Source organism: Hemicordylus capensis, chromosome 4, assembly GCF_027244095.1.
Source record: "Hemicordylus capensis ecotype Gifberg chromosome 4, rHemCap1.1.pri, whole genome shotgun sequence".
NCBI classification, from domain to species: domain Eukaryota; kingdom Metazoa; phylum Chordata; class Lepidosauria; order Squamata; family Cordylidae; genus Hemicordylus; species Hemicordylus capensis.
The window spans coordinates 30,892,968-31,098,321 of record NC_069660.1 but is presented as its reverse complement, the minus strand read 5'-3'; the positions used below and the strand labels follow the sequence as shown (position 1 = coordinate 31,098,321).

Genomic DNA, 205,354 nt, shown 5'->3' with positions numbered 1-205,354 from the left:
TTTACATTTAGTCATAGTCCCATTTTTTCACTGTGCTCCTTGACCTTCTTTACTAGAACTTGCAAATCATCCACATTCTCAGCTATCAGAGTGGTGTCATCAGTGTAGCACAGGTTATTGAAGTTTCTTCCGCCAACTTTAAAACCACACTTATCTTCTTCCAGTCCAGCTTCTCTAAGTATATGTTCAGCATATAAATTGAATAAAGAAGAAGAAAGTATACAGCCTTGTCTACTCCTTTGCTGATCTGGAACCAGTCTGTTTCACCATGTTCTGTCTGGATTGTGGTTTCCTGCCCTGTGTATAGGTTTCTCATGAGAACAATAAGATATTCTGGGATGCCCATTTTCCTAAGGATATTCCACAACTTGACATGGTCGATGCAATCAAAAGCTTTTCTATAGGCAATAAAGCACTTATTGACTTATTTCTGGTATTCTTTGGCTTTCTCAATTATCCAGCATGCATCAGCAATGATGTCTCTTGTTCCTTGGCCTTTTCTGAAACCAGCTTGAACATCCGGCTTTATTTTGCTAGCATGTGAAATAAAGGATATTGTGTGATGGTTTGCGCAATCTGTTAAGTATTCTTTCTTTGGTATTGGTATGTAGACTGACCTCTTCCAATCTGTTGGCCACTGTGTCATTCTCCAAATTTGCTGGCATAATTTGGTTAGCGCCTTGACTGATTCTTCTTCTGTTGCCTGCCATATTTCTGTAGATATTCCATCAGTTCCTGTAGCCTTTTGACTTGGTAATGACCAGAGTGCTGATCTAACTTCATCTTCCAGTACTAAAGGTTCTTGCAAGTAGGGAATGTCTTCTAGAGTAGATGTCCCTGCTGCACAGATTTTCAGTATACTCCTTCCATCTTTGTTTGATCTTCTCTGAATAAGTTACTATCTGTCTTTTGGCATCCCTTAACATACCAATTTGAGGTTGAAACTTCCCTCTGAGTTCAGAGATCTTTTGGAAAATTTGCCTTGTTTTTCCATGTCTATTTCCATCCTCAATGTCTTTACAGATGTCATTGTAGTACTGCACCTTGTCTCTTCTAACAGCTTTCTGAAATTCTCTATTAAGTTCCTTCCTGAGGTCTTTATCTTTTTTTACTTCGGCTTCTCTCGTCTTCTTGGGAATTTCCACTATCTGTGCTGACATCCATTTTGCTTTATTCTGTTTCTTGGTCTTTGGCAGTCTCTTTTCACATTCATCCTTAACAGCTTCTTTGATTTCATTCCACAGTTCCTCTGGTTCCCTATCAATGAAGTTAAGAACTTCAAAGTGGTTCCTGATGTTCTCCCTGAAAATGGTGGGTACATTCTCAAGATCATATCGTGGAAGCTGAATAGCTTTGTTTTTCCACTTTAGCTTGACTTGAAACTTGCACATGAGCAGTTTGTGATCAGTTCCACAATTGGCCCCCAGCCATGTCTTGCTGTTATAACTGAGCTCTTCCACCTCCTTGCACCAGTATATGTGATACCCTTATCTCAGGGAGGTCAATCACAGCCAAAAACAGTGTGGAGTGTTCCATTCTGTGGCAAAATCTGGGGATTTAAAAGAAGAGAAAAGAGGGTGTGTCATAGGCATTCTGAGAAGTGCTTCAAGACATAAGTGGCAGCAAGAGAGAAAGGCGGAAATATTTGAGGGAGCAGGACACTTCAGATGACAGAAGCAACCTTTAGGGATCGCCACCATGATCCCCAACTAGGTGAATTATTATTATTATTATTATTATTATTATTATTATTAATTTGATTTCTATACCACCCTTCCAAATATGGCTGAGGGCGTTTTACACAGAGAAATAATTCATAAATAAGATTAATAACAAAATTCAGATCCTGCAGGAAGCTGATCTTTTCCTGACATTGTGGCTTGTTTGGATGGGTTTGTTAACTCTTCCCAGCATTGCTTACATATTGTTTTGATTTCTAGAACATTATTTATTTCTGGAGCCCCTGCAGTCTCTAGATGTTGCACACCAATAGTACATCTAATTTTAAAAACTCGGTCCCAGTCTTATCTACAGTGCACATGTTAAGACAAGTGGCTGGTTGGTAATCAAATTCATAAGAGTCTATCAAGTATCTACCATCCCAGAGAGCCTCATTATCACCTCTCTTGGATGCAGAAAGTAATGCAAAGTGAATTGTGATCTTGCTCTTTGGTCTCTCATATATCTCAGGCCCTTTACTGTACATGAGGTACTAAATCAGATTTTGATCCTTCTTCTGGGTTAGCCATTTTGTGCTTCAACCTTATGCAAAAATTGGCAAGCAGAAGCAGCCCTAAGCTCCACCTTCCTCAATGGAGCTTTCCTTCCTTCCTTCCTTCCTTCCTTCCTTCCTTCCTTCCTTTCCTTCCTTCCTTCCTTCCCCCCTCTTTCTTTCTTTCTTTCTTTCTTTCTTTCTTTCTTTCTTTCTTTCTTTCTTTCTTTCTTTCCACCTCAAACAAAAGTAGGCAGTCCATCCACAATTGTCTTCTTGTGGGTCCATTTCAGAGCATCAGTAGCAGCTTTATCCATCCATCCATCCATTCATCCATCCATCCTGTGGGAAAGGTAAAATCTGCAGGACCAAAACTAGGCTGCTCACCGCCCCCTGCCCCCTTTAAAAAACAGATCTCAGTTTCCCTCACACCAGAGGGGTCTGGCTCTCCCACAGCTCCTTCCCCAATAGATTGCTCTATCTCTTCTACTTCCCCGCACTCCAAGCAGAAGCAGCCAGCCCACAATTGTCTTGTCCCTGCCTTGCCTCTCGCCATTATTTCCACATACCCTGGGGCCAGATCAGCAAAGGAAGCTGGGGAGAAGGAAGGCATGAGGTACAGAGGCAGCCCTTTCATGAGGCAGCATGGCACCATCACCTCAAGCACAAGTACTTCACTCCCGCCACCACAGGCAACATCCCCCTGTCCACTGCCATCGCCCTTCTTTGCCCTGCTGGGACACACAGTTCATTTCCCCCTCTTCACGCCACTGAGTGGCACCTCTCCTTTCCCTCCCTACCCTTGACTTGAGCTAGGAATGCCCCTGCAGAGCCTAGCTTGATGAGACAGTCAGAGAGTGCTCCCATGTTCCTTGGCAGCATAGCCTGTAGATGGGGGTGTGTCCTATTTTTTGCCTCAGGTAGAGGATGGAAGGAAAGAGTATTGCATTGATGAACAAAACATGTCTGTGCTGTCATTTGTCAGGGTGAGTGGAGTTGGGGAAACAGCAAGCAGGTCATGTGGGGAGATGGGAAACAGCCTCCTCCAACCCAGGCCCAGCCTCCCAGCCACCCGGGGATCTCAGAACAGCAGTGAGCAAGCGAGGTGGATGACATTGGGGTCTGGGGAGGAGGCAGGGGCCCCTGAAATGGGGGCGCCTGGGCATGTGCCACCTTAATCTGCCTATGCCAGCAAGGCTTGCCTGGTACCAAGTCAGATATTTCTCCACATCAGGTGAAGACCTTTCAAAATTTCAAGGCCTTTTAGATTTCTCATTTTAAAGTCTGTTGTATGCTAGTATTTTCTCTACTCTGCTGCTCAAAAATATTTTTAAATGTTATTTGTTTTATTGTTTATGGATTCTTTTATGTAAGCTACTCTGAGGACCAGATTCCATGTTACAGTGGAGTTCTGGGATTGGAACTGCAATGTAATTTTGTTCCCATAAAAGAGATATTGATTTTATCTGCTGAGAACATTCACATGGGCTGTTTTATTTGCTATTTTGCCTGATGTTTTATTATTTTTCATACCTCTATATTGCTCTTATTTTTCACCTACTTTCCAGTAGGCTTATGAGATCACCCGGCACTCTATGAGTGAGTCCCTCTGTGTGTCCCCCACTATCAACTTCGCAACACCTGGACCAATATGAACCAAATCGGATATAGTTGTAGAGACACATAGGGAAACCTCAATGGAGTAGTTTGTGGTGATGTCATCCACCCCGATCCAATATGGTGGATGCGTATACTTTTGAGGTGCAAGTGGGCTAAGTTGTGAACCGCCATACTGATTTGAACCAAATTTGGTACAACTGTAGGGACACATAGGGATGTCCAAAGGGCATGGTGTGTGATGATGACATCAACTCCCATTCAAGATGGCAGTCGCATGAACATCTGAGGCGCAAGCAAGCTAATTTGTGGACTGTCTAACCAATTTGAACCAAATTAGGTGCAGCTGCAGTGAGTGGCACACAGGGACACCTCAATGGCATAGTTTGCAATGATGTCATCCACACCAATTCAAGATGGTGGACATATAAACTTTTGAGGCACAAGTGGGCTAACTTGTGAACCACTTAACCGATTTGAACCAAAATTGCTGCAGCTGTAGGGACACATAGGGACACCTCAATGGCGTAGTTTGTGATGATGTCATCCACCACAATCTAAGATGGCGTCACATGAACATCTGAAGAACAAGCCAACTAATTTGTGGACTGTCTAATTGGGTACAGTTGCAATGAGTGACACACAGAGACACCTCAATGGCATAGTTTGTGATGATGTCATCCACACCGATTCAAGATGACAGATGCATAAACTTTGGAGGCGCAAGTGGACTAAAGTGAACTGCTTAACTGATTTGAACCAATTTGCTACAGCTGTAGGGGCACATAGGGACACCTCAATGGCATAGTTTGTGATGATGTCACCCACCCTGATCCAAAATGGCAGACACATGAACATTTGAGGTGCAAGAGATCTAACATGTGGATCTCAGTTGGAACCAAATTTAGTCCAGTTGTAGAGACAGTGAAAGGAAAGTTGTGTCAGCTGATTAGTTCTTACCAGAACAACTTGTTCTGTTATGCCACCATCTGATCCAATCTATCTATCTATCCAACTACAAGGCTGTTGTTCTTCAATCCAACAAGCATAGTCAAACATGTTACACTGGAGCTTCATGATTCTAACTTCCAATGTAATTGTTCTTGTAAAAGCAGTCACAGAAAGCAACTGTGATTTGAAATGTGTGGGGGGCTGGGGGGAGGACATCCAACCATTTCCCTCTGCACTATGGCCCTGAGCCAAATCATCCCTGCAAGCTGCTATTAATTTTATGGGGGAAGACTTGAGGGCAAGGCTAATAGCAGCTTTGAGGCCAAGCAAGTCAAATATTCAATATGAAGGGAAAGGGTTACACCCCCTTCCCCCTGTGCTATGTACTTATTCAAACTGGGACATCCCTGACACAACTGCTTTTAGAAGAAGAAAATAGCATGGGAAATTCCAGTGTTCATGAAGCTTCCATGTGATGGGTGCCCTGACTACCATTGCTGAATTGAAGAATAGAATGTGAAATAGATAGATAGATAGATAGATAGATAGATAGATAGATAGATAGATAGACAGACAGATAGATAGATAGATAGAGCAAGATGAAATTAAATGGCAGCATAACAGAAAAATAAAAGCAGCATCAAGCTGTCAAAACCAATAAAACACCAGATAAAAACAGCAACTCAAACAGCCCATGCGAAAGTTCTCAGCAGACAAAATCAATATCACTGTCCATTAAAAGCCGAGGCAAATAAAAAGGTCTTAACCTGGTGCCTATTACTAAATTCTTCCGCAGTACAGATATTATTTTACTTCTCATGCTTGCTGGGCTTCCATTGCCCTAATTTTCCCCTCAGCTGGAAACATGATTACTCTTTCCTTGCTTTATGAAGAGAGGATGTTCTCTGGACTAAGAGGAATTTTAAAGACATCATAGTTGCTAGACTGCAAGCTGGAGATTTTGTCTGACCGTATGAGCTCTCCATGGATGTTTAGTGGAGTTGCTGCAGACAGCAATGGTGTATGCCTCGGGTTCTCAAAGGCCATTGTGGCTGGGGATGATGGGGATTGTAGTCCAACATCATCTGAGGGGCCAAGTTTGAGAACGCTTGATGTATGCAATTGCTGCACTTCCTATCCGGTTCCAATTTCACCCCACAGCAGGCAGGGCAGAAGTGCAAGTGAAGGGAATGGTAGACAAGTGGGGTGGGAGGTTATGCAGCAAATTTTTCAGAAGCAAAATAAAAAGAAGAGATTTTACTGAATATGTAGGAAATAATTTTGTAGGGGTTAGTGTTCCATGGCCCCAGGATACCAAATAGAACCAAATAGATACTAAATAGAACATGGAACCAGAAGATGCCAAATAGAAAGGTGATGCCTGGGCATAGGTGTGGGACAATGACAAGGCTTTTGGGGGCCCACCAGAGCTTGGAGGTGGAGACATTGCCTGGATCAAAAGCAAAGTAAAGTGTCTATGGCCTTTTAAATAACAGGGAGCAGGTGAGTCATATCTATCAGCTTCTCACAAACAAAATATACTCCAAAAGGTAGGACCTGGGAGGACAGAAGACCAGAGGATTAAGGCTACTAGCATTCTGGAGTTCCCTAATTCAGGTCCCCAGAGTCTCTTGGAGAGAGGAAGTTTCCCGTTGTTGTTGTTGTTAAATTAATAATAATAACATTATTTGTTAGCCGCCTTAGAACATATGGCAGATCACAACAGCCCAGCAGTAAAAACCTCCAGTTAAAACACATAACACAAAACAAACAAATTATGATAGCAAATACAATACAAAGCATTTTAAAACTTTTTACAAATAAATTTTTAATATCCTGAGTGAACAGAAAGGTCTTCACTCAGTGTCTAAAAGAGCAAAACAATGATGCAAGGCATGCCTCACTGGGGGTGCTATTCAGGCTATCCCCTCAGTATTCTCTTCCCAGAGGAAGAGAATAGACAAAGTCATGGAGGACAACTCTATCAGTGGCTACTAGCCTGGTTGCTATAGGCCACCTCCAACCTCAGAGGCAAGATGTGGCTAAATACCAATTGCAGGGGAGCAACAGCAGGAGAGGAGGAAAGCCCTCACCCCTGCCTGTGGGCTTCTCAGAGGGATCTGGTGGGCCACTGTGTGAAACAGGATGCTGGACTAGATGGGCCTTGGGCCTGATCCAGCCGTGCTGTTCTTATGATCTTATGTTAGTTGTAGAAGCTCCTGTCTGGCTGCTGCCTTTGCTCTGGCATCTCAGAAGGGGTCCTGAAATAAGGAGGAGGACAGATTGCTAAAGGAGTGGAGTCCATGCAGCTATCTCTGCCAAATACAGCACAGCCAGGGAGGCAAGCAGAGCCTCCATCAACAGGGCTGTCCTTAGAGAGCCCTGGCAGGGAGCAGGGCCTGAGGCAGATAAGCCAATGTGATAAGCCCCTTCCAGTTAATTTTCATGGGGATTAAAAGAGTGGGGCCCAGGGCAGTCGCCCTGCTTGCCCTGCCTTAAGGACACACCAGCCCTTCAATGAGTGGTTGGACCCGTAGCGAGGTAGAAGAAGGACTGTATTTACCACTATCTCTGAGGGTGAAGCAATGAGATGGGAGGCTACAAATTTAGTTTAATGAGCACAGTGGGTGCCCCCCCCACATATGATAATTTTCCTTTGCTCAAATATGTACTCACATAATGCAGTCATATGTAGGCCAGCTTGCCATCGTTTGTAGGGGTGTGCACGGACCCGCCACACTGCGGTCTGGCACTGGGGTGGGGGGTAGCTTTAAGAGCAGTGGGAGGGTTTACTTACCCCTCCCGCCGCTTTCCCTCTCTGGCGCAGTAATGTTCAGAGTAATTGGGGTGGCAGGATACCTCCCTGCCGCCCCTTCCCTGCTGCTGCTCTGCAAGGGGCGGCAGGGAGGTATCCTGCCGCCCCAATTACTCTGAACATTACGGCGCCAGAGCGGGAAAGCAGCGGGAGGGGTAAGTCAACCCTCCCGCCGCTCTTAAAGCTACCCCCCACCCCCGAACCGAACCACCAAGGTCCGGACCGGTCTGGACCGATCCGGAGGCCTTTACAATGGCCTCCGGACTGGTCTGGGCCCATCCCTAATCGTTTGTCCTGAAAATGTTAGCAGGTATGGCTTCTCAGGCAGAGGTGAGAAGCGGCACTTCTGTCTCTTTTTCAAAACTCTTCATAGTAAAAGAGCTCTGTCCTCTCTTGCACTGGATCACTCTCTCCCTCTTTCTCAAATGCTTTCCCATTGAAAAATTGTTTCTAAAATGGTGATGGCAACATTGATGAGAACCATCTTGGATCATGGCACAACCTAGTTGTAGGATTGGATGCACCCGTTGAATACCAGAATCTGTAACTGGTTGTTAGCTACCTTGAGTGCTTGAGAGGGAAAGCAAAAGATGTATTTAATTGTTTCTATACTGCCTTTCCCCCCTATGCGAATTCAAGGTGGCCACCTAATGGCACAGCGGGGAAATGATTTGATTATCAAGTCAGAGGTTGTCATTTGAATCCCCGCTGGTATGTTTCCCAGACTATGGGAAACATCTATATCGGGCAGCAGCAATATAGGAAGATGCTGAAAGGCATCATCTCATACTTTGTGGTAGGAGACAATGGTAAACCCTTCCTGTACTCTACCAAAGACAATCACAGGGCTCTGTGGTCACCAGGAGTTGACACCGACTCGATGGCACACTTTACCTTGACCTAACACCTTGAATAAAAGCTGTGATTAAAATTCAAACCAAAATATAGAGATGCAGTAGACAGCCAATAAAACCAGTCACAGAGCCAGAATATCAGTGTGCATTGTGGGGAAAACCTCTCTAAACAGAAATGTTTTCAGCACATAATTTAAAATAGGCAGAGATGGTGCCAAACACAGCTCAAAGAAAAGGAAGTTCCACAAGTGGAAGTAGCCACAGAGAATATACATTCTTATGAAATCAAATAAATAATACTTTTGATCATGAGATGCTGAGAGTGTTGTTGAGGTGCTGGACACTTCCTCCTCTCCTCCCAAATATTCATGCAAAAAATTGGTTACTCCATCCTTCCTGTAAATATTTGGGGGGGAAATGTTTGCTTTTGATGACAGGATGCATCATCCTTTGCTATTTTTTAAATGAATTGTTGTTGCTATTTGCTTGATTAATTTCCCTTTGGAAAACAATAGACATATGGGGGTGGGGATAAATAAAAAGAGAGATTCCATACCAGGTGGTTGCCCAGGGATAAGTAGTAGAAATTTCCTTTTTGATAGGATGATGAAGGCTATTGCTAAGTATGGCTTACAGTAGGAGCTATGAAAGGGATGGTTTTCTTTTATTAGGCAGTAGCCTTGACATTTTATCAACTTCCCAGACACTTCAGATTAAAGGTGTTTCCTGTTTTCCTTTCTAAGAGCAAAGGTGGTAAATGAGTGGTGATGGGAATTCTCAGTGGGACCTCACCTGGCTTCTCTACATGAGCTCATGTAGAAAATCACATTGATTCAGGGCTGTTATTCAGAGCCTTTCTGAAAGATAACTTGGTTGGAAACTGGCCACTGTTGAAACTGCCCTAATTTGCATTGTCACCTTCTTACAAAAACTGGCCGGTGTCCTGAGTTACAAAGTGCTGCTGCTGGGGGAGAAGCACCGGTGCTACTGCTAAATTCTACTAATGCAACAATGGTGATTGTGTATGGGGGTGTGATTTTCAGCAATTTCCTCTTCTCCTAGAAGTACTCTGTGCCATGTGAAGATATGTCCCTGAGGGTTGCACAGTCTTCAGGGCATATTTTTGCAAGACAGAGTGCCTTGGGGGGAAGAGGAAGTAATTAAAAAATCCCACCGCATGTGTGAGCACATGATAGAGGTCTATAAAATCATCCATGGAGTGGAGAAAGTGGATAGAGAGAAATTCTTCTCCCTCTCACATAACACTAGAACCAGGGGTCATCCCATGAAATTGATTGCCAGGAAATTTAGGACCAACAAATGGAAGTACTTTTTCACGCAATGCATACTCAACTTGTGGAATTCTCTGCCACAAGATGTGGTGACAGCCAACAACCTGGATGGCTTTAAGAGGGGTTTGGATGACTTCATGGAGGAGAGGTCTATCAATGGCTACTAATCTGAGGGCCACCTCCAGCCTCAGAGGCAGAATATCTCTGAATACCAGTTGCAGGGGAGTAACAGCAGGAGAGAGAGCATGCCCTCAGCTCTTACCTGTGGGCTTCCCAGTGGCATCTGGTAGGCCATTGTGTGAAACAGGATGCTGGACTAGATGGGCCTTGGGCCTGATCCAGCAGGGCTGTTCTTATGTTCTTATGTTCACCCACATTGCATTAGTCGGAGAGTCGTCAACGGCCCTGGTGCTTCATAACTCAGGATGTCAGCCATTGTAGTTGTGAATTTGCTTCAGTCAAAGACAGTAGGTCAGTTCACACAATTATAAGATTAGGATAGAATAAGCCTCCGACCGTAAATTGGGAGCTGAGCGCACCCCCATTGGCTGATCATCTGCAACTTAAAACCAAGGTCAGAGGAAGAGGAAGTGATCGTATGGGAAGCACCAGGGTAGGAGAGATTTATGTCCTACCTCAATCAGCAACTGGGTACAACTGCTGTGCAGGATGGATGATTAACTATCATGTGAACAAGCCTAGTATATACTTCGCCAACACAGATGTGATTCATTATTTATTTATTTATATAGTACCATCCATGTAACATGGCATTTATTACCAAAAAATAAGAAGGGATGTCTCTGCCTCAATGGACTTACAATCTAGAAAACCACACAAGGGAGGGAGGGGAAAGATAGAAAGGCAAGAGTGGACCGGGGAAGAATATATAATTATTTCAGTGAAACAAACTAAGCTTAGTTACATAGGATATGGGGATTAGTGGGTTGTCCCAAAGGACAGGTGGGCTTTGAAGCAACATAGGAGCCTAGGAAGCTGCCATATATACCAAGTCAGACCATTAGTCCATCTATCTCAATATTGTCTACTCAGACTGGCAGCGGCTTCTCCAAGGTTACAGGCAGGAGTCTCTCTCAGCCCTATCTTGGAGATGCCAGGGAGGGAACCTGGGACCTTCTGCATTCAAGCATGCACATGCTCTTCCCAGAGCAGCCCCATCCCCTGAGAGGAATATCTTATAGTGTTAATGCATGTAATCTCCCTTTCAAATGCAAACCAGGGTAGACCCTGCTTAGCAAAAGGGACAATTCATGCTTGCTGCCACAAGACCAGCTCTCCTCCATAAGGGTAAGGGTCAAGCTAGATGTAACTCTTAAGCATGGGACTGTGGCTAATGTGCTTAGTTTTTATTCAATCTTTTGAAGCTATGGCCAATTTTCCTTGGCTAATACCAGCTGGAGAAGAAATGGACCTCTGAATGATATGTGGATTGGGCATTGTAGAAGGTAATGCACAAGGCCTTAAAATTTCCCCATGCTAGAGAAATTGACATTGTATGTATGGGACACAGGCAAATTTCCCTCCCAAAATAACTCTTGGCATCAGATTAAACCTCAGAGTAGTGTAAGATTTTATTGCAGTGGATGATAGCTAATATGAATAGGGTAATCTTCTGAACAGTAGTGGTATTTGAATGTGGCACACCAAGGTACAATTCTACTACTACCTATTGAGGCCATGTCACATTGGATGGAGGTACCACAGATTCTAGATTCTGATTTGGACCATCTGTTTTTAAGACAGAATAAGTTTTGGAGAGAATCCAGATGATTGAACCACTTGGTTTAAATTCTGGTACCAGCTTGGTTGATGGAATAGTTGCAGAGACATCTGTTCCCTTAAACATATTTTAGGGAATCTATTTTCAGACATCAAAATGTGTTAGGCATATTAACTGTAAACTGGAGTGCTTTTACAACTAAAACACACCATTTCCTTCACATTTTGTAGTGTTTGTCTCCTTTTTTCTTCTCTCTTTTTGTGTCTGTTGTTTCCCAAAAGCTTCAGGGAGGAGACTGAATTAGAACTGGTCTACTGAAGCAGGTGCAGAACAGGGAGCTACACACCCACTTTGGAAGCCTTCCTCACTAAGGCTTAGCCTAGTGCAGTGTCCCCCAGTGATGGGGGCACTAGTAGGGTAAACCTAGTGCAGTATCCCCTGATGCAGTGTTCCTCCCCCACCCAGTGGAGAGCATGAATTTTGAGGTTCCTACTTTCCCCTCAGATTGCCTAGCAACTGGTTGAAATATATCCTTGAGGGTCACACAAGCCCTTAGGGACATACTTCCATGTGTCGCAGAGCACTTCCAGGGGGAAGAGCATAGGACCATAGGAAATTGCCATATACTGAGTCAGACCATAGGTTCATCTAGCTCAGTATTGTCTATACAGACTGGCAGCAGCTTCTCCAAGGTTGCAGGCAGGAGTCTCTCTCAGCCCTATCCGGAGATGCCAAGGAGGGAACTTGGAACCTTCTGCATGCAAGAATGCAGGTGCTCTTCCAAGAGTGGCCTCATCCCCTAAGGGGAATATCTTGCAGTGCTCCCATTCAAATGCAAACCAGTCTCCCATTCAAATGCAAACCAGGGCAGACTCTGCTTAGCAAAGGGGACAATTCATGCTTGCTACCACAGAATCAGTTCTGTGGGCAACACTCGACCCATCATTACTCCTTCCCCTGGAAGAGCTCTATGTCACATGAAATTATGTCCCTGAGGGCATAATCCTGCCACCATGATTGATTGATTGATTGATTGATTAAATGCCATCAAGAAGGTGCCAACTCTTAGCAACCACATAGACAGATTCTCTCCAGGATGATCTGTCTTCAACTTGGCCTTTAAGGTCTCTCAGTGGTACATTCATTGCTGTCGTGATCAAGTCCATCCACCTTGCTGCTGGTTGTCCTCTTCTTCTCTTGCCTTCAACTTTTCCCAGCATTACGGACTTCTCAAGGGAGCTAGGTCTTCGCATAATGTATCCAAAGTATGATAGTTTGAGCCTGGTCATTTGTGCCTTGAGTGAAGATTCTGGATTGATTTGTTCTATGATCCATTTGTTTGTTTTCCTGGCTGTCCATGGTATCCTCAAATGTCTTCTCCAGCATCAAAGTTCAAAAGTGTCAATGTTTTTTTTCTGTCTTGTTTCTTCAAAGTCCAGCTTTCACATCCATAGAATGTCATGGGGAACACCATGTTCTGAACAATTCTATTCTTTGCAGGTGTAGACACGTCATTGCATCTAAATATCCTTTCCAAGGCCTTCATTGCAACCCTACGAATTGCTAGTGTGCGGCGTATTCCTTGACTGCTGGATCCTTTACTGTTGATGGTTGATCCTAAAAGGCAGAAGCTATCCACCACTTCAGTGTCTTAACTGACAATTCTGAGGCTGGTTGCTGTACCCGTTGTCATTAGTTTAGTTTTCTTTACATTTAGTCGTATTCCCATTTTTTCACTGTGCTCCTTGACTTTCATTACTAGAGCTTGCAGATCATCCACATTCTCAGCTATCAGTGTGGTGTCATCAGCGTAGCGTAGGTTTCAAAAGTGACCAAAAGTGACAACTGATTGTAACCCCGCCACCATGATTAACTAAGTTTTAATGACAATTGGTAACTATATAGTTTACTCCTAGTTAACAACAGTGGCGGGGTTACAATCAGTGGTCCCTTTTGGATTCTCACATAACACTCTGTGAGAGTGTGCCTGGATTGCTGATCATAATAAACCCCTTAACTACGTTCACATGGGTCATGCATAGTGTTCCCTCTAACAGGGATTGCCAGATGTTGTTGACTACAACTCCCAGAATCCCCAGCTGCAATGGCTTTTGCTTGGGGATCATAGATGCTGTAGTCAACAACATCGGGGAATCCCTGTTAGAAGGAACACTGGTCATGAGAATGCAGCCTTTGTAACGTCTTTGCATTGCAGGCTAGAGCTTTTTTCCTCACTGAAGTTAGGTAAGCAAGGAGATTATAGCAATGTATGCAGAACGCTAAGCGGAAGGCTTATTTGGGTAATCAAGAAGCTGCATGTTGCAGGTGATGGAGAAAGACTAGTGTGTTGCACTGGGAAAATCACGAGCTGAGCACATTTCTTCCGGGCAGCGTAGGCGGGTTTTACTTTTTTGTGTAATCAGCAAGCACGTTTGATTCTCGCAATACTGGAAGCAACTTTGGACAGCCTTAGCAACCAGCATAGAGACTGACATCACACATGCAAATGACAGAAGGACACATCTGGGGACTCTCTTCTGCACCTACTTTCCACCAGCTAAGATAGGTGAACAATGAGCAGCAAATGACTGAGGCAGCCTGGATCCAGATTGGCTGCACACATTTCTATATTCTGTGGAAATATTTTCAGCTTGTCTGGGCTAAAAGCTGCAGAAAGGAAAACACACTTTCATTTTTTCTTTCTTCAATTCCTTCTGCTTTTAAAAAACCAATTACAGAAAACGTTACTTCACCAGGAGCTGGTAAGGCTCATGCTGCCTGGTAAATCCCCAAGGATATGTTTCAACAATGTCATTAGCCCCATCCTTGCAAGAATCAGCGTTTCCAAATAAGTTTAAAATAAGCATGCAGATCTATCACAGCTTAACTGTTGCAGAGCAATTACTTATTCTATATAAATAATAAAACAGGAAGCAACTTTAACTGAGAAACAAGAGTTTGATATTTATTACTAATTAAAACCTAGGCTAAGAAAACAATAAACAGACTAACAGTCTCTTGCAGAGAGAGGGAGAACCTCTCAGTTAGAATTAAAGGCAACAAGTGAGGAGCAAACAAACTGTGACTCCAACCCCAAGCCAGTACATACTACATAGACACATTTAAATTGACAAAAGTCCATTGTATAGAGAAGAGCACAGACGATGTACACAATGGAAATTTTCTCAACAAGAGTAATATGGCAGTGTTTCCACACATCCTTCCCGTTTCTGAAAACATGACGCAGGATTCAGATTAAGTTAGTTATGGCTAAGCACCATCGGAATAAATGAGACAAATTAATCATGACTAACCAAGTTCAATTTATTTCAATGGGACTTAGCCATGACTAACTTTGGATCCTGCCCACTGGCTGTTTTACTTGCTGCTCTTTTACTTGCTGGTCGACATCCGGTCTAGTAAAGCATGGTATAGCAACAATGCACTGGTGCTACAGGGAAGGAGTGATTTTAATCAATCTTGCTCTCTCTCTAAAGCCAACTGTGACTCCCCAAAATATGTCTTGGAGGGTCATACAGTCCTCAGGGATATATTTTTGGGAGACACAGTCAGAAGGGGAGATAAATTAAAATTGTCCCTTCGCCATAGACCAGTGCAGAATTAGCTGCACCAGCACTTGTTAGTGTGTGGATGTCAATAGCCCATGTTTATGCTTCAGTCCCTTTCTTTGCTACTTCTGCTGCTTTGTTCTGCTTTATTGTGCATTTTATAGTTACACGTACTTTTAAATATTTTGTAATCTGCTTGGATATTTATAATGAAGTGTGGTATATACCTATATTCAGTAAATAGCTTTTCAATTTTCCCTTTCATGTACAGCAGCTAAAAAACAATTTGATTTGAAATTACCCAGATTTCATAACCAGTTTTTCATGCAACGTCAACAGTGCTAGTTGGGGAAGAAAAACCCCACCAAAAACCATTGGGCATGCCCAACTGGTTGAGATCACCGATGAGATCACTGTCAGGGGATTACATGCGTAGTCGGAAACTGCCTTTTCCTTTTCCATTGCTCAATCAAATTCAGTACTGTATACTCTGACTGACAGCAACTTTCCAGGGTTTCAGACAGGAATCTTTCCAAACCCTACCTGGAGATGCCAGGAATTGAACCTGGGACTTTCTGCATGCAAAATGGATGCTCTACTACCAAGCTATGGCCCCATTAGAGATTGGCCTAATTAGTAGGAATGCACCCAGATATCGCTCCTGGGCTAGTAACTGACTAAAGTCAGAAGGATAGATCTGGGTGTAACTTGCAAAGGTGAGAATTGGCAAGACTGTATAGGATAACTACCCAAAAATGCTATTTGAGGGAATAGGCAACAGAAGCAACAGAAAGGGTTCCAGCCCATTACACTGCAGCCTAGAGTATGGTCTAAGGGCACACAAAACCGGCACCTCAGTGAAGCCAAGAAGCTCTTGGTGGAGTCAGTGCCTGGATGGAAGATCCATGTAGGCCACCTGTGAGGATGGGGCTGTAGTTCAATGGTAGAGCATTTGCTTTGCATGCAGAGGATCCCAGGTTCACTCCCTGGCATCTCCAGGTAGGGCTGGGATAGACTCCTGCCTGAAATCCTAGCGAAACTGCTGCCATTCAGTGCAGTAGTTGTCACTTTATTTCTGTACACAACCAGGAACGAAACAAAACAGAATCAGTCACTGTAGACGATACTGACTAAGCTAGATGGACCAATGGTCTGTCTCAGTATAAAGTAGCTTCCTGTGCGGGGTCCACCCTGCTTTGCATTTGGATGGGAGACTATGTGTGAGCACTGGAAAAGATTTCCTTTAGGGGATGGGGCCACTCTAGGAAGAGCATCTAGGTTCCATGTTCCCTCCCTGGCATCTCCGGAAAGGGCTGAGAGAGACTCCTGCCTGCAACCTTGGAGAAGCCTCTGCCAGTCTGGGTAGACAATACTGAGCTAGATGGCCCAAGGGTCTGACCTGGTATAAGGCAGCTTCCTATGTTGCTTCCCCAAGCAGAGCACAAAATGGTGCTCCCTTTCTTTTCTTTCTCTCCCCACCTCCACTGTTAAAATCATACCTGCACTTTCTCCCTTCTTTCAAATGCTATTAGGAAGGGAAGAGGAAAAGCTGCAGGGTGCCAGTTCTGCAGGCCATCCAAGGGGAGCATGCTAGGTGGGCTTCTGTGCCCCCCACCCTGAGAACAAGCCCATTATCTGGAGCCTGAAGCAGCCCACTTTGCCTGGCCTGGTAGAGCTGGACCTGAACAGAAACAGAAACTCAGGATACCGAGAGAACAGGGGCGTAACGATAGGGGGGCAGGGGGGCACGTGCCCCGGGTGCCACCCCGGCGGGTCATGTGGGGGGCGCCCAAAAGTGGCTCCCCCCGCCCCCCGGATCGCCCGCCGAGTGTGGCGGCGGGCGTGCGGCAGCGATTTGGCGGTGGTGGGCGGCGGCGGGTCGCCCGCAGCCCGCTGAGTGCGGCAGTGGCTGGTTGGTGGCTGGCGTGGCGGTGATGGGCTGTAGCGCCGCCCACTCCATCCTCGGCGGGCGATCCGCTGCCGCTGCTCGGGCCACACTACAGCCCATCGCCGCCACGCCAACCACCAGCCAGCCAGCGCCGCACTCAGCGGGCCGCAGGCGACCTGCCGCCGCACACCACTGCCAAATCGCCACCACCGCCGATGATCTGCTGCCTGGGGGGCGCCGCCGCGCCCTCACAGGTATGTGGGGGGCGGTGGGGTGCCATTTCAGGGCCAGAGCTTGCCCTGGGCGCCATTTCCCCCCGATACACCACTGCGAGAGAAAGAGATTTTTAAAAGAGGGACCTGAGTTGGAGACAGCAGATTGCAATCAGCATTTCTCTGATTGGGTATTTCCTCCAAAGCTTGGAAGACTATATAGGACTCCCAGTCACCAGTGATCCCTCTAAGGCGTGCACATGTGCGCACACTCACTCGTGTTTTGATGTCTGCTCAGTTAATTTTAGATCCCTCTCAGATTGAATCAGGGAAGCCCCACTCTTAATCCATGCCTTGAAACTGTCACCCAGAACAAAACTCATTCCGCACACAGATGAAAAAAATTAGAGAGAACATTGCCAGTAACTCGGGTGATAAGGCCTGGAGCTAATCAAGGATTAAGTAACTCTTTTAAAAACTCTAAGATATCATATAAGATATCATATAAGCTGTTTCTCAGAACTCCTCCAATGTTTGTGTGAAACCGATCATCCCTGAAGATAAATAATGTGGGGCCTGGAGGTGCAGTACTTTAAGTTTTCATGGCAGATCTATATCTATAGCTATTATTTTACATTTACATTTTATATCCCATTCTTCCTCCAAGGAGCCCAGAGCAGAGTACTACATACTTAAGTTTCTCCTCACAACAACCCTGTGAAGTAGGTTAGGCTGAGAGAGAAGTGACTGGCCCAGAGTCACCCAGCTAGTATCATGGCCGAATGGAGATTTGAACTCGGGTCTACCTGGTCCTAGTCCAGCACTCTAACCACTACACCACGCTATATCTATATCTATATCTATATCTATATCTATATCTATATCTATATCTATCCTACCTTTCTCAGTGATGATCCAAGATGACTAATAGCAACAGTGGGAGACAACCTGGCGACCTCCGTGCTTCAAGCAGCTGCAAGGGCACAGTGAGAGGCCATAGCCATCCTGGATCAGCTCCTTTGTGTTCTGAATTATGGACACAATTGCGCAAGAGCGCTAGAACACAACTATTTCAGGGCACACTCCCGTGCTCCAGAAGCACTCTGTAGAAGTGTGAACATGTCTCTGCCTTAAGGAATGTGTTTCAGCTTCTATAGAGCATTTCCAGAGTGCTGAGAGTGCCTTGAAATGTTAGCACTCTTGCGCAATGGTGCTCATAATTCAGACTACTACAGATCAGTGCATAGGCTCTCATGGCATCCCTGCAGCAGCCGCTACATAAAGCATGGACACTTCAGTAGTCAGGATGTCAGCCAATAAAAACAAATGCAATTGTATACAAGTCAAATCAAAAATGGGGGGGGGAATTAGTACAAATAATTAATACAAGCCCATCAGCCTGTTTAAAATATTGCACAACAGCTTCCTCTGTACTACAACAGCTGACTGTCAGACAACACAACCAAATGTCTCCTAATTGCCAATGGAAAGGGAGCATATAATAACCTAGATAATTTGAAGCTTTTCCTTATTTTTGTTTTTAATGGTTAAATTGAATGATTGGCTGAAAATATACCCCATTCTATCAACAGAACCTTTCTGGCAAAAGGTGTCCAAACCCCAAATATTTACTGCAAAGCCTAGCTTGGCCTCTTACACTCTCCCATTTGAGGCTTAATTTTTAGCCTACTTTCCAGTAGGCTTATGAGATCATCCTGCATCCTGTGTGTGTGTGTGTGTGTGTGTGTGTGTGTGTGTGTGTGTCCGTCCGTCCATGTGTCCCCACCACCACCATCAACTTCGCAATGCCTGGACCAATAGGAACAAAATCGGGCACACTTGTAGGGACACATAGGGACACCTCAACAGCATAGTTTGTTATGAAGTCATCCACACCGATCCAAGATGGCAGACATGTAAACCTTTGAGGCACAAGTGGGCTAACTTGTGAACTGCTTAACCAATTCTAACCAAAATTGTTGCAGCTGTAGGGACACATAGGGATACCTCAACGGCATAATCTGTGATAATGTCATCCGCCCCAATCCAAGATGGTGGTCATCTGAGATGCAAGCCAGCTAATGTATGGACTGACTAAACCAATTGAACCAAATTGGGTACAGTTGCAGTGAGTGACACACAGGGATGCCTCAATGGCATAGTTTGTGATGATGTCATCCACATTGATTCAAGATGGCGGACACGTAAACTTTGGAGGTGCAAGTGGGCTAACTTGTGAACTGCTTAACTGATTTGAACCAAATTTGCTGCAGCTGTATGGACACATAGGGGTGCCCCAATGGTGTAATTTGTGATTATGTCATCCACCTTGATCCAAGATGGTGGATGTGTGAACTTTTGAGGTGCAAGTGCACTAACCTGAGGACTGTCTAACTGATTTGAACCAAATTTGGTACACTTGTAGTGAGTGACACACAGGGACACCTCAATGGTACAGTTTGTAATGATGACATCCACCCCAATCCAAGATGGCGGACACATGAACATTTGAGGCGCAAGAGATCTAACTTTTGGACTTCAGTTTGAACCAAATTTAGTTCAGTTGTAGAGACAGTGAAAGGAAAGTAGGCTGATTAGTTCTTGCTAGAACAATTTGTTAATGTTCAATTTAAGATTATTTTTTCCTAGTTACAGAAAGTTAATCACTGTGCAGGCCACGTCCTGCAGTAGCCTTGGGTCATCAGACCTATCTTACTCCTCAGCAAAAGGGGATCGGCACAGGCAGGAGAATAGCTTAAAAAAAACTGTATGTGAGAGGATCCACTTTCCAAGCACTGCCTTGGATGAAGACATAAGCAGCTGGAGGAAGTTAAAAAGCAGAAATAGGCACATCTTTGTGAAGTAGAAATAGAAAGCTTGCTTCCTCTTTACAATCCAGGGGCCATGCTGATGAAGTGGGGAGACGCTACTGACAATGAAAATTGACCTTGCAGGGTAGAAAGGGGGACCACAAAGGATGAGGAAAGACAACCTCCTGTATGCATTTGCTGCAACAGCTTAGGTGCAAATGCAGTGCAAATGAGTCAAAATGAGTCAATTATGCACTGCAAATGAGTCAACGACGCTTTAAAGGATTCTGCCAAACTGTTATGTTGGACCTTACTGAGCTTATCAGACAGGAGTGACAGCCTGAGCAGCAGTGGGCAGCACACCTGGAGAAAGCAGGCAGTGTCCATGATACCAAATCAAGCTCACCCTCTGCCTGCCTTTTGCACACTGCACTGATGGCAGCTCCCCAGCACACTGGACCAGAGGGAAAACTATGCCAAGGTACCATGAAGGAAAGAGTGCATGTGTGCAGTGGACTGGAGCTCTGCTAACTGAGCAAAGAGGCACCTTTTAAAGTTCTGATTCTCTTACATTTAGCCGTGGGGAGAACAACTGGTCTTATCCAACCCCAGCATAGCATCCCTCCCATGGCTGTTGCTGGTGTCTACTTTATGTTTCTTGTTAGATTGTGTGCCCTTTGGGGACGGGACCATCTTATTTATGTATTATTTATTTTTCTGTGTAAACCACTTTTGAAACCTTTGTTGAAAATCAGTATATAAATAGTAGTAGCAGCAGCAGCATGCTGTTGAGGAATTTCGGCACACTTGGAGAAAAGACTGGCCTTCATTATTCTAGAACAGGGATTCTTAGCATTCACCATACTCAGAGCCTCTTATAGACAAACATTTGGCTGCCCAGTTGTTTAGATGGCTATGTTCTGCAAGATTTAAGAAAGAGGAAGAACAAGAGATCACAGTCTCTGTAAATAACTGGTGCATTCACTCATTTCACACACATTGTAGCTGCACCCAAGAGCTCAGATCAATGTAAGAAATGGATGTTGCATCTGGCCACACTTTTGAAACATCAAATTAAAAAAAGGCATTAAACCTCATCATGGCAAAACACATTAGGCATGTGCAAAATATCCCTGTGCATGTGACATCAAATGAACACTCAGCTGCCTGTGGAGCCTGTGAACTGGATTTAGCAAGGCTATGTGGCTTGCATGCACATGCAGCTGTGAAGAGAGATGAAGGAAGTAGTTGTCCAGGGCTCAGAATAGGCTGCATAATCACCCCCTCTGTTCAAAGGTCTTTGTAGAAACAGCAGAGGAAGCTAGGGTGCATCCGCAACGCTGTCCAAGACTTGGCCTTGACCTGTTCATGCCAACCCAACATGGATTGCACAGGGACATAGTATTTGGATGGAAGGATTTGTACAATCAACTAGCATATATTGTTCAGCGCCATCCTGGGAGAATAAAAGCACTAAACTCTCAGAAGATATTGGTGTCTGTGATTTACTTACATGCCACAAAATTTGCTCAATAGAGTATCTTTTTAAAAGAGGATCACACAGGAACAGAAGAAGCTTCCATATACCGAGTCAGACCATTGGCCCATCTAGCTCAGTATTGTCTACACGGACTGGCAGCAGCTTCAGGCAGGAATCTCTCCCAGCCCTATCTTGGCGAAGCCAGGGAGGGAACTTGGAACCTCAGATGCTCTTCCCAGAGCAGCCCCACCCCCTAAGGGGAATATCTTACAGTGCTCACGTATGTAGCCTCCCATTCATATGCAACCATGGTGGATCCTGCTTAGCAAAGGGGACAAGTCTTGCTTGCTACCACAAGACAATGGGAAAGTTCAGTAGCTAGACAATTTGTTGCTTCCTGCAGAAAGATATGCACTATTCACTGAATTATATCTCCATCTGATGCCCTCAGGTGTAGTAGGATGTTCTACAGCAAAGTGCCTTGGGAACAGTGGATATGTCCTAGGTGTCTGCAATATGTTGAGGACTTAGAGCAATGGAATCAGAGATACATTTTTGGCAGCTATTCTAGGAAAGCATAAGTTTGGTTGAGATACTGCAGCTGTTTGTTTCCTGTTGTCTGACCATGATGAGGCAGTGACAGAAAGTCACTGCGAGCCAGCATGGTGTAGTGGTTAGAGTGCTGGACTAGGAACGGAGAGACCCGAGTTCAAATCCCCATTCAGCCATGACACTTGCTGGGTGACTCTGGGCCAGTCACTTTTAGATTGTGAGCCCTTTGGGGACAGGGATCCATCTTATTTGTTTGTTATTTCTCTGTGTAAACCGCCCTGAGCCATTTTTGGAAGGGTGGTATAGAAATCGAATTATTCATGATGATGATGATGATGATGAATACAACCCTTCCTAAATGCGGGTGACCTCTGGAAAGTATTTGCACTCTTGCACAAGAACGCAAAAGTTTCCATTCTTGAGGAAGCATGCACGCCAGTATGGAGACTAGCATTCCATGGCACTGGGTGTTAGGAGCGCCCATTAACTGTTGCTCTGCATATCAGTCTCTACATGTGCCACCTCTTTGATTGTACTGTACAGTAAGAGTCTATGATATAATCACTTGGACTCGGCAGCGCTCTTTGGACCACACTTCGGGGCTGAAGTCTTGTCCTGAGCACTGGGAGGGGGCCTCCAAATGTCTGGTGGGGGGGGTCCCTGCAGCCCCTGTGCCATGTGCCTGTCCCCACTCTCATCTTCTTTCCTTTGTGCCGCCATGTGCATGGCCAGGCGAGTGGGAGCCAAACGGGCCTCATCTGTGCTGCCAGCGGCAGTGGCTAAGCCACTGGTCCCACCAGGTGGTGGGCCTGTCTGTCCAGGCCTGCTGGATGCCTGAGCACAGGTGAGCAACTCCCATGCACCTGCGCAGTGTGAGTCATGAGTGTCACAAGCCCGTGATGTCACGGGCTCACAACGCTTGAGATTTGCACTGTGCTGGCGCACGGGAGCTGCTCACCTGTGCTCAGGCCTCCAGCAGACCTGGACAGGCTCACCAGCCTGGTGGGACCAATGGCTTAGCTGTTGCTGCCACTGGTGGCATGGAGGAGGCTTACTCGGCTCCCACGCACCCCCCAGCCACAAACATGGCAGCTCAAAGGAAAGAGAGAGGAGACATGGTGGGGGACTGCTGGGGAGGCCCCCAGGACAGCTGCAGGCCCCCGGGGACAGGAAAGCAGTGGGCACGTGGTGCACGCTGCACGAAATGCAGGGTTTAAAAAATTTTTTTTTTCCAAGCTTGCCCCAAAGCAGGGAAGGGGGCCTCCCATGGGGGGGGGGGCGCGGTTTGCGGCTCCAAAGCCCTTTAAGTCTGGGCTTTCAAAATGCCTAGCTGCACCATTGCTTGGGCTGAGTTATGCTTGGTGTTTGTGTAGACCAGGCCTGTTCAACTTGGGCCCCCCAGTTGTTTGTGGATTACCACTCCCATAATCCTCAGACACAGTAGCCAATAGCCAGGGATCATGGGAGTGGTAGGCCAACATCTGCAGGAGGGCCAAAGCTGAGCAGCCCTGGTGTAGACACACAAGCTTGGTGCAACGTTCAAGCTGCAATCTTTAATTTAGGGCACCTTTATTTGGGAGTATAACCTACTGCAGTTATTAGTTGATTATTATATTATTTTGTTGTTGAATTGGCAGTAAACCCTTACAACTATTTAGGTCACTGGGACTTATGAGTAAACATGCTAAAGATCACATTGCTCAATAAATAGCAAAGGACTCAGCTACCACTCACCGTAGTTGTTTAACTAAATCAATGGTGCCCTCAAGTGGAGTGAAGCAAGAATCTGCCCAGATTCTGAGGAATCTTTATGGACATGACATGCTGCCTGCACTGGATAATGTGACTGAGTTAGAAGTTCCTGATAGTGTTTTAAAAGGCTAATTTAACTGCCGGTGCAATTTGCATTTGCATGCCAGAGTCATAAAACAATCAGTTCATTTGCATGCCAAATCCATAAATGCTAAACTTCAGATAGATAGATAGATAGATAGATAGATAGATAGATAGATAGATAGATAGATAGATAGATAGATCTTGTAAGACATCCAGCCTGCAGTGTCTGGTTGAATGGCAGTCATGCCTTATCCTAATTTTTTCTGCAATCCCATTGTGACAAGCTCATGGTCTGTAGATCATTGCTTATAGATATCTTTGTTCTCTTTTCACATCGTGCCTCTTTGACTTGCTCTTTGTGATCCTGTGGTCTATGGCAAATGTCAACAATGCCAATCTTCCCCATCCCACTACCCCCCCACACACACACCCCACACACACATTCTTTTTTACCCAGCCGCATTAGAAGAAATTGCCTATCAGCTGCTCAGATCCAATTGCTAGCAAGTACACTTGAAGCAATCAAGCAAAAGAGCTGGCAGACAGAATGGTGAGCAGGCAGTAGAGCGAGAGATTCTGATGGTGGCCTGCCACAGCAACTCAGGGCCAACTTGCATGTTATGTTGAGAGCATAGTTTGAACACAAGAACATAATAGCAGCCCTGTGGATCAGGCCAAGGCCTACCTAGACCAGCATCCTCTTTCTCATAGTGGTCCACCAGATGCCTCTGGGAAGCCCACAAGCAGAAGCTGAAGGCAAGCCCCATCACCAGCTGTTCTTCCCTGCAACTGGTATTCAGAGGCATCTTGCCTCTGAACCTGGAGGCAGCCTATAGTGATCAAGACTAGTAACCACTGATAACCTATTCTCCATGAATTTAAGCTGGTCTTGTAGTAGCAAGCATGAATTGTCCCCTTTGCTAAGCAGGCTTCATGCTGGTTTGCATTTGAATGGAAGACTCTGGGAAGAGTAGAAGGTTCCAAGTTCCCTTCCTGGCATCTCCAAGATAGGGCTGAGAGAGATTCGGACTACAACCTTAGGAACATAGGAACATAGGGAACTGCCATATACTGAGTCAGACCATCGGTCCATCTAGCTCAGGAGCTACACAGACTGGCAGCGGCTTCTTCAAGGTTGCAGGCAAAGGAGTCTCTCCCAGCCCTATCTTGGAGATGCCAGGGAAGGAACTTGGAACCTAAATGCTCTTCTCAGAGTGGCTCCATCCTTTAAGGAGAATATCTTACAGTGCTCACACTTCCAGTCTCCCTTTCATATGCAACCAGGGCAGACCCTGCTTAGCTATGGGGACAAGTCATGCTTGCTACCACAAGACCAGCTCTCTTCCCTTGGAGAAGCCGCTGTCAGTCTGGGTAGACAGTACTGAGCTAGATGGACCAATGGGCTGACTCGTTATAAGACAGCTTCCTATGTTCCCTTTTACAGCCATTTAAGATGGTGGCCATCATCACAGCCCAGAGAATTCCATAGATTATGCCCCACCACAATGTTTTGTTTTTTAAATATATATATAAATAACAGCCATAGGGGGAGATTAGGATCAGGACTGTGGTATGGGGAGAAAGGGGCTTTTGCCTGATCTGAATTCCCCCCCCCCCAGTTATTATTTTATAGGAAATAATAGGAAAAGGAAAGCAAGAAGGAAATCTTCCATTAGTGCAAATGCAAGCTGAGGCAAATAACCATGGGATTGGAGGAGGGTATCTAGATCATGGCCACAGCAAGGGGAAAGGATTAAAGCCCCTTCCCCTGTGCCATTAATTAGGGGCTCCATAGTTGCTACTGACATTTTAAAAAACAAGCATGGTGGGCCAAACTACATGCTGAGCATCATGTGTAGTTTGGCCCTCACTGTCCAGTCTGAAAGAGTGGAGCTGATCTGAGAATGTTATAACTGGAGCCGGCATGGAATTGGCTTTCTGGGATCACCTGATTCCCAAGGCAAGGAGGATTCTGGGTGGTGATGCCAGTGTTCAAACCTGAACTGCCAGTTATGACCCCTGGTGCAAATGTTGCTGATTCTGATTTTGAGTCCTTCTGATGCACTTTCCCCATTTCCATTGACAAATGTTGAAAGCATGAGGCCAGGAAATATGAAGAAAGACCTGAGAAGGATTGTGCAGAAACCTGGGGACTGTAGTGAGTGCAATCAGTTGAGTGGATCCTCTCACTACTGGGGCTCCCCATCACCACATTCCATTCACCGCCTATTTGGGTGCTCCAGATGAATGGAATTACTAGCTGTTCTCTCACTTTACCCCTACTTAGAGCAGAAGCGTAACCAAAAGGTGGTACAAATCAGCCCTTGTATGTAACCAGAAGGAAACTATTCCATCTACAATTAGTACTGAACTTGATTTAGCAGTACATGGCTCAGAATGAAAAAGACACTTGTCAATGCAGTCAGCACATTGTGTTCTTGTAACTCCTTCACACTGCAACTCATTGTGTCTTTACAATGGCTTACAGTGAACGGTGTCCTTTCCCTCTGAGTGGTCATGCTCCAATGATGCAGAGAGTTCCTGCATCAGCGTGTTGGGGGGCTGGCCTGGAATGGTTGGTTTGCCCTTATATGAACGTCTGAATCTTTTTATGACATTCTGAGCCTTGGAGGTATATGCTTCTGTGTTCAAGAACTCCATAATCAATACTGGGGACGTAGCTCAGTGGTAGAGCATTTACTTACCTTGCAGAAAGTCTTGGTTTCAGTCCCTGGCATCTCTAGTTAGGATTAGCAAAAAGCCTTTGGAATGCCTCTCTCAATCAGTGTAGACAATCCTGTACTGCAAGCTAGGTGGACCAGTTGTTTGACTCAGTATAAAGCAGTTGCCTTTTCTTGATAAATTCCAAAGCTGCTTGGATTCTAACAAGTTTAATAGGGTGACTCTCAGTGTGCGAATTTCACAGCAAGATCCTAGCTCAGGGATGTCAGCTCTTGGGTTTTGCTTGGCATTAAACCAAACTGACAGGCAACACTCTGGAAAGCCAAGAGAGGTTAATTATGGGAAGCGGTGAGTGTCAGGACAGTTTATGTCCAAGTTAGTAACAATTCCCTAGGTTTGGGCATCTCAAAAAAATCCCTAAAATGTTACTATACTCCCAAGACTGCATTTCAATCTCATTTCAGTACTTATGAACAAAGGAAGATCAAATCCTAAATACTCAAGGACAGTCTCCATAAATTACATAGTGTAATTATAACATTATTCGCAGCCTGTAGACTAGTAGATGTTTTGCAGCCTCTAACAGATGTTTTGTGCACACTATGCCACGTTAAACCATCCTATTCTTGAGTTCAGACAAACAAACAAGCAAACAAACAAACAATGTGTTTTACAGCAGCATTAAATTTGTCTTTGATTCTGCTACAAATATTCTCTATTTTCTTCTATCCAGCCTGCATTATCATTTGTCTCTACAATACATATTACATTTTTCCTACCCTTCCCCCAAAGAGTTCCGCATAACAAGTATGCCCCCCTCCCCTAATATTGGGAGGTAGATTAGGCTGAGAATTTGACCAGTGCCAGATTACCCAAAAAGCCTCAACCAAGGGTAATACAAGCACAAAGATTAACTGGACCCAAGGTTAGAAGGAGCCAGACCTACAACCCTAAGCTTCAAGTGTCCCTATTTTCTGAAATCTGTCCCTGATAAATCACTCTCCCTATGTTGTCCCTATTTTTGCCTCTCTTGCCTTGCTCAATTTTGTTTCATGCAGATTGTGAGAATTGTCATCCTTCAGGACTCAGCTCTCTCCCCACACTCTCTTGAAATTAAATGTGCAAGTGGGTGGATGCATCGTGTCTCTAGCACCCACTGACTTGCATGTGGCACTCCGTAGTGCACACCATATAGTGGATGGAACCCAGTCCAGCAATGGGTAATAGGAGATGCTGGAGGCGGGGGTGCTGTCTTGGGCAGTTGTCCCTGGTATGCGAATGGGTTGTTTACAAGTGCATCCCTCTTTTTATCTGCAAAGGTTAGAGGGTATGGGCTTGGCTCATTTGCTTGGGTAATCTGGAATACTGTGCTCTGCATGCACTTTCCCATTTATGACATGCTTGTGGTCAGAACTGAATGCCATCACTCCCAAGGTTGCATGGCCACATCCACTACACATTGTACACCACACCTTGCTTGACCACACCTCCTACACATTCACAAGCATATCCCTGTTTTCATAATGTTGGTGGGGAGGAACAATCCAGAAAACCAAAACTAGGAACCACAAAACCGTAAAGAGTAAGAAGAAAGGTTCGGGGGCCAGCTCCAGGGCAGACAGTGGGCAATCACCCCCCGCCCCTGAATTATTGTCCACGCTTCCCAATTCTTTTTCAGAAATCTCATATTTGGCACACAGCTAACTCACACAGAAATGTACTTTGCCCCTTCTGTGCCCCCCACACCTGATGTTGCCACTGAGGAGGTTAGGCTTCTGCACTTAGTCAAAAGCCCTTTTCAGATCTCCAAACATTGTGGAATCAACACATGGAAGGGAAGTAAGATTAATCTGGAAGTGATCTGTTATCCTCATGAGAAATGGGTTACTGCACCTGTGCAGGGACCTTCCGGATGGATTAATCAGCTCCTCTCTGGCACCCCTCCCTGCTGTGCACATGCTCAGTGCCTTCCTTTAACCAGCAGTTGGGCACCATTTTGATTCAGTTTCTTTTCGACCGCTGATGCGTCAAGACCTGTGGATTATTGCTCCTTGATTACTTGGAAAGAAAGGCAATAAAACGGACTGGTTTTTATGTGTATTTGGACTATGGACTGGCTCTACACCTCAGCCATCAACGCTGATGTTCCTGCCGATGTTGACGGTGTCAACTTTGATGCTGGTTATGATGCCAAGTGCTTCGGTATCAATGGTCAATACCGACACAAGGGGTTTGAGTAGGAACATCCTGAGTTCACTGGCAACTGTGCTGCCACATTCCGACAAACCACTGACACTCATGAGCACGTTGGATTCCTCCACTAGCACTCCTTCTGGTTCAACCTTTCAAGGTTTTCTGAGTGGAGGTCTGGACACTGATGTTGATGCTGAGGAGGACACTACTCCTAAGACTCCGTCTATGTCTCATTTCAGAGTTTATTCAGCAAGACCTGCATTGTCATCTTTTCAGCCAGTGTGGCCATCTACAACTACAGTCATGCTTCTGACAACCAGTCCTGCAACAATCATGAAGCCAAGATCCATGTTTGTACCACTGCAACAATTTGCGCCACAGTGAGACCCCTTGCACCCATGCAGCTTCAGACAAACTTTGTCTCCGGCAACGCAGATGGATTTCACATAATTTCAGTTGTGGAAGGCACAGTGGTTGCTGCAAGGCCATGCTGCAGTGCAACCATTGCATGTTGTTCGACAACAGACACCTCAATCTCTGCCTACCAGGACAATACAAACTTGGGACACCTCCAGTGCCCCAGTAAGAGTTAACCAGGATGCTCAAACCATTCCTGCTACTGGTGCAGTGCCTGTAGTAACAGCTGCACTTTCAGAGGTGGATCTCCCTCAGCGTCTGCCACTGACATCTGAGGGGAATACCCAACTGCATCCACTGCCACAACTGGCAACAGAACCTATGCCGATACCGGAGAGGCTGCCTGTAACATCAGATGACTCCTCCGTCTTTTCAGATACTGACACGGACATGCGCCGGGAAATCCATCTGACTCGCTGTCTAATGTACCACCGAAACTGTCCACCTCACTTAACGAGGAGCTGAAGTCATACACTAACATAATTCAGCAAATGGTGGAGGGACTGAGTCTGGAATAAAATGGCCCGCAGCTGAGCTTGTAGACCCAGTCTATAATTTGATGGTGGCTGCACAATCCACGTAGCCTATAGCACTGCCTATGTTGCCTGTTATCACAAAGGTGGCTAAGACAGTGTGGGAAATCCTGAAAACTTCTGCTCCGACATCTAAATGTCTTGAGAGTTTATATCAGATACGGAAAGAAGAAAACTCTTACCTCTTGAAGCACCCACTTCTGAATTCACTGGTAATTGACTGTGCCCTCCTCCTCCAAGTTGGGTCACTGCCATATGATGCTTGCGGATAAGGAGGGAAGAAAAATGGATGTCCTTAGCTGTGGTGTTTACTCAACAGCCAGCCTGACAGTTTGCATTGCGAATTATGCAGCATGTATGGCACATTATAATTTCTGCCTGAGGGATTCCCTGCAAAAAGAGGCTTCCAAACTCAGGCCAGAGGACTTTGTACAGAAATATAATAAAGTGCTCAACAAATCAGCAGAACTTACCAGGCAGCAATTGAGCACGTTCAAGCATCTGGCGGAAACTGAGTTCCAGGCGATGACTACAGCAATCTCCATCAGGCGCCATGTATGGCTGAGATCCACAATGCTGCGGAATGACATGAGGGAAAGGATAGCAAATTTTCCATTTAACAGCAAAGGTCTCTTTCGTGAAACGACAGATACAACTATGGAGACTCCACAAAAATTGAAGTTCACTGCCAAGAGTGTTTCATCTGCTTCATCAGTAGCTCCAGACACATCCTGCTACCAATCCTATAACTGCCAGCATGCTGACTACAGGTATCAAGAGCGAAAGGAGTTCAAGAAGCGATCTAAGCCGTATCAAAAGAACTATGGCCTGTGAAATAAAAATCAGGGTCCTCATACAGGTAAGGACCCTGCCATGCAGTCCCTTTGATTTCCAGGATCGTCCACCACAAGTACCATCCACGCAACCAAACATTAACAATGGGTTTGCCAACCAAAGTAATCAGACTGACCAGTCATGCTTCGGTGTGGCACCAGACGACATCAGACTTTTTAAAAAAAGAATTATCTACACTGGTTATGCAAGTGAGTTTGAAACTTTGCCAAGCTTCAAGGGCATGAAGGTCACTCCCCCAACTCCAAAGTTACTAGAAGAGATAAAGGCTGTGATGGAGAAGGGAGCGATAGTGCCAGTGCGGTGGACAGACTGGTTGAGGGGATTCTACTCTCTCTATTTCCTTATTCTGAAGAGGGATGGAGGAATCAGGGTGATTATGGATCTCCACAGCCTAAATTAATTCATCAATATGTGCAAATTCTGAATGACAATGCTGCAAGGCATTCTTCCACTCCTTGCCAAGGAGGAGTGGCTTGCTACGTTAGACTTCAAAGATGCGTATTTTCATACCGAGATTCAACACAACCACTGGAAATACTTGAGGTTCGCAGTAGGAGAGTCAGTGTTCCAGTACAGGGTGCTGCCCTTCGGCTTGTCTACGGCACCAAGGGTGTTCACAAAGTGTGTGTCAGCAAGTATAGCTTTCTTGTGTACACAAGGCATTGTAGTGTTTCCTTTTCTAGATGACTGGCTCCTGGTCCTCCAAAAGGATCTCTCCAAACTGGGTGAATGGGCAACAAAGTGGCAAATGCGGTTCAATGTTAGCAAGTGTAAAGTGATGCACATTGGGACAAAGAACCCCAACTTCAAGTATACGCTGATGGGATCTGAGCTGTCAGTGACCGACCAGGAAAGAGATCTTGGGGTTGTGGTGGACAGCTCATTGAAAGTGTCAGCTCCATGTGCGGCAGCTGTGAAAAAGGCCAATTCCATGCTAGGGATTATTAGGAAGGAGATTGAAAATAAAATGGCTAATATTATAATGCCCTTATACAAAACTATGGTGTGGCCACACCTGGAGTACTGTGTACAATTTTGGTCACCGCATCTAAAAAAGGACATTGTAGAACTGGAAAAGGTGCAGAAGAGGGCAACCAAGATGATCAGGGGCCTAGAGCACCTTCCTTATGAGGCAAGGCTACAACATCTGGGGCTTTTTAGTTTAGAAAAAAGACGACTGCGGGGAGACATGATAGAGGTCTATAAAATCATGCATGGTGTGGAGAAAGTGGATAGAGAGAAATTCTTCTCCCTCTCCCATAACACTAGAACCAGGGGTCATCCCATGAAATGGATTGCCAGGAAACCTAGGACCAACAAACGGAAGTACTTTTTCACATAACGCATAATCAACTTGTGGAATTCTCTGCCACGAGATGTGGTGACAGCCAACAACCTGGATGGCTTTAAGAGGGCTTTGGATAACTTCATGGAAGAGAGGTCTATCATTGCCTACTAGTTGGAGGGCTGTGAACCACCTCCAGCCTCAAATGCAGGATGCCTCTGAGTACCAGTTGCAGGGGAGCAACAGCAAGAGAGAGGGCATGCCCTCACCTCTTGCCTGTGGGTTTCTCAGAGGCATCTGGTGGGCCACTGTACGAAACAGGATGCTGGACTAGATGGGCCTTGGGCCTGATCCAGCAGGGCTGTTCTTATATTCTTATGTACATCAAGACAAAGATGAGTTACTTTAGCAAATCCAGTATGTTCTGCGACCTTTGGAAGACTTGGGGGTCCAGATCAATTGGAACAAATAGAAACTGCAACCAAACAAATCAATAGATTATATTGTGCTGGATGCACAAAGAGAGCATATTTGCTGGAAGAAAGGTTCCAACAGATCTACCTCATTGTGAGCCAGTTCAAAGACCAACCTCAGCAGGGGGGCAAACAGATCCAAAGGTTCCTCAGTCTGATGGCCTCATGGAAGGTGATGGTTCTCTATGCTCGGCTGTGGATGTGGCAGCTGCAGCTGTGATTTCTGCAGTCCTTCCACCCAAACATCGAAAATCAGCTAATGATACTAGATATTCCCCATTCTGTTCTAAGATCTTTGAGATGGTGGGAGGTGAAGGACAATCTTCTACAGGGCATAGGTTTCAAAACTCCAACCCTGACACGGTGTGTGACCACAGATGCCTCTCTGTCGGGGTAGGAGGGACACTGCAGAAGTCATCAGACTCAGGAATTATGAAGCACCAAAGAATGCACAGCAATTTCCTGGAACTGATGGCAGCTTATCTGGCACTGAAGTCCTTTACGCCATTGGTCCAGAACATGGTCGTACATCTACAAATGGACAATACGATGGCAATTGCCTATGTCAGTCATTAAGGGGGCATGGTTTCTCACTCACTTTGTGCTCTAAGCACGCAACTATGGAACTGGTGCATATCCTGAAATGTTTATCTGATAGCCTTCCACATTAAGGGCATCGAACATGCCTTAGCAGATGTCTTGAGCAGGGCATTCGCTAACCAACAACATCACGAATGGGAACTAAAGCAGGCATGTTTGGACAACTTGACTGCTCAGTGCGGTGTGCCACAGGTGGATATGTTTGCTACCTCCAAGAACAAAAAGTATCCACAGTTCTATTCAAGCATCTCTGAGGGATGCCTTTCAGCATGACTGTGGCAGAGGCCTGTTATACATGTTCCCGCCACAACCCCTACTCAGCAGGGTAGTGGGCACACTGATACAGGACAATGCAAGGGCTATATTAGTAACACCATGGTGGCCATGCCAGCCATGGTTTGCGTCACTACTCAAAATTCATCAGGAACAATTATTACCTTCTAGACTCTGATCTACTGACAAGAGATAAAGGGAGGATATTGCACCCAGCCCTTCAAACACTACGTTTGATGGCGTGGAGGGTTGGCTATTGAAGGAGGTCTTGTTAAATAGTCATAGACCCTTGACTAGGAGAAGTTATGCTAACAAATGGAAATGCTTTCCTATTTATGCTAGAGACCATGCATTTGACCCCTACAGGGCTTCAACAGACCAGGTTCAATTGTACCTTGCCACTCTAAAGGAATCGGGCCTGGAGAACATGCCATTGAGGGTGCATCTTGCCGCTATTTTGGCTAAGCACAAAGCGTGGCAGGGTCGGACTGCCTTCTCGCATCCACGCTGTAAAAGGTTCTTGTGAGGTCTCAATAATCTCTATCCTCCAGTAGACATAGAGTGGAGCTCCACCCAGTGGAACTGTAGAGCTTATCACTGGTACTGGCCTCATTGATGAAGCCACCTTTTGAGCCGCTTCATGCAGCAGGTTTGTGACATTTGACATTGAAAACTATGTTCCTGATCGCTATTACTACTGCCCATCGAGTTAGTGAACTTGCAGCTTTAAGGGCGGACAAAACAGACACACAATTCTACCCTAACAAGGTAGTTATGTGTACTGATCCAAATTTCTTACTGAAAGTGATGACTGACTTCCACTTGAATCAAAATTTTGTACATTCAACTTATTTTCAAGAGCCTGCAACACAGCTGGAAAGGCTGTTACATACATTAGATGTCCGAAGATGCCTTTAGTATTACCTGCAAGGAACGAAGAGTATTAGGTGTTCAAAAATGTTTTTTTTGTGTGTGTGTGATTTAAAGCCATTAATAAGGGAAAGTCTGTTTCAAGTTATCTCATTGGTTATCTCATTGGTTGGTGGAGCTAATTGTCTATCTCATTGGTTGGTGGAGCTATCTCAAGGCTATCTCATTGGCTGGTGGAGCTAATTGTCTTAGCATACAAATTACAGAAACAACAGCCTCCGGGAGTGGTGAAAGCACACTCTGCCAGAGCATATGCGACTGCTGCTGCACATTTGTCTGGAGTGCGTTTCAAGGATTTGTGTGCGGCGGCAACTTGGAATACGCATTTGCCCTTTGTAAAGCACTATGCCATAGTCATAGTCATTTGCTTCTGCATCTGGCTGCAGAAGCAAAATTTGGGAAAGAGGTAATGAAAATAATAATAGTAATAGAATAGAAGAAAAAGAAATAGAAAAAACCACAAAATACAAAGATCTACAAATTGAAATTGAAAGGCTGTGGCAGACAGTTTTTAGAAAGCAAGTGAAATTTTGGCTTTTTAAAGATAAAGTTGTGCCCTCAAGTCAGTGTTGACTCCTGGTGACCACAGAGCCATGTGGTTTTCTTTGGTACAATACAGGAGGGGTTTACTAATACCTTTTCTCGCGCAGTATCTTTCACCCATCTAAAAGACTATGCCTTTCAGCACCTTCCTATATTGCTGCTGTCCAATATAGGTGTTTCCCATATTCTGGGAAACATACCAGCAGGGATTTGAACCAGCAACCCCTTACTTGCTAGGCAAGCCATTTCCCTGCTGGTGTTTTACCCAGGCTTTTATATGAGTATTGTTTTTGTTACTGCTGCTCTGTATGTTATGGTCCTATTGTGTATGTTTTTTAAACTTTTAATTAGATTTGTATTTTCATATTCCAGTTTAATATTTTTAAATGTGTAACTTTGTTTTATAGTTTTATATTGTTTTAAATGTTTTTAAGCTGCCTTGAGATTGTTTTAATGAAAGGCGGTATAAACATCTAACGATAAAATAAATAAATAAATGAACTTGCAGACTGTATTTCTGGCTACTGAGCTAATGGCACTGCAGTGCTTCTATTTAGTGCTTTTTCTGTGTTTGGAGATCCGTAGCCTGATAATTTTCTAATCCTCTGCTTGATGCTGTTAGCTCTGCAGAATTCATCATATTCATGCTGAATGTGTAAAATGCATTCCTGTTCCCTGCTAACAACTGCTTTAGTCAATCACCAGGATATGGCTCTGAAATTCCACCTCTGACATCAACACAAACGCACACCTTGAGGAAGGTGAAGACCTGGAAAACCTAATAATCCTCAAGCATGATGAGATATTTTCTCATTTTCCCACAAAAGCGGAGCAGAGACACATCACAGGAATGAAACTGGCAGAGCAGGGAAGCGGTCATATTTGGCCGAGGCAGACATCTTGCAGCTGAGAATTTTTGGATGGAAGTAAGAAAACTGAATCCTAAACCTGAGTTGTAATCAGAGACATTTAATTAACACATATAATCTTTTGAGGAGGGGTAATTGTATACATATTACCACCTGGTAAGCTAGTCATTTATATAGTTCTCCCAGTAATGTGATTATTATTGCATCTGATCAGAAATCCAGGGAACAGGGGAGTGGTGAGATTCTCCTCACCACCTGGCAGGGGATGAACAGCTTACCAAATGGATGCATGTACTCATGGTAAATAATTGTCAGCATTCACCCACTATCACACGATCTAGCACTTGTCCACAGCTATTTAGCTGGGATGCTTTCCAATATTCCACATACTTAAGGGCTGCTTTTCACACACGCACATTCATCACTTGATTACTACAACATTACAGCTTTATTCACATTATGTTCAATGCTGTTCCAATTTAGTTCCATTCAAATATTCAAAAACGTGCCACTGTAGCCGTACAGTGGCACAAATGGGTCAGAAGTCCCACCCCTGACCCATCAATCACTGCCACTTCCTGCTGCTTGTGCTTCGAGTGGTGTTTTGTGTGAATAGGGAAGCACCCTATCTGTGATGGTGGGCACTTCCATGACTGAAAGGCTGCCTCGCGATCACAGAATCACCCACCATGAAGGATAGGGCGCTTCTCTGTTCACACAAATGCCTCTCTAAGTGTGAGCAGAGGTGATTGATGGGTTGGGAGTGGAAATTCCAACCTGTTTGTGCCGCTGTACATGATTACAGCACTGTGTTTTTGAAGGTCTGGATGGGGCTTCTGTGTACAGTGATAGATCTGAACACAGGTACAGTTATTCACATGTTAATGCAGGTACAGCAATACACTTCCTGTCTATACCATGCATTTGAGAGACCTGCACCTGGGTTCACTTTTAAAATTAATGCAGCTACAATCATGCACACAAAAACATGTATGTGTGTATAGACATCTGAATGCCGGTACAATTGAACATAATGTCTGAATAGGACTTAAGTGATGACTTGTATGTGTGAATGAAGTATCATAGGTCTTACACTATAGAAATAGCTTTCATATAATCTGATATCACCTTCTGATGTAGGGGTTTTAAAATTAGTTTACACAGGCATCTGAGAGTCATCAACTGCAGAGTAATCAAAGAATGTTATACGTATGTGTAAACCAGCCCTAGGGTTTGGTGTGTGTGTGTGTGTGAGAGAGAGAGAATATTGAACAAACAGCTTCAGAGAAAGATAACAGATTGAGCTGCACCACTAGATCTAACATTAAGATCAAATTTAGGCATGCTGGACTGTGTCCTGGCTTTGCATATCCCAGATCATATGCCATATAAGTGCAATGAGAAAGAGGTAGAAAAAAATCAGAAGTGGTGCAAATCAATATTTACATAGGGATTCCAATGCATGGTGTGCTTCAAGGTGGGGAATTCTTCAGGGTGGGGAATTCTTATTATCTAAAGTCAGAGCTACTCTTTGAGAATGTTAAAAAGCATGCAGTGCACAAGTTTTGATCCCCCCTTTCTTATTGTATGTATCTGTTGAATCACCCTCCTATTACTTCTGTACATATACTTCTGTGTCAATAAAAGAAAACTTGTATTGGTTTTCTTGCTATGTGGACTCTCTCTGAATCATTGTACCACTAAGGATCTGCTTGACTTGGATACCACCTGAAGCGCCCAGAAATTATGTCAACAGCAGACACTATCCAGAGGCTGCCTAGAAAGGCGTGGCATGGAGTTGGGAGGTGCCAGAGGCAGAACCAGTGATGAGCAATCTTTCAAGAACAGCTTAAAAAGGCAAAAAGATGCCACCTGATGGTTGGAATACTGTCATCCCTTGCCAACCGTGAGGGTTCTGTTCCTGGAAAACCCCACAATTGACAGATTGACAGTTGGTGAGGTATTAAAACCAATGGGAAATGGGGTAGGGGAATCAAAATCATGAAAATAATAAAGGGTGAGGGCGGGGGGGGGATATACTAGAAAACCAGCAAAAATCCCTTAAAATAGCCAAGTGTCAAATGGACTTCCCGCACACCTCTTTTCGTGAAATAAAAACTATAAAGTTTACCTTATTATAATATTAATTTTAAAAAACCACAAATTTAAAGCTTAAAGAAAAAAGAAAAAACCATTAGTCTACCCAAACCTGCATTTCAAACATCAAATCCAGCTGTAAGATCCATATTAGGAAAATAATTCTTTAAGTACAACAAAAAAGGTTTCCAATCTTCCCTGAAACGTTCTAAGCTTTGATCTTTTATCAGTGTTGTAAGTTTTGCCATCTCTGCATATTCCAAAGTTTTTATCAGCCAATCTTCTTTTGAAGGCAATTCATTAGTCTTCCATTTCTGTACATATGTTATTCTAGCCGCCATAGAAGCATACAGGAGAAAAGTTAAGTTATTTGTAGAAATTTCTCCTTGTGTTATTCCTAGCAGGAAGGATTCTGGCTTCTTAGGAAATGTCACTTTAAATATTTTCTTTAATTCATTATATATCATATCGCAATAGGCCTTAGCCTTCCCACAAGTCCACCACATGTGAAAAAAAGTACCTTCAGAATCCCCACATTTCCAACATTTGTTTGAAACATTTTTACACATTAATGCCAGTTTTTTTGGTGTCAAATACCATCTGTACATCATTTTATAATAATTTTCCTTCAAAGTATAACAAGCAGTGAATTTTAAATCATTCTTCCATAACTTTTCCCAGGCTGCCATTTCTATATTATGTCCAACATCTTGAGCCCACTTTATCATAGTTGTTTTAACCAATTCCTCTCTTGTCTCCTCTAAAAGTAACAATTTATACATTTTAGAAATTAATTTTTCATCATCTTGACATAGTTCCTTCTCAGAATTCGAAATCTGATCCTCAAATCCAACTTTAAGGTCTTTCTTATAAATCTCATTTAACTGATAGTACTGAAACCAATATCTTACCACATTTTGTATTTCATTTAAAGTTTTTAACTTACAATCCTTTCCATGAAAATAAAACAGATCTCTATAAATACCCCCAGACACCTGCATATTTACTTCTTTACGTGATAAAGCTTCAATCGGAGATATCCATAACGGAGTTTTTGGTTCTAACCAATTTTTATATTTTAACCGTACCCTCATTAAACTCCTTTTTACATAGTGGTACAAAAAATCTTTATGTACTTTACTTTTTTCATACCATAAATAAGCATGCCATCCAAACCTTCTGTCAAATCCCTCCAGATCAAGAACTCTAGGGTTTCTCAGTGTTATCCATTCTTTTAGCCATGTCAAACATACAGCATCAAAATACAACCTTAAATCTGGCAAGGTAAGGCCACCTCTTTCCTTTGCATCTGTTAAATTCTTAAAATTTATTCTTGGTCTTTCCCCCCGCCAAACAAACTTAGTTATATCCTTCTGCCATTGCCTAAAACAAGTCATGTTATTAATTATAGGAACAGTTTGAAAGAGAAATAACATTTTAGGCAAAACATTCATCTTCACCACTGAGATTCTTCCCATTAAAGATAGATTCATTTTGGACCATCTTTGCAAATCATTTTTCATTGAGTTCCATGTTTTAACATAGTTATTAGAAAACAACAAAGAATTATTATTTGTTAACCAAACATCCAAATATTTCACTTTCTTCTCCATTCTTAACGCACTTATTTCAAACAATCTGTCTTTAGTTTTCTGATCTATATTTTTAGTCAAAACCTTAGTTTTAGTCTTATTTATATAAAATCCAGCCAACTGGCCAAATTGCTGTATCTTGTCCAAAAGTCTTTCGATCTTGTCCATTGGGTTTTCTAAAAATAACACAACATCATCTGCAAAGGCTCTCAGCTTATATTCTTGTCTCCCAATTTTGGGACCATGTAGTTCATCATCTTCTCTAATACTTCTACAAAGCACTTCTAGAACCAATATAAAAAGCAATGGGGAGAGTGGACAGCCTTGTCTAGTCCCTTTTTGTATTACACAATTGTCTGATAATTCTCCATTTACAATAATCTTAGCATATTGTTCCGAATAAATAGTTTTAATTGCTCTAATAAAGTTATTACCCGCAGTTATTTCCTCTAATAGTCCCCACATGAACTGCCACGAAATATTACCAAAAGCTTTCTCTGCATCCAAAAAGATCATCGCCATCTGTTTGTCATTATGTTTTTCATAATACTCCAATACATTCAGGACTGTTCTAACATTGTCTCTCAATTTGTGTTTATTATGGATGTTATGATTATTGTTAAAAATTAATAAAAATTAAATTTAAAAAAAATAGCCAAGTGTCAGCGGGGCTATTCTCACGACCAACAAAAATCGGGCTAGCAGAGCCCGATTTTTGTTGGTCATCAGAACCACCGGGCTCGCAGCTGAGCCCAGTGATTCTGGAGCGGCTAACCCGCTTGAGAACCCCTGGCAAAAAGCAGATTTGCTGAGCGAGCGCTCCTGCAAACCGGCTTTTTGCGATCGTGAGTAGCCGCGGCGCGCCTTTGTGCTGCGCCTACTCACGAGTAAACCCCCCCGGCCGGGAGGCTTAAAGGCAGCCTCCTGGCTCGGGGTCTTCCCAGTATGCCCTGCGCGCTCGCGCAGGGCATACTGGGGCTTGCAGGGGCCATGCGGCCCCCGCCCCCCCCACCCCCCACCGGCTCTGTCTCGGAGCTGGCCATCGTGTGGGCGGCTGATCCGGCCACCCAGGGCTCCCTGCCCGCTCGTGAGCGGGGAGAGTGGGCTTAGCCCGCTCTTCCCGCTCACCGGACAAAACCGGATCTCACTGATCGTGAGACCCGGTCCAGCAACAAGAGTGAGCAGATTGAACCTCTGGAAATGTTTTGAAAACCTCTCCCTCCCAAAATCACCAAAAGGCACTTTTGGGGGAACCCCCCCCAACCCCCGTCAAATTACTCACAGGCACTTTAAATCATGAGGAGTCTGCAAGGTCAGCAATAGGAATGAGCGGATTGAACTTCTGAACCCCCCCAAAATCACAAACCCCTCCCTCTATCACTAAAAAATCTCACCAACCGCGGATACTCAGTTGGCAAGACAGGTCACAATTTCCCAGTCACGGATACTCAAAACCATGATGGGGAAACTGCAATTGGCAAGGGATGACTGTATAAGGAGTAGCTGATGAGAGATCAGAGGCCACTCATGCTTGCTGAAGCAGCAGGGACAACTCTGGGGTGTGACCCAGGCTGGGAAGCAGCTAGTAAAGCATGTCTGCTGTGATGAAATGCAGAGGGGCCAAAAGAAACTTGACCAGTATTAGAGCCTAGAGGACTCCAAGACTGCGAAATTACCTGAGATAAAATGAAATGGCTAGATTGTTTTTTGTTTTGTTGGTTTACTGGCTTTTCTGTCATCCTCCCATCCACTTGCTTTTGGGCCCAGTGCTAGGAAAAAAGGAACAAGGATGTTTTCTCTGCCTTAGCCATTCTACCTCCCTCTGATGGTACACCTTAGATTAGCAGGTAGCTGCGTACAGCCCTTGCTGGGCTTTGTTCACTGGCTTCACCACTGAACCTGTGGACCAACTCTGGGTTCTGTTGCAGGCTCCATTCAAGTTCTTGTTTTAATTGCAAGAGTTGGCAACCGTGGAAGGACTCTAAGCTGGCACGGAGAGATAGTCAAGGGAGGAGATTCGGAGGCTATTCACACGGTGGAGGGAAACCAGGCTAAGGGAGCCCAGCCCAGTTCTCCTCCATCGGGAGGACCAACGGACTCATGGGTGAGCCCAGTGGTTCAATGGCGGCTAGCCCACCCAAGCAGCCATCCCCCCAAATGAGGTTAATGGAGTGAGCGCTCTGCTAACCCCGTTTTTGTGATCTTGAGATGCCGCAGTGCAGCTCTGCTCCATGGTGACTCGCAAGAAGACCCCACAACCGGGAGGCTACCAACAAGCCTCCTGGCCTTGAGGTTTTCCCCAGAATGCCCCACGCACCCACACGGGGCATTCTGGGACTTCCGGGGCCGGGCAGAGCCAGTTATCTTCCGGGACTTCTGGGGCCGTGACGGAGCTGGTTATAGTGTGGGTGGCTGATCCGGCCGCCCAGGGCCCAGCTTCTGCTTGTGTGTGGGGAGAGCGGGCTTGACCCACTCTCCCCACCAAACCCATCCTGGCTCTACACATTGATCGTGTGTAGATCCTCTCTGAATGCTGAATATAGTACTTGTGAGTTGGGCAAGACAAGCCTCTTTTTTAATCGTACCTGATCACATGTTTTCTGGGGAAATCCCCAGGCAGTCCTGATCATTACTCCCTCTAACAGGGATTCCCAGATGCTGTTCACTACAACTCCCATAACCTCCAAGCAAAGGCTATTGCAGTTGGGAATGCTGGGAGTTGTAGTCAACAACATCTGGGAATCCCTGTTAGAGGGCACACTGGTCCTGATCAATGATCACATTCACAAAACACATAGAAGGACATTGGAAATTTGTTATTCTTTGAAGGAGAATAATTTGAAGGAGAAGCACTGAGTTTATAAACTGCATTTATAATTAAAAGGTCTCCTAGTGGTTAAACTGAATGCTGCAAAATGTGAATTCACATAGGTTGTTTTTCTTAATAGATGGCCAATCCCTTTTCATAGACCCATAATTCAACTAGATTATTATTGGGGGAGTTGAGAGATGAAGGTACCAGCAAAACTACTACCTTCAACAAAGACAGGTAGCCTCATATCCTTAACCCTCATCTGGAGTCATGATTTTTTACACATGAGTAGAGCTTCCCATTTGATACACTGGATGCCCCCAAACCATTTCAGGCCACAGAACCCACCATAATTTAACATTTCACTCCAGGTGAGTGCAGCAGTGACCCCCACATCCCAACCATGGTGCCCATGTGACTGCCCGACTCACTGAGAATGTGAGCTGCCAGCAAAGAAAAAATGAACATTTCAAACCCCACACTAATGAGGATCCATACTTCAGCATCCCAGTTCTCAGCATTTCATCTGAAAGGACACACACACTGTGAAAGCAATCTGGAGCTGGTCAAGTGTACTCTACTACAGGCCAGTCACCCACAATCATCACATATTTTGTTTGGTTTCTTGTCATCCGTCCTAGGTAGACACAATACCAATACACAATATCTTCTGTCTATCCAAGCCAAACACAGATGACAGTGGTTGCATCTCTGGGGGTATGTCTTGCCTTCTTGTGTCTCATAGTGCCTACACAGCTCAACCCCATGCTCAGGAGATCCTCTGCCAGCTGTAAACTGGGTGGGGGGAGTTATTGCCCCCCCAATTATCTGAGGGCAGATTCAGATTAATATTGCCCTGCACACATGAGAACATCAGAACCACCCAGAGACACAAGTTTTGGGTGGTACAGAAATATTTTAAATAAGATAGATAGATAGATGGATGGATGTGTGGCAAGAATGTGCCTGCCATGATGCGCTCTTGGCACATCCTTTAATTGCCATGATGAGATGGATACTCCTGGGAATCACCCCTGTACACGTGCTTCAACAAACGGCCCCAAGGGGTTATCCATGGCTGTACACATTGCTGCACAATTTGCAGGCCAGTCTGTCTTTGTTGCAGTCCTCCAGCTTACTAACCAAGGTAAACATTCCCTGTCAATGGGTAGGATGTTTTTGCATCACAGCGCCATATTTTCGGACCGTTCTTCTTTGGCTTGCTTGGCATGTGTTGCCAGAAGGGATAGTACCTCAGAAACTGCTGCTTATCAACTGGTGTTCAGGCCCAGGAATGTAGCTGTACTGGCAATCATTCTTCTCTCCTATGGTGTGGCTTTGTCGTTGAACCGTACATTACTTGCAATCTCCTCAAATCATCTCAGCTGCATAGTGGCACAGAAATAGGAAGACCATAAATGTACTGCCCACAGTCTCTGCAGGACTTCATGATGGGCATGAAACACACCAGCCAGGACTAGACATCCAAGATACACTTCCAGTTCTATTAGGTCAAGGTGTTTCCACTGGAATATAGGAAGCTGCTGCCTAATGAGTCAGACCTTTGGTCCATCTAAAGTAGCATTGTCTGCTCTGACTGGCAGTGACTCTTCAGGCAGTATTTGGATTCCTCCTACAGGGTTCATGATGGTCCCCATCTCTCTCTCTCCTGGTCTCAGATTGGAGGGGAAGGAGTTGCTTCACTCACTGACTCCTTCTCCTGGACTAAACTTCTCTTGATCTCTGCTGGACTAAACTTCTCTTGGTCTGGCCTCTCTCTGGAAGACCCAGATGAGTGATAGACTGGATTGCAGAGCATCATTTTTGCTCATCATGCAACACATTTTCTTGGTACCTTCACTGGCAGGTGAGTAAGGTTCAGCAGACTGTTCAGTGCCATACATCACACCTCTACAATACACCATCTTGCTCTTTCCACCTGGAATCAAACTCCAAACTCAAAGCTCCAAACCTTCTGGGCTGTATCTCACCAGGAGAAATGGTAAAAGACCAGAGGTGCACTGCGGATGGTTGATCCACTAATTCCAGGCTTACTGAAGCTGACATGTTGTAGTTGCTGCTACTGGCTAAAGTCTCTGCTTCTGCAAGGTCAGATGCTTCTAAATGCTTTATTTGTTCCAAACACCAGGTCTGACATTGTGGGAGGGGCTGGTTTCATCTGCCCTAGCTTGGGAGCACAGAACTATGCAGTGCCTCAGATTAGTTTTGAGACACTATGATCACCAGGGCGCTTTCCAGACTAGACCCTACAACGAGGTCACGACGGATCTCGGAAGTCTGCTTCCACACTTCCTGTGTTGTGACACCGCAGTCCTTATATAGACAGCAGGGTGTCGTTTACATTTCTAATGCCTTGTTGCGAATTTAATCGCTGCGATATAGAGCAAGGAAGTCGCATATCTGGTGAGAAAAAATTGCTGGTTTGGGGGGCTGTTAGTTGCTGCGAGACTGCTCCCTCTGCTGTTTACAGCCCAAATGTGACTTGCCCAAACAGAGGCATTTTGCTGCTAATGAGCAGCTAGTCTGGAAAGCGCCCAGGGGAAACAAAAGTGAAGTTTCCCAAGAGAAACAGAGCGTTCTCTCCCATCCCAAATGGCTTAACATGGGCATGGGATAAAAACCACCCCACCATAGGGATGCCATTCATTTTGGGAAGTTTTCTACCCTTTGTCATATTTATATTAATAGCATAAATATCACAAGTGGTGAGGGGCCATACTTGTGGATTTATTGTCTCCTAGACTAGGGATTTCAAAACAGATTTTATGTTTTGTTTCAAGCTAGAAACAAAACACAGATGGCCAAAACATTTTTTCTAAACAGCAGTCAAACCGGTTGTTTCAACAAAACAAAACTCAAAACATTTCGTGTTTCAGCCATAGGGAACAATGGGAAAACTCAAAACACCCCATTGTTCCCCGTAGGTAGTTCCTAGGGACACAAAATGGGTTGTGTGGTAGGGCATGATGGGTGCTACCTACCACCCAACCCACAAAATAACTGGGCAAGGAGGCGATTTTTAAAACAAATGTTTAGCCTTTTCCCCAAATCGCCATAGGACAGCCCCCATAGCATGGCAGCCCTATTCTATGCAGATTTACTTTAAAATAACTCCAAATGAGTTCAATAATCCCAAAGAACGTACACATAGGATTGATGACTACAGCCTGTCTTTAAGCCCACATCCTCCTGATCACACTTTCCAGACACCACTGCTCTTGGATAGTGAGATACAGGCAGCTATACTGGGGTAGCACCACTCAAATTATTAAGAGTCAGCTTGTAAAATCAAGCAAGTGGTACTTTACTTGTATTCTGTTACGAGCGCATACAACGTTAATGTCATTCATTTTACACACAGGTTTGAAATATAGGGGTAGACATTTGCACTGAGGAATGTAAACGAACTCTGAACTATGAAGGGTGACTACTGTTCAGTAAAAAGCTAAATCAATTATTTGGTTAAAAAAATTGTCCTTTTAACAGTACCAAGGCTTGTTTGCCCACTCTCTTTAATTATACATATCTATATACTTGTGGCTATCTATATACTTGTGGCTAATTTTGCAGTAATTGCTGAAACTATGTAATGATATTAAGTTATATTTGTTTTTATAATGTGTAACTGCCATGTTATTTAATAATCTTAGAGTTCTCTTTTGCAATCAGCAGGTGGTGCCAGGTTCAGTTCTCACCTTTTCTCACGAATGGATCTTACTCAGGTAGCATATAGCTGGGAGAGATCTCCCTGCTTGCTAACTCTAGCCAAGCAAGGCTCCAGGGGGTGGGGGCAGGAGGGCAAGGGGGTGGGGGCAGGAGGGCAAGCGCCCCTTGAAAAGTGGCTTGTCCCCCTACCGCCCCACTTTCTGCTTCAGAAATCTAATATGTGGGATACAGCTCACCCACCCACCCATTAAATACATACCTGCCAACATAACTGCCTATTTCCCGTAGAAAATAGGGACATGTGGCAGGCATGCAAATGCACTTTACCCCTTTTGTGTCTTCCCTCATTTTTTGGTACTTTTTCTCCCCCCCCCCACCCCCGGTCCTGCCAACGAGCTTTACCCGCTGCCTCTCTGAGAACACAGGATACTTCAAAGGAGTATCGACCCCTCCCCGACTGCCCCGCCTCGTGCGAGTTGAAAGGCAGGAATCTCTAAAGCCCCGCCCACCCCTCAGCTGGCCTCTCCTCCTTCCCGCTCCGGCCCCGCCCCTCGCGTCACCGCCTCTGACAGCTCGAGAACAGCGTTCTACAAGGTGGCCGCGAAAGCCGTGGGAGGAGGGGAGAATCACGTGACGGTTCCAATATGGCGGCGCCGTGTCGCTGTCCACCGCCACCTTTGAGGGAGTCGTGTCTCTTCCGGATCCAGGAGCTCAGCGGCGGCCGGAGCTTTTGAGCGCCGCTTCCCGCCCCTGCCTGGGACAGACTGGGACAGACCGGGACGGGGGTCGTCAGCTCAGGGCGGCCATGCAGCCCCCGGCCCGCGAGCAGGATACTCGCACCAAGAGCGTATTCGTCTCCCGGGCCCTCGAGAAGATCCTCTCCGAGAAGGAGGCGAAGCGGCCCCTTCACGGGCAGCTGCGGAGAGCCTGCCAAGTGGCGCTAGGTGAGTGAGAGGAGGAGGAGGAGGAGGAGCGGGGGCCCGCGGGAGGCCCTGGCTTGGCCGCCCTGAGCGCACACCACCCGGCCGAGGCGAAGCTGCTGCTGCACCCCGCCAAAAGGCAGCTCCAGGGGGAGCCTGCCTGTCAAAGCCGGGAACCACCACCGGCGCCCCCTCCTTGCCCTTCTTCCCGTTGCCCGTCGTTCTCCTTCCTCTCCGAGGAACCGCACGCGGAGTGTGGTTGAGGATGAAACCACAAAAAGTAAACGCTTGCTACAAACGGATAAAGAGGACTGTTAAAATATCTCGCACCAGTCACAGGGTGGAGCGCAGTAGGACTAAATTATGCTTACTGTTTTTCTTTAAAGAAATTATTTATTTCCCAGTTCTTTTAAGCTCCATTTCCAGCCAGGGGCAGTTGGTGCCAAATGATTGCTGCGACTCAGAAATGTACCCCACCTTTCCCTCTCCTAATGTGGTTCTTGCTGATGTGTCTCCTTTTAAATATCGCCTGCTTTGCACTCTCGGGGAAACCTACTCAGGTATTTTTGAGGGGATCCTGGCAGGTGTTATGGGCCTAGTTGGCAGGCAGCTCCTCTAACACGGTCTGATCCTCTGTGTATTTGTAAGCCCCAGTAAGTGTGTGCAAGACTGCAGCTTTAATCCCTGCCCTTAATTACAGCATAGCTCTGCAAAACTGAGGTCAGGAGCCTAAAACCACAGGAGCTGGGTTCATGATTCTCTTCCTTCATCCCCCTTTTTGTAGGGAGTCCCTGTGAAGTTTCCTCTTCGGATCTTACTGGGCACGTGCTCTCGGATTTTGTGTTGTTCTCATTATCTAGTAAAAGGATTCAGTGTCCTGTCAGATTACCCTGGGTTCCTCTGATTTCTTTCTGTATGTTCCTCAGTCTCTCCAATTGCTGAATGAACATGTTTAATCGTGTGTGCAGAGATGAGTATAGTCTGTGATGGGGCTTGTCAATAGATACTGCTTGGCAGATAATCTGCCACGTTGGATCCTCCCCTGCTTGTGAACAGGTGACTACACTCGGCATCTTCTGACAGGAAGTGTCATAATTAATTTCTGGTCAGGTTTGGTTGTGAAGGGAAAGGGGGAGGGTTTCTCTTCATTTGGTTCAGGAAGAGAGAACAAGGTTCACTTTGCTTATCTGATTGTAACAGGCGGTGCTATTGGTTATTCCTTCTTTGGAGCTAGACAGGAACCTTTTTGTCTAACTTGTGATCATGACTCTGAACTTGAGATGACTCTGCATGCGAAACAATTTTCTGTAACTAAAAAAATGCTTTCTGGTAATGATGTGAGTTCAGCTGTATTTTTTAATCAGGGCTCTTGTAAACTTATCAAAATTAATTGTATTCGTATTCAACTGAAGAAGGGTTTGGGATTTTTTTGGAAGGATTTGTAAGATGAAAAAAATTAGGACTGAAAATAGTCTTTGAAAGTAATTATTTGATTAACGTAACCTTAAAAAAATTAAGAAATATCCCCCAACGCTGGCATCAGAGTGGTCAGTTTGTTCTGGCTTCATGTGTCCCCCCCCCCTTAATCTAAATATAAAAAGATAATTTCCCAGTTAAAGTGTAATTCAGTGGAATCCTAAGCACGTTTACTTGGGAGTATGTCCTACCAAGTTTAGTAGGGGTTACCGCCTACTATGTGGCAACATCCTGACCGACAGCATACACATGCTTCTAACAAAAGCATGAGTGTGGCGCTAACCAACCTGCTTCCAAAGCATTGATGTTTTCAACTGTGCTGCAGTTTGTTTTCTGCTCTCCTCTTGTTCCGGAAGCACTCTTCGACCTGCAGAAACTTTGATCTGCTTCAGGCCTGCATGACTCTAAGGGGATGTGTTCTTTAAAGGTGCTTCTGGAACAAGGGAAGAACAGTCAAAATTGCCATAGTCTTGTATAAGAGCACCTGCACTTCAGAAGTGGGTGGGGTAGCACTGTGCGCTAGAAATATGCACGGAACCAGCCGGGAGTGGGGGTGGCTTTAAGGATGGAGGAGGATGCACTTATCCCCCTCCCCCCTGGTGTTTACCCTGCCGGTGAGCGATTCCCTAAAAGCCTGTTGAGGTGGCAGCATACCTCGCTGCTGCCACATCCTGACGTTGACCGGATAACATCAGAACATAAGAACAGCCCTGCTGGGTCAGGCCCAAGGCCCATCTAGTCCAGCATCCTGTTTTGCACAGTGGCCCACCAGATGCCTCTGGAAGCCACAGGCAGGAGTTGAGGGCGTGCCCTCTCTCCTACTGTTACTCCCCTGCAACTGGTACTCAGAGGCATCCTGCCTTTGAGGCTGGTGGTGGCCTATAGCCCTCCAACTAGTAGCCGTCAATAGACCTCTCCTCCATAAAGTTATCCAAACCCCTCTTAAACCCATGCAGGTTGTTGGCTGTTACCACATCTCGTGGCAGAGAATTCCACAAGTGGATTATGCATTGTGTGAAAAAGTACTTCTGTTTGTTGGTCCTAGATTTTCTGGCCATCAATTTAATGGGATGACCCCCTGGTTCTAGTGTTATGTGAGAGGGAGAAGAACATCTCTCTATCCACTTTCTCCACACCGTGCATGATTTTATAGACTTCTGTCATATCTCCCCGCAGTTGTCTTTTTTTCAAAACTAAACAGCCCCCAGCCTTGTCTCATAAGAAAGGTGCTCTAGGCCCCTGATCATCTTGGTTGCCCTCTTCTGTACCTTTTCCAGTTCTATGCTGTCCTTTTTTAGATGTGGTGACCAGAATTGTACACAGTACTCCAGGTGTGGCTGCACCATAGTTTTGTATAAGGGCATTATAATATTAGCAGTTTTAATTTCAACCCCCTTCCTAATGATCCCTAGCATGGAATTGGCCTTTTTCACAGCTGCCGGACATTGAGTTGACACTTTCAATGAGCTGTCCACCATGACCCCAAGATCCCTCTGGGATCTAGTAACTGGAAGTACTAGTTGTGCCTGCGCGTGAGAGCACAACGTGTGCACGATGCACACAGGTGTAGCTAGTACTTCCAGTTATATCCAATCACCTCCGAGATGGGGCGGCAGGGAGGTACGCTTCTGCCCCAATGGGCTTTTAGGGAATCGTGCACCGGCGGGGAAAATATATCTTCCCCCACCCTCAAAGCCACTCCCCCCTGTCATTGAACCTTCGAGTCGGCCAGGGTTCGAACCAGTCTGGAGGCCTCTAAAAGGGCCTTCGAACTAGTTCATGCACTTCTCTACTGTGCGCATGCTTTTCTTAGAAGCAGATAGTATTCAGTATTGTAGAGTCTTGGGATGTGATTTCATGTGTCATCTGAGATGCAAACGTACACACTATTGATGTTTGATATGTCACTGTCTCTTGAATTCGGATTCCTCACGAGTTAAATGGGAATTATTGTAGTCCAATCTAAATAGATGAAGAAAAATATTGTAAAGTACTCTGCATGCTGGACTCTATCAATGATAAAAGCCATCCAGCCATTCTTACGCTTATTTATTGTACTTTGTAATATTTTCGTCATTTTTCAGCACTCAAAGTGGCTTGCAAAAAAAACCGCAACAGATAATATTCAATTAAAACAAATATGATTGGCATTGCAGTTGTAAACTGTTCATCTAACACTGGAAACATTATATAAATGCTAAGTATAATATTATTAGCCACTTAATGGTGCAATGGGGAAGTATCTTGCCTATGAAGCAAGAACTGTAGGTTTGAATCCCCGCTGGTATGTTTCCCAAACTATGGGAAACACCTATATTGGGCAGCAGCGATATTGGAAGATGCTGAAAGGCATTGCCTCATATTGTGTGGGAGATGGCAATGGTAAACCCTGCCTGTATTCTAGCAAATAAAACCACAGGGCTCTGTGGTCACCAGGAGTTGACATCGACTCGACGGCACAACTTTACTTTTCTGTAAGAGTTCAGAATCATGCTAAACTGTATCGTAGCTATTGTGCAATATCAATGACTATGTTGTATTGGCAACTGTATCAAGTGTAGTAAATGCAGATATTCATGCAGCAAGACTGATAATTTGCTAATTTATTCTAGATCTGTAAAAGAGTTCTTAAAAAGGAACCTGACAACATTACTCTAATATTCAAAATACTGCTAATGGACAATGCTCTTTGCTGCTGATTACTCTTGTTTTAAGATTGTAGGTTATCTATATATCATTGCTGGAGTCATTCATATCTGTGCCTAAAATAAGTAGCTTTATCTAGTTCTGGCATCATGGTGTTAACTTGTAACATAAAACAATTTATTCTCTCCCCCCCACCCACCTCCCCACTCTGCAGATGAAATAAAAGCAGAACTAGAAAAGCAAAGGTGAGTAACTACTGTAATGCAGTATGTAATTCAGGCCATACGTGAAAGATCAAAATACATTCTATGTAAGTTTATTTAAAAGTGCAACATGCTTTTGTACACATGGTGCCAAGCATGCCAAAAATGTATTTATCTAGATACTTTGAATAGGTGTTGAAAGAGACTGTAACAGTGATGCATGAAAGAAACTTTTCTGTCAGCTGTGTGTTTTCTTTACTATGCACGTTTCAGGCTTGCATCTGTAGGCACTGAGTAGCACCCACCACATGCAAAGCTACATTTTAAAAGTTCATTCAATACTGTTCCCAGTGCTAGTTGCGGCCACGCCTCTAGGAAATATGAGGATTAGGGAGAATAGGCACAAGATCCAGCCATTATTTTGGCTCTGAGCGGTCTAGGTAAAACTCTCACTACATTTCAGTTCCAAGTAACAACTTCTCAGAGATATTTTGCCACTTTCTTTCTTTCAACTGGATTTTTCTTTCAAAGCTTATAACTTGACCATTATCTGCTAACAGAAGATCTTAGCTTCCTCTCTTCACAAACCCTTTTGCATATCTATCATAATGCATGTATTTAATTGGTTCGGCCACAGATACTAATCTTCAGTTCTATTTAATTAGCCATGTTCTCTGCTGGTGTTTGGCTCTCTCTCTGTCATTATCAGCTTTCTAAATTAGTTCTGCTGTCGTGTTTTCTGCATCCCTGTTTCCTTAATTGGATGCTGAGTCTGGTACAAATATAGGTTAATGGTGCTTTAGGAAGAGCCTTAATGAGAACTGCTTGTTCTGGGTTACTCTGGTCATTTTCTACACTGGATTTCTGTCTTCAGAGACCATATATGAATTTTTCTTATATTTTGGACATGGGAGTATCATGTAGGAGTATTCCCTTGTTTCCAAAAAATTTTTTAATTTTATTTTTACATTTTATATCCCTCTCTTCCTCCAAGGAGCCCAGAGCGGTGTACTACATACTTAAGTTTCTCCTCACAACAACCCTGTGAAGTAGGTTAGGCTGAGAGAGAAGTGACTGGCCCAGAGTCACCCAGCAAGTATCATGGCTGAATGGGGATTTGAACTTGGGTCTTCCCGGTCCTAGTCCAGCACTCTAACCAGTACATCATGCTGGCAATGAAATATGGGAGACAACTGTTAGTGAGGGTGACATTAGTTTTTGTGGTAGCAGATTCTAAAGTGTTTTCTCTCTCCTGAAACTTAATCCTGGAGCCAGCAATTAAAATTGCTGAAATTGATGATCTTTCAAATTAAGCTAAATGAAAAGAAATACCATTGCAAGTAAGCTGGCTCATGCTCCACAAAGGTATAGCTTGTAAATTTAAATTTGAAGGGAAATTTTGACATTTGTTTTTGACAGAGCCATTCAATTGACCAGATACTATAGAAGTGGAAGTTTTTCATTTTTTAGTCTGTGATCCTGAAGCATGCAAGAATTTCTCAATAGTCCTTCTTGAACTGACAATTTTTGTTGCTTACACTTGGGGTGGAGCTAAATCTATTGTTGTCTTGCACAAGTGAGCCTGGCTTTGGGCTGCTGTTGAGAGTCTATGGAGAAAGCATCTGTGTGTGTGTGTGTGTGTGTGTGTGTGTGTGTCGGAGGGGTGGGGGAGGATCTTGGCAAGTATAGACATAGGGGATTGTGGCTCTAGGCTTCAATACTTCACGTGCTTACTGACAAACTTACTCAAAAGCAGATATGAAGGAGCACAATTGTCATCTTCTACCTGTAAAGGATTATTGCCATAAGAGATCTGCAGCAAAATCTCTAATATGCTAGTCCAGTTTGCATCTTATACTTAAGGTTTCTTAGAAGACTGGGTCAGATGGGAGAGTGACTTGGGCCATACTTCTTGTCTTAAAAATTTAACACATGAAATGAGCTTGTTCACATAAGCAGCCCTACCTGGGTATGCTGCTCATGTGAAGTGCCAGGATTGAGGCTGGTCCCGGCGCTTCCTTCCTGGGTAGCCTGGGGTTTTTACTTGACTTTCCCTGGATAAAAGAGTGTGAGCATGCCCTTTTACCCAGATACAGGGTCGTGTGAATGTCTGGGCTGCATGCAGCCTGAGCAGACACAGAGCTGGGTGCCTAGAGTGTCTGACTCACAGCAGGATCCCTCAATGCACCATGCTCATTGCACAGTGCATTGTGGGATATCTGGAGGCCGGGACACATTTTCCCAGCCTCCAGAAGGCTGTACAGCTCACGAAAGTGCCACTCATGTGGGCACATGAGCCATGCAGCCTGGGACTACGCTGGATCATCAGGGGTGGGGGTGAGGTAGGTGTTATCCTGCCTCCCCTCCTGTCCTCCCCAGCACTCTCAAAGGCCCTTTGACCAATCTCGATGGCTTTTATCCACATGCATTACATGGATGAGGAATTTAAATGAAATGACTTGTTCATAAACCTTAAGTTATTCTCTTTCAACATTTCTAACCAGCCAAGGCAGTGAAGCCACACCAAAAGCAAACTTCATTGAAGCAGATAAATATTTCCTCCCATTCGAGTTGGCCTGCCAGTCGAAGTCCCCACGAATTGTCAGCACCTCACTAGACTGCTTACAGGTATCCAATTTAAACTAAGATTTCATCAAATATGGCTGAATGTATTTGTTTTAAGATTGTATACTTTAAACTTTTGCATATATATGCTGCTGGACTACAAATGGAATGGAAAAGCTGCTTTCTTTCATTTTACTATTTTTCCTTCCCTCTCCCCATCTCTTTGAAATGTCTTATTTTGGAGGTTTCTATAAGTGTTTATCCTTTAGTCTGGTAAGCACTTACAGTAACATCAGTATGCTGGAAAAAGGACTTCTAATGAGGCTTTTTTTCATGATGTTGATGGGAGATTTTAGGTAAAGTTGGGTAGTTCTTTAGGTTTTCTTCATTTCGTGGCTTTTATTTTCCAGGACCTTACTAATGATATTCTGTCCTAGCATATTGAATCTTCTAAATGGCTTCAAGGGTTTAGTGCTTGAAAATGATGCTAATGCAATGTATTCTTTTTGTCTAGAAACTCATTGCATATGGGCATATCACTGGCAACGCTCCAGACAGTGGAGCTCCTGGAAAACGCCTGATTGACCGGATAGTTGAAACAATCTGTAGTTGCTTTCAGGGTCCTCAAACTGATGAGGGAGTGCAGTTACAAATAATAAAGGTATTTCATTTTGCCTTCTACTTTGTAAAGGCTGTTTTGTTAGCAGGAGCTCAACTCATTGTTTTCCAGCAAGAGAATATAGGTGGCCCTCATTGTCTGTACCTGTGGTTTTCCTTATCTGCAATTGGGTCTTAGAGACCCAGTTTCATTATCCATGGGTAGAAAAATAGGTGAAATTTGCCTATCTGTGGTTTTGAGTGTCCAGAAATGACCTGGAAATGACGTCTGATGTAATTGAATTTATTTATTTATTAGATTCATATACCACCATTCCAAAAATGGCTCAGGGCGGTTTACATCAAAAGAAAAACAATTAAAATCAACTAACAATTAAAATCAAAACTAAATCAATTAAACAATTAAAACCATTTAAACATTAAAATCATTTAAAAATAAATAAAAAATTTGGGTGCCATTTTCCAGCAGAGATCCATTTTGTAGCCCTTAATTTTTTTTTGGTGGGGTATGAATATTCACCTGTTTAGGGGGCCATTGTTGGAGACCTGGAGAATAAGGTACTGTCCTTTTTTTTTTTTTTCCCCTGCCCCCCTTTTTTGTTAAGAACTTAACCCCCCAATTCCCATTGACTCAAGGTTTTGTTATTCACAGTTTCCATATTCGTGCCTATAGGTGAGAATGGAACCCCCACAGATAAGAAGGGCTACCTATACTTAAATCTCATATAGAAAGATTGTACAAGTTATCCCTTGGCTTAACAAGTTGTGTAAATTAAATGAAATAAACTTGGTCAATATGAATCCACTTCTTTTTTTTTAAGAAGCAGATTCTTGCTAGGCAATAACATGCTGTAAGTAGATCTTAAAATATCTTCTTGCCATGCACCACCTATTTCTACCTCTCTTTCAGGCTGCCTGTTGTATTCTGTGTACTTGGCTTCAGTTTATTTTCTGAAGAGCCAGTCTCTTATTTTATCTCTGGGATCTGATTTCCTGTTGCCTAGTGGATATTGACTGACGGTGCACAGGAGTTAGATTATATTGCCTGCTGCAGTGTCACCAGTACTATTTTAAGTCTACCTTTAAGTGAAGCTGGTAAACTGATCTTTATTGTTCTTGGCTGCAGACTATAGCATGTAGATCTAAAACAACTGGTCATATTGATACAGTGTTTCTGGTTTAATACAGGTCTCAAAAGATCATGAACAATAAGAATAAAATTCAGTAATCCAAAACCCTTTGGTTTAAGATGAGAGTAAAGATGCTTTACATTTTCACTTGTGCTCTAAAAAGAATGGAAATTATTATTATTGCAAGTTAAGACTCCCATTCCACACCATATAAGCTATAAATACTTTGTACATTCTGATATATGCCAAACTAGCAAAAATATGATAGATAGATAGATAGATAGATATGATGATGGCTTTAGAAATGAGGCTCCTTGACTTGATCAGAGATGCTTCAGGCAGAAATTCATCAGGCACATCTCTAGAAAGTGATTAGGGAAGCCACCTGTTAAATGTCTGCCTGGATGCATCCCTCCCCAGCCCAATGTCCAACTGAAAGACCAAGGCAACATGTGGGTACATGAGCATGGAGGTTCTACATGAGAACCTAATGGCCTGTGATATGGAGGCTTCATTTCTTTAAGCATGGCCAAGTGAAACTTCCATATTCATGGCAGTTTGGCTCTGATGTAGAACCTCCATGTTCAAGAGCAGTCTATGTCAGAATGGTGGTTTCTTGGTGCTGGGTGGGAATAGTTTTTAGGATTTCCTTGAGATTCCTTATTTGGAACTTCCTAGCATGGGGTCCTTGGTCCAAATACTATACATCTATACTCAGAAGTAAGCCCCAAATAAATAAATGAGGTCCCCCCCCACAGAAGAGTTCCTCCCTTCTATGCTTTGCTGAGGGGCTGGGAGGAAGGGGAAAAAAGAACCCACATTCTTGTCTAGGATCTCTGCTGGTTCTGATTCCTATGTGTGTTTACTCAAAAGTAAGCTTCAATGGACTTACTTTCTAATAATTCATTCCAAGCTTTGCTGAGAACCTCTGCTTCCCCCCTTTGGTGTGGGTGAGAGAAAGGGGGCAGAGGGAAAAACAAATGTAGATGAAAGGAAAGGGAGGGGGAGGAATCATTGTTTAACTATACAAGTGTCAGAGTGCTCATAGTTTGTCCTATGCTCAGAACAAACAAACCTATGTTCAGAACCAGGAAGTCACTTGCTAGAAGTTTCCAGGACTTCTCCCTCCCAACTTTGGCTTTACAATTCTCAGTGGGCAGACTCAGTTATGCTCTTAGCTAACTTTCCCTTAGTTATTTTCATTGTTTTAGGGATTCCAAACAGTAATTACTCAAAAATCACTGGATTTATGTTTTCCAAACTAGCAAAAGGCACCAGCCCAGTATGGACCTGGATTTTTGAGGAATGCTAAAAAGACATCAAACACTGAAAAATATACATTCTCTGTCATGAAAAAAACTTTGCCAACACTTTGAAACCTCTTTTTAGAAGTTAAAACTTAAATTGCTACCTGTGAGCCATTTGTGCAATGGATTTCCACCAAATTCGGAGGAGTAGTGTCTGTTGTTCCCTAGTTGATGTGTGCACATTTTCAGAGGGATTGGATGGATACTTTTGACTGGGCAAGAGTTAAGCGGCTGTAACTACAAGGACATAAGCAATAAGAATGTTCAGTGCTTATAATGACGGAATGTTGAAAACACTCTTCCTTAACTATACTGGCATGACTGTGCCAGTATAAATAGATTTTGAAAATAGTTATCTTCTAACTTATAAGTAACCAGGATGTTGTCGTTCAGTGTCCTGCCCCTGAGGCCAGAGATGGCCCTCAGATTTGTAGCTGTTGATAGACCTCTCCTCTATGAAGTTATCCAAACCCCTTTTAATGTCATCCAGGTTGTTGGCTGTCACCTCATCCTGTGGCAGATAATCCCACAAGTTGATTATGTGTTGTATGAGAAAGTGCTTCCTTTTGTTGGTCCTAAATTTCTTGGCAATCAATTTCATCGGATAACCCCTTGCTCTCATGAGGGAGAAAGAGGGAGAAAAATTTCTCTATCAATGTTCTCCACACCCTGATTGATTTTATAGACCTCTATCATGTCTCCCCACAGTCGCCTTTTTTTCTAAACTAAATAGTCCCAGGTGATAGCCCCTTATGAGCCTTGCCTCATAAGGAAGGTGGTCTAGGCCCCTGATCATCTTGGTTGCCCTCTTCTGCACCTTTTCTAATTCTGCAATGTCCTCCTTTAGGTATGGTAACCAGAATTGTATGCAGTACTCCAAGTGTAGCCGCACCATAGTTTTGTTTAAGGGCATTATAATATTAGCATTTTTATTTTCAATCCCTTCCTAATGATCACTAGCATGGAATTTGCCTTTTTCACAGCTGCCATGCACTGAGTCAACACTTTCAATGAGCTGCCCACCATGACCCCAAGATCCCTCTCCTGGTCAGTCACCAACACCTCAGATCCCATCAGTGTATATGTAAAGCTGGGTTTTTTTGCCCCAATATGCATCACTTTACACTTGCCAGAATTGAACCGCATTTGCCATTTTGTTGCCCACTCCCCCAGTTTGGAGATATCCATTTGCAGCTCCTCACAATCTGTTTTGGATTTCACTACCCTAAATAGTTTGGTGTCAACTGCAAATTTGGCCACTTCACTGCTAACCCCTACTTCTAGATCATTTATGAATAAATTAAAAAGTCCCTGGGGGACCCCACTTCTTACTTTGCTTCATTGTGAAAACTCTCCATTTATACCTACCCTCTGTTTCCTGTTTTTCAACCAGTTAACAATCCGCACATGTACTTGTCCCCTTCTCCCATGATTGCTAAGTTATCTCAAGGGTCTTTGATGGGGATCTTTGTCAAAAGCTTTTTGGAGGTCCAGGTATACTATGTCATTTGGATCTCCTTTATCCACACACCTGTTGACACTCTCAAAGAACTCCAAAAGGTTGGTAAGGCAAGATTTACCTTTGCAGAAGCCATACTGGTTCTCTCCCACCAGGGCCTGTTCTTCTGTGTGCTTTACAATTTTACCCTTGAGGATGCTTATTTTATTTATTTATTTATTTATTTATTATTTATTTATTACATTTATATCCTGCTCTTCCTCCAAGGAGCCCAGAGCGGTGTACTACATACTTGAATTTCTTCTCACAACAACCCTGTGAAGTAAGTTAGGCTGAGAGAGAAGTGACTGGCCGAGAGTCACCCAGCTAGTTTCATGGCTGAATGGGGATTTGAACTGGGGTCTCCCCGGTCCTAGTCCAGCACTCTAACCACTACACCACGCTGGCTTTCCATCAATTTGCCCAGTACAGATTTTAAGCTAACTGACTTGTAATTTACCAGATCACCCCTGAATCCTTTTTTGGGGGAAAAAACGATATTACATTGGCTACTTTGCAGTCCTCCAGTACAGAGCCTGATTGCAGGGATAAGTTATATATTTTTGCAATTTCACATTTGAGTTCTATGAGGACTCTTGGATGGATGTCGTCTGGCCCTGGCGATTTGCTAGTTTTTAATTTTTCCAGACAGTTTAGAACGCCCTCTCTTGTCACCTCCATCTGACTTGTCACCTCTGACAAGATTTAGGAGAACAGAGTTCTTTAGCCTCTGTCCCTGAAGAGCCCAGTTCAGGAACAGGTATACGCTCAGTAGCCTCAGTATCTCAGTATTCATCTGCCATGAAGATAGATGCAAAGAATTCATTTAGCTTCTCTGCAACCTCCATGTCTTCCTGAATAATCCCTTTCACTCCCTCATTGTCTAACAGTCCCACCGCCTCCTTGGCAGGTTTCCTGCTTCTGATATAGTTAAAGAAGTTTTAGTTATTCCCATTGGTGCTTTTAGCTAAATGTCCCTCAAACTCTCTTTTCACCTCCCTGATTGTCACCTTGCATTTCTTTTGCCAGAGTTTGTGTTCCTTTCTGCTCTCTTCACTTGGGCTGGCTTTCCAATTTCAGAAAGAAGTCTTCCCCTTTATAGGTTCCTTGACTTTACCTGTTATCCATGCTGGCATCCTCCTGGTCGTGGTGGTACCTTTCCTCCTTTTGGATATACATTCTAACTAGGCTTCTAGTATCGTGCTTTTAAGTAAACACCATGCATTCTGGAGAGAAGTGACTCTCCTGATTTTCCCATTCAGTTTTCTTTCCCGCAGATTCCTCATTTTAGAGAAGTTTCCTCTTCTGAAATTCAAAGTGTGTGTGTTAGACTTGCTTGGTGATACTCTCCCCACATGTATGCTGAATTTGATCGCACTATGGTCTCTCTTCTCTAAAGAGTCCATGACGCAGGTCCTGGGTGCCACTCAGGATTAAGTCCTACGTCTCCTTCTACATTCAGCATATCTAGAAATTTGGCTTCTTTGTCATTACCTGACTATGAATTTACCCAGTCTCTGTGTGGGTAATTGAAGTCACAGATTATTACTGCCCTGTCTCTCTTTGATGCCTCTCTTATTTGTTTCTCCAACTCCAGGTCACTCTCAGTGCTTTGATCTGGAGGGTGATAGCACGTCCCCAGTAGCACGTTCCCTTTCAGGCCTTGTATTGTTACCCACAGGGTTTCTGAGGAGGACTCCGGTCCACCTAGGTTTTCTAGCTTGTTGGATTCTATCCCTTCTTTCACATACAGTGCTACTCCATCTCCAAGGCGCCCCTCCCTGTCCTTTCTATAGTGTTTATATCCAGGGATTACAGTGTCCCGCTGGTTCTCACTATTCCACCATATTTCTGTTTTACTTACTATATCTATTTCTTCATTAGCAACCAAGCACTCCAGCTCACCAATTTTGGCTCGGGGGCTTCTGGCATTGGCATATAAGCACCTATACGCTGAATCTCTTACCTGGTGTGTGCTATATTTCTTTTGACTCTTTGATCTCTTTGACCAGCTACCACAGCCTTCTGTCTCCTCTTTATGTGGTTCTATGTGTCCCCTTCTGTTTTATCTGAATCTTATACACCCTAACCCCTTAAGAGATGGCATTTGCTGTACTGGATAGTGCCCAGCTCCTGTCAGCTATTCCCCAGGAGTCATTTTAATAAATAAATAAATAAATAAAAGCTGCTCTGCAGCCTTTTTAAATTTTAAGCACCAGCAGTCTGGCTCCATCTTGGTTCAAGTGTAGCCTGTCCCTTTTGTACAGGTTTTTAAATTCACCAGAGAAGCACCTGAAGCAACGAAAAAGTATGTGGAGGATAAAAATGTGAAGGTTGTCTCATTTGTTATACACAGCTAGTCTAGAAGTGGAGGAACAATTGGATGTCTCTGAATGAAAACTAGCCTATAATAGTTGTTGGAGAGAAGCTTCTGCCTTCTATAATCACAGCCTTTTTCTATCCTTGCTCTCAATCCCCTTCTATTCCTGACACTTCAGGAGAGAAAGGTGTAGCGTGCATTGATTATCACACATTTTGTGAACTGAATTTGTATTTCCTTTTTAACCTCGGTTCAAAGATTGCTTTACCTTAGTACTTCCATAAATTGCTTCTGCTGTTTTTATAGAACTTTTTTTTAAAGTTGTGCTTCTGTTTACTCAGATGTCATTGTTGTCTGTATATTTTGTTTCCCTTCAGGCTCTTCTCACTGCTGTGACATCCCCATATATAGAAATTCATGAAGGAACAATCCTTCAGACTGTTAGAACTTGTTACAATATCTATTTAGCCAGCAAAAATCTCATTAATCAGACAACTGCCAAGGCTACTCTCACTCAGATGCTGAATGTCATTTTTACTCGAATGGAAAATCAAGCTGTAAGTAGTAAATTGTTAATCTGTCTTTAACATGCAATTTTGAAAACTGAGATATTATTGCTGCTTCTTCACTGGGCTGTTGCTCTCAGATTCATATTGTGTCTAGTGTAAAAGTAAAAAGTCAGATGTTAGGGATGTGCCCGAACTGCAGTTCAAGCACCTTTTGGGAGCAGTGCGGGGGAGCTTTAAGAAAGAGGAGAGTAGGTCCTTACCTGCTCTCCTCCATGTGGCTTCTTGCTGGAGCAGCCCAAGTAGCCTACATGACTCCAGTGTGCACATGGCATCCGCACATGTGTGGGAGCCATGCTTGTGCTGGTGCCATGTGGGGGTACTTGGACCAAGCGCCGTCCCAGCAGGAAGCTGCATGGGGTGGCGGAGAGCACCTGGTTTTCTCCTTTTAAAAAAGAAAAAAAATTAAAGCTACCCCGCACCACCCCGAAAAGGTTCTCTAACCATGCTTTAGAGTGCAGTTAGGGCACATCCCTATCAGATGTCACATTCTGATTCTACAAACCATGCTTTGGTGAATTGGGAGTATTCTGTAGGCCATCTACCTCCTTCTTGTTTACAATATCCAATTCCCCCTTATTTGCTGTAACCATACTTTGCTGAGATATACAAACTGCGGAAACTATGGTTTATGCTAACCAGGAATTGCCCCCCAAACATGGTTTGCAGAACTTTAAACCATGCAACCATCCTTGGTAAGCACTATTCATACTTTGCCCAATTCAGACATTGTAACAAGCTATTGCTATAGCAAATCAAAAAAGTAAGGATGGGCTCTATACATGAGGAGGAAGAGAGAGCACACTATCTTGCAATACATTCATGATCGTGCAAACCATGGTTTGGAAGATGGAACGTAGTGTCCAAGTTCAGCAAGTGTGTAGATCAAACTTCTTCCTCTTTTTCAATACTTTGGTTTTGTGATAGTACGATCACTCTTGTTGCCACTGGTTGTGTCTTATATAACCAGTAGGCAAAGACAGCTGTCCTTCATAGTTTGGAGGGGAATGGGCACCCCTGTTTTTCTTAATATGTAGTCCAATAGATACATTTACAATTTGCTAAAACACCAAACTCTCATTAAGAAATATCAATTACAGTCTTATAGAAGTAGTGTCTCTGAAGGGCTTTATGCTGAGCTGATGAAATAGGAAGACGGTTATTTTTTTCAAGTGTGTTCTAATATGTGTTCTGTCTCCTATTAAATTGAAATGGAGAAATGTTACCATCTTGATTTTTTTAGATCCAAGAGGCCAGAGAACTAGAAAAAAATGGTCAGCAAAAATCCCAATCCCCCATGATTCATCTTGTGTCAGGGTCTCCAAAGATTGGGCGACTGAAATATAACCAACAAGAAAGTGAACCCTCAACTCCCATAAAAACAAGCTTGACCAATGGTGAACCTGAAAGAACAGAAAATGGAGACCAAAAAGCAGAGAATAATTTGACTCCTCCAGTGTTTGGTAAATGAGCTTGCTGAGTTTGTACTGACTTAAAGGAAAATAATTTGATTAGAACAATGCTGATTTACACTTTGTCTTAGGAGATTTCTACATACCCAAGACTTTTGATAGTGTACTTGTGGCATTACTTTTATTGTGATTTCACCCACTTGGCAAAAACAAATCAAATTTCCTTTAATCCCTAGCTTCTACTTGTTGTGATGTCACCAAAGTGTGATTCTCATTTACTGTCTACTAGTACTCTAGTTATTTCTTTAAGCTTAGCAGTCCAAATGTATGCATTTGAAAAGAAATTAAATTATCAGTAGAGTCTAAGTTTATTTCCCAAATTTTAGCTTTTGAGTATCAAATATTGAGACAACAGTATTTGACAAGATTGAGTGTATGCCCAGGGAATAGGTGGCTGGTTGGTTAACAGTGAACAAGGTGTCTGAAATATTGTGGCTGTACGTAAGAACAGCCCTGCTGGATCAGGCCCAAGGCCCATCTAGTCCAACATCCTGTTTCACACAGTGGCCCACCAGATGCCGCTGGAAGCCACAGGCAGGAGTTGAGGGCATAACCTCTCTCTTGCTGTTACTCCTCTGCAACTGGTACTCAGAGGCATCCTGCTTTTGAGGCTGGAGGTGGCCCACAGCCCTCTGACTAGTAGCCGTTGATAGTCCTCTCCTCCATGAAGTTATCCAAGCCCCTCTTAAAGCCATCCAGGTTGTTGGCTGTCACCACATCTTGTGGCAGAGAATTCCACAAGTTGATTATGCGTTGTGTGAAAAAGTACTTCCATTTGTTGGTCCTAGATTTCCGAGCAATCAATTTCATGGGATAACCCCTGGTTCTAGTGTTAGAGAGGGAGAAGAATTTCTCTCTATCCACTTCCTCCACACCATGCATGATTTTATAAACCTCTATCATGTCTCCTCACAGTCGACTTTTTTCTAAACTTAAAAGCCCCAGGTGTTGTAGCCATGCCTCATAAGAAAGGTGCTCTAGGCCCCTGATCATCTTGGTTGCCCTCTTCTGCACCTTTTCCAGTTCTACAATGTCCTTTTTGAGATGTGGTGACCAGAATTGTATGCAGTACTCCAGGTGTGGCCGCACCATAGTTTTGCATAAGGGCATTATAATATTAGCCGTTATATTTTCAATCCCCTTCCTGATGATCGCTAGCATGGAACTGGCCTTTTTCGCAGCTGCCACACATTTTGTCGACACTGTCAATGAGCTGTCCACCACGACCCCAAGATCCCTCTCCTGGTTAGTCACCGACAGCTCAGATCCCATCAGCGTATACTTCAAGCTGGGGTATTTCGTCCCAATGTGCATAACTTTACACTTGCCAACATTGAACCACGTTTGCCACATTGTCACCCACTCCCCCAGATAATATAAGGAACATTTGTTAGGTTTTGGCTATTATATTTGGAACTCTGTAGCAAATTGCATAGTCTTCTAGAAGCATTGGCTGACATCTGGACTAACCTTGTGCTGAATAATGTCCAACACGCTTCTCGGCCACATGCTGACGTAAGGGGGCTGTGCCCCTGCATAGCAAGGCTGCTTTGAGCTTGGCCAGCGTCTTGTTGAGCAGCAAAGTATTTGTGGTCAGAGCAATTTTTCTGATTGCCCCCTTCCTCCATTTAGTGCTCTTTGCTGCACAGTTTTCAGGAATGTATTTCTGGAAAGCAAAGAATGCGAACGGAAGTACGGGAAATCAGCAAAAATCTCTCTGCTCTTGTCCTGTGTACCCTCTGCTGTTCGGCAGGATGTCCACACTATAGGAATACAACTTCCTTACATCAGTGCAGCACTGTGCAACATGTGGGCCAACATTTTTTTCACACTATGACAGAGGGGCAGTTCTTGCCAATCCTCACTGGCTCTGAGTCTCTCAAAAATATGTACCTGAGGGTCATATAGCCTTATTCGGGGCGCAGATGTTACGTCTGGATGTCATTGCTGTAAATATTATTATTATTTATTTATCACATTTTTATACCGCCCAAAACGTGATTTCTCTGGGCAGTGTACAAGACAATAAAAACCAATAAAAAGATTAACACATTACAATTTAAAATGCTAAAACTATTAAAACACAATTAAAACACAGTTAAAACAATGTCTTATTAAAGGTCTGGGTGAACAAATACATCTTGACATACAAATATACAAATAAGTTCAGAAGCTTAATTGTTAAATCTAAGCTTTGAAAATAAATGGGTGAGTCACTAAAGAAATAAGGTAAATTACGTTGGCAAGAAATCCTTCCGTGTTGTATCACTTCAGTTTATGGAAACTAGCTTATATTTTTAAACCTGTGCAAGTCTAACAGTGAAAGATGGCTGGAAGGATCTAACCTCTTTCACAGTGGATGTTTTTATTTTTTTATTACTATTAAGGAGAAAATCTAATATGGTTCTGTAGTTCCTCCCCCTTCACCCCCACCCCCCGTTTTTTGGAGAATTAAGGGGGAAATATTTGTGGTGGTTTGAGATTCCCCGCATCTTAAGCTGTATTAATAGCAGATTTTCCACCCCGGGTATATGTTCTGGAAACATATGCAAGATGGTTAAAACCATATGGTGATTTCACTTGGGAGAGACTGATCTGCTGATTGAAACATCAGAGAGAGAGAGAGAGAGAGTTAGAGTAACTTTAAGATTTAAGATAATTGTGTTATCTGCAAACATTGCTTTTATGTTGTTAGTAAAAGTAATCCCTGATGTATCTCTGCTAAGGTGTAGGAAGATAACTTGCTATGTTCTAATTGCTTCACTTATTTCTTTCATTGATTTGGTTAAGTCAACTATAGTAAGTAATAAGTTATCTGCTTATAGAGTTAATAAGTTAATAATAAGTTATCTGCTTACAGAGCCCCTGGTGGTGCAGTGGTAAAACTGCCGCCCTGTAACCAGAAGGTTACAAGTTCGATCCTGACCAAGGGGCTCAAGGTTGACTCAGCCTTCCATCCTTCCGAGGTCGGTAAAATGAGTACCCAGAATGTTGGGGGCAATATGCTAAAATCATTGTAAACCACTTAGAGAGCTCCGGCTATAGAGCGGTATATAAATGTAAGTGCTATTGCTATTGCTATTATAGGTCAGTTTTAAAACTTCCCCCAGCATCCGTAATATCCTGAATATTGCCTCTTTGAATGGATACTGATTTGCTGGTGTTTCTGTTTTCAAAAGGGTGAATAGCAGGAGGACTATCCCGCAGTCCAGCATTGCATCTTGTTTAAATATAACTTGCTTCAGAAAGGTCATTATATAGATTCAACTTGTGAATATTTGATTATACCAAAACTATAGACCTCTTGGAGGATCAGTATACATTCTCTGAAACCTAAATTGTCTGTGTGCTAAGTATTGGATATTGGCTCCCTTGGGATACCCAAATGACAGCTGTGTCTTCCAGTGGTATCTATTGATGAACTACCCTTGGGAAGTGAAGGTTCTCTAGTGGCCAGGACACTTCTGGTGGCCATTTTAGCCCTAAAGTGCAAAATGCATGTGAGTAATATCTTGGAAACTGACATTGGTTATCATTTGGGCCATCTCAGGTGGGAGCTGTAACATCAGATAAACTAGTACTCTATAAACAAGCGTACTAAATAATGGTTCACAATAAAAGCTTAATGCTTTCACTTACTTTTGTGGCTGTTTCCACTATATTTATCCCTAAACGTAATCATCCTACTACAGTTGAACCATCTTGTTAACATATTCCTTCAGACACAGCAGAACACTTAGTCATAAGTTTAGGGTTTCCCCAGGTGATTTCTATTACATTTAAGTAAACGTCTGGGGCTCGGCCTTCCTTGCAAGCTGAACATGGAGCAGGTTCTAGTTGCCTGGGGAAACTCTTCACACTCCTATACTGCTGCTCTCTAAGTCCTCAACTACTAACTATACTTAAATAAATTTTAGTAATGTAAACTACTAAACACTAAATTTTAGTAATTTTAGTAATTTAGTAATTTTAGTGTTAAAGGTGCTTTATAAGGGAGCCATACTTTAAGAAACTGACTGAGGCCCAGTTGACACAGGAGCCCTAAATAGTTTCAGCATGAGAAGAAGCCTCTAAAAGACTGCAGCAGCTTTTAGTTCTGACAACTCAGCTGCTTTCCCCATTCACGGAAAGCCCTTTTCTGTGGTGGCTGTAGCAGAACTGATAGCTGCTGCAGTGGCTTGAATGCTTCTTGCCACATAGAAGGCTCCTGCCTGAATTAATCTGAATATCTCTGATTCCTAATTAGGGCTTTATACTATGTGTAAGAAAAAACTACTGCAGAATATCTAAGACAAAACCTGACCTCTCAAATAGTGTCTTGTGTCGTTTTAATTCTTGAAAATATATTTTGAAAAGAAAAGGCTAAATTGCAACACTTTTTCAAAATGACTTCTTGATATATATTTTATCAGAAGAAGAAACTGATGGAGGCAAAGAAATTATTAAAGAAATCTTGGAGGATGTGATCACTTCAGCTGTTAGAGGTAAAACGTTTTGGGGGAGTCTCTTGCTTTCTTCTTGCCTTTTTAAAGAAAGAGCTTCATTCTTAAACACTATTCTCTTCCTGAACTACAGATCAAGTTGGTAATTGTACCTTAGAGGTTTCTCTAGGAAAAGAGTAGCTACTATTCCACATACAGGATTCTATATTAGTCTAGTAAACTCCCATCTCTTTCATAAAACAGAACAAACATCGATAATACTTCAATACTATATTCTATCAAAACTTTCTACAAATCAGTATTTATGAAGAAATAAACTTTACAAATATTTGTTTTCTTCAGCCTCTTTAGAAGAAGAAATTAAAAAGGAAGCTGTGCCTGAGTCAGACAGGACTCTGTCTGAATTGGGACCTGCAACTCTTGCCTCTGCTGGTGGTGGTAATGACATGCAAGCAAATGGAATTCCAGATGACAGGCAGTCTGTCTCCTCCACAGATAATCTGGTAGGAAACTTAAATTCATTGTGACTGTAACATAAAATTCCTAGTCTTAGGAATATACATGGGAAGGTGCCTTATACAAAAATAAAATCAGTAAAAGTTTTGACCAGGCTAAAATTACACTTAGAAGTAAGGAAATTTAAAGGTTTCAAATTAAAAGTTATAATTAAAAAGCAAAAAACTAAAACACCTACCAGATATAAGCAGCAGATAAATCATTAAAAGCCTCTCTAAAAAGATGTGTCTTTAGTTGTTTCTTAGAAACACTGAAGAAGGGAACATGGTGAAGCCCTTCCAGGAAGGCATTCCAAAATTGAGGGGCCACAGCCAAAAAGGCCCTGTCTCTAATCTCCACCAACTGACTCTCCATTAGTGGTGGGGTAATGAGCAGGGCCTGAGATGCTGAATGAAGGGCCTAGCCAGCTCAAAGGAAGAGAGCTGGTCTTGTGGTACCAAGCATGACTTGTCCCCTTAACTAAGCAGGGCCCACCCTGGTTGCATATGAAAGGGAAGCTAGAAGTGTGAGCTCTGTAAGATATTCCTCTTAGGGAGTAGAGCCACTCTGGGAAGAGCATCTAGGCTCTAAGTTCCTTCCCTGGCATCTCCAAGATAGGGGCTGAGAGAGATTCCTGCTTGCAACCTTGGAAAAGCCACTGCCAGTCTGTGAAGACAATACTGAGCTAGATAGACCAATGGTCTGACTCAGTATATGGCAGCTTCCTACAGTGAGGGAAATAAGTACTTGATCCCCTGCTGATTTTGTCCGTTTGCCCTCTGACACAGAAATGACCAGGCTATAATTGGAATGGTAGGTTTATTGTAGTTGTGAGAGACAGAATAACAACTTGGGGGTTTGGGGGTTTGTTTGTTGTTATTCTGTCTCTCACAACTACAATAAACCTACCATTCCAATTATAGCCTAGTCATTTCTGTGTCAGAGGGCAAACGGACAAAATCAGCAGGGGATCAAATACTTATTTCCCTCACTGTATGTTCCTATATGGGTGCAATCAATATTGTCTACACTAACTGGCAGCAGTTCTCCAGAGTTTCGGACAGAAGTCATTCCTAGCCCTACCTGGAGATGCCAGGAATTGAACCTGGGACCCTTTGCTTAGATGGCAGATGCTCTTCTACTGAGCTACAGCCCCAACCCAGTCTTCTGGAAGGAACTGGAAAGGGGCAACAAAAGATGTGAGAAGACAGACCTTCAAATAAATAAAAATACTTTCAAAATAAAATACAACCTAATCCAAACATGTATTTCATCAGCAGCTTTCTTAGGATGAGCTATATCTACCACTATAATAGTGCAGTCTCTCATGGAAGGATGATTTTGGTACAGATATTAAATATAACCTTTATTTAGATACTGGCATGTTTGTTTTTAACTAGTTAAATGTTGGACAATTGCTTAACTAAAATAAGTATGTGACCTGTTTGGGAAGGAGCCACATCACTGCAGAGAAACATTCCATTAAGCTTAAGCATAACGCTAGTCTTAGGCATCAGTTTGTGGCTAATTTCTACTTTGAAGCATTCCAACTAACTTTTCTGTGACTCTCCTGTTTAGGAAACAGATGTACCTGGGCCTCAAGCAGCTGCCAAGTTCTCCCATATCCTTCAGAAGGATGCTTTCCTTGTGTTCCGGTCATTGTGCAAGCTTTCAATGAAGCCGCTTGGTGATGGACCTCCAGATCCCAAGTAAAAAAGATAAAAATTGTTGATGTGTACTCTGTCCAGAATGCTAATCTAAAACTGAAAGCAACTGTTTATCTATGCACTGTTGCTGTTCAGTCCATTATTTTCTAAAGTAATATATGAGAGCTCAAGACCACGTGAGTCTCTGGAATATGTTCTGAGAAACTCCAATGAAACCTACAGGACAGCTTGGATTTGGAGATGCAAAGGCTTTAGGACGCAAAGGATACAAATCCAGAAATAACCTATATGTATACTCATTCAGATTCTGAAAATCTGAATGAGTGTATGTATGAGTTATTTCTGGATTTGTATGCTGAGTGTGTGAGATAATAAGAGATGAGTAGTAGCCCCTTAAATATAAATTATGGAAGGGAGAGGAACAGTAGAAGTTAATGGCTGACATCCTAACAAAGCAACAATGGAACAGAAGAAGCACAAGTGAGCACCAATGCATCTGAAGAACTCCAAACAAAAGCTGTGCTGGTGCTAGTGTGCACGTGGGGAGCGGTGGGAAACTTCAGTGACCTCCCATTCCCCCAGAAGCCCTTATGTCACCTGAAAATATGTCCCTGAGGGCTGCATGGTCCTTGGGGACACATTTTTGAGTGACACTGAGCACTTCCTGAGGGGGAGGTCATTGAAATCTGCCCCCCACCCCCACGAACTAGTACAGCTTTTGTCTGTAACTCTTCAGAAACACTGGTCCCATTATTCCAGATGCCAGCTTAATTATTCCAGATGCCAGCTATTGTATTTCTTTTACCAGAATAATTATATATTTCAATTGCGTCTCAACTTCTAAAAGTGGCATGATATGTTTTGATAAGGCCTTTAGTTGAACTAAATGACACTCAGGCATTCCAAGCATCTAATGCTGTTCTTAACAAGCTTTTTTTCAGCTATAGCTAGCTCTCTGGATGTGTGTTCTGAAATAGTCTAGAAACTATTGATTCTTAAGTGCTGAAAGACTGTTTTAACATCAGAGTCTCAGAAGCATTCTACAGTGGTACTTGGCAGTAGGACCTGCAAATAACTTACAAAAAGAGAGATATTCTGACTCCTTCTGCTTTTGGTTTCCAGATCCCATGAGTTACGCTCTAAGATAGTATCTCTCCAGCTGCTTCTCTCAGTTTTACAAAATGCTGGTCCAGTCTTCAGGATGCATGAGATGTTCATAAATGCAATCAAGCAATATCTCTGTGTAGCATTATCTAAAAATGGAGTGTCTTCTGTTCCTGATGTATTTGAGCTCTCTCTTGCCATCTTCCTCACCCTTCTGTCAAACTTCAAGACCCATTTAAAAATGCAAATTGAGGTAAGAGGACTTCATTTTATTTTTGACTTAATGAATTTGATATTCTTTTTCCGTTAAGTGCAATAATAAAAAGAAAGTGCAGTGCTTTAAATATTACTGACTCAACATACAGTTTATTTCTTAAGCAGGGGTGTTACCTAGTTGTATATGTGATCAAGGCACTTTTTCAAGTGCCCCCCGCTCCATAAATAAATGTACTTGTACTGCAAACATCTATTTTATCCATTTTTATTCAATAGGTGTTTTTCAAAGAGATCTTCCTGAACATTTTGGAAACCTCTTCGAGTTCCTTTGAGCACAAATGGATGGTGATTCAGACCTTGACTAGAATTTCTGCAGGTATTTCATTGTAGAAATAAATACCTTCATATCCCTTGAGATTGTTTTCCTCTTTTGTTTGCTTAAATTGTAAAGAAGAAATATAGGAAGTAATGTATACACAAATAAAAGTGGGAAGAGATAATACAGGTGGTCCTCTTTATTTTCAGCGGTTCTGTTTTCGCCTATAACCGTGAGTACGGAAACTGTGAATAAAGAAATCTTATCCCATGGGAGTCTAGGGGTTATATTTCTAACAACAACAAGAAGCCAAAACAAGTGGGAAGGGGGGAGAAATAAGAGTAGAAATGCCTTACCTTGCTCTCCTGGGCTCCAGAAATACCCCTGAAAACACCCAGATTGGCCAAACTTTTGGCAAACATTCACGAAAAATGTTGTGGGTTTTTTTTGTTTGTTGTTTTTAAAGAAAGAGCCTAAAAGTGGCTCTGTGCTGTAAAATGGTGTTGCACCGGAAGTCATTTCTGATGACTCAGCAACCGTGGATAGGCATATTTTAGCCTGTTTTTGTACCATGGATAAAGAAACTGGGTCTCTAAAATCAGTCCATAGATATGTGAAACCATGGGTGCTGGGACCGTGGATAGCAAGAGCTACCTGTATCTAAGCACGACCAAGGGGGAAAATAACTTGACACTAATGCCAGAGTATTCCTGAAATATTTTTTCAAACAAGCTTCCAGGGCCGTTCACTATATAACACATCTTGCATCAGGGTGTGCGTGTGTGTGCGTGGGGAAGATGGGTAGAAGAGATACAGAAATTACATGGAACTGCCAGAAGGCTCTCAAGAAAGTGGAGTATAAGAAATGGAGGCAGCTAAGGAAGGGTTTTGTTTGTGCTGAGTGCTTTAGAACCTAGAAACCTAGGTATCTGCCTTTTACCAAGTCAGACAATTGGTCCATCTTGCTCAGTGTTGTCTATGCTGATTGCCTCTTCAAGGTTTCAGGCAGGAGTCTTTCCTAGCCCTACTTGGAGATGCTTGGGTTTGAATCTGGGACCTTCTGCATGCAAAGCGGATGTTCTGTCACTGAGCTATGGCCCTATCCTAAAACATCCTCACAACAAGTATGAGATAGTGACAGAGCCAAGGTCATACAGTGCTTCATAAGTGAGCAGGTTTTTTTTTGCTAGAATCCCTTGCATTCAAACGTATTACTTTACCCTCTGCTCCACACTGTTAGTGACACAGGCTGAAACAGTCTGACTGGGGCAGACACTGGAGCTACTTGGGATGCTAAGAAAGAGAAGTGGGATGGGTAACATTAGGTATTCCTTGCTTCTGAACATTTATTTTAAAAAACCTGCGTGTAAAGATTTTGATATGTAAACAATGTGTATTATTACTCCATGCCCCTCTCTAAGTTTCTAGATTTAAAATGCAAGCTGACCTAGTTCTGATATACTCTTCCCAGCCAATTCTCAGTATTACTATTTTTTTTAATTTTAGATGCCCAGTGTGTGGTGGACATATACGTTAACTATGACTGTGATCTGAATGCTGCTAATATTTTTGAACGGCTAGTAAATGATCTGTCTAAAATTGCCCAGGGGCGGAGTGGACACGAGTTAGGAATGACACCTTTGCAGGTAAGACGCTTAACAGCATTTAGAATTTACTGCTATCATTTTCTTGCATGAGTGTATCTCCAAGATCTGGATTGTGATCCGTTGCAGCCATAAGAATGGGTTCTTCACCTGTGTGGGACCATTCGGGCAGAATTGACTAACTCCTCTAAGTACTTAGCCCTGCCCCCTGCACATGATGCACTTGCTTAGTTTGGGCAGCCTAGCGTTTTCTCCTCAGTTCCTTTCTGACCGCCCTTGTGTCAGCACCTCGGACTTCTAGCTCTTCGGAACAACTTTCCGTATTTTGATAAAAGATATAAAACGGACTGTTAAAACTATTTTGACCTCAGAACGGACCTGATGATTCTTGCACTTTACGATTTCAACTCAGCTATCGATCTACAGGACTTTTCAGCTAATGATTTTAGATTGTGTACTCCCCTCAGTGGATGACCATGAGCTCTGTTTGTTATGACTTGGTGAGGGGCACAATACTTATACTTGTAAAATTTGCCTCACCTTCTCCCACCAAACAAGAAAGAACAGGCCGCTTTATACAATGATGCCTTGCGTCCCAAGATGCCAATGCCAGGGTCTCTGGCAGACGCTCCCATACCCTTGACATCGGGTACGATATCGAGGTTGATACTGAAGCTGATGTCAGAATCTGCCTTGATGCAGTCTAACACCTCAACAGTACTCACCTTGACATCCATTTCTACAACTTTTTAAGACCGAAGCCGCCTTCTGCTTCGACTCACCAAAAACAGTATAAGCCCCAACATTGGGTGGCTGATGCTGAAGGAGAGCCACTCTCCAAGAAACCCTGTGACAAGGGCTCTATGACTGATCGCAACCAATCCACCAATTCATGGGAGACTCCTTCACCAACGGCCCTGCAATCGGTCAATGTAGTCTTCTCAAAGCCTTTTTCAGCCAAGCAGGGAAACGGGCGGCAGGAAGATATCCTGCCGCCCGGTTTCTAACCGGAGCAGCCAAGCGGGGAGAAGGAGCGGCAGGGCGATAGCCTGCCGCCCAATTGCTAAAGTAAATACGGTGACAAAAGTGGAAAGCACGGGAGGGGTAAGTAAAATCTCCCCCGCCCTCAATGGAACCCCCCACCCCGGTGCCGGACCGCAGCTCCGCAGTTCCGTGCACAGCCCTACTCTGTCTTGCCCTTTGACACTGGACATCATGATGTTCAACTCTCCCTATTGAGTGGCTCAACATCCAGCCACGACACTGACGCTTTTGACGTCGACTTCAATTTCGACTGCTCGAGGCCATGATCGCTCTCTATCACCTGCTGTGACTCTGGTGCAAACACCATCTCCAGTTGATAAACTCCACCCAGAGACTCCTTTGGGCTACAACTTCTCCAGTTTATTTCAAAATGGAAGCTGATGATACTGAACTTGATCTACAACAGGGGACGACACGCATGCTCCACACGCTGGATTCCACTGAGAGCACCCCATCAGACTTGACCTTCTACGGATTCTTAAGCCAAGGTCTCAACATCGACAAGCAGGGCACGACATTCTCGATACCAAGAACTCTATCCCTGTTAGAGTGTCGGACCATATCGAATGTGTGTACTTAAGTTTGGGGACCAGGGATAGACTGAGACTTCTGTTGGTGTACCGATTGCCCCACTGCTCAACAGAGTCCCTAACTGAGCGGGCGAACTTGGTCTCGGGCTTGGTGTTGGAGTCCCCCAGGCCTCCAAATTGGGACCAATTTGTCCGGGGCAGCTCAGGAGTTCATAGCAACCATGACTGTAGGCCTATCTCAAGTGGTATCGGGACTGATGCACCCTGCCGGTCACATGCTTGATTTAGTCTTTCACTCTGATCAGGGTGGTGTTCCATGTTGCACCATTATTGGATCCAATAGGATTTCAAGAAGCCTTGGAGGGATTTAGCCTTGGTTCTGCTGGTGATGCTTTTGATGTCCTGGTGGAGAATTGGAACAGCAAACTCACTGGGGCAGTAAACATGATTGCTCCTAAGCGTCCTCTACCGACCCTCTTCAAAACTGGCCCCTAGCTATACGTAAGAACTATGGAGGCTGAAGCAGCGAGGTAGACAACTGGAGCGTAAGTGGAGAAAGACTTGGCTTGTGTCTGACAAATTGCAACATAGAGCTCATTTGAAGGCGTATGCTCAGGCAGTACGTGCAGCAAATATGTGATTCTTTTCGGCCCGTATTTCATCCACAAGTTCATGTCCCGCGGAGTTATTCAGGATTGTGAGAGGGCTAGTATGTGTCTCTCCTCCCTTGAATCAGAATCTGGAACCATCAATTACCCACTGTGATGTGTTTAATGAATTCTTTGTGGGGGAAATATCTCGTATTCAGGCCAACTTAAACTCCATCTCCACAATTACTTCAGTGTCTGATGTGGAGGTGTCCAGCAACTCTTCTTATGTGATTAGGTTGGATCAGTTCCAGTTTGTGATTCCTGAGGATGTGGACAAGCTGATTGGAACGGTGCAGCCTACCACAGTTCTCTTGACCCTTGCCCGACATGTCTTATGCTATTTAGCAGGCGGGTTGTTGTAGAAGGCCTGGTAGAGATTATAAATGCATCTCTGAAGGAAGGTAGGATACCTCCTTGGGAGGAAATTATTAGACCGATCCGGAGGAGGCCTACTTTGGATCCCTCAGAGTTGAGCAACTACAGGCCTGTCTCCAACATTCTGTGGCTGGGCAATGTAATTGGTGGTGGCCTCCCAGCTCCAGACAGTCTTGGAGGAAACTGATTATCTTGACCCATTTCAAACTACCTTTCGTGTTGGCTGTGGGGTGGAGACTGCCTTGGTTGGCCTGATGGATGATCTCCAATTGGGAATTAACAAAAGAAGTGTGACTCTGATGGTCCTTTTGGACCTCTCGGCAGCTTTCGATACTATTGACCATAGTATCCTTCTGGAGCGTCTGAGGGGGTTGGGAGTGGGACGCACTGCTTTACAGCAGTGGTTCAACTCTGACTTCTTGGGCAGGTTCTAGATGGTGTCCCTTTGAGACTGTTGTTCTTCAAAATCTGAACTTTTGTATGGTGTCCCTCAGGGCTCCATGTTGTCTCCAATGTTGTTTAATATCTACATGAAACTGCTGGAAGAGATGATCAGGAGATTTGGTGCAGGGTGCTATCAGTATACTGATGACTGGCTCCTGACAGGAAACAAAGATAGCAAAGAGCATCAGTTATCTTTGCATGTCATGACGGTGCTTGGAGGACCTAAGCATCCAGGTCAACTGGACAAAGTCCAAACTTTGACCGGTAAAGTGCATTGCTTACATTGGCTCCATATTCGATGTGGAGGATGCACAATATGTGTTTCTCCCCATGGATCATTTCTTGTGAATCAGAGACCTGATATCGATCTCCCTGGAGTGCCCCAAGCAGAAGGTGCACAAAGTACAGAGGTTGCCGGGCTTCATGGCCTCATGCAATTCCTATATTCACTTTGCCAGGCTGTGTCTACGATGGCTACAACTTTCGCTTCTGTCAGTCTTCAAACCCAAAGTAGACAGCGCCCAAATGTAGTTGACAATTCCAGTCCCTATCCTGATGTCACTCCAGTGGTGGCTGAAAGAGACCAACCTTCTCAAGGTGGTACCCTTCCAAGTAGCCCAACCATCCGCCTGGGTCACAACAGATGACTCCATGCAGGGCTGGGGGGCACACTGTGGAATCCTTTGTGCTCAGGGAATGTCGTCCCCAAGGCAACGCCAAATGCACATCAACTTCCTAGAGTTGCTGATTGTATACCAGGCTCTCAAGTATTTTCAACTGTCACTTGCTGGCAAGGTTGTACAGATTAGCCTAGACGACACTACGGCAATCGCATATTTGAACTGCGAGAGAGGGACTGTCTCCCTCCCTATGCATGTTGAGCCTGCAGATTTGAAACTGGGCCATTGTTCAACAAATGGCCCTGACCGCCATCCACATCAAGGGTGTGGTCAACACTCTGGTGGATCACCTCAGCAGGTCACAACTCCTTCTTCATCAGCATGAGTAGGAAATCAATTGGGCGTATCTTAGACCAATTTTCTGGGCTTGGGGCACCCCAGAGATCGACTTGTTCACCACAGCAATGAACAAAAAGTGCCCCCAATATTGCTCAAGGGCCAGCATTGGCCTCAACTCCAAAGGAGATGCCTTCCAATTACACTGGGGTCAGAAGTTTCTGTATGTCTTCTCACCCTATCCTCTATTGAACAGAGTCCTGGCCAAGATCTTGTAGGAGGGTGCAAAGTGTGTATTGATTGCTCCGTGGTGGCCCCGACAGCCATGGTTTCAATAGGCACTCAGATTGCCGAAGGGTCGCCACAGGCGTCTACCTCAACACAAAAGTCTTTTGACTCAAGAGGGCAGCAACATCAATCATCCCGACCTCAAGACTCTCAAACTGACTAGCTGGAGGATAGACTCTTCAATGATATCCTCCTTAACAAACATAAAATATCCACTCGGGTCAATTACAACAGCAAGTGGAAGAGATTTTGGTTATATGCCCAGAGACAGTTTCCAGCCGTATTCTGCCACTTCTTGCCAGGTACTTCTATACCATACAGCTTTGAAACAGCAAAAGTTGGCCGATGTTTCTATCAAGGTTCAACTGGCTGCTATATCTGCCTGACATCCCGGATGGGATGGGAGGACGGTCTTCTTGCACCTGGACTCTAAGAAATTCTTAAAAGGTCTCAACAACCTCTTCCCACCTATTAGAAAACCTACTGAACAGTGGAGCTTGTCCCACGTTTTGACTGCTCTGACGGAGCCTCCCTTTGAGCCCACGGCAATGGCGCTTCCAAAGCTTGTTACATTGAAAATGGCCTTTCTCCTGGCCATAACATCAGCTTGGAGGGTCCACGAGTTAAATGCTCTCTGCATTGATGTCCCTTACACCAAACTTCATGAGGACAAGGTGGTACTTCATCTAGACCCTGAATTTAGACCTAAAATAGTTACTGACTTTCACATCAACAGTGACATTGTATTACCCACTTTTTTCACAATCCAACAACGGCCCTAGAGCGTTCCTTGCACTCGCTAGACATGAGGTGGGCTCTGCTTTTTTACTTGAAATTGGCCACACCCTATAGAAAGACAAAGCGCCTCTTTGTAGGTTTCAAGGACAAGGTGAAAGGTTGCCAGATCTCCAGACAAAGACTGTCCCATTGGATTGTGGAATTCATTTTTATGGCCTAGAAACATCAAAAAGTGGACCCTCCTAATGGGCCCACTTGACGAGGGCTTACGCAGCCCACATGGCTGGCATCAAGCTCAAGGACATCTGCACTGCAGCTACATGTCCTCTGAGCATACTTTAATAAAGCATTACACCTCGGACCATTGCAATGCAGCTCAGGCCAATTTCGGGAGGGGTGTGCTCAAAAGCATATTACCATAGCATACTTCACCTGCCTCCAGACTGACAGCTCATTAGTCATCCATTCTTATGGCTGCAACAGATCACGATCCAAATAAACAGGTTGCTTACCTGTAACCAATGATTTGGTAGTGATCCGTTGCAGTCATGAGATCCTCCCGCTGGCAGTATGTGAAGTGACAACTTGTTTGTTTATGAAGCCTGCACTACTACTTATTTTGTTGGACTGTGGACTGGTTCCACACGATGATTGCATCCAAATGACAGTCCTTCAGGAACTGAGGAGAAAACGCTAGCCCGCCCAAACTAAGCAAGTACACCACGTGCAGGGTGTGGGGCTAAGCGCTTTGAGAAGCTAGTCAATTCTGCTTGAATGGTCCCGCACAGATTCAGAACCCATTCTTATGACTACAACGGATCACTACCAGAACACTGGTTACAGGTAAGCAACCTGTTTTTCTGCTGTTAATTTGTATGCATGCTCTCAAATATTTAGGAGCATAGCTGAACTAATGAGACTTGTTAGATATACCTGAGGAATGAGGAAAGTGGTGGTGATCAAGATTCATGCATGAGAAGGGTGGAGGAAGTTCACCATAACTGAACAGTTTGTTCTAAGCCCTAAATTTTGGTTAATTGCAAACTTGGACTGGACCTTTAGTCTTTTGTTTCTTTTTGGGTGAACCGGTTGAATGAGTGCTCTGTAATTCATTCATTCTCACACACACACACACACATATATATATATGTATATGTATATATATGTATATATATATATGTATATGTGTATATATATATATGAGAAAGATTATGATTGGAGATTGCTTCTTGGCTTATCAGCTGGGCAGAAACATTCTGTCTCTGATCTGTTCTTATCTGTTAATATATGGTGTGTTCTTTCTTTTGAAAGCTGCATATTAAATAGATTTTTGGAACATCAAGAGTGTCTTGGAGCTTGTTCTGTCTGCCCCAAGCATTGTGCCAGTATAATAATGCTTCCAGAAGTGGTGAGCTTCACTACTAGAGGTCCCTTTCCAAGAGCTCTTAACATGAACATGAAACTAACCAATTCATAAAATAAAATAAATATAATTCTGCAACTTAGATTCTATGGCAAACCATGAATAAGGAAGCTTAACTATAGTAGTATGATGCCTGACTTGAAAAGCCATGGTTCACTATTGACCAGCAATCCAGAATTGGAAAACATGGTTTCCAGAGTCACTTCAAACCATTATTTGTGCTAACTATGGTTTAGCATGATTCCTCTGTTGCTCTGCAACCAGAGGTTACCACACTTAAAAGATGAAGAGTTGAGCAGACCAAAAAATAAAAGCAGCCAAGCAGCTCTAAAACAAGGTTTGTTTATGCATTTGGAGGCTGAAACCATGGTTTGGGTTCTATACTATAATTGGAGCATACCATGGTTAGGTGTGATATCAGCATTGAGACTGTTTCAGTTTTTTAAATTGGCGTACTGTATTTTATATTGCTGATTCCCAAAGGTTTTGACCTGCTTACATAGAATTTGCTGTTTCTCTCCTCTCCCCCCGCCCCCTTTACAGGAACTAAGTTTAAGGAAGAAAGGTCTTGAATGCCTGGTCTCTATTTTAAAGTGCATGGTAGAATGGAGTAAAGATCTGTATGTGAACCCCAACCATCAGGCCAGCCTTGGTGAGATGTTACAGGTTTTATGTATCCAAAAATCACATTTAAAATAACTAGAAGCCAAAGTATGTCCTGGCTCCCTATATGTCACCTGGGGCTGGTTTCTTGCCTTAGAAGATCAGCCTTGGGTCATTCAAGAGCTGTACATTCGGGGGCAAGGCTTGTCGTATATTGAGTAACGCGGATGAACACGAAACCTGCATGTTCTGGGGTTGGCAACAATAGGCAGCTGCCAAGGGCCCACTGCTGATCCTTGAGACCACCTTTGTGCCCATAGTTTTTGTGTGGTGGCAGAGCGATTCTCTTAGGGCCCACGAAGGTCGGATGGGGCCCATAGAGGATGGTTTGTTGGGAGTCCACTGAAACCTGGGGTTGGCCCTGGATGAACATCAGATTGTGAGTGAACAATGGGGAGTCTGTCTGAAAAGCCTGAGTATACCTTTCTCATCTTCCACCTTTTTTAATACTACCTTTTACAGGTCCAGATAAGCCTTCAGATCAGGAAATGGGAGAAGGCAAATGTTTGGAGATTGGGGGTAGAAGAAGTAGTGCAAGCTCGTTGGATTCAACAGTTTCCTCAGGAATCGGGAGCGTTGGCACCCAAACAATTGTCCCTGATGATCCAGAGCAATTTGAGGTTATCAAGCAGCAAAAAGAAATCATTGAACACGGGATTGAACTGTAAGTTGGAATCTCCGCCAGAATGGATTCAAATATGCTTTTCTGAGAAGTACACTTCTTGCTGTTTTATATGCTCTTTATTGCAACAATGTTCCGGGGGTGGGGGATAGTAGCAAGAAAGCAAAAAGAGTGGGGGATGGGAGGAGATGAGCCGAACAGGAAATAGATTGTTTGACATTAATACAACTCACCTCTCTTTGCTTTCTTGTGTATTATAACCACCACAAAATGTTTGCTTTTTAGCTTAAAGAGATGCTGGTTGATAAAGGATATAATTCTTGTGACACTTATTTAAGCTTGTGACTGAGATTTGCTATATATTAAAGACTAGTTCTGTGCTTTAATTTAGTATTTATTTATCAGTAGTTCTACCCTATTAATTGAAGAAAATATACTAACATCTTTTTATTATTCATTATTTATTAATTTGATTTCTATACCGCCCTTCCAAAAATGGCTCAGGGTGGTTTACACGGAGTAATAATAAATAAGATGGATTCCTGTCCCCAAAGGGCTCACAATCTAAAAAGAAACATAAGATATACACCAGAAACAGTCACTGGAAGTACTGTGCTGAGGGTGGATAGGGCCAGTTTTAACTTTCCCCCCCTTTTTTTTTGTTCATGCAACCATGAACTGTCCAGTTTTAGAGTGCTTCTTTAATTATTCCATGCCTTGGGATGCTATGTATATAACAATTAATATAAAAATTTATAGAGGTCGTTCCCTTGACCAGCCCTACCTAGGTAGGAGAGCTGTAGCCCAGATAGGGATGGTCGAGAGAACCGTCAGGATTGTTTCCGATCCTGGCACTCCTTGACCACGTAGCCTGGTTCATAAACCTGGGTTAAAAGTGAGGTAGGAGGATGTGAGCTTCCTACTCCGATCCCTGGACATGAAGTGGTCTGCATCCCGAGCATCCACTAGGGATGTGCACGAACCAGTTCGGAGGCCATTTTGGAGGCCTCCGAACCGGTTTGGGACCGGACCAGTTTGGCGGTCTGGCACTGAGGGGTGGTCTACCTTTAAGGGCGGGGTGGTAGTACTTACCCCTCCCGCCGCTCTTCCCCCTCCGGCGCTGCATTTAAGGACGAAGTTTCGGGGGCGGCAGCGTTCCTCCCTGCCACCCCTGCCCCCGTCGTTGCCCGGAAGTCTGGTGCAAATGAGCACGCATGTGCTCGTCGCGGCACGCACGTGCCTGTTGCTGCCGTGTGCACGCGCCGCATACGTCACACGCAGCATGCCTCCTCACCAGCCCTCCCCGAGCCCGGGTAAGTTGGCTGTGTGTATGACCTCATTAAGTAATATGACAGAGTTTACAGCAATCTGGGATTCCCAGTTGAAGTAGCCTCCTTATCTCTAATTTGTTTGTCATAACTCTTTAAAGTGTGCATAATTTTCAGTTGGCATAGTTTAATATGTAAATTTGTCCAACATTTTTAGCTTACTTTTCTTAAGGAAAATAAGTTTGAGATCACCCAGCTGTGTGTGTGGGTCCGTCCCTACTAACCTCGCAATGCCTGAACCAATTTGAATCAAATTTGGTGCAGTTGTAGGGGCACATAGGGACACCTCAACAGTGCAGTTTGTGATGATGTCATCCACCCCAATTCAACATGGTGGATAAATGAAAGTTTGAGGCAGAAGAGGGCTAACTTATGAAGGTTGCAACTATCAATTAAGATTATAGTGAAAGGAAAAGTAGCCAGACTAGTTCTTACCATAACTTGTGTTTCTGCATGTTATAAGTACAGATGACTGTTTTTCTGTACCCAGCTGCTCTATTCTCTCTTTCCCTTCCCTGCTTCAACAATAGGTTCAACAAAAAGTCCAAGAGAGGGCTGCAGTACTTGCAGGAACAGGGAATGCTTGGTGTAACCATAGAAGACATAGCACAGTTTCTGCATCAAGAAGAGCGCCTGAGTTCTGTAAGGCTAAATCCTGCGTTAACAAAAACATATGATGCTTTGAACAATGGTGTCCATGTACACATGCTTCACAGCAGATTCTGAGGAGGGGGTGGGTAGGCTGTATGTGTGCAACTGTTGTATTAATGAGGTTTCTGACAGTATTTAACAACTTCTTCCCACTAGCACCCAATGGCATTGTTCTTCAGACTCGGCTAGTAATACTGGAGGGCATGAGAGTACTTTATTGCTTGTGATTTTGTATGGTGTTGTCTTGTTCTGTGTTTTATAACCTCTCTTGCTCAATATAAAAAAATGTAAAATGGGATTTTCAGAAGTTTTTGTTTTAAAAAGCAGATATTCTATGAAAGGTGGCTTTTGTTCTTGGTTAAAGAACAAATTGAAAATGGATAAGACAAAGGTGGAAGAGATCTGCCTGGCACAGAGATGCAGCAGGAGTGTCTGGTGTGTCTAGGCAGCTGTTCCTCCTTCTGTTGTTCTGTGCTGCACTGAACCAGTGGCATCAGTGACTGGTGGGAGTTCTTGATAAATTATTCTTATGGTGTCTTCCAGTGATGCTAAGATTGGAGGGCAAGAACAAATGAAGAGCAATCAAGAAGGGCAATATAGGTGAAAGAATAAATGGGTCCCAGTTTAAAACTAAAATTTTACAAGTTCTTGTTTTGTCTTATCTCATTTGTTCAGAAAACATGTTAAAATAAGCCCTTAAGATGGATTTCTGTTGCACAGCAATGGCTTTTTAAATAGGCATAGTAAAACATGAAATTTAGTTTTGTAATGCAAGTTACAAAATTACATTTGTAAAATTAGTAAGTTTTAGTAAGATAGTAACTATCAATAGTAACTGTCTGATAATGTAATTTTCAATGGCTTTCTCATTTTTGTTCTTTGTGTTTTTCCTGTTAGAATCAAGTGGGAGAATTCCTGGGGGACAGTAACAAGTTTAACAAGGAGGTGATGTACGCTTATGTAGACCTACTTGACTTCTGTGGAAAAGACTTTGTATCTGCTTTGCGTATCTTTTTGGAAGGATTCCGGCTACCTGGTGAAGCCCAGAAGATTGATAGACTAATGGAAAAGTTTGCTGCTAGATATATTGAGTGCAACCAAGGGTAACTTGAAACAAATCAAATTACCATACAATGAGTGCATTTTTGGAAGCCTAAATTGGGAGATGGTGGGCCTGACTAATTACAAATGTACAAACCAGGTTCACAAGGCAAAAATTGCATTAGGTAGCATCCAGATTATGACTTAGACAAGCAAAACAATTCCATTTGAGTACAGAGGGAGGAGGTGATTTTTGCTCATCTCCCCATTCCCCTTCCCTCTTCAGCTCCTTGTGCCTACTGAAAATATGTCCCTAAGGGTGCCTCCTGAACATTGGTTGAATGTTGCTGTTCTTGATAGTTTATATTCTGCAAGCATAGGATTTATCTGGATGACTGCTGCCAACTATCAGTCTATGAATTTCTGAACTTACATAATTGCAGAATTATGTCAACAGGCAGGTCCCTGTTGACCATAACAATTCCCTGTTATAAACTTTGGAGGACGCTCCAGTCACAGTTGGTTGAACAGCTTGCTTATTTATTTATTCACTTATTTACCTATTTATTTATTCATTTAACTTCTGTACCGCCCAAACTTTCGTCTCTGGGTGGTTAACAGAAAAACAATTAAAACACATATAAAAGTTACAACAATGCAACAATTTAAAAACAGCCATAAAAAGAGCTTGACTCTTTTCAGTAGGAGATGCTAGTGGATTGTTTTAAAAGGGCATCTTTAAAATTGGAAGTGCATATGTGAAGAGATAATGGAACAAGATGCAAGCTTCTAAAACTCCTTTTCTTTTTTTCTTTTTTCCAGCCAAACTCTCTTTGCTAGTGCTGACACTGCTTACGTTTTAGCATATTCTATTATAATGTTGACAACAGACTTGCACAGTCCCCAGGTATCTTTAAAGAAAATACTACTAAACAGTTAAAAATGGATTCTTTTTAACTTTGAAAACTTGTCTTCCATTTTGTGTGTCTTTTTGTTTTAACAGGTAAAGAATAAGATGACAAAAGAGCAATACATAAAGATGAATCGTGGGATCAATGACAGCAAAGACCTTCCGGAAGAATATTTGTCTACTGTCTATGATGAAATAGAAGGGAAGAAAATTGCAATGAAAGACGCTAAAGAATATGCAATCACAACCAAATCTACTAAGCCAAGTATGTTTTTAACAAAACAAAAAACAACCCACCCTTCAACATGCAAATTCGGACATTTTCTTTGTAAATCGTTTTTCATAGTGTACCTTGTCCTGTCCCTGCTACATAGTATTTACTCATGGTAAGATTTTGATTAGTCAGCATAACAGATAATGTTGGACTTGACCTGCAGAGATCTGGGTTCAAGTCCTCACTCAGTCACAGAGCTCACAAGGTGACTTTGGCCACTCACTATTTCTGCCTAAAAGGTTTATTATGTGGGTAACATGGGATAACTGACAGCAGGCTTGGCTGTTTGCTGCTGCTTCTGCCGGTGATAATGCTTGGAGTTAAACCAGGAAGGAAGCTGGCAACACACTGTTCTCTCAGCAGTAGCTGTACATGATCCAACCCAAAGTAATATGGATGCATTTAGCTTAGATGAACTTTGGTGATTGCCCTCTGGCACATTTCCCTAAAGCAATATTGAGAGTAGTAGCAGTAGAACAACAAACTGACAGCAGCTATTGCACACTTAAACATCAGAATCTTCTTCAGAGCCTCCTATAGCCAAATGAGGGTTGCCCAAGCAGTGGGAAGAAGAGTAAGGAGGGAGTGTCAATATTTCCCCAAAATATGCAAAAAAGGGAGAATGGAGTGAAACTAAGATTTGAAGATGTCTTTTAGTTTGCCACTAGTTCTGCTTAGAACTGGAGTAACAAAGCTTGCACAATGGGACTGGACATCTGCAATTCATAAAATGAATTTTATGTATTTAGTCATTTTATGTATGTATTTATTTAACATACTTTTATACCGCCCAAAACCCATGTCTCTGGGCAGTTTACAACAAAGCAAACAAACAAACAGAAAAAGTTAAAATATTAGTTCAAACAAAATAAATGATACGGGAAAATTAAAACATTACAACAATTTTAATTTTTTAATTTTTTTAAAATGTTAAAATTGTTAAAGCAATATTTAATTAAAAGCATGGGTGAAAAGGTGCATATTTAAAGACTTTTAAAGTGTTGTCAGAGATGGGGAGCCTCTTATTTCAGCAGGGAGTGTGTTCCAAAGCTTTGGGACAGCAGCGAAGGCCTGTCCCCGAGTAGCCAACAGACAAGCCGGTGGCAACTGCAGACAGACCTCTCCTGATAATCTCAAAGGGCGGTGGGGTTCATGATGAAGATGACGTTCTCTTAAATACCCAGGGCCCAAGCCATTTAGGGCTTTATAGGTTACAACCAGCACCTTGTATTTTGCCCAGAAATGTTTCGGCAGCAAGTGTAGCTCTTTGAATACAGGAGTAATATGGTCTCTCCGAGATGACTCAGAGACCAACCTGGTTGCCTCATTATGTACCAATTGTAGTTTCCTGACTACACACAAGGGCAGCCCCACATAGAGCGCATTGCAGTAATCCAGTCTGGAGGTTACCAGCATATGTACCACTGTTGTGAGGTCGTTTATCTCAAATAAAACGGATGCAGCTGGCATATCAGCCGAAGCTGATAGAAGGCACTTCTGGCCATTGCCCCAACCTGGGACACCAGGGAGAGGCTTGGATTCAGAAGCATCCCCAGACTGTATACCTGTTCCTTCTGGGGAAGTGTGACCCCATCCAGAACAGGCAGCTCAAAATCATCTCCCGAGTTTTGACCCACACAACGAGTACCTCCATCTTATCTGGATTTAGCCTCAGTTTGTTATCTCTCATCCAGCCCATCACCGCTTCCAGACAGGCATTTAGGGAGATTATGTCCTCTCCCGAGGGTGCTGACATGGAGAAATAGATTTGGGTGTCATCAGCATACTGATAGCACCCTGCACCAAATCTTCTGATCATCTCTCCCAGCTGTTTCATGTAGATGTTTAAACAACATCGGAGATAGTATGGAGCCCTGAGGGACACAATACAAAAGTTCAGATTTTGAAGAACAGTCTCCAAGGGATACCATCTGGAACCTGCCTGAGAGGTAGGAGTGGAACCACTGCTGTAAAGTAGTGTCTCCCACTCCCAACCCCCTCAGATGCTCCAGAAGGATACTATGGTTGATAGTATCGAAAGCTGCCGAGAGGTCCAAAAGGACCATCAGAGTCACACTTCTTTTGTCAATTCCCAATTGGAGATCATCCATCAGGCCGACCAAGGCAGTCTCCACCCCATAGCCAGCATGAAAGGCAGTTTGAAATGAGTCAAAATAATCAGCTTTCTCCAAGACTGTCTGGAGCTAAGAGGCCACCACCCTCTCAGTTACCTTGCCCAGCTGCAGAACGTTGGAGACAGGCCTGTAGTTGTTCAACTCTGAGGGATCCAAGGCAAGCTTCTTCAGAAGTAGTCTAATAATTTACTCCTTAAGACAAAGAGGCATCCTACCTTCCTTTAGAGAATTACCTGGATAGAATTGATTCTTTTCAAAAGCAGACCTTAATAAAGGAAAATTGTTAGGTTGTTGTAAACTAGAAACTGGGAGATTACAAAATATAAGTGAATAGAGTGCATGATTGGATTATAGTTGGGTTTTTCCCTAGGAAGTGAAATAAACCATTTAGTATGTATACATGAGACTCCATTTAAATATTTTATTGTATCCTCAGGATTGTTTACTATAACATGTTCAATTAAACATGAATTTCCTTGGGTTACTGTTATCTTTAGCGGGGTTGAAAGAGGGATTTGTTTTTAAAGTTCTATGTTCTGACTTGTCTATATCTCTATATAAATGTACCCAAAAGACCCATTTATGTCACTGTCTGTGTGTGTTCCTTAGATGTAGCCAGTGAGAAGCAGCGGCGATTGTTATACAACCTGGAAATGGAACAAATGGCAAAGACTGCTAAAGCTCTAATGGAGGCAGTAAGCCATGCAAAGGCACCTTTTACTAGTGCAACTCACCTGGATCATGTCAGACCCATGTTCAAAGTAAGTGTGGAACTCTGTCCTAAAATCATTGATACTTGGCATAGTGTAAACTTGCTAGATGGACAATAGTGACATGCCTTGAAGTCATATTACTCCCCTGCTAACTGGGCAAAGAGGCACCTTTTACCATGGTGATTCTCTTTATTTAGCAGGGGGAGAGTAACTGGCCCTATCCACCCCCAGCACAGTACTTCCAGTGACTGTTGCTGGTGTGTGTCTTATGTTTCTATTTAGAATGTGAGCCCTTTGGGGACAGGGAACCATCTTATTTGTTTGTTATTTCTCTTTGTAAACCGCCCTGAGCCATTTTTGGAAGGGCGGGATAGAAATCAAATTATTATTATTATTATTATTATTATTATTATTATTATTATTATTATTATTATTATATTTGCAAAGCATCCATTTAAGGTGGTGTGGATATTTAGGGGCATAAGGTATGGGTACAGTTCATGAGTGTAAAAAGCACTGGAAATAATGGGGGGGGGCGGTTTACAGCTTTTTAAGCTTAGGTAAAAGATACCTCAGAACTGGGGGAAATACCCTGATGTTCTTTTCCTATGTCCTGTGAAGGCGAATAGGTCCATTTTGGCTTGAGTAATATCTACAGTAAATATTTACTTGGGACAAAGTGTCGTTGGATTGTAACAAAGCTGAATTTTACAATGGATTTCCCCCCCCCCCTCTCTTGTTAGCTTGTGTGGACTCCATTACTGGCTGCTTATAGTGTTGGTCTTCAGAACTGTGATGACACCGAAGTTGCGTCATTGTGCTTAGAAGGAATAAGATGTGCTATCCGAATCGCTTGCATTTTTGGCATGCAGGTTAGTCCATAGTAGACTAGGACACTGGAGGCAATGTTTAATGAGAGCTGCTGAAATGATCAAAATTTGTATTTTCTAGCATGAGTTCTATAAGTTATAAAAGTATTTGTTTCCTATCCAATGGCAGCAAAAAAATTAATTTGTCTCCCTAAACATGTATATTTTGACCTAAATATTTATATTACAGTATTGAGTATTGAATACAGTTCCCTTTATTGAGCTTCAGTGCCCAGTAGCCTCTCATGGTCCACCTTAAGTCCATTGGTAACATTTTTAGTTCAGCTTTCCCCTAAGATAGTACTTGTTCAGTCTAAGTTGAGTGATTAAATAAATATATACATTAGTTCAATTTTTTCTGCTATTCTTCCACCCCGTTTTCCCCACAAAAGAGTTGCCACAACCATGCCACCCCCTTACTCTGTTTTAATCTCCTTTGCATCAAGTCTATTTTTTCCCTTGGTTACATGTCTTAGAAATGGAAAACAAAGCTCAATCAAATGTCCTTTGCCCCTCCCATGATCAAGGGAGACCATTCGATTTTTTGCAGCTTCCTTCTTGATCATATTTCTTCCCTCACACTGCCACCCTTTTGTCTAGCTCATATCAAGGATAGGGAAGCAAGTCATTTAAGTATGGAAAGTGTCTTTTGCTGGGGTTTATTTCTACTTTTGGTTTTTTTATATTTTAGCTTGAACGAGATGCTTACGTGCAGGCACTTGCCCGCTTTTCTTTGTTGACTGCCAGCTCCAGCATCACAGAAATGAAACAGAAGAACATAGATACCATTAAGACTCTTATTACAGTGGCACACACTGATGGAAACTACCTAGGAAATTCCTGGCATGAGGTAAAAAAACAACACCACACACAGAGGTTTAGTATGCTGTCAGTTTGCTGTAGTCTTGCTACTTGTGAGAGCTGGTATAGGATGGTGGCTAAGAGACTGAGCTGTGGAATCAGGACTTGGCTTTGAATCCCACCTTTTCTATGAACTTATGAGGTGGCCTTAGGCAAACCACTTCTTCTTGTCTCAACTTCCCAGCCACAATATGGGGATATTCACTTATCTTACAGGGTTGTTGTAAGGATTACATCGAGATAATAGAATCTCATTTAGAACAAGTTATATCCCACCATTTGGATTTGCAAACTTTCCAGTCTGGGGCATTTATGTCTTGTCTAGATTACGTTTTAGCTTGTTTGCCCTCATTGGGACTAAGACAACCACTTGACACCATGTCAAAGTTTCTGCTCCTCCCAAGGATCAGTTGAGGGGGCAGGAGGGAGAGCTGGGTGTCAGCAGTGTAATATCTCAACCCGAACCTCCAGATGACCTCTCCCAGTAGTTTCATGCAAAACACCAAACCAAAACTGTATGTTCAGAATTTTTCACAGACTACTACAAAGATAGTGACCTCCATCCTGTTAAATTCTGTGGATTTATAAACAAACGAGACACAAATCAATGAATTGCACACAATGGATGGATGGATAAGGGATTGTGCAAAACGTTTCTTAATAATAGAAACATCTCTTGATATTGGGAAAAATCTCATTGCACCTTCCTTTTCAGTGAAAAACTGAGATTTGTCTAGGCATTGAGATTGTCGGTGTGGTTTGAAAAATCCTAGAGTGATTCATAGGTTCAAGGGGTCAAGTTTCCCCCTTCTGTAATGTGTAGTAAAACTTTCATTGTATCCTGATATTGCCAGGATGCCCTCCTGCTGTAAACCACTGGCTGTTGAGTGAAATAAGCACATAGGGTCAGTATTTTTAATGCACATTTCAGAGAGGGAACGCTTGACCCAGGCTTGGCACTTTTTGACAGCAGTCTTACGTCAACTGCGAAGAGTAATTCTTCCCTGCATACACAGAGCACTATGCAAGCTGGGTCTTTCCTGTTGGTTTTAGAGCTGGGTAATATGTGATAGAAATGCCCTGTTGGGATATAACATTGTTTATATGGACAGACCTGGTCCAAGCCCAACCGACATCTGAGGCAGCAGGTCCAGCTTCCCCCTCCCCATCTTCACAGTGACAGTTCTGCTGTCCTCTCCCCTCCTCAGTGCTTTGTATGCTGAGGAACAAGCTTAACTCCTGCCCCCAACCCAAGCCCTCTTTCCTGTTGGGGGGTGGGGGCAGCAGCAACTGCCCTTGGCTGCTCTTTGGCTCTCCCACCAACTTCTTGTTTCCCTGCTTAAAGGGGCGTGGGGAGTGGATAGTCCTAGGAAAAGTAGAGTTTTCCTCAGGAGAAGAGCTGGTCTTGTGGTAGCAAGCATGAATTATTATTATTATTATTACACTTATATCCCGCTCTTCCTCCAAGGAGCCCAGAGCGGTGTACTACATACTTGAGTTTCTCTTTCACAACAACCCTGTGAAGTAGGTTAGGCTGAGAGAGAAGTGACTGGCCCAGAGTCACCCAGCTAGTTTCATGGCTGAATGGGGATTTGAACTCGGGTCTCCCCAGTCCTAGTCCAGCACTCTAACCACTATACCACGCTGGCTCCTAATTGTCCCCTAAGCTAAGCAGGGTCCATCCTGGTTGCATATGAAAGGGAGACTAGTGTGAGCCCTGCAAGATATTCCCCTTAGAGGATGGAGCCACTCTGGGAAGAGCATCTAGGATCTGGATAGTGATCCGTTGTAACCATAAGGAATGGGTTCTGCGCCTGCGCAGGGACCTCATGGGCTGATTGATTAGCTCCTCTCGATGCCCCTCCCGCCTGCATGTGCTGTGCTGAGTTCATTAAGATTGGCGGTTGGGGCATCTCCTTTTCAGTTTCTCTTTGACCGCCTTAGCGATCATACCTCATAGCTGTTGCTCCTCGTTAGAAACTACCTAAAACTCTTGGCTTTGGACTGGATTACGCTTTACTCTAGATGGACAAATTTGTTGAAAGATCGTTTGCCTTTCTCCTTTGACCTTGGAACAGATTTTGGACTGAGTTTACTTGACTGACTCTCTGATTTGGTGAAGAGATTGTTTGCCGTGGTTAGCAGGCTATCGTACAATGGAGGTGAAGAAAACCTTTAAAAGATGTGTGAAATGCCGAGCCAAACTACCGTCGACTGATTACCATGACGCTTGCTTAATGTGCCTTGGCGAAGAGCACAATACTGCAACTTGTAAAGTTTGTTGCTCGTTCTCAAAACAAACTAGGCAGAATAGAGCGTTGCACCTCCTGGCGGCTTTGTATGATGAGGCCCTCCCCCCGCCTCGGCCTAGTACTTCACCAAGCTCCCCTTCAATGTCGGGCACCCTGTCGGTATCAGGCTCCCCGGAGTCCGGTAGCAGTGGAACTGCACGAAAGCAGTATAAAACCATGTTACTGAGTGCAACAAAGAACACAGATGTAATTTTCAAGAAACACAAGGAGGCTTCAAAAAAGGAAAGACACAAGGATCGGGACCGCCAAACAAAGGGAAATGCTAGGGACTTGGAGGCGCCAATATTAAAGGCGCATTGTTTTCCTTCCCCCGTATTGCCACAGGCTTTTGATGGTGACTCGGATGAGTTTGCCTCGACCTCGACATTGACCACGACATCGACAGCTCGTTTTCTAACTTCAGCTTCGACATTGGCCATGGCATTGACTACTCAGATTCCAGGATCGACTTTGACCTCGACGTTGATGGTTCACCTTTCTCTCTCGACATCGACAACAGCATCAAACTCAACATCGACATCAACATCAACATGCATTCTCAATGCCGACGTCAACATTGACAATGTCTGATCAGGCAACAGTGGACCCTCAACGTCGAAAATTGTGCCTACGGGAGGAAGGCTCCCTCATCTCTTGTCTTCAGCACAGACCCCTTTTCAGTCCCCCTCTACACCTAAAACACTGGGATTAGGTGTGCAGGACCACGTGATCTACTTGACTCAGCTTCAAGTACTTCGTCTGGATCTACCTTCCAGGGGTTCCGGAGCACAGGGCTGGATGATGAACATGATGAAGAGGAACCAGTTAGGCTGCCTAAGACCCCTTCCTACTCACCTTTACGTATCCAGGAATCAGAGATACGTGTGCCTGCTCCAACCTTATTGCAAGGTGAACCTTCTGTATCAGTGCATCAGAGTGTGCCTTCTGTACCCTACCCACAGCTGCGGTTTTCACCATACTTTTCCAGGGGACTATGCAGATTACCTGCATCAGAAATCCCTACAGGGACCCTCTGCTCCACAGCCAGTGTTGCAATCACAGGGGCCTATTATTCAAGTGCTGCCAGAAGCGGTGCCACAACTACCAGCCACGCAGCTTCAACCATCAGCCATGCAGCCCCAACCACCAGCTGCGCAGCCGCCACAGATTCGACCACCGGTCAAGCAAATTCTGGAAAAACCTAGTGGCAAGAGGAAGCGGAAGTCTACTCCGCCCTCAGAGCCGCCATCCTCCCCAGGTGACGCTAGCATGGTGGATGACTCTGAGGCTAGCTCAGAATCTGACGACATCAGTCGGAGATCGGATCCCCCCCTCGGATGTTCCGCCTAGGCTCTCTACTTCGCCAACTGAAGAATTGAAGGCATATCATGCCCTGATAAGAGAGATAGTGGAGGCATTGGGAATGGATCTAAAATCTCCTGATGCAGATGTTGTGGACCCAGTGTACAATATGATGGGGAAATCAAGATCGTCCCATCCAGTTGCACTCACTATGATTCCAGCAAACAGCAAAGCAGCGAAAACTGCTTGGGAGTTCGTGCACCTCTGACTTCTAAACGTTTGGAAAATCTGTACAGAATCAGTGAGGAAGACAATACATACCTGCTGCACCATCCAGTGCCCAACTCGTTGGTCGTAGACTGCACCTCAACATCTAAGGGTGGTCGCCGCCATATAACACCTGCGGATAAAGAAGGAAGGAAGATAGATGTCATGGGGAGAAAAGTTTATAGTACGGCTAGTCTTGAAATTCAGATTGCCAACTATGCAGCCTGCATGGCCTGGTATAACCATCTCTTGTGGGATGCCCTATTTTAGGACTCGACATCTATGACACCGGAAGAGTTCCAATGGAAGTTTAACGAGACCTATGAAAAGACCACCTCAGTGACAAGGCAGCAATTGAGTGCCTTCAAACATCTTGCAGAGACAGAGTCCCGCACAATGGTTACATCAGTAGGCATGCACAGGCATGCTTGGCTCCGTTCCACCACTCTCCAGCCGGATATGAAGGACAGGGTGGAATCTCTGTCGTTTGATGGAAAGGGACTTTTCCATGAGGACACGGACACGTCTATGGAGACGTTAAAGAAGTAGAAATGTACGGCTTGTACTTTTATGACATCCTCGGGTGCGGCCAGTTCTGCATCAAAGAGCCTCTCTTATTCTCGTCAGAGACCCAATAGATTTCAGGATAGGAAAGATTTCAAGAGGCAATACCGGCCCTATCAACGGAATAGAGTGTATAACCAAAAGGCAAAGTGGAATACAACTTGACAAAATAAAGACGCTTCAAAACAGAGCTTTTGATGGGACTGTTCGTCCACTGCGCAAGCTTGCACAACCTTACAACCAATCCATTGGCCTGATACCACCTCCACCGGCCATTCTATCCAGGACCCCCACCATCGGTCCTGTGGTTGCCAGAAATACCATCAAACTGGCAAGCCATGCCCAAGCATGGCACAATATAACATCAGATAGGTGGTTCTTGCATATAGTGCAGACGGGATATGCGCTGGAATTCGAGACCAAACCTCCATTTTCGGAACTGACATACATGTCAGCCACGGAAATACTTCAGGAGGAGGTCAAGATCTTGCTAGAGAAGCAAGCAATTACTCCTGTGCAGTGGGAGAACAGACTGATGGGTTATTATTCCCGTTACTTCCAGATCCCAAAAAGAGATGGCAGGATCGGGCTATAATGGACTTGAAGGGTCTCAACTGTTACATTCTGGCCAGAGAATTCAGAATGATCACTCTACAGTCTATCCTGCCCTTCTTGGTTCACGGAACATGGGCAGCAACATTAGATCTGAAAGATGCCTACTTCCATGTCGGCATCCAGGAAAACCACCGCAAATACCTCAGGTTCATGGTGGGAAGTCAGATATATCAATACATGGTTCTCCCATTCGGCCTGTCAACAGCGCCGAGGGTTTTTACAAAGGTGATGGCAGTAGTGGTAGCCTACCTGAGGACACAGGGGATGATGGTCTATCCGTATTTAGACGATTGGCTCTTGGTCAATCACAACAGGGAACTCTTGATCCAACAAATTTAACAAGTAGTGCACCTGTTGGGAGACCTTAGAATCAACATCAACTGGGAGAAGTCGAATCTCGACCCAATGACTCGGGTGAACTCCATTGGAGCAGTACTAGATTTAGAAATGGAGCGGGCGTTCTTGCCTTTGGAGCGCATTCGCCAGATACAATCCCTCATCCAACAATTTGTGGAAACCCCACAGCAACCGGCTGTGCGGATTCAGAAGTTGCTGGGTCTGATGGCTTCTTGTACCACAACTGTGCAGTATACGTGTTTGCACATGCGCACATTGCAACTGTGGTAGCTCCACAACTTTTGCCCCAGTGTGGACAATCAGAACATGCGCATGACAATGCCACTGGTAGTTTTAAACAGTTTACGCTGGTGGATGGAGGAGCGCAATCTAAGTCAAGGTGTGGGGTTCGCAGCACAGGTCCCCACGCGTCGGGTGACAACGGATGCGTCCTTAACAGGATGGGGGGGGGCACATTGCTTAGACCACTGCATCCAGGGGACTTGGACACAACCGCAGACTCAACAGCACATCAACTACTTGAAGTTGATGGCGGTATTCCTGGCCCTCAGGGTGTTTGAGCCGTTGCTCAGAGGGGAGACTGTGCAGCTGCAACTGGACAATACAATGGCGATTGCCAATATCAGTCACAAGGAGGAACAGTCTCCTTGACGTTGTGTCTGCTCGCCCAGACGGAGGGCCCTTCTATATTATTTGGATCGGACTTATAGCTTCCGGAAAGGTAGGAAACTTTTTGTCTCATATAAAGGGAGCTGTAAAGGCTGTCCGCTATCTCGCCAACGTCTAGCACATCGGCTAGTGGAACTTATCTTCCAAGCCTATAAGTGTCAAAAGGTCGCACCACCCAAGACGGTGCGTGCCTACTCTACTAGAGCTTATGTGGCGTCAGCAGCCCATCTGTCAGGCATCAAGATGTCAGATATCTGCATGGCAGCTACGTGGTCCTCTCAACAGCCATTCATCAAGCATTATGCTATAGATTTGAGGACAGCGGGAGAGGCAAATTTTGGGAGAACTGTTCTAAAAAGGGTATTGGCATAAACTTCGGGTCAACTGTACCCGCCTCCATAGGGGGGTAAGCTTGCTAATCACCCATTCCTTATGGTTACAACAGATCATAATCCAGATAAACAGATTGCTTACCTGTAACTTATGATCTGGATGTGATCCGTTGTAGCCATAAGTCCCTCCCGAACCATCCCTGCTACAGAGCCAGTTGGAGGAGGGAGACTAATCGTCTTGTGGATCGTCCCTATGGGCGGTCTGCGAGAAACTGAAGAGGAGATGCCCAAACCACCAATCTTAACGAACTCGGCACAGCACGTGCAGGCAGGAGGGGCGTCGAGAGGAGCTAATCAATCAGCCCGCAAGGTCCCTGCACAGGCGCAGAACCCGTTCCTTATGGCTACCACGGATCACATCCAGATCATAAGTTACAGGTAAGCAACCTGTTTTTCCAAGTTCCCTTCCTGGCATCTCCAAGTTAGGGCTGAGAAAGATTCCTGCCTGCAACCTTGGAGAAGCTGTTGCCAGTCTTTGTAGACAAAACTGAGCAAGATGGACCAATGGTATGTTGCAGCTTCCTATGTTCCTAGATTCCAAGGAATTTATCATTCTTTGGGGAGTATCAGTGTTGGAGAATTCCTGAGAGGTGTTTGTCATGTGAATGAAGCTCCATAAACTGCTTCTATTTGTTGAAATGGCTTATCTGTGAACTAGCCCAGCCTTCCTGGGAGCCCCTTGAACCTACCATTGCAAAAGCTAAATCCCTCATCCGTGTTGTCCGTCCTTTGAAAAAGAGACTTTGGTGCTTATGAAATATCAGACCTGCCGAGGGGAATAGCTGTCTGTCTGCAAGACTATATGTAAAAGGGAGGAGGATCTGGTGAGCAGGATCTCTGATGGGAGTTCATTATGCTCATAGAGTGTGTGTGAATGCACAATCATTCCTCAGTCTTGAAGTGAACAGGGAGTCCCTTGCTTTGCAGATGTTGGTCTTTCATTGAAACTTAGGTTGTCAGCTGTGACACTGATACTGAATTGTACGTACATTTTTATTAGATCTTGAAATGCATCAGCCAGTTGGAGCTAGCACAGCTCATAGGAACTGGTGTTAAAACACGCTACTTGTCTGGGTCGGGGCGTGAAAGAGAAGGGAGCCTTAAAGGTTTCACATCTGGAGGAGAAGAGTTCATGGGCCTCGGATTAGGTGAGAATATATTTGACCTTTGCATGCCTGGGAATACATATTAATTAAATCAAGGCATTTCGTTCTAATGAATTACCAGTTCCTTTATTTCAGGTTACTTAGTTCACTGCTTAGCCTTAACTCTGTGAAGCCTGGTTCATACAGTTCATGATAGAGACTCACTGAATTGAGCAGGTCTGAAAATTAGAAAATGTAGTAGGAGACTCACCTTGTAGACCAGGTAATAAAATAATGTCTTTGAATAAATATTGCCATTCTTGGAATACCCAGTGGACAAGAGTTCCTTTAACTGTTGCATCATGTGTAACATTACATAAAGAGGATCACAGTTCAGTGGAATACTTTTTTTTCAGGAGAAAGATGTACTGTTTTGTATTATAAAGTATCAGCTTTTTTAACGCAAAGCATGCCTTGTTCTATACAAAGTGGGCTGTCTTTGTGCAACCTTTTAACTCCAAAGCATTCCCTGTACTTAAACATCCTACAGCCAGGAAACCTAGATTCTATTACTTGAATAAAGTGTGAATAATTATACAGCTTGCTTAATTTCCCCCACATTTAAGTGGTGATTCTCTTCTATTTATCAGGGGGAGAGCAAGTGATCCTGTCCTACTCCAGCACAGCAATCCTCCAGTGATTGCTGCTGGAGTTTATTGTAGTAGTAGTAGTAGTAGTAGTAAAAAATGGTTTGTGAGTCCTTTTGGGTCAGGTAACCATCTTATTGATTTTAAGCTGCTTTGAGAACTTTTGTTGAAAAGCAGTATTTAAATATTTGTTGTTGTAGTAGAAGTAATTTAAATTACATACTGTAAACTTTGACAGTCCTGACTTATTGATCTGCCTGTTGTTTTGGCATTTTGATATGTTTCTGGTGATCAATTTGTAAGTGTTTGGTCCTATGGGAATGGAAGGTGCAGAGAAAGGATTTTTTAATAAATAAATAATTGTGTTTCTATTCAGCTAGCAGACTGTGATCTACAACTGGATAATACCCCAATCTAAGATTATTCACATCAGTGACACCACTGTCATTTTTTTTTTTTGAGAGAGAGATGCATGTGAAAAATTAAAACTAGATCTTTTTTCATAGTTTAGTGTTAAAGATGGGTCCTAGAAAGACTGAAAACTATTGTAATGTTACATACTTATTCTCTATAAGGAAGGAATTCTGGACATAAATCTCAGTCTGCCAGTCCTATCATTCTTATTTTATAAACTGCATTTGAGCCCATTCCACCTAATTCTACAATCTCACTATCCTGTTGCTAGTCAGCATACTGGTCCACATACCACTCAGTGAACTGTGCACCCAGGAGGGATATGGGCTCACTGGTTCCGTGGTACTTAAGTCTATCGGTGCTTCTGACACAGGCAGAAGAAGCTCGATGCAAATGATGCTGCTTATCATTGCTGCTGCTGTGCCTGATTCCCATTGGGAAATATGGGAATGCGGCAGAGCTGCAGTCATGCACAGCACTGTTCACACAGAGTATTGTTTGCATGAAGCCTCTTCCATTTTCACTAGAAGCACTGATGGACTGATAAGTGCCATGGAACCAGTGAGCCTGCATTCCTCTTGGGTGCGAGACTTGCTGCACAATATGTGGACCACTGATGGCAGCCAACCATGCTTATAATAGATTATGGTGACTTCTCTTTAGATGTAACAATTCATTTTGGATTTTTCCTGAATAGGTAACCGTGTTGGTGGAGGTGCTGATAAAAGACAAATAGCCAGCATTCAGGAATCTGTGGGAGAAACCAGTTCTCAAAGTGTGGTGGTGGCAGTGGACAGGTACTATACTATGTGTGTGTGTGTTGCTTTGCAGTTAAGTGTGGAAAACTGATTGTCCTGGTGGTTATCACAGTTGATTCCAGGATAAGCTTTGGAATCCAACTCTTATTTTTTGTAATAGTAGCTTACTAAATATAGGAGTAATCATAGACTCACTGTCATGCAGAGTGGCTCAAGGTGCTAAAAGAGAAGGTAGAGGTTAAAGGTTGAGCCCTATAGTAGAGAAAAACTGTCGCTGTTTTTCTTTCCCTGCCCACCTCCAAATAAGACAACTTGGGATATATTGCCCTAAACTGAAAACAGTCCTCCACTAATCCGTGTGGAGTTGCATGAAATGAAGACTTTCATATTGTAATCATCATCTGATGGCAATTCCCATGCTTAGATTGTAAACAATGTTGTGGTGTTCTGCTGTACATGTGCTTCATGTACAACAATCATAATTTGTGATGGGTTTTCCTAATTTCCTGTGTCTTGGGTTTTAACTAATACATCTCATTTTATTTCATAGAATTTTTACAGGCTCCACAAGATTGGATGGAAATGCAATAGGTATGTATGTTGAGAAAATACATTGAAAGGAAAGTGATTGCCTTGGATTATTTCTGATTTACTAACATGTCTCATCTCTTAAAATATTCAGTTGACTTTGTTCGATGGCTGTGTGCTGTTTCCATGGATGAACTGGCTTCCCCTCACCATCCACGCATGTTCAGCTTACAGAAGATTGTTGAGATTTCCTACTACAACATGAACAGAATTCGACTGCAGTGGTCCAGGATATGGCATGTGATTGGAGATCATTTCAATAAGGTAAGTAAAGTAAAAATACTTGGAGCATGTATGGGGCTTGACAGACAACATTGCAACCTTGTAGCTAAAACTTCTGTAAGAGCACACCCAGTGTAATTAGGAAGATCTTTCAAGGGACCTGAAGGCCATACGTAGCACAAAAGAAAATTTTGCTTGTTATCCCTATTTCTCCTCTGTGGTCCAGATGCCAGAGTGCTCACTTATTTCCCAACACAGATACCTATTTTATCTGACACATATGTCAAACTGCTGGCCCACAGGCTGAATCCAGCCCATGGAGCTCCCTTTTCCAGCCCCTGGTCAGGGGCTAGGAAGCTTTGTATTGCTTCAGCTGCAGCATTTATTCTCCCCTATGTGCCGAAGTGGCTGCATTGTTCCCCATGCCTCTAAATACCAATTGCAGGGGAGTAACAGCAGGAGAGGGCATGCACATACCTCTTGCCTGTGGGCTCCTGAGAGGTATCTGGTGGGTCATTGTGTGAAACAGGATGCTGGACTAGATAGGCCTTGGGCCTGATCCAGCAGGGCTGTTCTTATGTGGCTGGCTGGCTCCTCCATTCCTCCACCACCAGTATTCCTCACACCCCTGCACTTGGAAGTGGAAGCATTTCTCCTTTCTGCCATGCTCCTCCACCCACGCATCCTCATGGCTCTTCAGTGGTTGAAGCAGAGGATAGAAACGGAATGAGTAAGTGGAGGGTGAGGGTGGGGGGAGGGAGAGAGGCAGAGACTAAGAGGGAGGAGGAGGAAAACAAAGATTGAAGGCAGGGACCTTCCCCTGCATGAAGGGCGAGTGGTAGGGGAGGAAGGAAGATAGTGAGTGGGGAAAGAGGAGGAGGAAGACAGAAGGCAGCATGAGGAGTGTGTGAGAAAGGCAGCGTGAGATGGGCATGACCCCCGAGAGGTGCATTGGAATCAAATCCAACCCACCACCTGATTGAGTTTGACACCCCTGCCATAGATGGAACTGATTAATATTCTGAAGAAATGTTGGCCTTGCAGATTCATAGTTACATAGCAAATGCTTTGTTTAAAATGTGAAAGCCCTCAAAGTGTAAGGTAGGACACTCTCTATGGTTAGGAATAAGTAGCTGAAGAAGAGCCACAATTTTCAATTAAATCACGAGACACACTAGACCTAACTAAAATAAATACATATTTCTAAAATAAAAGTTTTCACTTTGATCTCGTTGCCTCAAATGTGTGGGAAGAATGTGTTATCACCTCACTTGTTTTGTCTTAATTATGCTTGCTGCACAAACATTTTTTGGACTTCAGCCCAGATTACAAACCTTTTACAGGAACTAAGCCACATTGAGATCAGTGGTCTTCCTGCCAAATAATGTGTTCAGGATTAGGGTGTTTAGGGGTATTTGATGCTTTTTGAGAATCCTGTCTATGCCTGTGACATTTATGACTCAATCAAGTTGCATGGTTGACTTTATATAGTCCAATTTTTATTGTGTATCTAAATTTACTACATTTATTTGCTTCTCTGAGGGAATGTCTGTAACTCTTCAACAGGTTGGTTGTAATCCAAATGAAGATGTGGCAATCTTTGCAGTTGATTCTTTGAGACAACTGTCAATGAAGTTCCTTGAAAAAGGAGAGTTGGCCAACTTCCGATTTCAGAAAGACTTTTTGAGGCCTTTTGAACATATCATGAAGAAAAATAGGTATGTGTACTTTACAACTCGAAATGTAAATTTTTCTGTTACCTACCATGTGGATCAGTTTATGGAACACCTTGCCTCATGGTCCAAACAATTTTTGCGGGGGGCAGGCTTTTAATCTCATAGAGCTAAATCACTATTTCATCCCTGGACTGTATTTTGTTTACTTCTGTTTTGTATTTAATGATATTGTATTTGACTCTCACTGTGTTAATTGTACAGTTTAACTGCTTTAACTGCCCAATAGCTGGGATTGGAAAGTGGGATATGAATTTTTAAAATAAATGAAATCTGGTGTCATGGTGAATACCACAATTAAATGGTGGTTTTTCTTTCTTTTATCTAGATCACCAACGATTCGAGACATGGTAATACGCTGCATTGCTCAGATGGTGAATTCTCAAGCTGCTAATATTCGCTCAGGGTGGAAAAATATCTTTGCAGTATTTCATCAAGCAGCGTCAGATCATGATGGAAATATTGTGGAATTAGCATTTCAGACAACAGGACATATAGTTAGTAAGTACAGTATGGTAAAAATAATATATTAAAAAGTGGTGGTGAAGTCAAACGCAAAACAGAGACAATCTATTTCAAACACAACTTGGCATAATATTTCTCCCTTTCTTGGAAGATGCTGTTTTTCCTTCATACTTTTTTTTAATGGAACATCATTTAAAGTAGATATTGAAAAGCTTTCTTCCATCAGCCCTCAGCTCCAAAGGTTCAGCTACAGTTACAGGCAACATAGTTTTGTCATACTTGTGGGCACATTTCCCCAAATCTTGCACACGCTCTGTCCCACTAGTCCTCCACTCTGACATAGTGGGGCTTGCTCTAAATATCTATGCACTCTTGGAAGGCAACCGTTCCCCTGTTAATATGATACATGTGTGGCACTTGGGCTGAAAATGATAGACTTGTTGCTGCTCATGAGAGTATCTACTACTAGCAAAGTTAGTGGCAGCTGTAGTCCTGTAGTTTTCCATTTTAAATTTTTTATTAGTTTTACAATATAAGTAAATATTGACTTCCCGCTTACTAGTCTGCACGGTTCATATTAGTTATACAAACCTACCATTGCTATAATAATTCAAAACATATATACTCCACATTGCAAACTCGATTTTATAGTCCTGTAGTTTTCAAGTGCAGCCTTGTCTTCCTCGTCGTCCTCCTCCACCACCTCCAGCCCCCCGTGTGCCTTTTCCACATCCCAAACAACTGTTACTTGCAGATGTCCAAAAAACCCACCCACCCCAAAAATACCACCACCCTTCAGGATAACAAGGTCCAAGTTTGATCCGCTTCTTAAGGATGTTTTAATATTTTGTTGTAGATTTAAACATTGGGGGGTGGGGAATTGGTTTATGCATTGCTATTTTTATTCTGGAGATTATTTTCCATGATTCAGCATGTATAATCCCAGAGAAATCACTTAGGAAGAATCAAGCAAGCTGTAGATTTATGATGGTTTTATAAGGTGAAATACAGCCATGTTTAAAAATTATTGTTCAGGTCTGCACCACACAAGGTCCACTGAACAAAACGGTTCACTTATGGTCTACCATACATGATCCACTGACTGTATATTGTCTGCCAACTGCTCGACATTGCCCAGGGAAGCAGTAAAAACAAGAGTCTTATTGAGTCTTGGGTAAGCCATAATACACGGCTCATGGTCTTTGTGGTGGCTCACGACTCACAAGTTCTGCAGGCCTCGCATAGTTGGTCAGCTGTCAGAACTCGTTATTATATGATTCATTAACATTGGTGGCTGACATCCAGACTAATACAGCACTGGTGCTACAGGGAAGGGACGGTTTTCACTGCTCTTCCTTTTTCCTCCTTTGCCTCACCTCTGAAGGCTACTGTGCCTCCAGAAAAAAGGCCCCTCCCATATTTTGGGGGAGGCACAGTGGACTGCAGAGGGAAGAGAAGGATGGTAAAAATCACCCCTTCTCTGTAGAACCAGGGTTGTGTTAATCTGCATGTCGATAACGAGTACATATTATGAAGGGAGACAAATATTGATGTAACAATGTCATGTACAATCGTGCTGACCTGACTTGCATATTCCTAAGATGTCACACATTTCATTCTGTTTTCTCCACAGCCACAATTTTTCAACAGCATTTTCCTGCAGCAATAGATTCATTCCAGGATGCCGTAAAATGTTTATCAGAGTTTGCCTGTAATGCTGCATTTCCAGACACCAGTATGGAAGCAATTAGACTGATCCGTTATTGTGCTAAATATGTTTCAGAAAGACCTCAGGTATATTTTCCTCATATTTAAATTTCTGTGCTTTTTGGAGATGCTTAAAACTAACCATCTGGGATGTGATCCGTTGAATCCATTAGAATGGGTTCTGCGCCTGCACTGAAGCCCATCATTGTGGAGTACCACAGCTCCTCTCAGCGCTTGTACCCCCCACGTAGCTATTTAAGGCGGGAGGAAGTCCCAGCTCTTCAGTTACTTTGCGACTGCCATAGTGATTGGTTCCTTGGTCACTACGGCTCTTTGTTCTAGTTCCTTGCTTTTTCTGAGTGAGTTCTGAGAGAGAGAGAGAGAAAGAAAGAAAGAAAACAAAAAAGGATTGATTTATCGGCTTTGACTTCTGGACTGTTTCAAACTATGTTTTTGTGCATTTTGTGGACGAAGGGAGTTGAAAGATTGGACTGATATTTTGATTTTGAACAATGGAATGCAGACGACAATGGATTACCCTAAAGGCTTGGAGAAAAGGGCAGATAAAATCAAGCGTTGCTGTAAGTGTAAAGCTAAGCTACCTTTGCAAGACGGCCATTGCTGTGCCTGGGGGAAGCCCACAACATGTCTGCGTGTAAGGTTTGCCAGTCCTTTTCAAAACAGATGCAACGCAACCAGGAGCTCCATCTGAGAGCTGCACTGTATGATGACGTGTTAAGTTCCTCTGGTTTGTCTAAGGAGGGAACTCGCTCGACTTATAAAAGAGATGGCTCGAGAGCTGAGGCTTTGACCCAGTATAAACCTTCAGTGCCTATATTTAAGTCTCCTAAGATGCCAAAGTGGCATGGAGACAAGATGGCAGACACATTGGAGCCTGCCAAAAAGAAGAAAAAACTATCGGCATCGAAGGCTACTCCATCACTGACTTTGGCAGAAGAAGCTGTTTGTGATGATATAGAGACCATCGACACCGACCACATTGATGCCTGAAAATCAACACTAAAGCAGCCAGACTTGACATCAGCGTCAATGTCAAAGGATCCTTCCTCTGCATTGGCAAATCCTATCCCCATGCACTCTTCACCATCAAGGGAACCTATGGTGGCAGCTTCGACATCATCAATAGGTTTTCCTGCTCTACCCCTCTCGACACCAGAGCCTTCACTGCCGAGAACACTATCCCCTCTGGTGCCTAGGTCGGCACTGATTACGAGGATGGTCTCTTTGTCCCTGGCATCGATGCTGTTGAAATACCCTTGAGACAGTTGGCTTTGACACAAACACCACAACGTTACCTATACAGTGACTCCTCGATGCCGAACACTGATTACTTACGAGATTTAAGATGAAGACTCGCCCGAGGCTGAGGTGGCGAGTGCTTTGGATCACAACATGGCACAATCCTTGCTTTCGACATTAGACACCAGTGCTACTAAGTTCCATGCCTCCGGATACTGCCATTTCAATGTCAGCTCTTCAAAACCAACCAGTGCCCTTTGCATTAACAGCTGCACAGATGGCCACATCAACTAGCTGGAACACCTGTGGATTATCTCACCACACTTCGCCTGCTGTACAATCAAATATCTTTGGTCAGTCTTCTCCGGGATTGGCGTATGACTATTATGAAAACAGGCCATGAAGGTCTTCAGGGTCCCCGAAACAGATTTCTATGACCAGAGCCTACTCTCAAGCTCTTCCAGTGTGTATTCTGGCTGGGGGAGGGGGAATCCCCCCCCACTTTCACACCAAACAAAGCGGTGGTGACAGCAGCTGTAGCCACGCAGACTCTGGCAGAATTTCCTTCCCCACCAAAACCTGTACAGGTTGCAAAACAGACCCAAAACAAGGAGAAGCAATTTTTACCTGAAGCTATCCAGACAGACTCCTGGGAGCCTGCAATTCCTAGGCCTCCAACACCTCCATCATGGGAGCAACAGCCACATTTCTCCCCAGCACATTCTGGTGAGAGTCACTGTGGCTCTTCTGATTTTGAATCGGACACGGAATCTAATGACCCTGTTGTGGGTCATTATTATTGTTATTGATGATGATGATGATGATGATGTGGCAACACCCTTGCATGTATCCCCCACCGAGGAAATGAAGGCTTATCCTGTCCAACTCAAGAAGATGGCTACTGCACTGGGTCTTGATCTAAAATCACAATCTTCTACGATTGATGAACCAGTATATACTTTTATGGCAAAGTTTTTGTCTGCTCAGCCTGTCACCTTGCCTCTCTTACTGGTGATTTCCAAGGCAGCTCAATGCACTTGGGAGGTTCCACAAATAGAGTACAAGAACAGGATAACACCTACCTGCTGAAACATCCTGTACCAAACTCCCTTTTTATAGACGATGCTGCTACTTCTAGGTTGGGTAGGTGTCACATGACTCCTGCAGATAAAGAGGGAAGAAAGTTAGATGTGCTTGGCAGAAAATATATATTCAATGACTGGCTTATTGGTGAAAATAGCCAACTGTTTAGCCTGCATGGCTAACTATAATTATTGCCTTTGGGACACCTTGGAACAGGATTTGGACTCTCTCTCACCAGAAGAGTTCAAGGCTCACTTTAAGAAGACTTTGCAAAAATCTGCAGAGTTGACTTAACAGCAATTAAGTACCACAAAACACCTGGCAGAATCAGAATCTAGAGCCATGAGTGCACCTAATACTTTGAGATGCCATGCTTGGCTACGTTCAGCAGCTTTTCAATTAGACATGAAAGACTAAATCGAAGGCCTCCCATTCAATGGGAAAGGTTTGTTCCCTGAACAGACAGATGCTACAGTGGAGAAGCTAAAAAATCAAAGTTCACAGCAAAGACTTTCACTTTACTTCTTCCTCTTTTTCTACCAAATCCAAGCCTTACAACCATCCACATTCCAGCTATAGACAACTGGACCACAGGGATTTTAAGAAATCCTGCCAACCATATCATAAGAAACAATATCCACCAAAGAACAGGACCAGGGCCAGCATAATAAATGGCTGAGGTCCAGAAGCAGCACCTTTTGAGGTCAGCAACAATCCATCACACCATTTGCCATAAAGGGACTTGATGCTAACATCAGCCTTCCCCAACATCGTAGTGCTGAGTATGACTGCCTGCTTTCAGGCACAAAAAACACCTTCAGCCAACAACCTACCTAGATGACTGGCTCCTGGTGTCAAAAGACAGAGAAGGGTTACTTTCTCAGATACAGTACTTATTGTGCCTTCTCCAGGACCTTGGGATAGATGTCAGCTGCAAGAAATCTCATCTAAATCCCGTGACGTCAATCTCCTACATAGGGGCTGTTCTAGATACCCAGATGGGAAGAGCCTACTTACCACAAGAAAGATTCCAGGCCATAGTGGATCTTGTACATCAGTTTCAGTTCAGGCCAGTGCAGGGGCAAGACAGATTCAATGTCTCCTTGGCCTTATGGCTTCCTGCAAGACGACAATTTGGCATACACGTCTGAAAATGAGAAAATTGCAGTTATGGCTCATATCAATCTTCGGTCTGAATGTAGACAGCCCCCAGAAGCAGTTAGTTATTCTGCAGCAAATCCTCCAGTCATTGGGTAGGTGGACTCATGCAGAGAATTTACTGAAACGGTTGAGTCCTGTTTCAACTGCAGCCTCCTTCAGTATGGGTGACGATGGACACCTCAATGATGGGCTGGGGATGGGAAGTCATTGCAATGGCAGCGTGGCCCAGGGACAGTGGAGTCACTAACAAAGACATTTCCACATAAGCTTTCTGGAACTCATGGCAGTATTTCAGGCCATGAAGGCTCCTTGCCAATGCACAGAGGGAGAAGGTTACAATTGGACAACTCAACAGCGATCACCTACCTAAACAGACAAGGGGGACAGTGTCCAGGTCTCTGTGCACATTGAGTGTACAAATATGGCACTGGTGCATCAGAAACAGCATCACCCCTTTTGGCCATTCACATAAAGGGGACGGAGAATGTCCTGGCAGATGAACTGAGTCCTTCATTTACCAGGGAAGAGTGGCACAAGTGGGAACTGAACAAGTACTTGCTTCCAATATTCAGAGCTTGGGGGTTCCCAAAAATAGACTTGTTCGTGACAGTTCTCATTGCCAAGTGCAAAAACTTCTGCTCAAGGGCAGGCCACGACACACAGTCATTGGGGGACGTGTTCCAGATGGACTGGTCTCAGCACCTATGGTACATGTATCTAGTGGTGTGCACAGAACTGCGCCTCCGGCACCAGGGTGGTGGTTCTTTAAGTATATGTGATGGGGATGCACTTACCCCTCCTGCCGCTTTCTCCCCGCCGACGCTCCTTTTTAAAAGAACTTCTTGGAGCGGCAGTGTACCCCCCTGCCCCCGTAAGTTCTGTGCATGCGTATGCATGCCATGCGTGCACCCCTGCACATCCAACATGTGCACAACGCGCACATGGTACTTCCGGCCACTTCCAGCCAAAAATGAGGGCAGGGGCGGAAGGGAGGGAAGTTTTTTTTTTTAAAAGGAGCACTGGCAGGGGGAAAGGTGTGGGAGGGGTAAGTGCACCCCCTGCCCTTAAAGACCCCCCCCCAGTGCCGAACTTTCAAACTGCACCACATTTGAACCGGTTTGGAGGCCTCTACAATGGCCTCCGGACAAGTTCGTGCACATCCCTGCGTGTATTTTTCTCTACCGTGTCTTCTGGCCTGTCAGGCCACATGATGCATTCATGATGCTTCAGCAACCATGGTTTCCGCATCTACTCAAACAGTCCAACCACACATACAGGAGGCTCCCTCAGCGCCAAGATCTTCTGTCACGGGAAAACAGTCAAGTACTGCACCTGGAGGTGCCCACTTAATGGAAGATAGGCTCCTAGATAAAACCTTCCTTAACCAGAGGAAGTCCTCCAATAGGATAAACTATCCTAGTAAATGGAAGAGGCTGGCTTGCTATGCAGCCTCAAACACCTTTTGCCCTCTGAAAGCTACTGTCCGCCAGGTCCTGCGGTACCTAACCACACTAAAGATCTCTCTGCTTTCTAATGTCTCCGTAAAGGTTCACTTAGCAGCGATTTCCGCAAGACACCTGGGATGGGATTTTCCCACCCTGGCTGCAAGAGCTTTCTGAAAGGTCTCCCCAATCTGTATCCTCTGGTAAGACAGCCACTGGATCAGTGGAGTATATCCTTGGTCCTTTCAGCTCTGACAGACACGCCCTTTGAGCCCCTGGCTACAGCTAGCCTGAAGCTGGTTTCTCTGAAGACTGCTTTCTTGGTGGCAATTACATCTCCTCACAGGGTGAGTGAACTTACAGCCCTGAGGATGGACGTGCCTTATGCACACTTATGCCCAGATAAGGTATTGTTATGTCCTGACATTCTATCTATCTATCTATCTATCTATCTATCAATTACACTTCTATGCCACCCAAAATTCACATCTCTGAGCAGTTTACAACAAGCAAACAAACAAAAAGTTAAAACATTAGTTAAAATAAATAACAAAAAACTTAACAGTAGTTAAAACAAAATAAATGACATAGTAAAAGTTAAAACATTACAACAATTTAATTTTTAAAACTATTTTAAAACTATGTTAAAACAATATTTAATTAAAAGTCGTCTGAACAGGTGCATCTTTAAAGATTTTTAAAAACTTGTCAGAGATGGAGAGCCTCTTATTTCAGCAGGGAGTGCGTTCCAAAGCTCTGGGGCAGCAGCGAAGAAGGCCCGTCCCCGAGTAGCCACCAAACGAGTCGGTTGCAACTGCAGACAGACAGCTCCTGATGATCTCAATGGGCAGTGGGGTTCATGATGAAGACAATATTCTCTTAAATACCCAGGGCCCAAGCCATTTAGGGCTTTATAGGTTATAAACAGCACCGTGTATTTTGCCCAGAAACTTATTGGCAGCCAGTGTAGATCTTTGAATACAGGAGTAATATGGTCTCTCCGAGATGACCCAGAGACCAACTTGGATGCTGCATTCTGAACCAGCTATAGTTTCCGGACTACACACAAGGGCAGCCCCACATAGAGCGCATTGCAGTAATCCAGTCTGGAGGTTACCAGTATATGTACCACTGTTCTGTGGTCATTTATCTCAAGTAACTGGTGCAGCTGGCGTATCAGCCGAAGCTGATAGAAGGCACTTCTGGCTACTGCCTCAAACTGGGAGACCGAGACCAGGGAGAGGCTCGGACCCCGAAGCACCCCCAGAATGCATACCTGTTCCTTCCGGGGAAGTGTGACCCCATCCAGAACAGGCAGCTCAAAATCATCTCCCGAATTTTGACCCCGCACGATGAGTACCTCCGTCTTATCTGGATTCAGCCTCAGCTTGTTATTTCTCATCCAGCCCATCACCGCCTCTAGGCAGGCATTTAGGGAGGTTATGTTCTCTCCTGAGGATGTTGACATGGAGAAATAGATTTGGGTGTCATCAGCATTCTGATAACACCCTGCACCAAATCTCCTGATAATCTCTCCTAGAGGTTTCATGTAGATGTTAAACAATATTAGAGATAGTATGGAGCCCTGAGGGACACCATACAAAAGTTCAGATTTTGAAGAACAGTCTCCAAGGGACACCATCGAACCTGCCCGAGAAGTAGGAGCGGAACCAACGCAGTGCCTCCCACTCCCAACCCCCGCAGACGCTCCAGAAGGATACTATGGTCAATAGTATCGAAAGCTGCTGAGAGGTCCAAAAGAACCAACAGAGCCACACTTCCTCTGTCAATTCCCGATTGGAGATCATCCATCAGGCCTACCAAGGCAGTCTCCACCCCATAGCCCTCCTGAAAGCCAGTTTGAAATAGGTCTAGTTAGGCTTCCCCAACCTATGGCCCTCCAGTTGTTGCTGAACTGTGATTCCGATAATCCCAGCCACAATAAGCTGAAGCTGGGGGTGACGGTAATTGTAGTTTGGCAAGCGGTCTAATTGCCTCCTTAAGACAAGGAGGCATCCTGCCTTCCCTCAGAGATTTATAATCTCTGCCAGGCCTTCTACAACAACCCCCCACTAGATAGTATAAGCCATGTCAGGCAAGGGTCAAGAGAACTGGTGGTAGGTTGTACCATTCCAATCAGCTCGTCCACATCCTCAGGAGTCACAAATTGGAACTGATCCAACTTAACCACTCAAGAGGAGTCGCTGGACACCTCCACATCAGACACTAAAGTAATTGCCGAGATGGAATCTAATACAAAAGATTCTTCCACAGAGAATTAATCAAACACTTCACAGTGGGTAATCGATGGATCCAGATTGTGATTCAAGGGAGGAGCGACACATATTAGCCCTCTAACAACCCTAAACAGCTCTGCCGGACGTGAACGTGGATGCAGTAGAGGCAGAAAAGAATTGCTTCTTTGCCGCACATATCGCCTGAGCATAGATCTTCAAATGCACTCTATGTTGTAATTTGTCAGATTCTAGTCGAGTCTTTCTCCACTTGCGCTCCAGTCGCCTACCTCACCACTTCAGCCCCCGTAGCTCTTCCCTATACAAAGGGGCCAATAGTATCGAAACATTACCTTCCTACCTAAGGTTGTGACAGATTTTTACATAAACCAAGACATCATGCTACCTACCTTCTTCAGCTCTCCAAATACGGCTCTGGGAAAAGCCCTGCATTCCTTGGATGGCCAAAGGGCTCTTCTATTCTACCTGTCAAGAACAAAGACTATCAGAAAGACAAAAAAGTTCTTTATATCCTGCAAAGGAAGATCTCTGGGCCAAGCCTTGTTGAGGCAGAGGCTGTCCCTCTGGCTAGTAGAGCTAATCCTATTGACATATAAGTTACAAAAAGTTCAGCCACCTAAGTCCATCAAGGCACATTCAAGCAGAGCTTATGGTGCCTTAGCAGCTCATTTATCTATCATATCATTTTGTTACATTTGTAGGGCTGCAACCTAGTCCTCAGAACAGCCCTTCGTAAAGCACTATGCCATTGACTTGCATTCTACAGTGGAGGAGAATTTTGGGAGAGGTTTTATTAAAAGGGTGTTACAGTGACACTACTGCTCCCTCCTCCTTTAGGAGCTAACTAAACACCCATTCTAATAGATTTAGTTGATCACGCCCCAGATAAACAGGTTGCTCACCTGTAACTGATGATCTGGTAGTGATCTGTTGACATCTATTAGACCCTCCCGAACCTCCCCTCAGCAGTAGTGCTCAAGCCTTCTACGTAGAACTCACCTATTGCTCCAAAGATGCTCGACAGCTCTGGCGGTCTTCAAGGAACTGAAGTGCTGGTACTTCCTCCTGCCTTAAATAGTCATGTGCGGGTGGAGTGCAAGCGCCAAGAGGAGCTGTGGTACTCCATGCTGACAGGCTTCAGCACAGGCGCAGAACCCATTCTAATGGATGTCAGTGAATCACTACCAGAACATCAGTTGCAGGTGAGCAACCTGTTTTTAGCCTACTTTACAGTAGGCTTTTGAGATCACCTGGCTCTGTGTGTGTGTGTGTGTGTGTGTGTGTGTGTGTGTGCGTGTGCGTGTGTGCGCGCGCGCGCACCCACCCATCAACTTCACAATGCCTGGACCATTATGAACCAAATTGGGTACTGTTGTAGGGACACCTCAACAGTGTAGATTGTGATGATGTCATCCAACCCAGTTCAAGATGGTGGGTGCGTAAACTTCTGAGGCAGAAGTGCACTAACTTGAGGACTTGTCTAAATGATTTGAACCAAATTTAGTACAGTTGTAGTTAATGAGTGACACACAGAGACACCTCAGTGTTGTAGTTTGTAATGATGTCATCCACCTTGATCAAATATGGTGGATGCATGAACATTTGAGATGCAAGAGATCTAACTTGTGGACCACAATTTGAACCAAATCTAGTTCAGTTGTAGAGACTTGTTTAAATTATGGAACACCTTCTGTGATAGCCTGGCATGTAAAGGTTAAGGTGACGTTTTCCCAACAAGTTTTTGAAGTACTCTGGTTGCTCTTTTATGGCAATTGCTTGTGCTTTTGATCTTCTCCTTGCTATTCAGCAGTCCAAATACCAGTGTGCTGTCCCTCTTGTCCTACAGGAGGCAGGCTCAAAGAAAGACTTGGCCAGGAGCTGGACTAGGGGGCATCTCCCACTTGCTTCCTACAGCCAGTCTTTCTCCTGTCTCCACAGTGAACTATCATACGTTTGTGTTTCTTTTGTTGGACTGTAGCACTTTCATATGTGGTTTTAATTATATTTAAATTAAATATAGTGTGCTTATATGTGTAAGCTGCCTCAAAGGTTTATATCAAAAAGCAGTCTGTTTGTTAATTTTTTAAAAAATTGGAGTGACCTGCTTTAAGTTAACCTGGGCTTGTTCACAGTTTTGAATAGGGAGCTCTGACCTCATTTCCCTTCTCCTTTTTAAAAAAACTAGGCAACCCACACAGAGCATCTGTGCGCTCTTTGGGGCTGGCTGTTCCCTTCTCCCTCCTGCCCCACTCTCCCTCCCTCCCTTCTGCCCCACACTCTTGCCTCTCTTCTCCTCCCTCCCGCCCCACTCTCTCTTGTCCTCCCTCCCCCTCCCTCTCACCCTCCTGCCCCAGTCTCTCCTGCCATCCCTCCCCTCCCCCTGATCCTCTCTCCTGCCTTCCCACTGCCCCACTCCCTCTTGCCCTCCCTCTCCCCCCTGCCCCACTTCCTCCTCTCCCTGCATTTTAAAAAGTTCTACTTACCTGGCCGCTGCCACCGCTCCTCCTCCTGGGCAGCGAACAGGAAAGTCCCACTGCCTGGTTTCCTCTCACCCCAGTCTCTCTCCCATGGTCTCGGCGGCTGGTTCCGGCACTGCCTGGCTGAGAGCCGCCTCCGCGGCCTGTCCCGCCGGCAGGACCGCCACGCCAAGTGCCGTCTCCACGACCTGTCGTGCCCGCTGCCACCGCTTGCCAGTCTTTGTGGCCGGCCGCAGGCCAGCCACCTCTCCCCCCACCTTCTGCCCCGGTATCGGGGCCCACCGCCTGGCCACCAGCCGCCTCACTGCATAGGCCCTCGGCTGGGCCCGCCACCACTTCACCGCAGCCAGGCCCGAGGCCACCACCAGTTGCCAGGCCGGGCCCGCCAGCGGCTCTGGCTCATAGCCGGCCAATTCTCTTCCTCCTGGGTGTGCCAGCCAATCGGGCACCTCCGCAGCCCAGCCAATCAGCTGGGATGCCAGGACGCATTTTCCCTGGACACACCTAGGAGATAGATAGATAGATACACACACACACACACACACACACACACACACACACACACACACACACAGTAGACTTTAGGAAATCTTAGTTCTTCCTTCCTGCCATAGCTCAAACTTAACATATATTGGATAACTGCTAGCTTTGTTACATGGAATATCTAGGTTTCAATTCTGACAGGTGTCAATTAATGGGGTGTAGAGTGACTTGCTTGTGTCTGAAACTTTCCCCAAGCTATGTTTTGCCATTTCACTGTTCAATTGAACTTCTCAGTTCTCAAGCAGGACTGGGTTGTGTAGTTTAAGTGTGTGTGTAAACTGTATTAAATTGCCAGATCATATCTGTTCACAGGTTTTGCGAGAATATACAAGTGACGACATGAATGTGGCTCCTGGAGACAGAGTTTGGGTCAGAGGATGGTTCCCTATTTTGTTTGAGCTCTCCTGCATCATCAATCGGTGCAAGCTAGATGTGCGGACAAGGTAATGGCACTCTTTTGGCTTTGGGCTCTGTTCAGCCATCAAAATTCATCCCTAACTTGCATTCTCTTATTACTGTTTTCATCTTGTAGAGGCCTAACGGTTATGTTTGAGATTATGAAGAGCTATGGCCATACCTTTGAAAAACACTGGTGGCAAGATCTGTTTCGAATTGTGTTTAGGATATTTGATAACATGAAGCTCCCAGAGCAGCAAACAGAGGTATTGAAAGCCCTTTAAGAAGTAATCCCTGGATAGCCCAAAACTATATTTATTAGATATTTATCCTATTCTATTATTATTATTATTATTACTACTACTACTACTACATTTATATCCCGCTCTTCCTCCAAGGAGCCCAGAGCACTGTACTACATACTTAGGTTTCTCCTCACAACAACCCTGTGACGTAGGTTAGGTTGAGAGAGAAGTGACTGGCCCAGAGTCACCCAGCAAATATCATGGCTGAATGGGGATTTGAACTTGGGTTTCCCCGGTCCTAGTCCAGCACTCTAACCACTACACCACACTGATTTTTATTCTACTTTTCAATTGGAGTTCTCAAAGCAGATTGCAATATCAGTTAAAAACAACAACAACATATATTTAAAATAAGTTAAAACTTCCATCAAAAATCCTTGATGGAGGGTGGCCAGCTGGCTGGCTGTGAATGGAATGGATCCAGGTTGATCCAGGTTCTAGAGGGGCGGAGACAGGCAGCAATTGGTCTTGGCCAGGCCACTAGAGGGTGCCTGGTTCTCTGATATTTCCTTCTGCTCAAAGTAAGATAGTGTTGTTTACTGTGATCTCAAAGCCAAATCTGATTTAGTAAATCAAGGCTCAGAGTTTTGAAAGGCTGAAGTTTGAGGCAGGGCCCAGCAAGGTTGATGCTAAAACAAGTGTTTTGTACCATTTGGTCCCCTGGTGTGGGTTGTGCCTCATTCCCATCAAGGGAGAATGTCAACCACCCTGTTCCTCAGCAGGGTTGTATGCAGCTTGTGGCACTTCACAAACCAAAACAAATGGCATGTCCCTTCTTTGAGGAGGTTGAAATCTTAACAATTGACTGTAAGAGAAAAGGGATGATCTATATGTTTATAAGCTTTGTGGTAATTATCCTTATGATCAGAACCCTTCCCAGTTATCAGTTTGTTCCAGCAAAAAATATACCATCTGCTTTTCCCTCAACAGAAATCTGAATGGATGACTACTACATGTAATCATGCACTTTATGCAATATGTGATGTATTCACACAGTTTTATGAAGCTTTGAATGAGATTCTTCTTCCTGACATATTTGCACAGTTACACTGGTGTGTAAAACAAGGTAGCTTATTTACATACATGTCACTTTATTCTGAATGAATAACTTTTACGGGAGGTTTGTGTGAAACCCATCTTCCTCTTCCCCTCCCCAAAGAGTTTTGAAATGAGAAAATTAAAAAAAATCTTTCTCTTTTTTAGGCAGTTCATTCCTACTGCTACCAGAGTACATCTTAATTTAGCAAATACTTTTGTATGTGTGCGTTTTCTCTAGAATCATGTTGCATCAGCTGTGTTTTGTTTTGCTTTATGCCTCTTTTGAATGAATAACCAATTCTTGCTTTTCTGATTGCCCCTCAAACAGTCTTGGTTAAAAGCCCCATCCCTTCAGTCACCTGGCAGATACAGAATGCAAAGTGCTGGATCATTTATCAAAAGCCTCATACATGTGCTTCTGAATGGTCTTTGGAATTTCAGTCACTTCAGCACTTCCATTCATGCCATTATTCCTTGCAAAGCTGAGCTCTACAACATTTTTCATTAGCATTGGCCAAAAGATTTTAACTACTACTTCTGTATATTTTGGAGCCAATGGCATTCTGTTGTTACCACTCAGCACCTATAACTTTCTTTTAAAGCTCTTGCAATGTAATAACGGAAGGGAAGTGGGAATAGCTTTTGAGGTAAGGTACAGTTGTGCCGTCAAGTTGGTGTCGACTCCTGGTGACCATAGAGCCCTGTAGTTTTCTTTGGTAGAATACAGAAGGGGTTTACCATTGCCATCACCCGCTCAGTATGAGATGATGCCTTTCAGCATCTTCCTATATCGCTGCTGCCCGATATAGGTGTTTACAGCGGGGATTTGAACTGGCAACCTCTGGCTTGCTAGTCAAGTCATTTCTCCGCTGTGCCATAAGGTGGCTAGCTTTTGAGGTACTGACTGTTAAATTCAGTTTCTCCCATTGTGCCTAAGATGCTGATCAAGACTTCTAGTGTGCTTGATTTGAAAGAGATTGGACTGAGTCCCTTTATGCCCACTAAAGCCCTTCTTGACTTTGCACAAGTCTTTCTTTCTAGCGATACTCATGATATGTACAGTTTAAGATGGTGGATATTAGCATTACTGGTCTTAAAGTCTTGCCTCTTAAAAGTTGTGTTGGGATTTCCCGTGCAGTGGTAATACAAACAGCAGTGATATTGTACGTAAATATTGTATCTCTGCCTATGATGCTATTGCGACAGCATCACAGCTATGCCAATAAAATGGCCTGGTGCAGACATCATGGCTGCTCGCTCGAAATTGAAAGCCAGCCTTGAAAGATCATGTGCCCTCCTCTGTCTCATCCTCCTCTTTACTGACATTCCCTTCCCCTTCCTCCACCGCCCCACCCTCACATGCACTCTTTCTGTCACTAGCTATGGAACTTTGAGGTGATCAATATTCCATCACAAGTTGGGGTTCTGCACCTGTGCAGTAACCCCCGCAGAAGAATTCCAAGCTCCATGAAGCACTCTTCAGCTCTGCAAAATTGGGGACATGGCACGACTTTTTTCGGTGCACCTTTCTCCTCAGTTCCTTCTTGACTGCCATGCTGCTCGCATTGTGAAGGATTCGCTCTTTTTCATTCTAGTTCCTGTGATTTCCAAATATCTTTCCCTCTTGGTTCTTTGGGCAGTTATGGCTTATGACTATGGGCAGTTTTATGGCTTCTCTGGATTTCGTTTTGGTTTTGTTCCTCTCTGTGGCTTTCTGGCTTTGACAGCTGTCTGCTTTTTTGTTTCTCCCTTGTTCTTCTCTTTTGGTCTAATGTACATTAGAAAAAAACTTTTTTAAAATGTGCCTTTTGTACATGTACTCGGCCATCTGACTTTGTGGGATTCCAGTGCCTCTGCATCTCGAGCTCCTTCTAAAAAAGAAAAAGGAGACTTGACCTTCTAAAAAGCCAGAGACAGTGGACAAGGATACCCAATGTTGACACCATAAGAAACACAAGCGTGAGCAGTTTGGTTCACCGAGGTCGTCAAACATTGTCGCATGTCGATGGCCAAACAATCAATATCAACCACGTCAAGACAGATGACGGCATCAACACTGAGGCTATATCCTCATATTCCCTCCCCATTGACTGCACAAGGAGAATATAATAAAATTCAACCCTTGGTGTTGGGTGAACTGCTGATGTCGGCATCGACACTGATAACAGCTTCTACACTGACAATGAGATTGATTACACCCACGTCTCTTTTGACAAAATGACCAATTCCAATATTGATGTTGACAGCTACCTGCCTGACATCATCTCTTGGACCAAAATTTGTTGTGACTACGATACCGATATTGATGACACCATCAACCAGAAAAATGGACACCCTTATAAAGAGTGTACCACCAGTCATATCACCAATTGCAATTGGCTTTTATCTAGCTCAATCTGTGCATTCCATCTCCAGCAAGGAAGGGCACCTCTCTTCTAGAGAGGTTCCCCCAATACCACAGGACAAGCCAATGTCTAGAAACCTGGAGTCTTGAATGGGTTCCACTGCTAGTATCCCATTGGGTTCTACCTTTAAAGTTTTCCCTTTGCATGGATTGGATGTGGATGAGGATTCAAAATCTGTTCCAATCCCTAAGACTCCATTGCCATTCCCTGCGAAGGTGACCCTACGTTGCTCTCCATCTTACCCTTGGAGAGAGACATTTTATCACTCTGCTCCACACTTTGCATCCATAGCACGACAATGGACCAATGGAGCTCGTCCATGGCACGACCAATGGACTACTGGAGTTCTCCAAGTGCCCTGGACCCAGGTTACAATTTTTGGGTGTTATAGAGATCTGTACTTCTTGCCTTCACCTGTGTTACCATACGACTGATGAATACAAGCCATGGAAATCTATGAAACTCAAAGGTGATCTAGAAAAAGCCCCTGCAAAAGTGCATGAGCTTTCTCGAAGACCTGTGACAAATGTGGGTTTCAAATGAAAGTTCTTGCTGTATATCGGGACTTCTTCATCTTTTCCATAGTTTTGTCTGTTTGTGTACTGAACAGAACGTTCCATTCAAATGGCAGATCTCAGTTTTATCCTTCATGTCATGCTGAAGGGACATAGATCGCATCCAGCATATCTTAGTTCTGCTAAGAGGTCTAGCATGTACTGGACATGGGAAACTAAGGTGTCCTTGCATTCTGATGTCAGCAACCAGTTGTCCAGGTAAGGGTAAATTGAGATGGTACAATGGCTGACACACATCCTAAAAACACAGGGAGCTGTTGAGAATCCAAATTGCAGGACCGCATACTGATAAATTCATGGACCCAGTGTGAATCTTAAGTACTTCCTGTGTTCTGGCTGTATTCCCAGATGGAGAAAGGCATCCTTCAGGTCTAGCATCACAAATCATTCTTCCCCCGTTAGCAGGGGAAGAATGCCTTGCAATGAGATCATTCTGAATTTCCTGGCTTTTATATATTAGTTTAGGTTCTATTGCCCTCTTCTCTAGTAAGGATAGTACTACTTTTGCTAAAGTAGGAGTTGAGTGGGTGTATTTTATCCCTGTGAATATGGGGTGGCTTGAAAATTCGATGGCATAGCCTGTCATGGGCATCTGATGTGATGTGATGCCAAGTGTGGGGGAAAGGGGCAATTCATATTGGAGAAGGGAGTGGCGTTTGAGATACTTCCTGGTCCAAAGCATTAAATAGTCTGCTTGGATTGGTCTTGGGACTTGGTCCTTTGCTGTTGTCTTTGCCTAGGGTTGTATTGTCATTTAGGAGTATATCTTAAAGACTTCTTACAGCCTTTCTGCTCTGACTGCTTGAATTGGTATTTTTGCCTGCCAAAAGGACCTATACTTTTGGGAGCATATCTAAAGCAAAGAGCTTGGACAGTGCAAAGACTGCTTGGGCTCATGGCCATATGCACAGCTAGCGTGCCCCATGCAAGACTTTGCGCAGAATCCAAAATTGGTTTCTGTCCGTGTTTAAACTGAACTCCGACAGTCAGAACATGTGGCTGAAACTTCCATCACCTGTACTAAAATCCCTACAGTGGTGGACCAGGATGGACTACCCTCCAAGTGGGTATGCCTTTCAAGCTTCCAACTCTGTCTCTCACAGCAACATCAGATGCTTCCCTGAAAGGTTGGGGAGCTCACTGTGGAGGGTTCTGCACCTGAGACAAACGGACACTACAACAAGAGTCCGCAGATGTCATGTGCATGCTGGCACCATGTCGAGGGTTATTGGGAGGTGCGGTGACCCAGCAGGAAGCTGAATGGGGTGGCAGAGAGTAGGTAAGGACCTGCTCTCCCTTTTCTTAAAGTTCCTGGTTGAATTTCCCAAAAAGTGCTCAAACCACAGTTTGAACGCAGTTCATACATATCGCTAAACTATACTGCTCCAGGGCAGGTGTAGGAAAGAACTCCATGGGAGATGCCTTTCAAATGCCCTGGACTACTACCTCTTCCCTCCCTTTCATCTGCTGTCCAAGATGATGAGCAAAACCCTGCAGGAAAGAACTCGGTGAATCCTATTCACCCTGTATTGGCCCCGACAGCTGTAGTTCCTCATTCTTCTGTATCTAACTCAGGGTCATCCTCAACCCTTCCTGCATTCCTTTTTCACAGGGAGCAGGCCATGTTGTCCATCCCAGCCTCCAGGTGTTGAACCTGACGGCCTGGAAGCTCAACAGTTTGATACTACCCTCGTGACTGAGAGAAAGGAGTCAACACAGAGGAATTACATGTGCAAATGGAAACATTTTATGTTGCATGCTGCATCCAAGGGCTTTGACCCTTACAATGGTCAATCTGTCAGATCCTTCTATACCTAAGTAGTCTAAAACAATCTGGACTTTCAAATCCTTCTCTCAAAGTTCACTGAGCAGCACTCTCTGCAAGACACCCAGGCTGGGATGGGTCCACAGTGTTCTCCCATCCTGACTCTAAAGGATTCTTCAAAGGAATAAATAACCTCTTCCCACCTGTCAGAGGACCCATCAGACCATTGAGTCTCTCATTGGTCACTTCACTTACTGAAGCACCATTCGAATCTCTTGTTTCTGCTTCCCTCAGATCTTTATCCTTAAACATTGCCATCCTGGTTGCCATAACATCAGCAAGGAGAGTCAGCCAGGTAACAGCACTTCGTGCTGACTCCCTTTGTAGGGTTGTGCATGAACTATCAGCTGGATGGTTCGGCAGGGGGCGGTTACTGTTTAAGGAGCGCAGGGGAGTGCCACTACACCCCCCACACACATACATTTCCCCTGCCGGTGCTGCCGCCAATACCACTGGTGCGGGGCTGCTGCGTATCTCCTTGCAGCCCCAGTCAGTGGCAAACCGGAAGTGCCTGATGCATGTTGATGCTGACTGGGGCTGCAAGGTGTTACACAGTAGCCTTGCACCAGCGGTTTTGGCAGCAGTGCCAGTGGGGGGAACGTGGGGGGAGGGAGGTAATGGCACCCTCCCTGCTTCTTAAAGGTAACACCCACCCTCTGCTGAACCAGTATAAACATTGGACTGGTTTGTGAACATCTCTACCCCTTACTCCAAATTCTATCCGGACAAAGGCATTCTCCCTCCTTTAGACCAAAAATAGTTTCCGAATTTCACCTAAATAAGGACATTGTACTACCTACCTACCTTCTTAAATCCATGTATTCCTTTGGAGAAATCCATGCATTCATTGGATGTCTGGAGGTCTCTCCGACACTACATGCATAGGACAAAAATCATTTAGACAAACCAACCAACTGCTTGTCTCCTATAAAAAAGAAAACAAAGGACAATGCATTTCAAAACAAAGACTGTCCCACTGACTCGTAGAACTCATCTTCCTGTGCTATAACCAGCAAGGGATAAAGCCTCCCTCAAAGATCAAGGCACATTCTACTAGAGCCATGGCCATGTCAGAGGCCCATATGTTGGGCATTGGCATGAAAGACATCTGTAAAGCAGTCACGTAGTCTACAGGCCTGCCCTTCATCAGACATTATGCTATAGACATCTGCTCAGTGGCAGAGGCCAGCTTTAGTCAGTTCGTTCTTAAAAAGGTGCTATAAACATATCCTAGCACCCACCTCCTTCTTGATCAGCTGGTTAATCACCTAGGTTGTAAGGGAACATGGATCACCTCAAAGATAAACAGGTTGCTAATCTGTAACCAGTGATCTTGCTGGTGATTCATGTTCACTCTCAACATCCGCTCAGTCTACCCCACTGCTAAGATACTTCCACAGTAATAAAGACTTACCTGAGTTGGTCAATCCAAAGTCTTTGTTCATTGTGGCCGATCAAGAACTGAGGAGAAAGGTGCTCTCCCACCGAAAATAATGGTCACGCCACAAGCACTATTTGGCAGAGCTGAAGAGCACCTCATGGAGCTTTAAATTCTTCCGTGGAGGTCTGCAATGGCGCAGAACCCCAAGTTGTGAGTAAACATAGTTCAACGGAAGGATCACCTGTTACAGGTAAGTAACCTGTTTTTTTCTCCTCTATACATTGATGGTGTATAACCATGATTATACACCATCTTTCACTGATGGCGTTAACCATGGCTAACGCTAACAGGATTTGAAGCCCACTTCATAGCATGGTTTTAATAAAGCCTGGTTTTTGTTGTTTTTGTTTTCGAACCATGACCACAGTTTGCATCAGTGCGTATATAAAGGGAAACCATGGCTTATGAAGGAAGGAAATTGCTCTGGGGAATGAAGTATACATTTGTGATAGTATAAACTATAGCTGCAGGGGCAAGTTAACAGTAGATCTCTACCAACTCATGATCACATTTTGTACTACTAAGCATATTCCAGGACATCTGGTCTTCAGGATGGGCTGCTCAAAATGTCACTGAACAGTGACAAATAAATATAGTTAGAGTAAATATTCTTTGATTTTGTTTGGCATGTTGTTTATTTTTAAATTATAAAAACCCTATTCTTTTGTTGTAGATAATGAGCAGCTGGCTCGATCAGGTACCAACTGTCTAGAAAGCCTGGTAATATTAAATGGGCAAAAATTCAGTCCTGAAGTTTGGGACCAAACTTGCAATTGTATGCTAGAGATCTTCAAAACGACAATTCCTCATGTGTAAGTGTAATTCCATAAACTGTAGAATATATCAACTGGTTTAAAATTAGATTACATTTCTGATCCAGTTGTTTGTTTCCTGCAGCTTGCTAACATGGAGGCCAGCAGGAATGGAAGATGATTCATCCGAGAAGCACTTGGTGAGTGCTCTAATTTCTCCTTAGCCCTCCACTGGAAAACTGTAGACAAAATATATGCATGTGACAGCTTTATGCTTATGCTAATGTGGTAATAGAAAGTAGCCGAGCATTCATCTGTTTATCGGGGCTAAGAAATTTGATTCCAGAATATTAAGAACAGGAGAAAAATACTTAAATAATAATTAGTAGTCTTAACATATGAAGCAGCTAAAGATGCACATTTTGTTTATTATAAATTGCATTTATTTATTATTATAATTGTATTGCCTTACAACTGAGAGTTGTATGATAATCAAACCCGGTTTCTGTTTCCTTCTAGGATCTGGATCTGGATCGCCAGTCTTTAAGCAGCATTGATAAAAATGCTTCAGAAAGGGGGCAAAGCCAATTCTCAAATCCCACAGATGAGAGCTGGAAAGGAGGCCCTTATTCAAGTGAGTTTGCATGTCAGCTTACATATGTGGGGAGACATCCAATCTTCACCGGTTGCTTTCACACTAACCTTTTTTCTCTTTTTAATGTGCCACCTTTTGTTCACTCACTTTTTATGAAGACTCTTGATAACACGATCAAATCATAACATTTCAGTGTTTTCTGTGAAGCCTTTTCATGTTTGGTTTAGACCTGATTTGTGTCATTTATTTATTTTTTACAATAAAATGCAGTTGCAACATCAGTCCTTTTTTTAGGCAAAGTGCTATTTAGACTTTTAAGGGCTACTAAATCTTTCTGCTTCCTGGCTCATCTGGGTTTATTGCTTAATTAGCTACAGTGTAAGAAGGTATCCTTAGATGAGTTGTACCTCCCCTCACTCTGGAAAGACAGAGCCATGCAAGTTCCAGATTTTCTCAGCATCTCGTGGGAGATAGCCACTCTTGTTTCTGACCCTGCCTTGCTCCAAGTAACAAAGTTAATGGTGGCGCAGTGGTAAAACTGCTGCCCTGTAACCAGAAGGTTACAAGTTCGATCCTGACCAGGGGCTCAAGGTTGACTCAGCCTTCCATCCTTCCGAGGTCGGTAAAATGAGTACCCAGAATGTTGGGGGCAATATGCTAAAAATCATTGTAAACTGCTTAGAGAGCTCCGGCTATAGAGCGGTATATAAATGTAAGTGCTATTGCTATTAATTCCCACCCTGTGCTTAAGACACCCTTGATGTAGTTGCTAGCTGGGCGATACAACTTGTTTTTGTATTGCTACCTTAATGAAGAGGTAGAACAGAACTTGCTTATTTGTGAATTCTCCTTCTTGTTTGAACAGTGGTCCAGACACTGGAGCAGGGAGAGGGGCAGGAGGAGGAAATGATTACATTGAAGCTGAACCTAGAACACAAGCATATCCTTCCTTCTGCATCTTCCTTGTGTCTGGAGTGAAAGGGAAATGGCTCAGAACCCTGTTAGGTGGTTTTCGATTTCTCCCACCATGGCATGTGATGACTGTAGAGATCACTAACATGGTAGTCCAGGAATGTTATGTGTCCCTGATGTGTCCACCTGGTGCATGCTTGGAAGGAATCTGCTTTGAAGACAAAGCCTGGAGAGCTGTAGGAGTACCAAATTAAATTGTTCTTACACTTTGACTGAAACTAAGCATACTGATTTTCTTCCAGACCAGAAACTCTTTGCAAGTCTCCTTATTAAGTGTGTTGTGCAGCTGGAATTGATACAGACCATTGATAATATTGTATTTTACCCTGCAACAAGCAAGAAGGAAGATGCTGAGCATATGGCTGCTGCTCAGGTAAGAGGCCTCAAATGTTTGCTTGTGTCACAACAGCTTAGCTGTTGCATATTTCTGAGATGTTAAGCATTACCCTCTCATATGATAGAGGAAGGAGAAAGTATGCAAGGACTCTTACATCTTAAATGTAAGGTCTCCATAGAACAGTGCTTAAAAGATTTCACAAATTTTGAAAATGCTTGTCAATTAAAAAAAAATAATCAAAATAAAAAACTTAGAAGAGACATAACATTCAGGCTTTATGGCAAAAGCATGCGAAGTAAACACATGAAGCAAGATTTCAGTTAAATACATTTTGCTGACTACTGAATGTTTGATATGAATGCTTTGAAGGATAAAGCTGAAGTTGATACTGCCCTGATTTTCTTCAGACTCGGAAAGGTATACAAACGATATGGAATAACTCATATTGTTAAGTAGATATTAAGGTCATTCACACAAACGTTTTACTTTGTTTGGAGGTAGGCTGGTGGGCGGGCAGGCTCCTACCTCTGTCCTTGCAGACAGTTGCCCTTCTCATGAAAGCTATGCTGCTCATGCGGCACACGAGCAGCACCATGGCAAACGGCAGATCTGGGAGGTGGAGGAGGAATTCCTCCAGCATCCCGCAATGCACCACGTCAGGACTGCAGGCAGCCCGAGCAGCCACATAACCAGGGAGTGGGGCAGAAGGGCGTGCTCGCTCCTTTCTAACTCACTATTAGACCAATCCCGGTGCTCCACATGTCCAGGCCAGGGTAGGGCTGGTCGTGTGAACAGCCTCATTGACTTTGATATTAAAACTACTATACTTGTATTAACTGCAGGTAAGAGCAACTTGTATTCGTAGTTATATAACTAACTTTATATTTTAAAAAATGTTTGGTCATCTTTTCTCTACTCACTCCCAAAAGAGAGTGAGTAGAGAAAAGCACCCAAATCAAGGCATCCTACTTCTGAGTTGTGTATTTTTATAGCATATGGATCACCTTTGCATGAAGCCATTGGTGAAAATGTTTGCCTGTGTGCCCCCTTTGTTTTGATTAGATTTGTAGGAAAATGACAGTTGCCACAACTTGAGTAGCCTGTCATACAACCCTGAATGGGAACAGTCTCCTTATCAAAAGCATTCATGGAAACTGTTAAACTGTAAAGCAAGGTGGTGGGTAGGGAAGGAACACACTCTGATGGGATTGTAGGACACTTACTGCCTCAGTCATTATTTCCTATAACTGGATTTCCATCTTAGAGGGACACACTGGATACCGATATCCACATTGACACTGAAGATCAAGGAATGTACAAATACATGTCTTCCCAGCATCTCTTCAAATTATTGGATTGTCTTCAAGAATCTCATTCATTCTCAAAAGCTTTTAATTCAAACTATGAACAAAGGACAGTTCTGTGGAGAGCAGGTAAGCTGGAAAGTATGGGGTGCAGAAGGGTTCTAAAAGCATTTTTCAGTTTCTTTGAAATGTATTCTTGCATGTCACTTTTGATTTAAATCTCTTACATTGTAGCTCTAAAACACCAGTACTCTTAGAGATTAGTACTTTGGCCTTATAATTGCTTCTTCATCACAAAGGAACTGTGCAAACTGGATTCTAGTGGAAGCGTTGACTGATTTTCTAGGAAACAGATCAAAATGTTAGGAGCCAGACACTGGACACCAGACAAAATTACCAGACTTGGTGACGGATGTTATGGGGAGAGAATAAATGTGCTTCTCTTCTTCCTGGGAGGCAAACCTTGATGCTTTGTGGACTTTGGGGGCCAAATTTAGCACCAAAGCTTATTTTTCTGCAGACCCTACAGAATGTGTAGTTTCACTGAAGGCCAGAACTAAGTCTGTAAAGGCCAAACTACACGTTACATGTAAACACACATAATGGTAGCTAAATAGCCCATTTTGAAACTGGAAAAGCCACTTTGGAAGCAGACAATAGAGTGATCCAGGGCAGAAGCAGGCAGGCAGATTAAGTAGGTGAGGAAACAAAGAAGTAGGGATGTGCAAAAACCTGTTCAGAGGCCCTTTTATGGGGCTCCGAACAGGTTCGAACATGGGGCTGGTTCGAAGGCCCCGGGGGGTGGCACTTTAAGGGCGGGGGGAGGGTGCACTTACCCCTCCCATCACTTTCCCCCCGCCAGTGTTATTTTTTCGTAAAAACCTTTGGGGCGGCAGCATTCCTCCCTGCCGCCCCATTGCCCTCCTCGGCTGGAAGTGGCCAGAAGTACCAGGTGTGCATGCGCACGTGGGTTGACAGAACCTAAGGGGTATACTCGTGGGTCATATGGGCCATAACCCAGAATTTGGCCTAAAATAAGCCAAATCTGGCAACCATTCCTGCCACTTTCAGTCAAGGTGGGCAACGAGGTGGCGGGGAGGTACACTGCCACCCCGACGGTTTTTATGAAAAAATAACGCTGGCAGGGGAAAAGCGGTGGGAGAGATAAGTGTACCCCCCCGCCCTTAAAGTGCCACCCCCCCACCCTTAAAGCGCCACCCCCGGGGCCTTCGAATCGCCTAGCCGTGGTTCCGTGCACATCCCTAGGAACGAGTGCCTTCCCTCGGTGACCTGTGACTCAGACTGAAGAGAAGTAGCAGGCCCTAAGGCAGAAGGGGAAGATTGTTGGTCAACATCTAAGACTTCCTGGGAAATCTATCTCTTGAACCATTGTCTCCATAGCCAAGATTTCATTTTGGATTTTAGGTGTGGAATTACTTTACCTTGTGTTATGCCTCTGGTAGAATGTGTGGTTGTATCACTGTCCTTAATTTCTAGGTTTCAAAGGGAAATCAAAGCCCAATCTTTTAAAACAAGAAACCAGCAGTTTGGCTTGTTGCCTGAGAATCCTCTTCCGAATGTATGTTGATGAAAACCGCAGAGATTCCTGGGAAGCTATACAAGAGAGACTCCTGAAGTGAGAATTATATGTACCCTCAAAATTGTTTCTAGGATACAGACTGTTGTCTGATTGCTAATGGCTACAAAATTCTGATGCCTATATGGAATCCTCTTTCAAAAGGTTCCAACCACTTCAATATAGGAACCCAGTTGGGACGAGCAAAGTGATATGTATGCAGATTGGATCCCTCTGTTGAAACTAAGGAGGAAACAAGCATATGAGAAAACACACATACTGACTTGAGTGTGTTTCTGTTAAATTTTAGTTCCAGTTATTGAGGCAAAACTGTTCAAAAATGTAAATAGGAATCCTCCTAATGAATGAGTTTGAATAGGCTGAAGCTTTGCATAAGGAAAATGAAAGCCTTTTGAATAACAGCTGGAAAATCACTGATTTGTAGATGTAGCCACAATATTTCATTGGTCATTAGTATCTTCAGTTGTGTAGTTTTTTAAAACACTCACACACTAATATTAAAATAAAAACCATAGGGTTCTTTTTCCTTTTTTTACTCTATTAAAGTCAGTCTTTCAAAACTCCTACTTGTACTAATTGACTTGAGGATAGTTAGGGAAATGCTTTCACACTATTTGCTTACTGTACTTCTTTATATAAATTAATATGTGCATAATCTTTCTGTAGTGTGTGTAGTGAAGCGATGGCCTATTTTATCACCGTGAACTCAGAAAGCCACCGAGAGGCCTGGACCAATCTCTTGTTGTTGCTTTTAACAAAAACACTAAAAGTCAGTGACAAAAAGGTAAGAGGAAAACAAACAGTAAGAAAAATATTTCCCTACACTAGACTTATCCCCAAGGGGAAATCCTGGATAGGTCAAAATCTAGGAAATATGTTCCGTGGTGGCCTCAAGATCTATTGGACTTGCCTATCAGTTGACGTCTTCATCTGATTGGTCCTCCCAAGTGTGCTGCCTTCTGAAAGTTAGATAATGAGGACAAAGATGGGATCTCCTGGGTGGTGGTACAAGAATTAGGGAATCCTCCCATGGGCACTCACCTGGCACCAACTTTATTAGTTTTTTAAACACCAGGTAAAGGCTATGTTGTTCACCCAAGCTTTGAGTGGGTAATAATTTAATGCTGTGTTATTTGTTGTGGGTGGTGTTATAGCCAGTACATTCTTGGTTGTATGTTTTAAATTGATTATGTTAATTTATTTGTTAGCTGTCTAAGAACTTGTTTTATTCAAAGGTGAGATGGAAGAGTTTTAAACAAAAAGAATAAATTTTGATAGTATGGTGTGCTCGGGAGGCTTGCAGTTTTCAAGCCTGGATGCTGCTATGTCAGACCAATGGCCTGCAAGTTGCACAGCTTTACATGAGAATTTCCCATTGGCCCATGCTGCTGCAGGCTTTTTGTGCAAGATACTTAAGATACTTTTGTGCGTAGATACTTAATGCAGCATGCTGTACTTCAGGAGCACTACTTACATTAGGAACAATGTAGGTAGCGCTCCTGAAGTGTGGGCCTGTTGCTTTAAGTATCTGTGCATTTGCACAAGATCGCCGATGCTTCCTTAGATGCCTGCAGCAGAGCAGGCTGATTGGAAACATCTGCATAACATTATGCAACATGCGGGCCAATAACAGTAAGGGTTTTTTTTGCTTTTGGAAAAACATTTATTTTATCTTCTTTTCTTCTTCAAAGTTCAAAGCACATGCTTCAACATATTACCCCTACCTATGCGAAATAATGCAGTTTGACCTGATCCCAGAGCTCCGAGCTGTTCTGCGGAAGTTCTTCCTGCGTATTGGTGTAGTGTTCAAAATCTGGATTCCTGAAGAACAGTTACGGACATCAGGGACCCACTCACTTGCATGGTAGCTCCATAGTTGCTCTTTTCCAAAGCTTCAGTCGTGCGAAGTTCCAAGGATGGATACAGAAAGAATGAAATTCATACCTGGAAGGTCTCAACGAAGAAGAAATCATGGGAGTAGCAGGGTTATATTGATCCAGATGGTATTTCTGGAGGAAAACTGTTTGTCTCCTTTAATATTCTGGCTGCCCTATAAGAATAGCTGTTGGCGTTTTCACAATTTAATGTAGTAAATGTCAAGTCATTCTTATCACTCAGCTTGTCTCTTCAAATCTGTTGTTTGCAATGGTTTCCTCTTAATGCCTTCCAGCTAATTGCCTATAATTTGCCAGTAATTATTAATGAATGGAACCTCTTTCCCTTGGATAATACCAAATATATTCATATAGGTGTGTGGTGTTAGCAAATGTGTTAATAAATACTTTAGAGAGGGCTAAAAGTCACCTGAGAATCATGTTGGACTATTTCTCTTTTCCACTGGGGTACATCAAGTTGAAAACATGTGTATTAAGCTGGGTCCTTTTTTGAATGGCATGGCATTGTCTGTGTTGTATCCACATGGCCAGATGGTGATTGGATGGTAGTATGACCAACCACCCAGCAAAAACCCAATATAATTTTTGTCTCCAGCTATCATCCCTACCATCGATGTGCTATATGCTGCCAAATGTGTGCAGTACATTGGTCCCAGGGTAGCCCCATATTGGGTTGGCCTGGAACTATTTTTTCATCATATGAAAGTATCCCTTGATACTGGGTTTGTAGTTTATACTATGCTTTCCAATATCTATTGTTACAAAGGAAATACTGCCCCAAAACCAGCAGGAGAAATTACACATAGCCTTTTAATGCAGTTATTAAATCCTTGACTTGAATGGGTAAGAAGTGTGATGGCTTTGAATATGCTTGATGTTTAATAATATGGAGCAAGTGGAAAAATGAAACTTTTAATCTTTTGAGGTACACATTGAATGAAGTAAACTTATACCGGTTGATCAAGTCATCCCTTTTTGAATAATATATACATTAGCATTTGGGTAGAGGCAGTTCAGTCTTTAATGTTGTATTGAGATATTTCTATTTTTACTGTAGGACTATGAGTTATATAGTTTTTTTAATTGCCTGGTTGGTCCTCATTTTGATGGCATAACGGAGAAAAGACCGGTTTCCTTTGGGACTCCTTGATTTATTAATATAAGTGCACATGTACTTAAATCGAAATCCTGTTTGTTAGGTGGCAATAGGAAGGAATTAGGAAACTATCAAATTTTATCAGTGCAGTTCTATTAGCTCTACTGACTTTGGATCCAAGGGGATTTTGAGTTTGGGTTTTGAGTTTGGGTTTTGAGTTTGGTTTTTTTGATAGGAACATGTTTTAGTATCCTTGGCTGCATAAAGGCAATAGTTTTGTGAGATATAACAGGCTAGAATCTACTGTGTAGTTGTATTTGTCTCTGATATGAGCACAATATTTGTATAAGAGGGCAGGAAGAAATGGTTTCCGTCCAAATGTATTTTTAAAAATGCAAGCGCAAAAGTATTATCAAACATATTTTGGGCTGTCCACATCCGCAAACAAAAATTTAAAAAGTATTAAGTATAAGGAGTGGGGTGAATTGTGTATGGTGGGCTGCAATCCTAAACAAATGTATTTGAAGTCAATTCCATTGAAGATAACTTTTGAATTTAAATGTCTTTTGGATTAATGTGTTTGGAAGTTCTTGCTTTGTAAATTGAGTTTGGCTGTTAGTGCAACCAAAGTCATTTGTACTTTGGAAGAACCAGAATTGATGGCAGGATTTATGAAATACTGGTGCTTGCTTGCCGTCTCAAGTTAACTTTTGTGTATGGCAAAGCATTGTGTTTTGCATTTGTTTTGTGTTTGGCCATCCACATGATATGTGTAAACTCTTTCTGACATTTAATTTCTCTACCAAAGAATTTTACATAGCAACATTTTGTCTCATGTGAAGTACATTGACAGAAATATAAATAACTTATTAAATAGAATTGTGGTAATCTTCTGCTGTGGGCAAAAGGTTAAGTGGAGGGCAAAAAGAGTTTAACTTCCTTTGGCATTTACAGCCATTCAAACTTGTTTGCAATTTAAAGAGACATTTCATCATGTGCTTCAAGAAGTCATTTATATTTATATTTATTTTTACATCCATATACTGCCCCATATTTTTCTTGTGATTGGACTATTTATTCTCCCCCACCCCCCATGTTGTGGTTCTGCTATTAATGTGTTGTCCAAATGCAGCTTGGCCCCATCCTTTTTTTGTCAAACATTCCCGGTTCGAACTGGCCCGTTTGACTCCATTAGGGGAGCATGGCAGCACTACAACCGGTGTTTCAAAATCTGGATGAGAAGTGCAATACTCAAGAATTGAAATATCTTCCAAATATTTGCAATGTAAAATACTGTGAAGAAGCTTTATATATGAAACCTTTGCGGCTTTGCTTATACATAGAATACTCTGATCATAAAATACAGAGCCTTTTAAAGCCTTAGTGTTAAATGACTTTATTTCCTTAGGAGAGCTGTGTTTAGCAGTCAATGGCTGCATTTTTCAAATGACAGAACTTTACTTTAAAGACACTTAGAAAAAAATCTAGAATACCATATGGTCTTTAGGGGACAGGCAGAAGGGAAGAGAAGAAGAGATTCCATAACAGGCTTTCCCCATGTTTCTGAAAGTTTGTGTGCATAGTAGAGTGGTGGAGAGTGATACAGTCGTACATGTGATGTCTGAATGTGTTCTTATAGTGGCTGTTGGTTTCAATGTACCTTTTTTTGGCAATGCCAAATTTGGCCGACAATCATAACAATGATAGGAATTATTCCCAGAATCCTCCACAGGAATTTATTTGACCTCTGATCCTGAAGCAGGTTTTGAGGGCAAAACACAGTATTTCCTGGGGCACCTTCTTTCAAGCCATATAAAGTTTTATTGAGCTAGCATTACTTGACAGCAGAACTTTGCATCATGCGTCCAATGCAAGATTAAGCTTCTGTGCAAGATGTAGGCCTAGCAGGCATATCATGCTATCAACCTCTTCACGATGGTTAAGGAATCGGGAGGAAGCCATGGACTCTGGTGGGCCACAGGCTCTCTCTTCCCCTTCCCTAGCATTTAATGACCCTCCTCACTTTGTTGGATTTTTGACAAGCAGATGTAATGCTATTAGTGGCTAATACTGATCAGGTTCCCTTGTAACCAAAGTTTGCATATCTTCTTTAATTCCTAGTTTAAAACTCTGGTTAAGATGGAAACTCTGATTAGGGATAATCATAGACAGTTAGTGCTGGTCAGTTGCAGTGCTAAATGATGATTAAAGGTAGAAGGGGAATCTGAACCAGAGAGGGAAGGAAGGAACACACAAGCCTGCCATCCTGCTCCCAATCTCTTATCTGCGGTCATTGGCATTTTATTTGCATCAGCCCAGAGAGTGTTCTTATGTGCTCTTATGATTAAAACTAGTCATGTTGCAAATGAGTGTGTTAGAATATGGTCTTGCAAGATACACAGATCTACATGCAGTCTTCTCATTGTGTCAGTACTTGGAAGTGGCATCCTACAAGAATCTGGTGAGAAACAAGAGAGTTAACTTGTTGACAGACATCCTGAAAGTGAATATTATTTTGCTGCTCCCAATATTATCTCCTGGAGCAAGTAGCATTTTTAGTTTTCTTTTTAAATACCCTTTTCTGGAAGTGATCTTATTTATGTAAATTCTAAAACACAAATGGAACAAAACCCCAGTACAGCTTCTCTAATTAAAATTCTATAGAATGCATTCAAATTAAGGCTGGAGACTGCATATGTCTTAGCCTGCATATTTGCACACAAGCTGGTTTATTTTTAATAAGTGATGGAATGAAGTCTGCTTAAATGGTTTGTGCATTGCATTTTATACGGATTGCTCACTCACCACTGGCATAGTCATCCAGAAGTTAATATAAGCCAGTGTAAATGGCCAGTGAAATTTGCCCTTAAGTATTTAAAAATTAACTAGATGATGTGCTGTAAACTTTGGCGTGAAGCAAACAAAAAAATGTTGATCTGTGAGAGGTGCAGTTCCCTAAATGTCTTAACATTTTGTCCAGAATATCTCTTTGCAACTTTAAATAAAATATACTTTGTGCAAAATGTATGTTTTATCTATATAATGCCTAAAAATAGTTATGAGCTACTTTTTTCTTAAGAGATCTTCTATTATGAAGTGCATTTAATATCATTAAGTTAATGAAAAGCATTCCTTGCCCGATGGATGTATACATTTTTGAGAGAATAGCAAAATAATTATATAATATGAAAAGCTATGTAAAGTTTTTTACATAAAATATTATGTATAATACTGTTGTATTCCATGCTTTAATCAGGTGGTTAAATAAAGTTTAAAAACAAATTTCATTTTTTAAATGTACTGTTTTTAAAGCTTACACAAAGTATTTGCATCTAATTTGTTGTGGTGATTCTGTAAGGACTCTAGAGAAGGGAGACGGTTATATAACATGTCTTTCTATGTTAAAGGAGGTCTAGACAGATTAATGAAGTCCATCAGTGGCTACTGGTCTTGATGGCTATAGGCTATTTCCGTGTACAAAAGCAGGATGCCTCTGAATACCGTTTGCAAGGGAGCAACATCAGAAAAGGGGCACAAGGAAGAAGAATATTTATATACCACTTTTCAGCAAAAGTTCAGAAAGCGGTTTATATAGATATAAATAAAATGGCTCCCTGTCCCAAAGGACTTACAAGCTAGAAAGAAAGAAACATGATAGATACCAGCAACAGCCACTGGAGGGATGGATAGGGCCAGTTGCTTCCCCTCTGCCAAATAGAGAGAGTCATCACTTTTAAAAGGTGCCTTTTTGCTCAGTTGGCACGGCTTAATCTCTTGTTTGTGGGCTTCCTGGGAGCATCTGGTAGGCCACTCTGGGAGGTATCCAGCAAGCCTTTTATGTTATGTTTCATGCTCAGAGCTTAGTAGTGCACATAATCTTCTGACCATCCTCTCCTACAATAATGATGAACCCTCCACCCCAACCTTTTTCAGATGAACAAATAAGTTTTTCCTAGTTTGAATCTCAGTTAAGAAATTAAATGCAGTGTTTTCTAACATGGCTTTATATCTTTCCCTAATTGAGTTTTTATAATTGGGCTGTTTCCATAATCATTGCATATTCCTGTTACCCAGTAAGTATACCAAGACTGATGCAGAAGTGGAAATGGTTTCTGCTCACAATGCAAAGAGATGCATTACAGGGAACTTATCATGCAACACCTGGGAAGGATGCCGATACATGATGTACACAATGAGTCCTCTGACATCAGGGCCACACTTGCACCGCTGTTTTCATAATGAGGATCACTTTCCAACTCCCTCCACACACCTTTACACATTGTTGAAGGATATACTCTTCTTGCTGTCTGCTACATTCATTTTACTCAGCAACAGTCTACCATCCACTGCTTTGTAAAAAATGAGAGTGTACTTGGCATGTTATGTCAAATCATGTGAATTGTAAAGAACATATCAGATAAGCCTAAGCTATATAAAGGTTTTTGTTCTCTACCAATATTTAGTGTATGTCATTTTAAAGCATGTTGGCCATTGCAGCATATGAACAGCATTGAGAATTCTATGTAGTAAGGCAGAGTTGACAGATCCAGATAGGGGACTGCATGGAATGTGGATGGAAGAGGAGGATTTATTATGTTATGCAGTCAGAGCAGCATTTAGGGTCTCTAATCTCCCTGAGGACTTAGTCTACTGTCTTCTAGGGCCATTTTGGAAGCGTCTCTTGGGTTATCTGCAGATTTTGGGTCAAAGTACATAGGACACCAGGGTTCAAACTACACATAATATTGATTGCATGTAGGTGTTTGACATGGGGTGTGTGTCTTAACTCCTTTCCCACCCCCTGCAAGCTTTCCACTCTCAAACTGCTTTTCTTCTTTCCGGAGGAAAAGAACAGGTACCTTTGTGTTTTCCTTCAAGCCCAAAAGCGGCTTGGGGAGGGTGGCAGTTTGAAGGTACAAACCAGCAGCACGAAAGAAGCTGCTCTTTCCTCTTATACTCACCTCCTGCTGGTTTCCTGTTTTGAGATTGCAGCCTGGGTGATTGCTTTTGGGTGGGTAGGGCACAAAGATGTACACATGATTAACGTGAACCCTAGTGTGTAGCTTTTCCTCCCCCAGCATGCTTTCCTGGAAAAGACCACATTCCAAGAATGCAGGCTGCCTTGGAACACTCACAGGGGGAGGAGGGGTTCAACCCGTTCCCTGCCAACATTTTTCCATTGAAAAATCACCACTGCTTTTCCCTCCATGGGATGGAAGTGATTGTAACCAGAAAAATTCATGAAAGGAAGAAAAGGGTTTAAAAGCCCTAATCACTCTCCTCTTCCCTACAGGGGAAGACTACAACCTCCATCACTGTATTATGTAGACTAAGAAAACCCCAGGAGCAAAAATCACAACTCAATAACATGTAGTTGGTCCTTCCATATGCACAATTTCAGGGGCGTAATAAGGCTGGAGTGGGCCCAGAGACAGAATTTTAAAATGGGCCCCTCGCTGATACACACACACACACCCCACATGTGACTTGCCTCTGGGGGGGCCCTCGAGGTGTGGGGGCCCCCAGGCAGCCGCCTCCCCCTGCCTAATAGTAGTTACGCCCCTGCACAATTTTATGTTCCAGTACGCATCTGGCAGCTAAAGTTAAATACTTTGTTCTTGTCTCAGATGTGGTCTGCTGGCTAGTGACGCTTGTATCATTGTTATACTAAGCTGCTGTAAGCCACTGAGCTTTCCAAATGAAGAATGGAATATAAGCAAATATATAAATATTTGTTTTACAGCTCCAAACCAACATAAGAGTAGCCCTGCTGGATCAGGCCCAGAATCCTGTTTCACACATTGGCCCACCAGATGTCTTTGGGAAGCCCCCAGAGAGATTGGCCTGCCCTCTTTCCTGCAACTGGTAATCAGAGACATCTTGCTTCTGAGGCTGGAGGTGACCTACAGTTATCAAACTACTGTAGTAGTTATTGGTAGACCTCTCCTGCATTGATATGATTTGTCCAAGCCCCTTTTAAAGCTATGCAGTCTGGTGGCCATCACAGGGGCGTAACTATAATAGGGCAAGGGGAGACAGTTGTCTGGGGGCCCACTGCCTTGGCACCCCCCAGAGGCAAGTCGCATGACTGACTCCCCCAGCTGCACACCCGCCTGGGCTTCCTTCTGTTGTATTCATCCTCCGAAATTGATGTGAGAGTTAAGACCTGGAGCTCCCAGAACAGCATGTCTTTCTCTAGTACCATTAAATGACTTTCATCGTCCACAAGTTACAAAACCTTTAAAAAAATAATTTAGGATGATGTTCTATTGTGGCACATAGGTTAGTGTGTGTGTATATAAACTTTACTTCGTGGGGGGGGGCATTTTAAAATCTTGGCTCTGGGCCCACTCCAACTTTGCTACGCCCCTGGGCCATTACCACATCCCATGACAGAAAATTCCATAGGTTTAATTATGCACTGTGAAAAAGTGCTTCCTTTTGTTATGTCTGAACTTCCTAGTAGTTTCATGGGATGACCCTTGGTTCTAATGTTATATGAAAGGCAGAAGCGTAGCAAGGTTGGAGTGGGCCCAGAGACAAGATTTTAAAATGGGCACCCCCTCACTGAAGCTCAGCTCATGAAGTAAAGAAATCTTAAATTTATTTTAAAGGCGCCAGTGTGGTGTAGTGGTTAGAGTGCTGGACTAGGACCGGGGAGACCCGAGTTCAAATCCCCATTCAGCCATGAAACTAGCTGGCTGACTCTGGGCCAGTCACTTCTCTCTCAGCCTAACCTACTTCACAGGGTTGTTGTAAGGAGAAACTCAAGTATGTAGTACAGCGCTCTGGGCTCCTTGGAGGAAGAGTGGGATATAAATGTAATAAATAAATAAATTGAGGCTGAATAGTGGTAACAAAAAGCATAGTTATACACACACACACACCCCTATGTGCCACAATAGAACATCATCCTAAATTATTTTTTAAAAGGTTTTGTAAATTGTGGATGATGCAAGTCATTTAATGGTACTAGAGAAAGACATGCTGTTCTGGTAGCTCCATATCTTAACACTCACATCAATTTGGGAGAATGAATACAACTGAAGCACAGCTGGGGGAGTCAGTCATGTGACTTGCCTCTGGGGGCTCCCCCAAGGCAGTGAGCCCTCTGACAACTGTCTCCCCTTGGCCCTATTATAGTTACGCCCCTGATGAAAGGGAGATAAATTTATCTTTATCCACTCTCTCCACACCATCCATAATTCTATAGGCCTCTATCATGTCTCCCCTTAGACTTTTTTAAAAGATTAAAAAGCCCCAAGTGTTGTAAACTTGCTTCATAAGGAAGGTGTTCTAGGCCCCTGATCATCCTGGTTGCCCTCTTCTGCACCTTTTCAAGTTATATAATATTTCTTGTGAGATATGATGACCAGAACTGTACACAGTACTTCAAATGTGGCCACACCATAATTTGTATATTAGGAGTTTTATTTTCAACCCCTTTCCTAATGATTCCAAGCAAGAGATTTGACTTTTTCCCAGTTGCTGAACACTGAGTTAACATTTTCAATGCAGAACCCCAAACATTCTGAAATAATTAACTCTCTCAGCAATGAAGTCACCAGATATAAGCTGTATTTGATTTCATTGCTGAGAGAATTCATAATTTCAGAAATGTTTGTATTTCCAAATCAGTACAGTGGAAGCTCTCTGCCTACTCACTCACCCCACCACATCCTATTTTCTCCTCATGAACATTCTAGCTGATCTGAACATGCTTCAATACAGTGGAAGCAGTTATGGCTCTGAGCACAATAATTGGTCTGATTTGGGCTTGGCCCCATGTAAAGCAGTCAGATTGCACATCTTAAATTGCAGGAAGGTCGTCTCTAGCAAATGGTATCAGTTTCATCCATGTTTTTTATGAAATGTATCTTTATCCACTCTCTCCACACCATCTATAATTCTATAGGCCTCTATCATGTCCCCTCTTAATCATCTTTTTTTTAAGATTAAAAAGCCCCAAGTGTTGTCATGGTCTACATTACCCGTTGGACCATTAATGGTCCACATCACTCCTTATCAGAGTGGTCTGAAAGGGGTTAAGCCCCAACAAAGTCAGTCAGATTTGACAATTTAGACTTATGTACATTATTTCCCAACAGATACTCCTTATTTCAGCCATGCATCTTATGAGGCAAGTAATGGCCCCAAGGTGGGCGTGCATCCCCTAAATGCCTTATTATGCATGTTTTTTGACACGAGCTCTTGGACTATAAATGTCATCTTGTGATTTAGATGACATGAGGCAGTGATGTCATGTGCAATACTAATGATACTCAATTGAAACCAAATCATCCCCAGTGCAGATGGGAATGCTGCACTGTCCTGGTTAATGTATGCTTCTCCTCACACACAAATGCAAAGACCCTGCTTTATCTTCTATGCATGTAATCAGTACAGAATTTTTTAAAATCTGTAAAATCTGTCTATCAGCAAAGCGTGGAAGAAGCTAGGAATGGTGGATGCATTTGGCATGTTATTTACTAGGGACTAGCCTCATGGAACATACTGGGTTTACCTGTAAGCAAAGCAGCACAGAAGCAGCCTTTGCAGCTAGAAACTTATGCAAAATTACTTGGGTGTAAGTCCTACTGAAATCAATAGGACTCCCCATTCCGAGGAACGCATCCAGTAAAACTCCTTCCTACTAACAAGTGTTGGACTGCGCTGGGAAAATACGTAGGAAATTGCCTACTTTGGTAAGCAACATAGGAAGCTGCGTTATACCGAATCAGACCATTTGTCTATCTATCTCAGTATTGTCTACACAGACTGGCAGCAGCTTCTCCAAGGTTGCAGGCAGGAGTTTCTCTCAGCCGTATCTTGACAATGCCAGGGAGGTTACTTGGATGTTTCTGCATGCAAGCATCCAGATGCTCTTTCCAGAGTGGCCCCATCCTCTAAAACGAATATCTGACAGTGCTCACATGCCTCCCATTCAAATGTGAACCAGGGCAGACCCTTCTTAGCAAAGGGATCAATAGATGATTAATATTTTCCTCAGGGAGGAGCCATTCATGCTTTAGGATGACTAAAAGTCCATTCCGGGAGCAATGGAAGAAAAGGGAGTGAGTCTACTACTACGCAAATTCCGTGGCGCAGATTGGTGACTCCGAATTCAGGGGGGAAGTTGCTTGCCTTACACACCACATTGACTTGATTCTTCCCCCTGCTTAGCCATGCTCTGATGCATTGTGGGAAGACACTGGGAAGAAGAAGCTGATTGGCTGACCTGGCTTCAGAAGGCGCACGCTTGAGATTGGTTGGGGCTTCCGGAGAAACCAGCCGCTGATTGGCTCTGCCTTGCGGGAGCTGGATGGTGTCCTGCGTGATGCCGTCACTGCGCCGCCGCCGCGCCCTCTCACCGAGGTTTGAATGTGAAGCGGAGCTGGAGGAGGAGCTGCTGCTACGGCTACTTTTACCCTTGTCGCCGCCACCAACGCTGTTGGGGGACCCGCCAGGTAAGGCTGTGTGGTCAAACACCACAGCCCATCTCTCTTCGGCAGGGTCTAGAGCCTTGGGGAGGGAGAATGGGGGGCGGCGAGGGGCCTTCGAGCTTCGCATTTTTTTATTTGGGCAGTGGCCGGGCTGTGGGCCCGCGGCGCCGAGGAGGGAGGGGCACATCTGAACATGCTGCGTCCAGATGAGCCCTCCCCTTCTGCCTACGCGTGCCTTCGTTGGCTCTTAAGCCTGGCCTGCGATGAAAGCATCCCGTTGATTGGCTTTCGCAGCTGTCACTCTGGAGGGGAATAACGAGGTTGTGTGGGCCGAACAGTCTCAATCACGTCCCCGCTCCATTTTTCCTTTTCCTCTTCATCACCTGTGGCTCGTCCACTCTTGATGACACCTTTCATCTGGATTGCGGGGTTGGGGTGAAGAAGTCTGAAGGGACCGAAGCCCTCGCTCTCATGAGGCACCTGCCTCTTTATTTTCTCCGCTCACAGTGTAGATGCCAACGAGGCTTAATCTCTAAAAAGACGTACTTGGGGCTCCAGTCTGTATGGAAACTTCTGTCTCCTAATTAGAGGCCGATACAGTTTTGCTGTAGGTACTCAGTGGTGATAGAGCCATTTTTAAATACCTGATCCTTATGATGTACTTTTATAAAGCATTCAAGGCATTTCATATACCTCTATTTTAGTAATCCTTGCATCAGTAATGCTTTCCCTGCATTATGCAAATTGAGCCTTAGAGAAGTGTGGCTTGCCTAAGGTCATTTAGTGAGCCTGCAGCAGAGGGGAGATTTGAGTCAGGTTTGATCTCTGCCTGTGCAGTTCAAAAGTAACCACTTGGAAATAAGTGCTGCTCATTTCAGGGTAACCTCATGCTCATCTCTTGGTACTGCAGCTTGCAGATAGGGAGGTGGTGAGAGCATCTGATTTATCAATGCTGAAAACTACATCTTACCCCTGGTTTTGTTATTCAAACATCTAATTCCGTTGTATTCCTGTTCCTTGGTGCTCATTTCCTTGGTGGGCAATTCCTTGGTGCTTGTTTCCAAGTCAAACTGTGTGTAACTATATGCAATTGCTCAGGTCTGGCTCTTATCAGCTTTTCCTTTCCTCTTCCCCTTGTAATATTTTACATTGCTGAGATGTTTTGCCAGCTTCTTGGGGCAGGGGCCTCTCACTTTTTGTTCTGTTAATTGCCATGGACAGTGATGGTCCTGCATAATTACTAATGATACATTATAAAGTAGTTTCAACCTGTCTTTGCCAATGGATTATCTATGCAGTTGTGCTAGTAGTTCAAAAGGTAGGTTACAAAAAGCAAAGCTTAGGAGGACTTGTGACAAGCATGTCCAAAGAAACACAAATGAAGGTGAGTGCTGTTCTCCATGGCAGTAGGCTGAGTCTGTAATGCACAGCAGGATCTTTTCAGAAGCAAGCAGAAATGGATGGTTTCCTCTGCAAATGCTGACTAAGTAGAAAAACTGTCAAGGGTTTTTTTGGGGGGGTATGTTGTTATTTTAAGGGATTCGAACCAGCAACCTCTTGCTCACTGGGCAAGTCATTTCCCTGCTGCGCAATTAGGTGGCCAGTGGATCTGATGAAATTAAAAAGTCTGTAGTTCTCTCTAAAAATAATCAAAGAGCGAGAACCCTGCCCATTAGGTCCGGGAGAAAATTCCATTGTCTCAGAACCATTGGTATAAAAGTCCTGTTTCTAGCTACAGAGGTTTGTGTATCTCACAGTGAAGGAATATGAAAATGGGCTTGATGTCCAGAACATAGCTGGTGATATAGCACTGATACAGGAGGGGTGTCTTTGAGTTCAAGGTTGTGAAAGGCTTACAAGTTTAACACCAGTACTTTGAATTGGACTTGCAAGCACACATGTAACTGATGCACTTCGTGCAAAATGGATTGAGTATGTTCACACCTAATATTTGTTTTCGAGTTTTGCATCAATTAAAGCTTTTGGGTCATCTTTAAAGACAGCTCCACATGGAGCTCATTAGAGCATGACACTTAGAATTTGCAAAGGCATGGTACAATAAAGGGCAGAGCCTATGCAATATATGCAGTTGCTAAAGCATGCTCCTGGCCATCACACAGATATGTGCTTCTCAAAAGCCATGGCCAGATCAGAGTACCCCTTTGTACCTGTTTAGGTAAGAGAATCACAGTCAACTCAATTACTTCCAAGTCCTAAGGGTTTCCCACTAATGTCATCTCTGATTTGTCTGGATTCATTTTTAATCTGCCCTCATCCATCCAAACACTGTCTTCAGGCACAGGTTTGAAATGGTCCGCAGCTTCTGGGCATTTGGTCAAAGAATTATAGCACAGAGTTTCATCAATAGCCTGATGACATCATACTCCAAACCTATGGAATTCTTTAAAAGCATAATTGATACTACCAAGCCCTATGAAACACCGGAAGCCAACTCCCATAGGGCTGGGCTCACTTGCTAAAAATGGTTTGAGAAAAATGATAGAAATTATTGGAAAGCAACTCCCCAACCAGCTGTTTCAGGCAGTTTAGGAGAGTAGTATGTTCTACAATACTGAAATCAGTAGAGAGGTCCAATAAAATCAACAGATGTAGTACTCGGTTAGTCTCAAGATGAGGATAATCCACCAGGCCTACTAAAGTCATTTCTATTCCATATCCAGACCTGAGTGTAGAGTTGAGGCATGCCTAGAATTGTTCTACCACTAACTTCCCTGAAAACGTGAGGTTTGAACAGGCCTAGATCTTTATACAACTATGGTTTCTTAAGGAGTGAGAAGATTACCTCCTCCTTTAAGATGAGTGGAACTTTTCTGAACACTTATTGGAGGAAGGTTTTCTAGCCAGAAGTCCACTAAGTCTACTCTGGCAGCCATCAGGCACATTGAGCAAGGGATGTACATAGTGACATTCACAATGCCAGGCAACCTATCAGCATCTACAGGAGGGGGTACATCAGGCATTTTCAGTATAAACTGCATAATTGGCATGTCCAAGTTGGACGTTATAGGAGTAACTTTATCAGCAAAGAATCCGTTATAGCAAATAGTCTTAACAGCTCCTGCAATACCTGGAGAAGCTCAGCTGGACATGATTTGGTTGACGTAGTGGTAGTGGAGAAGAATGGGGCCTGCTCGACATAAATGTGGAGAGGAGGATATTTGCATTAGGCCATGAAGAAGAAATATGTATTGTGTTAAGGCCCTTGGCTGTTGCTGCCTTCTTGCAAGGTTTGGCATGAGACAGAAAAGCTGAATATTGGGCAGCCATTTTATGCTTTTTCCTTTGGAGCCTGGTTGGGGCTGTGAGTGTGTGAGAAATCTGCTGTTTCGCTTTCTTTTCCTTTTGGCTTAAGTGTAGGCCTTAAAATTTCAAGGTACTCAAGCATCTTGAAGTTTAGATTGCAGGAGTGATTTAGTTGGTGTGGTGTAGAATTCCCCCAAAGAGAAAGAGGAGCTCATAGAGGGAATACCCTCCGCCCACCTGCCACCGCTTTTCTCTCCACCCGCCGCCATCCCCATCCCCGCCACTGCTTTTCTCTCCCCCATTCCTCTGCCCGCCACCACTTTCTTCCCACTCTCCTCCTCCCTCGGCCGGGCCTCTCGCTGGAACTCTTGCAGTGTGTTGTGAGAGTTCCGCCGTCAAATCCTGGACACGCATGCTGGCTAAGAGAATTAATTATATAGATATTATTTATTTACTACATACCACTTCTCAGCAAAAGTTTCCAAAGCGATTTACACAGATAGCAATTTTATTTATATCTAGTCCAGCATCCTGTTTCCCAAAGTGGCCCACTAGATGCCTCTGAAAGAACTCCAAGAGGCTAGTGAGGCAAGACAAGTCTTGCAGAAGTCATGTTGGTTCTCCTTTAGCCAGGCCTATTCTTGTGTATGTTTAATAATTTTGTCCTTAAGTATCCTTTCCATAAACTTACCCAGCAGAGAAGTTAAGCTAACTGCTTGTAGTTTCCCAGATTCCCCCTGGATTCCTTTTGAAAATTTGAGTTACATTAGCTACTTTCCAGTCCTCTGCTATAGAGCCTGACTGATCTCAAACTCAAGTTCCTGAAGGACTGCATCCTCATCACTCTGCCCAGAGACATGGAGCAGTTTATACACCCCAAGGCAGAGTCAATCAGGATGATTGGCTCTCAGGTTACCCAATTTACATAGGAGTCAGTCTTCAAGGCCAGCCTTGGCAGACCTGCTCTCTGGTTAAGTATATGGATGTCATACACAGGGCATACAGCTCATTTACTGGGGCATCTTGGATTGCTTATTATTAACTTTTTCTAATAGGATTTTCTGTGGAAGGGCCAGGAGGGATGGGAAGCAGTATTCCCTCTAACAGGGATTCCCAGATGTTGTTGACTACAACTCCCAGAATCTTCAGTCAAAGGCCACTGCAGCTGGGGATGCTGGGAGTTGTAGTGAACAACTCTGGGAATCCCTGTTATAGGGAACAGTGATGGGACACTTTGGGGTGGATGTCATGTCTCAGGACAAAGCACATTGTGACAACCACGCAGACTGTGGCTATATGCTTACTGTGGACACTGCCACTGTACAGAAGGCCTAAGCAGGGTAGAAAAATGGAGGGTAAGGATTTGGCTAAAGTGGTCTTTGGGACGATAATGCATCTGGTAAATGTTTTTGCTCCTCCAGCAAATACAGGCATGAGTGCACTCACTGTGGAAAGAACCACCTTAGTCTTAGCTGTTTCCAAACAGGTGCAGCTAGGAGCGGGAGCAACACCCAGGCAAATAAGTCAGTCTCTGAGGTGGCAGGGGGGAATAAAAAATTCCCCAATGCTAGTGTGGCTGGAGTCTCTTTGGTGATACCCTAACAAGGAGGGGGCCCTCTACCTATGGGAGGGTTTAAAGTTTGGCTTCCTCATTTGTTACAAGCGAGAGGGGGCATTCGGAATGTCAAAGAACTTGAAATCGATTCATGATTTAGAAGGCTTAGTCTGAGCTAAGCTAGCCAAGGAAGTGGAGTTGGTGAGGGTTTCTGGCCCCCATTATTTCCTCTCCTGACCCAACCTTAGGACTTCTCCATTCAGAGTAGTTCCTTAGAAAGTGCCAGGGGAATATAGGATTATTAATCATCTCTCCTATCCTAGTCAGTTAACTGTACCATTGACCCAGTGCTATGCTCCGTCAAATACACATCTTTTGACATGGCTGTGTCAGTGGCCCAGCATCTTGGTCCTGGAGCCTTAATGGCAAAATGCAACATCGTCTGCATTCAGGCTGCTTCCTGTACACTCCAGGGACTTTGTCTTGCTGGCATTTCTTTTTGAAGGGAAGTTTCCTTTTCTGAAGTCCAACACTTCCCTGGCAGTGCTCCACTTGCATATAAGCTGAATTGGATCACGTTATGGTCACTATTCCCCAGTGGTTCTAGAACTCTGACATCTCACATCAGGTCCTGTGCACCACTCAGGATTAAGTCTAAGGTTGCCTTCTCTCTGGTTGGTTCTGCGACTAACTGTTCTAAGACACAGCCATTTGGCATGTTTAGAAGTTTGGCCTCTCTGTCAATATCTGCATGTGAATTTGCCCAGTCTACGTGTCGGTAGTGGAAGCCACCCATTATTACCACTGTCTCTCTTTGACACCCCTTTGATTTGCTTCTCCAACTCCCTCTCAGTGTTTTGATCTGGAGGGTGATAAGCATGACCTTAGTAACACATTTTCATATTGTCACCTATAATGGCCAAAGTTGTCCTCCACACCCTAAAATCTTGACAAGGGTCAGGAAAACCAGCAGCTTTGCTGAAAGATAGCTGCTAGCCTTTGCGATAAAGTTTTAGAGACATACCGTGCTTGTGGAAGTGCACTAAAAATTGAAGATCTTGAATAGGCAAAGGGACTGAATCACAAGCTTTACTTATAAACCGCATGGACTGCACCATGAAGCAATTGTAACAATTGTTGGAGGAAGCAGCTAATGAGGCAAGCTTTGTCCTGGCTACCTTATTTTCCTAAGCGTCCAGATATCTACTGGCAGAGGCACCAGCTCCAGGTCCGTCACTGGCACCAACTTCTTGAGACTGTGGAACTGGAAATGGGAAAGGATATCTACAGTCTCATTATTGAGGCCAGGGATGTGCTTTGCCATAAGCAAGACCTTAAACTTTACAGATTAAGACAAACTGCATAACAACAAGAGTCTGGGTGGCTTGGATGACTGGGCATTCACCAGCTGGACTACCATCAAATTAACACACACACAAAGACACAGTCTGTCTGGCAAATGATGACCCCCAAAATATTAATTGCTATTCAGATTTTTTTGGAGGGGGTGGGGGAGAGAATCAAGGAAGCTGAGATCCCTATCGAGCCCAAACGAGATCCATTCAGCTGTCCAGTGGACTGTGCACTACTGGCAACACCAATAAAGGCCAAACCTGAATGAGCTGGCCACATCAGACTGACCCTTCAAGACTTCTTTCCAAAAGCTGTTCAGTTAGGCATTTAAGAGATCCCAGGTTATCTGACAGCCTGGAGATACCTGCCACTGAATCCAGCTCTATCCCAAGGAACTGTAGGCAAGAGGCGGGTCCCTCCACTTTCTTGGAAGTCAAAAAGACACCCAGCTTGTCCATGAACTTGGCCAAATTAGACAGTGTGTCCAACCAATACCTGGAAGAGCCAGCTGTGCCCCCCCAAAGAAAAGCATATGGATAGTGGAGGACCAAAGGAAAATATTTAACTTGTCCCTACAATCAGGCTCTACCAGAGGACTGGGAAGTAGCTAATGTAACTCAGATTTTCAAAAAGAGATCCAGGGGGGATCCAGGAAACTACAGGCTGGTTAGCTTCTGTGCTGGATAAATTGATGAAAAGCATACTTAAATTGTTAAGCATATAGAAGAACAGGCCTTGTTGAAGGAGAACCAGCATGGTTTCTGCAAGGGAAAGTCTTGCCTCATTAACCTTTTGGAGGTCTTTTGAGAGTGTCAACAGGCATGTGGAAAAAAGTGATCTGGTTGACATAGTATACTTGGACTTCCAGAAAGCTTTTGACAAAAGTTCCCCACCAAAGGCTCTTGTTTAAACTTAGCAGTCATGTGTGGATCACTGAGTCGACACTTTCAACCAACTGTCCACCATTATGCCAAGACCTCTCTCCTGGTCATTCACCAACAGCTTGGACACCATCAGCATATATGTGAAGTTGGGGTTTTTTGCCAGGCAGGCGGTTGGCCCCCTAGATGTGAAAGGGATTATTGAGGATAAGGAGATTGCAGGGAACCTAATGAGTTCTTTGCATCTGTCTCGGAACTGAGCTTCTCAGACTTTGAAACTGAAGAACTGGGCCAGTTTGAGGTGATGAGAGAAGATGTTCTAAAGTGTCTTGAAAATCTAAAAATTAACAAATCTCCAGGGCCAGATGGCATCCACCCAAGAGTTCTGAAGGAACTCAAATGTGAAATTGCAGATGTCCTAGCAAAAATATTTTTTCTGATATAGGTGGCCAGGGATCTGGTGAGAATCAAAATGTTACTTCCCCAGGAGCTTTCCCAGATAGCAGGCTTTACCAGGAATTTACTGAGAGGCTTTACTGCAAGATTTAAGTTGCCCCCCAAAAAACCAATGCAAAAAGTGGTGTTTTTTTTAACCCCGGATATAAATGTGACTACATTCTAACAGGCAATGAAAACCCCGAATTATGTGTGAAGTGCTCCCTGGTCGCTTGCAGTGACTTCAGGGTAAATTTGGCCGATATGTGAGCATACCCCCTCCATTCTGGAGGAGATGTGAACGAAAAACTGAGAGTGAAAAGCTTCCAGGCCATGGCTTGTTTTGTGAATATGCTCCTCAGGATACATTGGCTGGATACATGTGACCACCTTCAGCATTCACTTAGGCCCACAAAGAGATCGCTAAGATACTTGGCAGGTAGGCAGATGCTGAAGGATGATGGAATCCACCTCCCCAGTGGGATATAAACTGCATGCGTAACCTCGAGATCCTGTTTGTGATCCTCTGTGTATTTACACCACACTGCGCCTGCACAGTATCTCTGGCTTTGTGGCAGGATAGGAATTGTAGTGTAGTCCTAGCCCTGTCTGTGGTGAAGTTAGCTGGATGGCAGAAGAACTGAAGACTGTTAGGAAATTGGGGGCAGAGAGGGCGGGGGTCAGACACTTCCTTAAAATAGAGGCTTCACATTAATACAAGTATTTGCTGGTGGTCTTTTCTGGTCATGCACTTGAGGGGACTTGACTGGAGGGCTTGAGAGGCTGGGGCAAACCACAACTGGGCGGCTGGGCTTTGCCTTGGCCTCTCTTCTGTTTGCCTTCCTAGGTACTACCTGGCCTGCTTCTTAGCTTACAGTCAGTCAAATTAGGATTTGGGAGGTGAGCAGACTAGGATGCTATTCCTAGTCTGCTCACATTCCAATGGGGGGTTACAGTTAAGTTAGACTCTGCCGTCCAGCTACAAAGTCTTCTGACCCTTGCTTCTAATTATTTATTATTAATAAAGTTGTGGCATTGTTTACCTGGGCCACTTTACTCACAGCTGAGTGTCCTGCCTCTTTATTCTTAATACAAGGACTTCTCCTTGTGAGTCTGCAAATGGGCTCTATAGCATGCTTGTTGACTTCACCAGGGCTCAAGCTGTCTCCCAGCTCATTGGTTTAATAAGGAATTTATGTCTTACAATACCAGGGGGAGGCATAAAGATGTCACTCTGTCAGCTGCGCTAGTCATCTTGTTCCATACTTACTCCAGGGCTTTGACCAAGCAAGCCATCTCCTTAATCTGCTTATTCACTGGAGTCTTCTGGAATCCAATGGGATCCATAAATCTCTGTGACAAGCTATTCTAATCAGTTTCCTGATCTTGCAGGGGTTGGTGGCCCAACCTCCCAGCTTTCTTCCTTGCACAGTTGTTTTTTCTTGGCTTCAAGCCTGGCAGAGATAGGCAACCTTGGATCGCCAGCTGATTTGAACTACAACTCCTATCATTCCCAGCCAGCCAAGGTTGCCTACCCCTGAGGTATGGCAGTGGTCCAGAATTTTGGAGGCGGGCTTGATGATTCCCTCTTATCTTTCACCATTGTTAATGGCTTGCCTTAATTGCTAAAACATCCTGTATCTGGACCATGTTTGTCTGATAGGGTGAGTGAGAAGCATGCCTGTTGGACTCTCTAAACTTCTGGCCCTTTATAAAGGTGGGCAGTGCTGAAGTCGGCCACCAGAGGGGGGCACTTTGGGTGTGGGGCTGGGGTAGTCTTTAGACTTTATTGTGTCTGTTCCTAAAAGGGAGACTCCTACTGACCATGGCGATACTGCTGTCAAACACATTGTTGGGCCTAGTACAGGTATGTATCTTTGGCTGCCCAGAGATGGGGAGACAGAGTATCTCTATGGTGGCTATTTCAGTGGTGGTGGGGAACCAACAAAGATACAGCAAGCCACTACAGGGGAAAGGAAACTAGAAGCTTACTTGCTGTTTCTCCTTCCAGCTGGTCTGCCAGCTCTTTGACTTTGGGGAGCAGTGCCAATCACCCACAGAACATTCACCTTGCTATTTTGTAATGCCAGGCTGGTCCAAAATAAATCTGAGATCATTCTGAGATTGTGGATGAAGGCGCCAACCTGGTATGCATTATGGAGACCTGGTCAGGAGAGGCTAGTGGTCTGGTCTGGTCCCAGCTTCTCCTAGTGGGATACTCTGTGGTATAGCGGGTGAGAGGATGTGAGTGGGGAAGTGATGTGGCTGTGGTCTACAAGAATACCATCTCGCTTACCAAGATCCCTGTCAGGCAATTGGTCTATACTGAATGTGTGTACCTAAGCCTACGGACCAAGGATAGACTGGACTTCTGTTGGTGTACTGATCACCCCACTGCCCAACAGAGTCCCTGATTAAGCTGAAGGATCTGGTTGCAGAGTTGGCACTGGAGTAACCCAGACTGTTGGTAGTGGGGTACTTCAATGTTCACTTTGGGACTGGATTGTCTGGAGCAGCTCAGGAGTTCATATTGGCCATGACGATTATGGGCCTATGCTACAGAGGATTTTGGTCATTAATAATTTGAAATTGCTGAACTTACCTAATATTGCATTGGTATCCATTCATTGTTACAAACGAATTTTATGAAACAGTACAAGACATCTGGACCAGCATTGCATGTGTGAAGCAAAGAGTTCCAGACTGTTGCTGCACTGTTGCTTGAGCTAAGAAAGGGGTGACTTTCGCTGCCCTCTCCCCTTCCCTCTGAAGCCTGATGTGCACCACCAATATATGTCCCTGAGGGTCACACAACCCTCAATATCATTAGTAAAAATTTAATACTGATGTGAAAGAATGTGGCATACTTGTTTTCCAACTTGGTATATTGGAAACATCTATCATGATGATTTTTCACAAATTCTGCTAGTGGTTCTTTAGGAAGTGGTTTCTGGTCTGACACTGACCGGGGTGGCAAGAAAGTATGCTGCTGCCCCACGCAGTGATTTTGGGCACAGCGTCGATGGGGGAAACATGGTGTGTGTGTATAAGAGCAAAGTCCAGCTCCCTTAAAGGTAACCCCCCGCCCCTGTCGAACCATCCGAACTGGTTCGGTGGTCTGGAAAAGGACTGCTAAACCAGTTTGGGCACATCCCTATTTAATTGTATTTTCACTTCGTAGTTCTGGCTTATGTTTTTGTAGGATAGGAAGATGTGTGATGTATTATGTTTTCTGAGATTACAAGTGAATGTTATAACACTGTCTCTGTGAAATAGATTCATTGTACGTACCATGTCTTCTCTGTGATGTATAAAATGGAACTTTCGGCTATTATATATAGCACTTAAAACTATACTCAACAAAATCTTCTTAATGTTTAGGTTCTGCAGTTATGGAGCTGAGTGATGCCAATTTGCAGACTTTGACGGAATACTTAAAGAAGACGCTGGATCCTGATCCTGCCATAAGGCGCCCTGGTAAATAGTTTAAAATGTTCCAATCCAGACTGGTGGCTATAGTGACAGTTCACCCAGAGACCTTACAGTGTCGGTTTAGGTGTTCTATGTGTAAATGCTTACTAAATTTTTCAGACACAATGGTATCAGCCAAGTGCAAAGTTTTTCAAACTGTTATGACTGCTTTCCATAATGACAGAGAGCAAACTGTTTGAGCCTTTCCTAGATGTGACTACTGTTACCTGAAACAGCAGTTTCCAGTAGTTGGTAAATGGGAAGAAAGCACTTAACTTAAGGAAACTAAGATGTGTGCCGAACCGGGGACTGTTTTTGTGTACCAGTGTGCTGTAAACTAACTCAACCATGCTAGCTGGAAAAGAAAACCCATAGATGATATATTTGATTCATATGGAGTCAATGTTCTGCACAGGTGTCCACATTTTTTTTGCAGTTTTCTCTTCAGAAGTTGCTCCTGCAGAAATCCCAGACTGCTTTTTAAACTCGCACTGAATACAAAATGTTATTTGATGTGTACTACAATACAAACTATTGTTGGTATGTTCACAGTACCTTTAATGCTTATCTCATAGCAAATCTCCATCCTGCTTTTTCAAGTTAGGGGAATTAAAAGAACACTTTGCGGGTTCTGTGGCACCAGTGATCTAGACTGGAAATCACTGGAAGCCCCATATCGGAGCTGGCATAAATATAACAGTATGTATGACTGACATTTGGACTAATACTGCACTTGTTTTATGGGAGAGAGGCAATTTCCATCAATCTCCCCTTCCCTCTGAAGTCCACTTTGCCTACAGAAAATGTGTCCCTGAGAGTCATGTGACCTTCAGGGACATATTTTCTAGAGGCACAGTGAGCTACAGAGGAAAGGAGAGATTGATAGAAATTGACTTTCTCCCGTAGAACAAGCACAGTGCTAGTCCGTGTGTGTGTATAAATAAAGGGTATACCTGTAACCCTTCTTAATTACAACCAAAGCATTTAGTAAAACTGCTGTTCGTTAAAGGTTGGTTGACAGTCCATCTAGTCTAGCTACAAGCAAAAACCTGTTGGAAGGATGAAGGAGGAGCTCCTGCCAGTCATAGTACTTATCCATGGCTCCTTAATGAGACCTGCCTCTGTGACTGAGCACAATGCAAAGGGAGTTTGAAAATTGTGTGTTTGAGGTGAACTATCTTAAGCATGCAAGTCCCTTTTGATTTTATTGGGAATTAGATGTGCTTAATGTCTCTGAATTATACCCAACAGAATCTCAAGGGAAACCAAAGTAATTGCAGTAAGATTGGGGGAGAAGTGGAGCTATGTATTCTGCCCATCCCTGCTTATTACCTAGTTGAAGAATGTGGGATCTGAAGGTAGCCCAGACAGTGCTGACATCTCAAAAAAACAGTAAGGTTGCAATTTATAGCTGGGATTCAAAAAGGTGCACTGAAAATCTAAAAGGCATATCCAGTGGCATGTTTGACTTCTTTTGCTTTGAATCACAGATGTCAAAGCCAAATTGCTTGTGAGTCTTCCCTCAGTTTCAGAAACAGGTTTGCCATGTGGCATGGAGACGTGTGGTTCAATAAACACAAGTTCAGATTTGTCTTAGGCACACAAAGCAAATCATGCAGTTCTTTGGGTTCCAAGCCAATGCATTCTATTCATTTACAAATATATTGTATAGCATGCAAATGTGTAACTTTGCAAAATACTTAACTATTTCACTAGATAATTTCCTTTCAGTTAAATTGGTTCTTCCTAACTTCTGAACCACTTCAAATATACTTAAACATTGTAATCTTCCCCCTCTACTCTGTATAGGTAAAGGTAAAATGTGCCGTTGAGTAGGTGTCTCTGTATAGTATGTTAATTTTTAAAAGCCCGTTAATTCACCAGAGTTTTTCTACAAATGAGGAATAGGAGATATGTATTTTGTATATCTGTACCTCTTCACGATTTAAATCAGGAGTTTTCAACCTTGAGTCCCCAGATATTGTTGTACTTCAGCTCCCATTGTTCTTGGCCACAATGGCCAGAGGTGGGGACGATGGATGTTGTAATCCAACAACATCTGGAGATGACAACTCCCATCATCTCCATCCTCTGGCCATTGTGGCCATGGATGATGGGAGTTGTAGTCCAACAATATCTGGGGACTCAAGGTTGAGAACCCCTGATTTAAAAAGATGGAGGGTGTTCCAGATTATGCTGGCTTTTCAAAAGAAATAGGGAAAGGATTCAAGCAGCAGTACCCCGATCTGTATTTTGCGTGTGTAGTAGACATTTAATACATGTGAGACTCTAACATCACCATCGATATAACATGATTCATTTTCATTTCTTCATCGAACCATATTATATATTAGCAGCTGATTGCCTGCTCAAGAGAAGCAAACTTCTTACATGATGAAATTCGATTTTTGGAATAGCTAAACTATTTACTAAATTCAGGATATTCTTTTGCAGCGGAAAAATTCCTTGAATCAGTTGAAGGAAACCAGAATTATCCATTGCTGCTATTAACACTCCTGGAGAAGTCGCAAGATAATGTCATCAAAGTTTGTGCATCTGTCACATTTAAGAACTACATTAAAAGGAACTGGAGAATTGTAAGTATTTTCGTGACTAGAATTGTGCTGTAACAAGTGTATCTGGTTTGTGATCCGGTAACATCCATTAAAATTAAAACCATTAAACCATCCATTAAAACCGCCCTGAGCCTTTTGGAAGGGCGGTATAAAAGTTTTAATAAATAATAATAATGGGTTCTGCGGCTGCACATAACACTTCAGGCAAAATTTGTTAGCTCCTTGTGGCACCACCCACTGTGTGTGCCCCATGCTTGCTCATATCGGCAGTTTGGTGCCTTATAGTTTATTTTCTTTGACTGCCAGTGCTTTCAGTTCTTCGTTAGTTCTTGGCTCCTCAGAAATATTTTAGCAGATAAATTTAAAGGTTTTGACTCGGACTGTGATTTTGGACTTTTTATCAGACTACCCTTTGGATACTCTGTTGAAACTTCTTGTGTATGACTCCGACTGGAAAATAGTTATTATTTGTGTAGCAGACGTCTATACCTCAGCAAAGCAATTTAAAGTGTAATAACTATGGGCTGGTAAAGTTATCTATTTTGGCATGTTCTTTTCAAGCCCAACACCTGGGGGAAAAACCACCTTCAAGAGGTGGTTGTACCTGTTGTGGGGGGGGGGGATCCCCTCTATGGACAGTCACGACTGCTGTCTCCTTTGTTTGGGGGAAGGGCATAATGCAACTGCATACTCTGTCTGCAGTTTGTTCTCAAAGCAAATTTTAAAGAATAGAGCTGCATGCTTGAAGGTGGCTTTATTGGAGGAAGCCCTGACACTGAAAGGTGCTTCCATATCCCATGAAGAGGTGATCGTGACTTTGAAGTTGGCATCAGGAACTGCAATCCAAATGCAGTCTAAATCACCGATTCTGGTACCATCTACATTAAAGGACTCTCCCTTTAAGGAGCCAAGAGTTCCTGAGGGGCGCACTTCTTACCATCAAGACAGATAAAAAGCGTAAGTGAGAGGATGACTCAAGCTCTCCTCCCCCTAAAAAGCACAGGGAGAAGAGTGAATGGAGGGGAAAGTGTTTGTTGGTGCCCAACACTATGACCCTCTCCATCTGGCTTGCAATGCCTATTTCATCCATCCCCATCGAAATCGATGCCAGAAAGTGACAGAGATGCTACGATGTTGACATTGGTACCTCGGCATCGAGCGGCTTCTCTGTCGCCTGTACCTACCCCTCCAAGCTCCATCGATACCGAGAACCCCAGTGTTGATACCGGAGCGGAGGGACCGCTCACTGAGGACCCCAACATCGATGTTGGAATGGAGAGACAATTTACAGGTATTTTATATTGACGTTGATACCACTGACGATGCTGAAGTACTTTTCGACCCCGAGGCGGCACAGAACATCCTCATGTTGCTGGAATCAAGTGGCAGTACTCCTTCGGCATCGACTGTTCAGGACTTCTTGAGCCATGGTCTCGATATGTAGGAGGAAGAGTTAATGGAAGTGCCAAAAACACCTTCATTTACCCCCTTGCAATCTGGGGTTTCTGTGGTAGGCTTGTTGCCTGTTGATGAATGGGGTAATGCGTCTACAAGTTGCACCCCTGTGCACCCAGCTGACTATGCAGAGTTTAGGAAGTGGAAGATAGCTAGAAGACGTATGGAACTGGTCAGCAACACAGATGATTCCTCCTAGAGTTTTAGTGCCTCCTACAAAATCAATTGCTACTCAAATGAATCCATCAAGAGTTTTAATTCAGGATTCTGCTGTTCAGGTTACCACACCTGTCACTACACTAAATGAGAAACCAATCTATGTGGGTCAGGATGCGGCTTTAACGCTGTTGATACCCAAACCAGCAAAACAAATGTCTGTGTCTATGCAGACCTGTTTAGAACGAGGTATGTGGAAGAAAGTGCACACTGGAAGTATCCAAGTGCCAGTTAAAACACTAATGCAAGTCACAGCGGGTTCGGGAACTGATAAGAGTGTGGGTTCCTGCTCCCGTTCATCTTCCACTAGCAAGTCATAGTAAGGGGCTCGTAGTAAGACTCCCCAACAGTCTAAGCAACATCTTTGATTGCATAGTGAGCCCACATATACAACAACCAATGGAAGAGACAACACACTTTTCCCTTACAGCAGTGATGTCAATAACACAAATGACATCTCCAAAAGTAACATCAAACATCAATGTTGGTAACAACATCAGACTGGCAAGTCATGATCAAACATGCTTCAGATAGCCCAGACCGGTTATGCCATCAAGGTTGCCAGTCTTTGCAGATATGAAGTTCACATCACCAAGAACGGCGTTGAAGGAGGAAGTGGAGACACTGCTAGAGAAAGGTGCAATCTCTCCAGTACAGTGGGCAAGCAGACACGGTGGATTTTACTCCCAGTACTTTCAAATCCGCAAGCAGGATGGGGGCATTTGCCCTATAATGGACCTGAGGTGGCCGAATTTATATGTTGATGTGAGAAAACTCTGGAAGATTATGTTGCAGGCTATCCTGCCTCTTCTTCATGGGGAGGAATGGGTTGCAGCATTGGACCTAAAGGATGTGTATTTTCACATCAGCATACAGGAAAGTCACAGAAGGTATCTGAGGTTCACGATGGGCAACAACATTTTCCAGTATGTGCTACTCTTTGGCCTGGTAACAGCACCCAATGTGCTACTCTCTGGCCTGGTAACAGCACCCAAAATATTTACCAAATGCATGGCTATGGTGGTGGCACATCTACACACATGGGGGTGACAATTTATCCCTATCTAGACGACTGGCTTCTGACAGCAAAAATGAGAGAGGAGTTGCCTTCCCAGATAGGTTGCATGACAGCTCTCCTGGAAAGCTTGGGCATCCAAATCAATTGGAAGAAGTCGTATTTGGTACCCGTCAAAATACTACAATATATAGGTGTGGTGCTAGATATGGTCCAGCAGAGAACCTTCCTGCCGTTTTCTAAGGATATGCAAGTTGGTTCTAGCAATGCAGTTAAGCCCAATACAAAGGGCTCAGACAATTCAAGCACTAATGGGTCTGATGGCCTCTTGCACGACCACAGTCCGCTATGCCAAATTATACATGAGAAAACTACAACAATGGTACTTGGTGGCGTTCTGCCCGAATGTGAACAGTCAAAGCCTTCACCTATGCATTCCAGACTCAGTTCTGACTTCACTTTTATGGTGGATAAAGGACATGAACCTTTTGGAGGGAACACCATTCAAAGTACTGATACCAGAGGTTTGCATAACGACAGATGCCTCTCTGACAGGATGTGGGGCTTACATGTTGGACTTGGAGCCTCAAGGGCTCTGGAGCACTACTCAAAGAGATTCACAAATAAATTTTCTGGAGCTACTGGCAGCTTTTCAAGCGCTAAAGTCATTTCAAAAACAACTGGGGAAAACAATCCAGCTGCAGATGAACAATACGACTGCTATAGCAGATCATGTAAACTTCTTCTACATGATCCTCACCACATGTTAAGGTCATCTGAGGAGGTCTGTCTCCAGGTCGTCTGGTAGCAACTCAGAGGTGGGCCTTCTCTGTAGCTGCCCTGGGGGTGTGGAATGCACTCCTGGCAAAAATCCGTAATCTGAGCTCATTGCTGGCCTTGAAGCAATGGCCCTTAAAACATATCTGTTTGGCCTGGCCTTCCAGGGTTTTTAGTTTGTTATAAATTGTTCTTAACTACCGTAAATGTTCGGCCTGCTTCTCCAGTGTTTTTAATTGTTCAAATGTTTTAACTGTTAGTTAGTTTTATGCTGTTTTTATAGTTTTGATTTTGATTGTTTTTACTTTGATATAAACCTCTCTGAGCCATTTTTGGAAAGGCAGTATATAAATTGAATGAATGAATGAATGAATAGCATATGTGAACAAGCAAGGGGACATGATGTCCCTCTCCCTCTGCAATTTAAGCCAGCAGATATGAAACTGGTGCATACCACGGAAGATACAACTTGTGGCAATTCTGGACTCGGCTTGACTTTTTCCTCCGGTTTTGGCATTGTATCTCTGATTTCCCGGCTGACTTGAATTGTTTTCTCAACTTCTATCTTGCTCTAAAAGCTTTAAAAGATGTGCAACTTGTAAGTACATGATGCCCTCCAGCGATGAGCACTCTGACTGTCTTCTATGCCTAGGGAACTCGCACAATACTAGTGCGTGTAAAGTTTGGCGTTTAAAGAGAAAACCTGCCTCAGTCGGGAGCTTTGTCTTAAAGCTTTTTTAACGAAAATATTCTATGCCCGGACACCCTGAGACACGGTCCCCTGCCACCTCCTGAAATTTCGGCACCCAGCCATTCTGCACCACCGGTGTTTGCCTCGGCACCATCAACGTCGGATGCATCTGCTTTTAAAAAGCCTCAGGAGGGAGTCAAAGGAACCGTCCCTTAGGCATAAACATGAACACCGAGGCTGAGAAGCCACACAAGAAAATGGAAAAGAGCTCATATTCTGTGGCTTCATCAGCTCCGGCCCCGACACCTGACAAACCAAAGTCGGCGTTGAGCTCGACATCTAGGACCTTGACACCATCTCCTTCCTCGGCTCAGCCTGGGACTTCCTATTCTCCTCGACGCCCATCTGGAACTGTGGTTTCGACTTCGACGCTGAAGACTTTGAGACTCCTAAAATTGATTGATGCTGCTTCGACACAGAGGACCTCAGCTCTGAAACAGAACTTGGCACTGGTCGCGACAGAATCTGTGTCAATGGAAGTGGGACCAGCACCGGTGGCTTCGATGTCGGAATTGTGATCAGCACTGAGGCATTCATCATCCATGAGGCCCTTATGCCCCACAGGATTTCTCCAGTGCTCTCAACACCTCCGTCCCCTATCGTGATTTCTCAGGTCGACCCCAGCTCACTCGCCCTGCTGCTCACTGATACCAGTGACACCATCTTTGGAGTCCCCTGCTTTGCAAACCCTGCTCAGAGAGGAATTGGAACGCCTTTTAGGGTCCACAAATTCTACTCTCTCTGATGCCACCTTTAAGGGTTTTCTAATCTCTCAGGGGCTTGATGGGAATGAACCACAAATTCTGGCTCCAATCCCCAAAACACCAACAGGAGGTCTTGCTACTCCTATCCAGGCATATCCCTCAGTTGCTCCTTGGAGAAAGAGGCTCAATTTCTCTACATCACATGTCCCTGCTGACCGCTTGGACTACCATAGCTCTCCGGGGGCCTTTGATTCTGCACGCCTCAGAGCCAGGGAATGTATCCGTTCACACACTGTGTACAATTCACCAGCCTTGCCTTTTGACTCTGAAGAATACAAGTTGTGGAAAGCAATGCATCTTAGAGGGAATATTCCTGACCCCTTGAGCATCCCGCCTGCTGACGTTTTCAAAATACCAGCAATACCACCTATACCATCTCAGCCTACCACGCCGCTACCTTGAGCACCGCCACACACTCTGGTGCTGCTGTCACCTACAGCTGTACTTCCAGAGTGTCCTGAACCTACAGAACGTCCAATTTCACCTACTCCATCGGATGCTCCTGTTCCTAGGCCGCTGAGACCTTCTGAGTCCCTCTGCCTCTGCAATTTAAGCCAGCAGATATGGAACTGGTGCATACCACGGAAGATACAACTGGTGGCAATACACATAAAGGGGATAAATAATACCATGGCAGATGCCTTGAGCAGGTCTCAAGTGCTCCTTCAACAGTCGTGGGGAAAACTCATGGTGGACCTTTTTGCGACAGAGGACAATGCCAAATGCAGTCAATACTGCTCAAGAGTGTGTCTAGGATGGCGATCGAAGGGCGATGCATTCCAATTCCAATGAATGAACAGCTTATTCTATTTGTTCCCTCAGTATCCAGTGCTCAACTGTGTGGTGGGAAAGATTCTATAAAACAGCATCCATTGCATATAATTACCCCGTGATGGCCAAGGCAACCTTGGTTTCAGCGAGTACTCAGACTATCAGCAGGGGTACACTTTCGGTTCAAGCAAACAATGGATCTGCTCACCCAGGAGCAAGGACGTCTGCTACATCCAAACATGAAAAATGCTAAAGTTAATGGCATGGCAGGTATACATTTAGACAACCTTTTGCTAAACGATAAGAAGGTGTCCACGAGAAAAAGCTATAGTGTGAAATGGAAACGATCCAGAGTGTATGCTAAAATGCACAGCTTCAAGGCCAAGGATGCCTCCATAAGGGACATCTTAAGTTACCTGACGACCTTAAAGGCAAATGGCCTGGCAAACATCTTGCTGAGGGTACATTTGGCTGCCATTTTCTCCTTCCATGGAGGATTTGATAAGGCAACTGTATTCAGTCATCTCAGTATTAAAATTTTTTAAAGGGGGTGAACAAGCTGTACCCACCAGTACTGGAGACCCATGGATAGATGGAGTCTTTCTCTGGTGCTATTGGCCCTAACGGAAGGGCCGTTTGAACCCATGGTGACAGCTAAACTTAAAATGGTTACACTAAAGACTGTTATTTATTTATTGTATTCATTCATGCATTCATTTTTATTCGGTTTCTATACCGCCCTTCCAAAAATGGCTCAGGGCGGTTCACAGAGAAATAACAAATAAATAAGATAAACAATTGATTTTTGATTGCTATTACCACGCCGCTTTGTGTATTGATGAGCCCTACACAAAGTTTCACAATTACAAAGTAGTGATGCGATTGGACCCGGAATTCAGGACAAAGATTGTTTCTGACTTCCACATGAATCAGGATATTGTTCTACCTACCTTTTTCCGCAATCCTAAATCGCCCCTGGAAAGAGCAATGCATATTCTAGATAGACATACAGCGTGCTTATCTGTTCTATTTGCAGAGGATATATGCAAATAGAAAAACCAAACGGCTGTTAGTCACTTATAAACTAAAAAATGAAGGAAATCCTGTCTCTAGGCAAAGGATCTCTCATTGGTTAGTGGAAGCTATCTACCTGGCCTACAAGATACAGAAGGTAGATCCACCTAAGGCAGTAAAGGCCTACTCTACGAGGGCGTGTATGTCCTCGGCAGCACACTTAAGTTCAAGGATATTTGCATGGCTGCTACGTGGGTATCTGAAGAGACCATTCAGTGGACTTCCACTCAGAAGTGGCAGCTAATTTTGGGAGGGGTGTATGCAAGCGAGTTTTGCCGTAGCTGAATGCTCCCTCCTCCAGGAGTAGTGAAGCTTGTGAGTCACCTATTTTATGGATATTTACTGGATCACGAATTGGATAAACAGGTTGCTTACCTGTATAACAGGTGATCTGGTAGTGATCCGGTAACATTCATAAAACCCTCCCTTCCATCCCCACAACAGATACTGCAAACAATATGTTCCATGTTCACACATTTAAAGGAAAAGCTGCATTGGAGCAGCCATTGGAACTATAAGGCGCCAAACTGCCAATATGAGCAAGCACAGGGCACACACAGTGGGCAGTTGGTCAGTGGTGCAAGGAGCTAACGAATTTTGCCCGAAGTGTTCCATGCAAGTGCAGAACCCATTTTTATGAATGCTACCGAATTACTACCAGATCACCTGTTACAGGTAAGCAACCTGTTTTTATGGTTAGATGTAAATAGAAAAGGCATACTTGTAGACTGAGACAGTATAGAAGGCTTGTAGGAAACCAAATACAGTACTTAATAGGGCAAACAAATTGAAGGCTTTTGAATCTGAAATTCTGAAAACAATAGAATTACCTTAGTTCTTCTTATCCACTGGCTCAGAAGAATCAATACAGATTTCAAATGGACAAAGAAAGAAAATCTATCGTGTACATTACTTAAAAAAATTAGCTATGAGCCCATTTATACCTTCTGCCAAACATGTGGAGATTTGGAGGCAGGATCCAAGACCACAATCCCGCTTCCCTTCCAAGCATTGATTGAATATGTGGACAGTATGTGAAAAGAGGGTTTATACCTATGAAATAGTTATTTATCTAATGTGCAGCTCTTTTGAGTGTGCTAAAATGCCTATATTAACCATTTTCAGTGCCTTCATTTTTGTTTCTAATGTTTTGAATAATGTAAGGAATGTACATGTTGTTGAATTATTTCTTACTATCAAATAAACATATTAAATTAGATCCTAATTAATTTAGGGTATCTCCTCTCCCCCCCCCCAAAAAAAGGAAAAGAAAGAGAACTCACATCACTGCTTTTCAGAGTCATGCAGTCCCATCTCCTGTGGCTCGGTCTTGCAGCTGAAATTGTTCTTTCTTTCAAGGAGCTGAGGGTAGTGTGCAGGGTCTCCTTCATGTATCCTCACAACAACCCCTTGAGGTAGTTTAAATTGAGAAACAGGGGCTGCCCCAAGGTCATCTAGCAAGCTTTATGGCTCAGCTGGGCTCCAGCACACTACACAGACTCTCTAACTTATTGGGTGCTTATTTTCCAATTCATGAGTGTTTTGTTTGTTTAGTACATTTGTATACTGCCCCATACAAAAAAGTCCCTGGGTGGTTCACAGTATAAAAACCAACAAAACATCAACATAATTAAAACAATTTAAAATACAATAAAAACTCTAAAAACTGAAGCTATAAACTAAAAGGTATGACTAAACAGGTATGTTCCTCCTTTAAAACGTTCAGAGAAGGGGAAGCTCTAATTTCATTAGGAAGCGTGTTCCAGAGTCCTTGGGCAATTCTAGAAAAGGCCTGGTTTCGAGTCGCCACCTACCAAGCTGTTGGCAACTGCAACCAGACCTCCTCAGATGATCTTAACAGGCAGTGTGGTTGGTGAAGAAGGCGTTATCTTAAATACCTCAGACCCAAGCCACTTATTATGCCATTTTGAGGGTAGGATGGGGCAGATATACCAACCCTTGATACACCAGCCTTGCAAATACTTATGGCGTAGCCACTACCATTTTAGAGTAAGGAAAATATATTTAAGGTATTTGTCACCACTTGGGCAGATTTCCCTGTGTGTTGGATACAAGCATGCACACTGTAAAAATGTTTGTGTAGTGATGTTGTGATACTAGCCAAACTAATATTTTGTTTGTAGATTGAAGACGAACCCAACAAAATATGCGAAGCTGACAGAATAGCCATTAAGGCTAACATAGTGCATCTGATGCTCAGCAGTCCAGAACAAATTCAGAAACAGGTAAGACAACATTGGAGTAGAACAGAATTTTGCTTATTAAAGCGGGGAACTTATTTTTGTGCTATGAAAGCACTTGTAAAGAGTGTTCATTTTAAAACAAGAAGCAAGACATTTTAGAACTGGCTAATTCAGACATTTTTAAAACTAAGGTGGGGTGGGTGGGAGTTGTTAAAGCCAAAATTGAACATGTATCCTTTTAGAGCAGAACAAATTAAAAAAAACTTAATAACCAATAAGAGCTAGTCTGTTATTAAAAACTACTGTTTTGGCTTGGCTAATTTGATTAAAACACAGGGTGGATTGGAATGGGAAAGGGAGCCCAGATTAGTGAGGACCCATGTTCCATAACTTGGGATCACTTAGCTGGGTGTGGGGTAGTGGTGGGAAGAGTAGATTCTAGCTGTGATATGATGACATTTCTATAGTTCTGTCTTCAAAAGGGAGTGTGTTTCATTGGAAATAAGGTAGACTCTGCATACACACTCCAGATGAACTGGATTTGTCCCCTCTTGAGCATTGCTAATGTGTAGATAGCAAAGTAAGCCCTTGAAAGGCCCAGATCCCTTTGGGAAGCACAGATAATTGTTCAGAGAACAAAACTCTGACAAGGGAAAGTTTTGACAGATATTTAAGGGCCAGGAAATGTTGGGAAATAGAAATGCTGGGGTAGTGTGAAATAGAGATCTGGGAAGCGCTGAACCAGCTTGGGCTCCGCGTTTGAACCGGCTCACCGGGTCAGGGAGAAGTTCCCTTAAAGAGCAGGTGAAGGAGCTCCTTACCTGCTTTTTAAGGGAACTGCTCCCCGCTTGCTGCCCCAAACTGTTTGTGCACACACCTAGTGTGAAATCTCCAATATGCCAGCTGGAATTTGTATTCTACAGTGGCTTTCTTTTTTACTGCTTCTCATATGTAGTGTCTTAGCCTAGCATGATATCATGGATATAGCTGGGTAAGAGCCAAGAAGCTATAGTGAAACTGCCATAACCTTAAGGCCAAACCAAAGGCAATGCTAATTGTGCAGCTGCCATTGAGAATGGCATCTGCATGTGCTGCGCCTGCTCCATTATGTCTCCTAGAACATACCTATGTCCTGACAGCATACAGTCTTCATTTCACTGTCCCCTTCTGCCAGTGATGTCGGATGGAGAAGCACAGGACACTGTGATGTTAGGATACGGATATGTTATTCTAGGTGTTGAGTGGAGTGCGGCATTAGATATGTCTGCCATCTCCAGTGGCATCTGCGCATTTAATTTCATATCTGATTTGGTCCTTAAATGAAATTCAGTGTTGCATTTAGTTATTAACTGTGAGGCAATTGTTTGCTACATAATACACTCTCTCTCGCTCTCTCTTTTAGTTAAGTGATGCTATTAGCATAATTGGTAGGGAAGATTTTCCTCAGAAGTGGCCTGACCTGCTGACAGAAATGGTGAATCGCTTTCAGAGTGGAGACTTCCATGTTATTAATGGAGTCCTTCGCACTGCACACTCTTTATTTAAAAGGTATGAGTGAGAAGCATGGATTTCCAGGTTTGGCTCTGAAAATAAGAGCGCTCTGGTTTAGCCAGAGAGCTCTTAATTGCTCTCTTCTTTCCTAGGCTAGCTGTCAAATTGCTTTGGAAATAATCAGATACGTTTTAAATTACTATGACTTTCCTTCATTTGCTAGGTATCGTCATGAATTTAAATCAAACGAACTGTGGACAGAGATCAAACTTGTCCTTGATGCCTTTGCACTACCATTGACAAATCTCTTTAAGGTACAATGCTGTTGTTTATAAAATCTGGAATTTATTTAAAGGAAAACTGATTTATCGATAAATATCGCTTACCACTTGTACAGCGTATTTTGCCATCTTTTTAACCTTCATAACCAACTCTAAAACAGATCATGTTGGCCCACCATTTTCCAAGCTGGGAGGGTCACATATATAAGGTGACTCAGTTGTATTGCTGAGATGGAAACTTAAGTCAACATCTCCTGTTCATCTGACTGTGATGTCCCTTCAGTTGGGGTGGTGTGTTTTTAACTTCCTGTGGTATGCTTTTTAAGGATAACAGAAACATTACACTGTTGCAAAACCAATGTATATTTATTTAGACAGACTTTTAAGAACAATTCAGATGCTATTCAGACCTCAGTTCTTTTGCTGCTTGACATTAGTTAGATGTAATATTTTACCTACAGCTGTTCTTGAAGGCACATTCAAGAAGGTTCCTTATGGGGCCAGGGTTTGCCCATGTGGAGCTGGAGTTGTTGAATCTTCTGCTCATGTGTTATGGTACTGTCCATTTTATAGAGATGCTCGAGCTTGATTAATTTTACCATTGCTGTCAAAATATCCAGGGCACTCAAATGCTTTCTATTTGCAGATTTTATAATCTGATAATAATAATGCTATTTCTTTAGATGTTTCAAAATATTGTTTTTCTGTCTGCAAGCTACAACCTGAGTTAGCTGGATTATCGTTATTTTAAGCTTCCTTAGTCTTAGATGATTTGTTTGACATCTATTGCTGTTAATATTTTCTGGTCATTGACTGTATTTTTTTTAATGCTGCTTGGCTCCTTGTGTGTTCTATGATAGTTCATAGTTTTTGTTTTATGTCTCAGTTCACACATGTAATTGAAATGAGAATGGCATTAATTGGTACCATCAATGTGTGTTCAGCAGAAGTGAAACATTAGCAGATGGCTTATTATTTGTAGATTAGTGATTGCTAATAAGCCTCTTCTTCTCTCTTAGGCCACAATTGAGCTTTGCAGTACTCATGCAAATGATGCCAGTGCTCTGAAAGTTCTTTTCTCCTCTCTAATTCTGATTGCTAAGTTGTTCTATAGTTTAAATTTCCAAGTAAGTCAATCTTTGTGTCTTTTTGTCTAGTTGATAATTCTGGTCTTATAGCATGTCCAAGGTAGCAGAGAATTCAAGCAGCAATATTCAGTGGTAGATAACTGGATGATCAAGGTGGATGCTGCTGTGGGTGCGTACAAAGATCCCTAGCAGAATCAGCCTCTGGAGGGCAAAAAGGACCTGCCCTAATAGACATTAGTTTGCAGCAAGTTAGGAGTTGTTTGCAGCAACTCCTAAAACAAGTTAGGAGTTAAACAGCTCACACTGTACTGATTGATAGGTGAGGGGAAAATTGGTAGGCTACATTCTGAACCAGTCAAAGCACGCACAGACATAGGTTTGGACTGTGTTTCATAGACTTTGTATTTCCTCTGACAACTAAGCAATTATTTATCCTAAATGCTGATTTTAAAGTGTTGCTTTTGTTCCTGTATTTTTCTTTGAGTCATTGTCTGCAAAGATGGGGGGAGGGGGAAATGCTTCATAAATGAACAAGTTGCATAACAGAATAAATTTAAAATGTGGATCTGCCTTAATTTTTATAGGACCTTCCTGAATTTTTTGAAGATAACATGGAAACGTGGATGATGAATTTTCATAACCTTTTAACTTTAGATAACAAACTCTTACAGACAGATGTAAGTTAATTGCATAAAACTTTTTGTAACATTTCTGTGCAATGGGAAAGGGAATTCAAGTGTTAGCATTTCTACTGTTTCTAGTCAGTTTCATTCTTGGTTGTCATGGTCACATACAGATATGTGACAGTTTGGCCCTGGGGAAAATCGGCTTTAAGAAAGGCAATCTGGATCATTGACAGGCTCTGTTTTGAGCCATGGCTGGAGTCAGAAAAAGACCGATCTGATCTTTTACTGAATGGTTTTGATATATCGGGGTACCCTTGACCCCAATAGGGGAGGTTCGTTCCTGGGCGGATGGAGCCCAATAATCAGCCCAGACGAGAGGACTTAAGATCAGAGCTTTATTTGCTCTTAAGTAGCAAAGGTGCTGCTTGGCTCGCACTCAAAGCAGGACAAAGACTCATTACAGAGAGCAATACATTTATACTCTAAAATATTCTTTAGAAAACAGCTGCATAGAAGAGGCAGATTGTTGTCACCATCCGTGATTGGCCAAGGTTCCTGCCGTTAGGGAATAGGTTACAAGATAAGTAAGTGTAAGCAGTCAGCCAGTCTATTCCAGCCTTATCACATTCAGCACTCGCGGTTACTCTGACTTCTGGGGAAAGGGGAAACTACCAGCAGGAATAAACAGTAGTGACAGGGCTTTTCTGCAAAGCAGATCCTTGAGACTAGTTAGGCAGAATGGCGTAGCTTAATTCAAGCTATGCTGTGCTATATCTAATTTGCCATACATCAGTTTGGCTTGATACTCCTTGGAGACTAAAGTGTCTAGCAGTTTTGTTTAGTAAATTTGTTAGTTCCATTCAAACCAAAATAGACTTTATTTCATGAATGTGGGATTTTCTCTTATATAATGCTAAAGGTAAATCATCAAGAAAATCCATATATTGTCTTTTCCTCCCCTCACTGTAACCACCACAGCTCTCTAGCACTGAAACAGAATCTGTTTTAAATTCTCTTCAGAATTTAAAAAGGATTGAATTTGGTGGATGGCCTGCTGTAGTAAAAATGGGGTGTGAGGTCAGGGGGTGGGGGGGAAATAGCTAAGTGGGTCTGGGGTTCCACTCTTTTGCATTGTGTCTTTGGATGAGACTTTGAGTAGAAACTTCCCTGTAATTAATGGAGTACTTCATAAAGAGCATATTTACATGCAACTTCAATGCTTTTTCTGAATACCCCAGATCTCCTCTCTGTATCACTAGATTCAACTCTTTCCAAATTTTAGCTGACTCAAAAACATTCCAGATTGTTGGAGCCACTCCTAGTTTTTTTATGTTGAGAATATTTTAATATGAATCTCTTACATACTTCAGGATGAGCAGTTGAGAAAAAATTCTATGATTTCCAGAGAAAGCCATGGATTTTTATTTATAAATCAGGATAAATGATAGAGGCTAAATAAATGTGACACTATATTTCTGTATGTGCATATTTTGCATTGCTTTGGGCTTGTCTACTCAGACCAATTGGGAAGCAAAATTACCTGTGTCTTTCAGCATAATGTTAAAATTTGCCATTCTTACTACCAGTTAGCCTTTTCTGGTATAAGCACATTTTCTGGTATAAGCACATAAACATTGAGATGTGGATTGAGATCCATAAGTATGGGGGATTCTGCGCCTGCATTGCATGTTGACGGATCTCTTCCAGATCATAAGTTACAGGTGAGCAACCTGTTTTATTGTTCAAGAAAAAATAAAATAATGAGAGGTTTTTGGTTTTTTATCAGGATGAAGAGGAAGCGGGTCTACTAGAGCTTCTGAAATCCCAAATTTGTGACAACGCAGCTTTGTATGCCCAAAAATATGATGAAGAATTTCAACCTTATCTGCCCCGTTTTGTTACAGCCATCTGGAATTTATTAGTCACAACAGGTCAAGAAGTTAAGTATGATTTGGTAAGTTTCATGGGCTCTCGTTGATACACCTTGAAAATCAGCATTTCAATGTTAATGTCATGTGTTAATGTCATGTATTTTTTGTAGTTGGTAAGCAACGCTATCCAGTTTCTGGCCTCAGTTTGCGAGAGACCCCATTATAAACACCTGTTTGAAGACCAGAATACACTGACAAGTATTTGTGAGAAAGTGATTGTGCCCAACATGGAATTCAGAGGTAAGATTCCCCCACCTCCCACGCTTTTTGGGGAAGCTTCATGGCTTCTCTGGGAAGCAAAAATTATATACTTAACAATAAGGGCTTCATGACTGGTTGTGCTTAATATTCAAGTTTTGTCTCTGTAGTAGTTATTTTGCTAGCTAATATATTATACAGATTTGAAACATGAATTTGAGGAGTAACTTCTTTCTGTTCAGCACCCTGAGAACTACCTTGCCCTATAATATATTCAGTACTGATCAGTGAAATAACTGAAGCGGTCTGGAAGACTTGAGTTCTTCTGCCTCTCCTTGCTTCTTCCATTAAAGTTTCCAGTTAGGTTAAAACTGAGTTGGATTTCACTCTGTGAAAGATGCCCATGGTAAGAGCTGTTTAGGCACTTGGACTACTTGTCTCTCAAATTTTGACCTGATTCAGACTTAATGCCCAACTGTGGGTTTGGTTTGGTCAGAAATAAGTCTTGAGGAGTTCCTGGCTCACACTCGCACAGGGAGCACATGTGTCGGTCTCCTTGGAGGCTCATTCTCGTAGCACCACCCTGTGAACTGGCATTGTATCTGAACCAGTTTACAACTGAAAACCTCTTGCTACTGAGAAGTAGTTCTCAAAAAAGTAATCTATTGTACAATGATACATATTGATTAAAACAGGGTCTATATAGAGCTGATTAGACTGCTTTATCAAAATGAAGCAGTTCATCTATTTGCCAGGAAAGCTTGCTGGAAGCGTATTGGATGAAACTGCACTGAAAACCTAGTCGTAGACAGGCCTAATTCAAAGTGCTAATGCTTACCTTGAAAGACCTGCATGGTTTGGGGTCTGGGTACCTAAAGGACTGTCCCCCCCCCCCCCCGTCATCAAAAACTCTACTTTGCATGCTGATGATATTAGTACAATGGGCATCCATTAGGAACAGGGCCTTTTTGGTGGTAGCTGGAGTTCTTTGGCACAGACTTGCTGATGAGACCAGATATATACTGTTCTATATAAGAACAAACAGCCCTGCTGGATCAGGCCCAAGGCCTTTCTAGTTCAGCATCCAGTTTCCCACTGTGGCCCACCAGACACATCTAGGAAGCCCCAAGCAGGAGATGAAGACGTGCCCCCCTCTGATATTCAGAGGCTTTTCAGCATCAGGCTAAAATCTGGTGTTTTTCCCCCCAGAAAGCTTTTAAGAGTGCTTGACTGTTAGTGATAACTTGTATTTATGGATATTGCTGTTCTGGTTTGTTGTTTTTTAAATGAATTTGTTGTAATGATTTTTAAGCAGTTTTGGATCTATTAAAAAAAGAAACAGGTTGAATTTTTTTAAAAAAACAAAAAACACAAGTTTATATTGCTTGCAGTAGCTTTGTGACAGTTTTTACTCCCCCACCCCCCCGGAACAGCTGACCCCATGTGCCATATCATCTGCTTTTGAAATTCCCCTCAGTTTCAAGAGTATGTAGTCTACCATGCAGCAAAGGGACTTGCTGTTTAAAGGGAAAATGACGAAATCCTGCATGGACTCATGAAATTAGTTTCTTGGTGTGACTTGGATCATGGTCTGAGCCTCAAATATTCTAGACAAGAGATTTAAAAAACAACAAAACTTTCAGTCAAGGATGACTCTACCCTGCCCCCAAATATTTTCTGCTATCCTATTTACAGCATTGCTCTCCTATTCTTTAACTCCCCCAAACTGTGTGTATATATATTTTAGTCACTCCTGCTTTTGAAAATGTTTTGAAAAGTTGAAAATGTTTTGTCAGTCACAGGGCAGTGCCATCATAGGCCTTTCTTGAATGTTTAACTTCAAAAAATAGCAGATGTTGCTGATTTAACAGATTATTCACAAGAATGTGTATTGGTAAATTAAATCTAGTTAGTGCATTGTGACTAATTTTAAAATGCCTGTATGGACTACCTTTCCTGCAGCTGCTGATGAAGAAGCTTTTGAAGATAATTCTGAAGAATATATTCGAAGAGATCTGGAAGGATCTGGTAAGCACAGTGTTCATACTGGGTAAATTCTGCACTAGAGAACTAAATCAATTTGTTGAAGGAATTTACAACTTTGTAACTAGAATGTGCAAGTCATCTGATCCTGTGATAGCTAGTCTGTTATACAAGGTTTAAATACTGTTGTCCTGGGCTTCAGATTTGGGAGCATTCTTGTATTTGTCCCGAGATTCATGGTTTAACATATTGTCTGGCCATCACAGAGCTTCATCTGACCAATTCATGAGAGTAAACAACTTGTATGAAATTTTGTAACACAATATTATTAATACTGCTACATGATTTACGTTCACATTATTCATCTACTCCTTTTGTTAGTTTGTTCTAGAAATGATAGACTTAGACTTGAGTAGTTCTCGTGGATCTGATTTTAACATTGTTGCAAAGAACTCTTCAAAATCAAGAAAAGACTACATTGTATTAAAGTAGCCTGCCACGCATTCTGTTTATTTGTTTGTCTTACAGATATTGATACCAGACGCAGAGCAGCCTGTGATCTTGTAAGGGGTCTCTGCAAGTTTTTTGAAGGACCTGTGACAGGGATCTTCTCTGGTTATGTTAGCTCGATGCTACAAGAATATGCAAAAAACCCATCTGTCAACTGGAAGCACAAAGATGCTGCTATTTACCTTGTAACATCTTTGGCATCAAAAGCTCAGACACAAAAGGTATTGTTCGTACTGGTTGAAATTAGTGTGCTGTGAGTGGCCTAAAGATAGGGTGGGGGTTAAATTTAAACCCCCTGGTTACAAGGTGTTTTTGGGGTGGGGTGGGGGGCTTGGGCAGGTTGCCCTCATTGGGTCTGCGTTCTCAGCACTGTCTTGCTGTCCATGCACTTGCCCTCTTAATCTGGGTCCCATCTACATATCTTAAATTATATATATGACTTTCCAACAACATAGCACAGAGAGGGTGAGGTGAGCAGAGGCTGCTGTTCCTTCTTTGCTGCTGTCACTGCTTGTCCACTCAGAGAGGGCATGTGAACAGGCAGTGACAATCAAGAGCAACAGCACAAGTTCATGAACTTCCAACCAGTGGATCCCCTGCTGAGGAAAGACCTCTACAGATGTCTGATGATGCCACCCCTGACACTGCTCCTGAAAAAAAGTAGTTTAATCTTAAGAGCACTCCTTGGGAGAAATCAGTTTCCACCATCTAGCTTTCTTACCCTAGTCATCAACATGCTTCATCAACATGATAGTGCTAGTGACATGTTGTGTAGCGCACAACCCTTGCTGCCATATAAAATGGAATTAAAAATGATCCATTTAGGGCAGGTCGACCCATTGGGCAAATGGGACATTTTTCTTTGGGGACTGGCTCTGCTGTCAGTGTTTCCTCCACTTACACTGCCTTCCAGTTGCACCTGAGGCAGCAGCCTGGCCTGTTCATTCTGTTCTGCTCAACACAGAAGGGGAATAACTGTTTAAGTGTGTTAGAAACTGAATTTTGACTGCTTATCAGCCTCCATGGTAAAGATTTGAGCATTGCTGAAGGTATCAGTGGTGGGGCAGGTGGCAAGGCACGTAAAGCGGGGTAGGAGCCAGGTCTGTAGTGTGACAGTAGAGTGGGACCAGAACTTTGGTGTCTTGTCTATCTGGCTGTGTTAGTGTCATTTTACCAACAGTTGACGCTTAATCAAAAGTGCTGACTTGCCTTATTTCATTCATTCATTTATTGAATTTATATACCACCTAGTATAAAAATCTCTAGGCAGTGTAAAGAATTAAACATAAAATATAAAACATTTAAAATTCATAAAAAGATAAAAATCATAATAGATAAAAACACATTAAAATTTAAAAATCGAATCTCAGTTGAAGGCCTGTGAAAACAGGTACGTCTTCAGGGTCCTCCTAAAAGCAAACAGAGAAGGAGATGCTCTTACTTCAGCAGGGAGCGCGTTCCAAAACCCTGGGGTAGCCACAGAAAAGGACTGGTCCCGAGTTGCCATCAAATGGGTTTGTGGCAACTGTAACCGGATCTCTCCAGATGATCTTAATATAGGTGACAGGGTTCATGACAGAGAAGGCGCTCTCTTAAATACCCTGGACCTAAGTGTTAAGGGCTTTATAGGTAATAACTACTGTAGCACTTTGTATTTCGTTTGGAAATGTATCGGCAGCCAGTGAAGTTCTTTTAGAATCGGCGTGATCTGGATAGTGATCCGTTGCATTCATAAAGAATGGGTTCTGCGCCAGTGCAGGGACCTCGTGGACCGATTGACTAGCTCCTCGTGCCGCCTCCAACTGCCCTGCACGTGATCGTGCTTTCGTTAAATAAGGCAGTTGGGGCGTGTCTTCCTCAGTTTCTTTTAGACCGCCATTGCATCTAAACCTTGGATCAGATTGCTCCTCGAAAGTTTTTTTCTTGATTTTACGGCAAACGACTTGGAACGGATTTGGAACGACGTTTTGGTACTGGACATTGGACTCTTTTAAAGGACTGTGTATTGTTTTACCCTAAGCAAAAGAGAAAAGAAAAGATAAAGTCGGGTTGGCATAGCCATGAGGCGATTGGAACTATGGCGTCAAAATCAACGGTTAAAACAATGTTTAAGAGATGTACTAACAGTTGAGCAAAATTACCTACTACAGATAACCATGATGCTTGTCTGCTATGTCTGGGGGAACAGCATAACCCGGCAAACTGCAAGATCTGCTGCTCTTTCTCGAAACAAACTCTGAAAAATCGAGCACTGAGATTGAGAGCGGTGCTTTACGAAGATGCGCTTCGACCCCCGACGCCGAGACCTTCGGTGTCGGGACCCTCGACGTCAAGGTTGGTGTCGAGCGAGACGGTGTCTTCGGTATTGGTACCTCCCATAGTGGACTCTGCAACTGCGCAGTCTAAAGCCACTTCGGAGGAGTTTAAGCAACCTGAAACCGTTGGGAGGACACGGCATAAACACAAGAAGGCCCGTTACTCCTCCACGGATGAGGAGGGCAATTCCTCACCACCTAGGAAGAAGTCTAAAAAGACTCATATTCGGAGTAGAACCCCTTTGCCTACGGGCTTGCAAGCCGAGGTGGAGGATTGGCACACTACTTTAAAGATAACTCCGTCGCCTTGGGTGCTGCAGAGCTCGCCATCGTCAGACGGATCACCCTCTGCATCGAGATCGACGTTCGTTTCGGCATCGACGGTGGCGCCGAGGTCGACATCGATGCCGGGATCGGTATCGATGGAACCAGCATTATCGACATCGACGGCGCTCGGCTCGGTATTGATGGAACCCGTATTATCAACATCGACAGCGCAGCATGCTCTGGAATCGGCAGCCATAGCAGGACCGGGTGCTCCATGCGTGTCGACATCGACAGCCTCGACATCAAGGGGAGTGCAATCTGTGGTACGACACCGTGTGGCAGTAGACTTGACTCCTGCACGGACTCCGCTTCAGTCTCCTAGAGAGGCTTATCAGCCAGAAGACTTTATGGACTTTGGAGAAGCAGTGTTGGAAGAGGAAACAGCTTTACCAAGGGCTAGAACTTCACTGATGGCTCTGTTGGAATCTAGTGAAGGCACGCCGTCGGGCTCGACCTTTCAAGGTTTTGCTGCTGCTGAGGCATTGGAACAGTTGACCTCTGCTGAAGTTCCCAGGACTCCATCCTTGTCTCCAGTGAGAGCGCCATTATGGCCACGGGAGTTGAGTCAACTTGTTTCTGCTGCTACGAACCCAATTAGGCATCTGGTGACCCCGTCGGTTGAGAGGCACAGTCTTCCTAGACCTGTACCTGTTATGGCGCGTTCGGCTAATGCATCTACAGCCACGTCGCTGGATGTTGGTCGCATTACACATTCTTGTGGCTTCAGGCATAACCTGGACGTGATTTACCCACCAGACTATGCTGAGTACAAGATTTGGAAGATGCAACAGGGAATCTGTCATCTCACTATTCCACCGGTGCAGCAGCGTCCGTTGGAGTCACAAGCACCATCAGAAGTGCCTAGAATGACAAGCTGTCAAAAGATGATTATAAAGGATCACCAGAGGGCTGTGCCAAAGGTCCCTACCAGCCTTGCCCCTACGGGTGGTGTTACTTCTGCGCATGATACTATGAGCAGTAGAGGCAGTGACACGGACACCTCATATATGTCTGACACTGACGGCAGTAATTTGCCTGAGCCAAGTGAGCCAGACCCGCCTGAGGAGGTGGCACCGAAGACTTCCGTTTCTCCCATGGAGGAGTTAAAAGCGTACCACGCACAAATACGGGAGATGGCAGAGGCCTTGGGCCTAGAGATTAAGTTACCAGAATTGGATCTGAAGGATCCTGTGTACAATATGATGGCTAAAGCCAAGCTCACTCACCCTGTATCCCTTGCAATGATTCCAGCTATATCGAAGGCGGCACAGTCTGCGTGGGAGGTTCTGCAGACCTCCACAGCCACCTCGAGAAAGTTGGAAGGTTTATATCGGGTGCAAGAGGAGGAGAACACTTATCTTGTAAGGCACCCAGATCCAAACTCCATAGTGGTGGAGTGTGCGTCAACGAAGGGTGGTCAGCGTCACACTACCCCTGCCGACAAAGAGGGTAGAAAGCTCGATGTTTTAGGGCGGAGGGTGTATTCTACTTCTAGCCTCGCTGTCAAAATAGTGAATTATTCGGCATGTATGACACGATGCGCACACCATCTTTGGGACACATTCTTTCAGGACTCGTCTTCAATGTCCTCTGATGACTTGCAGAAGGCGCTGGCACAGACCTATGAAAAAACGACTGTAGTTACTAGGCAGTTGCTTAGTACTTTTAAACATCTGGCTGAGACTGAGTCGTGGGCCATGGCCACAGCCATTACCTTGCAAAGCCATGCTTGGCTAAGGTCAACAAATTTGCAACCGGAGATGAAAGATAAGATAGAGCACTTGCCCTTTGATGGGAAGGGGCTGTTTGCAGAGGCAACGGATGAGACGATGGAATGTGGAAGAAGATGAAGTTCACGGCTAAGTCCCTCATGGCATCTACATCTTCGGCTGGACAGCAATCCCGTAGTCGTTCCTATGGAAGGCAATAAAACTGTTATTCTTATAAACAGGATAGAAAAGAGTACCGGAGACAGAACAGACCTTATCAAAAGAATAAGCCCTATTACCAAAAGTCAAAGGGACAAAGGACAACCAAGGAACAGTCAAAGCAGTCTCTTTGAAGTGCAGGTCCATCCACAGCAGAAGCACTTAGTAACACCAGGTTCAGTACCCCAGGCTCCCAACACCAGCCTCGTGTTAGCCAATGTTTCCATCAAATTGGCACGTCATGCCAAAGCGTGGCACAACATAACATTGGATCAGTGGGTGCTGAAAATCATAAACTTTGGTTACCCGATAGAGTTCAAAGCTTTGCCAGTTTTTCAGGGTGTGAAACTCAGGTGTTACGAGAGGAAGCAGAGGTGTTGCTAGAGAAACAGGCAATAGTGCGAGTGCCGTGGATGGACAGACTGAAGGGGTTTTACTCCAGGTATTTTCAAATCCCCAAAAAGGATGGTGGGATAAGGGCAATATTGGACTTAAGAGATCTGAACTGTTATGTGGATACGAGGAAATTCAGAATGATCTCTTTGCAGGGGATTCTGCAGCTCCTGGCGGAAGAAGAGTGGGCGATCACCCTGGATCTGAAGGACGCCTATTTTCATGAGGGGATCTGCGAGAGGCACCAGAAGTACCTTCGCTTCACGGTGGGTGATATAGCATACCAGTACATGGTTTTGCCGTTCGGTCTTTTGACGGCCCCACGCGTGATTACAAAGGTGATGGCAGTCGTCGTAGCATTCTTAAGAACAAAGGGTGTTATGTTATATCCTTATTTGGACGACTGGCTACTGGTGAACAGCGACAGAGAAGAGTTACTTTCTCATATTCAGCTGGTCCTGCAGCTCCTGAACACGTTGGGAATCAATGTGAATTGGAAGAAGTCAAAATTGAGCCCACAAAAGCAGGTGGACTTTATAGGTGCAGTGCTGGATTTCGAATAAAAGAGAGCATATTTGCCAGAATCAAGATTCCAGCAGATCAGAGACCTTGTACTCTTGTTCGAGAGGATGCCGCGGCAGCCAGCAGAGTCCATTCAGAGGTTTCTGGGGTTAATGGCTTCCTGCAACTCCACTGTAGCCTATACCCGTCTACACATGCGCGACCTTCAGTTATGGTACCTGCGCAGTTTTCGTCCAAACTTAGACAACCAGAAGAAGCTGTTGCTCATCCCGGATTATGTGTTGGAATCGCTTCAATGGTGGATCCAGCGCAACAATCTTCAGACAGGGGTGATGTTCCGACCCAGATCGCTGTCATGTTGGGTGACGACGGATGCCTCCCTTTGGGGTTGGGGGCACATTGTGGCCATCATCAGGTCCAGGGACAGTGGACTCCGGAGCAGAGGCGAAAGCATATAAATTACCTGAAACTCCTGGCTGTGTTCTTGGCGCTGAAGGCTTTCAGACTCCAGCTGCAGGGAGAGATGGTACAGATAAATCTCGACAATACAACCGCCATTGCATACTTGAACAAGCAAGGAGGGACGGTGTCCCAGTCCCTGTGTCGACTGAGCAAGCGTCTTTGGATGTGGTGCATTGCACACTGCATACTCCTCATGGCGTTGCATATCAGGGGAGAAGACAATGTCCAGGCGGACAAGCTGAGCCGCAGCTTACAGCTGAACCAGCATCACGAGTGGGAGATAAACGATATTTACCTACGGCCACTGTTCAGGAAATGGGGCTGGCCAAAGATGGATTTGTTTGCTACTGCTGTGAACAGAAAATGCCAGAGGTTTTGTTCGCTTGCAGGACATGGCGAGAACTCGCTGGGCGATGCGTTCCAGCATCTCTGGGCAAGGGACCCTTTCTATATCTTTCCTCCTCAACCACTGATCTCCAGGGTGTTGTCACAGATACTCCAGGATGGGACGAAGGGGATACTGGTGACCCTGTGGTGGCCCAGGCAACCGTGGTTTGCACTTCTGCTAAAGCTGTCCCGCGGCCGGTATCACTGGTTTCCATATTACCCAGACTTGTTAAGCCAAGACCGGGGGTTGATACTACACCCTCAACTGCACACGCTGAGGTTGACAGCTTGGCAAATAGGTTAATGAGTAAAATACTACTTAATAGTAGAAAGCTTTCGACCAGGCGCAATTACACAAGTAAATGGCTGAGATACAAGATCTATGCAAGGCGGAAGGGGTTCTTCCCAAGGAAAGCGACGGTCAAGCAGGTTCTACTGTATATGACAACCTTGAAAATGTCTGGTTTGGCAAATGCATCTCTCCGTGTACATCTGGCAGCAATATCAGCAGAGCATAGAGGCTGGGATGGTACGACAGTGTTTTCGCATCCCGAAAGTAAAAAATTCCTTAAAGGAGTGAATAATTTGTACCCGCCAGTTAGGCGGCCTGTGCAACAATGGGACCTGACATTGGTTTTGAACGCAATGACAGAGGAACCGCTTGAACCTCTGGGGACTGCTGCGTTGAGGATACTGACGTTAAAGACAGCGTTCTTGGTTGCGGTGACGTCGGCTCATAGAGTGAGCGAGTTGGCAGTAATGCGTGCTGACCGCCCTTATACCCAAGTTTACCCATGGAAAGTCGTAATGCGCTTGGATCCAAGATTCAGGCCTAAAGTGGCCACAGACTTTCATATAAATGAGGATATTGTGCTACCGGCGTTCTTCCAGGGCCCTCAGACACAGTTGGAAGTAAAGATGCATTCGTTGGATGTGAGGAGAGCATTGTTGCACTATATACAAGCTACTAAATCGATAAGGAGAACGAACAAATTGTTTGTGCTTTATCGGGGGAAAGCCAAGGGCTCATCGGTTACGCAACAGCGACTTTCTCAGTGGATCATATGAACTATAAAGCTAGCGTACAGCTCTCAAGGCAAAACGCCACCAGGTTCTATAAGAGCACATTCTACAAGGGCTTATGCGGCATCAGCTGCGAATTTGGCGGGGGTGCCAATGCCAGATATCTGTAAGGCGGCTACGTGGACAACATGTCATCCATTTGTGAAGCATTATGCTCTGGACATTCGGCAATCAAAAGATGCAGAGTTTGGCCAAAGTTTTCTTAAGAGTCCTGCCTTGATGACCCGCCGCCGGAGCTGGGAGCTGGCTAATCACCCATTCTTTATGAATGCAATGGATCACTATCCAGATAAACAGGTTGCTCACCTGTAACAGATGATCTGGAGGTGATCTGTTGTATTGATAATACCCGCCCAGCCTCCCCACAGAATCAAGGCAATGAGATCAAAGTGGAAGAAGAGATCGTCAGTACAAACAGCTATTACTGGCGGTCTGCAGAAACTGAGGAAGACACGCCCCAACTGCCTTATTTAACAAAAGCACGATCACGCGCAGGGCAGTTGGAGGCGGCACGAGGAGCTAATCAATCGGTCCGCGAGGTCCCTGTGCAGGCGCAGAACCCATTCTTAATGAATACAACAGATCACCTCCAGATCATCTGTTACAGGTGAGTAACCTGTTTTTATGGTCCTTTGGGTAGACCCAGAAACCAGATGCACCATTTAGGGTGCATCTGTAATTAAAGCCCTGAATAATAGGATTGTCAAAAACTGTAACTCTTGCTGGCTCTCTCTCTCTCTCTCTCTCTCTCTCTCTCTCTCTCTCTCTCTCTCTCTCTCTCTCTCTCTCTCTCTCTCTGTGAAACATATTTCCCAATGTTGCTTGGGAAAGAGATTATGGTGTTAACCTGGTGTAGATCTACAGTGTAGACATGCTCTTCTCAGGGTTGTATTTAGAACCAAAGTGCATATGATTGTATACTAGAGGGACAAAACTGTAGCTTTTTGGTAAAGATGATCATATTAAGGCCACAGTCCATGCTAAAATCGGCTTTCTTATTTTAACATCTGCTGAAAGTTACAAAAGCAACTTTTTGTGTGTGAAGACATCATACTTGTAGGCTATTTTATATGTGTAATAAAATATTTAGTATTTCATAAGCAGAATATAGGAAGAATATTTATTTGTACTGCTGCTCCACTTTATGATTCAAAGTTTGAGGCCAAAATGCATAAGAATAGTACTTCTAGAAAATGCCAGACATCATACAACTGTGCACTTGAACAATGCATGTTTAACTGGGTACCTACGTAAACCAATACAGATACATTGTTAAAGAAGTGATTGTCATGCTTTTCCCCCCAGCATGGAATAACACAAGCCAATGAACTTGTAAATCTGACAGAATTCTTCGTGAATCACATTTTACCAGACCTAAAGTCGCCTAATGGTAAGCTTAAAATTCCATATGCAATACTGCCAATACCTGTACATTCAGATTAACACAAAAGTCCATTAGAACAGATGTGATTGCTACCTGTAGAAAATACCTGTTTCTGCATAACTGTAGTGTTTTCACAATGAAGCCAAAACTTTGAACTGTATCTCTTTGGTTTTACTTGACAAATTTGAGAGGTGTTGCAGGTGTATTATATTTTTGTAGAGACAAATCTGATAGGGAAACAGAGAGGCTGAAGTTCTTTTGCGGTGGGCAGGGCATGTAGCAGGGCAAGAGAAAAAGCAGAGAATAGCTGTGAAAAAAGGTGTGCGTTACTGAAATTCTGCTTCTCCTTGCTTCAGTTAAAAATTCCATCATTGGAAATCTTGCTTCTGTTGATAATTGATAGAAATACTATACACTGACATTTGAGGGACTCTTTCAGCTTCTGCTATAAATTATTACATAAAATAATAGATACAGGTTATGGAAGTAAACTGAAACTTTTTTGTTTGTTTATACAGTGAATGAATTTCCTGTGCTTAAGGCTGATGGTATCAAGTACATCATGATTTTCAGGAACCAAGTAAGTTGCATTATCAGTAGATTATCAGATGTATGTAATTTCCTACTGAAATCTTTTTAGAAACAATTATTTCATGTATGCAAAAATATTCTATATAGTGCACATGCATTCATAAATGTCAACTTTTCTTTTTACAATGTTGCACGGATTGTTCTAGAGGAGGACATAATTTATGTTGATAATTGGTTTTCTTTGTTTCAAAATATCCTGTTGTTACTTTCTCTTACAATCAGCCTTCAGATTGTAAATCCTCATCCCTGGTATCCATGGAATATTGACCTCTGAAAGAAGAGTGATGTCCCACCTCATTTTCACACTGTCTATCAGTATTAATATTTATATCTACCATATATACTCTCCATTCCACCCTCTCTCCCTCCCCACTCCCATCTTCTAACATCCAACATTTCCAGTTGAAGCCTACTTTGACAGACTCTGTGATCTTGATTTAAAATATACACTGCCAAAACCTTAATATAGCTATAAGTAAAGATTATGTCCAGACTATTTTTTTTAATGCTCTGACTATGGGATAGAATGGGATATAAATAATAGTTTGTGCAAGGGCATCACTTATGGTGGTTGCATGAAGACATTCACCTTTTGTTCCAGACCGATTCTTGTGCTAGTGCAACTTCTGGCTCAGCCTTTTGTATAAGCTTGTATTTGTGCAAATGCAGAACTCTTCATGCAACATGCATTTGAGTGATTCCTCTCCCACTTGTGGTAGTGCAAGCTTGAACAGCACTGGCTGCTACCTACAGTCTTACCTGTTTGCTTCAGGGAAGCAAATTACAACAGTGTACTCGTAATAGATGCAGTGACAAATAATTTAACAGACTAGGTCTGAAAAACTGTTGGGTGTTTGCTTCTATTTTTAAAAAAAGCTTTTGCTTCTAATTTTTTTAACCTCTCTCTGTGTGTGTGTTTTATAGGTACCTAAAGAACAACTTTTGGTGTCTATTCCTCTCCTAATCAATCATCTTCAGGCAGAAAGTATTGTAGTCCATACTTATGCAGCTCATGCCCTTGAAAGATTATTTACAATGAAAGGGTCTAGCAATACTACATTGTAAGTTTGTGTTCAGTCACCTGATTTATTTCTTGTTTCCTTGTTGCTCTAGTTAAATAGCTTTTGATCCTTCCCCTTCCTGTAGCTTAGAGAATCCTAAATTATAAAACTACCCACATTTAGATATTAAGTTGTTTGCATTTTCTAAAACCAGAGCCCCTTTGAATTGTGGAGGAATTGTAGCTCGGTGGTAGAATCATATGCTTTGCATGGCGAAGGTCCCAGGTTCAATCCCTGCCTTTCTTAGGCAGAGTGGGAAGAGCCTTTATCTGGAACCTTGGACAGCCCTTACTAGTCGGTTTAGACAGTACTGAGCCAGAAAGACCAAAGGTCAGCTCGGTATATGGGAGCTTCATATGTTCATAGATCCCAGCTCTGAAGGGGCTTTCAACTGGGTTAGTCTTCTCAGTCTCTGTTCCTTGTACCTTCTTACAATATAATCTTCCATAGACTCCCTGATATCCAGTCACAATTGACTCCTCAGAACAAGGGTCTTGCTGAGCAACTAGAAATATTATTGTTATTATTATTATCTACATTTTATATCCCACTCTTCCTGAAAGGAGCCCAGAGCAGTGTACTATATACTTAAGTTTCTCCTCACAACAACCCTGTGAAATAGGTTAGGCTGAGAGAGAAGTGACTGGCCCAGAGTCACCCAGCAAGTATCATGGCTCAATTTGAACCCGGGTCTCCCCAGTCCTAGTCCAGCACTCTAACCACTACACCACGCTGGCTCTCAAATATGCTGGTGACATTCAAGCAAAGCACTCACATCTGTTTTCCTCTACAGAATTACAGCTGCAGAAATGGCACCATATGTAGAAATGCTTCTCACAAACCTTTTCAAAGCTCTGACACTTCCGGGGTCATCCGAAAATGAATATATTATGAAAGGTGAGAGGTTATATTTATTTGAGTGAAAAGGAGCATTGGGGGTCGAAGTGTTATAGTAGACACAGTCCGTTGCTCACCTTGTTCTCAGCCATACTCCAGTGCTACTTCACTACCACTTTTTAACACTTTGTTTTCCTAGAAACAATGACATGGCCCTCACTCTGTATTGGCTGAATGAGTGGCATTGACACACGACTGAATCTGAGGGCCTCTACATGATCATATCACTGTTCCTAGGAAGAAAATTGATTAGGAAAAGATTGTTTCAAAGCGGCAGCCAAACAGCTACAAAGAGGCTCACTTTGAAGTGTTGTCAGTGCAGGGAGGGGAGTCCTGCTTGCATGTGGCTGAAGCGGGTGGGGTTGCAGCCACAGGATTACACTGCAAAGGCCTTTGCCTCTTTTTGCTATTCTCCCCTGCAAATTTCAGAAAGGGATGTGTCTTGGTTTTTGTATGAAGGAGAGAACATGTTTGCACACGTGCATGTCCTTTATTCAGCTTATCACGAATATTTACATGAGTGATTTAGCTATGTTGTTTCAAGCCATGAGCAACTGTGAATGTCTGTTCTAAAAGAAACACCAGCTTTGTAGATCAGGGGAGAATAATGTAAGGTGGATTGCAAAGCATTACAACTTCTCACTGAACTGGCTGTTTCCAGACATTTGGTCAGAGGATTGGCAGCTTCTGGGAGCTTTGCTTCTCCCCACATAAATAAAACTCTGATATTGGTTGGTTGTCATGAAGATATACAAAAGGCAAGGTGCAGAACAGCCTCCTCCATCGGCTAGTAGACCAGCAGCTGCTGGGAGCCTGGGCCCTCTCCCAGCAAGAAGTCTGTTCACAAGGGCAGGGCAAAGAAGGCATTGTTCCACCCATTCACCAAAGGAATGGCGTTTCCTGGGAATTTGTGTTCCCTTAGGGGCATAAACTCTGTCAGGGCAGCCATGTGTTCTCTGAGTTGCTGGAAGTGGCATTAGCTGTTCTGGAACTACACAGAACTATTAGGGCAAGTCCTAATTTTTCTTTTCTGTTGATACAGTATGAAATCTATTGATTCATTTATTTGTTTAGCATATTCTTATACCTCCCATAACCTGCATCCCTGCAACAATTTGCAGTACAAGTTGGAAGTAGGCTACCTTGAATCCTAGTGATGGGGCAGCGTATGGGAAAAAGTATATCCTGCCAATACAGCTATACTAGGTGTATGGAATGAAACTAGTGGGCTGTGTGCAGATTAATGTGCCACCCTTGGCATATGGTGTGCTCTGCAGCCCTTTTTTCTTTCTGCAACAACTCTGCAAGGTTGTGATGATTATCATTTTACAAAGATATTACTAGGGATGTGCACGAACTGCAGTTTGAGTACTTTTTGGGCAGGGGATCTGGTAAGGGCAGAAACGGTGCATGCACAGATGCCATGTGCATGCTGACGCCGCAGAGGACTTCTAGGGATGTGTGCCGCCCCAGCAGGAAGCTGCATGGGGTGGTGGAGGGGAGGTAAGGCCCTCTTCTTTTTTCTTAAAAGTTCCCAGTGCCCCTGCCCAAAAAGTGCTCGAAATTCAGTTCGTACACATCTAAATGTTACTAAAGCCAAGAGGCGATGAGCTGTTCTGGGTATACGAAAGTCTCTGGTATCTTTGTACTTGAACATCCTGTATTTGTTCTGGTTTGGCTTCTTGAAAACCTTGGAAGCATGCAGAGGACATAAGGCATCACTCACTTCTCCCCCCACCCTCCTTTGATATGGCTGCACCTGAGCCTGGCATAGAGCGCGAGAGCCATCTGTTGAGTCTCTGGAAGAATGATGTTTTTGAAAAGCGCTTTTTAATTGATCTCTGTAGGGATCCATGGTCACTCACAACTGGGTCTTCTGCGCTTGCACAGAAGGACCTCAGAAGAATTATCTAGCTCTGTTTAGGCCCTCACTGGCCCTTTAAGGCGAAGTGATATCTTAGTCTACAAAGGTGGCTGTGGAGCGCCTCCTTTTTCAGTTCCTTCTTGTCCACTGCTTGCATTGCTTTGAGAAGGTTCTGCTCCAGTTACTTCCTCGTTCCTGTGAGAAAAATTGTGTACTTGGTTACTTTGGTTTGACTTGGACTGTTTTTCTGACTATTCGACTCTATCTGAACTAATTTGACTGATTTATCTGGTTTCAGACATGGACTATTTTTCTGTTCTTGGCTTATCTTGTCTCTCCGGTTTTGGCTTTTTATCTCTGATTTCCTGGCTGACTTGGACTGTTTTCTCAACCTATCTTACTCTAAAAGCTTTAAAAGATGTGCAACTTGTAAGGACACAATACCCTCCAGCGATGAGCACTCTTGACTGTTTTCTATGCCTAGGGGACTCGCACAATACTAGTGCATGTAAAGTTTGTTTGGCGTTTAAAGAGAACACTCCGCCTCGGTCCACTCCTCAGTCGGGAGCTTTGTCTTAAGTCTTCTTTGTATGAAAATATTCTATGCCCGGACCCCTTGAGACACAGTCCCCCGCCACCTCCTAAAATTTTGGCACCCAGCCATCCTGCACCGCCGGTGTCAGCCTCGACACTGTTGACATCGGATGCATCTGCTTTTAAAAAGCCTCAGGAGGGAGTCAAAGAACCGTCCCTTAAGCATAAACATGGACACCCTCTTTCTGAGGCTTAGAACCGTACAAGAAAATGGAAAAGAGCTCACATTTGGCAGCTTCGTCAGCTCCGGCCCTGACACAAGACAAACCAAAGTCGGCCTTGAGCTCAGCATCCAGGACCTTGATGCCGTCTCCTTCCTCGGCTCAGCCTGGGACTTCCTATTCTCCCCGACGCCCATCCGGAACTGTGGTTTCGACTTCGACGCTGAAGACTTGGAGACTCCCAAAGTTTATTGATGCCACTTTGTCACAGAGAACCTCTACTCCGAAACAGAACTTGGCACTGGTTGCAACAGTATCTGTGTCGATGGAAGTGGGACTGGCACCGGTGGCTTTGATGTCGGAATTGTGATCAGCACTGAGGCATTCATCATCCATGAGGCCCTTATGCCCCACAGGATTTCTCCAGTGCTCTCAACACCTCCATCCCCTATCGTGATTTCTCAGGTCGACCCCAGCTCACTCGCCCTGCTGCTCACTGATACCAGTGACACCATCTTTGGAGTCCCCTGCTTTGCAAACCCTGCTCAGAGAGGAATTGGAACGCCTTTTAGGGTCCACAAATTCTACTCTCTGTGATGCCACCTTTAAGGGTTTTCTAATCTCTCAGGACTTGATGGGGATGAACCACAAACTCCGGCTCCAATCTCCAAAACACCAACGGGAGGTCTTGCCACTCCTATCCTGGTGTATCCCTCAGTTGCTCCTTGGAGAAAGAGGCTCCATTTCTCTACATAAATGAGCCCCTGGTGGCGCAGTGGTAAAACTGCCACCCTGTAACCAGGAGGTTACAAGTTCGATCCTGACCAGGGGCTCAAGGTTGACTCAGCCTTCCATCCTTCCGAGGTCGGTAAAATGAGTACCCAGAATGTTGGGGGCAATATGCTAAATCATTGTAAACCGCTTAGAGAGCTCCGGCTATAGAACGGTATATAAATGTAAGTGCTATTGCTATTGCTATTGCTACATCACATGTCCCTGCTGACCCCTTGGACTACCATAGCTCTCCTTTGATTCTGCATGCCTCAGAGCCAGGGAATGTATCCATTCACACTCTATGTAAAACTCACCAGCCTTGCCTTATGACTTTGAAGAATACAGGCTGTGGAAAGCAATTTGTCATAGAGAGAATATTCCTGATGCCTTGAGCATCCCACCTGCTGTCCTTCTCAAAATACCACCTATACCATCTCAGCCTACCATGCCGCTATCTTGAGCACCGCCCCACATTCCACCGGGGAGCCCTGTTTCACAGACTCCTGATTCTGATGATGAATCTTCATACCCATCTGACCCGGAGTCTGATGTATCTGAGGTGCTTCTGGGTACTTTGCCTAATGACGCTGTGGGTTCTCAGCCTTCATATTCCCCTTCTGAGTAGACCAAGTCTTACTGGATACAGATCCAGGAGATGGCAAGGGCTTTGGGCCTGGAAATCCCTTCTCCGGAAAAGACTGCCACAGACCCGATTTACAGCTCTCTAGCTTCAACATCTGTAGTTCATCCCACTGTCTTGCTGATTCTCCCTTTGCTGGTAGCTGCTTCCAAGGCAACGTGGTCGACTCCGGTAACTTCAAGCCTTCCTTGCAAGAAGATAGAGAACCTGTACAGAGTTCAAGAAACATCTTGTCCTTTTCTGTTCAGGCACCCGGCACCCAACTCTTTAGTGGTCGATCACGCACTTCAAGCCAAATCTACTCAGCTCCCATAGACAAAGAGGGCCATAAGTTGGATTCCATGGCACGGCAACTCTACTCGGCGGGCTCACTTTCACTCAAAGTGACCAATTACTTGGCCTGTATGGCCAAGTATCAACAAACTCTGTGGGATGGCTTGAAAGAAGAGGTCTTTGCTCTGCCTAAACCCTTTTAAAAAGCAGGTTCATGACCAACTTGTCAAAATCTGGCGACCTCACGAGGCAGCAGTTGAGTACCACCAAGCATCAAACTGAATCGAAGATATTGGCTGGTTCTGTTGTGTTCTAAAATACACCCACTCAACTCTTATCCTTTAAGAAGAAGTTTCTTTGCTGCTCCAAAAGGATGCCATAGAACCACTTCCTTGTTCCTCAGTGCACGCTGGTTTCTATTCGAGATATTTCCAGGTCCCTAAACATGATGGTGGGCTTCATCTCATTTTGGACTCATGTGAGTTGAACAAGTTTGTCAAAACCTCCAAATTCTGCATGATCTCCCTGCAGTCGATCTTACCGCTGCTATGGGAAGAGGAGTGGTTGGCGTTGTTAGACCTGAAAGACACTTACTTCCATGTCTCTGTAAGGCCTCGTCACTGCCAATTTTTATGTTTCTGCCTCGGCACTCATGCCCATCAGTACAAAGTTCTCCCGTTCAGCCTCTGTACGGCCTCTAGGGTGTTCACTAATTGCCTACTGTCAGTTACCCTGTTTCCCTGAAAGTAAGACCTAGCAGTAATTTCTGATGTACCGCTAATTGCCCTAGTGCATTTTTGGGGGCTAAAATTAATATGACACTGTCTTATTTTTGGGGAAACACGGTAGCTGTCAATTGCCTACCTACGTGCCCAGGGCATCTCTGTGTTTCCATTTCTAGATGACTGGCTTTTCACAGCAAGGGACAAGTCTACTCTCATGTCCAATTTAAAGTTTACCCTCTCTCCTGGCAAGATCTGGGTCTCTATGTCAATCAGAAGAAATCAATCTTGACCCCCCAACCTACCATCCAGTACATTGGGGCTATTTTGGATGTGAGGGAGAAATGTGCCTACTTACCTGTAGAACACATCCAGGCCACTTCTTTCATGGTCATAGCCTTCCAGGAAAACCCACGACAACAGGACCGATCCATCCAGCATCTGCTGGGTCTCATGGCCTCATGTACCACAACTGTAATGAACTTTGGTTGCTGTCTGTTTTCCGGCCGTACCTGGACAATAAAAACAAATGGTTAGTTGTTCCAGAGACTGTCTTGCGAAACCTCCTATGGTGGTCCCTGCCTGATTCACTCTCTCAAGGGGTCTCTTTTCAAGATCTGAACCCCACGATATCAGTAAGTACTGATGTTTCCATGCAGGGCTGGGGTGTTCACTGTGGTGCCCTGCGGGTGAAAGGCATATGGAACTCCGAGCTGCAAGAGTTTCATATTAATGTTTTGGAGCTCTTGGCAGTATTTCTTGCTTTCAAAGCTTTCCTACCTGTCCTCCAAGGCCAGGTGGTCCAGGTTAACATCAACAATACTACGGCTATTGCCTGCCTAAATCACTAGGGAGGCACTATTTTGAGGTCCCTAAACAACCTTGTGTTACAGCTTTGAGAATGGTGCTTAAGATTTGACATCCTCCCCATGGCAATACATGGGGAAGGGAAATAAAGGAGAAGATAAAGACTTAGCTGATTTGCTTAGTCGGGACCTCTCCTTTTCTAATCTCTATGAATGGGAATTGAATGACTCTATTCTGTTAGGAGTGTTTGACTCTTGGGGTGTCCCTGATATTGACTTGTTTGCCATGGCTCAAAATGCAAAATGTTCTTTGTTCTGTTCTAGGGTGGGCCTCAGCCCAAGTTCTCTGGGAGATACTTTCCAACTGCAGTGAAAAGACAAAATGTTCTACTTCTTCCCTCTCTTTCTGTTAATGTCCAGAGCAAGGGGGAAGGTATTGCAGGAATTTCACCAAGTGCATTCTAGTCTGCCCCTGGTTGCCTAGGCAACCCTGGTTCCCAGCTCTCCTTCGACTATGGAAAGGGTTTCACTGTTGCCTTCTACCTCGATGGGACCCCCTCATGAGGGATGGAGGCTTGATTCTACATCATGCCCTCTGGACCCTCTTGCTGACAGCATGGAGGCTGAACTTTTAGACGAAATCCTATTAAACGAGAAGAAGGCCTCTCCGAGGTGAAACTTCAAATGCAAGTGGAAACATTTTGAGTCCTATGCATCTTCAAAAGCGTTTGACACTTTCAGGACTTCTATATGCCTAATACTCCTTTACCTCGCCTCACTCAAGGGTTTGGGCCTCTCATACTCTTCCCTCAAGGTTTATCTCACTGCCATCTCCTCCCACCACTCAGGCTGGGATGGCAAGTCGGTTTTTGTTCACACAGATTCCAAAAGTTTTTTGAAAAGGGTTAACCTGTACACCCCCCGCCCCCGGGTGCGGGCACCAGTTGAACCTTGAAGCCTGTCCCTTGTGTTATCGACATCCATGCAAGCCACTGTTGTCGTCTTCCATGAACCATTGTTGTCTTCTTTAAACCACTGTTGTCTTGTTCTATGAAGCTTCTATGCCTAAAGACTACTTTCCTGGTGGCCGTCACGTCAGCAAGACTTATCAGTGAACTTACAGCATTGAAAGCTGACTTGCCTTATACAAGGTTTTCCCCTGACAAGGTTATCCTACATCCGGATACTGCCTTTCATCCGAAGATTGTGTTGGATTTTCACATTAATCAAGACATTGTGTTATCAACGTTCTTCTGTAACCCTTCCACACCTCTCGGATATTCCATGCATGTCCTGGATGTCTGCAGGTGCTTGCTTTATCTTCTGGATTGCACGAAGACTTTCAGGCAATCTAACGAACTGTTCGTCTCCTATACTGTAGTTACTAAAAGTTTAGCTATTTCAAGACAAAGATTATCCAGTTGGCTAGTGCAACTGATTTTCCTGTGTTACAAGAAGCAAAGTTTTCAACCGCCCTCTAAAATCAGGGCACATTCCACTAGAGCCATGGCTACCTCTGCTGCCCACATGGCAGGCATCAGTATGAAGGACACTTACAGGACTGCTACGTGGTCTTCTGACCTGCCTTTTGCTCATCACTACGCTGTGGACTTGTGCTTTGCTTCAGAGGCTAACTTTGGTCGGGTGGTCTTGAAAAGAGTACTGTGACTGCTTCCACCCACCTCCTTATTTTCTGGGAGCTAGTTACTCACCCAGTTGTGAGTGACCATGGATCCCTACAGAGATAAACAGGTTGCTTACCTGTAACTTATGATCTCTGTGGAGATTCATGGTCACTCACAACACTTGCCTGGCCATCCCCTCTGCTAGGTTTTCTGTATCATTTTCCTTACCTGTGCTGCTGTGGATTGCCTGTTTTTTATTCTATATATCTCCATATTGTCAGTCACTTTGCAGCTGTCAGTTCAGGAACTGAAGAGGGAGGATCTCTACAGCCGACTTTGTAGGCTCCGATATCACTGCACCTCAAAGGGCCAGTGAGCACCTAAACGGAGCTAGAGAATTCTTCCTAGGTTCTCCTGCACAGGCGCAGAAGACCCAGTTGTACGTGACCATGGATCCCCACAGAGATAAGTTACAGGTAAGCAACCTATTTTTCCTATAAATAACTTAATAAATGAGCTCTTGGTCGTGGATGCTTCCTTCAAGGTATACTATTTTAATGCAAATCATAAAATGGAAGCATAAAACATAATGTCGCAATCCTTTTCTGCCTTCAGTAACCTAAATATCTGAATTTCCAGCTATCATGAGAAGCTTTTCTCTGCTGCAGGAAGCCATAATTCCCTATATCCCTTCTCTCATCACGCAACTCACACAGAAACTGCTTGCCGTCAGTAAGGTAAGGTAAAAATAATAATTAACAATAGTAATGTGTATTACCTCCTGTTCCTTTTTTGTCAGCTTGATTTAAAGACTCCATGATCACTTGTGCTGAGCAATAGTTTGTTGCCAATTAGAATAAGAAAAAAACTGTCTATAGATCAGGGAATCAAATTAGCTAAAGAAAGAAACTGGCCAAGATCAAAGCTCAGCTAAGCTATTTTGTGTGCCAAGAGTGTGTGGTACTCATGTTTTTTGAGAAAAGTCCTTGCAAAAGATTTATTTTTCTTTTTAAAATGGGCAGTGGGGGCAGGGTGTCAGACATCCCATTAGGCGAACCCAGGCTCTTGGGATTCTAATCATTTTATGAAAGCTCTTCAGCTTTCATTTTAAATGCAAGCTTTATAGATACCATAGTTTTATACAACGGAAAAGATCACGTTGGTTGGCATTTTGCATGCAGTGCATCCAGAATCGGAATGTAATCCAGAACATGCAACAGCTTTGTGTTTACTTTTCTTTCTTTCTTTCTTTCTTTCTTTCTTTCTTTCTTTCTTTCTTTCTTTCTTTCTTTCTTTCTTTCTTTCTTTCTGCCGCACCCCTCCAGTGCACTACTGCTCGGAGTGGCTCACAACAATAAAATAAATACAAGACACAATAAAGGAAATAAAATTAACCAAATTGAACAAACAAGTTAAAAGTCAGGTTAAAACCACACTCATTATTAGGTTCAAATTAAAAATTAATTTAAAAGCGAAAAACTGAAAATTATAAAAAGCTAAAGGGACCTATGAGATATAACCAAAAATGGAGCATTAAAAAGCCTCCTTAAAAAGGTATGTTTTAAGTTGTTCTTTAAAAACACTGAGGGAGGGAGCAATGCGAAGCTCTTCAGGGAGTCTGTTCCAAAGCCAAGGGGCCACAACCAAAAAGCCCCAGTCTGAAAAGCCCCAAGCCAGTGGGGCTCATGCTTTTTGTTTTATATTTTTAAAATATTTTAGCCTGTTTTAATGCAGTGAATAGGAATTTCTCCCCCATTCAAAAATATAGAAGCGTGTGTGACCTAATCAACTCTTAAGAGTTCGGGGAGGGGGGAGAAATTCCTATTCATTGAAAAGATTCAGACAGGCTAAAATCTTTAAAAATATATATTTTAAAAACAAACCCATGAGCCCCACTGGCTTGGGGCTGCTGGGAGGAGTTGTGGCACAAGGTCCCTTGCCCCAAACCCCACTTTGGTGCCCAGGAACCCCCCACCCCCCAGGGGAGCAGTTAGGGCATCCTCCAATCCCCATTCTCTGGGCGGGGGGTGAGAAATGCACAAAATTGAAAAATCTTCACATACACAAAAACATCTAAAATTGCTTGAGTGTCCTAGTGCTTTGGGGTTTGGGTGGTAGTTGGCACCCATGGGTGCCTACCACCCCAACCCAGTTTTGGAGTCTCAAACCTTCGAACCGGTTTGAATAGAACCAGGCTCTGTTTGGTTCAAACACAGATCGGCACTGCCAACTCAATGCCCTGTTTGGTTTGAGTTTGAACCTTCAAACTGAACCGGTTCAAATTTGAACCTGTTTGCACATCCCTACACCACTGTAGGTTTGGGGCAGTTTGGGGGCATTTCCCGATTTTCCCCTCCACCCTGGAACCTAACCCACGCTTTTCCTCATAGCCCTAATGCCTCCTTACTCGCAGTTCCATTACTCATGGTGGTGAATGTAACCCCTGCAAGTTACGAGGTTCTACTGTCCTACTGTGGGCTTACATAGAACTTCAGTGGCTGGGTTCAGCAAATAAGATTTGCAAACTTTGCCTTCCCTTTCATGTGTGAAGGGAGGAAATTTTGCATCCTCCATACCTTATTTGGAACAAATTGCAATGTTTCATTGTATTGGATTTTGGCAAACTGTGTTCCTTTAATCGTGGGTTTACTCTTATTTACATCACTGCATTTTCATGTAATTCCCTTGCAAATGAGATTAGAGCTGAAAATAAAGCACATTAAGCTGTACTGATTTTAAAATTTATATACCACTTTTAAATTACCATATCTAAAATGTTTTGCAAAAAGTGATGTCATGAATTAATAAAAACACAGATAAAAATAGACTAATAAAAGTATCAGTTACCAGACATTTTAAAAGCCTTGGAAAAACTTTTTTAAAATAACATGATATGGTTTTTTACTGTATGCTTGTGATAGGTCCATCTGTGTGGTGAAAAGTAGCTTTGTAGTCATATTGATACACTCTTTAGAAGGCCCTGGGAATTTGCAAGAACATTCTAATCAGATACACTGATATAGGTTAAATATGGCCATTCGCAGTTTTTGGCATGATTTAGAGAAGACCCATGTTAAAGGTTAACCGCTTGCTGTCTTGTGTTGTGACTAGAATTCTCAGATTCTACTTAATGCCTGTTTTTACAATACTTGATAGTAAACAACTTTCTGTTTTATGTACAATCATATCAGTGAATTTGCACTGTTCATTCGCATCTTGTCGTCTCGTCTTGTCTTTAGAATCCAAGCAAGCCTCACTTTAATCATTACATGTTTGAATCAATTTGCTTATCAATAAGGATAACTTGCAAAGCAAATCCCACTGCTGTTGGAAGCTTTGAAGAGGCTTTGTTTATGGTGTTCACTGAGATTCTGCAGAACGATGTGCAAGGTATAAATAACATATTCAGTGGTTTGTCTAAAATACAGTATAGTATTTTATACCATATAGTATAGTAAATAAATGTGTCCATGACAGTCTGATGGTGTATTCAGTGTTTATAGCTCAAGTAACATGATTTATGTCAAGACCTACCAAAGTGCAGTTTAATTCTGTGTTTTAAATAAGACAAATTGGATTCCTCCATGTCCCAGATCTCATGTCATGCTGTTGCCAAGCTAAGGCAAGCAAAAAAGCTTAGCTTTTTAAAAATCACCTTAGGCCAGGGGTTCCCAACCTGTTTTACTCCAGATGTTGCTGAACTACAACTCCCATTATTCCCAGCCACAGTATATTGTAGCAGGGGGGGATGGGAGTTGTAGTTCAGCAACAGCTGGAGAACCCCTGACTTAGGCATTCTATGAAGCCTAGGCATGCTAAACTTAGAATAAACTTAGGCATTCTGTGAAGCACTAGTAGCTTCTTCATATGAACGAACGTTATATGACCTCTCACTTAGTAGTCTGTAATGTAAACTGTCTCTCCCTTCCAACAGAATTCATTCCATATGTGTTTCAAGTGATGTCTCTACTTCTGGAGATGCATAAAAATGATATCCCAACCTCTTACATGGCCTTATTTCCACACCTGCTTCAGCCAGTCTTGTGGGAGAGGTCAGGAAATATCCCTCCTCTGGTGCGACTCCTTCAGGCCTATTTAGAGAGAGGTGCCGGTACAATAGCAAATGCTGCAGCTGACAAAATTGTACGTATAACCAATTGCAGTGCTAGCTTTCTAGACTTATATGTGATTGGCAAGAGTTGAATGAAGATAACTTGCATGTTTTAGACATTCAGGAGATTTGTATAGCTGCCAAACTTTAAATATAGTTGATGTTGCTAAGGGAATAAGGTTGCCCCAGACTTCAGTCCCAAAAGGTAGCATCCAAAGGTCCAGCATGCATACTCTGTTGCAGCAATCTGAACACATTTTGAGTGAATGCTCTTATTTGACGTTTTAGTAATTTCTTGATTGTCATGTCTTGCTTGGCTAGGGTATTTTCTTGTTGGTTTTGTGCCCAGACCCCCCAAGGAGACACAGAGACATTGTTATGGGATGAATGGTCAGTTTATTGGTTTAAGGTACAGGCTCATTAGCTGGGATTGCATGGGGATCCATCATAACAGTGCGGTGCCTAACAGGCCGGCCACACCGTGGCCGCCTCCACATAACAGACCATGGCATTGGCACCTTGGCTCCAGGCAGCTTGTCTGCTCTCCAGCAGAGGCGCCCTTCTCAGCCGACCTAAGGTCAAGTCTTCCTCCTCCCAAGCGACAACCCCACCGACGCTGCACAGCCATACAGTTAGGGTGTTGCCTGATGGGGGACAGGAGTTAAGCGTTATCCCTGATCTGTCAAGCCTCAAGGGATCAGCTCCTCCTCCTTGATTACCTCTTACCTAAGGTGCCACACTCCCTTAATTAGCATTTTATCCGCACTGTACCTGCCACAGTGGGCGTTAGCCCAGCTTAACGACCCGCACCCCACAGCCCCAAGATTGCTGTTGCCAGTCCCAGCCTGAGGTCATCCAAAAAGAACCTCATGCCCATGGCGGTCAGGTGGACCCCGTCACCCCGGTAGAGGGTGGGCTCCGAGTAGATGATGTCATCGTGTGGTATACAACCGCCTCCCCTGGCCGCCAAGAAGCGTGAGATGGCTGCGTTGACCCCTCTCCTGGCCCTGTCCACTTTGTTCGGTTTTAGTGCTCCCCGCCAGACCCTGCGCTGAGTGATGTCAGACCATAGGACGACCACTCCCGGGCACCACGACAGGACTACGCTCAGATCCTGTTCAGTCTGCCGTGCCAAGGAAATACCTGACTGACTGACTAGGTCATTCCCGCCATAATGGAGGAGCAGGATGTCTGGTGCAGGGTTCTGCTCCAGGAACTCCCGTAGCATAGGCAGCAGCTGTGCTCTCCTCATTCCCCTTCGCCCACGCCACTCGATGATGGCCCATCGCCCCAGGCCCAGCTGTGTTCCCGGATCCGTGCCTTGTACCCGCTTGAGGGCCCAGAATATAAAGGAGTGGCCCAGGATAAGGACCCTTGTCCTCCTGTCCGGAGGCTCCGCCCCTGTGCGGGAGAGAGAAGATGCATGAGGTAGGGGCCAAGTGGGGGGGGAGGGGAGGAAGTGCTGGGCGGGGCGGGGATGGTGACGGGAAGACACCCGCCGCTTCCCTACCGTATGTATCTGCGGTAAGCTGCGGACCGCCAACAGCCGAGGTGCTGAATTGCGGCGCCCGTGTAGCCAAGGCTAGCCGCTGCCGAGGCAGCTCCGATCCTGAAAGAATGCGATGACAGGCGGCCAGTGGACACCCCAGCCACTTCAAAGGTCTTCCTCATCACCACCCAAAATTGGTATTGCGACAAGGGTCTACCGTCGGCGTGCCTGAAGAGGCACCCTCCGGCTTCGCCCCTAACCTCCATGTACGCCCGCAGTGCTTGGACTGGGCATAAGAGGCAATCATCCGCCCTATGTAGGGTGACCAGCTGACCCCTTCCCCGCTGATCCGTTTTAGAAAAGCGGAGCCGCAGCAAAACCACAGCTGGGGCCATGGTCAAGTTGCTCCTCTGCATTACTCTCGTGAGCGGCCCATGCCCCCCTTTGGAGAAAAGCTCCCCTACCCTGAATGCCCCATAGAAAGCCACTAGCCCCGCCGCTTTGAATAAGGTTTCCTCGTAGGGGGAAGAGCATACGACCCCCATGCTCTGCACCGCCCTGCGCAGGGCGTCAGGAGTAATGGGCTGGCGCTGGTCAGGAAGGGCCGGTGCCTCCTTGGCCCATTCCTCCAGCATATGCCGTACGCGAAAATCACCCGAGTAATCGGGCAGCCCCTGGGATTTTGCGTGGAAGGCCAGAGCTGCCATGTGCCCGGCCATGGTACTGACAGCGAGCCCTGCTCCCCGCAGGTGTACCAGGTACCGCATCAGGTGTTCAGGAGGGGCCGGCCAAGCCTGGCCGACTCTCGCCTGCTGCCTGAAGCACTGGAAGGCAGTCATCCTCCTGCTATAGGCCGCTCGCGTCCTAGGTGCTAAGGACTCGTGCCCAGAGACTTGATGAGGGGGGGCCCTTCTCGGGGTACTTCTCAGTCAACACCCCCATGTAGATAGTGAACCCAGAAACCCAATTGTTCCAGTTACGCTCAATGGGTTTCCTTTTGGTTCACTCCTTCTCCTTTTCCTGCTCCCCTTCCTTGCCCACAGTTTCGGGCTCCTTAAATAGCAGTTGGAAGACGTCAATAAATTCCCCCTTCCAAATGAGCTCCTTTACGTGGGGCAGCAGGTGGTTGCCCAGAGGGATGGGCCCCCCGTCTAAGACCCTGCTGCCGCTGGCTGCGGGTACCTCTGCTGGGGTGGCTTGTGCCACCAGCTGTCCCGCTCCCCCTTGCCATACCTGGTTACAGGTTGCATGCGGGGAAGCCCAATTCATAGGCCCGGGGAACCACCCAAAGGGCCCACCTGGTGAGCCCCACGGCGTACCCCAAGGCCAAACCCCTTGAGGGGACTCACCGCCCTGTCCCACCTGCTCCTCGGAGGCGTCCCCTGGCGTAGATCCTGCAGTCGCCGCACTGCCTCTGCCGAGATCATCCGCGGTTCTGCCCTTAGCTGCGCTGGATCCCTCCACGCTCTTGCTGTTGGTCGACGCCATCATGGATGCCATGGCTGCTTCGAGTGCCTCTAAACAGTCAGTGAAACCCTGCATCAGCCTCGTCCGCTTTGCAGCCCTAGTCATTTTGCGCGGGCATTCAGGTGGGGGGGGGCAGGCTCCCTGGGTGGCCTGATCCCTGATGGGCCCCTGCCATCCCTCCGCAGTGCCTCCCATTCCCCAGCTATGGCCTCAAGCCGTGCAATCAGGGCCTTAATCGCTCCCAGCTCCATATCCCGCTCATTCTCCGAGGAGGAGTCAGACAAAGCTGGGGGCACCCGGCGCGTTGGAGCGCGTTTCTTCCCCTTCCCCGCCGGCGCTTTCTTGGGCCCCATGGCGTGGGTGGCTTCAGCTGAAGTTACCAGGAGTTAGGGTCCCCCCAAGGCCTTATACCCGGCCAAGCGAGCCCCCCGTCTCCCAAAGTACCACCCACTACGCTCCCCGAAGGCTTTATACCCGGCCTGGCGAACCCCCGCCCCCGCGATACGCCGCCAAACCTGAGCCGGGCTGGGCCCGGCTGGACGCTGCTCCCCACTGCAGTCCTCGCCCTGGTTGCTGCCAAGAGTCGCAGTCCCCAGGCAGGAGAAGAAGCCCCCAGGCAGTTGTCGTAGCCCCCAACTAGAGGGGAGGAGGTAGGGCTGCGCAGGCAGGCACTAAGCCCGAATCTCTGCTCTCCCAGTCGCCTGGGCAGGGGAAGAGAAGAGGTGCGGCCGCCGGGGGGGGGGGCGGGCCGAGTGCTGCGGGCCGCTGCCAAGCGGGCCGCCAACGAGCGGTGCGGCCGCTGTTGAGGGCAGCCAACGGGCGCTGCCACAGGAGCCCCCAACAAGCCACCGATCCGGGCCACGCGGCCCGCACCAAAATGGCGCTCGGCAGCGGCGCCGGCCGCAGCGGGCCCCGCTCTCACGCTGCCCGGGATCGCCGGCCAAAGCGGGTGGGCCTCCGGCCCGATTCTCCGCTCTTGCCCCCTCACCGGACGCTCCAGTTAAGGCCAGGCCACGTGCTATCGCGGCCCGGCAGGAGCCCATCCCGGCGTGTCTGTACTCTCCGCGATCAGGAGTCAGACTGAGGCTGCACAATGGAGAGTGGCTCCCTGTCCCACGTGCTCCCTGGGCAAGGGGGCTGGGACAACCCAGCTGCGCCGCAGAAGAGTGGCGAGCGGCTACTTTCTGCCAGTAAGCATCCATTAACTGTTCAATAGCAACCAAGTCTACCAGCTCTCTCCAACTCATTTCTCTGCTTTGGCCTGAAGACAAATTATTTCTTTGTGTGTGTGTGTAGAGCAGCCTTGCAAATACGTTCAGAAAACATACTGCCTGCCTGCTCAGATATGCCAGTCTTTGGTGTCAGCAGCTTAAAAGAATCTGCTTTTGTAAAGCTTCTCTGCTGGTTGCCTAGGGGAGACTTTTTAGTTGCCACTAAAAGATGGCTGTTTTTAAGTTAGTCACAGAAATTATCTTTGGAGTTATTTTTTTTTACTGTAAGTTCATTTTGTTAATAATCAAAATCTACTTTTTCTCTGTCCTTTTACCCCACCCCACCCCATTTACAGCCTGGATTACTAGGTGTGTTCCAGAAACTTATTGCCTCTAAGCTTAATGACCATCAAGGATTCTATCTCCTCAACAGTATTATAGAGCATATGCCTCCGTAAGTATAAATGTACCAAAGGAGTTTTGCTGTTATCTGTTTGAGTTCTTGGGAACTTGCTAGAGGCACTGTAAGGGTCCCACCCTGATGCCCCTCTCAAGTTTAGCGGGGTGACTTGTTTTTATTGTTCTATGACAATTTAGTCTCCAGGTTCTAGAAATTCATTTGGCTTTTACTTTCCCTCTCTGCCACCACATAAATTCTTGTTACACTGCTCTCACTACTCAACACCTTTGGCTGCGTAGATTCGCAAGCACAGGTTAGGTGTATATGTTCAGGATATAAAATGAAACAAACTTGAGGTATAAAATGAAAACAAGAATAGGTTTATTATTTACTGATTAGAATAAAGATCTCTGCAAAGCAGGGCACACAAGCTTCTTTACCAAGTTACTAGGTACATCAGCTGTTCTGGATAAAATGTACCATATAGGGAGGTGAGATAACTGGAACAGAGGTAATTAAACTTGGGTTTGTAAACTTAGTGAATTCCTCCAGACCTTCTTGTCTGTTACTAGGAGCTGCCCAGAACACTGCTGGTTCTCCAGCCTCCACACATTGACCCTTCAAGTTCCACACAACCCCCCTGAACAGTCTTGCCTGTTCAGAACACACAAACCAATCTCTCAACCCTCAGCCCAAAACACCAACTACTCGCATGCAACTAACTCCAACTCTCCCTCTCCTCTCTCTGTCTCAACTACCCTTATTTTAAATCCCTCCCCAACTCTTAACCTTCCGTGCCTGGTTACTAAGGTAACCCTCACATCACTAGCTCCAATATAAGTCTCATCACAGGCACTCATTCAAAATGTACTGAAAGTTCTGATGCAAGGTAATGGTGTCCTGGACTGAATTAATTGATTTCTATGTATTCTTTTTAAATCTTTAGTGAATCCATTGATCAGTACAGAAAACAGATTTTCATACTGCTATTCCAAAGGCTTCAGAATTCCAAAACAACAAAATTTATTAAAAGTAAGTTCTATGTTGGTTCCTGCAGTTAGAAACGTAGAAAGCTGTCATCTACTGAGTCAGACCATTGAGCCATCTTACTCAGTATTGTCTATACTCTGACAAGTGGTAGCTTTCAGGCAGGGATTTTTAGGTGCTGGGGTTTGAACCTGAGATCCACTGCATGCTAAGCAGATGCTCTACCACTGACCTGCAGCCCTCTCCTCTAAGAGCATTAATTAGAATAAAGTAAATGTTTTATAAGGAAGAATCTCAAACATGAGTGGCATGAAGATCTCCCAAGGTTTACAGTCCAATCCTAAACCTCTTTCCTGGGAAGTAAATGCCATTGTTCTTGGTAGGCTTTACATCTAAGAATATATGCTTAGGATTGGAATATCTTTTTGTTTTCGTTTCAGAGATAAGGGCCAGAATAATGGGCTTTAGAAATCAAGGGAGGATTTAGAAAAAAAAAACACTTGAAAGCTTGAGCATTGCATTATGTTAGTACATAGGATGGGATGGGAGTAGGTTATGGTGGAGAGTCTTTCTGGAATAGCAGCTTTGCCAGGTGCGTCCTAGAGACCTTGTGGAAGCAGAAAAGTTTGCAGTGGCTGGAAAGGCAACATAAGTGCATATAACTGTTAGTTTACTCTGTGTGTGTGTGTGTGAGAGAGAGAGAGAGAGAGAGAGCAGCATGTGCTTCTACTCTGTTGGAGTGTCTTGTACAGCTTTTGAATGACTCCTCTTCTTCTTATAGGTTTCTTAGTGTTTATCAACTTGTACTGTGTAAAATACGGAGCAATAGCACTTCAAGAAATATTTGACAGTATACAGCCAAAGTTAGTACCTTTTTAAAAATGTCATTTGTTTTTTATATACCAAGTATGGCTAACATCTGTATTCTCTGGGGTTATGTTCTTCTCCAGGCAGAGGTCTGGAGGCAGGGCCAACGAGGGGAGCGGGGAGCCAGTACAAATTACCGGGGCCTGGCAGGGGTGTTCATCTCAACTAAGTCATTGATAAAATGTTGAAAATTTCACCCTGCCTGCACCCAAGACTGAGGGAGACTCACTGCAGCTGATCAGTGAGCCTGAGGGAGAGAGAGTAATGAGATAAAATGAAGAGGAGCTGGCTTGAGCGGGCAGCCACACCATCGCTGTGCTGTGTTTGGCCAGTGCCTGTTGCCCTTGTTGCCTTGCCAAACAGTCGGTGCGCTTCCGCAGGCTGGCAAAGCGAGTCCTTTCAACTATGGACTTTCTCCCTGAGCCACCGAAGCTCCACCAATTCTGCTGGAGGCCAGAACTGTATTCTGCAGCAAGGCTTCATAATGATGTCGATGCCATCTTTCAGAAGATCATGACAATAGTCAAGCAAATATTTTCAGTTCTAGCTGAGGGATTGTATACAAAATTCCTAAAGCGAAATGTAACATTAAAGTTTGGGCTCTCTCTCCCTTTTTACCTTACAAGTGATTAAAAGTGTCCCCAGAGGCCAGGTAAAATAGCTTCTGAGGCCCGATCCAGCCCACCAGTTGGCCTTCTCTCTTTGATACTATTACTAACCAAATGCTTGCTCTCATGGTGTGGAAAGAAGGCTTGTAGATTGCAAAGATCTTTGAGGATGCCACAGTACTTACTTTGTGCTCAGAGAAACTGTTTCCAATCCTCACCTTCAGTTATCAGAAGTGGATAATAGCAATAGTTGCGTTAAGTGACGCTCCTTATTTTTCACCATAGGAGTGGGTTATTCAGTTATTCTATCTAGGAGAAAATAAAGCATAAACTGTCTACAAACACTGGCATGCTTGGCCATGGAGAAGACCTCTCCCCGTGTATAGTGTTTGTCTCTGAAGATAAATGTTGTATCCCTGGGGCGGGGCGGGGGCATGGTTACAAAATGTGGTGTTAAAGGGGGTAGGGGTGTGTCCGAACCGGTCCGGCGGCCATTCTAAAGAATGGCCGAACTGCCGGACCGGTTCGGCCCTGGCTGGTTCGGGTCCAGGTGGGGGGTATTGCTTTAAGGGCGGGGAGGGCTTACTTATCCCTCCCACCTCTTTGTCCCCTCCAGCGCCCGTATTCAACAGAATAACGGGGCGCTGGAAACCAGCCCCCCCCCCCGCCGCAGGCAGATTTGGCCAAAAACTAAAGGTACAAATGCCGCCGCCGCCGCCCGCCAGCCCTCCCTCCCTCCCAGCTGCCCGCCCGCCCGAGTCCTCACCCGATCTCTTTGAAAAAAACGAGCGGAGCTAGCGAACAAAGCTCCTCTCGTTAGGGAGTCCTGTAGCATACTGAAGAAGCTTTGCACAAAGCTACAGGACTCCCTAACGAGAGGAGCTTTGTTCGCTAGCTCCTCTCGTTTTTTTCAAAGAGATCAGGTGAGGTCTATTGAATACGGGCGCTGGAGGGGACAAAGAGGTGGGAGGGGTAAGTAAGCCCTCCCCGCCCTTAAAGTAAGGCCCCCCTTCGGTGCCGGTCCGGACTGCTCCGGACCGTGCACATCCCTAAAAGGGGGTTGGGCTTGCTAGTGCATTACTGTTGGCACTGTACCTGGATACAGCATCCACAACAAGGAAAGCAATATCGTATAAGCCCTGTTCAGGCATCATACTACTTTCCTTGTTTTCTGTAGCTTGGTAAGCTTGGTAAGCATGAACAGATTATGGGAAGGAAGACAGTGGTATTACCATGACAGCTGCTTGTAACACTGTAGTTCACAACAAGGCTTAGCCAGAAGTTGCAAGGAATGTTTAGTAGGTACGGTTGCATGTTTTAGCCTGGTCTTTTGTCAATCATAAAAGCTGTTGTGGCAGCCAGGGAGCTGGAGGACAGCTGTGGTAGCCCTGACATGAGTATTCTAGGTATATTGGAAATGTCCCAGTGGAAAAGACCCCATTGTTCTTGATGCAGGACCAAAGAGTTTTTATCTCTTTCACAAGAATGTTGAGTCCTCCCAGCAGTGTTCCTTCTAACAGGGATTCCCAGATGTTGTTGACTACAACTCCCACAATCCCCAAGTAAAAACCATTGCAGCTGGGGATTCTGGGAGTTGTAGTCAACATCATCTGGAAAGCCCTGTTAGAGGCAACACTGCCTCCCAGTGTCCATCAGGTCCCTTCTCTTGCAAATATCAAACTTTATTTATGAACAGTGAATGTTGCTGTAGCAACTAATTTGACCATATGGCCTTATTTCATTATTCATCTTTAGTAGATTGTTATCTGACTAATTTTAGTCTTCAGGTTCCTGGGTCAGTTGTTTTTGAATCCTCTTTATAACTAGTATAGGTAAAGGTAAAATGTGCCATCGACTTGCCATTACCGCTGTGCTATTCGGTGGGTGGCTTACTATAACTGGAATACTGCATCTCAAAATATCTGTAGATGGCCCAGTGAATGAATACCTTAGCTGAGATGGATATTGCTTATGGTAAGATTAATTTTTCTTTTGACACATAACAGGATGTTTGGAATGGTTCTGGAGAAAATAATAATACCAGAAATCCAGAAAGTGTCTGGACAAGTAGAAAAGAAAATTTGTGCGGTTGGCATCACAAAAATACTCACAGAATGCCCTCCAATGATGGACACAGAGTACACAAAGCTGTGGTAAGTTCAGCTATGACTTTGATGATAAACGTTACTATTGAGGCTGCAGCTGAAAATAAAAACCAGTGTGTCTTTTCCAGAGTATGATATAGCTTTGTTCAAAAAGTTGCAACACAGATATGTGCCGCCCCGCCGCCTTGCTTCCCAAAGTCTGAAATGCCAAACTGTGTTTTGTTTCAAAGTTGGAAGAGAAGGAAAAGAGTTGAAAATGTGATGTCCAAGCAAACAAACAAAAAAGTTTAAGCAGCAGAACGTAGGATATAAAAAAAGGTCCAACACTTAGTTTTAATTTATTTCTACATCTGATTAGAACATAAGTACACCAGAACAGCCCTTCTGGATCAGGCAGGAGAAGTAATAGAATCTACACTCTTAAATTAAGAGCAGGAGTAATTAGTGTTGAATGTTAATGTTGGCAAAAGTGAAGCTGAAGTGCAGTTACCACGAGGAAAACATTATCTTTACTGTTGCCAGGACATTTCCAGTAGTAGCTATCCATTGTTTTAGTGGTGTATGTTGCAATGAAATTGTACTTGAGGCTTGGATTATACAAAAAATTAATAATGTGCAGAGCCTAACAGTACTGAATAGGGAACATGTTCAGAACCTCCAGACTGGATTACGGTAACGCGCTCTATGTGGGTCTGCCCTTGTGTGTAGTCTGGAAACTACAGCTGGTTCAGAATGAGGCAGCCAGGTTGGTCTCTGGGTCATCTCGGAGAGACCACAATACTCCTGTATTGAAAGAGCTACACTGGCTGCCTATAAGTTTCTGGGCAAAATACAGGGTGCTGTTTATAACCTAATAAAGCCCTAAACAGCTTGGACCCTGGGTATTTAAGAGAACGTCTTATTCGTTATGAACCCCACCATCTTTAAAGACGCACTTATTCACCTAGGCTTTTAATTAAATATTGTTTTGACAGTTTTAGCATAGTTTTAAAATGTTTTAAAATTTAAATTGTTGTAATGTGTTAACTTTTACTATGTCATTTATTTTAACTAATGTTTTAGCTTTTTGTTTGTTGTAAACTTCCCAGACGCGTGAGTTTTGGGCGGTATAGAAGGATGTTAAAATAAATAAAGAAATAAAATGCTTTCCTTGAGACTTGCATAAATATAGACACATAGCCAGATTGCAGACAGGCTTTTCTAAGGTCCCCCACCCACCCACCCCCAAAAAACAACCCAAACAACCCCACAACAAAATTGGCTTTCCTCTTACAATGTGTGCTATTATCAGTTCCTGCTCTGGTTCAGGTGAATGGGTTTGACATAGACCTGTGGCAAAACAATTTGGCAATATGTTCCTTTCATTTAGGACTCCACTCCTTCAGGCCCTTATTGGTCTCTTTGAATTGCCTGAAGATGACACCCTTCCTGATGAAGAGCACTTCATTGACATAGAAGACACTCCCGGATACCAAACTGCATTCTCCCAGCTTGCATTTGCTGGGAAAAAAGAACATGATCCAGTGGGCCAAATTGTCAACAATCCTAAAATCCATCTTGCACAGTCGCTTCATAAATTATCGACTGCATGTCCAGGCAGGGTAAGTTACCTGAATGCATAGTTCCAATCTCTGGTTTGGAAGAGGGGAATTAACCTTCTGCAGGTGTCCCCTATAATTTCTTTACATAAATATTTCTTCTTGACCATCCAACCTTCAGTAAGCTACAACTTTTCTCCAGTAAGTTCTGGAGAATTTACATGTGGGCTGGTTGCATCTTCAATATTGCTGCTGTTCTTGCATTTGCATTTGGCTTCTGACAAGCAAAATAGGCATGGCAGAGCAGCTTGCCTGAGAAAAACTTGCCAAGGCATTCTTGGAGGGGAGCTGTGACCCGATTGCATCTCAAGAAGAGGGGAATATGTCATCTGTGTACATGCAAAGGTGACTGGAAATCACACCAGCACTGTGCTTCTTGTCAGCTATTTGCCCAAATCACACAATGATGAAGTGTGATACTTGTGTTTAGATATGCAAGTTGTGATTTTTTTTTTAAGGTTCATGTTACGTTTTTGTAGATTTAAAAAAATGATAGGATACATTATACCCCCGAGATCATTTTTATAATAGTAATGAAATTGACATTGCGGGGTACTGTTGACCCCAATTACTGCTTTGATATAGTAGTACTCTTTCACATAAAAAGATTAATAGTATAAAGTGTTGGGGTTCTTCACACTGCAGTTGGTGTCATGTTCATGCAATCCCCTAGGTTTTAATAAATTACATTTGTTTTACCCCAATAACAGATTAATACAGTACATTTGGTGAATATCCGAGAGTTAACATGCCAATTAGTGCTGATCAGCAATTACCAGTGGAAAGTTGGAAACTGAATGAGGTGCAGATTGAACCAGCTCTTTGTGCCAAAATGGGTACGTCTAGGCAGTACCCCAGTGCTAATAGCAAAACAAAGTTGTGGGAGAAGTACTGTGCCAAACATACAGGTTAATTAATGCTTCAGGACTGGGAGAATTAAAATGTTAGACATACAGAATCAGCATGATGGTAGTGTAGAAAATCTGATTTTGAATGTGTATTAATGGCTCTCCTGTATCTTGTATTTTAAGGTTCCTTCAATGCTGAGTACTAGCCTGAATGCAGAAGCATTGCAGTTTCTTCAAGGATACTTACAAGCTGCAAGCGTAACATTGCTCTGACCTTATTTCGGGAAATAAAATTTCAAAGTTGTGTCAAAAGACTGTCTTCTAGGCAAAGCTTGGACAAGATGAAGCAAGTTGCTGTTTCAAAAACTCATCACTGAATTGTTGCTTGAATTGAGCTGAAAGATATTTCGTTCATATGATCATAGATAAAGCAGCGGGTGACTTTCCCATTCCCAGTTTGCTTTCAAAGGGAATAGTAATAGGAGTTTATAATTTTGGATTGATTCAAGTTCCACATCTGCAGTGTTTGGGTAACATTTTAAAATGTATAGAGCACTGGCTGCAAACTCATGTTGTGTCACTAAAATTCCTTTTTCAGTTTGTCATTTGTATTTCTTTTGTGTCTTTAAAGTTTATCTGAATTGTGAATAAATAAGCTCTTGTTTAAAGTGTCTGTCTAGCAATGTATGTCCTACTGTGTTAGATTGATGGTAGTTGTCTACAAAGAAAGCCATCTGTTAGTAATAAACATGCTGCAAATATCTGAGAGTTCTTTCAAGCCAAGCAGGTTTGGGGTAACAGATAGCTTGAAATTGCCTACCTTTTCCATTTTCTCTAGCAACATTATCTTTTTAGGTCATCTTATGAGTGTTGCTGTGAGGGGGGCAAACAGACTGAAATGCGCTTTGCAAATTAAAAGTGCTATATAAAGAGGAGTTCTAGAAGTAACCATCTTGTTATTATCATTCTCGCTTTGTATAACACATGGACTTCTTGCAAATATATCAGAAGCACCAAGTCCAGAGAATGGCCTTGAAGACACATGATGCAATTGAAGGTAAGTGAGTCTGGCCCTGCTCACCACATAGATGGGATACTCCAGAGCAATAGGACACAAGGGGGGGAAACGTAAGGACCAGCTATATGCCAAGTTCCTTTTTT

General features: G+C 43.9%; 2 protein-coding genes across 4 annotated transcripts; both read left to right on the top strand.

The window, feature by feature from the left end:
• The first annotated feature begins 46,250 nt into the window (after positions 1–46,250).
• ARFGEF2 (ADP ribosylation factor guanine nucleotide exchange factor 2) lies at positions 46,251–132,862 on the top strand. Of its 2 annotated transcripts, XM_053246761.1 has the most exons (39): positions 46,251–46,614; positions 50,927–50,957; positions 53,420–53,543; positions 53,995–54,141; positions 60,731–60,910; positions 62,163–62,382; positions 66,804–66,875; positions 67,176–67,336; positions 68,907–69,037; positions 70,118–70,352; positions 70,592–70,691; positions 72,138–72,277; positions 79,227–79,335; positions 79,809–80,010; positions 81,827–81,938; positions 82,845–83,050; positions 83,811–83,895; positions 83,992–84,163; positions 86,917–87,068; positions 87,764–87,892; positions 88,581–88,739; positions 96,208–96,355; positions 98,051–98,150; positions 98,662–98,702; positions 98,794–98,963; positions 100,488–100,639; positions 100,983–101,155; positions 102,753–102,913; positions 113,360–113,490; positions 113,580–113,709; positions 114,679–114,814; positions 121,706–121,844; positions 121,930–121,984; positions 122,304–122,418; positions 123,594–123,724; positions 124,953–125,121; positions 126,490–126,628; positions 127,256–127,373; positions 128,281–132,862. In XM_053246761.1, the coding sequence occupies exons 1-39, from the start codon at positions 46,476–46,478 to the stop codon at positions 128,455–128,457; spliced, it is 5,391 nt and encodes a 1,796-aa protein (XP_053102736.1). In that variant the 5' UTR covers positions 46,251–46,475; the 3' UTR covers positions 128,458–132,862. The 2 variants fall into 2 exon arrangements, with proteins under 2 accessions (XP_053102736.1, XP_053102737.1); XM_053246762.1 differs by lacking the exon at positions 66,804–66,875.
• Positions 132,863–138,886: 6,024 nt separating this feature from the next.
• CSE1L (chromosome segregation 1 like) lies at positions 138,887–204,861 on the top strand. Of its 2 annotated transcripts, none has more exons than XM_053248360.1 (25): positions 138,887–139,047; positions 149,893–149,988; positions 152,437–152,579; positions 161,526–161,627; positions 162,988–163,133; positions 163,300–163,390; positions 164,377–164,484; positions 165,030–165,122; positions 166,858–167,025; positions 167,113–167,242; positions 169,163–169,228; positions 169,712–169,914; positions 178,416–178,500; positions 179,013–179,074; positions 180,010–180,146; positions 180,940–181,043; positions 189,142–189,239; positions 191,742–191,892; positions 192,437–192,645; positions 197,137–197,234; positions 198,127–198,212; positions 198,949–199,030; positions 201,649–201,795; positions 203,117–203,348; positions 204,377–204,861. In XM_053248360.1, exons 1-25 carry the CDS (start codon positions 138,903–138,905, stop codon positions 204,464–204,466), a joined length of 3,072 nt encoding a protein of 1,023 aa, XP_053104335.1. In that variant the 5' UTR covers positions 138,887–138,902; the 3' UTR covers positions 204,467–204,861. The 2 variants fall into 2 exon arrangements, with proteins under 2 accessions (XP_053104335.1, XP_053104336.1); XM_053248361.1 differs by lacking the exon at positions 138,887–139,047 and adding an exon at positions 139,408–139,630.
• The last annotated feature ends 493 nt before the right edge of the window (positions 204,862–205,354 follow it).

Excerpts from the sequence above, each read along its gene's own strand:
- ARFGEF2 (XM_053246761.1), top strand. The coding sequence starts at position 46,476 with ATGCAGCCCCCGGCCCGCGAGCAGGATACTCGCACCAAGAGCGTATTC. Across the intron at positions 53,544-53,994 it reads CCTCACTAGACTGCTTACAG|AAACTCATTGCATATGGGCA; the intron begins GTATCCAATTTA and ends CTTTTTGTCTAG. Across the intron at positions 101,156-102,752 it reads GACAACAGGACATATAGTTA|CCACAATTTTTCAACAGCAT; the intron begins GTAAGTACAGTA and ends TTTTCTCCACAG.
- CSE1L (XM_053248360.1), top strand. The coding sequence starts at position 138,903 with ATGGTGTCCTGCGTGATGCCGTCACTGCGCCGCCGCCGCGCCCTCTCA. Across the intron at positions 152,580-161,525 it reads TTAAAAGGAACTGGAGAATT|ATTGAAGACGAACCCAACAA; the intron begins GTAAGTATTTTC and ends TTTTGTTTGTAG. Across the intron at positions 197,235-198,126 it reads ATTATAGAGCATATGCCTCC|TGAATCCATTGATCAGTACA; the intron begins GTAAGTATAAAT and ends TTAAATCTTTAG.